The sequence below is a fragment of the Thunnus thynnus genome, chromosome 2 (assembly GCF_963924715.1).
Source record: "Thunnus thynnus chromosome 2, fThuThy2.1, whole genome shotgun sequence".
In the NCBI taxonomy this organism is placed as follows: domain Eukaryota; kingdom Metazoa; phylum Chordata; class Actinopteri; order Scombriformes; family Scombridae; genus Thunnus; species Thunnus thynnus.
The window spans coordinates 31157356-31379016 of NC_089518.1; the positions used below are offsets into that span (position 1 = coordinate 31157356).

At 40.1% G+C, this 221661-nt stretch overlaps 7 protein-coding genes and 1 long non-coding RNA gene across 20 annotated transcripts; 5 read left to right on the top strand and 3 right to left on the bottom strand.

The window, feature by feature from the left end:
* Positions 1 to 6359: 6359 nt before the first annotated feature.
* LOC137172483 (uncharacterized) lies at positions 6360 to 9791 on the bottom strand. The gene is made up of 3 exons (XR_010924990.1): positions 9301 to 9791; positions 6796 to 6983; positions 6360 to 6625 (listed from the first exon to the last, which is right to left on the bottom strand). It is a non-coding gene; the product is annotated as an uncharacterized lncRNA (long non-coding RNA).
* A 1744-nt stretch (positions 9792 to 11535) lies between these two features.
* On the top strand, positions 11536 to 60742 carry LOC137201294 (neurogenic locus notch homolog protein 1-like). Of its 2 annotated transcripts, none has more exons than XM_067616267.1 (34): positions 11536 to 11780; positions 12552 to 12633; positions 26680 to 26942; positions 27670 to 28008; positions 30226 to 30348; positions 30457 to 30690; positions 32480 to 32635; positions 33100 to 33285; positions 34053 to 34166; positions 37425 to 37538; positions 37746 to 37979; positions 38061 to 38171; positions 39679 to 39871; positions 41564 to 41709; positions 41853 to 41966; positions 42712 to 42831; positions 43277 to 43429; positions 43562 to 43790; positions 45073 to 45274; positions 45752 to 45905; positions 46069 to 46253; positions 46824 to 46956; positions 48286 to 48543; positions 49170 to 49282; positions 50061 to 50629; positions 51422 to 51856; positions 51992 to 52140; positions 54155 to 54368; positions 54698 to 54788; positions 55100 to 55265; positions 56790 to 57088; positions 57360 to 57507; positions 57625 to 57722; positions 57852 to 60742. In XM_067616267.1, the coding sequence occupies exons 1-34, from the start codon at positions 11723 to 11725 to the stop codon at positions 59229 to 59231; spliced, it is 7563 nt and encodes a 2520-aa protein (XP_067472368.1). In that variant the 5' UTR covers positions 11536 to 11722; the 3' UTR covers positions 59232 to 60742. The 2 variants fall into 2 exon arrangements, with proteins under 2 accessions (XP_067472368.1, XP_067472377.1); XM_067616276.1 differs by having other exon boundaries at positions 55103 to 55265.
* Positions 60743 to 61915: 1173 nt separating this feature from the next.
* Positions 61916 to 71350, top strand: ubac1 (UBA domain containing 1). Its single transcript, XM_067616286.1, has 11 exons — positions 61916 to 62018; positions 62245 to 62384; positions 64153 to 64273; positions 64359 to 64432; positions 64544 to 64651; positions 64806 to 64908; positions 65485 to 65593; positions 65788 to 66070; positions 66758 to 66844; positions 67095 to 67233; positions 68789 to 71350. Exons 2-11 carry the CDS (start codon positions 62247 to 62249, stop codon positions 68902 to 68904), a joined length of 1278 nt encoding a protein of 425 aa, XP_067472387.1. The 5' UTR covers positions 61916 to 62018; positions 62245 to 62246; the 3' UTR covers positions 68905 to 71350.
* Positions 71351 to 75052: 3702 nt separating this feature from the next.
* On the top strand, positions 75053 to 104078 carry camsap1b (calmodulin regulated spectrin-associated protein 1b). 3 transcript variants are annotated; one of them, XM_067616295.1, is made up of 19 exons: positions 75053 to 75475; positions 77067 to 77233; positions 85838 to 86100; positions 90580 to 90741; positions 91630 to 91710; positions 92105 to 92137; positions 94484 to 94625; positions 94912 to 95051; positions 95222 to 95318; positions 95749 to 95905; positions 96378 to 96463; positions 96612 to 96696; positions 97591 to 99895; positions 100176 to 100312; positions 100405 to 100622; positions 100896 to 100998; positions 101123 to 101232; positions 101405 to 101523; positions 102076 to 104078. In XM_067616295.1, the coding sequence occupies exons 2-19, from the start codon at positions 77068 to 77070 to the stop codon at positions 102370 to 102372; spliced, it is 4701 nt and encodes a 1566-aa protein (XP_067472396.1). In that variant the 5' UTR covers positions 75053 to 75475; position 77067; the 3' UTR covers positions 102373 to 104078. The 3 variants fall into 3 exon arrangements, with proteins under 3 accessions (XP_067472396.1, XP_067472413.1, XP_067472404.1); XM_067616312.1 differs by having other exon boundaries at positions 95749 to 95872; XM_067616303.1 differs by lacking the exon at positions 92105 to 92137.
* A 441-nt stretch (positions 104079 to 104519) lies between these two features.
* On the top strand, positions 104520 to 109953 carry LOC137201329 (phospholipase A2 inhibitor beta-like). Its single transcript, XM_067616325.1, has 5 exons — positions 104520 to 105163; positions 105257 to 105352; positions 107185 to 107709; positions 108587 to 108715; positions 109584 to 109953. Exons 1-5 carry the CDS (start codon positions 105157 to 105159, stop codon positions 109682 to 109684), a joined length of 858 nt encoding a protein of 285 aa, XP_067472426.1. The 5' UTR covers positions 104520 to 105156; the 3' UTR covers positions 109685 to 109953.
* Positions 109954 to 110558: 605 nt separating this feature from the next.
* On the top strand, positions 110559 to 113103 carry LOC137201390 (uncharacterized). Its single transcript, XM_067616430.1, has 3 exons — positions 110559 to 110885; positions 110994 to 111065; positions 111143 to 113103. The coding sequence occupies exons 1-3, from the start codon at positions 110798 to 110800 to the stop codon at positions 112393 to 112395; spliced, it is 1413 nt and encodes a 470-aa protein (XP_067472531.1). The 5' UTR covers positions 110559 to 110797; the 3' UTR covers positions 112396 to 113103.
* Positions 113104 to 113110: 7 nt separating this feature from the next.
* kcnt1b (potassium sodium-activated channel subfamily T member 1b) lies at positions 113111 to 188894 on the bottom strand. Of its 9 annotated transcripts, XM_067616418.1 has the most exons (33): positions 188705 to 188887; positions 184946 to 184994; positions 182641 to 182808; positions 149300 to 149379; positions 147551 to 147647; positions 146705 to 146764; positions 146540 to 146588; positions 146266 to 146325; positions 144506 to 144580; positions 144158 to 144241; positions 141619 to 141713; positions 139743 to 139923; positions 139103 to 139267; positions 137771 to 137907; positions 136575 to 136638; positions 136174 to 136282; positions 135919 to 136027; positions 134604 to 134753; positions 134241 to 134476; positions 133062 to 133275; positions 131190 to 131295; positions 130865 to 131037; positions 129590 to 129661; positions 128360 to 128494; positions 127921 to 128032; positions 127518 to 127619; positions 126730 to 126813; positions 126502 to 126630; positions 125064 to 125361; positions 124906 to 124908; positions 122861 to 122923; positions 118057 to 118141; positions 113111 to 116618 (listed from the first exon to the last, which is right to left on the bottom strand). In XM_067616418.1, the coding sequence occupies exons 1-33, from the start codon at positions 188769 to 188771 to the stop codon at positions 116498 to 116500; spliced, it is 3732 nt and encodes a 1243-aa protein (XP_067472519.1). In that variant the 5' UTR covers positions 188772 to 188887; the 3' UTR covers positions 113111 to 116497. The 9 variants fall into 9 exon arrangements, with proteins under 9 accessions (XP_067472519.1, XP_067472453.1, XP_067472470.1 ...); XM_067616352.1 differs by lacking the exons at positions 113111 to 116618; positions 118057 to 118141; positions 122861 to 122923; positions 124906 to 124908; positions 125064 to 125361 and adding exons at positions 133915 to 133935; positions 158178 to 158216 and having other exon boundaries at positions 125647 to 126630; positions 127885 to 128032; positions 188705 to 188894; XM_067616369.1 differs by lacking the exons at positions 113111 to 116618; positions 118057 to 118141; positions 122861 to 122923; positions 124906 to 124908; positions 125064 to 125361 and adding exons at positions 133915 to 133935; positions 158178 to 158216 and having other exon boundaries at positions 125647 to 126630; positions 188705 to 188892.
* Positions 188895 to 189236: 342 nt separating this feature from the next.
* On the bottom strand, positions 189237 to 201126 carry si:ch73-29c22.1 (kelch-like protein 20). Of its 2 annotated transcripts, none has more exons than XM_067616450.1 (8): positions 200920 to 201126; positions 198584 to 198738; positions 196809 to 196992; positions 194470 to 194613; positions 193765 to 193898; positions 191951 to 192162; positions 191335 to 191441; positions 189237 to 190434 (listed from the first exon to the last, which is right to left on the bottom strand). In XM_067616450.1, the coding sequence occupies exons 2-8, from the start codon at positions 198660 to 198662 to the stop codon at positions 190356 to 190358; spliced, it is 939 nt and encodes a 312-aa protein (XP_067472551.1). In that variant the 5' UTR covers positions 198663 to 198738; positions 200920 to 201126; the 3' UTR covers positions 189237 to 190355. The 2 variants fall into 2 exon arrangements, with proteins under 2 accessions (XP_067472551.1, XP_067472542.1); XM_067616441.1 differs by lacking the exon at positions 200920 to 201126 and adding an exon at positions 199113 to 199250.
* Between the last annotated feature and the right edge of the window lie 20535 nt (positions 201127 to 221661).

Sequence of the window (221661 nt, forward strand, 5' to 3'; positions counted from 1 at the left end):
ATAACCTCCCAGAAAGTAGAGCTAAAACGGTTTGTCATTGAACTGATGACTCGCAAAAGAAAATTAATTGGCAACTGTCTTGATAGTTGATTATTCGTTGAAGAAAAGGAAACATTTTCTGATTCCAGGTACCTTAAATGTAAAGATATGAGCTCAACTCACTTCTTCTTCTTCTTCTTCTTCTTCTTCTATGAAATATCATACACGAGTACTAGCACATCAAAACTGAACAAGTGAAAGGTCTGCAGAAAATATTATTAAAGGTTTTGGGCCGAGCTCTTCCTCAGTAGGTACATCTGGTATAGTGAACAACCAAAGGGTTCAGGAAAAGCCCCTAGAAAATTTACAATAGCACCACAAGGATATAAACAATAGTTCCAGGTACTTAAATGTAAGGATTTGATGCTTTCCTTTGAGATATATGATAGTAAATTAAATATCTTTGGGTTTTGGGATTGTTGGTCGGATAAAACAAGCAATTTAACTAAGTCACTTCAGGTCAGTTGGGTTCTGGGAAATTATGACAGGAATTTGTACATTTTGTAGAAAAAACACGATTCAAAAAAACAGATTAATCATTAGTTTCAGTTTTACTAGGAAGTTTTCAGGAAAAACCACATTGGGCGTGTGGACAAATGCCACGTTTTTGAATGTTCAACTGACTGAGTGCATGAATGTGTGCAGCAGACAAAAGACGATTCAAGAGGTTTCATCAAATTTCACCGTCAAAATGAGATTTCAATCAGATTTGAATAAAAACGTCAGGCAGACAAGGTGAACGGGATGACAAATGTAGAAAAAATAGAACATAAAAAGGACACGACCATTATCATAGACCACACTATTCCTTGTCCTTTACAGATCTTTAACTAAACTGATAAGCAATCTTGTCCTACTAATGAGAGTCCCACAGGGGAGGTGAGGATACGGAGGTCAATTCTTTCCCCATCCTTAAAGCTTGTTACAGGCTTGTGAATTTGTAAGTAGTAAACAAGCTTTGTATAATTAGAAATTGCTTGGTTGTAGTAATTTTCTGGAAAAGAAACAAGACCTCGGGGCTCAGAAGAAGCTCCAAACAAGTTGTTTGGGACTGTGTTGATCCTTCGGGGCCCTTCAGGAAGCTCAGTGAAGACTAGTGGGAAGGAGATGAGTGTGGGAGAGTGTGTATGTTTGAGTTTTTAGACATTTGGAAGTCATCTTGGATGTCCTCACCTCTAACAAAGACCAGATTAGGATCAAATTTTTAAAGGATCATCTTCAAATGAGAGTACTGAAACAATAAAACGTCTGTATACTGACAGAGAGGGAAAACATCGAGAGTTGGAGTGAAGGAATCATGACTCAGAGCCAAACTGAGGAAGCTGGTCAGTTGATGGTTCAGGGGATTAAAGCAGCTCAGATTTCAGGGGTCATTTAAGTGACAGCGAGAAAACAGTCACGCCCTTTCAGCGTTAAGTGTTAAGACAATAAACACGTCTTAACTCTCTGTGAGTGTGTCTTGGTTTGTTAACACATAAATATATACAATAAATCTTCACATTTTGTGTTTAAAGTGGCTGGCTGATGATAAAACATTCCCAACATCGGTCCTTTGTCTTGTTTTTGCTTTTTGTTTTTACTGCTGCTCTTTCACTTCCTATCTCTTACTGGAAAATTGAACAGATGGTGTGTGTGACCCCACTTGATGGGTTAAACACTTAACTTTCACATTGGGTGTGTGATCCTGAAGAGCATGACTAGTGAGTGAAGGGTTAACAGACACTTAAATTAATGGCGGAGGGCAAATGTAATGCACTAGTGTTAAGCATGACTGTGAAGAAGACAGAGACAGAAAGGCTGTCAGCTGTTCTCACTTCTGCTAATGGGTATATAATCTGCTTTTTATCTGATAATCCTGTTTACGACAGTATTACGACAGAAATTTGTGTAAATTATCTCTATTGGCTATTTCTTCAGAAAAGGTGAATAAAAAAGATTTACCTCACATTTTTGGGTGCATTTTAGTTAATTTGTGGGTTTTTTTCTTTCTTTCTGACCACACCAAGTAGATATAATGTCATGTCAAACGTTTTCAGTCATCAAATACAGAATATTTTCATGGGTTTTGGTGTCAAAGAGCAAAGTTTTATTTGTAGATTTTAAGGATGAGGTTGGCGATAGTCTATATTTTACATATTGTCATAAAAATCACATGAAAAGATTAAAATAAACAGTGAATTGACCCTACAAGTAGCCTAAGAAAATCATGAGGCCTTTTTAAAAAGATATAATTACATATTTATGGCTTGTTTTTTAAGATTTACACTGTCAGTAGGAAGGAAGGGGCTCAACAAATCTCATGTGCTCCTACATGATCACATCCTGTGATCCTACTTAAAAGTATTGTGTGTGTATCCAAAGCCTGATATTGTCTATGACTATGGCTATGTAAAAAAAAAAAGTTCTTTGAGAAATTAGAAATGTAGTATAAAGTCAAGAGGTTGTGTTATGTAGCACAACAAGCTAGCAAAGCTCTGTAAACAGAAACCGTTCCCGCGCATGCACAGTGGCGTCTGCCCACACGGAACAACTCTCTGGAGACTGAACACATTATCGCTGTTATTAGCTTTGGAGCCGTTTCTAAACAAACTAACGTTACCATAGTCTTCGTAATGAAGGAACATGTCACCCAGTGCAACGGTGCGGCTCAGTTATGTCTTTCTAATAGTTTTTGGACAACAACGGAGGTCTACGGCACAGAAGAATAAGATATGTCAGGTTTTTGGATACACACACAATAGTTGTAAGTCGGATAAATTCATTGTTAGTTTGGCTCTACACATGAGATTTGTTGATAATAAGAAAAATATAGAAAATCAACAGCCAAATAATTTAACCTTTAATTTATTAACATACAGTAAAAAACCAAATATAAAGGAGTGTCTTTCTTTTTCTCCAGGGGATAAACTTTACTTTGGCTCCTAATGCTGCTGTTACTCTCTCGTATATGTAAAACCTCTGAATGAAGTGGGTTCATGTCTACCTCTGATGAATGTTAACAGAAGAGCAGGGAAATTGAGAAAACCACAAATTAAAGTGAAGCATACTGACTGAAAGAGTAAATACTTTATTATAAATAATACACTGAACATCACGATAACAATCTAATAGTTGGTACCAACCCAAGGATTCATTTTCTTTCCCTCTTTGAAGTATACAATGGCGACAAAGTATCTGGAAATCTTCTTTGAGATTACAGTTGTCCGTATTACAGCAGATGTAACAGATGCAAGACAAACTGACTCATACAACATGTCCTGACTCGTCCCTCACACAACACATCTGCTGCTGCAGGCCGCACGGCGCCCACCCACACACTTTCTCAAAGGTGCAAACAGAAGATCTTTTATGCAAAGTGATTGAACATTTCACATGCAGATTTATGACATATAATGAGTCCGGCGGTTGAGTCAGTTAATATTAGGTCACCAATAACAAGCAGCCAACAGTAAGGGGTTAAATGGTCTTAACAATAGATACATCATGATAAAATAATCCTCTCACCATGCAATGTTTATGAGAACTATTTCAATGATAATTGTAAGGAGAAAGGAGATATTGAGAACTGAGGAGTGCTTAATTCATTGGAAAAAATGTTGTTTGTTAACATAATCCAGGCAGTGATTACGTTTGCCAACGAAACGAAATTGGGAAAACAATTTAGTGGTATATGAATGAGTTGTAGTGGGTTAAATTCATTGTTGATTCAGTCTCTTTAAGGGATATCATTTGATAAAAAATTAAAAGAGAAAATAATGTCTGTCCTCTCTTTTAAGGTTGCTGCTATAAGAATAAAATCCACTGTACAAACATCTGTTGAACTGATCACACAAAGACCATAAGAAGCAACAGGAACACATCAGTCTTAATCTATCAGATAGTTAATAACATTCACTTACATTAAAAGTGTAACATAATACCTCATTAGATGGCTTGAATTACCAAAATCACAGCTTTAAACCACCATGTCAGACTGTAATATTTATACCTATCTATGCATCACTTAAACAATGATGGCTACTGTATTAGCGACAGGGTTTCCATGTCTGTGTGACAAAACCAGCACAATACAAACCCAGTACCAGAGCTCCAAATATGTCTCTGCCAAACCATATACACTGCTTTTAAAGTCCAACAGCATTACTATCATATCACCAAATGCATTGTGTGTGTGTGTGTGTGTGTGTGTGTGTGTGGAGTCAGTTTGGTAGGATTTGGGTATAAATAAATCATTTCATAATGATAATATGGATTTTTATTTATAGATATTATAGAGCTTTTTCCCTACTGAGGTTTCTTTGATCAAGATACTCTATCGACATCATGATTAGCGAACAGATTTTACTGTGGTTTTCTGATTTTAATTGGACCCTGAGCAGCTGTCTCTGTTTTTTTGAGGCTGATAAAGTAGAACAGGTCGCTCCATCTGTGCTGCACCAGTCCGGGGGACAGACCCCAACCCCCAGGTCAACACAATGAGAAGGAAATCAACACAAATCCTGTTTACTCTCAACCTCAAAATGTGATACAATAAACACATTTCCCTTCATCACAATGAACAACGGCACAATAAGGGGTTATTTAAATGAAATTCAGCTTTTATCAGCATATGGTTGAAAATATCTGAACACTTGCAGGAGGGAGGAATGCTTTTTTTTGGTTAATTAATATTTATTTTTTTTGTCACAAGCTATTCAGACCACAGTTTAAGTGCTGTGATGTCGCTGTGGGGAGTCCTTGTCACCTGGGAGGTGACTGTCAGCGTTAAATAGTCAACAAGGGTAAATCGAAACCACAGTATGACCTTGATAAAGATCAGGGTTGAGACCTGGGTCAATGTATGACCCAGTCAGTGTGAAAGTTGAGTGTTTAACCTATCAAGTGGAGCCACACACACCATCTGTTCATTTTTCCAGTAAGAGACAGGAAGTGAAAGAGAAGAATCTAACAATACCGAGCAGCAGTAGAACAAAAAGCAAAATCAAAAGAAAGGACCGATGTTGGGAATGTTTTATCATCAGCCAGCCACTTTAAACACAACATGTGAAGATTTATTGTATATATTTATGTGTTAACAAACCAAGAATCCCCTAAATATCCATATTGTTATCTCAGCACACATGCAATGACGTCCTGTATTCAAATAAGATCCACATAAAAGTGTTGTGAGTAACCGTAGGTCAATGCTCACACCCTCAAAATCTCAACAACATGTCTTTTGGACCTGTGTGTCAAGCAAGTTGATTGGTTGATTAAATTCTTGCCGGAGGATAAGTTGGAAGCAAAAACAAAAACAAACCTAGATGTATTATGTACAAGTATAAAAGAAACAGCCACGTAATGTCTCCAAGTGACATCATTCCAGCCTAATAAAGCAAAATTTAACCTCTAAAACAATCTATTAAAAACACTATATTATTAACTATATTAATAACACTATATATCTATTGTAAACACAAGTATTTTTAATTATTCCCTGCATGCAGGTTTGTTGTGAAAGACATGAAAACTCAGATGTTTAAGGCATGGTGTGAATTACTTCCTACAGGGGACGATGGATTCGGTTCATTGTAAACTATTGAATTGTATTTGTGTGTCATTGAGCACAGAAATGTGAGACAGTATAAGCTGATCCAACTATAGCAATAATTGATCCTCTGACACTCAGACCTTTAAATCTACTGGGGACCAGGACAACATGGTGATGCTGTGTATGGGGACCTTCATACATTGATAAGATCTGAGTTTGAGCCGTCATGTCAGTGAGCTTTTTCCCTACCGAGGCGTCTTTGAGCAAAACACACTATCAACATCAGGGCTGCTGTTCTGTAGCTCAGTGGTTCCAAACCTTTTTACCTCATGACCCCTTAAAATGAAGCATCGTCTTCATGTCGTATATCCATGAGTTGTGAGTTCCAGCACAGAGTGACTTTCCATGTCTCTGATTGTTTCATTTGACTGCTTTTTAGAGACCTGAAAACTCCAAATCAGGGAAAAATATATGATTTTCTGTAGCAAAAGAATGTTTTGTTTTCTCAGGTTTATCTTATGACCCCCTTTATAGGGGTCCAGACCCATGTTGGAAAACACTGCTGTAGCTGACCCATGGATGTGAATCTGCAGGTAAAAAGAGCTTTTCACTGTAAGAATCACAAAAAATATAATAGCTTCATATTTAAATGTTTACTTGGTTCACTGTAACCTCATGAAGTTAAACTTATGTTTTGTTTATTTGATTGAAAAACTTCTGATTACTATACGAGAAAGAAAATGAAGGGACATCACTGGTGTTTACGGACTGATTGTTGCCTTTTAATTAATTAAGTTTAATTTAACAATTCCATCTCAAGGTCCATTTTGTAGTTCTACTGGAGCTTTTCTTCATATCACATGATCCTCATCAGCAGACGGAGTTTGCTCTGTTGTCATGGAAATTATAGATGTTCAAATTTCCTTTTTTTTCTGAGCAGGTTGATGTTGTCTTAAAAGTCGAGCTTCAGTTCGTCGTTGACCTTTGAAACAGCACAATCTCAAGATCCATTTAGTAGCTGCTGTTCTGGAGCTTTTGATCATGTCACATGATCCACTAGTTAGACATTGAACATGTGTTAATTCAAAATGAGGCTTTGTATTAAAACACTCAAAGTAATTAACTGATTGAGATCAAATCTAGGCAGGTTAACAGCCAAAGCTGATTATGTGCTTATTATGGGTGATATATAATACATTTACATGACAATACTCTCATAGTATTACCTTGATCTGTCTCCTCCCTGTTTAACAGTTTCTCTCCATCGTTGCCTCTTCCAGCACTCCTACGCTCTGTCTGCCCTCAGGGGTTCAACGTCTGCTTCATGTGTTTTTGTTTCATGGCGGCTGTTTTACCTGTAACCTCCTGGCAGACTCTCATGTGTCACTTTGTGGTTTCTTAAACAAATGAGGGGCTGACGGTGTTGAAAGAGACAATCACAACATAGGATTAACAGTCCTAAGTGGCTGCATCGAGAAGATTTAATTTGTGTGTCAGTAATTTCTGAAGATGTGGCTTTGATGTCAGTGCTGCATCATTAATATCTACTGTCCCTCTATAAATACAGTGTCTGGAAAAACTACCCGCCCCCTTTGTTATCACTTTGTACTGTTTAGAATTAAATTAGATTTAATGTGGCTTTTCTGGACACTGATCAACAGAAAAAGACCATTTAAAGCTATAATATGTAACTATTCTGCATTAAAATGTCTAAAAACAACTAGACCTATGTGATATATTTTAAGATATGTACTTACATTATCCCAGATGTTTCTAACAATTATTAAACTCAGAGAAACTCAGAGTCATTTTAATCAAGGTAACGATCCGTTTCATTTGGTCGCCTGTCAATGGCGTCACACCCCTCTACCAAAGAGTGTTCATAAGATGCACATGTCAGTGTTGTGGTTGTCTGCTACAATGGCTTCTCCCAAAGAGTATACACGTAGATGATAATACATCGGTGTTGTGGTTGTCCCCCAGAAACTGTCATAAATTGACTTTTTCTCTGTTTTAAGCCAAACTTTTATGATAAACTTTTTAGATCTTGGTTGTTTTTAACTGTATCTTTTAACCGGATGAAGGATTTTAGTCATTGGACATCTAGATCTTAAGTTATCAGAGAAACAAGCTGAACAAACGTTAGCAGCAGCTCGGCTCACAGTCACTACCGGACATCCTGAATGAAACTGCTTTATTCAGTGTTTTTACCCGTTTTAATCACCGGCTCCGTTTGTATTGGAGAGGAGGAGACCTCTGCGGATGGTTCAGCTCCCAGTAAAAACATCCTGAAGGATGAACACTGAAGTAATCCTGAAGTAGTCAAAGTGAAACCAGATCTCTACAAAACAATATGAATGCAAAATCCTTTTAATAGGACTCACATAAGTTATTGCTGGTGCAGCTAATAGGTTTTAGAAGGTACATTAATTAATTGTTAATTAGTTAAATGGAGATCACGTGTGTAGCCTGTGGGTAGGTTTAGAGCTAAAACAATTAGTCAATTAATCTATTAGCTGATCAACAGAAAATTAATATGGCAACTATTTTGATAATCAAATAATCATTTTAATAATTTTCTAAAGAAAGAATGCCAATTATTTACTGGTTTCAGCTTCTCAAATGGGAGGATTTGATGCTCTTTTTGTGGAACATGATAGTAAACTGAATATCTTTGGGTTTTGTACTGTTGATCGGACAAAACAAGACATTTGAAGATGTCACCTTTGTCATTTTTAACTAATTTCAGCCATTTTATAGACAAAACAGTTAATTGAGAATGAAAAGAAACATTAGTTGCAACTGATTGTAGAAATACTGTGCACCTGTATGTGGAAGGTTTAACTTGAGGCAAAAAAAAATACACCACAAAGACAAAGAAACACTTCAAGCAACTCTGCAAAAAGATGATTTAAAAGTTTCTTTTTCTGTTAAGTGTCAAAAAAAACCACGTCAAATATACGTTGAAGACAATAAAACACAAAAACCTCCGAGGTTGAAATTAATATCTTCTGTAGACACTTTACTGATGGACTGTTTGTGGCTCCAGGCAATGAGAATTAGCTCTGTTGTTGCCAAAACAATCTCCACTCAAAGTCCACTTACTTGCTTGTTCTTCAGTTTTTGACATTATCACATGGTCATCATCAATGAGTTACGTTCACTGTGTTGTTATGTAACTGTAGTAACTGTTCAAACTTTTTATTATTTTGAGCACTCTTAGGTCTTTTCAATCATTCTGGTTTAAAAAAGTGCCCAAAATAACATTTGAGCATTAAGAGTTCCTGTTGAAAGCTCCAAAACAAGCATGTAAGTGGACCTTGAGTGGCGGTTGTTTTGTCATCTGCTTTTTCCATGTTCAACAACTGTCAAACTCAAACTAAATTGTTTTTCCATTAAAGGGAAAGGTTGTGCCTTGGGGGGAATTTTCCACAATCTCCCATATCCATTTTGGGAACTAATTATCAACTGAAACTTGACCCACATGTCACTATGAGCAGCTTTTCCTGTGTGAAAGCTGCTATACAAATAATCATTATTGAATTTATGGTCATGCTACAAACATATAATGTGTGTTTTTCTAATTTTCCCAAGTGACAGGTCAACTGATTTAGTTGCATTGCTGTGAATGTGTAGATTCCTCAAGTACCCCACTGTGACAATATCAAACTCCATAAACACACACAGTACGTTATCAGTCTGTCTCATCTGTGCATCGTGACAGCAGTTACCTGTGTGAGGCTGCTCAGACTCCGATCACAAGCCACCTGATGGGAATCTGCTCCGGCTTCTGCTGACTCTGCAGGCTGGCTGAGTGAATACTTGCGTGAGTCGCTGTCAGCGTTTATTTATCAGATTCGAAGATTCGAACTGCTAACAGGCTGGTTCCCAGGCTCCGTCAGGGTGTGATGCCCTGATGCAGGAGCGCAGGTCAAGACCAAAGCCGATATTTTATTTCTATATTCTATGTGGTGTCTTTTCATGAAAAAAATAAAACAAATTACAAGGAATTAATGTTTCACCTTTAATTTTACTCTCAAAAATTTTGGTGAATTTTTGCTTTACAGAGAAAGATTCAGTGTTGTGAAATGTTTGTGTTTAAGTAGAAAGTAACTGTAAGCACCGGGGAACAATTTCAGGTGTCTGTCTCCTAGCAACAGGTGAACAGGTGCATGGAGTGAGGTAGTTGCATTGAAGTACTGCATAAAATTAATAATGTTGGTATCAGTATTAATTGGAAATGGCCATGTAAATGATTAGTTAATGGATATTGGTTTAAAATAGCAAAACTACACAGTACAATCATATATCCAAAACAAAATGTTAAAATGTTGAAATTGAGGTTCAAAACTGTGATGAACTTAAGATATACTTACTAAAACATTACCTCTAACTTTTTACACCTTCAAACTTAAAAATCTATTATTTTAGTACTTTTCGGGACCTTTACTGGTCAGCTTTTTCGGTTTTAAGTTTAGCCTGTTTTGCTGCTAGCTTGAATCTTTCATGTATCTGTTAACTTTAGCATAGCTAACTTTTTAAAAGTTTCGGTGAACTAAAAGTACCAAATATATACAGTATATTCTTTCTATCTCATGAAGTCACTATTTAACTTGATATGTAAAAGACTAAACAATTCCTAGCTTTCGTCATAAGTTGGTGAACAAGTAGGGGAGAACAGGGTTAGTAGTCACACAATCCTTAATAGATTCCTGTTCAATGTGTAATGATTCTGTTCCAAAGATGCGGACTGTCAAATACATCGTGTGCTCGTGACAACCATCTCCATTGTGGGATTGGTTGTCCTTTTATTTTAATTGGGAGAAAAATTAAAAATGGAGGCAATCTTAAAAATAAATTTAAAAAGTTTAATTTCATGTTGAATGTTCATGAATGTGACCCCGAAGAGAATGTGACAAGCATCCTCAAGTGGGATTTACTGGCAAAGCTATCAATCATATGTTGTAGTGTAGATAAGAAAAAAACTACACTAACTCTAAACTGTAGCGCTCCCCTCATACTTTTTGATGGTAATAATTATTTTATTGTAAACCCACTGTGTAAAAGCCTCAAAGAGAAACACAGCGGAGCTGGATGTTCACATTTTGACATGAAAAACACTAAAAGTTCTCTAACTTCAAGTCATGTCGAGTGTCTTAAGCTGAAGTTATACCTTCCGCGTCCACGAGTATGCAAGGGTTCGCTAGGGTTTGCGTGACGTAAATTTTACGTAAATCTGTCCGCACCAGTCCACGCGGTCACAGCACTGTCTTCCTGTAGACGCTGATCTACTGCACATATGTTGAACGCGTCCTCCAAGCGGACTCCAGGAACAGAGCTACTACGTGTCCGTGGTGTCCTTAGCTGTCGTTGTACATGTCCACTAGGGACTGAATTGACCTTGTAGGTGACCTCTGGCCCCACTTCTGAAAATTTCAGTACCAACATTTTTTAACAGCACCCTCTAGGGAGTGACATCTAATTAATGTGAAAACCAACCCCGTTCTCCCCTAGCATTTATCAGATTTTTACAAATAGCTAGGTTAAACTAAGTAAACCAGCAAACTGTTATATTTGCTATGTAAATAATGCGTTAAAAAGAAAAAATGTCTTATTTACCAACTTAAAAAAAAGCTAACACTGACTTCTGGGTGCATATAGGTGAAAACATTGGCACAAACTATTCGCTGGACTAATTCAGACTAGTTCAATTAACAAATTACTACGTGGGGAAATAGAAATAAAAACAAACTTCCTCACTATCTCTTCATCAAATTGTGCGCAGCTTGTGTCTGTCTGGGGACCAACTGTGTGATTGTTCAAGTGTGTGTGTGTGTGTGTGTGTGCGTGTGTGTGTGTGTGTGTGTGTGTGTGTGTGTGTGTGTGTGTGTATGTGTGTGTCTGTGGAGGAGTAAGTTACGCCCCTAGATGCGGAGCGGCCCCGATGTGGAGGAAAAAAAACGTCCCTCAAGTCATTTCCAACTCGGGAACTCAAGTGACAACATCTCATGCTCTCATAGACGCGGCTCAACTTTCTCTGTGGATCTACTCGAGGATGAACTGAACGTTGTTTTTATCTGACGAAGAGGAAGACACACATCGGATCTATGAAAAACCCACGTGGATTTGTACAACCATTTTAAACCAGAAGGAATGCATATTTTCTTTGCGAAACTAACTTTCTTGTTGTCGCTGATTGGACTAACACGAGGTAAGTGGCGCGGGGGGATTCTCACTTTTTTTTAGGCTCCTCTGAGTCTTTTTTTTGCCTCAACAATATCAGAAAACGTACTGATGTACTCTTTAGAGGCGCATTATACTTTAATTTTAACTTGTTGCATTCAGTTTTGTTTATAAACTGATGGACTGAAACTGAAGTGTAACAATTTTCCCACCTTTTTGGACTCATCCTGCAGGTTTCCCCAAGTTCAATGTTAATTAACGTTAATTACGCTCACTTATATGAACTCATACACCTGTTTGCATTATCCTAAACATCACCACAGCTCTCCTGTCCTGCAAACTGGACAAGTTCATGCTTTTTAACTTTTACCCAGTCAAGTTTTTTTTCTCACCAGTATGTAAACGCATGCCTTTTCAGTTTGGATAAAGAGCAGTGTGTTTTTTTTATATTATTGCAAAGCTGTGTTACTCCCCCAAATGGCACTTTTTTTTTGGGACAGCTGCACAGAGGAGCATGCTTCTGCCAAACCGGTGTCAAGTCCCACAAACTGCACTTCAAGGTGGCAAGAGTCACACCTAGATTTCACATTTTTGAAGTGATACCTGTGCCATTTATAATACCCCTGAGGAACACAAATATTTGGAAAGCGGTTTTGCCTCATCACCTGGATTCATTGTTAATGTTGCAATAACTGCCACCCAGCTGTTGTAATAACCGCCACTAAGATATAATAGACTTACTTAAAAGTTCTTACAAGTTTTAGCAAAGTGCAGGTGTATTAAAACTTTCCATTCACAGGCCTAAGATGCTCCATGCCCACGGAGTCGTGTTTGAACCAGGGGAGGTGTGAAGCAACTCCAGATGGGAATGGAGAGTGCAAGTAAGTTGTAACATTTCTCTCTTTAACCGACAAATTGTGAGGAATACCCACAGAGCAGGATTTTTTTTTTTTTTTTTTTTTTTTTTGGAGAATGTGTGATTGTGGAATTTGAGTTGAGTCAGATTTTTTGGTTGACATGTGAATCGCTCACTCTGGTGTTGCTATTTCTGGGAGGCAAATGGTCAGAGCGGAGACAGAAATGAGTGGACATTGATGAGGACAGGGGTCACTGTGCAAGAGAGAGTGTGTGTGTGTGTGTGTGTGTGCGTGCATGTGTGTGTGTGTGTGTCTGCCACCACACTCTCTCCCCTCTGCAGCCAAACTCTCGCAGCCCTAAATCTTGTTTTTCTTTTCTTCCACGGAGCGACAGCTGGGGTTGCCAGAAGCTCGGCAACCATTGTTCTCCGCTGCCATTAATTCTGTGTGACTAATCTGGGTGAGGCTTCCCAGAGAGACCCTCAGACCCTGTCCTCCTACCACCCCTCACCCCCCCCCACCCTCCCACCTCCTCCTCCTCCTCCTCCTCCTCCTCCTCTCTCCTGGGATTTTGTCCCCTCCTCAATGGCCCTCAGTGCTCTCTCTCTCTCTCTCCCTCTCATTCCCCTGGACAGATGGCAAAGGGTAGACGTTTTCTAACCCGCTAAAAAAATGTATCTCAGCGTTTTGTCTGTCAAATGCTTCAGAGTTTTCTATTTGGAGACGTTTTCTGTTCACATGTAAACCAATAAGCTGCAGCTCTTTTTTTTTTTTTTTTTTACAACAATAGTCTACTTTGCACTTGGCTCTTTTTCCAACCTGGCATGAGCAGCGGCATCCAGTGTCATCTTACTGGAGCAGTCGCAAAGCTCGCTGACCGCCGGATGATTGGGCTAGCCGGGTCACAGCTTCGAGACTGCAAGACCCAGGCAGCCATCTTGGCCCCCCGCCACATCTTAATTTGGTCTGGTTGTGTTATTCACCCCTCAATCCCTCTCCACTCTCCACTCCCCCCCCCACCTTCCCTACCTACTCACTGGGCCACAAAGCCATCATTGTGCCCCTGCACTGTCCCCCTTCTCAGACTTCTCCAATTAAACATGGAGATGGGCATGAGGGGCTCGCTCACTCCATCCTCGAAGTTTGAAAAGTTTAAGCGGGCAAAAACGGATTATTCTGTGTGTGTGTGTGTTTGTGTGTGCGTGTGTGTGTGTGTGTGTCATCACTGCGCCACCAGAGGGCCCGGGAACTTGTGATTAAAAGTTCTGCAAAATGTTCAGAGCTGAAATGTTGCTTCTACACTTAATCATTTTAATAATCTAAAGCTAAGTTGCCCATATATGTATTCTGCAGCGCTGTAGATAACTTTGAGTTCACTTTAAGGTGCATAATGTGTGGAAATGATTTTTGTTTTCCAATTTGAGCCTAATTTTGTGAACAAAACCTTTTGGAAGCTACATCTTGCCTCTGTTGGGGTCATTTGTGTTGTTATGAGTTGAGCGTGTGAATTTAACAGTGACATAAGAAGCTAAGTACTCAGTATAACATAATAATAATAGTTAATAATAGTTAATATGATAATAATAACTTAGAAAATAGGATCATACGACTAAATGGTTAGCTATTAAGTAACACATTTATAAAGTTTCAACACTTTGGGAGAGACAGATTTTTAAATAGAACAGTGAAAATTAAATGCAGGAAAGACTGAGAATCCTGAATTTCAGTTCCTAGTATGAGTCAAGCTAAAGAAGAAAAAGGCTGAATCCTACACAGTCAAAATAAGATCTTTCCTTAGATCCCGCCTTGTCTTTCAAGCTCCATGCCCTCAGTTTGTAGCACAGAGTTTCTCGTAAAAAATGGAAGTGTTAAACCCAAGCCAAGATAACCCTGATGACGTGACAGGGATTATTTTCTCAGACTTAAAAAAAAGCTCTTCCAGAACCATAGAAGAAGACATTACACAACTATTTTTACAGGCTGAGTACTCTACAAGATGTAGTTTACTAGACCTCTACCAGTAAACCGATCCTCGCAGTTTGCCGAATGCAAAAGTCAACAAACTTCTCCAGCTTCTCTTTCCAGCCTCTAAACTCCGAGCCAGGTTTACTAGCGTCACTCCTCTCACACAAACTTCCTGCAAACATCCTCCAGGACCGATGACTTCCACAGCAAGTGCACTGACGCAGTCGGCGCTGCAGTTCTTGTAAAGCTGAACAGCTGGCAGCATCAGGATATAAACAGCGAGAAATAATTGTAACCAGGTGGATCCTGCTTGAAGCTTGACGTGAGGTTAACTCATCAAAGAGAGGTGTTAGAGGTCTGACGGTGTCAAGAACTTTATTAGACAAATGTGGGAAAGAGTTAGTACACAGATTTTTCAGTAAACTGTCTACTGATAGCCTAATTGTCCTGTTGAAGGATGAAGTCTGGTAATATTTTAGTGTTTCCTAATGACAGCATGCAGAGAGGTTTGAGTTGGTTGCGCCTCAATCAAAATGAAGCCGCTCTTGAACTCGAGTGTCACGTCGAGGTTAAGTAAGTGACATTGGATGCTTTGGATTTATATAGGCTGTCAGAGATGCCTACTTGACATGCCATACCATAAATACCAGCTCCTTCTCATATCTGGCCTGGCCCAGCGAGATTCTGACTGAAGTTTATCTCCAAAGAGCTTCAAGGAGGCCTCTCATTTACTGTAGAGGCTTGGCAGTAACAGAGAGCAGTGACAGAGCCGAGCCAATCCCGACCAGGAAAAATAACTCCCAGATTCCAGTGGCACAATGGCCAGAGTCAAAGCAGTTCGCAGCAGAGCTTCTCTCTCTCTGCCCGGAGAGATGAGAGATGTCGGGCCGACTCCGGAGCGAGGAAGGAAGCTGCTGAGAGATCACATACCTTCGTTGTCAGACGGTCAACGCGATGAAAAACGCAACAGTTTTTTGACAGGCTGTTGATGGTGGGGAAGTCACGTGAAGAGGGGGGTTTTTTTTGGATTTAGGTTCTGGCAATATGAGGTTTGTACGGAAAAGGCCAGACTGTAAGGATGCAGACACAACCCAGAACGACAGTAATAAATTATCTGGTTTTGCTTCACTGAGGCTTTGATAAACTCCGTTTTTGTGTTTGTATCCATGCTAAGTTGGAATTTTCCACAAATGAATATGCTCCCCAGATAAATTATACTGTAAGTTTGTTGTTCTGTAAACCTTTTTGCAAACGCTGATGTATGACACATGCCACGGCTGGGTATCGTTTGGAATTTGGTTGGATACAAGCGCCAATACCAAAGGATCCCCAAGTTACGATACAAATGCCAAAACACTTTTTTTTTTGAGATATAAAAACTTATTTTTCTGCAAAGCCCTTTTTTTTCTATTAAAAAAGCCAGACCTACCTGTGTGCCAGTATCTGATGTTGTCTCAACACAAGCAGCTATAGAAGATCCAACAAAAATACACAGTGAGAAAGAGGAAAGAATCCTGATTTACTGATGAATTCAGGGAGTAAATCAATAAACAAGAATCAAGCTGGAATGATTTGTCGATTAGTTGATCAGAAAATTTAATTGGCGACTATTTTGATAATCGATGACTAGTTTAGTTCATTTTTAAGAAAAAATGTGCTTGTTTGCTGCTGATTTGTTGGAGGAGCTTAAACCAGCAATTAATTATCAAAATAGTCGCTGATAAATTTTCTGTCGATCGACTAGTCGTCTAATCGTTGCAGCTCTAAATTTCACTATTTTCTGGCCTTTTATGGAAAAAAACAATCAATTAATTGAGAAAAAAATTGGGAGATAATCGTTAGTTGTAGCCCTAAATCAGAATAAGTATCCGATCAAACATTCAGCGCCACCGTCGACACTCGCTGTATGATACAAACACATTTTGGTCTGAACTGAAATACTTCATGATTGTTACTTTTAACACACATAGTCCCCTCTCATCACAAACAACCTTATGTGACTACGTTTTTTGTGTTTTATGTAGCTAACAGACATTATCACCATGTTTCTATTATGGTGTGATATGACTGGTTGAGTGTAGATTATTGATATGAAGTGTCGAAATGTTTCAATCTATAGATGGATTTCAGTGTGGGTTGCAGACATTTCAGGTACAAAAATGTGAAAACTTTCAATTGATAATCAGGATTTTCACATTTGTTTCTGTACTTGTGTGAACGTGGCCTCAGATAACAAACACAGCCTTTAATTCTTTGCTGGTATGTGCGGCGACTGCTACAGTATACATCCCCATCAATGAAAGTGAGCCCTTGTCTCTCCGGTTCTGGGGATTCTTCAATGGCACCTCTGTTTGCTCTGGTCAGATGAGTCTATCTTAACCTTCCCCACACACACACACACACACTACTACCCCCCCCACCCCCCCGCCACCCCCCCACCTCCTCTCATCCCTCCTCTACACCTCCATTCAGACTCAGGAAACAGCCTCAGAGTGGCCCGAGGGAAGAAAAGGTGCCGTATCTGATCATATCATCACACAACGAGAAACACACAGCGCGAGGCTTTTATATGGCCGCCGCCGCCGGTGTTGGGTTCCCTTTGGCAAGAGTCCGGCTGGTGAGAGGGCTGATCGGCAGAGCGTTCTGGCTGATTGAAGCGACTTGGTGGTGGAGGGACCTCAGCGCCGAGGATTAGTGATATTTGAGCCTGCCTGGTTGGCATATGCCAAGACAAATCACACAAACTTTGATCGCGGGCTGAGAGGACTGACAGTCAATGTGTGTGTGAGACAAAGACGCTGGGCATTCTCCAAACCACACTTCCTCATTTCTTTTTTTTTTTTTTCTTTTAGCCAGACCACCTGTCTGTGGGTTGTAGTATAACAACTAAGAGGGACATGCACTCACCCACACAGCGGCATGCTTCATAATACCCATGATTACTTGTGGTTTTGCCCATTCAGCTGAACACAGAAACAGATTGACTTTGTCTGCCAGGTGTGCTTTTAGCTTCCAGTCACTCTCACTGCCTTCGCTCGCAGGATATTTAGCAGAATAGAGCGTGATGCCTTTGTTGTGAAACAGAGCAGTTTGTGCAGTTAAGCAGCAATGCAGATCGTTAGACTGATACCAATCACAGTATCTGTTACACAAGGGGAAAGAAATGACAGTTTTTCAAGGGTGTATGAGCTCCAACACTTATCCAGAGTCCACGCATGACATGTCACCGTGTACAGTAACAACCTGAGGGTCCGGTTGCACTGTCAGCTACACCTTCAGACAACCGTAAAGCCTTTAAGTGGTTCCCAGCCTCGTAAAGTAGGAGGTGGCAGCAGTCATTAGAGCTGCTATGACTCTCACGACAAACACACACACACACACACTAAATGTTGTGTTGGTCCCAGGGGGAGCTGGCTCTTTCCCATGGGCTGTGTCCATAATGCTCCCCAAATAAACAGGGTCTCTAATGAAGGCTGCCAGATGTGGGCTGGCCAGGTCAGCTCTCCTGTACGATTAGAGAGGAAGGAAAAGAAGGATGGATGTAAGGAGAGGGAAAGAAGGGGCAGCGTTTCCCCTGTAATTTGTGTAGCCAGCGGGGATTCGGTGGTAACTTTGGTTTCAGTTCCACAACAAACAACAACCCGGTTTTTCGTGCCAGGATTGGTTTTTGTAAAAGAACTATTTTTATTTGAATAGACTTAATTTTGTGTGGATTGAAGCTGGATTGAAGCATGCATTTTAGTGTTGGTTTTCTCTGCCAGTGGTGGCAGAGTTGTCACTGTGGTAACCCACTGTATGCTGATGGGAAAATACAAGAGAAGGCAAAAAAAAAAAAAAAAAAAAAAGCGAGGAAGTGTGAAGGAAAGAAAAGGAGAGGAGAGAGAGGCTCCACTCAGGCAATGCTTTTAAAACAGATCGGACTAAATGGGACTTAGCCCAGGCACGGAACCAAACAGCCAGGAAATGAGAACGGGTGGTGGGGAGGCAGGAGGGATAAGAGGAGGTTGGGGGGCGAGGGGGGGGGGGGACTAGAGGTACAAACATGCTCCACTAACACAGTTTGACTCCTGGATAGCAGTCCTTTGTCAGAAAAGGAGACACTGGAAAAAGACAGAAATGAAAACCATCAGATTAGCCTTAAAAGGATGAGTCCAGTGCAACTTTTGCTCATCATTCCCGTCAGTAATAATCACATCTTACTCACCAAGTTAATCACTGAGATAAAACATCGTTTAAAAGAAGGGTAACAGGGCAAAAAAACTTATTTGGAAGAGAAAATTCTGTTGAAGGGTTATGAATCACAGTTTACAGACCAACTTTGTTTGTACAATTTTGACCCACCGTATTTCCTGTAGTTGTGTGTGTGTGCACAGTTTTCCTGTGAAAATGAGTGATTTGAAGATATTTTGAGTACATTCACCTTCTGTTTTGCTTCCAAATGAAACGGTTCATCTGTCTTGTTTACAATGTGCTTGATAACCTGAACTTTTGCATTTCTTGCCCCGTCACACTTCGATGAAGCAATGTCACTGCGTTTCCAAATCTCCGTAATGACCTTGACGAGAACAACATGTCATAACCGATAAAAATGATGGTCAAAACGACAAAAAATAAGACCCGAGTTGCTGTTAAACTAGATTTTTTCATTTAACTGACAGCCACAACATGGGTTACCTGTTGTTTTTTTGCTGAAAACCGCTAAAAAAAAAGATTTCACTAATTATGTCGTTTACAGAAATGGAACCAGACACTGATTCTGTCTCCCACAGAGCTTTACACGGCGCAATAATTGAATAAACGCACAACCTAATTCACTAAGCTTCTTAAAGGGGATCCAGAGAGGGGCCCGTACAGCTCCTAAAATCTGTGTACGTTCTCCAGACTTTTATTTGTATACAGTGCACATGTGTAGCCTACATATTACACTCAGAGCCTCTGTCCCCATCTGTGTGTGACCTCAGAAAGATGGCAGATGGCAGATTGGCCCGACATTGAGGAAAGCCCCTTTAAAGTGACGCCTGGCCAAGGGTCGGATGTCACCACAACATCTGCTGCAGGCTCGAGCCGCCGCCCGGCCCTGTTATGCATCCCATCAGTGTTGCAGACCTGTTGCCACGGGCTACTGCGGCGGCAATTGAAGAAGAGACGGCCCAGAATTTGAACGCAGAGGAGAACAATGAGGTCTACTGGGCAGGGATGACAGAGAAGATAATAACAGTATCGGCCTTACTGTAGAGATAATTCCACTGCTGTCCTGGAGTTATACGATACCCCCCCCCCCCAAAACACCTGATATTTGCTCAGCTTCCGATTTGTGCCCTTCTTTTCATGTCTTCTTTATTTACCTTTCCAGCAGCCCAGTTTACCTGCTGCTGTTAAGATTATCCCGCTCGCCAGACCAGCAGATTTCTCTTGTTGAAGCAGCTGCTTTGCAATGTTTGTTCTGAACACAACCAGAGGACTCCATAAAAGAGTCGTTGACTATCTTTTGTCTTACCCCACTGTTTTATACGTTTGAGCTCCTATTGAGGTAGTTGAGCTCGATGCCTGTAAAGGCTACTTTGTGCTGAGCGTGTATTTGACGGGCTCTCGCCAAGTTAAAGAGCAAACTGTTAGCATTCTTTGCCTAGCGTGTGCTACAGTTGACTTACTGACAGCACCTCAGCCGGAGTGTGTTTGGATAGTGCGTCCCACGTGCACTGAGGTGAGGGTGCAGGAGTGCTATCTGTTTGTCTTTTAGGCCTCGGTGTGAGACGCTGGGCTGTTTTGCAAGGGTGAGGAAGGCCAGATGCCGGTTTCAAAGCCGATGTGAGTTTTTTCAGGGAACCATAAAGTGAGGCTGCCAGCAAGCCTCTATTGAGGTTTCTCAGGTTAAGAATCAGGACAGGAGGCTCTTAAGAGTAAACACCAAAATTCCTTCTGAACTGGTGACCCCTTTCTGTCTTTCCCCCCCCCCCCACTAAAAACCCAACCAAACCAGTTCCAGTTTCCTTTCTTTCAGACTGTTTTGTTTGTCCCACTGATTGTGTGTGTGTGTTTTGGATTTTTTTTTTTTCAAGCTTTTCTTTCGCCTCAAACATCACAGACCACTTAAAAGCAGCTTAAAAGTAACTTGGAAGAAAGTTTCAGTAAGGGGGGGGGGGAGTAAGCAGACGTCAGTTGAGACTTATAAATCCTAATGTGGTGTCTTACAAATCTAGCCAGCTCTATGAAAAGAAACGGGGGGTGTAGGAGAAAGGGGGTGAGGGGGGGGTTTGGAGGGAAAGAAGGTGCACAGAGGGGAGCGAGCGGATGCCAGCAACCATACGGCTTTGAACAGAGGAGGAAAAACCAATAATGAGAAAAAAAAAAAAAAGGAGAGAAGTCAGAGAAGAGCCATATATAATGAAAATAAGATTCAGAAGAAAATATTTTTGGGGGGGAGACAGAGAGAGAGAGAGAGAAAGAGGAGGGGAAGGAAAGGAAAGAGGAGGTATAACAGCTGAATACGCCCGGCCTGTGGTCAACTCTGAATGGGGAGGAAAAACAATGGGCCCACTCATCCTTCGCTCTCTCTCTCTCTCTCTCTCCGTCTCTTTTTTCTTCCTCTCTCGCTCTTCATTTCTCTGCTAAGTAGTGAGACGGGGAAGGGTGAGGGGGAGGTGGGGGCTCTCAAGATGCCCTTTAATGTAGTGTTGAGCCTGAAAAAATTAAAGAAAAATCAACTTCATTCTTGAAATAAATTCATAGTTTTAATCACTTTTATTAACTTTTTTAAATGTAGTTAGATCCTCCCGTCTTCCTTTTTTAGAAAAAAACTTTTCAAACTTTTCTGCAGCTCTCTCCGCCACAGATTAGTTCAATTGTATTCAGATAAAAAAAAATAATCCTCAAAATGACTAATTCATGAGGTTAGAAGCTCATTTTTGCAGTGCACGGCCCTGGCCTCCGTCTGGGCTAGAGGATGGTAGTAGGATGGGGTGCCATGGAGAGGAAGGAGGTAGAGTGGAGGGTTAGTGGATAGGGGAGGTGTGGGGGAGGGAGGGGGTGAATGTGCCGGGGCAGCAGCTGCTGTCTCCTCATTAACATGCGCACCTGCTCCCTGCGGCCTTTTTCCAGCGAGCTCATGTGGCGCCTCACGACCTCAGCACCCGCCACCACTGGGGCTTAACTGGACTGGCCTTCTAGCAGCCAGATCTACTGCTTCTCTCCACTAGTCCCCCCCCACCCCCCCCTCCACCCCTTCCCTACACACACACACACACATTCAACTGTCCTCTCTGACTGGCTATGGATGTGAAAGAATTTCTAGCTACATCACATCAGGTGGTGATGAAACTATTTTATCAGCTAAAATCAGAAAGTGGAGCTGCACCAAGATATGTTTTTGCACTCTGTGAAGATATTTTGATAAGTACTGTTTGAAAAATGTGTCTCTAGCTGTGGTGTATTAGCCCAAGTGAAAAATTTCTGTCACTTGTGTCGACAGGAAGTGAGAGATCAAATCTTGATAGTGAACTCTAGTTGAACTAGAGTTGCTTGATTAAATGATTAGTTGTCAACTGTTGAATTAATTGCCTATGTTGATAATCAATTAATAGTTTTGAGTCATTTTTTTAAGAAAAAAAATGTCCAAATTCTTATTCCAGCTTCTCAAATGTTAATATTTTCTCATTTATTTAGTCCTCTGTGACAGTAAACTGAATCTGTTTGGGTTGTGGACTGTTGAATGGTTGTCATCTTGGGCTTTGGGACATTTTTCACCATTTTTCGACATTTTGAAGGCCAAATAATTAATTGATTAATCAACAGATTAATTGATAATGAAAATTATCGTTAGTTGCATCACCATACTCCACTGATTTAGCATTGCACTCCTGTCATTGGGCAGTTTCTAAAAAAGCTATGCACCAGCTATGGCTACAGAACTGGTGCAGAAATTTACTGACTATTGACATGGAACGGGAGTCAGTCTGAGCCAGTAGTCCACAGGCTGTTGGTCTGGACTCGTTTTTCCGTGCTGATAGTAATTTGTTCTATGTACAGATTGGGTTTCTGGAATTTATTGCCGGACTTCTTGTAGACCACTAACCCGGACAGTTAGTGACAGATTATAAAGGCCTTCCAGGCAAATTTGTGATCTGACATTGTGGTCACAGTTGTTTTCAGTTGCCTTTCAGTCCTGTAATCAAAGCTCATCGGATAAAAAAAGCCTGAGCTTTATTTTTGATTCCCTGGCTTTTTTTTTTTTTTTAACCAGCAAATGAAGAATCCAAACTTTTCCATCAGGACTTTGAATGGATGTTTCCTTTGTGAGAACACTTACTGTCTCCGCTGTGTGTTATTATGGAAGAACGCTGTTTGACCCCTGAGATTTTCTGGCTTGTGACCAACTTGCTTTCTGCCTTTTGCCACAACTCCTTGTTTGACCTTAATACCACAGCGATCCCAACCTAAATGACACTCAGTCAAGGTACCCATCTCCGTTGTCGACACGGTGACATGCCACCACTCACTACTACTGTTTATGCAGCGGGCAGCCTAGCATGTGATGTTTTCTTTTCCTTGCCACAGTCCTAAGGCTGTCTAATCCCCTGAGAGGGAGACCCTGTCTAAACACACGCCTGTCCCTACAGAGGGGCCACAGCTCAGCCCCCACCTACACACACACACACATTGGACCCCCTGGGAATGTTTGGGGACATGGTCCTGCCAGCCCCTCAGGGCTAATAGACTTGCTGGCTCTGGTCAGGTATTTGAGTGTGACAGCGGGTTTTTATGTCGTGGGAAGGCCGCTTTGATGTCTGCAGGATGTTTTTATGCACAATATTGTTTTTGTGTGAGAGTGAAACACAAAAGCATTCAAAGTGAACTGTTGTTTGTGCGAAAACTTGTGCGAAAAAAAAAAAAAGCAGCAAAACCTAAGAAGTTTGATTTTCTAGACTTTTCCTGTGTAATTTTCCTCCGTGCAGGAATTCATTTTTCAGAAATCTATCATGTTTCTTCACTGAGGTTGCACCGCAGTCTCTTCCGTTTCGTCCTCTTCCCATCCCTTGTCTGATGCTGGAGCAAATCCGCTCTGTGGAGGGAAGAATAACAAGCACTGAGGTGGTGGCACGGTGCTTTGAAGTTGTCATAATGTTGGCTTGCAGCTCAAACACCGTGGCATAGATGCCGCCTTGTCCTCAGGATGAATGAGTGCTGACAAAAGGGTCGGAGCGAGCACATTTCAGCCCCGAGAGCTGCTGAAGGGTGCCATGATGGCTGCTTTTCTTGTGTCTCAACTTTTGGAAAATACGGATTAGGAACAGGAATTCCAAATACCGCAGATTTTTTCGCTCTCTTCCCCTGATGCTATTGAGTAGATGCTTTGTTTTTGTACTGACCCGGCCTCCCTGGCCACCCAGTGTTGTTGACAACAGTATTGAATCTCTGAAGGTGATGAAAATGGGAATGTGGCGGTAATGAAGCACATCTGAGGTGGTTTGTTTTGGTCTCAAATAGAGCTGCAACAAAGTCTGGGTATCAAACTGTAATACTTTTTTTTTTTTGACACTGATGGTATCTGTAGCACAGCCTCAGAAACTGTTGACTGTGAATGCCTCAGACTCATAGTCTTGTTCTTTAATCAGATATTTACTGATTTAAAATGTAATTTTGTAAGTTTTAGATCGGAGCTCTTGTACGACTGCTTGTGTTGAGACACTTTATGATTCAGAAGCTTCTTTTGTTAAAAGTAAGAAGAGTTGAGTAGAAAAACATGTTTATATTCTTCAAAAAAGCATCTTTTCGTTGTATATACTGACACTCAGGTATCATATTAGCACCAGGTTGAAAATTTAGTATCGCTCTAAGCTGTGACTTATGATTCATTTAGTTATCAGTTAATCTTTCTATTGTTTGATTAATCATTTGATCATTTAGTCGATAAAATAACAGAAATTTATGAAAAATGCCCATCACAGTTTTAAGGTGACGTCTTCAAATCGCTTGTCCAGAGATGTTCAATTTATGATATAAAACAGAGAAAAATTGGCAAATCCTCACAACTGACAGAAGTTAAAACCAGTCAGTATTTGTCATTTTTAGTCAATAAATGACTTAAATGAGTAATTGATTAATTGTTGTTAAATAATACTGTACTCACTCGTCTAACATGCTCTTTCTCTCTTTCGGTCTTACTTTCTCCGTCCTTCTCTTTCTCTCTGTCTCCAAAGTCAGAGTCACTTTATACCTCATTGGCACATAAAGCTTTAGACAGAAGTGTCCTCCTCATGAATAAATGGAAATGTAAAATATATTAATTTTCTACTGTCAATCAATTGACTCAATGTTTAAGCACTGGTCTAACAGCTGCAGTGTGATTAGATTAATCTATGGGACCGTTTATTTGACCATCACCTTGTGTGTGCGTATGAGTGCAACAGTAAACTTACAAAGTCCCGTGCGTAATCTTCATGAGTAATCTTCCTGTGTGTGTGTGTGTGTGTGTGTGTGTGTGTGTGTGTGTGTGTGTGTGTGTAAAAGACTGCACGCTGTGTAGGTATGTGTGTGTGGCCTCTTTGTTGAGCTGTGCGTATCCTCAGGGGACACCCTTCAAGTCCTCTCATTGTGATTGTAAATGTGTGAATGTGTCCCTGTGATCTGCAGCAGCTCTCCCTCTCTCTCTCTCTCTCTCTCTCTCTCTCTCTCTCCATGGGAACTTGTTCGCCGGGGTCCGAGCAGTGTTTATGACTCAGACACAACCTGTGAGAAACATCACATCTCCTCCCTCTGTTCAGACCACTCTGCTTTATAGCCTGAAACACATTGTTCGAGGGGAGTGACAGTAGAAAGACGAATGTCCCGTTTAAAGCGTGGTTTCTCATTCGCTGCGTTGCTGCGTTGTAAAAACAGCATTGCGGGACTGTCTTTTAAGAGACATGGATATTTAGTACTGAAGGCACAAGCTATCACACCAAGCAGCTGATTTATGAGCACAATAGCACACAAAAGGATGACCCTCGCAAGTCCTAAGTGTTGTCTTACCCTTGTGAACTGTTCAATCAGCGCTGACTTAAAAAAGATTGGATAGGAATAAATAGTGTTTGGGATTCCCTTTGACTGGTCCCACTCTTTGTGATGCTAGTCATAAAACGAAGAAAATAAATAAAGAATGGACATTTATTAGTGGACAAATATATTTTGTGGATTTTTTGTTGAGTTATACATTCTTCGTATTAATGATGTAATGGTTCTTTGTGGTATTTTAGACATTTTGTTTTGTTTGGTAATTAATTACTTAAAGGGGTAGTTTGATTTTTGTAGTTTCTACTCACAGCAGGGGTATGATGAAGCTAAATTGATCAAAAAAACCAACCTTGTGTCTGAGTTCCATACAATTAAAGTCATCAGGCCAAAGTCCAGTCTGAAATTCCTGAATTTTTAACTGGTCATACTTAAAAAGTAATCCATCATGATGAAGGAAATGACATGAATTGATGTTTTGTTGGAGTTTGAAGGTATGCTAAATGGTGAGCTGAGCTTATTTTAGATCAATTACTGGATGTTTGTGAGCTGCACGTAGCAGCGAGGCTCAAAAGTAACAAAAAATATTTTACAGGTTTTTTTTAACAATCATAGGAAAAACAGCTGACGTCGTAGCATGAACAACAACTCAGTCATAAGAACAGAACCATAACCCTAACCATGAGTACAAAAGATTAAACTTTCATTTCTTTGTTGACTGTGAATAAGTGACTTTATACAATAAATAAACAATTAACAGTATGTAGATAAGTTTAACGAGCCTCTTAGAATAAGTTAAACATTGTAAATCCCTGCTAGTGAAAGGAGTTAAATGATCTCATATATGACCATAAATTTAGCACAGCAGTCAACATTCAAATAGCATGCAGGGCCATAACAAAAGGCATCTATCTGTCCGAAGGGAGTTAGTCTGTGCAAGTAGAAAGAACTGCGAAATCCCACTACAAGTCAATGCATTTGATTAAATAATTTAAAGGAAGTAACATCCAAGAGTTTCCCGTTGAGTCTGTATCGTTATTTTAAGAGGAAAATTCAGGAGAAAACTTTCTGGAACTGCTGGAAACACTTTTGCTGACCTCTTCACTCATCTTTCCTCAGGTGCCGGGACGGATATGTAGGAAGCAGGTGCCAGTTTCCCGACCCGTGCGCCAGCTCACCATGCATGAATGGCGGCATGTGTCAGGCCGTGTCCAAGGGGAACACGGTCGACTACAGCTGCACCTGCAAATTGGGCTACACCGACCGCCGCTGCTTGACCCCCATCGACAACGCCTGTATCAACTCGCCGTGTCGCAACGGAGGCACCTGCGAGCTTGAGAGCCTCATGACATACAAGTGCCGCTGCCCACCTGGATGGTCAGGTAACACACAACAGTTTTATGACAGTCCAGCAGTTGTGTTCAATCATGGGCTGCATATACAGTATGTGAGGGCTCGCGAGATGATTGGGAATAGTTTAGAGTCTCAATACTTTCATATCTGTTAATCATGTCTGCAAAATACGAAGCTACAGCTAGGAGACAGTTAGCTAAGCTTAGCATAACCTTTAGCTACTAGCACCTCTAAAGCTCACTAATTAAGGCGTTATATCTTGTTTGTTTAATAACTAATTAGTACATCTTTTTTACTGGACAGAGCCAGGCTAGCTGTGTCATTGTTTCCAGTCTCTATGCTAAACTAAGCTAACCATCTCAAACTTCATATTGAGTGGACAGATACGAGACTGACATCAATTTTCTCATCTAACTCTCAGACAGAAGGTCGTTTTTTGGTTTTTAAAATGGGTTTTCAAAAAATTCCATCAATCAGGACTTTTCAAAACGCTGAATTGTCACATTGAGAATTCTTTTTCTTTTTGTTTTTCTGATTCTGTTTACTAAAGTAAACGTGAAACATTTTGTCAAAGGAAGATGACTTGCTCCGTTGCAAAATATGAGCTAATAAATTCAGAGACTGCACCAAAAACAATTCAAGTAACTTAAATGGTATTTAATTGATATTTAAAATCAGAATAAACCTCTGACCCTGAGAAAAATGGCTATACAGGCATATATTAGACATTTGAACACTATTTCCGTATGCCCTCAGGTAAACTGTGCCAACAAGCCGACCCCTGTGCCTCAAATCCATGTGCCAACGGCGGCCAGTGCTCGGCCATTGAGTCCCACTACATCTGTACCTGCACACCCTTCTTCTCCGGAAAGACCTGCAAACAGGACGTCAATGAGTGTGACGCTAGCCCGTCACCCTGCAAGAACGGCGGGGTGTGCATCAACGAGGTCGGCGGCTACCGCTGCCAGTGCCCGGCAGAGTACACAGGCAAGTACTGTGAGAGCCGTTACCTGCCCTGCAACCCGTCGCCCTGTCATAATGGAGGCACCTGCATCCAGAAAGGAGAGACCAGCTACGAATGTTCCTGTGTGCCAGGTAGAGACATCACACTGCATTCATGGTTACGGAGCTACATTAGAGGTGAAGTCTTTATTGATGCTGATGATCTGCTTTTCAGGCCTAGCCGGCAAATTGTTGCGGCAAAATCGATTTATTCCAATGAAATTATGGCGTCAAGGGATTCACTCATGGGGTTAAAGTGAATCTTTTCAACTCTGGTGAACTTTGACCTACAAATTTGCTCTGTTGACCCCCAAATATTAATCTTACTACCATGTATGATTAAGAAAAGCATTAAATCATTACATTTGAGAATCTGTAACCAGCATTTATTTTGTCATTTTTGCTTAAAAGAACGACTAAAACAATTATTTGATCATCAAAATAGTTGCTGATTAATTTCCTGTCGATGAACTAATCGATTAACGACTAATTGTTGCGGCTTTAGTTGAAGTAACAATTGTTTGTAAGCTGACGTAAATCGTTTGATCCTTTCAATTTCAGGTCACGTTACTCGTTTTTAAATACACAGTGTTCCTGAAGTCTCAAATCGAATTTAAATGTCAGTGCCGGCTAGTTATGCGATGATGTCATTCAAGGCAGGGCTGTTCCTGCTTATGTTGTGTCCTGTATGTGTGTGTGTGTGTGTGTACATGTGTGTTTCTGCTTGGGTGTATACAGTATGTGAACAAGGGAGAGCAGGAAGGCATCGGGGCTTATCATAAGGAAATGGTCAAAGGACAACATCCTTTTCACAAAGCCAAGCGAAGCAAAGCTTGGTGGGACAAAAGTCCCGCCCACCACCTCATCACCTCCACGCAGATTTAGTTTGGCTTGTTTTTGTCCGCTTTCCACCAAGTCCAGAAATCCTCATAATGAATCTGTGTGGCAACTTTCCATCTCATCTTTTTCACATCCTCGATCTCCTGCTTGTCATAACAGGCTTTTCCTCGAAAAGGTTAAAGAAAATTTCCCAACATTTCACACTTCCGGTAGTTAGGTGATTGTTCTTAGGTTGCTATAATCAATACGTTTATACTACAATATCATATTGGTGATAATATGTCAGTTTTGTGTACACAGCTTGTTTCCGCTGCACTGACACGGCCAAAGAATCTGTTATTGTAGGTTTATCTCTGACTAATGTTACTGATTTAAGCTTTCCTACTGTTACACTGTAAACTAGTGTCAGTAGGGATGTTTCCATTCACTTGTTTTTATATTCCAATCTGTTTTTTTTAGGGGTTTGGACTGTTGGTCGAACAAAACAAGACACATGAAGACGAAATGAACAATCAAGAAAATAATCAGCAGATTAATAGATAACGAAGATAATCGTTTGTTGACGCCCTAGTTGGCATCTCGAAAGACATGAGATATATCAGAGTGATATCGCTTTTCTGAAAACACCTCCTTCTACTGTAGACACAAACATTCATGTCATACAACTACTCACCATCACATGCCTCCACTGCACCAGAGAGCCCAAAAAAAAAAAACCCTAATAAAATGATGAATAAAAACAGCAGGAGTGTCGGTTATGTATGTTTGCAACGTCCCCAATTTGAGTCAAGACACCTGTCTCTGTCACCACAGTATTTAATAAAAAACACCACAGGATACACATGTATCAGAAAATATAATTTCATTTATTTAAACAAAACAAAATGCCATCTTAGGTGCAAAACTGCAATGAAGGGTGAAGACTGGACAAAGAAGCACCAATTCTCATTATATTTTGCTGAAATTTAATATATTTTCTTAAAATCTGTTAAACATTTTAACAGAAATATACAGTCAGTGTTAATCAGCTCTATGCCTTAAATTCATAAGTGAAAAATAATTGTACGTTAATTGATTTTTAAGTTTTTCTTTAAAGGGGATGAAAAACAGTTGAGCAGTGACTTGCACTGAGTTAGCTCATGTTGCATTACCCAACATGCCATTGGTACAGTCCAGCGGTTGCCTGTTGTGTAACTGTATAACAGAGTGAATGTTATTACATAGTGAAGTTGCCACAGACCTCAAGAGGGTACAGCTGCCTTCTTTCTAGGGAGGAAAAAGACAGTTGACCACATTTAACCGTAGAGAGGTTTCCCTCCCTTTGTTGTAAATGGGAAAATGTTGTTTTCAAACCAGGAGGAATGAGTAACTGAAAATCTGAGGCCTCCGGCAGTAGAAATGACGCAGTGAAAGAGCAAAGGAAACATATTCATGGGAGTCTGTTGCAACTATCTGCCCTCTCTGTCACAGGTTTCACAGGAAAAAACTGCAACCACAACATAGATGACTGTCCGGGGCATGAGTGCCATAACGGAGGGACCTGTGTCGATGGAGTCAACACCTACAACTGCCAGTGTAAACCAGAATTTACAGGTTTGTGTTGTGATGACGCCGTAAATCTGTCAACTCATACATACACACTTAAGCCCATAAGACAAATTGTTTTGTGATATAATCCTCTGACCCCTGGTTCTCCCACAGGTCAGCTCTGCACAGAGGATGTTGACGAGTGCCAACTGATGCCCAACGCCTGCCAAAATGGTGGCACGTGCCACAACACTTACGGCAGCTACCAGTGTGTGTGTGTGAACGGGTGGACCGGGGATGACTGCAGCGAGAACATCGACGACTGCGCCAGTGCCGCCTGCCACCATGGATCCACCTGTCATGACCGTGTAGCTTCTTTCTTCTGTGAATGTCCTCATGGCCGCACAGGTATGTTGTTGTTTATTATAATTTATGGGAATTTAGCTATTAAAGCCCCTGGAAACCCAAATCCACAGTAGCTTTCTAACTATGGAATTTAGGGTCTTATGTACATAATAGTAAGCACCTAAAAAGTATTAGAAATTAGTTTTCAATCCAAATTTGAAATATTGTCATTTTATTGGACATATATTACGAAAATGATGCTATAAATTTTGCGAACCAATCATAAACGACGTGACGTGCTGCAGTTTTGCCGGAGTTTCTGTGTCATTGGTAGTGTTTCTGCATCTCAACCCAGTTATTTTTGCTATATTCTTCATTACTGTAGCTAATTACCAGCTGTACATTTAAATGTACACTAGTTCTGCTCAAGTCACACAGTTGTTTATACACTTTTCAGACCTGCCAGTTACTTTAGCTTAGCAATTAGCAATGGCTTCTCTGTCTCCTTCTCGCTCTCCGGCTCTCTCTTGCTCGGTGTGTCTTACGCTTAGCTATTCCTCTGCCTCCTTTATTGATGATGGTACATTTAATATAGTCTCAGTGAGTTAGAAGCATGGCTCTGCACTGTGGAAACCCAGTCGTTAGTGGCTGTAGTTAGCCAACCCTCAGTAGCCAGTGTCAATCAAAACAAGATCTGCCATGTGTACATAGTCGTAAGAGACGGTTTAAACACCAAAATGAGCTGTTTTCTTTTGAACACGGTTTTCTAATAGTTATGAACGTTTATTCTTTCTCAGATTTTTGTGGTTGCTTAATGAGACATTCAACTTTGATATCATATATACATTTTTACTATTTCAAGCCAGATTTCCAGAGGCTTTAATGCTGATTTTTACAAGCTTAAATTGCTTAGACTTTGACTAATTGACATTTTATTGTGGGTTGTGGAATTAAAACTAACTTAAATTAAAGGCTGTAACAAATGTCGGTCTTTTGCTTTTCCTGTGGTTTTGGTGCCTTTAACTGAACCACAGACTGAACGGATTTAATTTGGAAAAAAAAAAAGTTCCAACAGATCAGCTGTCGTCATGAGTCATGAGGCAGTAAAATTACATGAAGAAAGAAATGTAAACAACTATAGATTAGAGCTGAAACAATAGATAAATCCATCAGTCTATTGGGAAAAAAATTCATTGACAACCATTCTGACACTCGATCAATCACAACCTCTCAAAGCCAAAATGCCGGATATTTCTTGTTTCCAACCTCCCAACTAATAAGATCTGCCACTTTTCCTCATGCCATAAATAACAACATGTTTTTTACAGGTTTCAGGTGACATATAATTTCTACATTTTGACATTTAGTTAACTTCTTGCTGCCACTTGAAGATGTTACTTCCGTTATTTTTGTTTTATTTACTTGAACCTCCTTTTTCTTCCCCAAATAGACTCAAATCTTTAATGTAAATGGTGTTTCAGAGCAAACACACGTCGTATGTCTGTTGAACACTATATATTGTACTTCGTCAATTTCCCTTTGATCGTAATTCACTTCACCTCAACTTGTCATTCCATGTTAAATATGTTTCCTGTTAAACAAAAAACTCAGACTTGTGCTTAGAGCACATTTCTCATGAGTAAAACAATCAGCATTGACAATTACAAATGGAAAGTAAACAAAACAGTGCTAGTATAGGAGTGACTTTTTCATTTTGTTGGTATATTTCACAGTGTTGCAGATCATAAAATCATCTCAGAGAAGTTTAAATCTGCTGGAGGATCAGACATAAATGATGTGAAGATGTTTAGTTCAGTATAGTGAAGTCTACCTCTCCTCTGTTGTGCACCAGGTCTGCTGTGCCAGCTGGACGACGCCTGCATCAGCAACCCGTGTCAGAAGGGCTCCAACTGTGACACCAACCCCGTCAGTGGAAATCACTTCTGTACCTGCCCTCCGGGCTACGTGGGTACTTCCTGTGATCTGGATATTGACGAGTGCTCTCTGGGTAAAACTCACACCGCCTGACCTGCCAACTCTCTGTCTCTCTGTCATGTTATGATGATCAGCTTCAGACTGAGGACACATTTAAACTTCTCTAATGAATTCCATAAAACATCGATTTTCATTCATTTAATTATACTGCTGACAAGAGCTTTTCAATCAATAAAGTCCATTCGTAACTCTTTTATAGAAGCCAAAATACAAGCTCATTCTTTCCTGCTATTATGGGTACTTTGGTACCCATAATTATACCCATAATCGCAGTAAATAACCCCCTCAAGGGTATTATTGCTGCAATCATACACAGTCTTGGCTTTGGTTTTGGCTTCAGCAAACAACACTAAACCACCCAAATCATCTCATTGTCATGTAATCACATTCAGATATCTTCTTGCTACAGTACGTCTTGTACGTACATGATGGCCTGTTAGCGTAAAGTAAAATTAAAGTATTAATGTATTTAAACAGGTCCCAACCCGTGTGAGCACGCAGGGAAGTGTATAAACACCAAAGGTTCGTTCCAGTGTAAGTGCCAGCGTGGTTACGTGGGGGCACGCTGCGAGCTGGACATCAACGAGTGCATGTCAAACCCGTGCATGAACGAGGCCACCTGCCTGGACCAAATAGGAGACTTCCACTGTATCTGCATGCCAGGTAAGACGTTTGGCTAGTCACAGTTTGACCAGAAAAGGGACTTTATCGCGCTGCTGTTACCCTGAAATAAAATAGAAATCTCACCGTTAACTAAAAGTTGAGACTCAAATGGCCTCATTACAAGCAAGTCACACACACTTACAAGTTGCTCATTTAGTTTTGGCAACTGGTCGTCTGTTCAGGTTGAATCAGTACAATTTTAGTTCCTGCAGCTTAACAAGGCATCAGAAAGGTATCTGTACTTTTCCCTGTAATGAACTCGATAAGAATTAAAATATAAATTATTCTCTCATAAAATGAAAAGAGTAAATACTCCAAAAGCTGATTTAACAGCTCACAACATGCCTAATTTGTCCATGCCCCTGTTCTCCTTCTATTTACATGGTCCTGCTGAAACAATAAGTCAATTAATCAATTGCTCGATCAACAAAAAAAAAAGAATTACTTTTGATAATTGATTAAATGTTTAAAACTTCACTTATTAACCAAAAATGCCAGACATTCACTGGTTCTTGCTTCTTAACTGTGAGAATCTGCTGATTTTATGATGAAATGTAACGTAGATATCTTTAGATTTTGGACTGTTGGTCGAGCAAAATTTGAAGACATTTTATAGACGACCCCGATAGATCGCTTTATCTGAGCCACTGTTTATAATTTCAAGCCATCACAGCGGTGTATAACAGCAGTGTGAAAATGCTTCTCAGTGCGTGTCTCTGTCTAACCGATACATCTCCCTCCTGGTTCCTCCCTTGCTAATTGGCCAGGCTACGAGGGGGAGTTCTGCGAGATCGATACGGACGAGTGCGCCAACAGCCCCTGCCTGAACAACGGCAAGTGTATCGACAAGATCAACGCCTTCCACTGCCAGTGCCCCACAGGTGAGGCTGCCGTACTGCTGCAGAAGAGAGGGGGGAGGGGGGGAGGGGGAGGGATGATGCAGGGAGGGGGCGTGGGGCCAGGGGGCACTGAGGTCGATCTCTCTTTTCTACCTCGCTTTTTCCTCCCTCTGAAACACAAACACACTCGCACACACACAAACACCTCTTTTGGACGGGCACTAATCCCAGCCCTGAGGCAGGCTTACGCAGGCCCGGGTAGCCCAGAATGAACGCAGCAATCGAGGAGGAGAGGGAAAAAAATCTATAGGGAAAGGCTTGAGGAAGTTTGAACTTTTTAAACAAGTTTCTTATCCCTTCTACAAAGTCTTGATGAGTGAGCAGAAACTTGTAGATCTAAACAAGACTTTTTGATTGTGACTGAGAACAAGGGAGAGCTAATAATAGCAGGCAGAGCTACGACTATGCTCCATAAAATATTTTCTGTGTTGTGGTGGCGAATGAGGTAGTCGTTTGGTCTATTTTGAGGGCGGCTAGTTGTTTAACGGCAGCCTTTTCTTTCCAGAAATACCATTGCTGTTACACTATTTGGATAAGAGGTATTGATGTTTTATTCAGGGGTGAAGGAATGCAACTATTGAATCACGGAGAGAGAGGAAAAAGAGAAAGGAAGAAGGGAAAGGAAGGCTCTTCAAATCTCCCCAAATGTGTTTTTTTGTTTTGCATTCTTTGAGCGAGATCATTGAGGTGGAAGTGATTTTTTTTTTTTTTTTTTTTTCTCTTTCTTTATTTTTGGGGAGGCAAATAGCGAAGCTTCGAGTCGGGCGGATCAAAGGCGGCCCGGGTGGAGAGAGGCAGGATTCCTCCTGTTGAGAGAAAAAGAAAGGAAGAAGGAAAGAAAGAAAGACACCCCAACAAGAAAGCTTTAGAATTAATAGAGAGGGGGTACACGAGTGAACACAAGAGCTTAACGTCTAAGAAAACTCTGTGTGTGACAGTGAGAAAGGGTTATGTGAGGAAGCAGCACAAAGTGGCGGTGGTGAGTGTTTTTTTGGGAGGGAGGGAGGATGGAGGGATGGTGGTGGTGGTGGTGGTGGTGGTGGTGGGGGGGAGTTTGAGACGCACAAACCGTTATGTTGAAGCAGGAAGGGAGGGGTAAAGAAGGGGGAGGGGTCTTAACCGCCCTGCTTGAGATGTAAATTTGTCCCTGTTGCGAGCCAGGCCCGAGGCGAGGGTCCCCTCTTTTCATTTCTGTACATGGAATAGCCATGGAAACCCCACTGAGAGCCATTGAAATGTCTGATTCCAGCAGTCTGGGGATAAATCCCTCTTTGGCTGCTGAGGTGCATGTCTGTCTGTGCCTCGGTGCATGCTTGCATTTCTGCTTCACCGTTCGTTTGTGTGCGTATGCATATGTGTGCATCTGGGTGAGAAATGCTTTTTTTTTTTTTTTTTTTTTGCCTTTTTTTGATTTCACTCAGGAGCGTTGTAACTGAACTGTGAAGAAACGTACGTTTGCATCACATTCTGGCAAATAAACACTCAATTTCTACCGCTTTTCGTTACTTATTTCCCACTGCTGGAAACTGGCGCCGCTTACAGAAGAGACTGGTGTTGTTTTCCCTTCTTGGTCTGCAAACAGCTGATTTTCCATATTTCAGTCGCTTAAGTTTCTTTTTTATGATCTTGTCTGTTTTATTAATTATTGATGCGAGGTTAGTGCTTCGATTCTACTGCTGCACCTTTTATAAGAACTTTTAGTTTGCAAGGTTGTCAAGAATCACTTTGACTGATCGGACCATGTGACCACATATTCTCTGGACTGAAATCCATTTATTAATATGTTTGAACTATTTATTAATGATTACCAACATTTATAACGACATTATTACCAAAGAGAAAAGATTAATACCAGCCAATGGAAATTCACAGCACCGCTACCCAAAATTTGTTCTTTGTTCTTCATAATTGATCTATAAAACATCAGTAAATTACGTATTATTTACCATTAATAAGACATTAATTATAACTTATAAACCATTTATAAACAGTTACTTATCCTTTGGAGGTGTTTATTTTTCCTTTTTGGTAATCATGCAGTTATAAATCATTAGTCGGTAATCATTAATAAATGCTTAACAGGTATTAATAAATAGATTTGGGTCCAAATCCTCCTGCAGCTCTTTTCCTGAAAGTAAGTGGTCATTTAGTCCAAACAGCCAAAGGGATTTTTCACAACCTGTCAGCCCAAAAGATGTTATCAGTGGCTGGAAACTGATTAGTAAATGATTTATTAATCATTAATAAAGCATTATTTAATATATCTTCCTCTTTTGCTGAGCCCTTGATAGCCTCTAACCACAGTTTGTATACGTGTGTGTAAATGTGTATGCATGTCTCTTCTGTGTCTACGTTGCAGTCCTCACGTCATGTGCATGCGTGCGGCCAAGTCAGAAAACAGTGAATGGTTTTAACAGAGTCCAGTGGGAGACATCAGCTCACCGCTAGCCACACAAATACTTCCTCACCAGATTAGAAGCAACTTAGTCGGTCTTAAAAAAAACACCTGTGTGTTCCTGGCGGTGGGGGGGGGGGGGGCGCAGGGAGGGGAAGTAGCACTTTATCTCTTCATCAGACAACATCCTACTAGTCCTTGGACTGTACCATCATGTGACAAAAGGGGAAAAAAGGAGAGGCGGAAGAAAGTAAACGTGAGATGAGAATAACTTCGGGAAAAAAATAGAAAGCCTGCTGGTTGATTCTGAATGACAAGGAGTTTGAATAGTAAAGGGTCAAAGGTCAAGCTGGCTCTTTTTAGAGGCGGGAAGGGAGTGGAGGGGGGGGGTTAGAGGAGAAGTAGTGAAAGCAAGACAGGAGAATGCGCATTGTGATGGAAAAGTTTTGGGGGACAAAGGAGGCAACAGCCTCAGTTTGGCGTTGTGTTGAGCAGACAGGCCCTCCTTTGTCTCTCACCCCTTGGTCAGGAGGCCTCGCAACTTTCATTCTTCCCTCATTTCTCCCTCTCACCCCCTCCCGTTTTAAACGAATTGGTTCCCCCACTCTCCCATCTCCTTTTGGAGTCGTGCTGAAAAGAAGTGAAAGGGAAAATAGAGAGCTTGTAGTGTTGCGCAGTTGTTAATTAACATGCAGATTTCTGATTCGTTGAGAGCCCTCATAGTATGGGCCCGGGATTATGATTGGGACCGGTTTGAAATGGTGAGAACACAGTAGCCGTGTCTGTACACACACACTCCTTCACGCACACATGCACACAATAACACCCTCTTGTTGTTTTTTCAGGCTTCACTGGGAACCTTTGCCAGATAGACATTGACGAGTGTGCCAGCACACCATGCAAAAATGGCGCCAAGTGCACAGACGGGCCCAACAAGTACACCTGCGAGTGCACTGAAGGTATACACATTTACAAAAAAAAATAAGTTTTAACAAAAGCTGAAACTGTAGAGTAGAAACTTATAGAGGCAATTTTACCAGGTCAGAAGAGGGAGCGGGAACATTAAAGTTGTAGGAAAAAGACAAACATTTAAGCCTGTGAAATATACCAAAAAAGGTAAAAAAAAGTGAGAAAATCAGCTCAAAAGGATACAACTATTTTTCCAGGATACACCGGAAAGCACTGTGAGACAGACATCAACGAGTGTTACTCTGATCCCTGCCACTACGGCACCTGCATCGACGGCCTGGCCTCCTTCAGCTGCCACTGCAACCCTGGTTACACCGGCAGGCTGTGCGAGACCAACATCAATGAGTGTCTGAGCCAGCCGTGCAGGAACGGCGGCACCTGCCAGGACCGAGAGAACTCTTACATCTGCAGCTGCCCTAAAGGCGCCACAGGTAGAGACCACACAAACACAAACACAGATACAAACTTTTTTCTGAACTTTTTAGTCACTGAAAGCAATTTTTTCTTGCCAGGAATCAACTGTGAAATCAACATCGATGACTGCAAGAGCAATCCCTGTGACTACGGCACCTGCATCGACAAGATCAATGGCTACGAGTGTGCCTGCGAGCCTGGGTACACGGGTAAGCAACTCGCACATGTTATTGCTCACTCTTGAGAGATGAAGCTGTTACGTGGCAGGAGATTCAGCTCAACTTCTGAAAGCTAGAGGACTCTTCTCTTTATGAAAGCTCAAATGAAGAAGTAGAAACTTTTACAGCCTCCCAAAGAGGGAGTGGAAAGTTTGGAATTTTAGGAATGAGTTACACATAAGCCTGTATAATACACCAAATTTCATGAAATATGTAGAAGACCAAGCCTTTATTTAATCAGGTAATCTCATTGAGATCAAGATCTACTTTGCAAGAGAGACCTGACTACAGCAAAAGACATCATGAGTGCAGAAATAAGTACATGTTCACATACATGAGACAATGAATACAAATGATAATACAACTGAGTGCATCAAAATTTAGCTCTGAACGACAAGACGACTTTGCCATCTTCTCTCATATCAAACAAAAAAAGCTTTATTTGCATGAATTTTGATGTTACATAATTACCAAAACTGAATTATATGTAAGTGAGTATTAGGTTTTAATCAAGAAAACAAAAGGAAACAGAGAAATAATCAAAAGACAGCGATTAATTCAAATAATACAATCCTAAAGAACTTATATGCACGAACACAAAATGATAGAACAAAGTAGGAGGCTTGTGTGCATAATGTGTACATATTTTGCTGCCTTCTGCTAAGATCTAGAGAGTTTTTCCTCATTAGCGTGGTGGAGGTCACATCTCTCTCCGACCTGCCGTATCAAATCATTACAGATCTGTAATCTGCCGGAAGCCATGATGTGGCTGTAGAGCTGATTTAAGACAGGTTGGCTCATCTCTCAGGTGACCGGGTCACAAAACGAGTGTTTAAAGGTGCAGGATTGGAGGATTGAAGGTAAGGACGGAAAAGGAGGAGGAGGGTGACAGATGGCGGGCGAGTGAGCACGCTCCTCTGAGGCTCGACCGGTGTCGCTTTCCAGCTCCACCCTGTCCCCAACCTGCTGCTGTTAGGACACGCAAGATGCCCTCCCACACAAAGAGAGGACACACACACACACTCTGGCACACACAGTCACCGGGGATTTGAGCAGGAGAAAAGATTCCCTGAAAGATTCCTGAAAGTTGAGCTTTTAAAAGCTTGGAAGCCGGTTCGTGCTTTAAAGCTAAATGGGCTGCCTTTATGTTATGCGTGGCACCGGCCTGAATGGCGTCAATGCTTCAAGTGGCCGACAAAGAGGGACTTAAAACCCCTCATGTTTCTGAAAATCGATACATTCACTGCACTGAGATATAGACTTCATTGTGTGGTGGCTTTGTCTGCTGCTGTGTGGGTTGGCGTTGGTGTATCTTAAAATAATACTTCAAACAGAGTACAAGATTATCAGGTTGAAAGGCGTCGCAAACACGTAGCAGTAATTTTAAAACCCATCACTTAAACGTCTATACACAAATAAAAAAAAACATTTATGTGAAGGGATTACAAAGTTTAAGACTCTTCAGGAAGTAAACAAGGCATCCACTGCTTCCTTTTAGGTACCATGTGTAACATCAACATCGACGAGTGCGCCATCAACCCCTGCCACAATGGCGGCACCTGTATCGACGGCATCAACAGCTTCACCTGCGTGTGTCCGGAAGGTTACCACGATGCCACCTGCTTCTCTCAGGTCAACGAGTGCCTCAGCAATCCCTGTATCCACGGTCACTGTGAGGACAAGATCAACGGGTGAGGCAGCCGATAACCTGGTCCAAGACAGTAGATTTACTGGTATAGTAATAAAAGAAAGATCAACTTTAAAATGTACTTTCAATCCAATATAAACCAACACATTTCATTTATGAGACAGATGTGTTGTTGTGTATTATTTTTGAGGGTGTGTTGAAATAAAAGAAGAGGTTTTAAGGCATCAACAAGATAAAAGAAGCGTTTGGCAGACTGAGATTCATCACTGAGATTTTTTTTCTATTGTTTTTCGTGTGTTTGTTTCTTTCTTTATTATTACGGGCCTTAAACCATAAATTTGACCCCCTAAGCATGCTCAAAAACGCACTGATGAAATGTAAAAATTAACCCCTAAAGTGCCAAAATGTGCTGTCCAGCGCCACCTATGTAACAAAAATGGCCACCACGGCCCGTAGGAATGTCGTTGAGAGATCAAACCAAAACTCAATTATTCGTCTCATCAAAGCATCGGAAGCAATGTAGACACGTTGTCTGCAAGCTCCTTCAGGTGATCCTACAATTTCGTTTAAAAAGTAGACAAATCTACCTGATCCATCTCACATTTCAACAGAATCAAAATTCATATAATCAGGTTAAAACCAGATATATATATATATACATATATGACCTGACAAAATTTGTCTGCTGCTTTATGTTTTGTTTTTTTTTCTTTTCGTATGTGTGCGTCACCCCAGGTTGCACTTGTAGTAAATAGTTACCGCGTTTAAAGGATAGGCAATAGTATGTGGTTATAGGGTGTTAGGGGCACGTCCATGGAGGATGTGTATGGGGTACACTTTTTTTTTTTTTTTTTCCTTTAGTTTTCCTTTTGGTTTCTTATATATTTCTTATAACAGGGCTGCTCTATGTCTTCTACTGGTTAATGTATTTATATCGCAATCTATGTTTTGTTGAATGAGTTTTGGTAACAGTGACACCGGAGCAGCAAGCTTAGTGATAAAGTTTGCCAGCTGGAATGTAAGAGGTCTGGGCAAGCCCTTGAAGCTTAACCCGGTGCTTCTCCACTTTAAAGATCTGGGTGTTAATATTACTTTTCTTCAGAAGACGCATTTAAAAGAATCAAACACTTCAAAGCTACACAGGAGCTGGGTATCTCAATCATATCAGTCTACTTTGAATAGCCAAGCACGGGACGTAGCCATTCTTATCCACCGGTCTGTCCCGTTTAAATGTACAAGTGTGATAACTGATCGTTATGGTCGCTATGTACTTGTAACAGGATCCATGTATGACAATCCTCTTATTTTAGCAAATGTTTATGCCACTAATTATGATGATGATCACTTTTTCGTTAAATTTCTTTTGTCAATACCAAACTTTGAGTCCCATCGTTTAATTATTGGTTGAGATTTTAATTGCTGTTTAAATCAAACGCTGGACAGATCATCATCCAAACATATTAATGTCTCCAGGTCTTCACGTATAATTCATAGTTTTCTTCAAGATTATGGCATCTCAGATATTTGGTGTCGCCAACTTGCATGGACAGACATGTCTCACCCAGCAGAAAATTCTCATCCTGTCAATCAATCTTTCAAAATAAAAGCACACCACACTTGTAATAAATATCCCTCATTTTTAAAAAGCAAAATGATCTGATCATGACGGGCCAGAGTGCAAGGTCCTGACCAACGTTGCTTTCAGCTTTAATCATAAATGTTTTCTCCTCTTCAGCTATAAATGCCTGTGTGACTCTGGCTGGAGCGGTAAAAACTGCGACATCAACAACAATGAGTGTGAATCCAACCCATGTATGAATGGAGGCACCTGCAAGGACATGACCAGCGGATATGTTTGCACCTGTCGCATGGGCTTCACCGGTCAGTATTTATGTGTGTGTGTGTGAATGTTTTGGATTACAGAGTTTGTTTTCCAACCCTCACTTCTCTCCATATATCCACTTGACCATCGACCTTCTACTTAACCTGAATTGTGTGTAATATGTTGTCCTCCCTACTGACAGGGCCAAACTGTCAGACCAACATCAATGAATGTGCCTCCAACCCCTGCCTCAACCAGGGGACGTGCATTGACGACGTTGCGGGCTACAAGTGCATCTGTATCCTGCCTTACACTGGTATGAAAATATTATTGAAAATATTTGATACACCCATGTTAGCCTGGTGTTCTGGCATTTCCTTACTGGGGGATAGTTTCCACAGCCTGTGTGCTTTAAGCTATTGGCCAAAGAGGAAAAATGTGCTGCGGATGAAATAGCAGTCGAGTAAAGTTCAGCAGCAAGACTTCCTCAGACCTGAAAGACACCGAACCTCTGACTCACTCTGGTCCTCTGCGATACAAAAGCATCCCTGATAAGGCAGCTGGAAAATATTTTCATGTCATCTCACTTATTATTTGACAAAACAGATAATGATGGAAAGTCTAAGGGCACATTTTCTTGTATTTGTTGAGTCGTCTTTTTGGAAAAATCCACAGGACTTTGAATAATAAAAGGCTTTTGCTTGTGCCGGGGTGGGAACGGGGTGCTTGACACATTTCCTGTTTGCCTGCTTCCTGTCTCACAGAACAGCAAATGTCTTCACAATGGCCGGAAACTGGAGCTGGCTTCCTGTACGAGCTGTGTGTTGTGGAAACAGATAGGGAAATGTCTCCGCAGGCCTCTAATAGTGACAGACCCTGGCTAAAATCTTCTGATAGCACTGATTGAAAGATGATTCTGTGTCCATTTGGGTTGGGTTATCTCCAAGTTCATGACTTCAGTGTGATAGCACACAATGAAGGTTAAAGTTAAGCATCATTTGTAATTCATTTTAATTAAAGTAGTGCTATAATAAGAGGGCTTTTGTGTTTGTGTGTTACAGGAGAGAACTGTGAAACCTTGATGGCACCCTGCAGCTCCAAACCCTGCAAACATGGAGGGGTGTGTAAGGAGTCAGAGGACTATCAGAGCTTCTCCTGCGGCTGTCCGGAAGGATGGCAAGGTAAACATCAATGTCAGCGTACCTGTGTGTCTTCTAGAGATCATTTATTGCTGATGGACACAAGATGTCTCCTATTTCTCAGTATACAGTATGTGCACTGGAGGCTTCAAGTTTCCACATCACACATGGGTAAATTGCATACTGGACCACAGTTGGCTCCGATATAGTTGTGATGGCACAAATCACGATCATACGTCCACATGTTAAACTCAGGTTTAGGATGAGCACACAGAAACTTTCCCCCTTCAGCAGGTGAATGTCAAAACAGCCTTTTAGTACCAAAGTTGGCGCAGTGACACTCAAACATCCAACTGAAGGAACAAGAAGAAAAATGCATTTAATTTCCTTCTCATGATCAATGAAGTTTTATCTTACTTCCTGTATATACCTGCTACAATTTAAAGAAAGGATGGATGTTACTTTATTGCTTTTTCTCCTCTCTAAGGCCAAACGTGTGAGGTGGACATCAAAGAGTGTGTGAAGAATCCCTGTCGCAACGGAGCAACCTGCCAGAACACCATGGGCAGTTACCGCTGTGGCTGCAAACCAGGCTTCACCGGACGCAACTGTGAAACCAACGTCGATGACTGCAAGCCCAGTAAGACCTCTCATTTCTCTCTCTGTACTTCTTTCTGCTCTTATTCATCAAAATAAGGTGACAAATACCGAGCCAAAGACCTTGAAACACAAGCTACGAAATAGTTACTCACCATCACGCATCTTCCCGCAGACCCCTGCAGCAACGGAGGCCTCTGTAAAGACGAGGTGAATGGCTTCCTGTGCACCTGCCTGCCGGGCTTTCGGGGTACAAAGTGCGAAGAGGACATCAACGAGTGTGAGAGCAACCCGTGTAAGAACGGGGCCAACTGCACCGACTGCGTCAACAGCTACACCTGTACCTGCCCGCCCGGCTTCAGTGGAATCCACTGTGAAAATAACACACCTGACTGCACCGAGAGGTACGGAGCTCACAGAAACATGGTGTCATATTAGTGTCACAAAAAAATCAGAGTGTCATATTTAAACCCCGTTTCAAGAGATAAGACACCGGTGAGTGTATTTACAAGTTAGTGAGGACATTCATTCAGATCAACAGGTTCACTTTCTCTCAAATGTTAATGTTGACCACATTTTCTTGTCCACTACTGCCCCCTCTGGTAAAATATGGATTTACAACAGCTGACTCATATTGCTCTTGACCCACAAGCAGTAAGTTAAATACAGTAGCCCAAGAGAACTCAAACACAAGGTCCACTTAATGAATTTCCACTGCATAAAAGGTCCATTAAGGCTGCTTACATAATGATAGTTAAGTACAAAAACACCAGAAGTCTTCACATGAACAACATTTCTGTATCAATGTTAGAAGTGACACCTCTGTTGTGTGACAAAGTCCTTAAACTTGAGCATAAAAAGGTGCAATGACCCGGTGGAGACGCTGATATAAGTGTTCAGTAGTGACTGCATGTTTGATTTCGTAATTATTCTGCCGGAGTTCAGTTTTGTGATTCTTACCTCTGTGTTTTCGGGATAGTTTTGTTCAAAACAAGCATATTTGGTGTTGTAGTGGCGTTTTTATGTTCCCACTCTGCAAGCACAATGGTCCAGTACTTCCCTCCGGTGAACTGAATGCATACTGAACTCCGTCCAGTCATCCGTTCAGTCATCCCTAAATGCATGTTTGTTCATAGTCAGTCTTCTGTTTTTTGTATCAGCTAGTTTTGAGATTATCCACCAGAGCTCCTACGTTCCACAACAACCTATAACTGAGGCGACTAGTTAGCAGCCGAATCATGACAGCTCAGGTGACGTCATAGTGATGTGTCACTCAAAAGCAGTCTGGGTCAGGTTGTGATTAAATTTTGTGCTTTTTCAGATTAAATCCAAGTCGACCTATTGAGTATGTATACCATACCCTGTTCCCTAAATGACCTTGTAACGTACAGTTTATAAAAACGCCAGGACTTGTTTCTGTCTAACTCTAATGTAGAGTTACTATCTCAGTCCCCATGTGGCAAAATGTGAAACACTGTGAATCTGAATGAAGGAACTGCTAAATAAGAGTATTTGTTCTTAGATAACTTTCTGTGGATAAATCAGATGTGAATTTGCCAGCAGCTCAAGTAACGAGAGGTTTATTGATTCTCTCTTCTCCTTTCTTCTTTCTAATAAGCCGCAGAATATTTTCCAGCCTGTTTTGATATATTTCATTCACATTTTTCTCTTTTTTTTTATCTGCAGTTCCTGTTTCAATGGTGGCACATGCGTGGACGGCATCAACACTTTCACATGCTTATGCCCGCCAGGCTTCACCGGGAGCTACTGCCAGCATGATATCAACGAGTGTGACTCCAAACCCTGCCTGAACGGCGGCAAATGCCAGGACAGCTACGGCACCTACAAGTGTACCTGCCCGCATGGGTACAATGGACTCAACTGTCAGGTAGGAGAACAGAGAGGGGCTTCAAGTTGAGCTAGCCTGTTGGACGTCACTTGCTTTATCAAGTGTAATAAAGTATCCCAGCGGGAACTGATTTAGTGATTTGTAAGTCAAAAGATGTAGCGAGGTTAAAACTGGGTCCAATCTGGCTGAAAAGTGAAAGTTGATTAGATGTCGAGGATACATATAGACGTTATTTCAACAGCATTTCAATTGTTTTATTCCATTGTGTAAGGCTAGGACCATCTTTACATTAAAATATTGTCATTTAAATATGATTATATGCAAGTATGTCTAAAAATCTCTCACTTTTAAGCCACATTTAGTTCTGTTGTATGCCGATCAGTCGAGTTTTTTGACCTGCAAATCATCAAATCAGTGCTCACTGGGATATAAAAAACGTAACCGTCTGATTTCCATTTGTACAAAACACCATACAATCAGTGCATATTAGATCTAATATGTGCGTTCACCCCTCAGAACCTGGTGCGTTGGTGTGACTCGTCACCCTGTAAGAACGGGGGAACTTGCTGGCAGAGGGGCACCACCTACAGCTGTGAATGTGAGACTGGCTGGACGGGCCTTTATTGTGACGTACCAAGTGTCTCCTGTGAGGTGGCAGCCAAACAGAGAGGTAATATAGTCGGTACTGTGCTTGTGTGGTCAATCTGCTTTGAAAATATGTTCACTAGTGTCATTTTACCTGTCAATATAACAACAAGAGCGTTTGTAAAAATGTGTGCTCATCCTGGTTAAAAAACAACTCTAATGCCGACTCTCTCTTCCTGTCTCGGTAGGGGTCGAAGTCGCCCAATTGTGCCGTAATTCGGGCCAGTGTCTGGACGCTGGAAATGTTCACTACTGCCACTGCCAGGTTGGATATACGGGAAGTTACTGCGAGGAGCAGGTGGATGAATGCACCCCGAACCCCTGCCAAAATGGAGCCACCTGTACTGACTTTCTAGGTGGATACAGCTGCAAGGTAAGAAACCTACACACCACATTTAGAAATCATATACTTCTGCTTTTTTATTGTGTATCAAGTCTGTGTAGTGTCTTAACATGTCCAAACTCAAGACATTTGAATGGTTTAAATACAGTTAAATATCATTTTAACTTTTAGAGGTCTTAATAAACATTATTTTGTGCTGTGAAATTTAGTCCAATGTAGAGACTTTCTTTCAAATTGGATCTTACAGGCCACTTTACTTGGCATTTCAAAGGTCATATATCATTATCTAACTCTAGCTCATCATGTATTTGTTCAGATTCCTGGGTGTACAGCAGGAATCCTTTAGACTAGGCAGCCTTAATAAAGAGGCCTGTTTATAAATAGAAGGCAAACAGCTTGGTTATGTTAATCTCCACTGGAATAAAGGATCTGCTGGCCTTGGCAGGATGGAGGCCAGAAAAACAGCCAGGTAAACAAAAAAACATCTTTGTTTCACGTCAGACATTGATTAAACTCTCCCCTCTCTTTTTTTTGCTCCTTCTTCTTCTCTTCCTCCTCCTCCTTCTTGGCTTCCTCTTGCTCGTGTTTTCTCCCTCTCAGTGCCTACCAGGCTACGTGGGGACCAACTGCTCTGATGAGATCAATGAATGTTTCTCCCAGCCGTGCCAGAACGGGGGCACCTGCATTGACCTGATCAATACCTACAAATGCTCCTGTCCCCGAGGAACCCAAGGTCAGCAGACCCCACGCACACTCCTCCACACCACTCTCCCTCTCTCCATCCTCTCCTCCTTGTCTCCACGCTTCATTAATTAGGGCTTAACAGCACCCAGGGCATGTCTGAAAACTCCTCCTCCCGTCTTGCCTCCATCCCTTCCTCTACTTGTCAAATACGCCATCGATTTTTCTCTCGGACATGAAGGTAGGGTGTTGTAGGTCAGGCAAAAGGGACAGTCGAGCTGGTTGTACCCCGAAAAAGCTGACATGTGACGGGTTATTTTGATGAAGAAATTGAAAAATGTCAGATGCTTTGGTTTAAATTAAAGTTTGAGGGAAAATTGATCTTTATAATTAAATGGTTCTCTTTTTTGGGATTTTTTTTTTAATTTTTAAGGCTTATTATTTTTATTTTTACAAAATATTCAGATTTTTTTTTACTACAGAGTGTTTGCACTGTAAATCTTTTTCTTTTTTTTTTTTAACCTGGATTTTTGTGTCGGATATTTAATCATTTTTAGAAAAATTAAAACCAAAAATAATAAGCCCTTAACCATTTTACACTGACAGTCAGTGATCATACAGGGAGAATTCAATTCAAGAGATAGAGATATTAATTTCTCTATTGACTTTACTCTTAATAGACCATTAAGTCTATTTTTAGTTCAGTCAGTATCTTGTACAATATTGTTGTTTTTTTCTAATTCCGATTTGTATTGCTTATATCTTTGGTGCAAAAAAAAAACAGAAACAAGAATACAAAATAAATAAAATCAGTAGTGCAAGGGACATGCTAATAAAAACATAACTAGATATTAATTACTATTCATACTACAGGTTTATCAATCAGTGTGATATGTGTACAAAAAAGATGCCTTACTCTTGTTTCCATTATTCATCCATAAACAGTTTCTTGTACAGCATTTTTTAAACTAACAGCTCTTTTCACTCACTTAGAATATATTTAGAGTATATTTTTTATTTACTTAGTTTTGGTTGTTAAATTTAATTTATATTATTTATGTCTTAGATGGTACTTAATGGTGAGAGGGTTTCTATGTTATTGTTTTTTCTATAGCTATCGATCACTCCCTTTACTGTATGTATTGAGCTCATGGCTGAATCTGAAATGTTTTCATTAGAGGACTGATGAAGTGAAAATGTATTTGAAAATACATAGAAGCAGATAAGGCAGGTTGAGAGAAAACTGTTAAACCAAATTAAATTCACAAATGAGCTCCTGTAACTCATGACTCTAATTAAATTTTGCAAAAGCGTTTAAGAGCCGAATATCCCCCCCCCTCTAAGTGTTATTTTGATCTAAACCGACTCTTCCCTCCTTCAGGTGTTCACTGCGAGATCAACATCGACGACTGCAACCCGTTCACCGACCCGGTCACCAAGGAGCCCAAGTGTTTCAACAAAGGGAAGTGTGTGGATCGAGTCGGAGGCTACCACTGCATTTGCTCCGCGGGATACGTAGGGGAGCGCTGCGAGGGAGACGTCAACGAGTGTCTCTCCAACCCGTGTGACCCGCGGGGCACGCACAGCTGCATCCAGCTCACCAACAACTACCGCTGCGAGTGTCGCACCGGATACACAGGTAAACATTTAAGAGCTGAAACACAAGCAGCGCTGTTTGTAAATGTCGAGTTTTATCCTCGATTTTTTTTTGATGGTGCACATTATATACATTTTTCACATCTGTATACAGTTGATCTTTTTATTTTTAGGGACACAAATTGCTTTTGTGTGTGTGTGTGTGAGACAGAGAGAGAGAGAGAGAGAGAGAATATGAGTGTGTGTGCCTGTTATATTTTTGCAACTCTGACCAAATGAATTTCCTCTTTTGGTAAAACAGCAGATCAGGGGAGAACACACTCAGCCATTTTAGGACAGAGAGGGATCTGGGCTGTATCTAGGGTTAAGGTTTGGATATGGGTCAGTCCCAGTCCATTTTTAAGCTTTAGGGGTATTTAGTTTTTGTAATTTTGTCTAAATTGCTATTCTGATAACGTCTGTCGGAGGAGGGGTGAATCTTCTGTTGAGTTTTCTTTCATGTTTTACATTTACGTCCCTGGGTTTTAGGGGAATTCCTCTTGTCTTATTACGCTTTTTGCATCAGTAAAGACGCTCTATGTGATATTTGGTCGTACAACTAAACATCAAAGAAAATGTGAGTCCTTTACATCATTTAATAAACATTTTTTTTGTGTGACCTCTCCTCAGGTCAGCGCTGTGACACAGTGTTTGATGGTTGTAAGGGAAAACCATGTCGTAACGGAGGGACATGCGCTGTGGCCAGTAACACCCCGCATGGCTTCATCTGCAAATGTCCTCCTGTGAGTACACACACACACACACTTCCACACACACACCTTTGTCACTTGTAAGGATATTTTATTGACTTACATTCATTCCATTAACCTTAAACGCAACTGCTACATACCTAACCCCAACTCTTACCTTAACCATATCCTGAAATAAAATATTAAGGTTGTGGGGACAGTACGCGCAGACACACACATATATACACACTCGTGACCTGCCTGCAGAAAAAACATGGTTGATACTAAGGTTCATCTTTGACATTAACATGAACACACACACACACAGAGACCAGTTTTTGTCTGTGTGTGTGTTTTCACTCATATTTTATGTCCTCACACATCCAAAAGTTGCTGTGTTTCTTGCTAGAAGGAGACACTGTTCACTACAGTTAGCATTAAAAGAGCCCTATTGTCACAACGATAGTTTAAAATATACTTTTGGTAACTGACTAATATATGAAAACATGTACAGACAGACAAAAACATTTACAAACATTCATTCACATCTACAGGCATTTTAGAATTTTCAATTGCAATGGAAGCACCTGACATGTAGCCAGTCTCAGGTTAAAACCCAGGACCACCTGCCCCATGCCATCCCACCATTAACGTCTCTAAAGTCCAGTAAAATTAAGAATTTTCACACAGATATTTGTGTTAATACCTTTTTAAAATAAGAATTTTGAATATTAATATACATTTTTAATATTCAAAAGGAAGACAGATACATTCCCAGATGATTTTTAATGAAAAATTAGCTATTCATAACTCATTTTTTCCTTTCTTGTAGGGTTTTACTGGCTCCACATGTGAATATGACGCCCAGGCTTGTGGCAGCCTCCACTGCCGCAATGGAGGGACCTGCATCTCTGGCCAAAAGAGTCCCAAGTGTCTGTGCACGCCATCCTTTACTGGACCCGAATGCCAGTATCCCACTGACAGCCCCTGTAATTCCAACCCGTGCTACAACGGCGGCACATGCGAATACACCACCGAGGCTCCGTTTTACCACTGCGTCTGCCCCACCAACTTCAACGGTCTCCGATGCCACATCCTAGATTACGACTTCCACGGAGGGTTCGGCCAGGAAGTCACGCCGTCGGAGGTGGAGGACGTCTGTGAGATCCCGCAGTGCGAGGAACATAAGCACAACAAGTTCTGCGACGTGCTCTGCAACAACCACGCATGCGGCTGGGACAACAGCGACTGCTCGCTCAACTTCAACGATCCGTGGAAGAACTGCTCGGCCTCACTGCAGTGCTGGCGCTACTTCAACGATGGGAAGTGCGATTCGCAGTGTGACAACGCTGGATGCCTCTACGATGGGTTCGACTGCCAGAACCTGGAAGGACAGTGCAAGTGAGTGGTGTTGAATTTAAAAAACATTTGGTGACATAATAATGTTGCCTGAAATGCTGCTGTACCACAGATAAAAACAGACCTTAAAATGATTCCCAATATTTAAATAGATGGAAAAATCATAAAATCTTTAGATACAATTTGGCATTTTTGGGTGTTTACCTTCTGAAAATGCTGTTTCTTATTTCTAAATCACCATAGTTGTATATTTCCAGTCTGGGATTTTAGCAAACTACATTTTAGGAAGCAGGACACCATTGAAATTCTGTTTATTTGTAGTCCCTATTAGAGCTGCAACAATTAGTTGATTAATTGTTATTAGTTAAAATTAATCACAAACAATTATGCTAATCGATTAATCATTTTGAGTCATTTTTTAAGAAAAAATGTCTTAAATGTGAATATTTTCTGGTTTCTTTAGTCTTCTATGGTAGTAAACTGAATATCTTTGGGTTGTGGACTGTTGGTCAGGATAAAACAAGACATTTTAGGTTATATTTTAGGCTTTGGGAAACAGTGATCAACATTTTTCACCATTTTCTGACATTTTATAGACGAAACTAATAATTGATTAATCAAGAAAACAATCAACAGATGAATCTATAATGAAAAGAATCGTTAGTTGCAGCCCTAGTCTCTCTTTGTATTTCTGTATTTCATTTCTGGACACCTCAAGCTTTTCAATCTTTAATGAATTTCAGGTGATATAATAGTCCTTCACTCAACATCACTTAACATAATGATGAACTTTACCTCCAAATTAACCAAACACCTAACTTTTTTTTTCTTTAGCCCTCTGTATGACCAGTACTGCAAGGACCACTACGCTGATGGCCACTGCGACCAGGGCTGCAACAATGCAGAGTGTGAGTGGGACGGTTTGGACTGTGCCAATAACATGCCAGAGAAACTCGCCATGGGTCAGTTGGTCCTGGTGGTCCACATCACGCCCGAGCAGCTACTCAACAATTCGTTCGGCTTCCTGCGCGAGCTGAGCCGTGTCCTTCGTACCAACGTGATATTCAGGAAAGATGTTAAGGGCGAGATGATGGTGTACCCTTACTACGGGAATGAACAGGAGCTGAAGAAGTACAATGTGAAGCGCTCGGTGGACACGTGGTCAGAGGTTCCTGGCAAGGTGCTGAACGTGGTGAAGAGGAGCCTTTATGACGTAGAAGGCAGGAGCAGGCGAGTGAAGAGGGAGCTGGATCATTTGCAGATCAAAGGGTGAGCAAGAATATCTAAAAATGTTTCCTTTACTGAATATCTGGCACAGTTTTTTAAGGATTCTGCATATGAAACAGAAATTACTCAATTATGACTCAACTTTATCTCCGAATGTGCTGTCTACTCTCTCTGTAGTTCAATCGTCCACTTGGAGGTGGACAACCGTCAGTGCTTCCAGCAGTCCTCAGAGTGTTTCCAGAGTACCAACGATGCCGCAGCCTTCCTCGGGGCTTTGGCCTCCAGCGACAAACTGGACGTTCCCTACACCATTGAAGCCGTTTTCAGTGAGTATACCCTAAAGAACTCTGCATGAATCAAGAGACTCAAATCCCAAACTACTTAGTATTTCAATTTAGAAATATCCACAAGTTAAAGGTGCAGTGTGTAGAATTTAGTGGTATCTGGTAGAACGGACTTGGCAAAAATGGAAAATAATATTTTAATTAGAGTATAATCCCATAAACATAAGAATTTTTGTTACTTTAGAATCGTCCCTTTATATCTACATAGGGAGCGGGTCCTGTCATATTGCACCACCACGTTTCTACAGTAGCCCAGAATGGACAAACCAAACTCTGGCTCTAGAGATGGCCTTAAGTGTTTTTTGCGGCCACCGTAGGTTCTCCTACATGCTTGGAAGGGGAGAGGGACAGGTGGGGGGTAATTCAGTTGGTTGCAATGTGCAACCTCCCCGCTAGATGCCACTAAATCCTACACGATGCACCTTTAAAGGACCATGACAATCTTTTTGCAGGTTTTAGCTTCATAACTACAAATCATTCCAGGCCTGCATTTGTTTCTATTTATTTCAGTCTGGGAGGAAAATCTATCAGCACACACTTATTGTCAACAACTCCCAACCAATGAACCAATCTTACTAATACTTGTCTGTGTAGCTGAAGCCTGATACAGTTTGTTTCTTATTCCTTGTGCAAAACACATCAATGAGCCCCACTGTAGTTTATTTTGAGTCAAATACCATATACTCCTCTTTAAAGTTTGCTAAAAGCTAGGAAAGGAAATTATTATTAATTATAATAATGTAACTTTGATGCAGATTTGACATTCTCTGTGATGTTTAAGCTAGTTCTAAGGGTCTAGTAATTGATTTTTATATGAATGGAAACCAAAATGCTGCCTGGAATGATCGGAAAACTGCTGCCAAATATAAAACTGACAAAATGGTTTGCATAATAATTAGCCGTGATGTAAAATAAATGTGATTTGCAGTGAATAGCCCACTGGTATGTTCCTTTCGGGCCTTGTTCTAGTGTCTTTACATACATACTCATACACAAGCGGATGAGACACGTGCTCTTCCACACTCAAACTGAGAATATCCGTTGCACCCTCTGGTCGGGTCCTAACCCTAACACTCTTTGATTGTGTATTTGTTATGCAGTGGTGAACAAATGCAATTGTGAATCTCATGGCCTAAACAATCAATCCTTTCCTCAGTGTGTAAATCCACTGGCTTCAGGCTCCAAAATGGTTAATTGCCGCAAATCAGCTCATCCAACCCCCTGCTCACACAATATAACACTCTATCTCCATCTCTCTCTCTCTTTCTTTCTCAGACATGTACACATATACATCCATGGATAACACACTTACACACACACACACACACACACACATGCACGCACACACACTTCATCCCACAGTGTGAGGGGCTGCTGCAACCTTCACCTCGCTGAATGTAATACCAGGACTTAATGCATCTCTAAGGGTTTAGGTTGGGGGAGTTTATCATTTCAAAATCGTTAGTAGAAAAAAAGAGAAGGGGAAAAATTGATCGGGAGTGTGCTAGAAGTTGGGAGTCTTTGTTATCTCGAGAATCCTAATAAATCCTCCGTCTTTACAGCTTAAAGCGCGTGCAGTAATTTGAAGTTCATTAATCCCCCTCCTTTTTTTCTCTTAAAGAAAAAATGGTAAAGTTGTCTCTTGGTACCCTGGGTTGAAAAGGGAGAGAGGAGGTGGTAGTGGTCTTTTTTTCCCCCCCTTTTTCTTTTTTTTTTTTTATCACGCCCCATCCTTTTTTTTTTCTTTTTTGATGAAAAGTGGTTAGCAATTCTGATTATTACTGAATAGATAGTAGAAGCTAGCTTTACAAACGGTGAGGATCGTCAGTCAGTTTCTGGCGCTTGCTGCTGGTTGCGGACAAACTGGTGTGTTTTGGAGTGGGAAACCGTGGGGCGAAGAAGAGCCGGACTCGCTCTGCTCGTACGCTCAGGCTGATCTTTTTGTCGGTCTAAACGTCTGTTCCCGCCGTGACCATGTCGTCCCTTTTCCTACCAGGCGGTGTGGACCCCGATACAACCCAACCCCTCTACCCAATCTACCTGGTCTTGGCCGGCGTAGGGATACTGGCCTTCCTCGGAGTGGGGATGGTGGCTGCCCGAAAGCGCCGCCATGAGCACGGGCGCCTCTGGCTCCCCGAGGGCTTCAAGACCTCAGAGACTAGCAAGAAGAAGAGACGTGAGCCTGTCGGAGAGGATTCGGTGGGATTAAAGTAAGTTTCCGTTTATTCACCATTGGCGCTCAGTGTCATCGGGTACCTGTTTCTTTGCGGGTCAGGTGAAGGGCTAGTTCTGAAGGACAAAATGTGGTAACTGGTGATCAGTCAAATTTAGGAAAGGGGGGTTTTCCTGGATCATTAATGATAATGATATAGCAGGTTTAGGTGTGCATTAATTGACTTGTTGGAGCAGAGGGGTGGGGTATGGATTTAATCAATGCTTTTGTTTTTCGGCATTGCTGCACCATTAATGGTGAGTGGCTCAGATGAGATGGAAGCATTTGAGTTCCAGGATTTTCACGGGGTTTTCTGCTTGATCACAGGCCACTGAAAAACACCTCAGACATATCACTCATGGATGACACCCAGAATGATTGGGGAGAAGATGAGCCTTCAGACGCGAAACGCTTCAGGGTAAGGACACAGAAATATGACAGCTGAGCTTTGAAGGATTTTTTTTTTTTTTTTTTTTTACAACTTTTGCAACAATTTTCTGAGGAATATCCGTAAATCTGGAATATTAAACACAAAATTACCAATATTGGACTTTAAATCTTGGGAGTTATTATGACTTTATTGCACATTTTCAATTTTTATTTCTTTTTTTTCATGTCTTTTTATCATCTAATCGAAATGCTTCTTTTTTGTTATATAACAATTTGAATTCAACTTAGCCTCTCATGCTATTTTTTTTGTTTTCTAACCTCTTTCTCTCCTTGTTGTAGCAGTTTGACGAGCAGGCTATACTAGAGGTGGACGACCAGACGGACCACCGCCAGTGGACCCAGCAGCATTTAGATGCCGCTGACCTGCGCATCCCCTCCATCGCTCCCACACCCCCCCAGGGCGAGATTGAGAATGACTGCATGGATGTCAATGTCCGGGGACCAGGTGGGTGACTGTAGACTTACTTACTTATCTATCAAGGCAATTAAAGGGATTTCTCTGCCTGTGGACCCAATATTGGTTCATTTTTTATTCTGGATGACTTGGTTGCCTTTATAAACAGAAGTACATATTGTAATGTTTTATAAACTAATCTAATTAAAATTTGTCAGCAGAGATCTAATTGTGTGGGAGATATTATGGGAATATTTATGTTTGGAAGAAATTCTTAAATATTTCTTCTTATCAAAATTACTCTAAATGATTATCAAATTTTGATAGCCCAAGATAAATCTGACGAGGTCACTAGATGATTTTATGGTATAAGAAAGAAAAATATATTCATGTTAAAAACAAAAGGGATTTTTCAGGCTTTCCTCTAATTGTTCTTCTTGTGATGTACTGAATACTACTAATACTGCTTTATAGACCTATAAAAATCCTTCAAATAAAACAACCAGAAGAGGAAAAATCACTCTTTTGTTGAACTGCTTACAACTTATGTGCACAGTAAAGCTACAACTTGTGACAAGGGGCGGCAAGTAAATATTGATTTGTTATTTTAAAGGGTCACAAGCTAAAAAGGTTGGGAACAACTAATCTGTCAGGTTGACTCGTACACTTTTTAGTGAACATATCCAGTAGTGTGTGTGTGCGTGTCTCTGTGCGTGTGTGGGTAGATTCACTGAGCATTTCACATTTCACTGTCTGGATTGATGATTGATTTGTGCCTTTACTGAGTGAACATTTCACATTTCTAGTGCGTGTGTTTTTTTTTTTGTCAGTGTGTGTATGCGTGTGCGTCTGTTCGCTAATGTAGGAGTTGCTAAAGCCCCATGTCCTCAGGGTAAAGGATCTTCTTCAAAGCAGCTAGCTGGAAGCCAGGCGCCTGGGGGAAAACACTGATTCCTGATCAGATTAATCATTTGACCAGTAATGGGCCTCTGTTTTTTTTTCTGTGCCACATTACAAAAACCAATGAAGGCATCAAATGCAAAAAGCCGATTTTGTCGCAAATTCCCTGAAGAAAAGCTATGAAAAATCAAAGTAGCAGGGTTAACAACTTGAGAGCACACTTTTTTTCCCCCCGTCGCGGATCAATGCACTTGAATCGACCAAATCTGTGAGATCTGGGGCTTGCTATCCTTTTGAAGAGGAGAAAACCTTTCGAAGTCGACTGACTGAGCTGCCTCTCACAGTTAGATATTAATGCTTCGTTTTTGCAGCAGCCCAGCTTTAGCAAGCCCCGGCCTCTATCCCCCTAGCTTCACTTTTCTTCTGAAGCTTCTCCTGTGCCGGGGCCTTGATCAGAATCCAATATCGAAAAAGGAGAGAGCGGTGATGATTCAATGCAGGCAAAAGTGTCAAATCCACATTCGATTTGTTTGTTGCTTTGTTTTGATCGGCCTAATGCTTTGAAGTGCAGGCTCATGTGTTTTTGTAGCTGTTACTGGGCTCGTGCTGACCAAGCAGTCTTTTACCTACATGTGCCTCCTTTCATGTGCCTCCTTCTCCTCTCTCTCCGTCCAGATGGATTCACACCCCTGATGATTGCATCCTGCAGTGGGGGAGGGCTAGAAACAGGCAACAGCGAGGAAGAGGAGGACGCCTCTGCCAATGTGATCAATGACTTCATCTACCAGGGTGCTAACCTTCACAACCAGACTGACCGGACAGGTGAAACTGCTCTTCACCTGGCTGCTCGTTATGCTCGTTCTGACGCTGCCAAGCGCCTGCTAGAGGCCAGCGCTGACGCCAACATCCAGGACAATATGGGAAGGACGCCTCTGCATGCTGCTGTGGCAGCTGATGCCCAGGGCGTGTTTCAGGTGGGTTCAAATGACAATTTTATTTCCTAAGAGATCACTCTATTAGTTCTGATAATTGTTTAATCATAAGCCAAACAAAAATGCATCTTTGTCATTTTATTGACAACAACAAATCAATTAATGAATTACTAATTACAGAATTTCTAGAAGGGAGACTTACTCACAGGATAACATTTACATTTATATAAGTATAGCTGTTGAAAATATTTGAACCTTCAACATCTGAAATGAAGAATTTCAAAGGGATTGATTTGCTATTTTGTCTTTTTAGATTTTGATAAGGAACCGCGCGACGGACTTGGATGCCCGCATGCATGATGGCACCACACCCCTGATCTTAGCAGCCAGGCTGGCAGTGGAGGGCATGGTGGAGGAGCTCATCAACTGTCACGCTGATGTCAATGCAATCGATGATTTCGGTAAAGTTTTTCTGCTTGATGCCACTCATATGAGCGACAGAAATCATGACAAAAAAGTTCCTCATTTGCATCAAAAGGATGCTTTAGATCTGATAAGCCTGTTTTTGTTTTTTTCAGGTAAATCAGCCCTACATTGGGCCGCAGCAGTAAATAATGTGGAGGCTGCTATCGTGCTACTCAAGAACGGAGCCAACAAGGACATGCAAAACAACAAGGTAAAAAAATAATCTCTTTCTCTTCCTCTGCTTATCACTGCAAAACAATAATGAGATATCTTTTCGAAACAACATGCCCTTTTCTTCTTTGAATCTCTTAATGTGTTATCTCCTTTCTGTCTGCCTCAGGAGGAAACCCCTCTGTTCTTGGCTGCCAGAGAAGGAAGCTACGAAACTGCCAAGGTCTTACTGGACCACTTCGCCAACAGAGAAATAACTGACCACATGGACCGGCTACCCAGAGACATTGCACAGGAGAGGATGCATCATGATATTGTGCGGCTGATGGACGAGTACAATCTGGTACGAAGTCCTCCCATGCATGGAGGGTCCCTAAGCACCACCTTGTCACCCCCTCTTTGCTCACCCAATGGCTACCTGGGCAGCATGAAGCAGCCTCAGCCTCAGGGTCAAGGTCAGGGCAAAAAGGCACGTAAGCCCAGCACCAAGGGCATCGGGTGCAAGGAGGGCAAAGACATGAAGGTGAAGAAGAAGAATTCACAGGATGGGAAGCCTGGAAGCCTCCTGGACAGCTCAGCTGTTCTGTCTCCGGTTGACTCGTTGGAGTCCCCCCACGGCTATGTCTCTGATGTGGCCTCGCCGCCCATGATGACCTCACCTTTCCAGCCGTCGCCATCTGTATCTCTCAATCATCTGCAGGGCATGTCTGACCCACACCTGGCTGTAAACCACATGGTGATGCCTAACAAACAGGAGCTGGCCCGGATGCAGTTTGACCCTCTTCCTCCCCGTCTTACCCATCTTCCCGTGTCTGGCTCCGGTGGGCAGGGCGCCATGAACGGCCAATGCGATTGGCTCTCCAGGATGCACAGCAACATGAGCCAGCCGAGCCAGTTCAACCCGATGAGAGGAGCACCCGGTGGTCAGGGAGGTTTGCACCAGGGGGGACAGCACGGGATGATGACCTCCCTCCACAACGGCCACCCCAACACCAGCCTGTCTCAGATGATGACCTACCAGGGGATCCAGAACACCCGACTGGGTCCGCAGCCCCACATCATGCAGCAGCAGGCTCAACAGATGCAGCAGATGCAGAACCTCCAGCAGCTGCAACAACAGCAGCAGCAACAACAACAAACCATCCAGCTGCAGCACCAGAACTCAAACACAACCAACAGCCAGAACTTCATCAGCGGTGAGCTCGGTTCCCCGGAGCTCCAGCAGGGCACAGGCAACTCCAGCATGCCCATTCACACCATCCTGCCGCAGGAGACCCAGATAATGACCTCCTCCATCAACCAGTCAATGCCCAGCACCCAGTTTCTCACCCCTCCCTCCCAGCACAGTTATTCAGGCCCCATGGACAACACCCCAAACCATCAGGTCCAGGTCCCTGACCACCCCTTTCTGACCCCCTCCCCGGGCTCCCCGGATCAGTGGTCAAGTTCATCTCCTCATTCCAACATGTCCGACTGGTCAGAGGGCATTTCAAGTCCACCGACTAGCATGCAGTCTCAGATTGGACATATACCTGAACAGTTCAAATAAAAAGCTTGTATCTTTACGCCCAGATGAGCTGCTGAATATATTTTTATAAAAAAGGCACTCTGTGAAAAAAAAAGAAAAAGGGCAAAGCTGTAAACAAGAGTTAATAGGACTTTTTTATATGCTTTTATACTAACATCAACACCTGTGTTTCATCCATTCTTTTTATTTATTAATGTCTTATTTATACGCATTGCCTGCTTACAGAAATTTCGGGAATCCATGGTGTTGGGTCATTTGCAGGACAGAGAAAGTCCTTTAGAGAGACTCTTTTCTTTTAGTACTTATTTTCTGCAGTGAAGTTGCGGCATACACACTGGGTATTTATTTCCTTGAGGACTTTTAGTCTTTGCCTTTTTTCATACTTCTCAATCTTTGTTTATATTTTGTTATTTTTTTTGTATAATCTTGTTTATAAAGAGAATCGTGATTAAGGGGCATTTTATAGAGCACATTTTTAAGTTCCAGTGTTATTTCATTTTGTAAGTGTGGGAAATATTGCAGATAAACAAGTTGTGAATGTTACCAGAGCACGTGTCCTGTATTTCATTCACAGGTCCTGAATGATGTACAGAAGGAGCTGTTCCCCACAAATTCTCCCTGTTTAAAAGTCATGTGATTCTTAGTTACACTCATAGTTGTGTACATTTCTTGAATCAATGGAACAACATTACGTTGTGCCTCTAGATTTGATTGCATTCATATGTAGAGATGTGGTGATGATGATGTGATATGTTGTACAGTATAATGCCATCTTGGAGATTGGCAGTTAAGGCAGGCTTGAATATCTGTTAGTCCTGTGGTGTTGGAGAACTGGCCCTGTTGGCCACGATGTATGTTGTTGTCCAGAGGGAAAAGGAAACTTAATTTTCCCTCTCCCTCCTATTAGTTTGAGCCTATGGCTGTGTTCTTCCCTTTGTAAATATGTTATGCATTTCTCTTGTAAGCAAGATTTTGTTTAAGAAATCTGATGTCTTAAGCATGCAATTTTGATAGGTCTCGCACCAGTCAACAGCCTCTAAAATGTCAAACAGAACAGAATATATATTTTATATTGTACTGTCCCTTATGCATAAATAAATTTGAACTATATACAAATAGATACAATATATTGTTTGTTAGGAGACATTTTTTCTCATAAAAAAGAAAAATACATAAATATTGAGGTTTTATAAATTCATATTTATTTACTGTTCTGTAACACATAAAAATCCACTGAGGCAACCATTTGTGTATGTTATGAAATGTTTTTGCTACACTTTGGTAAAAATTGAAGAACTGTTGGCTACGTTCTCAGTCGTGTCTACTTCGATGAGTTGTGAGACACTCCCTGATAGAGTTTGCAAAATGTTATAATTTAAAAGAATATTAGGTTGTAGTGAACTTGTAATATCTACAATATGTTTCTTCCACTTATAAAGTTATGATTTGCAAGAAATGTATTTTCCCTTTCATTTTCAATCTGTAAAAATGTTTCTTGATATAATAAACGGCACTTGTGTGTCTTAAACTTATGAGACCTGTCTTTTTTCTTTAAATTGCTATACAAGATGTCTAAAGATCAATATCTTATACACAATATTTTTGAATAAACTACAGTATAACTTCAGTATAAGGCAATGCCTCTGGTAGGTCTGGGCAGCAATGAATATGTCAGTAGATTTTTAAATTTACAATGAATGTGACCTTTCTCTCAAACACCGCATTTTATTTAATCTTTTAACATTTTCTGAAGGGGCAGAGAATGATTATTTTACTTAGTATGTCTCCCTCTAGTGGTACAAATATATTATCTTAATGTCAGAATTTGACCTGCTAGAGTACGCCAGGGAAAGAATAGGTATTGGGCCCCTTGTAAATCCCAAGTCTCTCCCTGTTTTCAGTGCAATGTGTAAAGTTTATCTATGTTAGAATACTATGTGGTCCCAAGTTTTCTGTGTGGTAATTGAAACACATAAACTAAGGAATATGCAACATGTAAACACAAAAATAAAATAATGAAGGTATTGAAATTCTTAAAAGACGCAGCCACAAGATCAGGTAATAAAGCAGAACCCATCTTAAGGCCTTTATATTGTTTTTTTTTTTTTTTGCATAAATGCCCCAAATCCCTGGTTCCAGCGTTACAGTTGTGAAGACCTTCTAATTTTCTCTGTTTTATATAATCAATTCAATTCGATTTGTTTCTCAGACAAATAAGACATTTGAAGGCATCATCTTGAGATTTAAAAAAAGTATGATGGGCATTTTTCACTGTTTTCTGACATTATATAGACCAAACATTAATCAATTTACTGAGAACGTAATAGTCAATGGTCCTTTTTGTGTCAGTTGATATTATGTTTAGTGGTGCATATTCATACACAGTTCTCCAATTAAATGAACACAAACCAGTTGACACACTTTTGGGCCCCCCTGGAGATCTGGGGCTCAGGAGCAGTTGTAGGCTGTGCCCATAGACTCTATAATATAACTGTATAAAAAACTGTATAAGAAATGGCTATGCCCAGTTCAGCCTTTCTTATCAGAGATTAAGGGAAAACAAATTAAATAAAATATGAAATAAAATACCGAACAGTTTAAATAAAGGATCTGAGCACTTCTTCCAACACTGTTTATAAAGCTGATGGGTGCTTTTTGAACCAGTTTGGGCTGTGACGTAAAAGAACTACCACTCCCATGATGCACCCGTAGTAGCACCGTTGAAGTTCAAAGTTCAAATATTACAGTAAAAATAGGGTACTCGCTGGCTGGCTGCCTGTTTGTTAACTGGGCAAAATAAACAACCGGGTGAGCACAGAACACGCTAATCGGTTGCTACCGCACCGCAGACCGATAGAGGAAACTGAAAATGGCCCTCAGCTAATCGGTGCTCGCTTTTGCTCTGTTGTCGGTGGATTTTACAGGACGACGGCTAGCTGGGTGCTAACGTTAGCACGCTAGTTTGCTAGGAGCACATAGCAACTGCTGCTAGCTAACGTCACTGAACTGGTACTCTTTACTCTCACGGCTGCAGGTATGTTCGTACAGGAGGAGAAGATATTCGCAGGGAAAGTGTTGAAAATACACATCTGCACAATGGACGGCACGGAGTGGTTGGAGGAGGTCACGGAAGACACCACTGTTGAGAAACTGAAGGAGAAGTGCTTGAAACATGTAGGTTTTTCTCTCTCTGTGTGTTTGTGTCTGTGTGTGTTGGTGGGGGGTGAAGGGGGGGGGATCTTCCTCGTTGCTTTTTTTGTCCTGTCACTCCTCTGCCTGGGGTGTTTGCAGGCTACCATGCCCTCTGTGTAAACTGTCAGTGTCACTGGCTTTGTATTTATAGTAACTGGGTAGACTTTGCTATTTATAATTTAGCAGGTTGGCTGCCCCTCTCAAGCTAGCTAGTCCGACTCAGTCCCTTTTCTGCAGTGGCTATCCTGAGAGGCATGCTTCTTTTCAGACTATTATTACACAGCTCATCTAATCTTCTCCTTCTATGGCCTAAAGCCTAACTAAAAGCTGCAGTCTACTGTATGTTTCTTATGACAACATGGGGAAATGCACAGATTCTGTATAACAGCAACACATGTGTACAGGCATCATGATGACAGTTGTTTATTCTATTCTGCCTACATGTTTGTTTTGATATTCACCAATGATGATGACACACATACACACACACATACACACACACACACACACACACACACACACACACACACATACACACACACACACACACACACACACACACACACACACACATACACACATATGTATGCGTATGTGTGTGTGTAAGTAGGTAGGGTAGGTTCACAGTTTTTCAAGTCTGTCTTATAAGAACAGTCAGGTGTCCATATGAGCTCTGAAAGAGGTTTTCCATGCTGTAATCATTCCTCCTGCTCATACAGGCCATTAAAAGGTCTCCTTCAAATGTGCTTTCAATGTAGGTGATGAAGGCCAAAATCCACAGTCATTTTGTGCAAAAATGCATTTAAAAGATTATCTGAAGCTTATAGGTGGCGTCAGCAGTCTGAGTTAGTCATATCGAGTGGATATCTGCCACATTTGAAAGATTTATAAAGTTGAAAAATATGTACTTGATTTGACTAATTTGGATGCTGAAGCCTCATATTAGCTTAAGATAAACTTTTAAATAAATGTTTGCACAGAAGGAGACTTGTGGATTTTGGCCTCAAAGTGCATTATCTTAATAGCCAGTATGAACAGGAGGAATGATTACAGCAAGAAAAACAAACCAATTTCAATGTTCATTTGAGCCTGAATTTTGTTTTAAGACGGACTTGAAAAATTGTGAACCCGTCTTGTAATAGTTTAGTCTATAAATAACAGAAAATAGCAAAGAAGGGCTGTCACGAAGAGCTCAAGTGAATGTCTTTATATGTCTTGTCATGTCCGACCAACAGTTTAAATCTCAAAGATATTTGATTTACAAAGTTAAAACAAAGAGAAAAGCAGCAAATCCTCACATTAGAGAAGCTGAAACCAGAGAATGTTTGGTGTTTTTGATTGATAATTGACTGAGACGAAAATTATTGTCAATGAATTGTTTCTGACAGTCAGGTAACCAATTTATTGACTCAGCGATTAACTAAAAACAAATCAAAAAACGTTTTCATTATCTGTCGTTTAAGTCATTTATCAAGCAAAAATGCCCAACTTTTTCTGCTTTACTGTTTCATATGACTATAAATTGAATATCTTAAAGTTTTGGACCTTTTTGATTGGACAAAAAAAGCTATTTGAAAACATCACATTGTCCCTTTGTAAACTGTGAGTTATCTTTCACTATTTTCTGACATTTTATAGACTAAATGTTCTTTTAATGTGTTGAAAAAGTAATTGACAGAGTAATTCACCTGTTCACTGTTTGTTTTCTTATTTAAAAAAATATCCCAACTATATTGTGCTTATTTTATAGTATGTACATGGAAGTCTAGAAGACCCCAAAACACTTACCCACCATAAACTTATACACGCTGCTACAGAGAGAGTCCTCACCGACACGAAAACCGTCGCTGACGAAAATCTCAAAGATAAAGGTATGAAACAGTTTTGGCATAATTACAAAAAGCATGCATACCACACTGATTTACATGAACTGACCATCTTTCATATATGTTGTAGATGTTTTGCTGCTCATAAAGAAAAGACCACCACCGACTCTTCCAAAGATGGCAGACGTAAGCGCAGATGAAAAGGTAAGCTTAATCAACTGTCGGCTTATTTTAAACAGAACAGAAAGCATTTCTTTTATCTTATTCCACCTGCTTTTTATTATCTGTATTCATTGTGTTCCCTGGTTGTCACAGAAAAAACAAGATAACAAGGCTCCAGATAAAGATGCTATCCTGAAAGCCACCGCCAACCTCTCCACACGCCACACCGACCGCACTGTTACCCAGCACAACATCAGAGATGTAAGGTTCTTTATGGAACGGATTCAGCCTACAGAGTCTATTAAAAAAGTTAAACATAACATGCAGACTCTATGAATAAGAATTAAACTATTCAGAATTTGATTGTGTGTCAAAGATAGTATTGATTTTTAGGTGTGTGTTTGTGTTGTTCCAGTTTCAGACGGAGCTTAGAAAAATCCTGGTTTCTCTCATAGAAGTTGCCCAGAAGCTTCTTGCCTTGAATCCTGATGCTGTTGAGCTCTTCAAAAAGGCCAATGGTAAAACTTACAACGCCTTACAATCATTTACAAGTTTTTAAATCACTCATACTGTCAAGGATCGTATAACTTCAGCACACATTGAGCAAGAGGCGGGTTACACCCTGGACAAGCTGCCGGTTTATAACAGACAAACACATTCACTTCTAAGGGCAGTACAGGGTTTCCACTTGACCTGTGGGTGGAAACTGGAGCGCTCCCAGTTTGCTGACACAGATATGAGGAGAACACGTAAACCCTGCACAGAAAGGCTGCAGCTGGCTGTGTCGAGGTCAATCTCAGGACCCTTTTGCTGTGAGACAACCGTGCTAACTTTGCCCTTGTCTGAACTGTAAACAAACTGTATTCTGTTTAAAAACTCTGACAAAATGAGATATTAGATATTCTACGTACTGTCTTTCAGATATTTTAGAGTTTTGTTTGACATCAGAGTATTTTTTCATGTGTTTCACATATTTAAACCACGTTGTAATATATATTTTTGCTGGAAAAACAGATCCTAAAGATTATTTTTCATTTCATCGGTATTGCCCAACCCTTTTGTTTCAGATCTCTTTGTGTTTATGTGTCTTGTAGCCATGTTGGATGAAGATGAAGAGGATCGAGTGGATGAAACAGCTCTTCAGCAGCTCACTGAGATGGGTTTCCCCGAGAGCAGAGCCATCAAAGCTCTTAGATTGAACCAGTGAGTCTGTATTAGTTTGACAACAACTTCACAAAACATCTTTGGAATCATCTACAGCATGAATTTACTATGAAATTATAAGAAAGAACGGGCTCAAAGACTTCCACAGAAAGGAGGACACATTCTGAGTTTTTACTGGTCTTATTTAGACTTTTTATTATTATTTTTTTTAATCTCATCTTCTCTCCCCGCAGCATGTCGGTGACCCAGGCGATGGAATGGCTGATCGAGCACGTAGACGACCCCTCTGTAGACACGCCGTTACCTAGCCAGGACTCTTCCGGAGCGGCGGGAGCTACGGCCGCCGCCACACCAGGCCCCTCTGCCTCAGCCTCAGCCTCGGCCTCAGCGTCCGGTCCTAACCTTCTCCGCAGCCTTTCAAACCAGTCCAGCACAGACGAAAGCAACAGGCAGGACGAGCTCACAGAGATCTTCAAGAGGATCCGGAGGAAACGGGAGTTCAGACCTGACTCAAGAGTGGGTGGCTTTGTCTAGTGGGGGGTTTTCATACATGGATTATTATTGACCTCTCTCATTATAACACCTGCTAGGTTAAGGGCAGGGTTTGCCAGTATACCTACAGTACCAGTCAGTAATTGAGAAGGTGTGTCCAAACGTTTGACTGGTACTGTATGTCTGTATTAAGACAGTTTTGACAGTTTTCAACACAATGAAGCGCCTACACACACTGTTCCCTTTGTCAATACTCTGTGTATCTTTTGAGTTATTTATGTCCCCAAATCTAACAGCTGATGATGCAAGACCAACTAATTTCACCCCAACATCTCTAATCATTCTCTTTACTAGATACAACTGCGTTACTTTGAAAACAGGAAAACTGAAATTAGATTAGAGAAATTAGAGGAAAATCACTTTTTCTTGTTACTGCTCAGCCAACAGTTAACAGTCTTGTCACTTAACTACCTGTAGGGCTTTATCTGCCTCAGTTTCCCCAGTCTCACTGCTCCCCAGTATCTCCAAAAGTGAAAAGGCGATTTAAAAAATTGCACTACAGTCAATTTTTTTAAACATCCAACATGCAGGCATTTTTCTTTTTCTTCTCCAGAATACCTGCTGGGCGCCATAGAACAGTCAGAAACTGGATATTTTTGTGATTAAACTGAGAAACCTGAACACACAATCTTTTTCTTTATTTCTCTTCAGGCTGTCATTGCATTGATGGAGATGGGCTTTGATGAAAAGGAGGTGATTGATGCTCTGAGAGTGAATAACAACCAACAGGACGCTGCAGTAAGTTTACACATCCACAACATGCAGCAGTACTACATTTGAGAAATTGGTCTACAGTAGAGTTTTCCAGGACTGGTTCATTCTGCCCCGACTGTTTTTGATACTATAGACTTTTTTTTTCAGCTTGAAAGCCTGGATTTAGCCTCCGGTGACAGCAGTCAGCTGTCCTGAACTCTTACTTAAGAGATCATTGTGTTTTCACAAAAAGAAAGAGAATTTGTCTTCTCACACTTGCTTTTCTGTTTTGCAGTGCGAGTGGCTGCTGGGAGACAGGAAACCTTCTCCAGAAGACCTGGACAAAGGCATCGACACCAACAGCCCGCTGTTCCAAGCCATTCTGGAGAATCCAGTGGTCCAGCTGGGTTTAACCAATCCCAAGACTCTGCTCGGTACAGTCTAATTAGATTCAGTGGAAAAGCCAAGATTGTTAGGGGGTTTTGTAAACATTAAAAATCACACTTTGAAGAAAAATTCTACCCCAAGTAATAGTGAAAACTTGTTGTTTTCTGGTATTAACTTAACTTCATCGCAGCTACAGGCTCAATGACTCACTGAAGCAGACCTGGACCTCGTTTCCCAATAACGATCAACCTTATAAGTTAAGAGTGTTTCCAAAGAGTGATTTCCCAAAGCAGTATTCAAAGGTATATTATGCAGGATTTTCCTAAAAAAAAAAAAACATATATAGACTCATACAAACAAAAGTAATCCCTCCCAGTCATCACTTATGACGCACTAGAAGTGTGTGGTGATGTATGTATCTGCAGAGATTCTGCCCTCTGCCTTCTTATTATTTTGCCGTGTTCGGGACGTTTCTGGGCATCAGCCTTTGGGCAGTGGGTGTTTAGCCCCCAGCCAATAACAGTGCACAGGGTGTGAGGTCAGGGCTCGTAGCTTAGCGACCAGGTTACATCACTGTCTCCATCTCTCTCCTCTGCACTGCTCTCTGTCTCTATGTCATGGATTTATAAAGAGCTGCAGGTCTGTGTTTCTGCTTGACCGAGCGCAGGGCTGAGCTACTCACACACACACACACACACACACACACACACACACACACACACAGAGCAGAGAGGCCTCAGTGGACAGGATGAAGCTCTGCATTCACACAAAATCCGGCAATGCGGCACCTTCCTGCAGGGTTGCGCAGAGGTGTGGATGTGTTCATTCGTACTTTAGAACGTAACTGCTACGAAACAATCAGAAAATAAAGTTTTATTTATCTGATTCACGGCTTTGTTCTCGTCAGCGCCGCTCGTTCTCTTCATTCGATCTCTAGCTCGATCGACCACCGCTGCTCTCTCTCTCTCTCACTCTGGTGTCGAGCCAGGGAGGAGGGGCCAACTTTGTGTGTTTACAAACACCAACCCAAAAATCCAGCATAGTATACCTTTTTAAGAGCAAGTGCACGCAGACATTGTGAAAAGCTTCTTAACGTCGTCTGTCTGTGGTGTTGAAGATGATGATGAGTAGGCTTTGCATATTTAACGGTCTGTAAGCCATGCTATATATTGAAAAATACATCACAAAGCGTAACTGTTGTAAAAACTACGCAAACAGCCTAAATGTTTTATAGGCCTACTTGAAATTCACTTTTCAGTATGAAAACAAAGCTTCACACTCAGTTAAAAGTCTACAGTGTTTATAATTCATGTTCTGTAACTTTGATTGATTTTAGCGTCTTTGATTGGATTTTATGATCATATAGATAAGATGCTTTTGGGTGACAAGGCTCTGGATGGGGCAGGCTGAGGGATCAGAAGTACTAAAATAAGAAAATTGATACAGTTCATCAAAAAAATCTAGTAAATACAATGATATTAAAGACAACGATACAACAAAATGAAAGTATCTTGACAGAATAGGAAAGGATGCTTTTAATTCTTAAAGCTTCTGGAGTTATCAGATATATTATTGAACAATGTGACTTGTGTTTGTGTGCAGCGTTTGAAGACATGCTGGAGAATCCTCTGAACAGCACCCAGTGGATGAACGACCCCGAGACCGGCCCCGTCATGCTCCAAATATCCAGAATCTTCCAGACCCTCAATCGCACATAGAGCCTCCTGGTGACCCCCTGTGTGACTGTGGCAGCTTGTGTGTGTGCGTGCGTGTGTGTGTGAATGGATGGATGGATGTGTGTGTGTGTGTGCGTGTGCGTGTGTGTATCTGGTTGAGACAGAGACACAAGTATTGTTTTTGCCTTGTAAAGACAAAGCTGGAGGAGTTTGAAATAAGGTGTTACACATATAACTATTTATAACAGTACAGTAAAAACACTTATACAAAAACAAATGTTAACATAAACATTATTATTACAGTAATAATAAAAATTGATATTTAGTATGTTGTTTTTACATTTTAATGAGAACAATTTATAGTTATGACAGACATGATTTATTTTATATAATTTCTCCATGTGCAAAAATGACATCAGACATCAATTTAATGTTTACACTTCAAAGAAAACTGTTTTTGTATGTTTTGCAATATTTAAATATCAATTACAGTTTTGTCTGTCTCTTTAAATTGTTACATTTCATCAGTTGTGAATGTGTGTATGACCTTCTGTCAGTATCATGTTTTGTTTTGTCTCCCCCCTCATCCCCCCTCCTTGTCTTGTTTTCATCTAAATAACTCCTTTTATAATTGAGAGGCTGGTGGTCAAAGTTAAGTGTTTGTTAAGCTCATTTAAAATGGGCTTTCAGACACATTACCTCTCTCTCCGTTCGGCCGTGAGAGCCCGCCTGCGAGGTCACTGTAGGTCAAACGCCTCTCAGTTTATAGAGGAGAATATTTTGTCCTCGAGCTTCTTCAAGAATATTTATTTGGCTTTCTCGCCTTTTTTTTTTTTTTTTTTTAGAGGAAAGCTGTACACTAAACTGTTTCTGTCTAGTCATGTTTTTACAAGAAAATGATATATTATGCCTGTGTGTTTATTGTCAATGTGCTCTTGAATGTCATATTATCATGTCGCGCTCATTTAGCACTTGTTCACCTCTATGAATATCGCTCACTGCAGCACTGAGGAAGTTAAAAGAAGGGTCTGTATGGGATTTTAAATGAAGTGGAGCCTAATCAAAAAAAAGGGGGGGTGGGGGTTGCCTTTTAATGTAAAATTTGAATGAATGAAGATGCATGCTCACTTCATGCTGCAGAGGTGCAAGCATCTTCTTACACACAAAAGAAAATACTACATGGAAATTGAGACACAACCAATGTTGGTCTTTTGGTTTACTTTTTTTTTTTTTTTTTTCTGTTGAGAGCAAAGAACATTTATGCTGTCAAACCAAACCAAAATGTCACTTATATAACCTGCCTTGTCAGTAGATGTACCCATTGAAAATACCATGTATTTCTGTGCAATAGCAAGGACATGGAACTCCGTTGACCTGTAAAGAAATATATTTGATTTGAGTGTTAGAGATGTGTGAACTGCAATGGGTAGTGTGATACACAATATTAGCCTTTGCATTGAGTACTTCAAATCTCCAGATACAAGGCGGCGAGCTACGCCTCTCCGCCTTGTATCGAGAGTTTAAAAACCATATGGAGGGTGGTGTGTTTTGCCAAGCTTTTGAGTGTTTTTATTCAATATTTAAAATGTGGTATTGATGTGACTTTCTGCTCAGGGAGGCTGAGATTGTTTTTCTAAACCTGTCGTTCTAGCAAACCTCTGCTTACCCCCTTCTAGTTTGGCATTTGAAAATGGCTTTAACTAATCTGTCTAGAACTTTGCTTATGAATAAGAGCACCACAAGACATGGTTTCGTAAATGCAATATTTGAAAATATTTAAATGTTTTTAGAAAGAAGTGTTTGTTTGAACTATGTATTATTGCATTATTTATATCAAAGCCAAACTAGAAACTTGTTCTTATTTATAAAATTTTTAGCAAACCTCAAAGCTAATCTACAAATGTGAAAAAAAAAAATTAAATGATTCAAATGTTGTTTTTACAAACCATTATAAAAAAATGTGCTTATGGACTGGTACTGTAGGTCATAGTGTGATTTAAAGAAATGCAACAGTTTTGAATGAAGGAGGATTTCTACACAGGATGTGTGCACGTCTCTGGAAGCCTCTCTGCACATTTTCTGCACTGCAGCGACATGGATCTTTATCATGGCCACAGTGAGCAACTGTCTCACCACCTCCATGCTTTGCATCGGCAATGAATACAAAAACATCTCTCTCCTGTAATATCCTCAAACAAACATTGGGAGATTGTACGTTTAAAAAGAAAAAAAAAAAAAAAAAAAAGGTCCACAGAAAATGCTGAAATATTTAAAATCGGTCGACAGGAACAGAAAAGAACAAACTGAACTGTATTGCTTGGGGACACTGGAGAAATGTTGGAGGTTAATGTTTTCACTCAGCTTTCATGCAGGACTGTCCCAGATCAACAACCTATGCAATATACTCTCACACTCTGTTCATTCACACAGCCTCGTGGCTACTGGCATCTAAATCACTATTGCATTAAAGTTATTTTTTGTGGCTGTACTCTTCTGGATTCTGTGTTTTTTTAATTGAATGATAGGTTAGCGAAACAGTGGCAGGACAAATTCATGAGGGAAGGAGTGTTATTTACTGTCAGAACAAAGAACTACAGAGATGTATTACAGATTTTTCCTGTGAGGTATTCAGTTCAGTTTATTACAATTTCTGCTACTTTAAACTTCTACTGCACTACATTTTAGAGGGAAATACTGTACTTTTTTTACTCTACTAAATGTATATAACAGCTGTAGTTACTGGTTATTGTGCAGATCAAGATTTTACAAACAAAATGTGATCAGTTCATAAAATGTGATGAATTACAGATGAAAGTGCCATAAAGTATATAAGGCGATTAAAATGATCTTCACCTAAACCAGCTAAAACATGAATACACTCACATTTCAATGCATCATGATCCAATAATATACAGTATTAATATAATACTGACAGGGGCCTAAGTAGTACTTTTTGATACTTTGAGTGCATTTTGTCACCAATACTATTTACTGTATGTTGAACATTTACCAACTTTTTTAGACATTTGTTTTAACTTTTTTCTATTTTATAACTGTACAGAACTGCACTGGATTCACAACACTAGACTACATCATGTGGGTTTGATACAAGCATCATAACATTCATGGAGTTAAATGATGCATTTGAGGGTTGGACGTACTGCACTTTATGACAGCTTCCCAAATCTTTGTGCAGTATTTCCTCATATTGATTTTTCCTGATTGTTCTCTGCATTTATTTATTTATTTATTTATTTATTTTTGATATGTTGCATCTATAGAACTTTGTATTTGGATACTAACAACTGCACTTCCCATACATATTATTTAAGGTTATTATAAGCTCTAATATTTCATTTTGTCAAACATTTACCCTTTTGAAGGACCACTGACTGAAAGCTGGTCTTCATTATTAAATACTAGAATTAAACCAAAGTGTGGAGAGTCTGTCTTTCTCCATATTTGATGTTTTTGTCCCTCTTGCACCTACTGTAGCATTGTTACCTGAATGAATAATCTTATAAACTTTACAATAAAAATGATCAGTGGTGCTTTATGGGTCATTCAAGATAACTGTATAAAAATAAAACATTGCCTAAATTGAATGAGTTGAATTCATTGAAATATATACTTAAATTAGACCTCCCTGCTGGAATAGTAATACTGACACAAGACAATAGCAGTGAAAGCCTGATTTTCTTGATATTACAAAACTCCACCATAGAAGGTCACACTAAAACTGACATTCTCACTGATACACCGATCAGCCAAAACATTAAAACCACTGACACGTGAAATGAGTAACATTGATTATCTCATTAAAATGGCACCTGCCAAGAGGTGGAATATATTAGGCAGCAAGTGAACAGTCAGTTCTTGAAGTTGATGTGTTGGAAGCAGCAAAAATGGGCAAGTGTAAGGATCTGAGTGACTTTGACAAGGGGTAATTGTAGTGGCTAATTGACTGGGTTGGAGCATCTCCAAAACAGCAGGTCTTGTGGGGTCTTCCCGGTATGCATCAGTCAGTACCTACCAAAAATAGTCCAAGGAAGGACAACCAGTGAACCTACGACAGGGTCAAGGGGGCCAAAAGCTCATTGATGTACATGAGAAGCAAAGGCTAGCCCATCTAGTCCAATCCCTCAGTAGAGCTGCTATAGCACAAATTGCTGAAAGAATTAATGCTGGCTATGATAGAGAGGTGTCAGAAAACAGTACATTGCAGCTTGCTGCATATGGGGCTGTGTAGCCACAGACTGGTCAGAGCGCCCATGCTGACCCCTGTCCTCCACTGAAAGTGCCTACAATGGGCACGTGAGCGTCAGAATCGGACCATGAAGCAATGGAAGAAGGTGGCCTGGTCTGATGAATCACGTTTCCTTTTATATCATATGGATGGCCTGGTGCGTGTACATCATTTACCTGGGGAAGAGATGGCAACAGGATGCACTATGGGAAGAAGACAAGCCAGAAGAAGTAGCGTGATGCTCTGAGCAATGTTCTGCTTGGAAACCTTGGGTCCTGGCATTCATGTGGATGTTACTTTGACATGTACCACCTACCTAAACATTGTTGCAGATCAAGTACATCCCTTCATGGCAACGGTATTCCCTGATGGAACTGGCCTCTTTCAGCAGGATAATGCAGCCTGCCACACTGCAAAAATTGTTCAGGAATGGTTTGAGGAACATGACAAAGAGTTCAAGGTGTTGCCTTAGCCTCCAAATTCCCCAGATCTCAATCCGATTGAGCATCCAATCCATGGAGGCCCCACCTTTCAGCTTACAGGACTTAAAGGATCTGCTGCTAACGTCTTGGTGCCAGATACCAGAGGACACCTTCAGAGGTCTTTTGAACTCCATGCATTGACAAGTCAGAGCTGTTTTAGGGGCACAAGGGGGACCTACACAATATTAGGAAGGTGATTATAATGTTATGGCTGATTGGTGTATAGATGCATTATAAATATACCAATGCATTATATACATCGGTATATTTAGATTAGACAATTCAACAGTGTAAGGTGTTGACAACATAAAAATGCTGCTTACATGTACACAACAATGAATCAATTTTAATTTTCAAATCATATATATACATGTGTGATAAATATAACATTGGGCCATTTTGCATAATGATTACTTTTAGTACATTTTTCTTATGTACTTTTACTTAAGTAAAAGATCTCAGTACTTCTTCCACCACTGTACAAATCAGTGTTGGCACCCCTACAGTGTTGGCTACTACTGAAATGCTTCTGATACCACTGTTCACCACTAGATGACACCATTGGTCAATGTCACAAAGGCAACACAAGAATACAATAACAAAAACATGTACATAGACAAACTGTATATATATCAAAGGATAGGTTCACATTTTTTCAAGTCTGTCTTAAGTGCTGGAGAAATAAAAGGTTTATTACACCTTTTGACAGCTAAGCTCCAAATTGCCTATCACTTTTAACCAAACAGGGACGACTAAACAACAAAACAAAGCTTCATTGATTTTCAAAACACTGGTTCAAAGGTACTTTTGTTAAAGGACAAGTGTTTGGATTGAACTTTCACAATCAGGGATTTGAGCTTAAACTCAGTAATTCTTCTTTGAGATGCTTTTTCAGTTTTTTCTGTTTGCAGAGAGATGTTGGACATATTCAGACACACTGAAAGATATCTACTTGATTTGACTCATTAGGATGACTGAAGAGTCATATTAGCTTCAGATAAACTTTTAAATACATTTTTGCACAGAAGGAGGCCCCATCACTTACATTGTAGGGGTATTATGAATTGATCTTCTAATGGCCAGTATGAACAGGAATGAATAGAGCAAGAAAAACCTAGTTCAATGTTCATTTGGGCTCCTGACTGTTGTTCTAAGGCAGACTTGAAAAATTGTGAACCTGTTCAATTCACACTGGAATAAAGTAATAAGTCAAGAGGGTTAAAATCAATCAATTTAAATCAATTCCCTAAATTTTGTATTTTGAAAGCTAGATATATTATCCATTGTGTCAAATATTAATCTGAAAAGTAACTGAAGCTGTCGAATACATGTAGTGGAGTACAAAAGTACAATATTTCCCTCTGAAATGTGGTGGAGTGGTGAATTTGACCGTTATGGTTATCACACGTATTACTAATAACAGTCTGGAAAGTAATCACGCATGCGCAGTAGTTGCCTTCACGCAGGCTGGGATGATAATTACGTTTCTTTGGGCAGAGCGCGAACACACCGCTGTGAATAAGAGCTGTCTAACATGAGGCGGCTGACACAGAGGTAGATTTTTGATCAGAAGAGCCTCTGTACGTCGCGTTTCTTGCTTGGAGAACCCTCCCCTTTTGTTTTTTTGCCTGGCATTAGTTTCAGCTGGAAGTCTGCCGTGGAGCTGTTGTCACACAGGCCGCGAATCGGCGCTTGTTGCTGGGAGGAGACCTTCCAGACCCGCCGCCTCCCTGCTAGCATTATTAGCTGGCTATGATGCGTCGCTGCTGCTGGTGTAACGTTATTTCCCACACAGCAGGCCACTGTAAAGCGAGGCAGGTCCTTGGTTAACTGTTTTCCCCGACGGAACTGAAGGGTGACTTGGAAATACACCACACCTTTCAAGGTAATGTCTTGCCAGCTAGCTAACGTCATTCACTGGGCCGATGAATGCAGTACACACTAGCAGCTAACGGTTAGCCGCTGTACATTTGCATGCTTGGCCGCTTAGCTAACCAAATGCAAATGTTGTACCCTGTCAACTAACGGTAATTCCCTGGTTAATGGGGTTATCACAGCATCAGCATACAGAAGTCATAATTAAAGCTAATCTAGTTAATTAGCAATTACCTGGCTTGTCTAACAAGCCAGCATTGGGCCGTTGCTGGTAACATAATGGTGAGGTGGTAACGTTGAGTTAATGCTACAGGTAATTTAACATTAAGGTTACCAAGGTAACTGTATTTTTCTGGCGAAATAAAGGTGATATGCTCAGACCTTAACTAGTATTACAATATGTATTAGCAGGTGCATGCACTTGTTTGTCCTCTAATGTTAAATCGTGATCATATTATAATTGATGTAATTAAAAATGCTGCGTAGGACATGTTGCACAATGTTTAGGTACTTCAAACGTTAAGTAAGACGGCTTGTCCAGTGTGTTTTAAGCCTCACAAAACAGTGGTGAGAGTGGTAGTGGGATGGAAATGAGACAGCAAGACATCAGCTTGGTGTTGAAAGTGAAAGTGTACTGAATTTGATATGGGCACTGCCTGGAAACTTACTGCATACAGTCTTTTTTTGTTAAGAAATACTAATAATCTGTATTTGTATAACACTTTTAAAAACAAAATTACCAAGCTTCACATGAGAACTGACAAAAAACATGCCTAAACAATAACAACATAAATGATTAGGACTGTACATAGAATATGATGAACAAAATAAATGAGTGCAAGATACATAACACCCCCAAAAACACTTAATAGTCAAATGCAAGTTTATAAATATTAGTTTTAGGTAGTTACTGAGGTAGCAAAACAAATCTTAACAGAGAAGCTGTTCAAGAGTTTTGGTTCCTGACACCAAATGAACATTTGCCTGTAGTTGTAAGTCTGGATTGGGCAACTGTAAACATTGAGGCTGTAAATCAGTGTGATGGTATGAGTAGTTTATCAGCTATCAGCAAGATTCCTCAGGTGTTTTACTTTCCGCCTGTAATTTTGGCTTGTGCAGCTTATGTGATGATTAATGGAAAGTAGGAAAATGTTACACTGATCATCATCATCATCATCATCAGATATCTTTTACTCTGCAGCGGTAGACTGGTACATCATTTCAATACCAGATACTGCAGAGACACTGTCTCCACTCTGTCATCAAGCATTTGACATAATGAATGTGATCATGCCTGCAAGGATGCCACTTTGCTACTTATGTCTCAACCGCCAGATGTAAGCCTAATTGACCACTAAAAGGAGGATTAGGAGCAGCATCCAAAACAGTATTTTCCTTAATAATCAACAAACACCAGATGATGATTTTAATTAAATATTTATTGAAAAAGAACTCTAAGCCACTGACGAGTCATGCCAAGGGGAAATGCAGCTTGGCAGATTGTGGATGATAATGTCCTGTTATTTGGCTGTTTCCCCTTGCTCAGCAATATGTTCAGTCTAACTGTGACTGTAATGTGTTTGTTTTTTTTATTTTTTAAGGATGGATGTTGATTTGTGTGCTGGCGGGGACAGTACCAGGAGGAAAGTGGATATGGCTGGGGTTGCAGAAGGCACAATGGACGTCGTACCGTTGGAGATGTACGACTCTGCCAGAGCAAAAATAGCTGCCAACCTGCGGTGGCTGTTTGCTAAAGCCTATGGCATCGGTAAGTGATTTTAATTTACATTCATACCACTCAAAGTTTTTTTTTTTTCTTTAAATCGCCATTGGGCTGCATGACTTACCTGTAAGCAATATCTATATATTTACCCTCTTAGATGTTAGGTGGCACATTTATGACAACAAGATAGTTTAAGAGAACCTCCAATCTGCAGCATATTTTCTTATTCTCCTAGTTATTTCAGATGTTGTTGTTGGAACAATGTGTTTACTCTTCTCAACATTCAGCAGAATGTGTAGAGCTTCAGTGGTGAAACACTGACAGCAAGAGCCCGAGAGAAAAGAAAAAAAAATATTTGTGCATGTGTGCACTTGAGCCAACACTAATTCCCTCTTGACACTTGGCAACTGAAACCTCCCTCACTGACTTAACCACATCCTTCCATTCTTGTAGGATGGCCAGTGAGATTGAACCCAAATCAGGCAGAGTGACAAGCACTGTGAGGATTAGGCTCTATTTGCTAGACTGTACTCAGAGCATGGAAAATACTGATCTGAGCTGCCAGTCACTCACACTCCCTGTTAAGATGGTATCAGCATTAGTAAGTGGGCCTCAAGGCTAGATGGTTCTTGTCTGTGGTTGATACAGTAGAAGAGCTGAATAGATTTCAGTGCTGAGTGGAGTTGTATGAATTTTAGGACCGCCCTGAAGGATTTGTTCTGTTGTGACTATAATACCAGAAACTTTAATAAAACCCAGCACCATCGCTGCTTATTGTCTATTGAGTAGTTGATATGCTGAGTCCACTTTCTTTACACTGGGTACAGAGTCTTTGTCTGTACTTGTTGTGTCTGTGATTCAGTACAGTCTTCACCAGTACTGTCAGCAGCTTAGCTTTAATTTAATATGGATCTGAGGTTTGGTAATAGAAGGCATGTAAACTGTTGGCAGTTTATTAGGTACACCTAGCAAAAAAACTAAACTAGTGAGGGATGCAGCCTACCCAAGTGACCTCAACAGGATGGGCAAAAGCGTTCTATTGCAACTATGTCTCCAACTGAGATTTGTCAAATTGCTGTAAATGCAAACAGTGTAGCTTGTTGTATTTATGGCTACGTCCACAATACATGCTGAAGTGGCTCAAATCTTTTTTTTTGCTTCCAAGTGACTTAGATCTGATTTTTTTTTTTTTTTTTTTTTTCTCTCCATGGACGTGTGAACAAATCAAATCTGATTTTTTATCATATCAGATCTGGGCAACTTGCATATGTGGTCCTAGATCTTATTCATATCCGATCTCTGGTCACGCAACTGCTGTCAGAACGATCAGATCAGTATTATTGTGTTTTTTTTAAACATCTCACTTCTCTGCGCCTGTTGCCTCATGTCGTCATTATTCAGTGTCTGTAACTCACAGCTCGGTATGAATAAACAGGGAGGAGAGCAACATAAATATTTGTTGGGCCTTTATGGAGACACTTCTCCACGACAAGTAATCCTGAACATGTATGCTAGCACAACCGTGTCATCCATGTTTATGACTTGACTGTCACACAGAGGACGTTATTGATGTTTTTCTTGTACTCACGTGACTCACATGTTAGTTAGATCTGTGCATGCGTGGCAGTTTAGGACCTCAACAGTGTTCACACCAGAGCCGGAAAAACATATCACCACAGAAAGACTGGATATGACTAAAAAATTAGAATTGAACATTAAGGTCTGTAAAGTGAATGTAACTTATTGCCGTGTTTCCACTACATGGTACCGGGTCGGCCCTACTCTACACTAAATTTTCTGCATTTAGTTTTTCCAATGCAGATAGTACTCCCTCAATTGGGGCGGGGTTTGCAGGGATGACGGTCGCTGATTGGTCAAACACACACAGCGCAGCTGCTTCAACTTGTGTACTGCTTCATTCATAAAACAAGGAAGCACTCTAGTATCAGTGTAGGGCAGGACATTTCTCTTTGTTTGATAACGTTAAAAGTAAAGTCAGACTTTGTAGTCGGCTTCCTGGCTCGTTTTAAAAAAGACAAGAGAAACAGAGAGAGTGCGAGAGAGAGAGACAGCGCGGCGTCGGTTGAGAGAGGAGAGGAAGCAGTGGAAAACAGTGAATTAGACAAACGACAGAACAATCAGTTGTTTGCAGTGTTTTCACGTCACCTTTTTAATATCAGCTCAGCTCACTTGGAACCTCGAAGTAGCAGGAACTGTCCACAACTTTTGCGCAATGAAAAACTGAAAAAGGTGAATAGAGTTGAGCCGTACCATGTGGTGGAAAAGCAGCTTATTTGGGTGCATAACAGTGGTGGAACAAGTGTTGAATGGTCTTCATGTTGTTGTTTTCTTGTGTTTCCTCTACTAGCAGGTAACCAACCATAATTTGGAGCTCCAGTTGAATTAAAATGGTCAAATAGTGACACTAGTTAAAACACTCCTGTGTCCTGTAGTAACCGACACTCCTGTCCTTCATATGACCAGCCGGTACAGTGTTGGCATGTTTTAAGATTAGATATGCTATGAGTCAGCAGGGGCTCAACTATAAGTCTTACATTGTCCTATTCTTACATCAGATTGCGTTTCGTCTCTCTCCTCCAGCTTAAGGGGTTTTCTGAACCAGTGTCCAAAATTATCTTTTTGAATCATCTGCAGTGGGAACTGGTAGATGGAAAAAGTCCACTAGCCAAGCATATTTTTTACTGGCCAAAATAGTAAGTTGCCCTTTTGTGTCTCACATACAGGAGTTAAAATTCTCAGGCACCGTGCCTGATTTCAAGTGTAGAGCAGTTTTAAATTCATACAATATTTAATCTATAAATACGTTATACACATTTCCTCCTGGACAACTTTTCAGGCTCACAGATCTTAATCCCTGCATATACATTCTTTTCAGTACATTTCATTGAGATAATGACATATTAATAGCTATTTAATTAAAGGTCGCTAGCATCAGACCGGCGGCAAGTGACAGGTTAGCAGAGAGCTGTGATGTCGAGTAGCTGATGTCCCATACGGTAAACAGTGCCGAGTGAAAAAAACAGCGTGTCTACACTGTATAGGGACAAACATGAGTAATTTCGGAAAATCTACCCTCATTTGGCACTTGGCGGGTGTTGATTTCTGCTCTGAACTATGCTGTAGTTGGTTGTCTCTTTCTGCTTCTCCTCTCTTAGTGGTCATCTCTTTGAGCTGCATCAGTGTCCTCAGTCTTTCTTTTGGTGACTCTCTCTTGTCTCCATGCTCTGTTCTTTACCTGTACTCTCTCCTCTGCTTCATCTCTTTCCACTTGATAACAGCTCTGTTCAAATCAAACAAGTATTACTCAGTGAATTTCTGAATTTGGTTTTAATCCTGCTTTGTGTGGTGAATCTAGTTCACATGACAAAATTCCAATCGGTATGACCATAGATCCTAATGAATGAATGTTCATGCAACACAGTCTCCACAAACTGTTGAAAGGAACATGAAGTATACATGAAGCGTCACCAGAAACCATGATTTACTTCAGCATTGTAAACTCTTGACTGAGCGTCCTCTGCACTTACATTACATGAGTAGTGTGTCAGTAGGTTTTTAAGTTTCTCTGCACCATAGAGAGAGAAGTTCTCAGAGGACTGTTTTTGCCACAATAGCTTGTTTTGGTTCCAAAACAGAGAATCATGACACAATATCCATTGTAACAGCATTTAATCTATCGAGGATCTCACATACTTGGTCTTCATGTCATCAAAAGCTGGTTTTTGAGTGTGGAAGTCAAAAAGCTTGTTTAAACTTGTTACCATGAAGAGAGCTGAAGAATTTCAGTTGGGGCTCATTTGTTGTTTCTGCAATTCATGCAGCTTGTTACTTCTGACGGCAAATTTACTGAAAAATACAAAAATTGACCTGAAATCCTGCTGAAACTTTTTCACCTCTTGCACAGATCTGGCTGCGTCACTAACAGCAAGAGCATGATGATGAGCTGTGCAATGCACACCCACCAACTCTGAGTTGAATTCCTCTCTGACTCCTCGGCGGCATGCTGTCATAACAGCAGCACCATCAGTACAAGTTTATTTCCATCTAAATTCTTCTCTGTCAGCAATTGCTTCACATCCTCAAAAACAGTGTCTGCTCTTCCAGCTACAATTTCAGAGTCCCTAGACAATTTTGTTTTAATGTTGTTGTCATCTATATACCTTACATAATATAATGAGTCACTTACTGTTACTTATGTCTGTGGACTCATTCAGCACTAAGGAAAACACAGGACTTTTTAGCGCAGCCTTGTCAACATCCTCCACAAGTGTACTTCTTGCAATAGCTTGGTGCATTTCTGACAGACCTTTCTCATTAATGTAGCTTCCATAACTTGATGTGTCATTGCTCAGCTTTCTGAAAGGAGGAAAATCCATCTCTGTCATGAATTTAACCAGACGACCAAATTAGTTTCCTCCTCCGCGCTGCAACTGTACAACTTCAATAGCATTAGATCACATTCTTTGCTGAGTCTGCCTCGTGCTTTCTTTTCAAGGCTGCTGTATGAGAAACGCCATCCGGGTGGCGACTTAAAGTTGACGTTTTGTAACATCAGCTGGTAAAAGGCGCAGCACTGTAATGTTACCGTTACCTGTCTGAGATTCCAGAGGATTAATGTTGACATCGTTTTAGCCAGCAGTTGAAGTTTGCAGGCCTTCAAGTTCATATCATTGAAACCTGTCTGTATATGCTAGCGAGAGATGCTGCAGCAGCAGAGGCGGCTTGTAGCCTTGTAGAGAGAGAGGGAGAGAGGGAGCGCGCCAAGTGTGTTGTCAGCGGAAGTCGGTCCATCCGATGCAGGGCTTCCTGCCAGAGTGTCCCGAATTCCACACTGGTGCAAACGATAGCTGGACATTATTAGACATCACTGTCTAGTGACTCAAAGTGTCAAAGTGTGCGTGGGAATTTCCTGCATTATAAGTGCTAGATTTTTGGGAATTGATAAAATTATGCGCAATACCCGGACTGAAATTCAGGCCCTGTATGATTTACAGTAGGCCTTGTTGTTTTAGAAGGAAGTATAGTTCAGCTTTTCTTTCTATTGGCCATGAGGAGGAAAAAAAAACAAAAACGCTGTCATGTGTGAGAATGTTGACCTAATTTTCTCTAAGAGCCTTCACTCACATAATAAATTTTTAACCTCTAAACTCCGACATGGCAACAGAGAACATCCTGAGTGGTTGGCAGGTGTTTGAATCATCAGCGGTCAGAAACGTAGCAGGATTAACGTGACCGCATACCACCATTGTTTTACTGCAGGGTTGCTGTTTACCTTTTGATTTGCAGTAGGGTGTCTCCTTATCGTAACAGTAAAGCTTGGTCAGTGTTCATTTCTCTGCTATCTGATGCACACGTCCCGTAATTCACTGTTTTGCATGTCAGTTGCATCAGTGTCTCTGGTCATATCATCCATCATTATTTCAGAGTTCAGTTCAAGCTTTCCTTTGTATTTGAAGTCATTACATATCTGTGGTCATTACACAGATTTCCTGATGTCACGGAAGGATTTAACAGATGACAATAAAACGTGAGTTTTAATGGTAATCCAGGTTATGGCTGCAAAGCAATTGTCTGTTTTGTTTTTTCCTCCCGTGTTTTTGTTCAAAACCCCCTCTACCATTCATTACTTAGGTTGAAATATAGTCTGAGTTCATATTAAGGTTGACTGGCATAATGGCATTGGCTTGCTCAGTTCACTGTCATCACAGGCTTTGGCTAATGACGCAGACTGAAAGATGGAGCATAAGAACGTCTCTGTACAAACAGTACGATGCACCACGGATGATCTTGGTTGGAGATGCTGTTCAGAAAGCATACAGTATCCCCAAAGCTTTGGCAGCCTGCAGGAAGGCAACCCTCAGGTGCAGATGCAATTATCTCCCTCCCATGGGAACAGAATGTATTAGGCCCATATGCTTTTCACCCTATGGCTCATCATATGGTGTCTGCTATGTTGCTAATGCTGCACAGTTGCTAGCCTGACTCACCCAATGAGTGACAGACCGTAGCGGAGTCACGTAAACGGTCTCAGTGACGTAGTTCATTAGATATGAACGCGGCCACCCCGTGATGCGGGGGGTGGTGACGGGTTCAGGTGCATCTGGTGTGTATTCATCACCCCTTGCTTCCATGTCGAGCCTTTGATCGTGCGTGCACCGTCTGTGTTTGTGTACATGCACTCCTGTCCTACTGCCCTCTGTGTGTGTGCCACAGCTGCTCCCAGCCTGAGCGACAGACAGCCAGACACAACACCGGCGAGAGCGAGCACCTGCCATAATCGCAGGGTTATTGCTAGTCCTCACCCTCAGCTTGTGCTGATCATGGTCGGCTGATTCTTATGTAGCTCATCTTCATTCTCGTGCTCCACCCCATCCCTGTTAGTAAAATGTTTTCAGCCTGGTTCCTGGTGGCGGGAGGGTGGAGGGGCAGCTGCCACGCAACATCAATGTCTGTGGAATGAAGTCAGACGTGAAGACTTGCCCTGGTCCGACCCCTTTGTTTTCATACACAATCACTCCCACTGTTACAGTGTGTTTATATACTCAGACACAGCTCTCCAGGAATGACCCACACGACTGGATGTTATGCATAATAGATTAATGCTACTGTACAATGACCTTCTTATTTGCACCATGTGTACGGTGGCAGACAGCAACAATTTCAGTTAATACCTTTATGTAATCTTATACTCACATGACCACATATCTTCATATTTACAATAGCAGGGAGGTCTGATGCGTCAAACTGAGGCTCTTTATTGTTTCCTAAATTGGATCAGAGAGTGTGATACGCCAGACGAACAGTTTACAGGCAGAAGAGCAGACACAAAAACAAAGTCAGGAGAGAGAACAGCAACACTTAAGTTTTAGGAAGAACCACAAAAAAAAAGGAAAAAATGTGTTAAAACTAGGAAACCCCACCAGTGATGTTGAACCTGTTCAACGCTAATCCTGACAAAAATGTGCTTATACGTAATAAACGGTCACATTAATAATTAAATTGGATTAGTAATTTGCAACAAATAATCATCTAGTCTACAAATAAACTAGTAAAAGATATCCATCACATTTTCCTCTAAGTTTACATCTTCAAACCAAAAGATCATTTAACCATTTATAGATGACGAAGAAAACCAGTAAAAATTTAGGTTTTAGAGGCTGGAACCAGATCATTTGTGGCATTCATGCTTTAAAAAGTATTCAAGTGATTAACCAATTATCAAAATTGTTGGCAATTTAATTTTCTGTCTGTTGACTAGTCATTACAGCTCTAATCAAACCCTCACTACAATGCGATGAAGGCCACAAAAATGTCCAGAAAACCGACGCCCAGCAACACAATAGGACTTAAAAAGGCTCTATTTTTTTATTTAATGTTTTCCACAAGAAGTGGAACACCTCTGCAGTTCTGTATGTGTGCTTAGTGTATTATCTCCCATAAAGTATAGCAGTGTCGGGCAGCCGATGGAAGAAGCTGCCCGCCTGCCTTCCTGTTTTCGTGAACAGGAGATTGCTGACGAGCGGCTCCCTTTATCCTGTCAGTCAGAGCAGAGAGCAGACACTAAGAACACTCACATACAGACACACACACACACTAACACACACACACGGCTTATGCTGTGTTGCCGGAGCTCAGGCATAGTTCAAAACAGATTTAATGGAACAAGGATATTTCTCTGCCCACACCATTTTGTTGAGAAGTGGAGGATTTTGGACAGGTTTTGTGCATCATTCCAGACCTATTTTAAGCTTCAGTGTGTAGTTTACCTTAGAGTATAGAGCATGCTTTGTCCCATGCCCTTATATGGCTGTGGTCTCTGATTTTTTTTTTTTGGAGAATGACTTCACATCCATAGCAACTGAATCTCTTGTGTAGGTCATTGTTTCTTTTAGTTTTTGTGGCTCCAGTATTGGTGGAGAAACCCACCGTGTCACCTGAGAACAGAGCTTTCCATAAGCCGACTACTCGTTTAAGTCCAGCCAGCTACTTTATTATATTAATTTTTGATTCTAATAAAATAGTTTTGACTCACAAGTTGCTATGTGTGTACATTTACGACTACTAGGCTCTGCTTCAAACATGCCTATCTGTCTGTATCAGTCTCACCCCTCACATGCTCTATATGAATGTGTGTGTGTGCGAGATCAACTGAGAGGTCCTGCTGGGTAGAGAGCAGAGAGTCATGCCCCGGGACCCCCTCAACTGGCTACTGCATATCCTTGTGGAAAACCCTGTGAGAAGCCTGCTCTCGCTGAGCTCTGTGCTCAGCGTGGATCTGTTTCCCAACGTACTCCCGAGGCAATAAGCCGTGACTTGTCATTTCAAATGCTCATGTTTACTCTGAGTAAACCGAAGCTGTTACAGAACAAATATTACATAGACAGTGCGGTGCTTTGTTGCATTCCTGTAGCCTGTTGACATGGCAGAAGTTTGATAGGTGTAGGCAGGTACGGTTCAGTTGTCAAGGGTCAAAAGGTGCTGACTTTCCCCCCCCTCAAGTCAGCCTCATTCTCCTGCTTCATACAGCGCCACATTGTCTTATTTCTGTTTCTATCCCGGTCACAATTAGAACGTTTAACCCACACAGGCTTCTTCACAACTCACCTAACCTCTCCTCTCCATTTGCAGACCATATCCCAGAGGACTTAAGGGACCCGTTCTACACAGACCAGTACGACCAGGAACACATCAAGCCGCCCGTCATCCGCCTGCTGCTGTCCTGCGAGCTCTACTGCCGCGTCTGCGCCCTCATCCTGAAGACGGAGCAGGCGGCTTCTCTTCAGTCCCACCTGTCCGTCATCCAGGCTCTGTCCAGGAAGGGGATTTACGTCGTGGAGAGTGACGACACGCCAGTCACAGAGGGAGACCTGGCCTGCGCGCCCATCAAAATGGTGAGTAGATGCAGGGAAGATTAGGAAGAGACACGGTTGTATTCGCCTGGAAAAAAAAGGGTGTGGTAATTCTTTTTCTGGCATCTTATATGCGCTAAAAGACAAATTTCAATGGAAGCTGCTGCTCATAGTTTATACGCTTGTTGTTTAACAGAGACATTCAGCACCAGGCACCCCCCACAATGTTGCAGCATTTTTACAAAATACAGTTTGTAGCACAGATTGCCTGTCAGAGAAGAAGGAAACCAGGCTGGAAGCTATAACAACTTTGCACATTACCTGTAACATCCCCACCTCTTCCTGCTTCTGATGTATTATTGTACCACAGTGAAAGCAGGGGATGAGGCTATTGATTTTTATCCTTATCCAGCTGTGCAATCAGTCTCAACCACAGGCATTAGAGACACTGAGAAAGCTTAAATCCAGTGTAGAATAACCCCTAGAATATTGTGAAAAGACATGAAGTTTCAGTTATTTGCATTTATTTCAGATTATACACCGTGTGTAAGTGAAATATAAAGATATGATTTGCTGCTCAACTCAGTGGAACAATCTCCAGATGATTTGGCTCCACCCATATAATCTTTTATTCAAATAAAGAAAAGGAATTTGACTGTTACTCATTCTGGTCGTGTGAAGACTGAGTTTGTGCTGTGTTTGTTATTGTGCCATGGTAACGGGGGTTTTTTTTTCGTTGGCCAGACTTAGTTTGTCTTTCTCCTATAAAAGTTGGCGTTTTTGTAACAATATTAATGACAGTTGCAGTCAACACAATTCTGTTTTTAAATTGTGGACATGTGCAAGATGTTGGCTGGATCACAGGCACTGATTACTGAGTTGCATTATGATGAAAAATCCAGTCAGCTAAATGAATGAGAAAACGGAAACACTCAAGTCTTCCCAAAAGAAAAAAAAAAAAAGAAGAGAAAAGCTGTATTAGCAGGATTATCTTGTGTTCAGAGTTCATGTTTAAATCAGAGGACCTTGCTTTAACTCTGTAGTTTCCAACTGTGGAAATAACTCTGTTTATTACTTTGTTGAAAATATCATCTATCAAGTTTATGGAAAAAAAAAAAAAGTGTAAATCCTAATAATAACTGGTGCCTGAGCCTACTCAGAGCAGGCGGTTTAATCAGGGACATCGGTTAAGAGGGTTACTCTTGCGTTAATACTTCTAAGAATGGATTTTATTGTCTGTGATATTTTCTCACCTACATTTTTGATCTGTTAAGAGCATTTGCTGAATGTTGGCGCTTGAAAACCTTCCCCTTTTGTCCTCATAGCCCAGTTTAAATGCCTCTTACTCAGCCTTGTTCTGCCCCGTTGGATTCATTAGTTTCCATAAAATGTAGATTCTACTTGAAAAAATTACTACAAACATATCTGTTAAAGCCGGAAACTGATGGCTCGGCTCTGTAGACCTCTACTGTAGTCATTATACGAGTGTAACGCTCATAATGTTTTCACAGATCAGCTCTTAAACAGGCTGAACGTCCTCGGTTTGTAGACCACATCCTGTAGGTCGTCACCTGAACCAACACCACCACGTCACAGCGTAGTGAACGAAGCACAGAGCCCCCCCCCCCTCCTCCTCCTCTGTGGCAATGAGATCTCATGTCTCACATTTTCACAAAGTGCACTTCACGCACCAACCGGCTCACTCGCTCTCAGCCATCTTCCTACCCTTTTGTTGCCATGGAAACCGGCAACGGTGAGGAGCAGGCCTCCTCTCTGCGGGCTGCTGGGATGTGTGTCTGCATTTCCTGCTAGTGGCCTGACAAAATAATCCACGCAGGCCTGTGTGTAAGCATCCAGACACAAAGCCTGGTGAGAGGATGGAAAATCCTGGACAGGACAGCGCTTATCTCTGATAGACTGTTGGAACCCCCCCTTCCAGTTTGCTGACTTCACAAGGCGTTTCCATAGAAACCTGCATTTTCTTTCTTGTGTATGTGTGTGTGTGTGTGTGTGTGTGTCTGTGTTTTGTGTGAATGAAACAGATCCTATACTTGCAGACAGTTCCTCTGCACCTTGTCTGACTCTTGTTGGGGCAACAGCTGAGGCTTGTAAAACCTTAAGAATCCAGCCGTCCTCTCGGGTCCACTTAAACCTGCGAATGCGTATGTGTGCGAACACACGTGTACACACACACACACACACAGCTCAGGGCAACAGCAGCCCTGCTCCCCGTGGGGGTTCCCTGCTGTGCTGATGAAGGGCAGAGTGAGAGTGTTGGACAAAAGAACAAAAGATCGAAGAGTACATCACGCTGTTATATTTGCCCTGTTGTGTATTTATTGAGTACTACTTATCGACATGTAGTTGCTCAATTTAGTGCACATTTTTAAGTTGAGGCACGCTGAATGTTGCTGCAATAACATGCTTTGTTTTGCAAGTCTTCTGCTTGTTGTTCTGCATGTTTTAACTCAACATTTTTTCCATTTTTTTTCTTGTATCTGTATAAAGAAACATTTTCAACACAGTTTTTATTTAACTCGTCATATAAAGGATCATTTTGGTTTCATATCACTTGGTTGTAACATTGTACTTATCACTTACACAAAGATGTCACGCAGGACAAGAAACACAGATAGTCAGACATGCAGTTTTTAAACAAACTTACAGTATTTGGTAGAGGAAATGAAGAGGAATGGTAAAATAATCACTCAAACTATTGTTTGGAAAACATCCATCAGAGTTTATTGACTGACATCCTGAATCAACTTTGACCTACTGAACTTGCTGTGTTGGTTGCGATGGGGGATCAGTGCCAACATTTCTGGTGCACTCATATTCAATTTTACTTCCAAATAAAGTGGTTTCTGATGTTATGGCTATACTTTTGTCTTGTTTACAACCTTACCCCATCTAAATAGGTTTTAGCAATGTTACTGTGTTTGCAGCTGTGCAATAACGATGGAAACAGTGGCCAGTTTTATAAAATGTCGTGTTGTAATGAACCTGAATTATCCTTTAAATGAAGGCAGAGTAAAAGCAGCCGTGAACAGAGATCCGCCAGGCTAAAAGGAACACGCCCTATGTACTTAAACTCCTTTTGAAAACACAAACAGCTCAGCAAAACAGTGACTACAGTGTAAGTGAATCCAATGAGCCAGCAGAACTTGAGCAGCCTTCAGCTTCCTGTAGACACAGTCTTTATCTTTTCCTGTTAAATAAACTTGTCCCCGTCTTGTATATTACAGTCCGGGTTTATCAGGGAGTAGATTTTCACTGTTGTCATCTGTGTCCTTGCGGTTCTTGCTGTGGAGAAAAAGCTCTGAATAGCTCTCATTCGTTATTTTAACGAGCCTAATCTCTGTGCACTTCCATCATCAATTGGATTAGTCAGGCAGCATGTTACACAAAGTACTGACTGAAACAATGGCATGTTTATTATTTGTCATGTAGTGGATTCAGGTGCTGCATTCATTGGGTTTGACTGTGTGGACTAGAAATACAAATAACCAACGTCGGCATAAAATGAGACTCAGAAATAATGGTTGACGACCAAATTAGGTTTTTAGAACAGACAAACTAATCAGCTCAGAGCAGAGATTGAATTAACATTTGGCTAGTGTTGGTTCCACCCTGCTCATAAAGAGGAAGATTTTTGACTGGTAGGTACCAGGTGTTGTGCCACTTGGTGCAGGGATACTGGTGCTGGTCCTCTGTTACATTAGGATGAAGACAGTGTGAGGTTGGTTGTGGTCGCCCCAAATGAGAGCTTTCACTTTCTTTTTTAGTCAGTTGGACAAAACAAGACATTTGAAGACGTCATCTTGGATTCTTTTCACTGTTTTCAGAATTTATTTTAGACCAAATGATTCATAGATTAATCAAGACAGATCATCAACAGATGAAATAATCAAAGTAGACTTTGTCATTCAAGACCAAACATTTGAGAAGCGCACCGCCAATGAAATTGTTCAGTCCTTGCTTAAAAACAAAGATAAAGACTTAGACTTAAATATAATATTCCCAAAATAATTGTGAGCTGCAGTGATTAAGCCACGGTGATTATTTGAAGCTCCCAATTCGTCCCGTTGGAGGTTTGAATTAGACAGAACCCTTAATCCATTAATCTTACCTGTTCATCCTCACGCCACAGCGGTTACACAAGCTAACTAGGTTTTTAACACTATACGACCTTTAATGATGGTTAATTACCTGCCAAAGAAACTGGTATACACTTCACCAGTGACGGACCAGCTGGTGGCCTCTTTCTCTTAAACGAGTGGATGTAACTGTTTTTAAAATGGTTGATTTGCTTTGTGTAATTAAAGAACAAACAGATGGTTAGATCATGCTCCACACTTGGAGCATCATAATGTTTTATGATGTTTGATATGGCATTAGATTGCAATCTCAGCTTCTTTGCCTCCAGCTTTGATCTTAATTGCATTGGAAACATGTGGAGGGGGGAGAGTCCAATGAAATTGAATTGTCCTCTGTGTTTCTCTTTCTGTCTTTCTCATCCAGAGCGCTCACATGCCCATGATCGATGCCCTGATGATGGCCTACACAGTGGAGATGATCAGCATCGAGAAAGTGGTGGCTTCCGTCAAGCGCTTCTCTACCTTCAGTGCCTCTAAGGAGCTACCCTTCGACATGGAGGACGCTATGGTCTTCTGGATCAACAAGGTCCACAAACACACACACAGACATGAGCAGTGTAAATTTAATATAAGAAACACAGCAGCACATATTGATTAAAGACTTTTCACAGTGCTTTATAAAAACCTTTCATACATGTTCCATACTTGTGTGTAGCCTCTCTAAAAGTCCAGCTGATAACGATCATGGTATGACTCTCACTCACTCACTCACTCGTTTGGCACAATGTAGGATGAATAATGTGTTTTCACATCGACACAATCAAGTGACAGTGGTCCACTTGTTAAATTGTGGCTTGTTTGTCACTGGTGCTAAGAGACGGGTCAACAGATAAGAGTGTGGATCTGGTAGCACATACAAGAGGCTCAGGCTCATGTTGCACTCATCTGTCAGTAAGTTCGAAGGCCCGGAAGTAGCGAAAGCAATGACTCAGTGTGTCCATTACTCATCATGATGCCCCACACCATCACTGTCGGGGGGGAAAGGAATGTGTCCTTTTGTGATGGGCAGTATTTCCTCAGCTAGATTTCACCTGGAGGACATAACTGGGGTTTCTAGTCAGCTTTCCAGTATGCATGCGTCAGTGTGAAAGCAGAGCAGGAGGATGAAAAGAGAAATCATTACACGTAGCAATAGATACTTTATATAGCATTTAATTTGCCTCTAGAAGTCTAAATAAGTTGGTTTCCAGGAAGAGTTATGCTGTCTGTCCTCTTATTGCACCGTGAGGGGAAAAAAACTGTTAAGATAAGAGAGCAATGCTTCCAAAATAAGGTTATGGGGGGGTGTAGAGGTGAAATCAAATTACAGACTGCTGCATGTATACACAGATTTACAGTAACCAGGTCAAAGCAGCGCATGTAAACACGTTCTACGATTACCTGCATAACCTGGCCTTCATTATTTCTCCTGCAGGTGAACACTAAGATGAGAGAAATCACAGAAAGGGAACACAAAGTCAAGCACCACCCGTTAGAGTCCCCCAGCCACCAAAAGGTAAAGTATCTCAAAGTGTAAGGATAAAAAGAAAAAAAAATAAAATAAATGAAGATCCAGAACGGCCAACAAGTTTCTGCCAATAGCTTAACATTTCTGGCCTGTGGGGAATTTTAGAAGTAACTCTCTTTTTATTAGAAATATTTTTCCCTCTTTAAGTCTATAACCAGGTGGGTGTCATCTCCACAAAATCAAGAAGAAACGTAGTTATTAATGAGGAATGTTTCTTCCTAAAGGCATTTTGGAGTTGTTCTGACCCTGCTCTCTTTTTCTCTGTTTAAACCGGAAGCAGATCCGATCCTTTTGTCTGTGACCTCTGACCTATTTAATCTTTCTGCTCCTGTTCCTCATCTGTCCCTCCCTCCCCCCTCTCTTGTCCCTGCAAACTGGATAGTCTCCCTCCAAATGGTATTGGAAGCTAGTCCCTGTAAGTTGGATGCCAGCCCCCCCTCCCACCCCTGCCCCTCTCTCTCTCTCTCTCCCCATACCCCATTTTCTTCCCCCTCTCCCCCTTTGCACGCATAGTTCTGTGTTGATGTGCGCACACTCTCCACCATGGCTCATTCAAGCTCATTTCTCTGCTGCTTGTAGCCGGTGTGTCAGCGAGGGGGGGAGAAAGCGGACAGTAACTTTTTTGTTTCTTTCCCTTTTTTTTTCTCTCCTCGTGGCAAATTTGTCACACAGGTGTAAGGTTATTCTGACCTTTTGTAAACTGTTCAGATATTCTTTGCAGCTATGCGGTGTGTGCTATCTCATTTCAAGCTCAAGTAGGCCATGTGGATTCACCCGTCCGTGCGTGCGTGCGTGCGTGTGGTATTTGCTTGCCGAGTGAGAATAAGAGCAAATCCATGCCTACACCACTCCTTTTGCTTTGCAGTCCCATCCCTGGCCACCTCCTCTCACTGATCTGCTTTGTCATTCCCCCTTTCTTCTCCGATCTCTCTCTCTCTCTCTTCTGCTCTCACACACACTGTTTCCTCTGTGCCCACGGACTTCTTTGACAGTATCTCTGCTCTCTGTGTGTGTCAGCCTGATGTCATGCACGAGCTGGCCCAATGCATGCTGGAGCCAGAGGAGCTCTCCGAAGCGGTACAGTGTTCCTTCTTAGTCAGGAGAAGACTCCCTTACTTCAAACTCTCTTTTGTAGTAGAGCTTCTATAGTTTGTTTGGTAGTTGGTTAGTTCACCTGTTAACTCGTGGCATAAGCTACATCAGTACAATCGGTATAATTATGTGAAATATATAAATCATAATTAAATCAAAGTTAATGTTGAGCAAATCCTGTTCATTAAATTTGTAAGTAATTTTGTTTATTTTGTTGTGTTGTGCTGTACGAGATCTGTTTAAATAGTGCATAGTCGTCTCTACAGCTGTAACAATAAGTCGATTATTAGATTAATTTATCATTGTCATGTTTTAAGAAGAAAACAATCCAGCTTCTCAAATGAAAAAATGAAAAAAATCTTATTATTCGAGGACGTCACCCTGGGCTTCGGGAAACAGTGGTCGACATTTTTCACCATTTTCTAACATTTTATGGACCAAAGAACTAATTGATTAATAAAGAAAATAATCAACAGATTAATCGATAATGAAACTAATTGTTAGTTGCAGTTCTAGTTGTTTCAGACTTGTGTTAGGGGTTGTTTTGAGGACTCAGAGTAAGTGTTAAAATCAAGCTTTACTTCATTTATTAAAGGGTTTAGCTGTTACTGAAGGTTATATTGGACTCTTGATAAGTTTTCTTGTCGCAGTCATTCTGTCTTCTGCATCATGTGATGCAAATATACTGGTTCAAAGCTAATTTGATCTGCATTTCTACATAACTTTGATTCATTTCTTCATGTGTCTTTTGCTGTCGCCATAAAGATTGATTAGTCATAACATAGAGAGAGGCGTTTCCAGAACAAGGTGAATATTTGCAGGTCATGCAGAAACATATCCAAGCAGCAGTACCAGTCAGTGCAGTTTGCTTTGTGCAGTGCACGTTTATGTTGTTTCAAATCATAGTTCTGCTGGTGATTAGTGAATAACAATGTTTAGCAGATATCGTTTGAGTTAGTTGTGTTTTGCTAAATCTTTAAATCAATCTATTGTTCATCCTAGCCAGCTGTATGAGTTACAGTGTATATATATCCAAAACGAGTGCATCTGGGGTGAGCGAGTTTCTCCATTACACAGTCATTTCCCATAAGTGGGCCAGTGATTACCCCAGTTTCCTTCCCGGTCAGCTGGTACTTGTTGCCTGGTTAGACCGGGCTCTCCTGCTGGCTGCCTTCCTCCTGAGGCCTGAGGAAGGTTGACCCATCCGCTCTGTGTTCATATAACCGCTTTAACACCTCCACCTCCCATCTCCTCGTGATAAAACCAGGGTTCTCCCTAAACTGGGTGATCAAGAGGATCTTTTTATTCAGCAGCAAATTGACACTAAACTTGTTGTTGATCAGTTGAAGAGGAGTTTCTACTTCTATTAATAAAAGCATTTTGCTGTGAAACTCCCGGGGATAACCTTGATGGATTCTTAAATTGATAGCTAAGGGCATTAACTAAAGCTGAAAACATCCATGATCAATATATGCTTTGACTAGTTCAGATGTGAATCTCAGCACAAAGGAGATTTGTACTTGTGACACTAGTCGCTGCATTTAGGATGTTTTAAAATGTGTCACTTGTTGGTAGTACCGTAGTGGTGGTGGTGGTGGTGGTGGTGGTGTGTGTTGTTGCTGTGGCTTCTCGTCTCATTAGATCCTCATCCTCTCCCTCTGCTGGTTAGGTACGGTATCGTCGGGAGCACGCCTCGGGCCGCCAGCTGCCCTTCTTCCCACTGCTGGAAGACCTGATGAGGGATGTTTGTGACGGAGCTGCGCTGCTCACTGTGGTCCACTACTACTGCCCGGACCTCATGAAGCTGGAGGGTATGATGTGCTCGCTCTCATACGCTTTCCCCACACTGGCACAGACAACACCCTCGTTCAGGAGTCGGCCGCTTCACAATAATAATCAGTTCCCCCCTCAAAGAATTTTCCTGTAACGATCATCAAGCTTTCTTTGCTAACACATTGAATTCAATATCCATGTGTGATACTATTTTTGTCAGTTGCACATGGCTCGCTTTCCTAGTGCAGTCAGTGTGACATTTATAGCCATCAGGTCATTGAGTTGTGTCCTGATCTGACCCCTCACATGTGCCTGTCTAATCAGATATTTGCCTGAAGGAAGTACCCTCCATCGCTGATAGCCTGTACAACATCCAGCTACTCAGAGAGTTTGCTAACGAGTATCTGAATAAAAGTTTCTATCTGACAACGGAGGATATGCTCTACTCGCCTCTTGTGCTCAAGGTAGAATGACTGGCATACTGTGTTTTTCATAAATATGATAGAATTAAATATAATTATCACAAATGTAACCTTGCAGTACAAATATCTGACTGTTCATCATGCATCAGTGCTCTTAAACGCCATTGTTCATCAGCATCCAAGTGTTTCTAATGTGTTCTCTCTCCGCGCAGCACAATGTGATGGTGTTCATCGCTGAACTCTTCTGGTGGTTTGAGACCGTCAAGCCAGAGTTTGTTCAGCCCAGAGATTTACAAGAGTTTAAAGATGGTAATTTTTGCTTTTCATACAAACACCAGCATATGAAAACCGTTTCATGTTACACAGTATGTAATATAATGAAACCAACATCCAGGGTTCTAGCGTTGTGAAGGTTGCCATTTAATTCTAACATTACATGAACATTTATTTTTAGATTGAACTTTTTTACATAATGGAAAAGCAGCAGATGATGAAGTATAATTGTTTTTGTGCCGATCTGTACCAGCCCTTTAAGTACATTAAATAACTCAGTCGTTGTAGAAAAGTAGCTTATTAAGCATCTTGTTGATTAAGAAACTGGTAGATTTCACCATTTTTTTTTTTTCTATCCCAGTCAATGTCCAAAACTTTCCTAATGACAGCCGACCTCAATCTCTACCTGCAATTTAATGATCTCTTTTCTCCTCTTTTTTTTTTTTTTTTTTTTTTTTTTTGTTAGCCCGAGCAATTGCTCAGCCCAAGTGTGCCCGCCCATCAGTGCCCATCTCCAACGCCACCAAGCGCAGCTTCCTGGCCAGCCCCGGCATGGCTGATAACCAGAGCAGCCCTGAAGTCTGTAACAGGTACTTCCTGCATCCCGAAGACTCTGATCCCCTGTAAGTCTTCTCTCACTTTCCTCCTCATTCCACCTCATCTTGCTCCTGTCTCCTAAGCAGTTACAGTAGCCCTCAAAAGGTTGGGTAGATATGCAGCAGCGTCTGGTTTTGATTCTCACACCGGCTTCTCCCTCACCAGATATAATAACGATGTGCACACAGTTAACACAATTCTTGCATTGTCCTGTTTTTGTGTGTGTGCGTTGTTGGCACTTGTTCGGGAGACTGAAAGTTTAGCTTTGCTCTTTTTAAAGGATTACATTGATCTGTTGGAATTTTTATCATGCCACTACTTGCTTGTCTGTTGTGTAACCTGTGTGTAACGGCTCGATCTGTTCATCTGATTCTGATTTGATGACAACTATTTTGCATTTCTGCCAAAAAACCTTGCTGCTAGAAATCATGAAACACAGTGGAATATCACTTTGACAAGGTGAAAGTCGTACTGATTTCCTCTCTTTTTGGCTTTTAGTAAAGGGGGTCCTTCCTTCAGTCCCTCCCACCCGCTCTTGCCCCTCCGACAGAGGCAACAGAAGCAGCAAGGAGAGGATGGTGCAGGTGAGGACAACAGTTAAAGCCTTGAGTCTTTATTCCCTTTTTATGTATACTAACAAAAGATTTGGGTCCATGTTCAACTTCTGCTTTGGTGGTCGTCAGCTGCTGTTTTCATACTTCCTAATTGTCCGTGTGTGTGTTTTTTGGAAAGGTCTGAGAAACCGCTCCAACTCACTGACTCAGATGGACGGACAGCCTCGAGGCTCTGTCGTCGCATGGCCCGACAAGAGGCAAAGGTAATAATAAACTTTATTTATATCACACTTTTCAAAACGGTTACAAAGCGCCTTACAATAAAAATAGGAGATATATAAAACACAAAAGATTAAAGCTAAACATAAGATGATAGATAAATCATTGAAAAGCAATTTAAGGTGCCTGAACATTGTACAATAACACAAAGTGTCTGTTCTAATCTAAAAGAAGTGATTGTGTGCTCATATCTCGATTTTGGAATAAAATTTGCATTCATAGTGGATGCAAATATTGAATTATTGTTACATGGTTACATGTCAGTCCATTTCTGTAAAATGTATTGTTATGGCAAATATTCCCAATATCAAATATTGCAAGCTCCCAAAAGTTTAATGAAGCAAAAAACAGGTCATACATACGTACAAAAAAAGGCTCTAGTTGTAAATAGAGCTGTAATTTTTCATGTATATTTTGCTTGTTTTTACCTTCATGTGGATATCTTAGGAAACCTTGAGTGTTAAAATAAATCTATTATTACTTAAAGAAACTCTTTTTTTGGGGGGGGGGTGAAAAATGGATTTTGAACTTTCATAACTTGACTCTTGTTATCCTTTCTGCCCTTGAAGTATGCTGACACTGCACTTGTACCCAACTGGGTGTGAATGTCTTTGTTTTTATGAGGCAGGTCCTGACCGGATAACATATGTAGAAAATGTTTTCAATGTGTGTTGTGATTTATTTATCTTGTCACAGTGATAAATATTGTGCTTAAAATTAGAAGTTAAATCAAAAGAAAATGGGGCCTAAATGGGAAATGTATTCAAACCTTGTACATTGTACACTGTATATTTTAATATGTATATTATACAGACTTCATGAATGAGTTTCCAGTTAATTAATAATTTATAAATGTTCTCTTTGCTCTCTTTCTGCAGGCCGATGTCCACGCTGAGCCCCTACATGTTTCATTCAGCCACAGACAGTGATGCTGACATGGTTTCTGGTGACAGTGTGAGTCTTGCCCGCTCTATAAGTAAGGACAGCCTGGCGTCCAACGTCATCAACATCACGCCCAAACATCAGACTTCTGTCCACCAACCCACACAGGCTGCAATGCGCAGAGTCAACGGCCACGGCCTCCTAGGAAATGTCAACATCGAGGACGAGGAAGAAACTCCGGTAACGGTTGCCAGGACTGATGCTCCCGCCATCTCAAAACAAGTTGATGGGATGCAGGCGACTGCCAGGGTGGGACCCAAACCTTCCACTGAGTCCAAACCTGAACAAGATAGCTTTTACCTAGAACCACTGATGCCTGCCGTGCTCAAAACGGCTAAAGAGAAGTCTATATGCCTAAACAAAGAGGAGGAGAGTGGTGAGGGGCCCCGGTCTTCAGGAAGGGGCTCTCTACGTCGAGGAGATGGATCTACATCAGCTGTTCGTAGGAAAGCTCCCTGCGGCTTGAACCAAACCTTTTCTCCTCCAGGTGAGGAGGCAGATATGTCAGAGGAGCCTCCCCAGGGTCCAGAAGGGTTCAGACCCACTGTCACTAGCAGTGTGGACCCCTCGTCCAGAGAGCCAGCTGGGGGTTTCTACCTGCATTCAGATTCTGAAGAACCAAAGCCTGTCCAGGGCCTGGACGCTGAGCTGGAAGACCTGGATGAGGAGGAAGAGGATTTGGACGAAGCTATTACAACTAAAGACCCCACCTGGCCCAGGAAAGCCTTTAATGAGGATGAAGAAGAAGAATCAGCCAAACTCCAAGAGGACATGAATGTGAAAGAGCACGAGGACAAAGACATGAATGGCTGCAGCGGTCGCTCCAGCCCGTGTCTCAGCGCTCACTCCCAGGCCAGCAGCATGGCCAGCGGAAGTGTGCGCATGACCTCCTTCGCTGAGCGCAAAGCCCAGCAGCAACGCTTTGGCAGCAACCATGACCTACGCTCCAGTGCCTCCAGCTCGCAAAGGACCACTCCAGATGGGTCGGAGAGCAGCGGGCCCCTGGCCTCCACCTGGAGGCTTAAAAGAGACCCGAGCCCCACCTCACCCATGGGAGGATGCAATCGCACAGGCGATGGTAGCGGCGGTGCTAATGTTCTAGCTTCTGAAATCGTCCAGCTCCGTATGCAGCTGGAGGAGAAGCGACGCGCCATCGAGCACCAAAAGAAGAAGATGGAAGTGCTGTCGGCCCGGCAGAGACAGAAGCTGGGTAAGGCAGCCTTCCTGCACATCGTGAAGAAAAGCGGTGGCAAGAGTGACACATTACCCAACCCGCTTAAAGCTGACCTCTCCAAAGACGAGCTCAATGGGGAGAAAGGAACATCAAGTAAAGATGATATGTGTGTAGATGCCCTGAGGGGGGACAAAGAGGTGGAGGGAACCACCCCGACAGGTGCCTTAGAAGCAGATAAGAAAGGGAACAGCGGAAGCTTCTATCTCGAAGAAGAGTTGGACCTTAACGAGTGCAGCCGCTCCATCGAGCTGCTGAACGACGCCATCGGCAGCATCCAGCAGCAGATGATGCAGCTGTCGCTCCAGCAGGAGATGTTGATGAAACAGAATGTACAGTCCCCCCCTGGTGCAACTCCACCTCCTCCTCCCTCCAGCGACAAAAACAGTAACTCTAAGGCTGGAGCATCCTTTCACTATGTGGAGCACCTCTCCAGCACTGGAACCGCCCCCACCAGGAAACCCCCCAAACTGACATCAGGCCGAAGCTCCAGATCCAAACCATCAGAGCTAAAGATAGCCAAGGAGCAGAGCCGGCAGGTCTCCAGGACCCTCACCCCCACCCAGAGTGGGTCAGAGACATTACCACACCTGAGGCAGTTAGCCGGGGGCAGGTCCCCCAGGACCGAGCAGCCCGACACCCCCAGCCCCAGAAACGCCCCTGCAGGAGAGACAATCGACAGGCCAGGCTCCGGCCACGTGCGGAGCGCCACTTTCAGGCTTCACGACGAGGCCAATATGCGTCTTCCGACACGAGTGGACCTGACGGCAGTGGCTGCCCCAGAAGTGTCCTTCGACGAGTGCCTGTCCAACACCCAGAGAGAGTCTGAGCTCAACTCTTCAGACGGTTCAGGAAAAGAGAACATACCATCAGAGGAGAGTCAGCGCTCCAAGTCTCATCTGATTGAGGTGGATTTGTCAGAGCTGAAGGCTCCTGAGGAAGACGCTGCTGAGGACGGAACGACAGAGGGAGGCGACGGAGAGAAGTCAGTCATGGGCTTCTTCTTCAAGGTAATCTGGATGAAATAAAATCACTAATCAAACTTAATTGAAATCCATTTATTAATTTTATTAATTTGTCAAAAATCAAGACAAATTCCCATCTTGATTCAGTATCTTAAAATTAAGAACCTTCAAATTGCTTTTTTTCCCCATCAGAAGAAATAATTAAACAATCATTGCCATGTGACAAAATTTTCATCGATTTAATTTTCTGTGGCTCTAATTTATTATTCCTCTCAGCACTAAATTGAAGACCGAATACTTAAATGATTACGTTTTTATGTTCTAGGATGAGCAGAAGGCGGAGGATGAGCTCGCTAAGAAGAGAGCAGCGTTCTTGCTGAAGCAGCAGAAGAAAGCTGAGGAGGCTCGGCTTCGCAAACAGCAACTAGAAGCAGAATCTGAGCTCAAACGAGATGAAGCCAGGTTACTAACTTTATTCATCTTCATCATTTGTATAATTTCCACAAACGACACAGTCGATGCTGATATATTGAAGTGTTTGATTTCAATACCAGACGGAAGGCCGAGGAGGACCGCGTGCGTAAAGAGGAGGAGAAGACGCGGCGGGAGCTGATAAAGCAGGAGTATCTGCGGAGGAAGCAGCAGGAGATGTTTGAGGAACAAGGCCTCGTAAAGCCCAAAACCCCCAAACCGAAGCAGAAACACAGACCCAAGTCTGTCTTCAGAGAGGAGTCCTCCAGCGATAATTTCTCCAAGTGCTCTTCTTCCACACGTAAGACGGTTACATCACCAGTCAGACATTTAGAGAAAGCTTCACTTCTCCTGACACGTTGCAACATGTTGTGCTTCATTTGGTTTTTGTGTTTGAGGCACATTCACTGACTGCCAGTTATTTTCTGTTTTTACTACAATGTCCTAGATTTGTTAATACCACTAATTCTAACATTACTGAGACAAGGTTTGTTACTTTGTCTTTATATTTATTTAGCAGTTGCTTCTTAAGTGACATTATATTTTTTTTTGTGTCTTCTTCATTTGTCCTCAGCTGACACTCTGAGCAACACCCAGTCAGGATCCAGTCTGTCTCTGGCCTCCGCTGCCACCAACGAGGCTGACAGCGTCAACTCTGGAGGCGCTGGCTCCCAGCGGTAAGTTGCTCACAAACAAAGTATGCGTGTCTGTTCATGTTCATGAGTTGCAGTAAGTTATATATAAAAAGAAAGATTCTCTGGTCCTTTTTGTTGAACGTGTCCTTCCCCTTGTGTGTTTCAGCTGCGACTCTGTGGAGTCGTTTCCTGGAAGTCGTAACAGTCGGACTGCAGAAAGAGACTGGGACAACGGCTCCACTGCTTCCTCCATCACTTCCATGGCTGAATATACTGGTGAGTTCACACGTTTCATTCTGTTGTTTTTTTTGTCTCTTTTTTCTTTCTATACTTTTTAGTAGTTATTTTAATATCACAATAACTTTTTAGTTTCTTACCAAAGTGGCTGTTGTCTGTTATTTTTCCTCTTGCTTTATATGTCACATTATACACGGCTTTCCTTCTTTAGGTCCTAAACTCTTCAAGGAGCCCAGCGCCAAGTCAAACAAGCCAATCATCCATAATGCAATCTCCCACTGCTGCCTGGCCGGCAAAGTCAACGAGCCCCAGAAGAACCAGATCCTAGAGGTCAGTTCTCTGCTTCACATGGACCAACTTCATATCTGGTTTAACTCTTTATGTAAAAATCTCTGTAGTCAAGAATCTATGTGGATCAACTCTGTAATAGACAGTTTCTACATTTTACTTCACTCTCAGTTACAAACTTTGATACTCGGGACCTGAGTAGTTTAGAATTTTCCTTTTCGGAGGGCTCAACATCTGTCAAGATGATTTTCCATCACAGTTTTTCTCTGACAGATCACCTTTTATTTTCCGTTTCTTAAGCGCAGAGGTGGAAACACTTTTCCACTCATTGAGAATTTATTTCCTCCGTTGCAGCAAATGATGTAACATGATCCAGTCAGGCTAAATGTCAGACACACTGTAGATGAGCAGGGAGTAACTAGCTAGCCTAGCAACAGTTAAAGCTCCAAACAACACAAGATGTGGTGTCAGTTTGCTCATGCAGATTTTTTAGGATTTAAACCAACAGTCATGCCGGCTAATGTGACCAAATTGTACCTGAATTTCATGCTAATGCAACATCCTTTCTTTCGTTCAACCTCTTTCTCTCACCAGGAGCTGGAGAAGTGCGAGTCCAACCACATGATGATCTTATTTCGTGACGGCGGCTGCCAGTTCCGGGCGCTCTACTCGTACTTCCCCGACACCGAAGAGATCCAAAAGCTGACGGGCACCGGACCCAAGAGCATCAGCAAGAAGATGATCGACAAGCTGTACAAGTACAGCTCAGACCGGAAGCAGTTCACCGTCATCCCCGCCAAGACTGTGTCAGTCAGCGTGGACGCCCTGACCATCCACAACCACCTGTGGCAGGCCAAGAGAGGTGCTGTGCCAAAGAAAAGCGGAAAATAGCGGATTTTTTTTTTTTTTTAACCCTCCGTCACCCGAATCATCTCTTCCCCCATCTTGCTTCTTCCCTGAATAGACTGCATTGACGCCCACAGCAAAGCTCGACGCCATGCTCGGTTTGGAAACCTACTCAGGAGAGGCCATGTTTTACAGACACGTGGTCATCTGTAGGTGGACCAAGGCAGGAACAAGGGAAAAGGGATGTGTGAATGTGTGTGTGTGTGTGTGTGTCACAGGTGGTCTAAGGGACTGGTGCTTGCAAAAATAAAAAAGAGAAACGCCGGCTGAATTCGCTTCTTCCCACCTGTGATCTCAGTGCGATCTGTTCAGGTTCTTTTTGGTCCGGCTCCATTTTTTTTTTTCCTCTTATTTTTCTACAACGACCACGACTTAAGCATGTGGCTTTTTTCTTTTTTTTTTCTGTCTCTCTCATATGTGGTGGATGTTCCTTTTTTTACATCAAGTATTTATTAGTTCAGCACTGTCATGGTCGAGAGCTCAGCTGCAGCACGAAAATCCTTCCTTCTCTCTCCGGGAAAAAAAAATGCCTCTCCTTCGGACAAATTCGGACAAAAGGAAGGGGGGGGGACGTATATATATATATCGGGGATTTCTGATGCTCTTTTCAGAAAAAAAGCGGGACCTTTGTACAACCCTTTAGGACAGTCGGGGGACTGCCCTGCTGTCCATCAACAACAACAACAACAACAACAAATCTCTTCCCGCCGTGGACCGTCGGATCAGGCTGGCATTGCCGATTTTTGCCTCACCAGGGACCTCCAAAAAAAAAAACAAACCTGCTGCTCTGAACTGTCTTCTTTTTCGTCACCGGGGGGAGGGGGCGGAGCTTCTCCGTCTCCCCTCGGGACATCCGTTGGCCTTTCACGCATCGTGGTACTATCGTCTGTTTATTCGACTCGCTTTTTAAACTAGACGCTGATCGTATAGCACTGGATATGTGTATAGCAACGAAAAAAACCCAACAACAAAGAAAAAAAAAAAACGTTAACAACGGTCATTTTAAATACTTTTATTTGTCGAAACATCCTTTTTATTGAGGGTGTCAAAAGAGGGTGAATGATTAGGCTTTGGTACAGAAATGATGCTTTTTTTTTGTTTTGTTTTAGCTTTTTTTTTATTATGATTATTATTATTATTATTAAAGCAATGTGGTATAGAGTTTGAGCTGATGTTATGTGTTTTCATCATAACGGGGATTCTCTGATGTTTAGAGCTTAGTTGTGTTTTCTCTCTCCACTGGGCACTCTTGAATTGTCCTGTATAAAGGTGCACTCATGAACACTTGTCGACGGCTTCTTTCATGCAATGTAACCCCCCCACCCCGTCCCCCTTCCTCCCCCCCGTCAACCCTCCCCCTCCTCCTCCCCTCCCTTTAGTGTTTTTGTCGGCCTGTCCCATCTTTAACCACGAGAGCCGCACACCACACACTCTTGTTGTTTAAAGAGTGTCCTCGTGCTGCTGCTCTGTAACCGCTTCGAATGACAGTATTTGATATATTCACAAAGGGGAGGGGGGGGCGGGGGGGGTTTGTGTTTGTGGGTGGGGGTGGGGTGGGGGGGGGGACTGTGGTTCAGTTATGTACCAACATTAAAGAACATTCCTCCAAGGTGTTGACAAACACTGCCACTTCGTCTCTCTCTTCTCTCTGTCGTTCAAACATCAAAGTGCTTTTTTTTTTTTTTTTTTTTAATATAGAAACCGTTTGTTGGCCTCGAGAACAACCAGAAGTGTTGCACGAGCACTTTACTTTCTGTTTGTTGGGGGATTTTACCTTTTTTTTTTTTTTTTTTTTTTTTTTTGAATGGGCATAAAAACTCTAGATGAGAACTAATTCTGCTGTTTTTTTCGCTCCCTAACAGTGTGAGAACTAAACCAAACACTAAAGATTTAATACTGAGAAGTAAAGCTGACGGGCCTCCGCTGATATGATACTACTGCTGTCTCCAAAAAAACAAACAAACAAACAAACAAACAAAAAAACAACAGAATACTTGATTTCTCATTTGCTGCATTTGTTTTTGGGGGCTTTGGGTGGGGGGGAGGTGGTAGATCTTTAATTGTATGTGTGTGTGTGTGTGTGTGTGTATTTTTATGTTAACTAAAAGATTGTATTGGCATTTGTCACCATTTTTTGTTACACTAGTGTACTTTTCATCCTTGTTGATTTTATCTTTGATCCCATGCCATCTATTTATTTTAAAATGGAAGCACTGAAACAAACGGAATAAATTTTCAAGTGAATAAAAAGTCACATTTTCATTTTTTTATTCTTTTCTCATGGCTTGATTTGTCCATTTGTGAAGACTCACTGTTTGTTTTTTCTGTCACTAGTGTCACGGATCTTTACACGGTAGCTTTACTAACACCTCAAATTGTAGGATTTATGTGTTTTCACGGATCACTTGAACACTTTTCTTAACGTTTATTAAGTTCAAACTAACCTCACAAGGTTTTAATCACCTTCTCAAAGCAAAACTGAATCATCCAACATGACACGGGGTTTCTAATTCAAGCGATCCGAGTTGTCAGAACATCTTCAGGCCTCCCCTGGTGTTTCTAACCGCGTCGCTCTCTACCGACCAACTGGAACAACGGCTTCAATGCCTTAACGCCAGCGCTCATAAGCATAACCCATCTGCCATGACAACCGTGTTTTCTTTTTCACACCTGGTGGTTCAGGTGATCACAAGACAAACTATGCACTTATCACTCCAGCTTGAGTAAAGATTGTAGACCTGCAAGCCTGCGTTTATCAGATTGTCCACCATGAAGGGTAAGTGCAGTTATTCCCTGCTGATGCTGGTTTTTTGTTTTTTTTAAGGAAATCAAAAGTCAAAAGTAACCTGATGGTTCTGTATCTCCACAGTTGTTGCTGTTCTCGCTTTGTTGGTGGTGAATCTGCGTTTGAGCCGTTGTTGTTACGGAGAAGGACCGATTTTATTGTGCCTGCAGATACCACAAGGTGATGACTCAAAAATGTTATTAACTTAAAGTCAACTGTGTGTATAGAGAGATATTAACCTTTAATTAAATGTTGGCTATTCATCAGTACAGTTTTCTGATTTAAATTTATTCTCACATCTTATAAAATGTCAACAAAATCCTTTTTTCCTTGATTTAATTCTAAATGTCTTGATGAATTTCCTCTATTATACAAGCTGTAGCTCATTCAACTTAAACCAGGTGATGAAAACACAAAACCTTTTAAAGTACGTGACACCAATCTGGTGATGATGAAGAGTTTTACTGTCAGCTGATGAGCAAAATAAAATTTCTATTTAAAGTGTGATCAAACAAAATCTTTGTCACACTGAGCTGTACGGAGTGAAAGTTCCTGCGTATCTGAACACATTCATCACTCTTGAATGTGGTCAGAAATACTTCAGTCTGTTGATGTTTCATTGTGCAACATCACCACTAGATGGCATCAGAAGCAGGACTTTGTCAAGTAAAAAAAAAAAAGATAAATTTAACACAAGTACATTAGTGTTTGCTTTCAAAAAACGGTTCATATAGTTTGATTAACTTAATTATCCCAGAGGGGAATCAGTTTATGCACAAAATTAAACATCCACAAAAAGAAAGGGGGGGGGGGGGGAAACACTCAGTGGGTCAATCAAGACATGGCGGACCCCGTCAGTAACTGCACACACAACTACACAGCACCGTCCTGGAGGGTGTTAGTGACGTTAGACAGAAACTGTCCCTATAGGTCACTAAAGTTAAAACACTCATTTTACATCAAGCTTCATTTTTTTCTTGAATGTTATACAATAAAATAAATTAAAGTGTAATAATCTGCTGGTCAGACAACAGGTAGTGAATGCAGCCGTTTTCAGTCTTTAATCTCAAGTTTCATACACAATAACACCTGAATGTATTGATCAGAGATCATTTATCTGTAGCTTTTGAAAAATCTAAAAGCATAGAATTCAGTTTCCTTAAAAAAGGCGTTAGAAGGTCTTAGAAGTCTTGAATTTCATGTACAGAAGTGAAATATTTCTTCCTGCCTGCTGCAGGCGGTCATGTTAGATATAAAATGTCTTTGATTCTGATTGCAGGCTCTCGGGAGACGTGATAAACCTCGACAGATGATTGTGCTGCATGAAACTGTTTAATCCTTTTTGTGTAGTTTGAGTCAGAAGCATCAGATCTGTAACAAACAGTCACTACTAGCTACAGTAACTAACTTCAGTTCATGTAATTTGTAACTGGTTCATCTGTTCATCAACTTTCTGCCACTTATCCGAGTCTAGGTCACGTTAATAGATTAATTATATTCGGGCTGCAACTAAAGATTATTTTCATTATTGGTTTAATCTAGCTGTCATTTTCCAGATTAATCGATTATTCGTGTGATCTGTAAAATGTCAGAAAATTGTTTAAAATGTCCTTCAAAAGTTCCCAGAGCTGATGTTTGCTTTTCAAAATGTCTTGTTTTGTCCGACGATAGACCAAAACCCAGACAAGTATGAAAACCAGAAAATATTCACATTTGAAGAGCTGGAACAGCGAATTGCTGATTAATTTTCTGTTGACCGATTAATCGACTAATGGTTGCAGCTCTAAATGATACAGCTGGAAAATACTGACAAAAAATGTGATTTAAATGTCAACAAACTCATGTACCTTATAAATATTTATAGGTCTTTTTGTCCCGATTGGTTTTCTGTCACTCTTTAAGTGGTATGACGTGTAAAAGGTATTAAATTAAACTCAATGTGGTGTTAAAAAGTCATGAGTTTAATTTGTTGAACCCTGCAGAAACCCTGAATCACAACACTGTTCTCTTAGCTTTCAGCCCCGGTTATTCAACTCTGGTGATGATTCTGAAGGACGTTGGAGAAATTAATTCCACCGCGTTACGCAGCGACGACCTCACCTCTGTTACCAGGCTCAAGATCGCCGACGCCAGAGTCACGGGAGTCGCCGCGAGAGCCTTCAGCTCCTTTCAAAACCTCACCAGTCTCCATTTAGAGCAGAACCTCCTGACAGAGATCAGCCCGAGCTGGTTCAGCAGGCCCTCCGTCCTCCATGAACTCAACCTCACACAAAACCTAATTGAAGTTCTGAACGAGTCCATGCTGAACGGGTTCACTGGCCTCTCGAGGCTCAGTCTGAATAAGAACAGGATCAGAACTATTGATCCAAACTCTTTTAACCTCCTAACCAACTTGGCTGAGTTGGACTTGTCTGACAACAGGATGACGAAGGTCTCACCTCAAGTCTTCGGGTCTCTCAACTCCACCAGGATGAGACTCGATGAGAACCCCTGGGACTGTTCATGTGAGGCGGAAGAGTTTGTTGACTTTCTAAAAGGTTTGTGAAATGTCAGACGGACGACAGTTTAAGTGTTTTTAAAGCACATTTAGAAAGTTTTATTTAAATTGTGGTGACATGATTTTGGATTTCAAGGTTTTATTGTTTAGTTTTTATGTTGAATGTCTTATATTCCTTTATATTTATTTATCCTTTAACATCTTGATGTTAGAAATAACTTTAACATGATTATCCTTTGGAGTTTTTTTTTGTGTCTGTAATCCATAAATATCATGAAACCAGAAGAGTGAGGCTGTTTCAGGAGCATATTAAACAACAGTCAGGTGTCCATATGAACAGTGAAAGAGGTTTTCCTTGCTGTAATCATTTGTCCTGTTCATACTGACTGTTAAAACATCCCGTTCAAATGTGCTTTCAATGTAAGTGATGGAGGCCAAAATCCACAGTGTGTCATTTTGCGCAAAAATACAATTAAAAGTTTAGCTGGAGCTTATATGAGGCTTCAGCAGTCTGAGTTAGTTGTATCAAGTGGATATCTGACACATTTACAGTCTTTTTAGCATCAAATTCCCTCTTTGTGTTTCCCTGTTGAGCGGCGGTGAAAGTATAGTAATAAAAAAAGAGGAACTTTGGCACTAAAAAGACTGTAACGATGAAAGATATCTACTTGATTTGACTCATTTGGACGACAGATAAACTTTAAACACATTTTTGCACAGAAGGACGACTGTGGATTTTGTCCATCACATACGCTGTAAGTGCATTATGAAGGGATCTTCTAATGGTCAGTATGAACAGGAGGAATGATTACAGCAAGAAAAACCTGTGTCAGTGTTTATTGGTGCTCCTGACTGTTGTTTTAGGACAGACTTGGAAAAATTGTGAACTCGTCCTTTAAAGCTGCTTCTCTTCTCAGATCTACAGAGCAGATCTCTGCTGAAGGAAGAGATGAAGGTGACCTGTGAGAGTCCTCCGTCCCTGAAAAGTCGACCTGTGTGGAACGTGTCGGTGTGTGTGACGTCACCTCCACCAGGACCATCTGCTGGTATGTTTGGTTCCTCTTGTCTCACTTCCTGTTTGATGTTTGAAACCTTTTTTTTTAAAACCATTTTTTAGCATCATAAGAATCATACTCAATATTCACTCCATATTGTGCATATCGGCTCACTGAACCACTGGCCAAATCCAAATGTCCGGACTTCACTGCACTAGCAGACTTGCAGACTTTGCGGACACGTTCCCGGGAAGCCTGTGAGTGCTGAGGGCTGTCCAAACCCACAATTCATCAAGTCGACATGACATGGGGCCCCAAGCTGACTTTCTGTAGACTTTCAGAGAGTCTGCTGGGGGTGCAGACCTCCCATAATCCTCAGCAATATGGAAGTGATGATGTTTTACATCTTTGAGGGGATTTTTTTCAGTTTTGTTGTTTGTATGTTTATTGATATAGTGAGATGTATTCAGAATATTCACAGGCCTAAAGGCTTAATAACGTAGATTTGTTTATTATAATCTGCTAAAGCTGATGGACAAAGGTTGTTTTTTTCCATCTACAATGTGAAGGTCTTCAATGAGGATTTAATGTGAGAATAATGTCAGCAGTGTTGAACAATTTATATCACTGAGTATTCTGACCAGATTTATTGTAGCTACTGTTTAAAGCAGCAGACTGACACATTATCATACATGCATATCAAAATGTTCAGAAAAACACTGAGTTACAGGGTCAGGAATTTCAAATGATGACAGTGAACATGTCATTTACATATGAAGGCCAAAGGATGGACATTTGGATTCAGCTGCTGTCATAGTTTACTGGGATATATGAACAGCGTCAGTGACATCTCTTGTTTTCCAGCTATGACAAGTCAAACTGTCTGCAGCGTGTGTTCAGTATCTCGTTTCTCCTCCAGGAACAAAAACCTCACCCACCGATGTCCCTGCACCCACTTTATTGACCGGTACATTTTGTTCTTTTCATCCCAGTTTTATTTTATATTTAAAGCTGATCTAGTCAATATTTTTATTTTAACAGCAGATCAAATGATTATGTATAATGTGCAAAGTTTTCAGCATGTTGTTTTGGTTATACAGCAGACAGTAACACTCCCACTACCTGCTTAACATTAATTATCAGCCAGCTGTTGAACATACTCGAGCAATTAACAGCTTAAGAGCCAGATATTTTACTCAGGAACTGATATTAGATATTTAAGTCACCAGGAGGCCAGAAACACAACTCCAAATGAATGCTAATGTTGCTAATGTTTAAATAAGCATCAAGTTCATCCTTTGTGTTGTGTTTACAGCTTGTTGTGCTGCCCTCAAGTGGACAAAATTAATTACTGCTGTGTTCTAGTTCTTCATCAATACAATCAGAATATTGATACATTACATAGATTTTTTTTTTATAATTTGTAATTTTTGTAATAATTTGTTCTCTGTGAGAGTTTTCTAGTTGTTGTATGTGTGTTGTTGGTAACGCTTCATTCTGAAAGTCCCTCAAGTTACACAGAAGCTACTTTTAGGAAATTGTTGAAAAATGTCCTCGAAATTAGTAGGAAAGTGAAGCATCTGTTAAATAAATTGTTCATAGATGCTCAGTCATTATAGCGTTTTTAACTTTAATCCTACCGACTTGTGATAAAAGCTGAATTTGTAGTAAAGAAGAGTATATATTTTCGTTTTACACAATATGCAAATTAACTGTAACTTTACTAAAATAATAATAATCAGTTTTTTTTTTCAGATGACATTAATTACATAACTAATAATGTTTCGAGGAGAAGTTAACATTTTGCTATGTGTGTTTCTTCAGTCCATAGTCCTTGTATGTTAAATATGTTAGTAGGATGAAGGTTAAGAAACAACCTGATATTCTAACATATTGTTTGACACACTGTTGAAAAGTTTTTCAATCTGTTAAATGATTGTTGAGAATCAAATTTACTAAGAAGTTTTGCAAATCAAGAACAACAAATGAATCCACATATTAACCAACTTTTGTTTTGCAAAATGTCCTAAAAATTATCACTTACACACCTGCAAATGACTTATATAAAGTTAATGTAACATTAAGGGACCTGTAAAATAAAGTGTTACTGTGTTTTTTCCTTTGGCAACTTCCATGACTTCACCTTCATCACCTTCATCATCAGTCACAGAAACCTCCATCCACCAGCCCGTAACAGACTCTGCAGCTACTGGAATCACTGGTACGTTTAGTTCTTTGCATCTCTTGTTTGATATATGAAAAATTAAAATAACACAGTCTGAATATTTCCTCTTGCATTTATAATTTATGCTTCATCTGCTCTTTCTAGAAACTCGTGTCACATTTCCACCACGACCTCTGTCAGATCCAAATATCGCCGGCACACTCATCGCTGTGATCGGTATGTTTCGTTTTTCTTTTGCACATTTCTGTTTGTCATCAGAAACTTAAAAAAATAACCTTCCTGCTCCTCTGTAGTGGTCCTCTGCGTGCTGCTGTTTGTGGTTTGTGTCCTCGCTGTGCTGTACAGGAGAAAACGCAACAGCAAAGCGGTGATGCCCGGACCTCAAAAAGAAGACGGCAGGTTGAGTCGTGCATCTCCGGGACTCCCTGAGAAGAGAAACTTCACTGGAAACAAACAGGCGGACTCAGAGACGGGATGGAGGAGACCGTTTACTGGAGTCAGAGCTAAATCTGCAAATGCTTTGCTCTTCACATCTCCTTTTTGTGTGTTTGGGAAAGATCAAGCGACTTTACAAACTGCGATAGAGGCTTCATCAAAAGACACAGAGAACCCATCTGAAGGAAAGCAGACAGCGGGGAGTGAAAGCGAAGCAGCGGGAGGTGTTGAAGCAGAAAATATCACAGATTCTACTGATGAGATGAAGAAAAACAAGAAACAAGCTCTAGATGAAGACACCCACTGTGTTTCTGTCAACACTGAAACGGTGCCTTATCTGAGCATCGGTACCGACCAGAACAAACCCGATGATTCCAACAAACAGTCCGCTGACAGTCAGGGTCAAAGGTCACAGACGGGTAAAAGCATGGCGAGGATCTCCACCTGGCCTCCGACTGCAGTTCAGTGGCAGGAAAGATGCAAGATGAAGGAAGAAGAAGAAGAGGAAAGAGCTGGTGAGTGTTTCAAGTTTCAAAGTGAGGAGAAGAAAGAGCAAAGCAAAGAGAATCCGTTGTTTTTTGACAAACGGGGAGTCAAAGCTGAGCAAACGGAAGAATTAACGGCTCTGACGCGAGACCCAGTTCTCTCAAAAGTCTCCGAGTTCTTAAAACCAAGTGACAAGACTTCAGAGTCCTCGTCAGATCATGTAAACAACTGCTGCTCCCATCTCAGCGATGCTCATAACCAGACTGATCTGAGACAAGAGGAGGGGGTCCAGGACTCAGCAGCTGCACCAGAGGAGACAAGTGAGCTCCAAAAACCGAATCTGGAACAACTCAAACCCGCAGAAAAGCTTCCACAGAAGATCAGCAGTAAGAGCTGCGACAAGGGAGAGCTGAGAAACGAGCCAAAGCGACAGAGGGCAGAAAACAGAAGTAGAAGCTCGAAGGCTCCTTCTGGCGGCGCCTCACCGGATGATGAGACCCTGCTGGACGGCAACGAGTACGCCTTCATGGACCTGCTGCATGAGGTGGTGCAGAATAACGGCCGCTGGACCAGAGAGAGGTGGAAGCAAGTCAACAAGCAGCGCCTCAACCAGCAGGGACAATGAGTCAGAGGTACTGAAGGAGTTAAGAGGGAGATTTACTCCCAAGTTTAAAGTTTTGTAAACATGACATCACATTACAATGTTGTAATTTCATTTACTCTTTAAGTAAAATGTTTTATTTTCCTGCTGCTGCAGTTTAAAGTAATCTTGTGAGATAAAATCAATGCTTAAAGGAATAGTTTGACATTTTGAGACATACACTAATGCTTTCTTTGCAAAAAATCAGATGAAGAGATTGATGTGACTCTCATGTCTGGCAGTTAAAGGGTTATTCCAGTGATTTTGTTTTGTCCTTCTATAAAGTTGGGGGATAAGAGGCGGATTTAAAAAAAGAACGAAGCAGAGAAGGCCAAGACATCCTGACTTTAAGTCTCTAGTTTGAGTCAAACACTGGGGCCTACATTTCCCATAATGCAACATATGCTGCATTCAAGCAATGTCAGCAGAATAAGAAATTCTCCTGTAATTCCGATTTGGTTTTAGGCCAACAGTCTCCTTTAGATACATGAGTGATATACTCATCTTAATCTTGGCAAGAAAGTGAATGAGAGCATTTCCCAAAATGTCAAACTATTCCTCTAACTGTGGGTGAATAACAGCATATAATATAACTAATACAACTAAATTGTTTATCTACATTTAGGAGCATGTGATTGTCCTCCTCATGTTGCTGATTGACGATCTGAGATCAAATAAAAAGACCTTTTCATCCAGTGTATCTGGCTGCATGCAGCATTTATTTGTTCATATTTTATATATGGAGAAGTACACTCGCTTCTCATAAGAAATAGTACAAAATGGATCAACCCTTTTTTTTTTTTGACAATGACTTAAAAACATAAAAGTGGAGGTAAACATAATACGTGGGCTTTTGATAACACCTAGACGACATGCATGTTCCATTCATATAAATACACAGTATCAAATAATGGCTCCAATTTGCAAGCAGTTGACTTGATTATGGGTTTCTCTAGCCATGAGACGCTAAATGTCCTGCTAAATGTACAAAATGATCATTCTTGGCAAGCTGTATAACAAAACATGCTTTTTAGTGTTTACAGTACATGCCCTCTTGTGGTATTGTAAGTACGGACAGTAGTAGATCTGAGGTGAACTGATTGTGGAGAGTTAAGATTTGTCAGAAGTGACGACCAAGGAAGACGTTAAATGAAAGGATCTGCACACTTATCGTATCCTCCGTATCACGGTCGCTCGCACTTCAGCTCCTCAGCTCTCACACAGTCCTGTAAACTGACCTTTATGAGGCGCCACTGAGCAAAGATCGGACCCTTTGCGATAATACATACACTGTAAAACATGAGAAATGCTTATGCCCGTTCATAAAGAAAACAAAAATCCAACACTGGCAGAAAACAATCCATCTGATATTACATCATCGTGACTATCGCTTCATATTCCTTTGACAGATAAAAATGGCACAAAGTAAACTTTGCGAACTTTTACCTGCGAGGTAAATCAAAAACAACAAACGCATGACATGATACTGCACATTTGACTGTCTTTGCTTTCACAGGAATGAGTGAATACTGCCCACCGTGTTGTACAGATTCAGATTAAAGGGTCATGCTGTTATGCTCTAGACATCTCCGCAGAGCTTAGTGCAAAAATAGTTCAAGTCCTCTTTCACTGTTGGTTTTTTTTTATCACACAGAAGAGACGGAAACAAAAAGAACAAAAATGGCAAACAATGAATATATAAAGTTACTATTTACAGTGATTAAACTAAAAGCTGAGAAATGATAATTCAACATTAAATACTGACACTGCCGTATACACAAGGTGTGGCCTGTACAACTCGGAGAGGAGAGAGCACTTCCTTTTCAGCTCAAGTACGTTCAAAATAGACTTGATAAGATTTGAACGTACCCGTCGCTGTCTGTGCAAAACGATTCTTGCTACCAGTCGTACTGCAACTCCTGAGGAGTTATGAAACTGGAGGATCACAATAAATTGACTTGAATGAATTCAAGTCGAGTGTAAAATAATATAAAAAAAGGCTGATACTGATAGATATGAGAGTTTAAGTAATTCAATATTCTTTTTAACAAATATATAATACTTTCTGATAAAGATATCTTAAAAGGAATAACTTGACATTTTAGAATATAAACTTTTTTTGCTTTTTTGCCAAGAGTCAGATGAGAAAATCAGTACCACTCATGTCTGTGTGCTAAATGTGGAGCTACAGCCAGTAGCTTGTTAGCTTAGCTTAGCATTGAGACTGAGAACCGGGAGAAACGACTAGCCCGGCTCTGTCTGAGGCTAACAAAAATCCACCTACCAACACCTCTGAAGTTCACTAATTAACACGTTATACAGCAGCTATTTTGTTGAATCCATATAAAAACTGAAGTGTACAAACGACACGTTGTGGTTTTACAGCTAGTTTGTGCTTCAACAATCTCATGGTGGTGATGAGACACATAACTCCCTGTAAAAAAAAAACACAATGCTTTTTTTTTTTACTCTTTGGCAAAAACTTATATTCACTGTACAGGAGTGTCAGTGGTATCAAACCTCTCATCTAACTGTTGGCAAGAAAGTGAATAAGCATTTTTCTCAAAATGTGAAACAATTTCTTTTACGTTTAGTTATTAAAGAGTTGTGAAACTTGTTAATAATATTACACTAACAGCAAATGTAACTAAATGTTACACAGCAAACTTCAATGTAAGTTAACTTGTATTGTTTGTATTGTGGGCGAGCCTGTATTATGAACATTAAATTAAGTATGTATGTATTAATTTATCTGATGCACTTTTGGCACTAATAATTTCTTATTGGCAGATGTATTTTCATGAAAAGCAAAAATCAGCAGGTAATATCGGCTCAGCCAACGTCTGTCAAAAAAAAAAAAAAAAAATCACTGATATCACAAAATAGATGCTAAATGGCACATAATGTATAAATCAAGATATTTACAAATAAAACAAAAATAATGGCACATACAGTAGAGCAGACATGGCATGGGACACTTAAAATAGTGAAATAAATTAACAATATTCAATTTTCAACAATACAGAAATCAGTTTCCAAAACACAACGACAGAGAAAGAAATGCTAATATGGCCGATAAAAGTGCCACTACAGTGTGTATATTCACAGATGACAGTTTGTCGTAAAAAAGTTTGTGCTCCTAAAGAAAGTGAAAATCCTGTCTGATTAGAAACGAGACACCAAACCAAACGGACTTTTGTAATAAATTAAGAAAAGTGCACGTTACTGTAATTTCATGGTAAATGCTTGAATTGCGAGAATTTCACTATGATGCATCTATGTGCATCTTTAGAAAACATGATTGTTGATAAGATGTGAAATCAAAAGACGTGTGTGTGTGTGTGTGTGTGTGTGTGTGTGTGTGTGTGTGTGTTTGGGTTAATGCTCCTGTCAGCGCCCCCTGACCGCCGGCGCTGGCAAAAAGAGCTGGAGCTGGTCCCCAGGCGCCCGCTGCGGCTGCCATAGTGCTCCTGGTGTAGAGGATGGGTCAAATGCAGAGGACGAATTTCAATGTATGCGAGTGCTGCGAAATGATCATAAAGGAATCTTAAAAAGAAATAAAAAAAAAAAAAGGGTGTAGTTGCCCCGAGATTCTGACCAGGTGTCAGTTTTGTGAGTTTTGCAGGCAGAGGCGAGCTCGGCCTGAGTCGTGGCACGAGGGCAACTTCACCCCTGAGCGAAATATGTCGAGTGAAACGATGACTTCATATCCCGTATGTGCACAAAAACACCTTCTTCTGACTGTCTTCGCAAACATCTATCACATCTCTCAGTCCTTTGGTTGGAAGGAGGGAGTTGTTTCCAGTGCCTGTTTGTCACTTTTAAGATACAGTAGGTGTGCGAGGGGGGAGTCGGGGGGGGGGTGATAACGAGGCACTCTTCATGCATCCACCTGTAGCAGCTCAGTGGGGAACAGCAGGTCTCTCAGGGCCGTCCTCTAAAATGCAGACACATAATGCACATTCACTTATGGACAGCTGTTCTTCCTTTCATCTGTGAGACAGACGAGCTTCGTCCGCCTGGGCGGGGCTCGGAGGTTTAAGGGTCAGGGTGACGAGGACTGGGAGGGGAGAGGATGGGGGGGTTTTCAGAGGTGAGTCTCGTCTCTTGTCTCTGTGCCAAAGTCCTGCTGGTTCCTCATGCTGCGGGTCTGCCCCACCTGTGAGTCCTCAGGCATGTGTGCCAGCGGGTCGGACCGGATAATGTACCTGCAGAGACAACATCGACATGATCTGGTGCAGGTGTGACATGAAGGTTTATCTTTTCATTTTAAAACTGAGATTAGACACAGGTGGCCAAAAGATCTTTACACTCAAAGTTATTGCTTCTGAACAGGTTCAAATATGGTGTCTTAAAGGACCAGCGTGTAGGATTTATCGGCATCTAGCGGTGAGGTTTCGTAGAACCTATGGTGGCCGCAAATGTGAAATGCTCTCTCTAGAGCCAGTGTTTGGTTTGTCTGTTCTGGGGTACTGTAGGAACATGGCGGGCTTCGTGGAAGATATACATAGATATATCCCTATGTAGATATAAAAGGCTTATTCTAAGGTAATGAAAACACACTGATTCTTATTTTCAGGTGATTATACACTCATTAAAACATACTTATGAATATTCCATTTCTGCCAAATCCGTTCCACTAGATATCTCTAAATTCTACATACTGCACCTTTAAGATGTCATGACAGTGTTGACTAATATCTTCATGCTATTGGCTAGAACTTTTGCCTTTGTTTTTGCCAGATGTGGTCATGTCTTCTCTTAAAGAGTCAAGAGCTAAAACAGCCTGTTTCAGACAGAGGCTGACCTGAACGGCTGCATAAAGAGCCAGTATGAGATAAATAAGGAGTTTTTTTTTTTTAACTGTAAATCATGCAAAGATGTTCCAGTAGAGCCCCAGAATATTAAGTTGGAAATGTGCATGATATGTCCCCTTTAACATCCTATTGTCTCATTTAATAATAATAATAATACTCAGTGCTCAGACTCAAATGCAGCTCTGATATCATAAAAAAGATACAGCAAATGGAAAGAAGTGGTCTTGCCACACCGGTCTCCTCTATCATGGGAAAAATGGTTGCTCCCGGTGTTGAACATTTAAGATATTGTAAATAAATGTGCAGATTTTTACCTGTTAAGACACTAAAATGCACATTAGAGGGAGTCTACACTCTTTTAGCCATCTGTCTTGCAATATGCATAACTGTGTCAGGATACGTTCCTACTTACCAGCATGGATTTAGTGTCAACAGTTTTACCACATGCATTCATACAATGTATTACATTTATAGATATATACATTTGCATGGGACATGTATGCAGATATAAAGAGGAATTAATAGTCCTGATAAATAAAACTGATTTGTGCACTACAAAAAAATAAAATAAAATACTGAACATGAAACTTGCTCGACTCGTCTTAAGAGTTTAATTTTTTATGGTTGCCCTTCAGTTTAATTTACTGTTGAACTGAAGAAAGAAGCACATTTTTAAACCAAATATATATCCTCCTCCATGCTGAGAGGCGAAGTGAAACAAAACGGTAATGTAGCGTGATCATCCGGCTACAGGATGACATCATTTTGTTTTATAAACAGCAAAGGCTACCGCATAAAAGAAAGATGTAAACTTTGTTCTGGTCCTTACACGATGTCGTTGAGCTCCAGCATGGTGTCAGGAGGAGGATTGATGAGGACGTAGGACAGCGTGTTCTGGTGGTCGTTCATCTCGTCTGTAACAAGAGACAGAAAAAGACCTTCAGGAGGTGCTCTGGAGCCCTCCCTCGTCCTCCTCCATTATACAGTACATCAGCCAGGAAATGAGCCCTCTAACCGCTGCAAATATGGGTCTCCCTCATTTCCAGCGTTTCAGTGAGGACAAAAGCAAAGTAACCCACACAGTATAGGAACAAGTGGTAGGAAAATCTGAGACAAATAGATGTGGAAATGCTTTGATTCTACTGTCATTCAAATTGAGGAGAGATGCTCATTACAACTGTTAATTTAACAATTTACCATTAATTTAACACATATAAGTATTGGAATGTAAAAATCAATCTGCTTTCTTTTAAAAAAAAGGGAAATAAATATCTGAATTTACAAATATTCTTTTTTCACTTTGTATTTTTTGTTGTTGTCAAACAGTCATAAGTGGTTGGATTTAATAAGGGCTGTGAAATCACCTCCTCTCTTAAAACTACTACTACAATTCACCAGAGGTAGTAAATAGAAAAGTGAGACAACAACTTCTGAATCCAAACTGAAAATGAACATTTTCTTTAAAAAACTAAGTTGTATTTTATTTGTGAAGTTTTTGTGAACATTAATACTTGCTAGCTGCTCAGATCACAAAGGGAAATTAGCTCCTAGTTAAATCTGATACAGCTCTTCTCTTTATGTGAGATTCCACTATGTATTTTGGTATGATTTTACCATATTTAACTCATGTATTCATAATTCATATATTTGTAGCTGTTGTATTAAATTATTAAATAACTATTTGAATTTGAGTTATTTATCTACATATTTACATTTTTATCAATATTTTTCTTTAAATACCAAAAAATGAATACATCTGTGATCTGACGGTTTGATTTATTCATTTGTAAAATCTTTAATTAGTTTCTTACAGTTAGTAGGAAAGATTTATTATATAAAATGGTAAATAATATTAACAGTTGTAACAATGTTCTTCTGTTAGTTTTTTTTATTGCTTCACCAATCTAATTAAGCAAACTGTGGAAATTGTTTTGTGCTATGAGGGTCTCAATCAGTAAGAGCTCACTGACTTTTCACATTCATTTCCTAGATGACTCATATTAACTGTGTGAATGTGTTGAGTGTGTTTTATTTATGTTTGTTATATATGTGCGTGATGTTCTGTCTGCCGGCGGCTCCTACTTGCGTTATGTGATGGACGGAGGGAGGGAAAGGAGGGCATGTGTGTCTCCATGACAACCCACCTGCTTGTGGCCCTTTATAAAGCCAGGCGGGGTGGAAGAGAAAGAAGGGCTAACCGTTACTGACAGGGCACTTTGTGGAACAAGGGGAGGCCCATGCTGCCTGCTGACTGTAACAGCACCTCATGCGCAGCTTCAGAACGAAGCCGACATGCAGACAGCGTCCGTTGCTACGCAACATATTGATCCCCATCGCATTCCTTTATTGTCCTGCGCATTCCACACTGGACCGACAGGCCGGGAAAGGCGGCAGGTTGCCATGCCAACGGACGACACTCAGCCCCCACAACCCACCCAGAGGGACATGTGACACACCCACAGACACAGAGGACATGCTCCAGCATCCGTCAGACTGGACCAAATGCAGAGCGACTCAAACCAAACAGAGTGAAGCAGAACACACTGGGAGTGTGAGACTGGAAGAAGTCGACCTGCTGCTGGATCGTCCCCTGGAAGTTAAATCTACAGTGTTTAATAATACTGAAGATGATCAAGAACTCTGTAAGTATGGAGGCAAATGCTCGCAGGATTTATGTAAGTGATGTTAAGGCCTGTTATGTTCCCCAATTTGTTTCTCCTCTAAACAGACATTGTGGACGTCCCAGTGCATTAAATATGGATTATACCATGGCCACAGAGAATACTCTTTGATTGGGTGAGAGTTGTTGAAACCTATGGTGCTACAGTAAATATGCAATGCAGTCACAAAGTATAAGGTCAGTGATGTTTTTCATTGTTTTGGCTCTGTATTCTAGGTCATTAGATTTAGAAATCAAAAAATTACAGAGATTTAAGGTCTGAATTTTAATTTTGAGGGTATTTGAGGGTGGTCAGGTCTGTACTGGATGAGCAGTGTAGGAATATGAATACGTAGTCTTCCAGTATCAGAACAGTGCAGCGACCAAGCAGTTATTAGGGGTTAATAAGTGAAATAAAAAACCTGATTTCAATCCAACTGAAACAAGCAGTACAGGCCTGGCAGAGCATCACCAGGAAGATACCAAATATCTGCTGATGTTTGGGGGTCGTAGTCTTTAGACATTAATATTTGGTTGCAAATCCTTTGCAGTCAAATGACTCAAACGTAACTTTATTTACTTTGTTCTTACATTACACTTGGTCCCCTAAAATTGTTGCAACTTCTACACTCGTCATCTAATATGGATGAACACATCCTCAAATTAACAGGGAGAACCTTATAATCATTGTTTTCATTAATTGTATTCCTGTTTGTACTGACCAAAACAGGATTTAAGAGGCCAATATTGATATTTAGAGTTAAAAAAAAATCCAATAATATGTCCACTGATGTTTTTGAATTTTTTGTTAAGGATCCCTTAAATTTGGTTATTTAAAAAGGTGCACTGTGTAGAATTTAGTGGCATCTAGTGGAACGGACTTGCAGAAATGGAATATATTCCAAAGTATGTTTTAACTAGTGTATAATCACATAAAATAAGAATAGTTATGTTTTTGTTACCTTAGAATGAGCCCTTTATATCTACATAGGGAGTGGGTCCTCTTCCACAGAGCCATTCCACCATGTTGCACCACCATGTTTCTACAGTAGCCCAGAATGGACAAACTAAACACTGGCTCTAGAGAGGACCTTTCGAGTTTTTTGCATGTTTTGCGGCCACTGTAGGTTCTCCTACATGCTTGGAAGGGGAGGGGAGGTGTTTTCAGTTGGTTGCAATCTGCAACCTCACCACTAGATGCCACTAAATCTACACACTGGTCCTTTAAGAAATGTGAAACCAGGAAATGTGCTGAGCGGGACATTTTACTGTTGAAAAATAAACTTGTCAGTGCTCTCTGGTGAACAAACTATATAATGGCAACACCATTTCTAAATTACTAATTATTAATGTATATGATTAATAAAATATATAATTAACATGTTTTGTACACACATTTGTGTCGATACAGATTATAAAAATAATATCAGCTGATTAGTTTATCAGTCAGGATCTAATACAGAGCAAACACAATGGAAAATGTTTCACTGTCCTTATGTTTGTTGACTGTACTGTAACAGTTTAACTGCTGTCCTAAATTACTGCACAAGCAATATTGAAGTCCAAGTAACCATAGCAACAGTACTTCTGCCTTGTGCTACATTACCAGTGGACTCAGGGGTGAAACACACCAAACCATGGGTTAAACTGACTACAACCAAACTTTATGAACTGATAAGTGGCCATGTTATAAGTATGATAATACACTCTGATGTGTCCTGATGAATAAGAATAACAGAGAAAACAATTTTTTTTTTTTTTTACATCAGGACACCTCTAATATAATCTTTATATATCCAGGGTGTGTGAGGTATATAGTACATCTATTTTCTACTATCTAACCTTCCATCCACAGACATAATGCGTTCCGCTCCACTCTTAAAGCCATACTCTGATGCCCTGCAGTACTCTAGCCATTTGGGACGTCACCTCACGTAAACACAATGCAGAAAAGACCAGATAGAGGCAGAGATAGTAGAGTGAGATAGTGAGAGGATTGGCTGTTGATCTACCACTCATACTGGCAGGACACACACACACACACACACACACACACATACACGCACACATTCATGCAGTATAGTTGCAGTACTGTGATCAACCAGCTAACCTGACGGCCTGGTCCCCTCTGTATACGGGTGCTCTGAAATGTCCTGCAACTCTAAGCAACAGTATTCACTGTTAACTTCAATGGCCTAATTTATTCATTTATAATTAACTAGAAATTAAATATTGCAGGATGAGGCTGGTGATTTTCTATATATATTTTTTTTTCCTACATTTTATTGTGCAGAGCCAAACCAACAATGAATTGATCTACTTACAAGTATCATGCGTATATCCAAAGTCTGATAAATCACATTTCTCTGTACCGTAAACCTCCATTGTTGTCCAAAAACTACTGACAACACATCAGTGAGCCACACCGCTGCAACGTATGACATGTTCCTTCATCAAGAGTGTGATTACGGTAGTTTATTTATTTAGAAACGATTCCAAAGACTAATAACAGCGATCACATTTTCAGTCTCAGGAGAGTAGTTTCTTGTACAGAAGACACCACTGCACATTGTCTTCAGGACAAAGGACCATGTCACCTAGTGCAACTGTGTGGCTAACTGACCTGTTTTTAATAGTTTTTAGATAACAATGGCTAAAGCACAGAGGAATAAGATATATCAGGCTTTGGATAAACGCACAGTACTTATAACTACAATGAGTTCATTGTTGTTTTCACTCTGCACATAAGAAAAATGTAGAAAATCGCCAGCCTTATCCTTTAACCAAAACAAGTAAAGCAAAGAGTAAAAAACAAAAAAACAAAACATCTACAAATGAGTATTTCTATTTCTGTGGATAAATTCAGTGCACTATTCTTCAATGGATGCTGGTGAAAGGACAAACTCCTTTCTCCACAAGATGGTAGGTAACCACTCAGATGTTGTAAATGAGTTATAAACAACACACGATTTACCTTGCAAATATCCTAGATTTACTCGATTCATGACATCGCTCGCAGTGAGATTAGAAACATCCTCTACAAGCCAAAAGAGGGGGAAGGTAGAAAAGACAGAGAAAGAAAGGAGGAAAAAGAACAGAGGAAGAAGGGGGGGGAAAAAGAAAGAAAATCAGGCAGACAGCGAATGCATTTGCAGTTTCAAAAAGAACTCTTAGAAAGGTGAGAGCGATGCAAAAAAAAGCCATGCATTAGTGTGTGCACAGAATCAATTCCAAATTATTCATCTGTCACATGTTAAGATGCTGACGCAGTAATCCTCACTGACATTCATGGTTAAGAAGATCTCGACCTTTTCGGGTTCTTCCTGAAAGGTATTTAAGTGACATGTTACACAATATTTAACAAGTGCAACACATCTGGAGCATGATTCTGCTTTTTTTATTATAAGCATGAAGCTGGGAGGAGAGAAGAATTGAAAAAAAAAAAAAAAAAAATACAGAAGTGAGCAGATAAGAATGCAGGCAATTGCAGTCTGTGATCAAATGCAATTGAGATGAAGTTCAGTGCTCCTTCATCTTCATGCATGACGTCTTCACATCCACATATTGCTATGATCATGACTATGAAACGGTGTGTGTGTGTTATGGCACATGGAGAAAGAGTTTGATGAATGTGAGATGCATGTGTGAAAATGAAGTATTCTGGAGTTAATGGTATGATGTAGTATGATGTCGTTAATGATCTGAACTATCAAGACCCGCAGCACCACGTCTTAATAGACAATGAGATGAGATTTAATGACTGGAACACACACTAAAAAGTTTTAAATAAGTTTCTCAAAGCTGAAATAATTTCATTGGTTGAGAAAAGCCTCAGTGGGAGGAGCAAAAGCATCACCTGAACTTCTTTTCTGTCCAGCTGGAAGCAGACAGAGTTTAGTGTTGAACGAACAGCTACCGTCAGGCTAAGCTAAGAGTGGTTTTGGCTCTTTTTTACTTGACAATGAACACAACCTAATTAAAGATTGTCTCAACATGACGAAGGTCAATACAAAACTATATTACTTTCCTTTTTAAAGGTTTGTAGCGGCAGAAGGTAAAGAGATTCATTATGTGTGGTTTGTTATTTCAGACTGACGCTAAGTGAAGAGGACAAGTGGTAACAGCAGCTACAGTAACTATCAAATTACTTTAAAAAAAAGTGAGTGTTTCCATGTCTTTACAGATTGCAAATGTTCCACTGGTTAATTTATGGTCATAAACCCACCATTATCAAGCGAGAACATTGCATCATGGCTGCATTATATTCATTAATTTGCCAATTATTGTCTTGATGAATCTTTTTTCTTCTATAAAACGGAAGAAAATCAGCCCTTAAAGTTTCCTAGAGCCCAAGCTGACATATTTAAATGTCTTGTTTTGTTTGACTAACAGTCTAGAAACCAAAGAGATTCAATTTGCAATCATAAAAAAAACAAATGAAACCAGCAAATATTCACATTTGAGAAGCTGTAATCAGTTAAAAATGACTGAAATGACTGATTATCCAAATCATTGCCAAGTTAATGTTCTGTTGACCAAACTATTAGTTCAGCTCTACATACGCGGTTTCATTCTGCTTTTACTGTTGGCCTTATAATATGAAGAATGTGCTGCTATGACGGTTTTAGCTAATTGACTTAGATCAACGTTCAAACCAGCCATACAGGCCCACAGTTACACAAGTAATGTTTTTAGCTGGTCTGCTGACCTATGAAGACCATGATCACGAATATAAAAAGCGTCACTGCCGTTTGTATTTCAGTCTTTTTAATGTTTTCTCCCCTTAAATCTGAGATTCTCACTGTACGCTCCATCCTGTGAGGTTTAAATCAATCAATGACATTATTTCTACATCCAGAGGTGCTATGACCTAAAAGAAATGTTTACAGAACTGAGACTCCAATCTGCAACAAATAATTCACATTATTATTAATTATCAAATATATTATGACTAATTATGATTTAATCATTATAAATTGAAAAAAATCAAATAAAAATCATACATTTATCTGTTCAAACCAGCTGCACTATATACGTTTGGCATATAATAAATAATACATTGTAAGCTACTGCACTGAATTACACATTTAACTTTAATAAATCAACTTCTACATACAGTAAGAAAGCAAATAGACTTCCTATCATGTGACCATCGTGCGATCAGTCGTTCAACTCACCGTATCCCACGGTGGGCAGGCCCAGGTGCTTCATGCGATTCTTGACCAGCTCGGACAGCTCCTGTCGCTCAGAGCGCCGGTACAGGTTGAGTCTCTGCTGCGAGATGCGCTCCGCTCGGCTAGACGGCTTGGCGCTCTTCCTGCTCAGACGCCGTGCCCACTGCAAGCTCTTCTTCCTCAGCAGCGGGTGCTCTGATTGGTCGCTCGTGGTGGAGTTTCTGTGGGCTGTCTTTTCCTTCCAGGACTCTCTACGGTCACGCTGCTCCTCGCCCTGCTCCACGTTGATGGACACCTGAGACTGGGAGAGGAAGGTGTGTTAGACTGTTAGGCTTTTATTACTTTGGTTTTACTCTTCAGGAAATACTTGTTTGTATGACAATAAAAGCCACTTTTTTTCCATCTTTTATGCTTTTATTAGCGCTATTTTCAGCCATCATCATCACCATCATGATGCGATGGTTATGAACTTTGTATATTCATGCCAGAAAAATACCAGTAAGGTATTTTTCATCATTGTACGCTTCAGCATGGAGTGACGGCAAATAAAAACACATTTGGATCTTACCTGTAAGTAATTGTCCTTGCACTGGAACAAGACGAGGACAAACAGACATCCAAACAAAAAGACAAATGAAATGAAAGATGGGGGCAACCAAAGCAAACAAAATTGTTAAAAGCCTCTAAATCAGCACTTAGAATAGTAAATGGGCTGTATTTACTATTTCATCATTCACTATTGAACAGTGGGAAATTAACACTTGGTACTCTTGTGGTTGATGGCTGGTGAGTTTGTTTTTCATACCAGCCACTTACACAGTCTGCCAAATAGCTATTTAGAGGTTGATTCCTTGGTTAATAATCACACTGGCTGGTATAATAGTCAATGTGATTGGGGACTTTTTGATGAGAATGTATTAAAACCTGTGGTATCCGGCCAAAAATGTTAATTTCCCTTACCTGCTTGGCATTAATTCCTGTTATAAATAATTGCAACACAGCAGTGGCAGGCAATGATGCAACTGAGGTGAAATTGAAATTAACAAAGGAGAAAGAAAACAGGAGAAAATAGAAAAGCGAGATGCATAAAGGAGCGAGCAGTGACAGGTGGTAAGGGAAAAGAAAAATAAGTCTTTGAGCAATAAAAGCAATTAATTAGAAAGAATAAAGAAGAATAAAATCTTGACTTTATAAAAGAAAGCAGAATGAAAAGTAGTTGTGGACAAAGAAAAGACATTTTACAAAGTGAGAAATGAAAACAGAAAGAATGCAAAGTAAGAAATTACATCATGAGAATTTGACCGAGAACACAGATGAGAAAATAATGAAGAAAAAGATGGAAGGGAGAATGTGAGGATGCCAAAGCCACAGCAGTTCCTAAGCTGAAGCCAAACCAGAAGCCTGGTATCAGATATTAAGTATCTGATCAGACTGAACTTGCCTCTGAAGTTGAGAACATGTGTGACTCGGTGCGGTAGATCCCAATGGGGATCTCGGCACTGGAGGAACAAAGTTTCTGGAAGAGTCTGCCGTAAGTCCTGATCCACAGGTCTTCCTCTGTGATCTTCATCTGAGGAAGGAGAACAAGGATCAAGGCGATTCACACCTCACAGTCATTTTCTCAGACTTACAAATCCCCTTGCTTAGAGGAGGGAGCATCACGACTTACAGCACACAGATACCCAGAGCCAGGCGTGGTGTCCAGACCCAGAAGAAGCCTTGCAATTGCGATCATGTAGTCCTTAACAAACGACTGTCAAAAAACAAAGAGAAAAGATTTTCAACTCAAGTGAAGTCCAACTGGAAAACAACTTGCTCTGCATGTATATGCTCCTCAACATAGTGACCATTAAGTCTTTTTAATTATTAAAAACACCATCAGATGCTCCCACAGTGTTTGGTAACAGAGTTTGTTTTATTTATTGCACCTCAGGACTTATTTTGTGACAAACTGTCCTAATTATCCTTTTTTGTGTGCCCAATACAATGTTTTTTAGGAGTGATTTTTCCTTTCAATATCAGATTCTGCTAATAAATTCTGCCCTTTGCACCTGCAGTATATTTTTATGTCTTTGCAACATTTTATTAATTAATTTCAATAATGCTTTTTGGAAGTAACATTTCGATTGGAAGGCTTTAAACAGGTGCACCGAGTCATCTAGCATTAAGAGCTGATGAGCCAAAAACACTTTCCCAAATCAAAAGTTTCCACTAACTTCTGACAGAATAAAGTTCAAATGCATGTTCAGATGATTTTAACCTAGGATCCACATCTAGGTAAAACACTAAATACCTGTAATTATGACATGAAACTTGATGAAGACACTGAATATCACTAGAAAACATTGACTTAGCTGTATCTTAGCTTAACTTGGCTGTAGCAGCTCAAAATAATAAGATAGATGAAATTATCAGTTGACAAGTTCAACCCTGAAAAGCCAGTGTTTGTTTTCCCACCTGGTACAGCAGTGTATCCAGCATGCTGATACTGAACACCCTGCCTGCAGCAAACGGCAGCCGGAACATGAAAGCCAGATTGGAGCCCTTATCACGCTCTATCTGAAGAGAGGAACAACAAAAGATAAAAGATTTGAGAAACAGAGTGACAAGACGATAAGATCTCACCTTTATTCTTGTACGTTTGCCGATTTACTGCTCTTTTTCTTTATCTCCGAGAAGAAGCATTTGAAAATAAAACAAAAGGTAATTTAACACTTGAAAACCTACAAGTTGAAAAAGACATGAAAGATTCAGAAAGGAGAAACAACTATGATCAAGAATTGAGATACAATGTAAATTCATGGTAAAATGTTGGTTTGTTTACTGTAACTGTCTCGGTCCCCGGTCCTGAACAGCTCACCTTCTCCAGTTTGGAGAGAGCGAGTGAGTAGCAGTCCTTGGCTCTGAACTGCATAAACCTCATGTTGGAAGGGTGTGTGAGCTCAGTGATAATGCTGAGACTCGGGAACAGCCTGAGAGAGACAGGGAGAAAAAGAGAGAGTGGGATGACAGTGGAGAGATTAAATGCTGCGTGCTGTGGCAGTGATAAATGCCTTTAATATTGGTTGTTGAATAAAAGAGTAGTTTCAGAGCTTTGGCAACTGTAGTTTGTCTTTGAAAACACTTTGAGATTAACTCATTCTCCATTCTGGCAAACTCCAAAAAAAAAACAAGCATTTACTCTCCAGAGTCCTACTGAGAACAGATGAAGAAATTAATTAAGTGGAGTCTGGTGCTCATTTGATTCTCCTTTGGTCACTGGCTGTAATAACCATTTATTGTATGTTTCTCTGTGTTACCTGAACATAGTCTGGACGTTGACGATGGTCTTGGCATCTGCCATGTAGTCCTCCTCAGCGCTCATGGTGCTCTCCTTGTCCACAACCACCAAGTTGTCGGCATAGATTATACCACACTGCAGCAGGTTGTCCAAGCTGGTCCGTTCAAAACATAACACAGCAGTGTTTTTTACTTCATGGACTGTACATTTCTATTATAACTAGGCTAAATGGAAATTTGTATGACTTAATATACGCACACATTTGTTCGGACTAGTTCTTTCGTAGATATTAGTTGTTACTAAATATTACACCTACTGTTGTGGTTGCTAACAGACTTAACTGTTAAAACTAACATTAGCTCGCTAATAAACGACCTACTCAGAAGTAAAATAGATAATATGGAATATGGTCATCAAATCTGAAGATTTTAAATTGAATTTCACAAAGATAACACAAATAGACCTCAAATTATCAAGTGCTATGCCCATAACAATATATAAAATTACCAAATATATATATATATATATATATATATATATATATATATATACAAATTTTTTAATTTTTTGCAAACAGAAATAAAACAAAGTCATACGTACATTTACAAAAGATAGTCAAGTTTAATATATGGTTTTCCCATATAAAACTGCTGTTTCTGACAGTTGAGTTACAACTTTGTGATGCTACAGTGACTTCCTGTTTACATAATTGATTGCTTTCGATTGGACCGCACAACCAATATTTCCCAGCAACTGATTTACACATTACTTTCACATTTCTTTCTTTCATTTGCACTGTGCATTTTGCTGAAATCAGTGTCTATATCTTTTTAAATTTGCTTTCATGCTGTCATGATTTTTGAACATCACTGCAAAACTGAGTTTCAAAAGCAGCCCTTTCTTTTTGATCCTCAGAAACAAACACTACTGTTGATGTTAATGGGAAATCCTCTGTGAGTAGTTATGCTGGAAACATCTTAGCTTGACATGACATTGTCTACAATTGAATGTCACAATTGTTTTTACTATTTTATTAGTGTTTTAGGGTGACAGTTTTCTTTAATTGGGCCATAAAACATTCTGTTTTGTTTGCTAACATCCATTAAGGGTTATATGGCATATTATTCATGATATATTGTATTAAAGCCGTATTGCTGGTAGCTGCATTAAAGATGGAAAAAGAAACAACCACTGACATGAACACAATCATTAAATTAGTTGAGCAGGTTTATATAATCCAAAGACATACTTATCGATAGTGCCAGCCATGAAGTAAACCATTGGGAAGCAGCAAATGGCCTCTAAGAAGTGGTTGTCTGGCCTGCAGGAAACAGGAAACATCATGAATTAGCATCTAACGCTAATCGTCTTTGTGAAACCACAGTGATGGATTATGACATTGTTGAAGAAGTTTCCTGTGCTTGTTGATTTAAAAAAGGGGTTGATCCATTTGCACTGTATTTAATGATGGTTTATTAGGTAACAACAGGAAAAATATGTGTTTAACTACTCATGCAATGGGAAGATTTAAGTGGTCGCCATGGAAACTCCTGAGAGTGTCACTTAGCCAGAGCTTTCTTGGCTCTCTGTCTGTGTGGTTTATCAGTTTCAGCTGCTGATTTGGCCAACGTTAATGAAACCCACAATGAGTTACGGCAGAGAAAAAGGTGTAGACAACTGCAACACATGCACACACACGTATACATAATCCTGAAAAACAAAGGCTTCCTTATGCAGAAAGATCTATTGTTTATGAATAATGCAAAAGTATTTTTCCTTTATCTTGAAGCAAAGCTATCCTGACGTTCCAGCTGTGATTATCAATTCTCTACTGAAACCAATTTGTTTTAAATTGCAAATATATGAAAATGTATTGCAAATATTATCCATTTCAAGCCCACATGCTTCTGTAGAACATGATTACTGTACAAATATACACTAACAGGCATATAAAGATACATTCCCCATCCAATTCTTTACATCTATTGAACTTCAGTCATTTTTTTCTGTATAAAGTACTACTTTTTATTAATAATGTAAAACTATTTTTTCTATATCTTGAGGCAAGATTAATAGTTAACACATGCTCTTCAAGCTGTACTCTACTGCAGGGAATTCTAGCACTCTGAAAATGTGCTTGTATTTAAGTACCAAATGATTTTCATCTATGTCAAACTCTGAAACGGTTGAAATAATGAACTAATACACAAATATACTGCAAAAACAGTTTTTCCACTACTAAGAAACCTTTAATCAACATCCATGTGGCAAAAGGAGGGACAGATAAAAGCCTGCTTTACTAGTTGGTAACCGGGTAACATATTAGCATACTGTCTGATAGAGGGCTACAACTAGCGGTTGTTTTCATTATCAATTAATCTGTTGATTATTTTCTCAATTCATCAATTAATTGTTTGGTCTACAAAATGTCTCTTGAGCACAGTCTGTGTTGTGTTATTTCACTGTAGGAGAAAGCAAACAAACAAACAAACATCAAGTTGGAGGGACTGTCGAGTAATCTTACGGGTAGTCCAGTAGCAGCACTATGGGGTTGAGCTCCTTCCTGGGTCGATAGTAGGCTCGCAGAGGGACAATGAAGTTGTAGAGACCGTTCCCTGCCATCTCTGCAGACACTATAATCAGCTTATTCTTGAAGCCGTACGCCTTGGCATCTTCAAAGCTGTTATGCGTACAGCCCTGCACAGAGACAGATCATTCAGACAAGAGAAAGTCAACCAGGTTTTAGTTTTACTGAGACACATAATAGTTTCTTGTTGATTAGAAGAAGGTTATTGCATGTTTCTTGTGGTTGAGTTCTGAGCCGTTTCTTTTCCTGTGTGTGAATTCACCTTGTCGAGACGAAGGCAGCAGAACGGAGCTTTCTGTGGTAGGAGGTGGCACAGAGTTGGAGAGCTGCCTATGTAGGGTGAGTTGGGCGGGTAGCCCTTCACAAAACTGAGAGAGAAGCAAAAAAGAAACTTCTGAGTCACAGCAAACTTTAATAACTTACTGTAAAATAGAGTACAAAGTAAATAATTTAGTAGTGTCAAAGACTCAACCACTATTTCCCACAGATATCTTCCAAAAATGCTGTCGACATCTACTCTCATAGAAATACCTACCTGTCCACAGCTCCATTAAAACTGTCTGCAACACTGTTTTTTCTATATGTTCTATGAAGGAACTACTAACTACACCTACACCCACTAATATTATTCTATTACACTGAATATCACCATGAATTACTGTAAAAAGCTTTGCAGTTCATTGTGACATTCTTCAGTCGTTCAGTCAGTGATGTTTTTAAGCCTGAAGGACTAATTTCTGCTCAATACCTACAAAACGACACAAACAATTACTGTACAATGTTTTGCAGCATGTTTAGATTTAGTTGTCTCATTTAGTCAATTTGGTTTTGTGTCCCCTGATTTGTAATGTGTGAGCAACAATTACCCTCATCAGTTCAGTGCCCTCTAGTTTGCCAATAAAACAGATTCTGACTTTGTTTATAGATGCATCACAACTGGATCACCACATGATGGCACTGTGGGACCTTGAGATTTACTCAATGTGTCCTCTGCACACATTGCAGTTGTGTCTACCACCTCAATGGCTGCACCTAACAACTCTTAAAGGTGCAGTGTGAGAGATTTAGAGGCATGTAGCAGAACAGACTTGACAGAAATGGAATATAATATTCATAAGTATGTTTTAATTAGCGTATAATCACCTGAAAATAAGAATTGTTGGGTTTTTGTTACCTTACAATGAGCCCTTTATATCTACATAGGGAGCTGGTCCTCTTCCACGGAGCCTGCCATGTTGCACCACCATGTTTCTACAGTAGCCCAGAGTGGATAAACCAAACACTGACTCTAGAGAGGGCCTTTCATGTTTTTTGTGAGTTTCATGCGCTCCATAATTTCTCCTACACGCTTTGAAGGGAAGGGGGAGGGGAGGGGTGTTGCAATTTGCAACCTCAATGCTAGATGCCACTAAATCCTGCACACTGGTCCTTTAAAAGAAGAAAAACTACTAAAGCATCATGGGGCACAGTAATAGAGGTTCAGGGGTTAAGAGGGATATGCTATGTCCAACTTAATGAGAGCTAATGATGTCAAAGTCTAACCAGTTGCTGTTTAGATGGTCTTGTATGTGCTGATGTACAGTCTGTGAGGCACAGAGGCACAAGCAAAAATCCATCCTAAACTTATCTCAGTCTAATGAAACTACATACAAAGAGAAAAGAGATGAGCGAAGAGATAAATGATTTCCTCTGACCTACTGAACTATAATGGTGACTATCTGTCTGACCTGCTGATAAATGAGTGTTGAGGGGGTGAGGATCTATGTAAGGACGCCGTACATGAGCTCCATTCAAGACGAAAAGTGCTGACCTCCCTTGTGTTGTCAGACACATTCATCACTGCCACGTCTGCACCTTGTAGGATCATGATACACAGATTACACGCCTATTTCAACCTCATCAATCTCTCCTCTTACAACCACCGAGACATGACGAGGAGGAGAATAGGTGACATCAATCAAGTATAGAGTACAGTATGCTTTCACTATAAGGACGTTTCAATTTTTACTACCACGGCAACCTCTTACATGTTCTGACTGAAAGATCAGACATACTTTAAACTTCAAGGCCACTGACATTCTGTCTCTAACGTTTTTTGTTTTTTTTACATTTCAACCACAGCCATGTCACTTACTCTGACCCTACAGAGCCCTCCTCGTCTGATTGGTTGGTCTCATCCTCTGATTGGTCGCTGAGGAGGTCACAGGGCAATATGGCAGAGGAGTCAGCGATCTCTAGGACGGGTGCAATGCTCGGTCTGCGGCTTCCGGCACCGTTCTCCGTCGGCAAGGTCAGCTTGCTGCTTTCCTCGGGGGGGTCAGGGTTCTGGAGATCTATGGCTACAGTACCTGAAAATAACAAGGGCTTATTGTATGTATTCCACTGAGATGCACGCTGTAAGGCTATTAAGAAATAGCAAGCGCAGCACATTTACTCTAATGTGCTCTGAAGTCAAGAGCGAATGATGGACCCGTGACCATTTTATCTCAGAAAACATTCTGGTGCTGGAAAACACGTTTTCATATTCAATATGATACAGTCCATGTTTAGCTTATTCAGCATCTTAGCCTGCCTCCATTATAGCGCATTCTTTAGCTCAGCTATTTGACCTTGAGGAGAAAATGTACTGCTCAAAAGCTACGGCAAAATAATAAGCAAACAATACTGACATTGTGTGACAATAAATATACTCCTGGCATACATCGTATTAGCTATTTGTAATATGATGTATGATAAATGCACAATACATATATCAGGTACATCAGATACATGATTTATGTGCATATATCATTGTTAATGTGAAAATGAAGGTTCTATAAAACAAATATAATTAAAATCACTGAAGAATTAAGAAAAGATTTATAATAATGAAATATCATTATGTCTTATACAGTGTTTGACATGTTAAACTCCATCAAACAATACAAATAGTGAATAGCTGTTAAAAAAAAAAAAAAAAAAAAAAAGTGTGTCATGCCCAAACTTACCATATGAAGTAGCCTGATCAACTTCACAGGTCAAAGAAAAAGCACAACACAATCACGTCAGCCAGGAAAGTAAAAAAGCATGTAGTAAGAAAACAGTCATGCATAACAGTCAACAAAAGCATACAGCATCACCCGTGCAGCCACCGTTCAAAAATGTTCAGTGCGATTTAATGCAAGTAAACAAAGCGTCCATTTTCTCTTCCAACATGGAAACCCTTTCAACCAATCAAATGGTGTCTGCGACCTGAATCTTTGCTCACACCGCCACTACAAACATCACCTTCCCTTCTTCTAAACCCTCTCTGCTTCAGTTCTCTCCATCTCACCCATGCTGGCGATGATGCTGTGCACGGGCAGTCTGGAGGGGGCGTCGTAGAGGCCGGTGACGGGCAGGCCTTTGTTGTGCTTCTCCTCTTGTTTGAAGATGAAGGCGGAGTTCTCCTCCTTGGTGATGTTGATGTAATAGCAGGTGTCTGTGGCAGCCATGATGTGGCGGGGGCCGGGGTTCAGCATGATGCTCTTGTTGTCCTCCCTCTTCACCCCGATCAGACACACACCATACCTGTGAGGTACAGGAGGGAGTTCAAAATGGCCTCCTGGGAAAATGCTTTTTCATGTATTAGACACTGTAATGAGATAAAATGTTAATACAGTGTGTCTGAAATTAATCTGGTGGAAGTTTTACTAACTTTTTATGGGCGTGGAAGGAGGCGTAGGTGAAGCTTTTTCCATCATACTCCCCGAAAAACTTGCTGTCACACAAACGGATGTGATAGACCTCGTTTCCAGAGCAGCGTCCATACGTCCTCTGCCACTGCTCTGGTGACAACTGTCCTTCCCTGGAAAAGTTTTATCAGAATACCTACTGAAGTTTCCAACTTTTACCATACACTGATAGACTATTGAAAAACAGCAGCCCTCTTATAAAAAGGTAAAAAAAAATAAGGTTTCTGCTTGAATTAGATGATGCGCCATCTCAGTTTTTACAATAACTGTGGCTCAAAAAGTAATTTCAAAGCATAAAAGAAATCACCTTTAAATCAATTCTGACTTTATTTGCGACTCAAAAGCTGCAATTTTCCCATGAGCTGATAAATGTGTCTGGCGTTTCATGACCTTTAGTTCCCCAGCCTCCGAAATTAAAATCACAGTAACGATCTTAAAAAGACGATAGGATGGAACAGAGAGAGAAAGGCTACAGTGTCATTTTATCTGAGCAGTTCATCTGCTTCACAACTTTTAATCAATTTGATGATGTTTAAATTAACACCTGTCACATGCCACGAGTCTATTCCCATTCCCGTCACCTTCACAGCCTCAAGCTAGCAGAAGTTTGCATAATAGAAGTGGAAATGGATGCTCTGTGTCTCTGCTGTGGAGTACGCAGAAGGTGAAAAACACAGGCAGATTTATAGTCAAACAAGGAACGCTGTAATGTTAACCGACTTGACAGTGACAAGTTTCTGCAGTGTTGACGGTACAGTAGTCAGCTCTGCAGAGACAAAAACCAGATACAGTCTGTGTGACTGTAAAAACTGTGCTGCAGTCATCAGTATCAGTCATCTTTCTCTAGAATTAACCATCGAGTGGGATTGAATCTGTCCTCATGAGTAATGAAATAAATGAATATTAAACATTAGCAAGATTGAAAGTTAACTTATAAACTATAAAAACGTTTCTTAGAAGTTGAGTCGCTCTGGAAGCAGAAATAATCTCATTGGTTGACTTTTGGATAGGTGATGTGAGGCTGAAACCCGATGAAAAAGGTGAAAGGTGAGAGAGAGGGAAGAAGACAAGTTCTTCTTCTACTGTTTAAATAAACCAAACTAAGTTATCAAGGGTCACTCTGTAGCTTAGCTGACATCTCAAACAGCTGTAGTAGCCCTGCATCTGTCTACCAAAGAACCACATGGTCATGAATTCAGAAAAAATGTGACATTAAAGTCATCACATTTGCTACTTTGAATTATTTCTAATAAATGTACAAGATGGATGTGTACTCACTGTCCTCTGGAGGTGTGAACCAGGAGTGTGACTAAAGTGGACGTGGCCGGACACACACAGTTCAGCGCCAACATGGCATACTTGAACTCTTCTTCGCATACTACATGATCTGATGGAAACGGATGAGTTGCAATGTTATAGTATGTTAGATTCAGAAGTGTATGTGTGAAAAAAAACAGTGGTTGTGTGTTAGTTAAAGTATGTTTTTTCTTTAGAAAAGTGTAAGAGGCATAAAAGAGAATACAAAGTACTTACCAGCAAATTTAACATGGAACTTATTTTCTGGTTTGAGAATTTGGACGTAGAGAGGGCAGTTTGGAGCAAAGTCCTTCGCGGCCCAAGCCCTCAAAATAGTCTGGTGATCCTGTGGGAGAGGAAGCAGTTCACCTATTTCACTCATCCAGTAAGTCAACGCGATCTGAATTTCATAGACCATAAATTTGGCCTCAGAGACTCAATATGCTCTCAGCACTCATCGTCGTTTTCCAACTGAATCACAACATCGTCAGGATATCTCCAGCTCTCGACTAATTTGTAAAGGAAGTAGAGTGTGAAGGAAAATTGCTCAATTCAAAAATAATTATTATCTTGAGAATATAAAAATGGGAAATGAGGGTTTACAACGACTTTGATGAATGATTGTTGATATGACTCACGGCAGCGGTTCGGTCGACTTCGTTCCTGCTGCTGAGGATGAAGCAGGCCTCGGCGTCGTCCATTCTGAAGGATTGACGGAGAGAGACGGGGGTTAAAAAAAAAAGAAAGGAACAGAGACAAGCAGTGTCGAGGTTTAGTATCTGTGAAGAGAACATTAAACCAAACATTTGATCCATTATTGAAGGAGATCAATGCCTTAAAGAAAAGCTAGGCAGGGATGAGTGCTAATGTTCCATGACGATGGCTGAAAAGGTTAATAGTGTCATTCTAGCAGGATGTGACACAGTGACACATCCATTCATTTGTGACAAAAAACTTGCATGTTCTGTGAACTTGAAGAGAACTACAATATGAAATTGATTATAGGGGAGTCTTTCAGCGTAGCAAGACTGATGTTTCTAAGATTTACCTGGCTGAGTGATTTTATCTACAACGTTATCAGTGCGTGAAATTGCCACAGCATCTAATCACCTGCACAGCTTTGCACATTGAGGGGGGGGGGCATGTAAAAAAAAAAAAAAAGAGAGAATGGACTCCTGGATAAATTTATGACTGTGATTTCACACTGCCATGTGCTACTGAGTGGTAGTTAGGCCCCATTGAATTTCATGTCATAACATCACAACAAGTAATATAAAGCAACAAAACACCATCTGCCAGTGAGCGGCAAGATCCCCTGAAGCAACAGTACAAGCTCGAACGCCACGCCGGTGCTGCAATATATTGTAGGGACGTTGACAAAACTGTCAAGTCAAACATATTCCAATGTGATCTATCACAGTTTATATTTCTGCCTAGGTATGTGACCTTTTGATGTGAACGGATGACCGATGTGGAGTGAAATCCAATTACACTGATGTGCAAGCAGAGGGCAGCCAAGTGGACTTGTAAGTATCTCAACCTCCAGCTGCACCTCTGTGACTCTGATTCTTCTAAATTTACATTTTAAGTCCTTTAACTGAGATTCTCACCCATAATTAATTCATTAATTTAAAAAAAAAAAAAAAAACATGTGCTACATTTCTTGGTGCATGCCCTTTTTTTTTTTTTTTTTTTTTTTTAGAGAGAGAGATTTACAATCAGAAATTGTATCCATGTCTGCATAATTGCCATGGAGACAACTACGTGTATACAGTAGGTATTTGTATACATGTGCGTTTGTCTCATGTGTGAGTATGAACATGCAGCCACTCACTTGGCCCTCATCAGGTCCTGGTCTTTGAGGGCAGATCCTTGAAGGTAGATGACCCTCTGGGACCACAGTGGGATCTGGAGGATACGGCGGACTTGAATGTCTATCTCAGTCGGACACAGAATCACCACATAGTAGTCCTGCAAGACAAAGAAACATGAATGCATTTATTTAAATCATGAAGCAACTACTAGCACATACAGTATACTGTGCATAGTTTCTTACAATGTGTGCAGATAAAGCATGTTACTTGTCTGGTGTTTTAAGGGAGCTTTCACACCTCTTAGTTCATTTGTTCCAGACCAAAGAAGAATAAATACATTGATGCCTTTTAGTTCTGGTCCGGTTCATGTTTATGCTGACTTTTTACAACAAACCAAGAGCTGTAAGCATGAAGTAATAAGAACTGACAGACAGGTAACTCATTGATTGGACAGTTAGTGTTGGTGATGTCATCCTGCATCATCAGCCCTACATGGACCCACGTGGGGTAATTAAATTCTGGTAACTGGCAGCAGATTATGCTGCACTTCACTGCACCTTATTCATATGTTTATGTTCTCTGGTGTTGCCAAGAGCTCACAAACAAAATAATATGAGCATGATTAGTCAAGACAAGACTGTGACTTTGCATATTATAAATTGTGACGTACGGTCAGAAAGGAGCCAAAAAACATTTTATACTGTAATAATATAGGAGATTACACAAGAATATTTGCTGTATGGTTGCCACATTTCACTTTTTTTTTTTTTTTACAGGGGAACTGATAAAATACAAGCTCACCATACCTCTAGTTTAAACCCTTTTCACCTTATGATATATTGGTATGTATCCCCATACTCATGTACCACATGATACTGCATACTGGTTACAAAATGATTTTGCATAAATATAGGCTGCGGATTGGTTTCTTAAGAGTTCATGATCAGCAGATGTATTTTATGGTGGCTGAGCTTTTGAATTTATGCTAAAATCATATATGTTCTCACACAGCCCTGTGATTTGTCTGCTTGGAACTGAACTAAGATCCATCATGCTAAGATATGTCTATAATTTGCTAAATAATTGTACTTTAAGACTAGAATGCTACAAATACATCGAAATGTTAGTTGACAATCCCCTTCATGCATCTATTATGCAGAAAACACTTAATTCATTGTATTAGTACATAAATTAGTTCACTGAAACACAAATCTATAGTTTTTATAAAAGTGAGTAATAAAAGGTGGGTTGTCCTCACTACAGTAATGGCTCCAATGTTGTTAAAGACAGCTATAGTTTTATAGCACAGAAAATCCAACATCCAAAACCCTTTGTTTGTCTTTCTGTTGTACCTGTAATCTGGGATGAGCGTAGAACTCGTTGAGGAAATCCATCAGCAGATCTATCTTCAGTGAGCTGACACATAACACCACATGCTTCTCTGTCTGCGCACGGTGGCGGCTGTAGTTCCCTCCTAACTTCTGGCTCTCCATCCACAGGTACGCTAGTTCTTCAAACTGACACAACGACAACAAAATCGACATGATGTCAAAACCGACAAGGATTAAATAATGAAGGAGGAGTGAAAACTGCTGATGCAGTAGTTTATGGGTGGCAGGAGGTCTTTTCTATTTCTCAAACAATTTTGCTCTTCGGGGACAGTAAAGATATTTACTTCTCTTTAAATAAATAATACAGTCAATAGTTGGATTTGTCATGCAGCCAGCATGTTCTACTGCACTGGGCCAGCATGTCTTGATCTGAATTTTAAAAAAGATTTGCGGAGAGATGCACCTTATTAGATTTTTATTCGCTGTCAGCCTGAAAAAGCTACAAGAAAATGTCATTTAATATTTAATGATAACCCCATAAAAAGGTCATCACTAGTCACCGAACATCAAAGAATTCCTAATGATAAGACAGGACTCCAAAATGAGGTTTACTAAGTTTTGAAGCCCTCACTGCACTTTGGGGAAAAAAACGGCTTTTTACCTGTAGTGGGAGCACCACAAGGGCAACACAGATGAGAATGACCACCAGCAGCTGGGAGGGCCAGATCTGTGGTGTGACATCGCCATAGCCCACGGTGGAGAAGGTGACGATGCAGAAATAGAACGAGTCAAACAAGGACAGTTCCTTCCCGGCTCTCTCTAAGTGCTGGATCCCACAAGCTCTGCAGAAAACCAAGAGATTAACACAGTGACATGATGGTATTACATCAGACATGTCTCCTGTGGGTAAATATAATTGAAATAAAAACATGTGAAGGGAAGGGTTTCTGTATCCTGGGGCGTAGGGTCATTGGACAAGCTGTGTGTGGGTGGTGGTGGTGGGGGGGGGGGGGGGGGGGCATGAAGTGGGTGCACTTTATCTCATGGGTAACACTGTATAAAACAGGGATAACCACTCATAGATATACTTATGTTTTGAGATCTATACTCTGCAGATAATCAATAATATAAAGGTGTAAAATATTGAATTCTCTTTATTTTACCAGTGTACACAACAGTTTCTACGGTGCAAGAAAGAGAGAGGTGAAGTCTGTTGTTTTGCCACCTGATCAGATTCAAAGGAGGGAACCAGTGAGGAAGAGGAGGAAGACTAGCTGTATACACAGGGCCAGTGTGAGGATGGCAACAGCAGCAAGTGACAATTTCACTGGTAGCTCTAGTGATGAGGCAGAGGAGCGAGCAAACCAGAATAAAAGAGGGAAGATGTTTGGATAATTATTAGAGGAGTACTGAAAATTTTGGTATAAAAGATCTAGTGGTTTTGCTCTACATATTGTATTGTATGTGTCTGTCTAAATAATACATGATGTGTTATTTTAGCACAGATACATAAGAAATAATATGTGTCTAATTAATATATGTGTTTGCCAATTTAAGGGTTCATGGAATCTGCTTCAGATTTATGATTTAGCCTGGTGGGCTGGACACAAAAATCCAATTTGCTCCAGATCAAAGGGCACAAGAGTCAATACAGCTTAAGCTCCTGTTCGGTATGTCATTTAAAGTGACACCATTGATTGATCTGTCAGTTCCACCTCATCGCTTGTGTTAATTCATTTGTGTTTTTTCATTGATAAGTTGGGAGATTTAATGACAGCCTGAGGTGGAGGGGAATGAGATTGTCTAACTGGACAGAGTGGAGTGGAAGAGGCAGGTGTGCTGGGTGGTGGCCAAGTATAAGAGCAAGTGACAGCCTTGATTTAAAAATTTGGTTTTAGAATTGTGGGAATCAATGAGACATAGGAAATGAAGCCATGTATTTAAAACATTTTCCTGGATTTATCCTTTTTTTTTTCCTGCTGTGTTTTCTGACTTACTCTCCCCTTTGTGTTTTTGAGCAGCTGGATTGATATTCAATCAGTCAAACTTTCATTGGTGTACAGTACATCACTATATTTCATCACTATATAGTTTTTCTGGTTGAGTTGATTGGACTGAAACCTTGAGATGACAACTAGCTGACCTTAAAAAGTCAAAATTACTTTTTTCCCTCAAAAACTTTAAGACACATTTTCTATTTGCTTTTATGAGTAACAGTTAATTGGCTTCATAATATCAACTAACTCCTACTCTTTACATTTTGTTGCTTTTTCACTTTGTCTTTTAGTCTAATTTCATGTTTGCTTTCTAGAGATGTTCTAATAAACCTTATATTCAATCTCTGCTTTCCAACACACGCCATCACCCTCTTACAAATAATGTGCTTTTTTTCCCAAGACATGTGGGATACTAAAATGCGCTAGTCAAAACACTTTCTGGGTCATGTAGTACAATCTTCAGTGAACAGATTTTGCTGCGAGCTGCAATGGTCAGAGCTGCATTTCTGTGACTAACGACAAGAGTAGATGTTCACTCACCCAGTGAAAACCAGACACAGTAAGGTGCAGATGAGGATAAACACCTGGTTGAACATGGCAGAATGGGTCCTCTGGATGGCACGATGGAAATCATTCTGGACAGAAGAGGAGAGATACATTACATAGGCAGGTAGATGGAGCTATTTTTGTCGTTTTTTTGTTATTGTGTATCATGTAAATCTACATCAAAAACATTAGTGACATGATGCTTGAAAAAGGCAGTTACTGTCTTCACATTCATTGCCTTTGCCTCAATTTTTACAGATTCTTCCCTGTCTTAATAATAATAATAATAATAATAATAATAATAAGGACCTTTCATGACATAAAATGCAGCTCAAAGTGCTTTACAAAAGAAATATAAAATATATGTATAAAAAAATAAAATAAAATATACAAACACATACATACACATACATAAACATATTAAAACAGGAGATAAATATCAATGAGGACATAGTAAAAGAGTAAAAGACAATAAAATCCTGGAGAAGGAATAAAATCAATTAAAGGCAAAGTCATAGAAGTAGGTTTTGTGCTGCTTCTTAAAACTGTCAACTGAGGTTGCTTGTCTAATATGAGGAGAGAGCATGTTGGTGCATAACAACTGAAGGCAGCATCTCCATGCCTTTTGCTGTTAGTCAGTGGCACCCTCAGCAGACCAGCTACATGTGATCTGAGGGAGCGATTTGGAACATACTCCGACAGGCAATCTGACAGGTAGGAAGGTGCTAGCTCAATTAGAGCTTTAAAAACAGGTAAAAGAATTTTAAAATCTATCTTCAACGTTACTGGGAGCCAGTGCAAAGATGCTAACACAGGAGTAATGTGACCTCTTTTACTGTTTTTTGTTAGAATTCTTGCTGCTGAGTTTTGGATGAGTTGCAGCCAATCGATAGTTTTTTTTGGCAAACCAGTATACAGTGCGTTGCAATAATCTAAGTGTGAGAGTACAAAGGCATGAGTCAGTTTTTTAGCATCACGTTTCTCGAGTGATAAAAGACTTTTTTAGTAACGTTGTTGATATGATTGTCAAAGTTGTGGTCAGGATCACGAACGACACCCAGCTTTTTCACTTTTTAGTTTTACCTGTAGGGCCAGATTTTCGAGTCTATTTATTATTTCATCTCTTTCAGCGTCTGTGCCGATGATAAGGACTTCAGTTTTGTCTTCGTTTAATTTGAGAAAGTTGCTATTCATCCACCGCACAATACTGGAGAAGCAGTTTAGCAGAGGACGTAGGGCGTCCCTTATTGTCAGGTGCTACAGATAAATACAGCTGGGTGTCATAGTATATTGACGGTGAAAATGAAAAGATGTTCTAAATACAACTTAACGCGACAAAATTTCTACTTTCACTATACTGCCATATATTTGCTACAGACAATCTACATCCATCTCCACTGTCCTCTCCTCTGCAGTAGAACATTTAAGTGCTCTATCCATATTTCTCTCTCCTACATTAGTATACTGCTCATCTTGAAACGTGGGAGCTCACGACTCATTTTCAGTCACATCTTGTTAGCATGTTCTGCCTGTCGCCGCCGCTCCAAACTGTCCCTGCTCCCTCTCTCTCTCTCTCTCTCTCTCTCTCTCTCTCTCTCTCAATGTGCTGGTTTGCTTGGCCGCAGATTCTACCATCTGCCCAACTACCGCCTTGGCATAAAGCACTTACTCTCTCATGCTCTCATCTGAATCACAGCAAGAGCACACACTACACCAGTTGGATATCATCTAATTGCTTTGAATCCTTTATACCGGTTACCTTTGCACCTACTGTACATCCTGGACAATATTGACATTATAACACCAGATTTCAAGTGTTTTTATCCTATATATTAAATGCCTAAAAATTTAAATTCATCATTTTTATTAACACCTTTATTGAACCACCAGCAAATGCAGCTGGTGGGAGAATTAAGATGAGTTGAATGAGTGCAAGTATTTGCTAGTTCTCTAGGTAACAAGCCATACAAGACATATCTAAAAAAACGGGAGTAGTATGGATAAGGGTCTGTTCAGTCCTAAACTAACTAGCCTGAATTTCAATTTTTTAGGAAAGTGAAAACAAATGTCTTGTCTCTACCCCTTCTAATCTCTGAGTTACTCCAAATAACTCAGTTAACCTGAACAAATGGTTGGTTTTAGCTTTGACAGCCAACTAATTAGCCAAAAGGCAAATTTATCAAAGTAACCGATGTTCATGTTAACAATATTGCACAACTTATTGTAGCTAATAACACTAGCTTCTTAAGTATATATATCGGCTGGCATGCTAATCAAATGGGTTTGCACAAAGACGGTGTTGGCTAACCAGACAGAAAGAAATTAAGCTGCTCAATTTATCTGTCTACACACAATCACCTCTTACGCCGGTGTTACTCATAGGCTGGTGACCTGCAATATGTCTGCTGGAGGATGGAAAATGTAACCTCAAAGCCGTGAGTCATAAACCCTAAACAGTTTCTAGGTGAACCCTGTTATGCGATAGAGCTACGGTATGTACGGAACAATAGATAAATTATTGAAAAATACTTACGATCATGTTCTCCAGGGCACCTTTGGCAAGCCAGCAGTTAAGAAATACAGGGACAAATATGTTTCTCAAAGGAGGCCAGAAGATCTAAAGGAAGAAAGGAAGGAAGGGAGACATATAAATACTAATCAGTTAACATACTCGAAAAGGAAATTTAATATGCCATTGACAATTATTCATGAAGGGTATCTGGAAGGTAAATTGTCTAGTATAAGATGAGGTACAGATGGCAGTGGGGCACTGACATTTCATAATTAGATTGCTTGGAGCAATCTTAAACCAAATTGACTTTCAGCCTAAATAAAGGTGCCTGTGGAATGGATTGATTGATTAATGAATTTAATTACTCACCGTGATTATAAATGGCACTGTATTGATCATCTCCAATATGAAGGATATCTGGAAAATCTGCTCCCAGATGTTGCCCTGGAAAGAAATTGACGGTAAATAATTCAATGAGCCAATGAGAGTGCAGATTGTTTGAGAGAAAAGTGTAATTCCAGTAATAACAATAATAATTCTTGTATTTATCTGAACTGATCAAAGTTAGGATGAAGTGGTGCAGTAATTATTCCTTGGTTCAGAAACAGCACTCCGCATTGACCTGTTTTTTTTGCTCTTACGGCATTCAAAGCACATGCTTGTTTATGGGGCACAGCTACTGTGTAACCCACAAGAGTTTATATATCAATAATTAATTACATTTTTTCCAATTAAATCTTTTTAAGTCATAACTACATTATTCTAGATTCTGAAACTTTTTGTAAACTCTGCTTTTGCTTTGTGTTATGTGAATTATGTTTATTAGTATCCTCTCAGTATCATTACGTGCTGCAGTATGCATTTTAAATGGCCCGTAATAAAGCAAAGCTTAAAGCAATATTTCAAAGAAAATATAGGGGTCTTTTGAGACTTGCAGTACTTTGAGGACTCTGGCAAGATGCAGACTTGATCTTCAAAAGAGCCAGTGACCAGATGTGCTGTATATACATAAAGCAAAATCTATGGGTGCAGTTAATTACACAATCAGCAAGTGGGACTGCATGCTGACTGGATTTTTCAAGTGAAGCGGGGTTTAGAAATCGCTAGTCAGTCGTAGATCATTTTGGCTTGTAAGTGTGTGACACCAAATGATTCATGTTTCATGAGGCTACAATTCCTCGCCGACTGAAGAAAAGGAGATTTCAGCATTTGCTCCTCATTAAAGAAATGCATAGAAGAAAAAAAAGACATGGAACGACATAAAAAAAATGAACAAAAGATTGTATACAATGAAATCCAGACAAAATTCAAGAGGACCACCAAAGGAGAAGGAGCTGAAACCTACGAGGCAACATGTCTAAGAGTCACTTCCAGCCTCAGAGCAGCGAAGATAAAGCTAATATTTCTAAGCAATGACAAGCTTGTTTTGAGACTGGCAGTACTTTGAGGAACGTGGACGCTGGCGAGATGCAGATTCGATCTTCAAAAGCTACGGGCGGTGTTAATATGACAATGCCTTCTTGATATTCCTGAGGTAATTGACAAAACATTCAACAGCACCTGTGTAAAATCTAAAATTTCTTCTTAGTGCTGTATTGGTCTGCACCACATTGTGAAGAGTTTCCAATATTTTGTTCACCTTATTTACATACTGTATATTACTGTAATGAAGGGACAATAATGCTCTGCTTATACCTGCTAATTAGGAGGGAAGGAATTGCATACAAAGAATGACTGTTGCTATTTGTGTGAACTTGACTTATTTCAATGGAATAAATAATGTTACCTATGCATGACTGTCCCTTTAAATCTGTATGAACTGAGGACAGAAGTGCATCCTTAGAGGACCCTTTAGATGAATCCCAAACTGCACTTCCAGCTCTCTGAGGCCATTTATATAACCTGTTTCTGAGACAGAGTACGTGAGGTCTGATTCTAAAATTAGTGGCAAAAGACTCCTGGCCTGCTGTCTTTGATGGGTTGACTTGGCATCGGCAGTTGGACTGGACACTGAAAGCTTTCAGCCCACGAGAAAGAACAAATGGGCAGTGCTCGTCTTTGATCAGACAGCTGTAAGACATCAGCATGGATTACAGAGAGAAACTGCGGACTGTGGACCAATTTCTTACCTTGTAGCTGAGATATGTGATAAGCATGGTCTCCAAGAAACTGATTAAGGCCACTGTCACCTGGAGCGAAGCAGAGGAGGAGATAAATGAAGCCAACAATTGCAAACTCATCTCTTCTGGCTATTCAACCTTCACTGAGGAACCACTGTGCTCTGCAATGCTTTTATATAATAAATGCCTGCTGGTGTTTTTGGGTTGAATCCTGCATTGAGATTCAGTTCAGGCAGTGGAATCTGATTTATGAGTGCTTTCTTTGTAGTGTTGGTATTCTCACCTGTATTGCCCATACAGGAACCCGTCTGTTCACCCAGAAAATATACCCCCTGTCCGAAAGCAGAAGAAAAAAAACTCTTCACACTTCAATGCATTTCCATATAATTGCAACATAAGATGAACACACTTCAGTTTACGACCGAGTGCTGTTTTCAGTAAAACATACCATTTGATTTCTCCCGGCGTTTCTGTTGTGTTAGTCAAACTGTTGTTCTGACACATTGGACTGTGGAAAAAAAATAGCAACAAGGGAAACACAAAAAGAGCGTGAAAATGTGTGTGTGTGTGAGTGGAAATATGACCACTGGGAAACATTTCCATCAGCTGGTGCTGTATGTTGCCATAAAGAATAAACCCGACGTGTGTCTTAAAGCTGCTGGCAGTGAACAGACCATCTACAACTTCCATGTGACTGCACAGAAAGAGCAACTCAGCTTCGCTTATATGATTTAGTCACACAAACACACCACAGACAATGAATAAAATAATTTCATAATAAGACAAATGCATTCACAGTCTTAATGTTATCACAACCACACAATGTCATTGACTTAAATGTTGAGTTTACATTTTAAGTTACGCTTTTAGTTTTAGGAATAATTCTCAAGAACCTCTTTGATATAACCGAAGTACTGAAACTGAAAAGATCCACAAAATTTTCATAAAAACAGATTCTCTGCTGTCCTGATCTCCTTTTATATTTGTTGTTCTGTGCACATGGCAGCAGGAAAATATTTCTCCTCTGGCATATGGTAAGTCATCTGGTTGGTTTGGACTTAATACAAGAAAAAAAAGAGATGGACAGTATGAACAGTGATGCTTCCACAATGTCTAACTTATCTCTAAGAAGAGCAGCACAAAGACATGCAAGACATAAACAAAGTAAACTGTACAGATTATGAGTTGACCGCAATTAATCATGCGATAAAAAGCAAGTATTCAGAAAATATGGACACATCTGGAATAGGGGATAGTCAGTGAGTGGGTGATGACTGTAGAGTGTGACGCTCACCATGGGGTATCCTTGGGGTTATCCAGGCTGACTCTCAGTATGTAGAGGGCGCAGGTGAGAATCTTCAGTGAGAAGTTGAACAGGCGGATTCTCAAGCCTGTGGATCGACAAAAACAATGACATCTGAATTAACTGAGAGAGTGGCCTCGCTTAAGTGATGATCGGCTGGATTTGGGTTTGTTTAGATCTCTGGTGTTTTCTTCGCAGGCTTTACTTTCAAGATGAACGCCCTCTCTGTTCACCCTTTCACTCTTTTTTTCACATTTTTCTGAAGTTCAAACCCTCTGGTGTTGTGACTAGCTCTGTGATTGTCTACTTCTGACAACGGATGCAGCCAGATCTCTCCTCGCTAGAAAGTTAAGCACTGCTTGAGCACCAGTTTAGGTGCAGGGATTGCCTTAAGTGAGCAACCTTAAGTGACTATATCTGTCAAAGCCCTGAAGCGTGACTAACGTAGCTCCGTGCAGCTCTGGCACCCTGTCATAACTGATTTCCTTTGACGTGTAACTTTCAAATCCTCTAAGAATAACACAACACCAGCACTTTTATGGCCTAAAAAAAATGACGAAGAACGCACCAAGATAGCGACTGGTGGGAAAGTGCAGAAATAGATGGGTCAGATAATAACGTCTGTGGACAGTTTCCTGTTTGAATAAGTGCAGGCATATACTGAAAAAAAACACACATGACCTGCACCATCAAACACGAATAAAACAGAAACTCTGGCTGCAGACATGCTTGCTAGCCAGAGGGGGGTGCTAGCTGTATTACCCATTTCCAATCAGCTTCAGCAGCTACTTAATCTCTCCTGACACGACCTCTTTAGATGAAGCCGGCGTCAATGTTAAAATGATTTGAAGCCAGACAAAACACAAACAGCACCGTGATGATATAGAGCAAAAGACCCCTGCAGCCAAGTGTGACATTTTCATTACCGTGTTGTTTTATGTCAAAGACTGTGGCGGCTTAGTGATAATGACAAGAGGACAGAAAGACAGCAGACCCATGTCATTGCCGAGGATGTGTTAACGACATGCTGCTACCGAAGACACTGAGTTATGGTAAAGGGACTGCATTTCTATAGCGCCTTTCTAGTCTTCCAAGCACTCAAAAGCACATTGCAGAGGCTGCCATGCAAGGTCAGGAGGGGTTTCTAATCATATACACATACTCACACACACCGATGGCACAGCCTTTGGGAGCAATTTGGGGTTCAGTATCATGGCCCAAGGACAATTTGACACGCGGACAGGAGGAGCCGGGGGATCGAACCGACGGATCTTCCAATTAGGGGACGACCCGCTCTACCTCCTGAGCCACAGCCACCCGATAATTTACATTTTTACAACTTGATGTAAATGAATTGCTTCCCGGCACAATGCACCAAACCGCTGAAGTGCAGCGGTGTCTCCGTCAGAGATGTTGTAATATTGCCAATCTTATCTCTTAAATGAGAAAAACACCGCCGCCTCGTCTCTCAACAAATGAGCCATACTCTTCTGTCCATGCTGGGCAACAGTGTGCACACCCAAAAGGATACAGTAATTCACAATGAGTCAGCTAATGCAATAATGAAAACCCCAACTGAGACAGAAATTGGACATGCATCATCACAGGCTGCAATTTCCTACATTATGCTTTTATTTTCTCATTTAGCTCTGAGCATATAAACAAGCAGCGAGCCTCTTACCATTAAGCATTGTGGGAGAAGAGGAGAATGGTGTGATGTTCCCTGCCAGCAGTACTTACTTGACCTTTGGTTTTTGATGAAGAAAAGCTTCAGCCTCTCCTTGAAGGTGTTTTCGTTCACATAGAACTCCACCTGCACCCTGTGGGGAACAGTGACATGATGTTGGTGTGCAGAAACATGCGTATTCAGAGTCAACCCCGCCAAAACATAATACACATAGAAATTTATAACACTTTACCAAGAGCAACAGTGAATTACATTTGACCAATAAGTGTAATGGTACCATACTGTGTGCAGTGCATTTGCAGCGTCACTTACGGTAGATGTTACACATGTGACAATGGTTGTGGTCCAGGCACAGTTATACTTTTTATACAGTTTTATACTGCTGCTGAGTTTTAGCAGTGATACCTCAGCATTTAGAATACGAACCTGTTTTCAACTAAGCTAGGGCTGCAACTAACGATTACTGTCGTTATTGATTAGTCGTTTGGTTTGGTGTGGTTTTGGTTCTTAGAGCACATGGTGGTGTCTACAAAGGTCTGTTTTTTTTCTGATCAACAGTCTAAACTCCAAATATTCACATTATTATCCCGTGTGACAAAGAAAAGCCTCAACGAGAGAAGCTGGATTCAGCAAATTTTTGGCACTTTTGCTTTAAGAAGTGACTAAAACAATTCATTTTCTGTTGATCGACTAATTGATTATTAGACTAATTGCTGCAGCTCTAAACTAAGCCCTTTTTCAACAAAGGTGTCTCTTTTTAATGTGGTCATAAAACAATTTGCCATACAAGAACTTTGCCTAAATGAAACAGTATAAAATTCAGAGCTACAATGATTAGTTGATTAGTCATTTGCCTGAAAATTTATGGGCAACTTTTTAGTCAAAATATTTAGGGAAAGATTTCTGGTTCCAGCTTCTCCAATGTGAGGATTTGCTGCTTTTCTCATACAAACATTTGATGTCATCAACTCAGACATAGAGCAAATGAAAATGAAACTTTACAGCCACACAATTATTTTCTTAATCAAAAAAAAAGTCAGACTTATCAATAATAAAAATAACTGTTCGTTGCAACTAAAAAATTAGCGAAGTTATGATTTACAATAAGCAAACATCTGACCAAGCATTGAGCAATCAGTGAAGGTTTCCAATATAAAGAAGACTACCAGTCACATACTAGATCTATCTCAAGAAAAAAAAAAAACTGTGTATGGCTCTGTTCTGATTAATTCACTTTCCCTCTGTATATCATTATGTACAGTTCCCCCTCACAATGCAACGATATCAGCCACAAATGCATATGAACTTGCACCTTAATGTGCAGCACTGGTACTTGTAACGTCTGTTTTCATGTAACAATGCAGACTATTACATGTATTTTTCATACAACGACATTATCTGAATGGTGCACTTCCTGTGATGCATATGCATATTGTAAAGACATGACACACACTGAGATAAGGATTTTTTAATTAATCTACTGACAAGCTGTATCACTTGGGTCTGGACTCTTTCTGCATATGAATTAGTGAGAACTTGAGAGAACAATATATTGAACACTAACACAAAAGCATTTATTAATAACTGACAATCATCTCCTGCTAAAACTACAGTACTTCAAATCAAATGACAAACCCTATTAAAAAGGGGAGGGGACACCAAATGATCACTTAACCACAAATTATGATGTAGCCATTGTAAGTGGGATAGATGGATGCAAGTGGCAAGTCAAGCCTAATAATGGTCTCTACTGTCAAGAGTTTGTTGTCACTAATGAGCGTAGAAGGGAAGTAATAATGTCCTTGCAGTTACAGAGGAGACCCTTATAGCCTTCCGCATTGTCTGACAAGATTAATACAGGGTGGGTGCAAAAAGACAGGGGAGAAGAAGAGAGAACAGGAGGGCAATTACAGTAACCAACTCCTTAGGGAGGTTTGCATGTGTAGATATAGTGTGTAGGTGGAAGAAAGAATATGTAAAATGCAAGCTATCCCCCGTTCCTCCTTCCCCCTTCCCCTGGCTGTATCGCCATGGAGACAGCTTCCAAGGCAGGAAATGTTCACTCACATACATGAGTGAACATGTGTACGATGAATTAGCTGTAGCTACACACATACGCCGACACAAACAAGCAATGACATGTTCTTGTATATAAGCACCAACCACACACTCCCATCCCCCTGACTCCGTCCCACCCAAACACACAGCTATATGCAAACAATGTAAAACCATCGCTCGAGAAGCAGTAAAAGACTGTCATAAAGACTAATTCTGGCGAAACAGGTGATCAATAATGCATGTTGTTCAGTCTCCATTGACATAGCTGTGAGAATAGACGTGGACAACAGCTACAAAGGCTGCATGTTTACCCAGATTGCCTACTACAGCGCAGGTACATATGCAATTACACTTCATATAGAAAACGTGAACACAGTAGAGCCTGAAATCTGACTCCAAAATAAACTCAGATGCAATAGTTGTAACGATGTAGTGATTTGCTTTTTTGGTTTGACAAATGAGCCTCGTGTGTGTCTGTTATTCTGTGTGGGTAGACATGATAACCAGTGTTTCCCCTATAATTGAATTGTACAGGTCTGGCAGACCACCAGGCCAACGAGAACCCCCGCCAGGCCAAAAAAAAAAAATTCTTTTAATGCCAAAAATAACACCAAATATCAATTCATTTGGAAATCAATAGCATTTGGGAGCCTCTGAGCAGCACTGTTCCAAAATGTGAGTCAACCTCTGTGTCGTTGCCTTGGAAACTCTTGGTAGCGTAACTCCTAAGGAACAGGAGAGTATGTAATGTTTGCACGTAGCCAGTGAGTGAGTGGTTGAACTAGAGGGCAAGTGGCAGTAAAGTGACGGTGAATGTGAGCAGAGCAGAGGATAAGGTCAGCAGTAAGCTATCAATCTGGCAGTACAGTACAGTACAGTACAGTACAGGCTACTGTGTGTCACTTAATAAATGTTGCAGCTTGTCAAGACCAAGAAAAGTCATGACGGTTGTTTCTCTTACTTCTAGAAAAGTGAAGGGACTCCGAAGTTAGCAACAATGGGTTAGCCTAACCTGAAGATGCAAAACAGAGAAATAGAGAACGGAGAAATGTGTGGTTGCTGAGTCTCCCGACTTTTGCCCCCCCCCACCAGGCCAAAACAGTCAACCAAGGGGAAACACTGATAACCATGTAGTAACGTGCCTCAATTTCTACTAACAATCTAATGTTAGGATTTCCCTTCATATTTAAGTCCAAGATTAGACAACTGCAGAGCAGTCTATTAAGTATTCAGACAGAGATAGACATGTTGGACATGTCTAATTTTTATGCTATCAATGTTGCTGGAGGGATGGCAATGTCAGACTGAAACATCTCAACAACTATCCAACAGATTGTCATGAAATTTGGTAAAGACATCCATGTTCCCCAGAAAATGAATCTCATGGAATTCCCAAATAAGTTATCTTTCTGACATTGGTGATCTCCTGACTTACCTTTGAGCATTGTCACTGTGAACATGCTAGCATGTGACGTTAGCATTTAACTCAAAGCATCACCTAATTACAGCCTGACAGAGATTTAAGGGGGCCGATATGTAGAGTACAAATTAAAAGCTTAAATAAATTCATCGTATTTAATAGTTAATAATCCTTATAAGATTTGAAAAGATTCTTCAGTTTGTCTCTAAAATCTTCTTGGTTGTTTGTTTCAGATCAATGTCAAGCTTGAATATCCCAAAATTCTGGCGACAATGTATAACAATGGCTACAATTCCCACACTGTTCACCCGTATGGACATGATCCCTCACAAACATGTAACAATAGATGGCAGTATAACCTTATAATCATTGTTTGATTTAAAATACAAAGTACTGAATTACAGCAACAAAACGATGAAATATGTCTCAGTGTCAAATCCTTAGAGACCACACTGCAAATGTTTTTATCTTCGACCACCCAACTAAGCAAACAGAAAAAAGTTCTTACTGCTGAAGAAATGCACCATAATTACTTTTATATATATTCACATAATTAACAGCCACAAGAACATAAACAATGACTGATAAAAACTCTGCTGTGCTTTTTATCGTGTTTCTATCACAGTTCAAACTAAGGGTACAAATAGCACTTCTTCCATCTTTGCTGACTGCCAATGACTGTAAACTCAGAGCAATACCTTTTAAGTAAATGCGCTCCCTTCTTTGGCATCCTTGTAGTCTGCAAACCATCACCACCAATCTATGGACATTAGCCAGACTGCCCAATGTAAACACGAGCAGTTCAAATATCCAAGAAGCCAGACAGCATCTACGACAGAATGGTACTTCTTAACAGCCACTCGCCTCACTTCATTTACGGCAAGGCATAACCCAGGAATGTTTGCACATAGTCACAATAGATGGAGCATGACTTTATGTCTTCATCAGACAAGTCCACATGGTATGTTGAGCCTCTTGTATATAAAACAGCCATTCAAGATATGTGGCAGTCAATAACAAGTTTATGATCATGATGAAAGTAATGTGGAGAAACAGTGTAACCTGAGAATATGATTGATTCTGGTGGGACTTGTGATCTAATGTTTGGTGTTAAGTGGCGCACTCACGCATGCACGCACGCCACGCACACACACAATACACCCGTACACCATGACCATTGCCAGTGATTGGATTAAAATTTTATGCACACTTGCCTGAAACACTGAGAGACTACAACTGCTTTGTAGACTCTGTAAATAAACATCAAACAGTTTGTTGACCTCAGGATAATCTGGCTGACAGAACAGAGCTGTTCAAAATGCCCGCATTCATTCTGCTGTTGAAAAAAAAAAAAGATACTGTCAAAGAGCAGCCAGATGCTCTGCGCCACATGGAATATTTGTCAGTGTTGCGGTGGCAAGCAAAGGTGAACAGCAATATCAGTTAGGCTTGTGTGGCATCACCTGGGGCACAAATGATCATGGGCACTGTGGGAAGAAGCTACAACACATGTCAAATGGTTCTGCACGCACTGCAGAAATCTGATCAAAACGGTATTTAATTTTCTGCAGAATCTTGCAGGATCTGGTACTGTAGAAAGCAAAGAGTACATTTGGCAGCACCAAAATCAACATAAAATACCCATGACAGAATAAGTAAATTACAACAACAGTTGGCATAGCAACAAAGGTGGAAATCATTAGCTCAGTTATCCCAGACCGGTCAGGTGGCTTGAATGAACCTGCCAGTTGTATCACGGTTTACGATAAGGACAACAGAACAGCACGTAGCCCTTCTGGCTTTAGACCTTTTTTCCCATCAAAACTGCAACTTCTCTTGCAAGCACTACAGCATAAGTCTTTCCCATCACAGCCTAAATACTGTTTTTACATTTTCTGATCTCAAGTTTGTCTGTTCCCCCCCCTCTGACAAAGTAAACTGTTGAAAATAGAAACATTTCCAGACGCCACCTTTTAGAGGTGTGCCTGATATAAAAGCTGCAGGGATTCTAAAAATATTACTCTCAGGCATGGATATTCAAAAGCTATGCCATCTCTGTCGTTTCCTGCTTCTGTTTCACCTACACTGCATCTAAAACCTCACGTGGTAAAGGTACTTGTCGTCCAATAGCTTCTTTACGGTGTTCCAACAGCGCAAAAAAATTGTTGAATGGGCTTCAGGCCAGACATGGGCAGTACAGCAACTGTGAAGGTACTTTGTCAAATGGATTGTGAAGCCAGGAACCTCAAGAGGAAAGTGTACAGTTTCTGTTATAATCAGCAGGGGGAGGATAATCACTTTAATGGGAGCTGAGTGGCCTGTGGACCGACAAGATCAACATGAAAGAGCAGGTACAGATCATTTCTGATCCTTTGAGGCATCCTTACACTCTGTAACCTGCTATATATATATGCATGGGAGCTGTGGAGAGGGTATTAGCATCCCTGTATGTGCACACAGTGTGTTGAAGGACCTAGATGAACCTAGAGTATTGTGTTCTAAAACACTTTGTAAGAGCTGGGTTAAGTGCACTGCAGCAGAACTTATAGTTTAGCTTTGAATCGGCATTTGAAAAAAGCTGATTCAAAGCAGTTGTAACTTGTCCTTCAAGGTCTGTCAAAGAGCTCTGGCTCAAATGTGCAGTTATAATAAGAACACTGCTCATTTTATTGAGGACTATGCAATTTCTGTGAAAACGACTTAATCTCACTGTTGACTGAAGTCAAGATTTTGAGTGCATCAAAGCTGAATTGCTGGATAGTTGGATAGCAGTCCACAGTAGGGAGTCCTTGAGAAAGCAATTTCACATACAAAGGGACGTTCCTCAAAAAGGCAAAAGAGACAATGAACACAATGTTACCAACCCAGAAAAGTTTTGGGTCGACTCAGGCTTTTAGCAAGATGTTGGTTGAGTGCCCTATTTGCAAACCAATATCACACCAACACTATACAGAGTAACTCAGCAATTTTAAAGATGTTACTCTATTGCAAGAAAATCAAAATAAATAATAGCTGTTCTTTTTCAATTAAAAAAAACAAAAAACAACAACGTTTTGTCCTTGCAATTCTTTACAATAAACTGCCTTCCAAATTTAAAAATGGAGATCTCTGTATAGATAAACAGGACATGCTTCTGTCAAACAAACAGAAACTAAACTATGAATGCGATATAATATGTCCTCTACATAAAAAGAGCACACTATTCTACCACTGCTCAGTTGATTTGACTTTCCTATGAACTGGCAAAAAAAAAGGTGTCTTCTGTTTGCACACAGTACCACTTTCACAAAAGTAGGACAATGTGGTCATATCATAGCAGCTTCTGCACTCACACTACAGAGACAGCTGCTGATGAATGATGGTATTCCATTTGAAAAGACTACACCAAGCAGCCAGCATTATAAAGTTAAGGCCACACAGTGTCAAATAAGGCCTTTAAAAAAATGAAGGCAAAGTTTCTTTCACATCATGTTACAAGAAAAAAATCTGACTTTAGATATTTTCACTATTCTGTATGCAACACTCTGATGTTCAACGCATTTCAGGAATTATTTATTCTAAAATCTGCTACCTACCGACTGTAGCTATTCGAGGATGTTTCTGTATCAAGCGGTGGCACCTCCATGTTGAGATAAACTAGCTGATATGTTTGATGCACCTGCTAAGGATGCACTTCGAGCAACCTTAACCAAGATGATGTCACGGGTTTCATAATGTACGGTTGCTGAAAATGCAAAGATGCACGTTCAGTAACCACAACCTTTGGTTTCAGTGCACTGCAACAGCAGTTAAGTATTTCCTGTGGTAGCAGAGGGTGTTTTACAACTGTGGTAGAAATGAAAACAAAGAAATGACTGTTCTGGGAAAACAAAGTCCATCAGCAGTAGTTGAATATGTGTTACATTGTTTAGAATCAGTATTTCCTTTAACAGCTTGTAACTGTGATTCACTTCATGCAAAAAAAAAAAACCCAAAACAAAACAAAGGGCACCAGAAAGCAATATATCTGTTTGAAATTGCACACACTGAATCAGCACAACAAAAGGAAAACAGTGTTGAAGGAAACACATGCTTATTGCTCACCACTTAGCACATCCCCAAGGATCATAATCCATTTTCCAACAGCAGCACAACCCCAACAAACACTACACTCAAGCAGCAATCTGCCATTGCTGAGTGGTGAAGCCACTGCAGAAGACTGTCTTACGGTAAACTACAGTTCTGCTATTGGCTGCTACATGCTGGTGCTAAAATCATAAACGACTGTACAGACAACAATTTGAAAAAGGTCCCTACCTCTCTCTCTCTAAGTATGAGCTGCATATTGTTTTAGAAAAGAGGGTCTTAATCTTTTAATGTATGTCTTCTTGGCACTAATTCTGCCATTAATGATACATGATGGTTTAACAAGATCCTATGTTAGGGCATGTTTGCTTGATTGACAGGCATCTCGGCTGCAGTGGTTATCACTTGCTCACTTGCTCACCCCACTTTGTTACATCTAGTTTTCTCCCCTTAACCAAATTTGGATTTTTGTGGCTTCAGTAACTGTCAAGATTGTGGAGAATTATGAACGTAAATCACGATTTTAAAACGTCCCTTCTGAGACTTAAGGATGATGCCACAGTAGCCACAATCTTGTTTTTATGGAGTTTATGACTGAATCTAAATGTGCTGACTTCCCTGCACTTGCAAACTTATGGGTTTAGTAGAATCATTCTCAAGAAGTCCAGAGCACTGAGAGTGCCCCGATTCTGTCCGATTAATCAATTTGGAAGCCACAAACTTTCTGGTGCCTGTTGTTTTTGTTTACTTATCAAGCTATACAGACCTGTTCAAGCTAAAGTGAAAAAAATACACCGGCTGAAACTGTGTTAAACATTGTAATGATGGGAGACTCCGCAGCATGCACAGTCCACAGTGAGTACAGGACAAGGAATTGACATGTTTGTGTTTTCAGCACTGGTTTCACTGATTTGGTTTCTCTAGAGATTTCCTTATCTCTGCTTACATGATTGATGCTTCAAGCCTAGATCTTACATTGACGATACTGACAGATTGAGGACACATCCAAGTGACAGATAATATATCCAGGAGAAAGCTAATAAAAACACACAAGCTGCCTTTTCACCATTTACTGTGGTGTGATGGAATGTGACAAAAATCTGTGATGGGCTCAATGTTTTCTTGAGCCACAACAAACTGTTGAAAAGGTAGCCACAAATGAATGGGTTACTCTCAGCATTCTGTACCATCACCACTACAATCATTGCCCGCTTTGCAGGTAATGGTAATAAAACCTCCTAACACAATCAAGACTTTACATATATTTACAGTGTATGCTAAATCCAAAGTAAACAGTGGTATGCACGTGCTTTTGTTTTCGTCCCGTGTACAGTTACCACCGCAGGCACAATCCATGCCATGCAAGCATGATGCTGCTAGTGACTTACTGGGCATTGGTTGAATCCATACTGTACTCCTCCTGATACCTGGACACAGCACACATGGACACAGATAGGCAAAGGTTAGGAAAGAGTGGGGTGGAGAAAGTAGAGAAGGGAGACAATGGGGGGGAAAGCAAGAAATGGATGCCACTGCTATTTACTAGCATTCACTTGCATCCCGAGTCAGAATGCAACCATTTTGCAACCTTACGGAGACATTTTGACCAGTTTGTGCAGCAAGAAGCTCCAAAGTGGGATCTGATGCTATGGGAACCTCTTGGAATATGTGTGCGAACAATTGGAATATATTAAAAAGGAGACGTTAAAATCAATTGTCTCAGAAAGCTGCATCAAATCCTGTCTTTGAGCGGCTGCTTCTTACTGCACAGTATAGACCTACTGTCAAAACTTTTCCGACAAGGTTTTAATGAGTCGCGTTCAAACTCCACGTACAAGTAAATACAGCAGATATTGGTGAGCTTGAGGAGATGCAAGGCAAACACTGTACATTAAGTTAATCATAAACAATGCTTCAGTTGACTGAAGAACAGTTGTTACACTTAATGCAAACCACGGGGGATCAGCGGACACACCCTCTTTGGTCAATCTCATTGGCAGCCATATTGAGATGACCAGGAAGAGAGGGGAGTGTGTAACACTGAGGGAACTGACAGACAGAGACATACCCACTTACTGATCTAAATCATTGAAAAATGGGAGGGGGTGTTCAGTGGTCAAAGGTTAAACATGAACATAAACATGCGAAACAAATTGACTCATGTACTCTGTTGCTATTACTTCTTTTGGAAAAACAATTACTGAGTGACAGAGAACCAAACAGTACAGCTCAATGTGGGCTCCTTGAGACAGAAGCCCATATTTACTATGATTCCAGCACAATGTGTTTTTTTTTTTAGAACAGTGGATATTCAACACAGGTGTAACTAATAACATTAACAGTGACTGCATCCCCTTTGGGTGGGTCTAGAGGATTGGTATTGTGCACGTATACTGTCTGGCATGATTTACTGAGACATCAATCGAATGGAACCATCATTAATGTTATTAGTTACAGCTGTGCCTTTCCTGCTCTGACAAGGCAAAATGTCCACACAACAAAAAAAAAACAAAAGTTTGAGTCTTCACGCTTTGGACTGAAAAGAATGGAAATCATAAAATACAATACATGAATCAAACAGACAACATACCAACAGTTCTTGTTTCGCGCATTGTCATCCAGAAAATGTCTGATATCTTTCTTATGTAATGCAAAAATTCAGCCATAAAAACAGTAATTATTGATTTTACCTTTAGACCAATATAGCTAAAGGATTATTTCATGTGTAAAAAAAAAATCTAATATTCTTTTATGCCTTTCAGAATTTGTTGTTGGCTTGTCTGAGATTCATTTTATCAATATACCCAAGTTTCAACTTTCTACATCCTCAACGATTGCCTTTATATTTTTGTCTAGTATCACTAAGCAAAGACACACCAGACTCAGACTAATGTCATAACTGAATGTTGGATTTAGTGGAACAGTCTGCCAATCAGCACCTCATCAATAAACACGTTATATATCATTTGTTTCATCTGTACAAAGCTGAAAGTGAAGAAATGACATGTGGTTTTATTGGGGGGTATGTGCTGACCTATTTTTGGCCAGGCAGTGGTCGCACTAACTTTGTCGAGCGTTGCTGTCACCGCGAGGTTGCCAGGCAACTAACTGAGACTCCAGGAGACTGGTTAAGCTAAGAAAAGCAGCTGCTTTACTATACACATGAGAGTAGTATCAATCTTCTCAAACTCTCAGCAAGAAAGCAAATAAATGTGTTTGCCAAAATGTCCAATAATTCCTTTAACTACTAACACTACATGTATGTACATACACACACATACACAACTACATATGTCCTAATACACTCACACTCAATACTGCATAGCAGATTTGTTTGGCTCCATCTTGTTCAAAAGTCAGTTGTCACTTTTTTTTGGCCATTTCATGTATATATAATCTGCATACTCCCATACATTGATAAAAAAAATTGCCCTATAATGTTTTGTAGTATTACTGGGTAAATTGAGCCCCTAATCGTTCCATGTCACCTGCAGTAATTTCTTTCAACTGGAATCTATACACGTGTGAGCAAAATGTAGGTCTAGTAAGTAAGTAAGACATGTTGAAAGTTTGAGCCAAATATAAAAAATAAAATTAGGTTGATATATCCCATTGAATTTTGTAAATGGTCAAAGTCTGTTGGTCAAAATGAATTTGTGTTAATTCATTTTGTGTGTGAAATAATTTGTGTTTTAAAAAGGTCATTATTTTGGCAGTTGAGGTGAAAGGTTTTCGGCAAACACTGAATGCCATCATCCCATTCAGGCCTACGCCTTTCTAAATGGACTAATGGAGTGTCCATTAAACCCAGGAAGTAGCTAGGTCACAAGAGAGGACCTGCACCATTCCAGTTATTAATCAGGGACCTTTTGCCATTTCAACAACACAGCACAGTCGATTATTACAGTCCCTACGACCCAATAAAATCATCAACTGCGGGATTCCTCTACTGCCAAACGACTTTTAGTGGAATTTCAACAAAATGTTTAAAAAAAAAGTATGTCCACATTCAGTGTTCACTCAGCTGTGACTTTCTATTTGTGCTACCAAAAAAGTATAGATGAATTAAAATGCTCAATGATTAATCAGTTAAACAACTATTAACTGAAGTTTGCTATTAACTATGTTCTCTTTCAGTGACCCTGAATTAATTCATCAGGTTTTAGTTATACTGCATGAAAGTTTTACATTTTTAAAAGTTAGATTAAAGTCAATATTCAATTCATTCACTTTATTTCAGACCGGTAGTGCATATAAGAGGAATAAAAGAAAAAATCTTTTTTTTTTTTTTTTTTTTAAAATGAAAGTTTGTCGCACATTTTGGAAATTAAATTAAATTAACGTTAAATGCAAAAATGACCTGCTCTGAAGGATATGCAACAAACTGATGCACGGTATGTGGCACAGCAACACTTATTTTACAGCCATTTGACAACTGCCATTTATAAAGTTAGTTCAGAAGTGAAATAAAACAATTAGGAAATGATAACCTGCTTTTTCAGGGATATTGTCGATTACAACAACTCCTCTGCTGTGTCTTACCATTTGGTGGCTATTTGGCAACACCAATGAGCAATAAAGAAGCTATCTGGCTGCTAAGAACTGATGTAGAGGCTGAGATAAACAAGGTGCCCTTTGCCTCCACTAGCTACTCAACACACTGACTTTGTCTCTATCTCTGTCTTTTTAAAAATAAAGCAAAGAAATCTGCTCAAAAGTAAATTACAAAAAAAAATCCTAATATTCATGCAGTTAGCATCATGCTGCCCTTCATGACTTGCTCTAATTATTATGAAACATTCAACGAAAGAGAAAATGGATTCTCACCTCTTAGCAGCAGGTCTGGAATCACAAGTATGAGCTGAGCTACTGAGGCTACAAGTGAAAGTGACCAGCACTTTCAAAGTACGTTTTCAATTACACATACTGAGAACTGCCTCAAGGACTGACTGATAGAAAGTGGGAGGGCCTCTCACACATACACTATCGCTGCAGCAATTTCAAGGGCAAATGGGATTTGTAGTTTTCAATCTGCTAACCTGCATCAAGAGGACTGCCAGCATTTCTCTATACACTGCAGCTCCCATACTGTTCCTCACAACTCACACAGGCACCTCAGGTTCAACCACAGAATGTGACAAAAATATATAAATACAGCACAGGAATAAATGATTCCCCTTACATTCAACAACAACAACAACAACAACAATAATAAAGATGCTGCTGTGTAGCTTAATGTATTCTGGTCTAAACCTGTCAGTAAAAGTAATGAACTACACACAAAAGACAGACCAAAAAGGAAAATAAATATATAATACTGAACTGTGTTGACTGAAAATACCTTTTTTTCTGACTGGCTGGCAAATGTCCATCAAAACCAACAAAAACACCAGTTCTGGTCAACACCTTAACCTCACTTCTAAATAAGTCTGCAGGTATGTTAACTGCAGGTAACCATAGCAACAGTGTCTCTGTTTCATGTTATATTACCAGTTACAGTCTTACTGTTGAAACAGACCCAACCGTGAGTTAAAATGGCTAAAAGATAACAAGGATGGAAAAATAAGTGGGAAAAATATGAATGATGATTTGAACACAACTTTGCTTATTGCCTCGGGACATGGTGAAAGCACCATAAAAAATAAAAGACATCATCTTAAGTTTTCAAATTTTATTAATGGAGCAATAATTTCCTAAATGACCACCAGAATACCCATTAGAGAGGGCCTGAGATCATAATGCCTTGATGAAAAATATTACCTTAGTATTTCTAGAATGGAAGTCAACTGGAGCCAGCATCTATCTGGCGTTGGTGGCAACGCACTTTAAGGTACTTCTGCTTTGGCTTCAGCCTCAAGTCGTGGTAGTTGCCGCTTGCTTTGGGCGATATGATGACATACAATATAAGATGATGAAACTTTGTCTGCTATAAGATATTGTGTCTTACCAAATAAATGATCAGAACTACTTGGTGGATATGTTGGAATTACAACATGATTTTTGAATCAATATGAAGATTTTCACCTTTATTTGTCAGGTACTTCAAACACTGGCTGAGCCACAAATACATTATTATCTGGTTATTTTGTCTGCAGGTTATGAGGCTGCAAAATTCACTTTTTTTTTTTTCAATGAGGTAATTCGATCCCTAAACTATTTCACAACAGAACTTCCACAAACACTGCTATATTGATATGTCAATATATAATTGCATATACCGGATTTTCTCATCCACCTCAAGTACAGGACAAGTATTTGAATTGCATAAGCTGGTAAATGTATTAATGATATTGCATCCACATCCTACTGATGTTCTCATTAGCTGTAGGTTACTGATGGAGTTAATGTGTACGCGTGATTCATTAGAAATATTATAAACTCAATGATAATGGCATTCTAAAGAACTCTCTAACAAGGATATGATTCAATCAGAGTGGTGCCTTCCCTTTCCTTAGAATCAACTCATATTTCTAAAGGTCTGTGCTGGTGCAACTCTGTACTCTGGGTAGCCAGTTTTATGAGTTTTTTTTTCTGGAGCACGACTCCGATTCAGTTCAGCTGACATTCATATGTGACTGTGTGAGCTATCTTGAGTTCGGCTGCTCAGCTCAAATTATCCCACATTCTCATGTTATTAAAGCCTCCTAATTGATTCTCTGCTAACTGATGCTCTAAAGAAGCAGGAGGAGAAAACGAGACAATGGATGTGATCAATGATTTTACTTATGAATGCGCACAAGTGCTAATGTACATGACACACAGCCAAGCACATATAGTAACACAGACACTTAATTAAAAGCCACTTGAATGCCTTTCAATATATTCTCCTGACATTAAAAGGTCTTTTTAAATGTTCATTTTGTTTAAGGGCACGTGTAGCAACCAGCGCGTTAATTTTTTCCCCGAGTTTCAACTCTCAACTTGACTGCTGAGAGATTTCATCCTCCTGGTTTAATGAACAATGATGATGGAGAACATGTAATTTACCCAAAGGACCACATTAGAACCACTCATTAAACCATGGGTACTAAAATCCAAATGAAAGCGTAATTGTTCTGTGGAATCGGGGCGTTATAAATAAACATAAAGACAAAAAGGGAGGAGGACACATACTGTTGCAGTCTGTGTGATAAAACAAACCTGTGAAATACAGTGCAATCATTTACAATTATGGTTTGAGCCACAATGAATGTGAAATGAAAGTCATTACAAGGAATTTTCATTTTTCGTGTTGATTTTATTGACCCCTGTGGACAAAAGTGGTGTTTTCCCGGAATGAAGACTACATTTCCCATGAGCCACAATGAATGTGAAATGAAAGTCACCACAAGGGAACTTTCATTTTTGTGTTGATTTTATTGGCCCCTGTGGACAAAAGTGCTGTGTTTTCCTGGAATGAAGACTGCATTTCCCATGAGCACCACCACCTCCTATCATAAAGATCTTGGCTAGCGCGTGCATTTGTTTTGGAAGCGAGTGAAAGAAAGACTGTATCTATTTGTGACTATGTGAGATTAATAATTGTAATATGACGATGGTGAAGCAAAGTCAACTTTGTTTTAGCACCGTTCATACACCTTGTTTACATGTAAGGCTGCATTCACACCAAATCCGACAATGCAGCACCTTCCCACAGGGTTGTGTGGAGGTGTGTGTGTGTTTATTTGTGCTTTAGAACATAACCGCTGTGAAACAATGACAAAATAATGTTTTATTAAGAGAATATCCCCCCCCCCCCATCCTGGTATTGTCTTTGTACTCCCTCGTGCTACAATGCAACGTGTAATATAAACAAAGGCTCTTCCGGTCTCCGTGCCATAAATCGTCTGGTCTGATTTCAAGGGGAATCCGACCTGGTGGCAGACATTTAGAAGAACTATATATAAATAGCCAATCTTCTCGCTGATGGTCTCATTTGCTTATGTAGGTCATATAGAAGCATCAGAGCCATCACGAGACTGTTTCATTACCAGTTAAAAGCTCCTTGTAGTAACTTATATCGGAAAAGGTGATCAGCTATAAACCAATGCAAACAAATATGTTTATATTACAGTAGTTGACGATATAGACAAGCAAAGAACAAGAGGTTTGCCGAACAACAAATCCTCTTTGTTAGTTTCAGTGAAGCTGCTTCATCTTTTTATTACATCTACATCAATCTCAGTATTTATTAAAAACAGCGCACATGTCGAACATCATCTTCTCACTATTTCCCAACTGACTATTGCTTACACCAAAAAAGAATCTCATTTAGTAGACTAATCAAGATCCATTTCCCAAGGCAGATTTAGAATATTGCAAGGAACCTAAAGACCTGGATTAACACTTAGTAGTTCATTGACAGTTTATGTTTCCCTAGAATGCATCTATGTGCGGTGTATGGTGCACAGAAGAATTCAACTCAACTCACTAAGAGGGAAAATAATACTGAATGATCTTTCAGGTAACAAAAATTGTGTTTCTGTGGACTCCGGTTACTGTTCCCATATCCCATAAATTGGACCATTTTCCTGCAGAGATATTGCTTCCTTACTGCCAGAAATTTACTCTTTGCAAGTAAGAAAAACCTCTGAAAAGGCGTTAAGAAAAACTCAAGATCTCCCCTAAAAACATGGACTAATTCATTCTTCTGCTCGGTCGAGTGGATCATTTGGCTAAAGCACAAAAATGTACAAGATATAAAAATTAATTCATCGCTTCATCAAAACATCCATCAAGTGGTGAATAACATGAATGTCCGCTATCAAAGTCTTCTCTGTGACTTTGATATTGAGGAGGCGTTGCTGACTGCACAAGACTTTACAAAAAAAAAAAACTGAAAATGTAACAAGTATTAAAACTTGATCAATAATTGTGGAAGTGCTTCAGAGTGACAGACTGTAGAGGGCTCACAGTTGCTGAAACATCACAAATTAAATATGGTCTATGCTGCATATGTGTCAATCTAAAGTCCTGCTTTTTATGAAGTTGCTTCTGTTTTGGCAAATATCCAATAAAAAAAAAGCTCAAATCAACCGAACAGACCATAGACTGGTGTAGCCCTAATGAGAAGATGACTAACAGCTCCCACTGAGCTCTAAAATTCACATTCACTGCGCAGTGCACCAACAGGCTAAACAAAATGCCCATTTTCCAAACAGATTTTTCACAGAGGCAATGTGGTGGCGAGGCTGGGTGAAGCCAAAATAAAACTGCGAGAGTTTATCTGTTTTGACCACATCCTGTGTTTAAAAGATGGTCGATCCTTCTGTTCTTGAAGATCCTCCAAGTCTTATTAAATGTGCCTGGCTGCCTACAGTACTGAGTTGTCAACACTGTATGGAGAATTCTACAAACACGAGCAGAAAAGGGATTTCCAGCTGCTGTAAATTATGCAAAAATAAATAAACTCTTGATAAACTGTTGTACACTGGGTCAGATTATTGATTCTCTCACTCCCTCTACGCATCCTCTCATTATTCTCGAGTCAGCCGGACACAAATCCCATGCTGATCACATTTCACAACCTAGAAAGCTCTGCGATTCCTGACAACATCCTGTCAGCCTGCGGAGGGCAGACAGCAGCTCTGGGTGGACTTTAAAAATGAAGTTTTGTCATCTCTAAAAAGGATGATGATTCTAGGCAAACATTTCATTCATGAAATCCATCATTTAAGATATAAGTACCAGTTGCCAACAGTGGCAACCACATCAAGCTAAATGGTTGACAGTGGTCCAAATATGGTTGGCCTGGGGCAACTGGCCAACTGGTGCATTAGGTTTTACAGCCTAAGCCATTTACAGTTAGTGTCAGATAGTGTTTTCTATCTACATATCAAACAGCCTGGCACTGCAATATAGCCTTGGTCAATATCATTCAAATGCTTAAAACTGATCAACAGTTCTCTCAGCCGTCACTGCTCAGTGGACTCACTGAGCTTTTGAGATCTGAGATTATGATTGTTCCAGCAGATCAACAATCACTGCCACATCCATCTACAGTACGACAGCAACACCATGAAACTCGTCATCTTTGTCATCATTACTATCATTGCACATAACGTTCATGCTCATTATTCGCTGTCATTATTGATGATTTATAATTATGTCATAGGATCTGCAGCTATGTACATTTTTTTGCTAGTTTTGATTGAACAAAACAAAACAAAACACAAGCTGCTCTATTAAAAAATGTCTACCATCAAGAGCCATCTTCATAATCGTTGTGAGCACAACCATAACTGCCATAATCCATAGTATTTTTAGCATTGTTATTTGTACTGTTGCCATGGTCACCAAATACTTAACATCCTTCTCGTTGTGAAGACAGCAAACGAAAACCAGATTGCTCTGAGTTATCCTGCCATCTGAAAGCTTAAACCTGCATTCATCATTAGCGTTGACATAAAAATCAAAGTCAGCAGCCAATTTTAGGTAACGCTCATCTTTACTGTAGTCATCATTTCCTGCATCGCTGCAATGCTTGTTAATGTGATGAAAACACAGGCAGATTGCCCAGAGCGTTGCTGTCATCTCAAACCTATGATCTTAAAAGATCATAAAGTTTATAAGGATGAAGAAGAATTGATAACTGCCACCTTTGCAAACTTTGAACTCCTAGAGGCGAAGGATGAACTTCTTTAAACTAGATGAAACCTTCCTTACAGTATTGCTGCTGCAGACTTCACATTTATTAGCAAAACTGCAAAAGCTTTCTTTTAAACTGGGTCACTAACACCACTGCAATGTGTTTCCTAAAAATAGGTCATTATCAAACAAAGATCAAAAATAATAAGAAAGACGCCAATCAGTGTCACCTCAAACCTCAACCCCTGAGCAAAACATGTCTGCCCCCCTCTTTAAGGTCATGCCACCTGCACTCACTGCATGGGATGAGCCTGCCAACGCTGTAACACACCATGACATCTGACCAAAATAGAGCAGCAAAGCTTAAGACACATTTTGCCTCAGGGGACAGTCTTGCAGAGGTGTATTTATCCAGTCTATTGAAGGATTGCAGTTGACATAGAAACAGTCAAAAGCGATGAAGTATTTGTTGTGGACTTGCATCACTGAAGATATCTCAATGGGTCTCTATTATTGATGGGAAATTATAGTTTCTTGTGAAGGACAGAGAACATTTATTAATATTTAAAGGGCTTTAACACAGTAAAGCCTCATAGTTAGGAGATGTTCTAGATACTACAGATTAATCTACTGTGTTTTTTTGCATCACATAATGATCGTTTACTATTTTTGAGAACATTGTCTGGACTGGATAAGTTCTAGCAATAATGTGATCATAAAATTAACATTAGATATGTTAGTCCATGTTTATATCCCTCATTTTTAAATCACAAAAATACCAAAATGTCAATGCTCTCAAATAAATATTGACAAGAAAAATGCACACTGTTAATACTGAGAGACTTAACAATGCACCACCAGCATATAGTGTCTGTGCAGTGGTTTCTGAAACACTGCAAAACAAGCACAATCTTTCTGTTTTCATCCAAACCAGCCTCATCCAACCAGATAGGAGTGCCAGTCTGAGCTTGAATGGCAGCATTTCTGCACATCTCAAGTTCTTTTGTCTCTCTGAAAAGAAAAAAAAAAACAGAAACATAATCTCCCTCAGTTGTGAGTTCAACCCATTTCCCTTAAAACCACAATCTAATTTGTCTACCAAATGGTAAGAGAGTGACCTGATGGTGGAAGTCTGCATGCAGATTCAACCTAAGGGTGCAGACATGTGCTGAGCAGCTGAAATACAACATGTGGGTTTATCTGACCATGAGGGTATGTCAACACAATCTCCCGTGGTTTGCATTTTTATTGATATCCATCAATGTGGTTGCAATATGTCATAAAAATAAAACTTCATCTTTGAATGCAGAGGTGCGAGCAACACCGGGATTCATAAAACTGTAATGGGAATGCAGCATCCGTCGAATTATGTAATCACTATACACTGCAGCCATTAAATGAATCTCAGTGATGCTGAGAGAAAAAAATGATTGAAGGCAGATGCGTTTACAATCTATCATGAAAATGGACCATAAAAACGCGCGCTGGTGCTAATGTTTATCGCCGCTGGGGAAAATGAAGCCTATACAGTACCGCCCGGTGCGTTACGATTATGTCACTCATATTCCAATATAATTTCCGTGGGAAATATCAATTCACGGGTGAATATAATGGTGATGAAATATTAATATCGGCTCAACTTTTGCATAAGGATAATTACGAGCTAAGTTGTTATGAAGACTTTATGCACCATGCGCTCGCAGCATCTTGTTATTTCGCGAATGCTGCATATGTGCAAGTGAGCCGCATTCAGAAACATGCGGATCTGCGGCAGCTACCTTTGGCCGGCATCGCTCCCAAAAGAGCCCATAGTCCGGAGAGGGCTGGAGGGGTTGACCCAGGTGGGCTCTGGGGTTTTCTGAACCTCGGTCTTGACGTCCGGGTCGATCTCGGAGGGAGAGGGTGTCAGCTTAGCGCCCGCCATGGCTCTCTGCCTCCCCGGGTGTTACCTCCAGCAGAGAGCGGCCAATATGTTTCCTCCTCCTGGTAACAGAACAGGCTCAGTCAGGGACCGACGCCGCGGGGAGACCGCATCCCCCGTCTCACTTGTGCTGCACGAAGGCGGAGGGACAGCGTCTCCCTCCCTGCCGCATCACGGGGTCCTCAGACACACTGAGGCGAGCATCAGCTTGTCTCCTGATTATCGAGCGCTCCTCCATCCCTGATGGAGAAGTGATGGTCCCCCCTCGCGTCTCTGAGATTCACACGTCGTCACAATGTAACGTCAACCGCTCGGCCGGCTCGACGGGCTCCCCAACGTGTTACATAAGATGGGAAATGTAATTATCCGTGTTTGAATTTGATCAGACCAATGTGCCGACCATCACATCTCTTCATCATGACAATAAGTGTATCGTCTGGTTTTCATTTCTTCAAATGATATCTGACAATTCACTAATGCTTCTCAATCACAATTTATCTTATTTAAAACACTGATTTCTTGTCTTCTTAAAAAGTCAAGGAGGTGCTGAATGGGCAAATGTTAATCAAACTGCATATCATCCGTCCTCAACGTTGATATTTTCCATTATTATTCAGTTTCTTTCAGCCATTGCTATTGTTTTGATTACAGACACGTCACTGAATAATGAGAAGCCACAGACAAATGAACAGGTGGCCTCGTGAAAACACACCAGCAGCAGCCGGTTTGCATGGAAACACATCACACCTGGAGTAATCTACAACCTATGAGGCACAGTGATATTAGAGTAGCCTATCTGTTCATTTACACAATCTTGTGTGGACTAAAAACCATACGCTGATAAATGAAATAGAACTATCATTCAGCAACATAACAGCTATTTAATCTCCTTTACCGAGGAGAGACTGCAGTTTATAAAACTAAAGTGAATGAAAAAAAACTTACATTAAACATACATACAATGTTATGTAAGTGTAGAGCTTCAATTATTTTCATTATTGATCAATTAGTTGATTATTTTTTCGATGAACTGATCAGTCATTTGCTCTAATAAATGTCAGAAAATGGTGAAAAATGTCCATCACTGTTTCTTGAAGCCAAAGATGACATCCTCAAAATGTCTTTTCTTTAAAAAAAAAAAAAAAAAAGGAAAAAAAAGGAAACGATTAATTGATCATCAAAATAGTTTGTGATTCATTTTCAGTGCAGCTCTATAAAAGTGTTTTAAACCAGCAGCTTGACTTTGATCAATTCATTGTTAGAGTACTGGAGCCTCACCCAGCACCACTAAGGCAGACGGCAGAGGGATACCTTGTTTCCATCAGGATTAACATCCTTTTGACAGGCAGTTAAACTCTGTGACACTCATTAGCCATCAATGTTCTTCAGTCCATGTGACCTGCATGTGTCTGGTTTGGAAAGTGGAATAAACTGGAGCACCTTAATGAAACATGCAAAGAAAGGGGGGTTGGCATCCTACCATACTGAGCCACTGTTACTCCCATGTTTGGTTATAAAGCAGCTAGCTTTACAAAGAAGTTTCAGATAAATCCTGAATTTATCCTGGTTGCCAGTATGAGGGTTGGGAATCTTTGTCAGTAGCCGTGCAAGTGATTTTCACATTATCGACAAGGAAGCTGGAACAAGACAGGCAAGTGCACAAGAAAGGCTTTCCAATTTTGCAACATTACACAAATTTAGGCTACATCTCTTTTTTTTTTAAAAGACTGTCTTGGTTTTATCTGCCAGCTGATACCCCTTTGTGCCAGTCCAGACATGAATTCAAAATAAGATTAGTATAGATTATACAGTAATGATGTTACAGGCCTATTGAAAGTCTCAGGCTTACAGGATGCAGTTAATTCCTAATGTAGCCAGAGAAGACTCATGAAATGTTGCCTCATTACTAATGCATTTAGGAAACACAAGCACTCCGCAGTCATTACACATGGCATTTTGAGTTCAATCTTCAGGAAACACATTAAATTATCTGTTGATAGTAACCTCGGGATTAAAGAGTGAACCTGCGGATAGAGGGTTGCCTGTTTTAATCCCTGGAAAGTGAAAATATTCTCTCCGTTTTCCTCAACAGCTGCTGTAAACATTTGTAGATTTGAGTGACAGTTAATCATGACTCCTTAAAATGTTAGAAAACAGACTGGTACTGATTAGCTTCTAGATTTGAATGTATGTAACATTGGTGATAATGTTATGTGTATATACAGTACAACTTCCTCTGGATTTAATAATGATAAAGGGTATACCCACCTCTACTTGCTGCCGGATTACCAAACAGCATTATTCAGCAGATAAAACTGTAATATAACTCTGCATTTTATGAGGGAAAAAAATAACATGCATACACAAAATGTATTTATGTTATTTAATCAGCCCGTTTTAACGAAATAAACGACAGTATAGGTCTAAAATTTAGGCCGACAAAAACGACCTATAGTTACGTTAACGCCATCTAGTGGCCATAGTGATTATGACCTGGGGAAGTGATGCGGTTCAGATGACGTCAAGATGATTTTGCCTTATTAGGAGGAGGTGAGTTGGGTGGATGGCTAGATAGTTCTAGTTAAGATGGCAAAAAGCGGACTTTGCTGCAGTCCAGTCCCGCGAGTCGGAACATTTTTTTACTGCTTTAACTTTAAGGAAGCATAAACAACATTTCAAATGATCATTTTAAGCCAAACCATGATCTTTCCTTGACTCTAACCAAGTGTTTTTGTGCCTAAACCTAACCAGACCTTAACCAAAGCATCGTCACACCATAAAACATCATTATTTTTTTAACAGTGATTAGTAACGGAGTGCATTACTACAGCTGCTAGACAGTGTAAATGTAACTATGGATCGTTTTTTTGCTGGGTGAATATTAGATCTATAATGTCGTTTAATTACGAGGAGTGTTGCATGTAATCATGTAAAAAAATAAATCTGTTCTGGATGAGATTATGATTACTGGTGAGTGTGTAGACTGGTTTCATTTCAGTGCAAGGAAATGAACGTCATAAAATAAAGGAGAAAATGAATTCATTGGGGGGGAAAGTATATGTCAGGGAATGATAGAGAAAGAGATGCAGACAAGTGCATCAGTAGCAGAAACAAGTGCACAGAAGCACAGATTTGAGCGCAGAGACACTTTGTGGTGATGCAGAGAACTGCAAATTGTGTGAGTCTCATCTGACAACCGAAACAGTGTACTTACAAGAAAACAGAGCCGGTTTTAATGCGTTTTATATTTAATGACACAGATGGCGGTACAGCCTTGGGTTTTATCTCCTGCGAGGTTGCACTAATAACAGTACAAACAGGAAAACAAGACACATTCTGCTCCGATGAAGCAAATAATAAGTGTAGAAATCCAAAAAAAAAAAATGCAATACAGATGCTAGAGAAAATAAATAAATAAATAAAAATCGCAGTGAGATTAGCCCCAATGAACGGCTTCAAATTAAATACGCTGGATATTTACATAAATCAGACCCAAGCAGGATTTTAAGAGTGTAGCCAAAATGCAGGAATATAACAAACGGAGAGAGAGAGAGAGAGAGAGAGAGAGAGAGAGCTGCAGTGAAGCTTATTAGCTGAGTATAGCTGGTAAAGCATTTCACTCTGAAATGTTTGGCACATAGACTTGAATGGATTCCAGATTCTGCAAGATGAATAACTTCCAGCCACAGGAATGAACAAAAAAAAAAAAAAAAACACAGGGGAAAAAAAGGGAAACTGAGTTGTGGGGGCAAACATTAGCTGATAGATGCACCACATCATTGTGCCATTGCTGTTACATTTGAAGTCTCAGACAGAATGATGGGAGCACCGATCATCATATTGTCAGATAAGATTCTGATTGAATAAGAGGAAATAAGATTTACTTGCAATTATCATTTATAATTGCAAGTAAAACTACATTAAAAAAAAAAAAAAGACAGATTTCCTTTTCACTGTGACTTTGACTTCTGAGCTTCAGTCCGCCTGGAAAAACTCATCAAATCTGTTGATGGGCCAGATAATCTTGGTGCACAACCAGGCCTCCCTTTAAAGCTCTATAATCATTGGGCACGCCTCAGCTCCGCGCTGCAGATGGGCGTTGAGAGCTGTGATAATGCCTCCTCTGTCAAAACATATTAAAGCAGTGAGCTGGCGCTGCTGTGGGCGAGCTGTCTGCCTGAGCACAGCGTAGCCAGAGAGGAGGAAGAAGTCTAGTCAAAGCCACTGGCAGGCTTACACACACACACACACACACACACACACACACACAGGAGTACACACACGCTCTGCAACATCGCACACACAGGGATGCTTTTGCTGTTTTGCCAACGGCCGTTTTCGTGCAAGAAGGTTCAACTACCCATTTATTGGTTAAAACCTTTATGTTCTCTTTCAAAAAATGACAATGTCTGAGGGAATAATCACTTGTGTCAAGTGCATTTGCTGGAGCAAATGGTTCATCCAAAATAAACCCCCCCCCATCTAGTCTTCAAAATGACTATGGGTCCATTAAATCATTTCTTCCAGTCTCTTATGCGTGCCCTCAAAAGACCGGAGCTTACATCTGTGAACAGACAGTTCTTGTTGAAGCATGAAGAAATACTACTTCAGCTTGTGTAACAGCATTGCAGCATTTACTCCCAATAAACTGCTGGATATGAGATTGGGTTTTTTTTTGTATAATTACAGTTTCCCTTTGAAACTTCTCCTTACAAATATGCATGCACTTTTATTATTAGGCCAAACAGGCCACGTTCAACCATTTCATGAATAAAACAACTGCTCCCAGCGTGATGCTGTGCCAAAAAAGCAGTGGAGTTGTTATCCTCATTTGCATAAAATAGTACAAATCAGCTCATATTTGCCTGTGGTGTGAATGTTGAATTTTAGTCTGCAGAAATTCATAATTGTATAGTGGTAACAACTTTTATTTTTCTCCTCACCAGTGATAACTCGTAAGTCTAGTCTGTATTAATCCTTATATGGGGAACTGTTGTGTGAATGAAAACTTCTTCTCCAAAAAAGGTACAGTAAGTCTTTCTTCTATAAATCAGTGACATTCACTTGGAAAAAATGTCATATCTTTTACAATACATCATATTCATTTGACTCATAATCTTGTATTGACAAGAAGGTGTAACAGGCTGAGGAACTTCAGTGTTATATTTAAATTAAAAGTTAAGATTTCAGACCATCATTTCCTTTTCAAATACCTTTGAGGCCTTGATATAGTATAAACACGCAAGAAAAGTTCAAGAAGATCATCAGTAATGTGCTTATGATAACCTTCATATTTGAATTTATTCGTCTAAAACAGCTAAATAGGCTAAAAGAAATGTATGTATGTCATGCAGCATTTGAGACCTGTATCAAGATATTACAAAAACAAAAATCTCAGATAATTTCAAGTCTTGTGTCACAACAACGTTAATATATTGATTTATAGCCTGGCTGAGTATTCAATGTACTATGAATATTGTGTATCAGTGTCATTAACAATAATCAAACATTCTGTTATGCTTTGTATCTTTATCCTGTATTGAAAGCAGCACAGACAAAGATTGTATTTGATGAACAGATTTGCTAGAAAGTGTCTAAGTAAACAGACAGTCGGTGAAAACACTTCACTTGATTGGCAGGCGGTTGAGTTGTCTGAAAAAGCTGCCACTGGGCTTTTTTTTTTTCTAAAATAATGCTGCAAATCCATGATCAGTGAACCAGGCAGCTATATTGATTATGAAACATTTTCCTGATTGCCTTGGCAAGGCTGGAGAATAAAAGTACAGCATTAGAAATAAAAATCACTTCACAGCCTCTAGGACTATATAAATGTAAATAAGAGACATTAGTGAGTGTTAATTAATTTGGTATTTCATCAAGGCACAAATTGTGCAAAATTTAAATTGCTTACACAACTAATCGCATGCAGTGTTTTGCAATTCTAATGCAGCTTCGGTATCTAGGCCTCATATATTTTCAGTCTCAGAGGTGGAAGGAACCAGAGTCTGCTATTACAGAATAACCCTCTATGTGACGCTGTACATCTCACACACACACACACACACACACACACACCCACCCACAACACTGGAACCCCCTCTGCTGTGCTGACAACCTCATCCGAATGCCTCCATCATCATAGCTTCTTATTAAAGTCTGACAAGCAAGCTCCACCGATGCTAATTAAGTTGGCAAGATGGGGGCTAAATGGCAAATGCACCAGAGGTTTCCGGCACAAAGATACACATTCTACAGTGTGAAAAACAGAATTCTATTTTTCTCTCAGCACAATTCTGTCTTTGTAGCCTACCTTTAGTTGTCTGCCCCATTTAAGCTATCCCTGAGACTGTGTCCTCAGGGAACCGATGTTCCAAATGATTTCATATGAAGACTAATAAATGTGCTCTAGCAGAGCTGCATGCTCAGTCTTTTCAGCTTAAGCATGTTGTGCCACATCCGATAATACCTCTACTGCGTTAAGGGGAAATAAATCTGAGTGGGAATTGCTGAAATGTAGCCCATGTCCAAACAGAGATTTTCAGGAACACAAAGCCTCGATTCTTTCTCATTTTCACAGTTTACTTGTTCACAGTTTCTGCTCACTGACCACACAAATCCTTAGAGAAACTTACCCCGACAGAATGTGACAAAACAGACAGAATGTGACCAACGTGTTTGATACCCATGCTTCACCATGACAAAAACAGTAATCCTTAAACCGTTTGGGGTGTCACAGACACACGGACACTCAGCTGCAGATGAGAACGAATCTAGCAGCCCTTAAGTGTCGTCCACCCACTTGCTGCTGATGGTGGTGACTAATGCCATCTATGGTCTGAATTGCAAGCTCTGGTTGCTAAGTGGGACCGTGCATGCCACCAGTAACAACACTCAGCCTTTCAAGAGCATAAGACTTTTAGCTGAGATGATACTGGAACACTGTAGGGTCACAACTCGAGATGTGAGATGTCAATGCCAATTTACCTGAGATGCAAATGTTATAATTACAGACTAATAGTTTGGACTACATGGAAAGTCAGAATTAGATCACATGGTACATCCTCCTCCACAGAGATATTCAACTGAGCCAAAACTTGACTTCATATACCATAAATCACGGCTGCGTGACATGAGTGAAATCACCACCACAATATTAAAAAAAAAAGGAAAAAAAGTTTTCTTGTAAACAAACCGAGGTTGTATTTGAATAACTTTTGTTTGTTTCTTACCAAAACACATTGTGTGTATCAAACACATTGGGTGCATTTCTGTCTGCATAAAAAATTTGCAGTTGTTACTAGCAGTTTTCTTCTTCACTGCCTTTGTTGGTGCATTATAGCCACCAGTAATGCATTAGCATGAGACCAGCGGCGGGATATGAATTGTGCCACATCTGTATGCGTGTCCCTGTTTTACAACGCAAACAAAACAGGCATCCGCTCTTAAAACCATGGCTCTATAGTGCTTCTAGCAGTTAAAAACTCCACAGGGTACCTATAATACCAGTATTTTAATATGGCAAAACAAAACCACCAAACTCTTTGCATATGCAAAATAAAAACTTACTATAACAACTTGTGTGATCAAAACTAATTCAAAAACTCATTACAGCTTGTTTGGAATAATTATCTTGGACAACAAATATAACAGTGACATAAGTTCATGTCATCATGATAAGATTCTTCTTAAAGTTAATCAACTATAACACTATGTGTGACTTTTTGACAGTATAAACTGTTCCCAGTCTATACAAGTATCATAATTATAAACCACCATCCTGAATTTTGGGAATTGTGCATGAGGGCGTGCAGTGTGAACATAGCCTGCAAGCACTCAGACCATTAGTCCTCCATGACTTATTGAATCTAATCATCATCACTCACTCGCTCACTCAGTGTCACGCTCCACTTGTCTGCCTCATTTCTCTCTGGTCCTTTTCTCCTGTCTGTCATCTCCTCCATCCTCTTTTCCTTCCTCTGGGTTTTTGTGTTCCTTATGTTCTCCGTCTCCCTCTTTGTCTTTGTTTTCTACCTCATCATCAGCTTCTTAAACTCGCTCAGATGGAAATTACCCAAGCATCAAATCCCGGCAGTCATTCTTGCCACAGAGTCAGCGCAAACAAACAGCTGCTGCCAGTATCAGAGCACAACTATCATCTCAGGACACTTTATTCCACTTGGAGATTGGTTCTGTAGTATCTCTCTGGACGGAAACAAATCTAGAGGGACGACTCCAAGTGATGCACCCCATCTCTCCATATCAAAACATAACATTTATACTTTGCCATAAATATAGTGTCAGGGGAAAACCTGTTGCTTCAGAAAACGCAACACTTGTACAACAATGTAAAAGAATGACTTTAGATAAACTCAGAAATACCCGCCCAGCTCAAAAAAACAGTTCTGTGCTGCTGTAAAGCTGTCATTTTGGAAACAGAGATTTTTACAACATGAGTGAATGATCTGTGTTGCAGACTAGCTGTTGCTCGACAGCAGAACATACATCAGCGCTGGGTCACCATTCCAAGCGCCACCATTTCACAGGAAGCTGTTAAGAGCTGATTTAGTGACCAATTAACACCACTCATTCTGTCGATATTACTCCCATCAGTATCCTGCCTTGATTAGAAGAGAAAAAACAAAAAAAACCCAAACAAGATTAGACATGCGGAGGAAAGATAGATGGAACTAATTTTCTCCCTGCTGTTCTGTTTTCAACCCTGTCGGCAGGTATGAGGATGTCTGGTGGCTTGTTTCCATTTCTGACGTTGATTGAGGCTGGCCTCCTCTGCTGGCTGACAGACTGAGGAATAAACCCACATACACACGTTCAAATGTATAATCAGAGACTAACAGGTGCACACACACACACACACACCAGTGTGTCCATGCTCAGAGCACATACACGAACACCTGCGCAGATAATACTCACACACACACACACACACACACACACACACACACAGACGAGTCGCTTGTCAGACCTTTGACTTCAGCGTGATCGCCCCTCTTCAACACCCACACAGCCGAGCCGTCATTATGGCCCTTTGACATCCAACCCTGGAGATAATGACAGCTCAGGAGGGAGACCCCCCCCCCCCCCAAACTCCTGCTTCCTGCAATGTACGCCCACGTCCGCACCATAGACACAAAGAGATGAACGGAAATACGAGGACACACATACTCTAACAGCATAAATAGGCCTATTGCCTTAATATTGTTGCAGTGACAAATAGTGAGAGACTCACATTTGCCCACAGAATTATATAAACACATCACGAAATGCACCTACATGTACTCATTCATAGTCAATGAATACATTTATTTAACACTGTGGCAATTGAATTTTTTAGGAGCTGTGTCTTGTTTTCATAGTTTTGTTGAGATCGTTACAACAAAAACATTACATTATCAGTCCAATGAGGTTATCATCTGTGGGACTAAATTAATTTACCCTCAGGCAGAGATCTTGCCATATTGTTTATGCTATTCAGTTAAAGTTGAGCCCCTTGGCTGTATTAGACAGGGTCTTCCTGACTTGAGAGTCAGGACTCCCACAAGGGGTCACAAGATGATCTTTTGAAGTCTTTTGGCCTCTAAAAATCAAATAACTCAACTTCAATGTTCACGGTTGAAGGTTAACTTAGTTGTCATTCTAAAACACTCTAGAGGTGCACAGCAGGACGAGATTGCGTTACATGGCTCACATTGACAACAGGCAATAAACAGCAATACAAACAGATGTAATCATCAATTAGGTAATTTCAAAAATAAACAAACTTGCAACCTGTGATAAGATGGAGTCTCAAGCAAAAAAAAAAAAAAAAAGAGATTGGGAATCACTATTTTACATCATTGTGGGTAAAGTTGCAAATCTATGAGCAGGACTGCTTCATGGCAATATTATGGGATTTTTATACAGCAATATTTTGGCATCAATGTCATTAAGCTTGAACCTTGATTTGTCGGGTATTTAAGTTGCTGGATTAGGACATTCCTGTCTGCTTATTTTGTTTATGAACAGTTTCTCAATTGATTTTCCAGAAAATTCACACTACTGAAGTATAAAATCATTACATTACAATTCTACCATTATACCATGACGGAGGACTTCATCCATGTCACTCACTCCGTGTTTGGCAGTGAAAATAAAAAAGGGGGTCATTTACAGTAGATGAGCTGCTTCCTTGTTCAAATTTAACTTTCTAACATATCTGTGCACATATGCGCATTTCACTGATACAGTAGTAGTAATGGACATTTCCAGAGGACACACCTTTATTTTCAATTTTATATCATTTGGTTTTGATAACCAGTTAAAACTGTCTTTGTTACAACCTGTTTGAGAATTTGACTGCTCTTGTAGCTGCAGCACTGGACTTCCTTCTAGTGACGCTGTTATATTAAGTCATTTATCACTGCTTGAGTCCTTCAACCCACTGCTTTTTACTCTCATAGCCCACTATGACAGACACAAGGAAACAGATGCAAAAGGCAATCAGGGCAGTGAGGGGGGTGGTTCTGGCTCTCCCTCTGGGGGTTAATTTGTTTTGAGGCTTTACACTCGACAAAGCATCAGCGCAGAAAATAATCAAGATCACAAACCATGAGCAGAAGCAGATCATCTACTAACAAATAGAGCGTCCCAAAAGCCCAGTGACATCGTATGCTTCCATTTACACTCCAGAGCTCGGAAACTAGCAATTACAGCACAGCAACATAAGATGCTTTCGAGAATGGTGTCTTCTTCTATCGCATCTTCGTTCATTTGATAACACGCGTTGTGCAGAGGTGTGTGTGAAAAGCTGCAGTTTATAGCTGCTCTTTGTTTTGAAGACACAAAGGCTGCTGTGTTTTTTTTTTTAATGGCAGGATCTGTGGATTATATAGCTCTGTGACAAGACCTAGCATGTGCATACACACACTGTATATGGATGCAAACACACACACACGCATTAGATGTGCCGGTAGCCCAGCAACAAGCCCCATTTACCCTTTGCAATTGAATAGTGATCATCAAAACTATTTCACAGGGGACCCACTGGATGAAACATGCACACTATGATCTACATGCACACACACACACACACGTATTTGGCTCAAACCATTTGTCATCTTTTATGTCAACAGTAGAGATAAAACTGGAGAGTCGTAAATAAAACAAAGCAATAAGCGTCTGTAGTCAAATACTGACAAATCACTGCATCACTTGGGAAAGAACAATGGCCAGTGTGTGGGGGGAAATGGTCGAATACTGGACTGTAACTCTAAATGTTATGTGCAGACCAAAGATCCTGCATTGATATAAAACATACTGACAGCAATTTACTGCAGGGAGCCCCAGAGACGGAGGGAGAGTGAACACAAAGAGAGGGAGAGAAAGAGAAAGAGACAATGGTGGAAAAACAGAATGTCATATTTGCTTTCATACAAGATTTTGGGTTCAAAGTGAAATTTCCCAAGCAGCAATATTCATTTTCCATTCATACAAGATACAGATCAATGAGCTAATCGCAAAAGACCACAGCCATCCACGGAAGGTTATTGACTCATTGCTGAAACATGTCTGCTGCTGCTGCTGGCAACCAAAGGCCTGGGTTGGGGAGATAACAAACACAATGTACCGTCTGTCAGATTTAGCGATTGATAAAATTATAAATGGTACTGTTACAGGCAGGAACAGCTATGCAAAGCAACAAAACAAACATTTCAATATAACCCCTTGGTAGGGGTGTAACAAAACATGGGATAAGTCAGGGTTCACAGGCTGACACACTTTAAATATCTACCAATATGTGAACGAACAGAAAGAATTCTGTATGAGGCAGAAGTTTCAGTGGCAAATGTCCCAAAATCTGGGTAACTACATATTTTGTGGCTAACCTCGGTCCTTAAGGCCACAGTCTTGGCTGATTATAAAGCAACTGTGTCTGATATGTCAAACACCCCCAGGTTATAGACGGCTGCCAAAAATAATAGATTACAACAGTTTACAGCACAGTCTTAAAGGACCAGTGTGTAAGATTTAGTGGCATCCAGCAGAACAGACTTGGCAGAAATATAACAAAGTATTCATAAGTATGTTTTAATTAGTGTATAATCCTATGAAAACAAGAATCATTGTGTTTTCGTTACCTTAGAATGAGCCCTTTATATCTACATAGGGAGCAGGTCCTCTTCCACGGAGCCCGCCATGTTGCACCACCATGTTTCTACAGTAGCCCTGAATGGACAAACCAAACACTGGCTCTAAAGAGGGCCTTTCCCAGCTCTCACAACATTCACGGCCACCACAGGTTCTACACGATTGGTAGGGAAGGGTGAGGGGAGGGGTGTTCAGTTGGTTGCAATGTGCAACCTCACCACTAGATGCCACTAAATCCTACATACTGGTCCTTTAAAAAGATCTTTTAACAAACACAGTGAAGTGACTTTCTCAATGTAAAACAGTTGAGATAATGAATCTCTGTTAACTTTAGATTTAATGTTACTGGCAAAGCAATAGAATGAGTATATAGCAATGCTCTCCAATTTGCTCTGTGCAAGCCAATATTGAAGTGATTGCTGATCCTTTAGTGATATGGCTTCATTTTAGTACCATGGAGAGCTCCGCAGTACTCAGCCATGGCTGATGCTTGGCTAATTCTTCCTCTCTTGGGCAGCAAACAGCATCTGTTGGTGTGCCTCTCTAACAACAGCAATAATTGAAATCTTAGGAGACTCCCAAACACTCCAGTGCTCCAGTGACTATACCAGTCAAGAGCCAAGGGAGAGGCTATTTCACGCTTAGTTCAAAGAAAGAGGAAAAAGCGTTAAGGAGAAATCTACCGAAACACTTTTATTAAAGCAATCAGACCATATTAACACTACTAGTAATGTACCTTGAATTTTGGTGTTAATCCCTCAGAATCGGGGAGAAAATTTTTTTTTCCAGTCATAAGTCCTTTTAAACTGATGTGAAAATTATACAGGGATAAATTCATCGATGTAGAGCCAGAGGAGGCAGAGATACTGATTTCTTTGTTCAGTAGCCACAAGGTCTGAGCAAGGGTCAGACTCTCTGGGGATTATTGTGAGAAGTAATTCTGGGAATGTAGGAAAACAGTAACTGAAGTAGATGAAGCTTATTGTCAGAGAGTGGGTACTTAAACTAACACTCAGACAAAGCAATCTATCTGACATAGACTGTTGAAACAGTGTTTAAAGTATCTAGGGAGATTTGAGCATAAAGTGGATATTTGCGCGCATAAATACACACACACACACACACACAAACATACACACACACACACAAAGGCTCCTCCAGGAATATATCTGGCCAGCGTTTCCCATAATACATACAATCACAGTGTTTTTTTATGCTACCTGTCATCATTCTGAAATGTCTGGTCCCCCAGTAGTAAGTCCCTGAAGCGGTAGCGAGGCGGAAGAGGGGGCACCTCTGAATCGACTTCTGCCATCTTGAGAGTTGAGATGTCCAGAATAACACCAGAGTTGCTGCTGTTGTTCTTCTGCAGATTCTCGGTGGAGGTCCTGCAGGATGAGAAGGAGAGAAGCAACTGCTCATCAACATGCTCACTTTTGCACTGGGCTGCTTAGAAAACTAGTTACATTACAGCAATGACATTTTTCATGTTGACAACAGATCAGGTTCCAGAGAGAATATACTATAATTACAGTGGTATGAAAAAGTTTAGGCACCCCTAAACAACAACAACAATTTCCATTATTTTCATTTATAAATCATTGGGTGTTTGAATCAGCAGTTTCATTTTGATCAATCAAATAACTGATGGACACAGCATTATTTCTGTGGTGAAATGAAAAATAACAGCCTCTAGACACTTCCTATAATCTCTAATGAGTGTCTGGATTCTGAATGAAGGTATTTTGGACCATTCCTCCTTCAAAACATCTCCAGTTCACTTAGGTTTGATGGTTGCCGAGAATGGACTTCAAATCATCCCACAGATTTTCAATGATATTCAGGTCTGGGGACTGGGATGGCCATTCCAGAACATTGTACTTGTTCCTCTGCATGAATGCCTGAGTAGATTTTGAGGAGTGTTTAGGGTCGTTGTTGTTGAAATATCCAACCCTGGCGTAACTTCAACTTTGTGACTGACTCTTGAACATTATTCTCTAGAATCTGCTGATATTGAGTGGAATCCATGCGACCCTCCACTTTAACAAGATTCCCAGTACCGGCACTGGCCACACAGCCCCATAGCATGATGGTACCTCCACCAAATTTTACTGTGGGTAGCAAGTATGACCAAATAACTCAGTCTTTGTTTCATCAGTCCACAGGACCTTATTCCACAATGAAGCTGGCTTGTCCAAATGTGCTTTTGCATACCTCAAGCGACTCTGTTTGTGGCGTGTGTGCAGAAAAGTATACTCTCCCATACAGCTTCTCCCTGTGCAAAGTGCACTGAATTGTTGAACAATTCACAGTGACACCATCTGCAGCAAGATGATGTTGTAGGTCTTTGGAGGTGGTCTGTGGGTTGTCTTTGACCATTGTCATCATCCTTCGCCTTTGCCTCTCCAATATTTTTCTTGGCCTGCCACTTCTGGCCTTAACAAGAACCATGCCTGTGGTCTTCCATTTCCTCACTATGTTCCTCACAGTGGAAACTGATGACTGAAATCTCTGAGATAGCTTTTTGTAGCCTTCCCCTAAACCATAATGTTGAACAATCTTTGTTTTCAGGTCATTTGAGAGTTGTTTTGAGGCCCCCATGTTGCCACTCTTCAGAGGAGAGTCAAAGAGAAGAACAACTTGCAATTGGCCACCTTAAATGCCTTTTCTCATGATTTGATGCACCTGGCTATGAAGTTCAAGGCTTAATGATCTCACCAAACCAATTCTGTGTTCCAAGTAATCAGTTCCAAGTAGTTACAGGTGTTCAATTCGACAAAATGACAAGGGTGCCCAAATTTTTTGCACAGCCTATTTTTCACGCCTGATTTAATTTCATACAACTTAATATTGCTACACTAAAAATCTTTGTCTGGAAAATACCCCAGTATTAAGCTTGTTATTAGAAAATGAATGGCATGCCAATGTGATCATTTTCTGTGGAGACAGAGTAAATTATTACGCAGCCTCAGAGGGGTGCCTAAACTTTTTCATACCACTGTATTGTATACTGTAAAGCAATCTAGGAAATGTCCAGTTCTGAGGAGAAGATATACTCTTCTGGGAAATCCAAGGGCTGTTACAGAGTTGTACAATGAGCGAAAACAGAATGTTAAAAGGGAGTATGACATGCTGTATGTTGAAGAAAAATGAATTGATTTGTGAAAGAAATTCTAAACGTTGACCTGATTCTCTGAGTCAAAGCAAGTCGTGCATGAAAGTCTGAACAAGATGATTTGATGTACAATAATTTTCCTATTTCACATCATGTATTATTAAAACAGTAAAATGAACAAAGACAATCCCATGAATTATTCAAAAAGAAAAATGACTTTTTTTTTATCATCAAAGTAGACAGTTACAATAGAGACATAAGATACAAAGCCAGTACTCACACATGACAGCACATGTGCAAATGTTTGTAGCTACATATTAGTGCGTGTGTGAGTGTGTGTATATGTATATGTATTCCAACTGTGACCCTCATTATGACATGTCGGGGAATGAAGTGTTTCAGGAAATTACCTGTCACCATGGGAACTCGATGATCGGCGTGGAGGGCTCATGGCTGCCTCTTGTGTGGGGTTGAGAGAGAGAGAGAGAGAGAGAAAGACAGAAAGAGGGAGAAAGATAGTTTTAACACACTTATTAAAAATGCACCTCTTTAAGACTTAAGGAGGATGTAATACGATTATATCCGCCGCTTGTGCCGCAGCTTAACTCTTCTCAGAGTTCAGCGAGCCCTCTGAAATGTGCTGCTCTTTACAGAAAGGATTACACCGACACATATTAATGCAGTTTAATATTAATGTGTTAACTTTCTCGCATGTGCCCGGTGGATGGTGTTTTATTATTCATACTGTTTATTCTGAAGTAGGTGAGTCAAGAAACTAGTATCTACTTATGTGTTTATTGAAGGCACCTTAGAGTATGTTTTACATCATGCAGCTTGGTGAGAGATCTTCTTACTGGAGGTGTTAACAGTGTTCCTACACTTTTTCTTAAATCAAATTCAAGCACTTTTCAAGCTGCGTTTTCAACCTTTTCCAGCACCTTATTACAATCACAATTTCAAGCAGTTTCAGGCACTTTATTCAAAATGCAAGCACTTTTCAAAACTTGAAAATACCGTGTTAAAATTCAAGCATTTTCAAGGGTTTCCAGCACCCGTACGAACCCTGTGTTGAACCCATTTTCTGCCCGCAGAGCAACCCTGACATTTCTACCACACTTCTGCTTTCAACAATATATGAACAACCTATCAATGTATGCTCTTTCTGGCTGAACATGATTCATTCATGTGTGTATGTTTCTACTTGAGTGAAGCCATGTTCAGCTTATTTTATGGATGGCTTTAAATGTCCAATCATATGATCTATTATTGGTGTATCTGGTTGAAATTGCTTTGGTTTTTCTCTAAAGCCTCTACAGAGGGAACAATAAGCAGGGTAATATGTATTTGTGTGTGTGTGTGTGTGTGCAACATAGTGCATTGTGGGCAGCCTTGAGTGGGCTAATAGCACCCAGAGACATGCTCTTCCTGATTAACAGAGAAAGCGCAGACCCTCAGAAGCACAGACAGAGAGGAAAGATTGGGCAGATTACAAAAGGAGAGCGCTGGTGAGGAGAGGGAAGAAGAGATGAGGAAATAAAAGTTAAGGAAAGCAGGAAACAAAAGGAGGTGAGTGCCGAAGAGCAAAGAACACATTGTCTTCAATGTGTCCTTTACTTCAGGGGTAAGGAGAGGCTAAGGAGAGTGGATGATAAGATTAAAAAAAAAGAAGAAAAAGAAAAAGATGACACAAATCTACCATGCAAGTCAAATAACCCTTGTCCCTTATAAAAATACAGAGTATGCAACCTTTGAGAGCAGACTTAATGGAAGAGGCAAAGTGACCATAATAATGGGGAACAAAGTCGCTCCCGGTAAGAGACTTAATGGAGAGAAGATTCAGAGCAAAGAAAGCAGATGGGGCAAAGAAAAACATATGCAGGTCAGAGATAAAAACCGGTCTCAAAGAGTCAGGATGAGAGGAATAAAAAAAAAATGGAGGCTGACTTTTAAGTGTGAAAATTTGTAGTCTGCTTCAAATTAAGTATTAAAGAACGCCTTGGGTTGATGTAACATGTAGAAAAATCTAAAACATTATGCATGCTCAGAGACACTGACAGCATTTCAGTAGATTTTGTTGTGGTTATAAAAGACAAAATTTTGAAAAAAAAAAATGTCAAAATTGCCATTTGGACAAGGATTTATCCCTGAAATGCAGTGAAATTCAAAGAAAAGTTTATTAATGGCAACACAAATCATAAAAGATCATTTCCATCTGTAAAAACAAGCCGCACAGCATAACCATTACAATCTAAATGCAAAAATATTTGAGAACAATTTTACGTTTGGCCTCCAAAACGGCTCATGCAAGTTTCATGATGTACTAATGATACCACAATCCTTCCATAACTTTTACGGCGAGGCTATAAATAACCGTTAAAACAACAACAACAACACCAACAAAACAAACAAACAAAAAACAGCTGCAAAGGGCTAAAAATAAACTCCCAATAGAGCACCATTGCCAATATGACAACATAGGAAATACAAAACTGTACCATAAGGTTCTGATATCATTGAGTTTTTACTAAATTAAGTAGTTAGAGTTCACTTACTGTATGCCACAGAAACTGTAGCTAAGTAAAGTCGGGCTTCTTCTATAGAAGCATACATAGGTTACCTTCTTGCTAACTTCATTTACCTGATTATGTTCCCGTGTCTGACCGGGGTCCCATCATTATAAACACTGGTTTGGTTTAGATAACCTCCGCACACTCTCCATACAGCGTTGTTTGTGTGACAGAGGATGTTTCCCATCAAAGCGTCCTTGCGAAAGCTCCGTCATCATTGGGAAATTGCAATTACAAAGAAGGGGGAGGGAAGCCCACTCCAGCAGTTAAGGGGTCACAGAAGTCCAGTGGAGTTAGCTCAACACGTCCAGGTAAATCAAAACAATCCGCTGTAGATCCTCAGTAGAACCGAAGACTGGTCCTGAACAAGCTAAGCTAGCTTGTCAGTCACTTGTACCCTATTTGGCCATCTAACGACTCGCGTGGTGCGTTATTTAGGTTTATGAGGAAAAACTAGTCCCGGCCTTCAACTCTGATTGGCTGACACGCCTTCGAAACCGTTTGATTTATCGCACACCTGACAGTTAATTTAAATATTAATGCGCGAGCCTCGGCGACTTCACTGTCGCTTAGCAACAACTTTGTTTGCTACTGTTGACGAACTACTTTGCTTGGCGGAAGGAGGACGACCGTTAACTGATATTTTTAGCACTGCAGTGGCGATTATAAACTTAATTTTCACGTGCCCCTCGTGTCCTCTTTGCCTCTAAACTCGCAATCCCGTGTACCCGTTTTAAACTGCTCCTACGTCAAACGCCGGGTCTGAAATCATAGAGTACCGTTTGTTCTTGGTTTCTCAGATGCTGCTTTCTGTTGCATTGGCAAACGCTTCTAAAAACATCATGTAAGCGCGCTGCGGTCGCTGCTGGTGGTTGCCATGCTTTCGCTGTCAGCATCAGCATCTTTTCCTCCTACTGAGCAGGAAGGAGGGCGCTCATTTCCCAACCTGAAGTCCCCTACGGGTGCTTCGCCATCTACCGGGCAACCTTGAAATGATTCAGTGTCTTCTGAGGAAACTGATGCTGACAGTCAACTTCTCATAAAAAGGCTTTTAGTGAAATTAATAAATCCAACAGTTGCTCGCGTAATTCCGCATTGTCATGAGGTGAAATCCCGGTTATCTGTGTTTTAAAGATGCAGGACTATTTCTAGACGAATGCTTTTTCTGTTTCATGCCATGGTGTAAAATCCTAGTGTTGATCCAGTGCTTATACACCGTGTCCTCATCATTTAGAGTCATCTGTCGGCAAGAGGTGGAAAGTGCAACTTTTCTGCTGTGTTATGTATTTATGAATGGGAAACTGAACCGATATAGCTCTAACAGTTACATATCAGTCTCTATAAATATAAATAAATGTGTCAAACCAAGGCTTTGGCATGCCAATGAACTATATAAACATTTGTCACAAAACATTGCTTTGGGATTAAAATATTAAGACCAAAACAGTCCCCACTTATTAAGTTATTTATTATATTTCTCTCAAAATGTGATAATATCCGACATCAATGAGTATATACAGTACATGCAAACTCTTAGTGACTTCTAGGAATTCACAATCTCTTAGCAGGCTACATATATTAATTTTTTATGTTACTACATACCTGCAACAGGTCTGTCCTCTGCTATTTGCTTCACAAATGTCCCCCTCAAATTGAAAAAAAAATTCATTCTGTGTATTCAGTCACAGGTGGGAGACACCGCTGGTTCCTGTATGTCTCCAGAAAAACCGTATTGGTCTGTGTGCATTCCTTGTGCTCAGCCTCTCCACATTTCAGCCCGTTATTCTCCAGGGGAAAGAGCTCTGAGCGTCATCATTTTAAAGCCCACACAGCCACTTATGCCTTCCCATACCAGCAGTCATATCTCACTCACTCGCTTATCTCCCTCCAGATCTTGATTCCCATAGATTTCTTTTCCATAACTTGATCCAGCGGATTTCGTTGTGTTTATGTTTTTGGTGAATGTTTACACAAGCTTAATTATGAACTATAAATAATTTGTTTAGTGTTGTAGGATCAGATGTTCACAGAAGCTGTTGCAACACACGAAATGTAGCAGTGTGATTAACATCTACATGGTAAAAGGAAAAATATATCAGATACAAATTGAAATGAAGGCTCCAAACACATTAAACACAAAATATATCATTTTATTATTTGAAGGAGTCATGTGTCACTTTTACATCATCCAGGTCACTTTCTACACTTCCAACAGCCAACTGAGTTTCTCACCTTCAAAAGATCCATTTAATCTTAAAATACATTTAGGTTCAAATTAGCTCTGCAGCTAACAATTATATTCATTATTGGTTAATCTGTCAATTATTTTTTCGATTAATCGATTAGTTTTTTGGTCTATAAAATGTCAGTAAAACATCTTTTTTTCTTTCTTTCTTTTGTCACAACCCAAATACATATATTCAGTTTAATATCATATTAGATAGACTAAAGAAACCAGAAATGATTTATATGTAAGAAGCTGGAACAAGACAATTTTGGCATTTTTCCTTAAAAATGACTCAAAACAATTATTCGATTATCAAAATAGCTGGCGATTCATTTTCTGTCAGTCGACTAATCAATTAATCAACTAATCGTTGCAGCTCTAGTTAAAACGACTAGTTTCATAATCCAATAACTTGTATATTCTAAGTATTTTGCATCTTTTGAATCCTGCACTTTCTTTTAACCAAATACCTGCATTATCTCCATGTTAAGCTTCATTTCTACTCTGTAGAAACAGCTGTTACTCCACATAAACACACATGATAAGAACATGAAATTGCGATATTTACATTAGACTCTCATTCACGATTTCCAAAAACACTTTGTCACTTTGTCTTGTTTCACATTGTGATGATTTTTTATCTTATGTTATGTTAGTTACACATCCAATCTGCATTTGAAGGCTGTCAATCTAAAATTCAACATATCTTTTAATGGGGAAAAAAAGCAACCTGGAAATTACAGTACTGATCCATCTTTATAAAAGAGGTCTGTTTTTTTAAGCTAGAGACATAAAAATAGGCATAACTTTAATGGTAACCTGGTAGCCTATAATGGGCTTTAATTTAATGCTTGCAGTCATTTTGTAACTGCGGTTGCCAGCTTTGACTAATGCCGCGATGTCTCATTTTTTGAGTGCACTCTTCAATTATTCAGTCATTACGCTGCCTTACGTGAACCATATCACATTGTGTCCTGGAGCCTGGCGTACATCCATTAGGCTATTTCTCTAACACTTCTGTCCTGTTCATATAATATGAGCATTGTTGAGTCGCAGCACAGCCACTCGCCCTCCCGGATGCTTGCTCTTCATACTTCCAAAGTGTCTAAAAACAGACGGAGAGAGAAACAGTCAGACTCAGACAGTGAAGCACTCGGATTCAGTAAGCAGCCGCCTGAAGGCTTATATAATATGTAGGAGCCTTATATGAACGTGGCGCATGAATCACAAAGCGAGTCTGTGTATTTGTCTTGAGACTTGTCTTGATTTAAAGTATTTTTGTCCAAAGCTTGAAATTCACTTTACAACTGTATCACGATGGAAATAGTCATCTGTGAAATTAATTAGCGTAATGTTACATTTGAATTTTAATGAGTAGGAGTAATTACTCTGGATGATAAAGCTGCTCTCTTTCTCCTCATTCATCATATCACTTTTTATTAAATGTCTTGCATGACTTTGAGTAAAGTCAAAGTTAACATTTGTCCCTTTAACAGTGTCTACACCTTGTGTAACTTCACACTAAGTGAATAATTAAAAACTTTAACTTCTTCATAAGTGTGGCATCTGATTATATATAAAATTATTTATGTTATCCATCTCATTCTTACTCAGTAAATCCCCTTGCTGTTAAAACACACTGTACTGTACTGCTTGCTGTTTAAATATTGAGTTACAAGGTAGATGAATACTTTGTACTGTATGATTACTGTCTTAAAGACCTAGTTATCCCTGCACCTTGTTGTGTAAGTATTTAAACTATAATCTGTATTCATGTCAATAAATGTTGTGGGTGTATAACAGTAATTATCATATTGATTAAAATCACGACCTGTTCCTTTAAGCATATTGGCTTTTAAATATCAACAGGAAATTGAAACTAGAAGGTGTCAGAGCTTTGAGCGTTTTTTGATTGATCTCCTGGAGGCCAGGTCAAAAAAAACCCCGCTACAGCCAAGAGCATTTAGCAGCATCAAAGATGTCACAGCAGTGATTCTCTTCTTACCTCCATGTGTTGGTTTCATGACTGTAAATTTCTATTGTTTTCAGATTGGTGACACCGTCGAAGCCTCCGATAGCCAGTAACGCATCATTGAAGACCACGAGGGACATCTGATGTAGTGTACACAGAGAGTAATTATGAGAAAGATGCTTTTAAATCAGATGAAACCAACATGACTATTCTGTTTTAATATTACGAAACAGCCCTGGGCTTTCCTCAAAGAGTGCAACACTGACACTCCACCATTATATACTTTGGTAGCACCATAATTTCAACAGTTTACACAAATTATGTTGAGAATAAACTGAACTTTTAGCCATCAGGCACATGATCGGAGCAGAAGTTCACAATAGTGTTCGGTTTTCATACCAGAAAATCCATCTATTTTCTATCCCTGACTATCTATTGCAGGGTTACAGCATGCCAGAAAGATATTTAGATATTTAGACAGTGGAAACCTAAAACAGTAATGAAACCCTGAGACTCTTTTAGGTGAAAAAGGTTAAGGAAAGTTATGCCCTGCCCTTATTCATAGTAGTCCTGTTTCGTCTCATTAGTATGTAAAAACAAACTGAGCCTTAAAACAGAAAGGAGGTCTGACATCCGATCCATCACTCACATTGTCCCTCTTGCTTCTCATGCATTTGACAGGAGTCCACCTCATGGTGTCGGGATCAAACCTCTCAGCAACAGAGAGCTCCAGGTTGAGCTCGTCTTTGCCACCGGCCACGTAGATGTATCCCAGGTACACAGTGCAGCCGGCGTTCTCCCTTGGACACCGCATCTGGGCGCATGCCGACCAGGTACCGTCTACAGGGTTGTATCGCTCCACTGGGGAACATTCAAAGGACAGTAGAAGTCAGAAGAGGCCATATATACCACACAGCTACACACACTGTCTGAGTAACACTATCTTACAGACAGCCAGTGTTTATATTTATATACAGATATGTCCATCCTACATGGATCTATTGCAATTTTATGCATGAAAAGCATTAAAATTACTGTCCTAAACTGAAATTGTATTTATTTATCCGGACAGTGTACATTTTTTTTTAACATAAATGATGCACTGTACCAGATTTAGCTTCAAGCTAATTTTCATCTGCAGTCCCTTACAATTAAAACATATAACAGCATAATAACAAACAGTACAAAGCAAAAAACACACAGAACACATTGTACAAAATGCAAAGCTACACACAATAGCACATCACATACACCCACAGTGTCAACTGGAAATGAAAAATGTAAACTTGTCATATTAAAAAAGCAAGGATTCCATGATGTAAACAGATTTTCCATTTATTTTGTAATCATTATTTTTTGAATTATGAAAACAATAATATCATGTCATTTTGTCATCATTACTGGAATCAAAGACCCCAGCCTTGATGGAAACCAAAAAGGGGTTGTGGGAATTTTACTGACCTGAACTTCTCACAGACTAGAAATAGACACTGTCAAGTGGCAGCACAACATAAACCCCTTGTTTTCTTTGGAAAGTTAAAGGGGCACAAGAAAGTGTGTGTGTGCATATATGTACTTTATGTTTCCCTGGATACTTTGGATACTTGAACAACTTATGTCAGATAGATTGTTTTGTCTGAGTATTACTTGTTAGTTGTGTGTGTGTGTGTGTGTGTGTGTGTGTGTGTGTGTGTGTATGTGTGTATGTGTGTGTGTGTGTGTGTGTGTGTGTGTGTGTGTGTGTGTGTGTGTGTGTGCGTGTGTGTTTATGGGCTCGCAAGAAACAAAAGGTCAAGCTAGTCGTTATATGTGGCTAAAGTCCTGCCACATGTCAAAAAGCTGTCAAAATAAGCTGAGATTTAAAGTAATGGTGGGAATAAGTCTATTTACAAACTATCTACAATCACAAAAATAACAGTTAACTTTTCTGAAGTACCATTCCTACGTGAAAAATAAATGATCCTTATCACTTTTATCTTATTCCTCTTCTTAAAGTTGTTTGACTTTGTATAATTCATCCCAGTTGTAACTAGATACATGAACACATAAAAGTCTGGATGGCAGACTGATACACAAGTGTGTGTGTGTAATTTAACTTTGGATTTTGTAATGAGAAAAGAAAATATAATTATCATATGACTGAAATCAAATTGCAAGAACTTGGAATGACTCACCAGTGACAAATGATGGTAAGAAATGTAAGAACAAACTGTACTAGACTTGTCACACAGTGCGTGCCAATAGGATATTTTATGTTTTAATTATATTCCTAACAGAATGAGATCCTATGACCAGTTAAAAGTAAAATAATGGTCTTATAGTATGAAAGATATCAAAACTCAAACAATGTGTATCGACTGTATCCGCTCTTTAACAGATTATGAAAAATGGCTTTCATTTGTGAGTGTCTGAGGTTACATAGATGTCAAAGATAAGGTTTCTATTTGTAATCATGTCATTCACCTGAAGAGAGGGCCATATTTCCATCATTCCCCCCGATCACATACAACTGACCATGCAGCACAGCAGCCACAGCTTTGGTGCGTCTGGTCAGCATGGCTGCCTGCTTGCTCCATGTGTTCATATCTGGATCATACCTAGAGCAATGAGACAAAGTTTAGCAGAGCAGTTTAACAAGTGATCTGTCGATCATTAGGACTTAATGTTCCTGTATAACCAAAATGAATCATTTATTTATTCCTTCCTCTGAGTCAGTCTCTTGACATTGCCTCCAGAGTAATAGAAGATGTCAGGTCATTTAAATAATTCTAATGCTTTCATTTGAGATATATGCAAGACACAGCCTACTCATTCCAATTTCATTTTACATTCATATGTAAAAGAGGCTTTGCTTTCGTTTATGTTGTTTATGGCACAAATCAGAACATTTCTTCAAAGAACACGGAGGTTTCCCACAATAGCAGATGGTGGAACAATAGGAATGAAAAAAAGAGACATGTGCTTTGAACATGTCAATCTCTTTAAGGAAAATCAACATTTCCAATGAGTGAACAACTGATTTATAAAAAAGTAAGGTCTTATTAATTCAGTAATAGCTCCCTATATACCTCACCATGTATTGTGTGCGATTTTATTGGTTTACAGTAATTACAAAAGGAATTGTCTCCAACAATATAATGGTCTTTAGAAGCACTCGTGCTACAGTACCTCTCCACAGTATTTAAGGCAGCAGTGCCGTCGTGTCCTCCAATAGCAAACAGGTATCCGTCCATCTCCACCAGACACACTCCGCTGCGGGGGCTGCTCAAGGGTGCTACATCTGCACTCCAGCTATCTGTGTCTGGGTTGTACCTGCCATGATGGAGGTCAAGGAGCGGAGATGTCAAAGTGTTGGTATCAGCGGTTGGTAACAACAACATGAATAGAACATACACAGATATAAGCTTTCATAGCTTTCATATATATATATATATATTTTAGTATTTTGTATGCCTGCAACCATGTGTTTTTGAGGATCACACACACACTTTCACACTGAGAGAAAGTATTTGAGCTGAGTGAGTGTTTCCTCTCCATGGGAAGGCCATTAAAAAGAAGTTTCTCTCCATTCAAGGCCATTAGAAGAAAACCCCACATCCCACAAAACAACACTTCCCTTTAATTGGCAAATTTTTCATTGAGTGGGAAGCCAGCAGTCCCTCTGAAATGTCACAACAGCGATGTAACCAGCCCTCAGAGATTAGGTACACTCAGGTAACCAAAATGAGAGCTGGCTGGTTCAGGCCATTAACAGCTGATCAGTTGGAGCGTGGCTTTCCCGACTGGTTTGCAGCCAGCTGGGGATAATCATTTTGAGATTAGCTGGCAGGCATTCAGTTAAAAAGTGACTATCTGTGGGAATTGGGAACATAGCCAGCTCATTCGAGATATCGGATAGAGTAGGAGGAGAGGAAGTAGGTGAAATGTGATACAGTGGAGCAGAGCACATGTGTGTGTGTGTGTGTGAGAGAGATGGGGTTTATTTTGGACTTTCTCTCCCTGTAAGGGAGAAATGTCATGGCAACATAAGCAGATGGGGAAAATCCTGCAATGTGGGGATTTCGGGCAGCGCATTGCTCAATTCTTTAATAACATGGCTTAGGGTACTCAATGTCAAAAGGTCCATATCCAATTTCTGCCTTAATGCTGACCTCTGCTGTTCAGTGATGTAAATAACAACAAATCAGACCTTTCCCATTAGTATCAGGGTGGTGTATACGACGCAAGTGTTGAGTTAATTCTTACAGTAGTGAATTACCAGACCTCAGGTGAAGGTAATGAGTTATGTATTCTGTGAAGAAAACTGAGAATAAGCAAAGTCGTTTTGGTCATGTGCTTTCGTGTCATGGCTGTAAATCCCCAGAGTGGATGTGCTGTGAATTGTTGACTTTGAATCCGGACAATTGTTACCAGTGAGCACTGGGATCTGACCTTTTATCAAGAATGGAGAAGGGTAAGGAACACCCGTAGTGTTGGTGAGGGTTAATATGTGAGTCAGGGATTAGGTATTACATTATTATAGTAGCATTAGTATAGTATCACTCTATGAGCTGTGCTCATATGCAAAATATTAGCATATGAGCATATTTAATACATTTTACATAGCCTGTTTGGGGTAAATGAAATGCCCTCCAGATTATATTTTCTTCTGTGAATATTGAACATATAAGTAACTGTTCACTGCCAAAACCATTTTGCATGTGGATCTTCCTCTGTCATACAGACAAGACTTTTTGGTCTTGTATGTTGCTATCTTGACTAGAACACTGTAAAAGATTTTTTTAAATTTTAGGCCCCTTTTCTGGCTAAATAAAGTCATATACTTTACACAATGGGACAATGGTATTTACATGTAGCTTCCTAGTTTGGAATGTAACCTTGAGACATCTCTTGCCCTACATGGTCCCATCCCTCAGCATCAGGGCCACACGCTGCTGACAGCTCCTGACAGCTCCTGACAGTGTCTCCACGTGGCACCTGCATTACATTTACATAGCTTATCTCAACATGGGAGGAATCCTCTGCAGGATCCCCAAATGTCAGATTCAGTCAATTATTTCAAAATCATCGATTCAGCTTCACATTGTTCACTTACATGTTGTCCTGCTGTAACAGTAAGTGTGAGTTACTGGAACGAAATGCTGTTTAATTGGCTCTGCTCCCATTTCAGTTTGAATCACCAGGAAATCCAAACCCAAACCAAAGTTAAACCATTTCAATTCTACTTATGGATTCAGAAGTGTTTGATGTTTGCATTAAATTAAAACATTTTTAAAAACAATTTGTTTTAAAACTAATTTAAGATACACGCTACAAAGCAAACTCAGTTTATTCAAAGGATGATGTGAAGTTCTGGCAAGAAATCCTTGAGGAGTTTAAAGCCATAGTAGCACAAGAGAAAAATTCAAGTTATTTGATAATGACATTTCAAGAAAAAAATACTTGAAAAACTGATGAGACTATTATGCACACATTTTTTGGAAATACAGTCTGAATTTGCAGCTCACCTCTCCACGCTGCTGTAACATCGCACGTTATCTTCCCCACCCACCGTGTAGATCTTGCCATCCAGTGTACCCACAGCCACGTTGCCACGACTGTTGATCATGTGTGCTGCTTTCCTCCACTCATTGTACTCAGGACAGAACTGCTCTACCAAACAAGACGGGTCTTTCTGGGTCCAGCCACCCACTAGCGAAACAAAACAGCACACAAAACCTTAGTTAGATAAGTCAATCACCATATATCCTCTGTACTCTCTCTCTGCTGGTGAAAGGTCTATTGTTGTGGTTTTGCCATAAAAGGAGAAAAAAAGCTCTATTATGGTTTAGTTTAGTTTGAATGGTTTTCTGAGAAATTGTTAACCTAAAACCTGCTAATCAGCAGCAGACAGTTGCAAAAAAAGATTTAAACCTGCATTAAAAAGTGAAAAGTTTTTCTTTTAAACAACTTTTTTTGTTTTTACTTCAATTTCTCTACATGCTGTAGAAGCATTAATCAAGTCAATTTAGGCACAGATTCAATAATATTGGGCTGTTTTGACTGGTTTCCATGGTGATCCTTGGCAGAAAGAGGTATGATCAAGGAAAGTGAAAGATTGCCAAACTGATCTCCGTGAATTTATGAGACTGTAAAGGCGCAGATGTGTGACAAATTAAAGGAAAAAAACAACATAAAGTGTCTTAGCAAGGAGTTGAGCCACCAGAACAGTTTCAGTGCTTCTTGGCACAGATTCAACAAGTCTTTGAAATGCTTTTAGAGGGATGACGTTCACAGAAAACTTCCCTCATTTGGTGTTCTGATGATGATGGTGGAGAGTGCTGTCTGACACATTGCTCCAAAATCTCTGAAAAGTGCTCAATTAGGTTGAGATTGGGTGATTGCATCAGATTCACATAACTTTCAAACTCATTATACCATCCAGTGAGCTCTCTTGCCCTGCATGGACACATTTGTTATGTTCCCTCACTCATTTATTCAGTTTTGTACTTCATTTTGACATCTCTCTGTAGGTCTTTAATGGCCTTTGCATTACTATATTATTAGGGGTTGCACTTCAGTTTATCAGTTGCCAGTACCAGTTTGCCAGTTGCCAAAAATACCATAGGGATTGAATTTATTGATGCAGTATGTACAGCAGCTAGTGTGCCCAGTATGTCTACACCAGATATGGAAACTCTAAATGCAGGTCTAGTTTTCTGACTTGTCATGATTGATGCACATAATGATGGAAAACTTTCACAGGAAAGTGAAATTGTTAGCTCATTATTTTCAAGTTCTAATCATTAAATATTAACAAAAGATCTCTGTAGCAAGTGCTACTGTCAGGCATAGACTAAACATTAAAATGTGACCACAGTAGCCTCGAGCAGGCTGCCTCGAGACAGTAGGACACTCATACAGAGACCATAAGCATAAATGCTATTAGACAACTATATTAGAGGGTGAAACAGATTGATTTGTGATAGACCCTATGGGGTTTATCTCAAAATCCCCATTTTGGGATAAACACTTAATGGTTTTCTTTCAGAGAGTTAGATGAGAAGATGAGATCACCTACCATTCTCATATTAGAGTATGAAGCTTGACTCTTAGCTTGGACTTTTCACGTTGTATTACTTTTCATAATGTCAGGTCACATAATACTATAATGGACACATTTTCTGTCCTCCATCCTAACCATTGAACTAGAACCGTTAAAACTGCACTTGAAAGTAAAGGTTCAGTCCCCTTTAAAATCAGAAACTCTACTTGTCAGATCTATACAGATGCAGGAACTGACCCATAAACATCATGTCATTGAAGACATCTCTGGGGGGAAGTTTGTTGTGGCGTCTGCGGTTGGAGAATGGGGCTGACATGCGGTGACGGCGGGGGGACCCTCTTTTGCTCTCTTTGATCTTTGTGTGATTGGGCTCTGGTTCTTCAAGGGCCGCCCTACAGCACACAGTGATAAAATGAAATTAAATAGACACAAACAAACAGCATTATGGAGTTATGATCTGCTCTTAAGGATGATGTCAGCAAATGTCATCATTAAGCAAATTAAGAGATTCAAAGACCTTTTTATTTTTGAAAATTGTCGAAGTACCATTATTTTGTCTCAAACTGAACTTTTTTATTAATCACTTTACAATATGTGCACAGTCACGGCATGACATCACACTGTTGTCTCCATTTCCTAATTACATTGCTGCAATTACACGAAAGATGAGAAGTTAATTTAAATGGTGCAAAACAAGTTTAAAAATCAACTTTACGTCCATTAAATGTGTCAGCACAAAGGCTATAAATAGGATTAATACCCTTACCCTTGTTCATTGTATATTCCCATGTTTTATCTCTTCAGTACTTTGCTCACAGACCGCAGTCAAGATCTGTTCTTCTGTGCTTTATCAGTACACACTGTGTTCCCTGCAGTCTATCCTCAAACTACTTGCTGTCACAGCTTTCTGCTCTGAAGGACATTGCACTTAATTGCTCCAAGGAGTAAAACCACCTCCCCTCAGTAACACCACCCACCCCCACCACCCACACCAACTTCCCCAAGTGATTCATCATCCCACCATCCCTGCAGCTTGAAACCCAAGACTCCTCTTACACACCCCAGTTTGAGCTTCAATTTTACAACTGTCATGCCAAAGGAATTGTTGACATGTTTTCAATTTTTGGTTCGCACAAGCCTCCATCAGTGGCTCTTAATTACTGCGTCATTGGTGTGAGTGTAGACCACAGGCAGGCAACCATGTGGCATGGAAGATCAAGAGAATACCGGTTTTCTTCCTAACCAGCCTTGTTTCCCTTTATATTCCTTTTAATAAGCTGACATGCAGGGGTAGAGTGAGACTTTCTTATACATGGGTTCAAGTTTTAATTGTAATATCTGTCAAACAACTTTACATCTTTTGCCCTTTACCCAACAGTTATAAAAAAAAAGGCAAATAACAACTTTTTATCAATTTCCAGATACATATTTTCCATATTTAATCTTTGCAGCTGTCTAAGTGACTCGTCATATAAGTATTAGTAGAGAACAGTTAATGGTTGTTGAACATAATATGCTTATTCACCTTATAAACAGGTAATAACTGGCTGTGGGATAATTCAGTATTATTGTTTATGGATTTGAATGGTATATATTTATATTGTGATTGACAAAGAAAGGTCCGCTTACTAGCTTTTTCATGAGCTTTCAACTGCATCTTACAGTATCAGTGGATGGTAGATCGTGATGAAGACTGAGAGACACAGTTGAAAGTTTCAGGAAAAGCTAGTGCAGTATGTGAACTACTATTTCCAAGGTCAAGAATGAATGTTCACATTTTTATAATGACTTAAAACACATCACCCAGCCCTCTTATTGACCAATTTTACTACTGTCTATGTGATTATGAGTGCCTTTTTGGGTAACAGGGTTTCCCTTCTATCATACTGACAGTTAGTGTTGGCAGCAACATTAGACTTCATCATTTCACACTTTCATCAGATGGATTTAGGTCTCTGTTACTGTGTGACACGAGCCTGTCAGCTCCCCTTCTGCAAATCTCTCACCCGCTCTTTCGTTTCGCTGAGGTTCGCGTGACTACCTATGCCTATGAATGCCTATATATTTATATCTGTCCAGCGGAAAATCACCTCAGATGGTATGATGATTCATCTCCTATAGGTCAAGGAAGATCAAATTCAATTTAGTCACTGCTGTTCCGTTGTCAGTGCAACGCTCCGTCTATAGGACTGACTCATCTGCATAACGCACATGGGTCAGACAGATAGATAGATAGACAGATAGATAGGAGAGTATCCCATGTTTCTTTTAAGGCTTTAAATTTACTTAATGAAAGTCTTTAACTTTGTCCCAGGATTTTGTCAGTTTCTCATTTTATTGCTGTTGTTTCTAAATTATTTCCTCATGATGCTGGGTGATAGACATACCGCTCTTTATCTGTCCTTCATCCTGAGCATGGTACTAGAACAGCAAGAATAAAACAATAGATAGACAGACAGATAGATATTAACTCATTAATCTATAGAAACATTTTAAATGACCAAATGAGAATTATGCTATGAACAAAATCCTTAAGAATTCATAATCAAAAGTCAAAATTGACCCAAACACACCAGGTGAAGCAGCAGCTGTGCTCCTGTCCACAAGGCCAGATGAATTAATCCAATAGAAGAGGTGTCCAAGGACGTATAAAGAGAGATGATAGATCCTTCTGATTATCCAGTTAGAAGTGGCTGAGATTTCCCCAAAGGCCCACTGAAATGATTAAAGTTCCTTCCTCTGAAATGTCCCAGACATACCCCCCTCCAGAATCAACACTGAGACCCAAACACTTGGCTGGCAGCTTTTATTTGGCCACTTTGCGACCTTGGCAGCTTGGCCGCACCCGCCCGGGGCCACTCGAGACATTAGGTTATAAAATCCCAAATTTTCAAGAGGTCAAGGGTTTATTGAAATCTGTGATCATAAAGAAACTGCTGACAGGCCCTTCTGGACCATAAACAGGCTCTTCATGTAAAAGTGTCTGAATTTTCACTTAACTTGCACTGACATGAAAAAATGAAAAAAAGGAAAAATATGGGTGGACAGTTGCAGTATATTACGTTTCTTCTTGAACCTTTTATTTATGCTGCAGCTGTCGCAGGGTAATAATCATAATCTACTGTGGATTTCACTGACCAGTCAACATATGATAGTTAATCAAAGTCCAATATCCTTTTGTTTTAATAACTCTAATATGAAATAGTATTACCTTTTTTAATTAAATATTGACTCAGAAACCAGAATAAGTAATGGGACCTGTCATTAATCAGACATATTTGGGGCATGATCAGGTGCAGATGAGCAACCTAAAGTAGTAAAACAAAAAAGATTTAGAGTTATTTATAAAGCAATAAATCAAATGAAGTGACAATGTGCGTGGGGGTCAAGCTAAACTGTTTATTATGCTCAGGGGCTGATAGCTGCTAGACATTTTACAGAGGAACAGGTGGCAGCTTAATTTTTATTTCTGCAAACTCCCCCTGTATCTATGTCATGGCAGTGATGAGATGAAGTAACTGGGACTATGAGTTTGATGGATGAGATATATACATATGGTCAATAGACAAGTCTTGACTCATCCAGCAATAATCTGGTTTCTGTAAAAGAATATTTTCACAGATTTGAGAAATATGCTTATTGGCAATCTCACACAGATAAAACATCACCATTATTTTCATATCTGTGGTCTCAGTACATACTAACAAGTCCAGATAGACAAGCTGCCTCTAGTAAAAGGGCAAACACTTAGCATCTGTCAAAAGCTAAGATATATGCCTTCCAAAAACTCTATTGCTATTTTATTTTTGTACATTTAGAAACAGGGTGGTATTGTTTCAAAGCAGGTATGTAACGTATGTATCAGAGCTATTTTGTGACCAACATTTTGGCCTTGTGAATGCATGCAATATATCAAGTCCTGTACTCACAGTCATAAATCTGAGCAAAGCCCAGGTGAATCTTGATTTAATGGCCTTTCTTTGTTCCATTGCTAATTCTGTGCTGTATGCAGAAAAATGTAGTTAAAAACTAATGTTCTCATTTCATTTTGGGTTTAACGGCAAACGGTCATAATTCCCAGAGAGTCTGAATGTTCCTTTAAGTCATTCTCAGAGTTTGCCAGAGTACATGTATAAATGGAAGACCTGGCATTTGATCATAAGCCCCGGACCTTTTTTACATGTGTTAATGCAACAAATGTCCTCACCATCACCGTTTTTTAGATTAAGGGAAAATCCCTGAAACGCTTCCAAACCCTACAGTAGGAGAGGTCAGAAAATATGTGTAAAACAGACTCATGATATGAATTGGACATTGTGAAAGGTGACCCTCCATTCAGTCAGTCAGATTTGAGTGATGTAGTGCGCAGTACAGTACGGTCATCGTGTGCGAGGAAAGACCTCAGGCAGCTGACTTCCCTGAGTTGTCTCGTCAGGACGTCTCACATGCCAGAGAGTCTGTCTGGCATCCAGCCAGCTGCGACACACTAGCCCCCCTCCAGCTGTCCCTGGAGACTTCCTGTCAATCATGTCATAACAATAAGGTGAGCTGCAATGGCACCCATGTAAGTGATCCTCAAACTTAACACATCGTTCCTCTCACATTAGAAGAAGATGTAGTCTGGAATGTGTCTGAGGTGTTTGTGGCTTGTGAATGCTGGTTGGGTCTTTGTGTTGCTGGGTGACTTTTGCGATTGCTGTGATGAGGGTGTTTTGTAGAACATGGGATAGTGTGGAGAAAGGATTGGATTAGATAAATGGCATCAGGAAATTTCTTTTGACTTCTTCATCAGGATAGACTGTGAAGAAACCTACACACATATTAATACATACTTTTTATTGAAGGAAAAAGAAAGTGTAGAGATGAGTTAATGTAGTTTAATTAAATTCCATTATTTGTGATTGTATGTAATACATTTGATAATGAAATCTGCATGTGTGCATTTGTTTTAACTTTTACAGTTTCTATCCTTTTATCCTGTCATGTTAAATACACATCCCATTTAATCTGTGTTCTTTGTTGTGGATATCTGTATATTGTATATTGTGTATATTTTTGCTAGTATACTATATCATGTAACCTGCATTATGACCATAAAACACAATCGATTCAAACAACACCATTTAGGATCACATAACAGACAACTATATCTTCAGCTTGTGCATTTACTTTATTGGCCAGGGCGCTCCCTTGAGTGCAGTAGTTCAAACTGTCGTTGTCTTAACTTATCACCATTGAAAGGTGATAATTACTATCTCTGTTCATTCATATCAGATTTGCTTCATAGTTAATGAGGTCCTACTTACGTATATCCAATATATAAATCCAGCTGCAGCCATAAATCACCTTCACTGAATCGCTCACATTGTGTACATTTCTAAAAGTAAGTGCTGGCGTAGATCAAGGCCATGTTTGACTACTAAAAATATCATCCTTGATATGGACAAGTAAGATTAGTATTACCGTAACTGAAGGGAAAATTGCCGCAATATCATTGTATAATCATCCCACATAGATTCCTGACATATCATATACAATACAGAACATGTATTCAGTCCTTGAAAATGAGCATTAATGAGTTAATAAGTCTTCGATCCGGTAAAATAAACACAAACAGAGCCAGTGGTGCGGCGAGATTGACCCTGCATGCCGGTGGGATCTTTAAAGGTTGTGGAGATGTCACATGTATTTTGCAGTTGTTAAAAAAAGTGCTGCAGTTGACACAAAAACCCACTTGAGGGGAAAGTGATATTTGTAGAGGTCATGAAATGTACCTTAGGAAGAGGAGCCCGGACACTATAAAGTTAACAGCTGCCCCGGCTTAACTTGGTGACACTTAAGACAGATGATCTGGGATGAACTGAGGACTCAGGGAGGGCTGTAAGAGAACACAGAAGATCTTAAAATGTATTCAAGTTCAGGCTCAGAGCTCCATCAGTTTGAAACAGTTCATAGTTACATGACATGCATACATTACATAGACGCAATAGAGGTTATGTACAGCATAGGAAATCATAAGTTGTTATGACATTTGACTGTGTTTGCTGATAAAGAGACCCATGGAACAGAACATTTACAATTTAGTGATGAGCATTATCTTGCTTTTCTGCTTTCTTTTTGCTGGATAGTTAGGCGTACATACTGTCAAGATGATGTAATGTGTTATTTCTAGCAAACTTTCAGTCGAATTTGATTACAGAAAACTGTCAGAAACATCATAAACTACAGTCACAAGATATATTGACTTTGGGTTTTGGTTGCAAACAATGTCATTAACATTCCCTGGTTTTTTTGTTTTTTTTACAAACTAGTTGAGAAGGGAGAAAATCCTTAACCGAAGTAGGTGAGGCAGTTGATGCAATGCAATATTTCCTTTAAGTTCTTAGTTTGATCAGATATCTGATGAAAAGTGGGAGTCAAAGGAAACACCACTGGAAGCCATAATCTCAGCAAACAACTGTTAGCAAACCACATACTATCTGCGTAAGCCTGTGCAACTAAAAGACATCAGTGAAGCCACAATATCCGCCTCTTTCACTCACTGACATCCCTAACCAAATCATTAAAATATCATTAATACTCTGAATTCTGTCATCTGCATGTGCATATAGGTTGCTATTATTAACATCGAGGAATTGTTATTATGGCTTTAATCGCATTATTGCGAATCCATCAGCAAGCAGCCATCAGTGAAAACCATTATAGATGGGCTGTTTGCAGCTGAGTGTGGGCAGCACACAGCAAACCAGAAGCACCAGTTCATTAGTGTGTTCCTGAATGACAGAGGCTTAGTAATCAGATTCACATCTTTATTGACTTCCCGGACAGATCTCAGAAGAATCTTATATCCAGCCCACACACCATCATAAACCTGCACCATGCTCTGTGCCAGTGTTACCCTTTTACACAGGGGTACTATAGGAGAGTAATGGAAAAAAGCTTTTTCGTTTATACTCTGACACTGTTTTACACTGAGTTCATGTTACGGAGAGTTGGAAGGTACTTTTTTTAGAGCACCATCGTCTTACCCTCAACCTGGCTATCTATTTCAGGTTAGCAATTTCCTACATTCCCTAGAATGACTTTTGATAACAAATAACTTGTTACAGTTCCAGAAGCACAGCAAATGGGTTTTTCCACGTGAAAAGTCACTGGAGCTACATCGCATTCTGCTCTATCAGAACTGCTGTCAGTGTTAAAATTGATATCTCTGCCTTGATATAATGGACTTCTTCTTGTATAGCATGTTATATTGCGGTGTGGGGTAAAGATCCTCCTCTTGGATTCAGAGGGAGTGACAGAAATATTAATGTGTTGTGCTGAGCTGTAGACTTGATACACAAGACTTGGACTTCTTCTTTGGACTTCAGACTGAAGTTACAAAAATGATGACTGAAGACTTAAACTTGACAGCTGTTAGACTCGGCCTACTTGAGACTTGACTCAAGCTCAGATATTCAAGTCTCAAGTCTGTCTGGTGTAAATATGCAAAACCACAGAGCTACAATATTTTGTTATTGAGGTTATGCAATGCGAACACTTGGTCCTAAAGCACTATTACACACAGCTTACATTCAAATGTCATGCCATTTTAAATGCATGAATTAATTTTTTGGCCACTTGGGGGCAATTTGTAAACACAACACTGACATATTATCACCCTATAAAGTTGACACAGCAAACAGTGGCTTATTCACACATCCAGCAGACACGGAGCAATATTAGCATTTATTTATTTGTTTGACCATTTACACGTTTTCCTTTTATATTGACTTCCCACTTTTAATACTCAACTCAGTATCAATAATTATTTTAGTTCACAACATGTTAATACATACTAGCAACTTGTAGGATAGTGTAAAACTAGTTTATGATAAAATATTAATAAAAACTATCACCAATCAATAAAATAAAAGCTACAGCTATTTTTTTTTATACACTTTTTATTGTCAGAGTACATTTTTCTTCTGTCCCTGGTGGCTGTGTCTCTCTCTCCTCCACTCAGCCTGTTTGGAAAAAGAAAGAAGATATTTGTTCAGTAAGGATACTGCTGTGTGATAAATGGAGATACAAACCCGAGGAGGCATACCTTCATGTCAGACACACTAATCTCCTGCCTGTAACACTCCAGCAGGGAGTGACTTCACTTCACCTCCCATCAAGCAGAAATCATCTGAGATTTTTTAAAATAAAATTCATAGGTGCCTGTCCCGATTCTGCCTGTTTTATGGCTCACTCAACATTTTTTCCATTTTATTTTTACTGAAGTGCTGATATGTGAGGATTTGAATCTTGATCTGAGTGGGGAAATTACAAAGAGGCTGTTTATCTTTTATACAGACAGATAAATGCTACATATAATGGAATTTGTAGTTCAAAGCTACAAACGAACAAGTAATTACATAGATACATAATGACCTGAAGGGCCAATTTAATCGTTTCCTCTTTGAATTCTTTGTACACTTGTAATTAGCGCTTGTGTTGTCATTCAGTCCTATTGACTAAAAGGCCAGTGGATGATAAGCTACACTACTATCACAGTGGCTTCTCAGGTGTCTTGGCAACTGAACACTAACACACAGTAGTAACATAATCGCCTCTCTGTTCTACTTCCAACTTGGACATCAGTCATTCTGTACTGGAAAACAACAGTGTAAAAGTACAGTATAATGTTTCAAACTCTAACCTAGATTTAAAGTCAAATCCTTCCAATATACAGTACTGTGTAAAAGTTTTAGGCACTAAAAGTAATGGGAGGATGTTTTCAAAAATGATACCATGAATAGTTTTCATTTATCAATTAACCTTATACAAAGTGCACTTAACAGAAGAAACTGAAATCAAATCAATATTTGGTGTGAGCACGCTTTGCCTTTAAAACAGCAGCAGTTCTCAGTACACCTGTGGACAGTTTTTCAGGATACTTGGCAGGTCGGTTGTTTCAAGCATCACGGAGAAGTTGCCACAGTTCTTCTGTGGATTTAGGTGTGTCAGTTGCTTCTGTCTCTTCATGTAATCCCACACTGACTCCATGAAGTTGAGATCATGGCTCTGTGGGGGGCTACCATCTGTTGCAGCACTCCTTGTTCTTCTTGATGCTGAAGAAAGTTATTTATGTCTCTGGCTGAATGTTTGGGGTCATTGTCATGCTGCAAAAATAAATTTGGGACCAATCAGATGCCTCCCTGATGGTGTTGCATGATGGATAAGAATCTAAACACCTAAAGTGCCTAAAACTTTTGCACAGTACTATATTTACAAAGATAATAACACACAGTAAAAACATCATAAAAATGCAATACAAATAAATAAACATAAATCCGAACATGAGGGAGAACATGCAAATTATACACATGCAAATCAGCACACAGTCAGGTTCAAACCCAGAGACTTCCTGTGTTAGAGCTACATTTAAAGCCACGGAGCAATGATTACTGCCCTTAGTGGATAATGGTGGTAGGTGATCAAAATCTCAATTTGAAGTGTATGCAGATTGATTGATTGATTTGTTTATTTGAGTGTCCTGCACCTTTTCTGGTGCCCGATCCACATGGGCTTATAAGACACTAGACCTCAACAATGACCAGGATGGTCACATGACACAATGTACAGGTCTACAAATTCAAGAAGAGTTTTCAAATTTCAAAACATTCAGTTTTCATTCAGTCCTGTTATGGATACAGTGTTCTCTGTCTTAGCTGCCATACAATTTCTATAAATCTCAGCAAAACAAAAATATCCACATTAAAAAGCCAACTTGATGTAGCACCTTCAGAAAAACAAAACTAATCAGAATTCCTCGACTGAATCTCTTCAAACAAATGATTCCTCAAATCATTTTAGAAAGGGAAATTAAACAAAATGAAATTCATCCTCTTATATCTGCCTACCTCAAAGTACCAGTTCTTAACTGAGCACACAGGGATAATTTAATGTTATATATGGTTCTGTGTTTTGATCATCTTTGATTTGAAAATAATTTCTAAGCTTTGGCTTATTACAAATGTCCTCCTTCCATTGTTCCTTATAGATCTTTAATGGTTTTTGTTTGACTGAATTTATATCATACTACAAGTTAGTCCTGAAAATAAAATTCTGCTCAAAAAAAGAGAAAATATTGCAGCGACCTCTCTTGACCAAGAATTATTTGTGTGCTCGATCCCAGTTAAAAATTTCTGTGGTCAGTGTTTCTTCTGGCAACTGAGCAAAGCGTTTCCACAACCTCACCATTTCACATCTCTGCTTTACAAGACTTGACTCCCATCCCATGTCCCCTTCAGGCGGAACATACAACTTCTTCGGCTGTTATATTACAGTTTTCAGTATCCATTATCACAGGCTCTCATACACCAACAGACCGCCCCAAAAAATCATTTTAGACCCAACTCATGGCTCCTACCCTGAGTACCAGCTTCTCCTCTGACGCAGACACTACAGGGTTCCCCTGAGGTAGGCACAAACATTATGTATCATACTCTGTGTGTGCTAATGTAGATGGGCTTGTGCAATTGATTGATTAATGTATCTGTTGTTATATTATTGTAGCTATTGGTTATGTATAATGAAATAATGGAAAAATAATTTTGGGGTAGGACAACATTAAGGCTGCATCAGTCATATTTTTGCTGCAACCCTCACATGCAGCCCGCTTCATTTGTCGGTCAAACAGGTGCCAGCTTGCCACATGGTTATGCCAGACTCCAGCTGGGATCAGGTCCGGCACCCCTGCTGCTCTGCACAGATGGAACAGGCCACTCATGCCATCCGCTGACACAGTACACGGATGATGTGTTAACTCAAGATCCCAGACAGGTGGTGTCACATACTGTAAGGCCCCATTGTTGAACCACATGTACGGTGGCCCAAACACTATTGTTATGAGCAGAAATTCCTAAAATATGCACCCATTGAAACCAAACAAAACTTAATGTTGCAGATACATACATTTTTGCAAGTGGAACAAAAAGGCACCAATGCAAATATGTGTATTATTTGTGTAGCTTATGTCTTGTATAAGTTTAATTTTCATTCTGTGTATATAAGAAGGATACACTACATTGTCATTGTCCAGTGGAAATGATTCATCTTCAAATTTGGTGATTTTAATAAACTGAAGGACTATGTGTTCCTCATAAGATACGGCACAATAGTCATTATATCTGTAATATTACTATGGATTTGTTCAGCTGTTATTGTAATTCATGCATTGATTGATTCACTATCACTGCATATTAGAGGTAATGTCCTGCTGGGGAGAGAAGAGGCTACAGCAATGTGTAAAGGTCACCTCCCAGTAAATGATTCCTAATGTGAAAAAAATAAAACCTGACAAGGGGCAACACCGCAAATAGTTGCTGAGAATAACATATTATCACACATGTTTGTGTTTGTATTTGCTGGCATGCTATGATTAATTCCTAATGTGTGAAATCTCTGCACAATGAGCACTGCTTCTCCCCACTGCCAATTCCCAGATTCCAGAAAACATAATTCCCATGTCATGTACTGCTGTTTTTTTGGTATTAAATTAATTTGACCATAACATGAAATGTGATACAGTGTTGCAACCAGGCGCCAAAGTGCTCCGTACATCCCAGACTGCTTGGCGACAACAGCGGTATGTGCTGCAGGTCCAGAATTTTGTGGAAACTCAACTCAAGGCCAGTTGAAAATTTTGAGTGGCCGCAATAAGCAGCCTTGACTTAGTGTTTCTGACAGCAGGAACAGATGATACAGCACTTTAGAAATAGGGAGGTAATTAGCCACAGAGCAACAACAGACCACCGGGAGAGTTTCAAGGACCACAGCCAGCTCACTATATATATATATGCAATGAACCAATGTGACAGAGCTGGATGATGTGTCTGATTGGTCTTCTGGCACCCTCAAGTGGTGAAACATTGACACAACAGGATGAGAGGGATGCCATGGCAGCTGAGGTTTATTCATCATTACAGTAGGTGGCAGGACTCTGCCTTGCATTTATCGTGCCTTTTGTACTTTGTGATATTCCCAATATGTATAATCACATTTTGGAAAGCAGGTTGTTCTTCCAACACCACATGGCATGTGAAAATAAGAAACTGGAGAGCCATGAATGTAAATGTGTCACATTAAGATGAATGACTTGAAGCTGCTCCATAAACACACTGCATGGCTTACTAATTATAATTCATCATGGATACTGTTGGAGTTTCAGCAGAATATTGTTTTACTGCCTGGTGTTCTTTACTGGAAAATGATTGTTCATTACAAGAAGACCATAATGAATGAATGAATTCACAATTCCAGAGTACTGTATACATTTTCAAACAATACTACAAAAAAGTTTAAAAATAAAGGACACCGATTTGAACAACTTTCATATTCAGAGACCTTCATTGTCTAAAACAACATTCATAAATCACTGACAAAAACATTTACTATATATAACATTGCAGAAATCACAATAATAGTACGTCTTACCTTCTTTTTTAAGGCTTTTGAGACAAAAGTTAATGTAAACACATAAGATTAAACAGCCGTTCAAATTTTTGATCATGTACGCCCCAGAATATTTCAAGGTTTTGTTGAGCTATTTCATGGTAAATTAACTCTTAAATCATCATAATTTGTACAGCACCAAAGAAAATGGGAGAATCTGTGTCACAGTCTTTGGCTTTTTGATGAGTTAGATGTAAATATGAATAAGGCCAGACTTCTATTTGATTAAATATATTATATGTGTTATATTAGTCTTGTAAACTTTTTTTTTTCTTAACCCTAATTTAATCAGGTTAGTTTCATTGAGAATGATGCTCACCTTTTCAGGAACACCCCGCTCACATTTATGCAGTGATACATTTCACACCTAGAAGTTAAAAAGAGGAAATTTCATGCAAAGATAACTCACACTACTGAAACCTCATATTAGCTTCAGCTGAACTTTGGAGTATGTTTTTGCACAGAATGAGGACTGTGAGTTTTTTCCTTGCTTACTACTGCACTATAATGCATTATGAAACAATCTCTTACTCATCACTATGAATAGAAGGAATGATTACAACAAACAAAACCTACTCTAATGTTATTATGGGCACCTGACTTTTGTGATGGGACAGAGAAAACGTGAACCTAACCTTTAAAAACAAGATAAAAGGTTGGGGTGTGTGTTAAGGGGGAAAATTAACACACAAATTGGATTACAAATTGGTGTGAGACTACTATATTGGTTGTCACAGTGATCAATAAACTGGCAGCTAAGATAGCTCCACTCAATAATACAGCAACCTGAGTGAATTGTAACACCTCGGGGGTTGCAAATGAGAGTGTGAGAAAAGTAGTTCCAGCGGAAAAAATCTAAATGGATAGAAAAAGTTGAAACATCCAGCTTCTGTAGTAATAATATGAATTCAAACTCAACCAAACCCTTTGAAAAAAAAGGGAGATACTAAATATTTAGATGAATTCCAGGATAACTGTGTCTTGTTTGGTTTCACACATGTAGGCATGGATCCACTCCAGCCACTGTGTTTTCTCACCTTTAATTGCTGTCAAACAAGTACATTAAAGCCATCGCAACTACTGAAGGAGTGTTTGAGCTCATCTGATACAGCTATCAGGGTGTGAGGGGCAAAAAAGGTTGGAAATGGCACTTTAGACCATCATTTTATATGTAGTGTAGAACAATAAAAAGCAGAATATAGTTTGTTCTTTTGGTTCTCACAGTAAGAGGCAGGATGAATGCTCAGTGACCTAAACTGTCCCCTGAGACCAAGATATTACATAAGCTGTCTATAAAAAGCCATTACATGGCTTTAACACAGCTTATAAAGTCCAACATCAATAATCAATTTGGCCACACTTCCAAATATTCACTGTGACAACCTCTATTTCCTCATTGATCACTGATGAGTTTTACAAATCTCAGCCTTCAAAAGATGCTGAGCAAAAGAAAATGATGAATCGCCTCTCCTGCTCCCTTGCCCATAATAAACTGACACATCGCTTCAGTGAACATGGCGGGAAGCAAATGCTGCACTGCCAAACCAAATACACTCAGACCCCGTATCAGTTTATGGATGTAATGGATCCAGCAGACAGACGGAGCCCGTTGGCCTCCAGAGGTCCTTTGGATGTGCCACGGCACATAAGAAACTGCATGGAGCCAGTGTACGCGGCGGGTAAGGCTTTTTGAGAGCTCTGAGGTGTGTACACAGTACAACCATTCAAACGGCTCACAGAGGAGAGATGAAGAGAGAATGAGAAGGTCTTTATGGGGTAACTACAGGAAGATGCCTGTTATATAACAATAACACCATATGATAGCAAGATCTGTACGGGTCTCTCGACTTGATCAAGAGACGTGCATGTTGCTGGCCTCTTTTTTTAGGAGATTTTAATAGTTTTCATATCCACTGGTGGAAACATCAAGGATGGTGATCACATGTCATCTTAATACCTCAGATTAAAGGGATCATTCCCTCTGTATTTCCTCAATATGCTTGGCAACAAAACCATTCACAGTCAAAACTTTAATGCAATGAATCATGGATTTAGTACACAGATAAGACCCATATGTCACTGGTTCTGCTCCACATTATTTCAGTCAGTCCATCCCATTTAACATGATTGAGGTTTCATCTAGCAGCACCTTTTTTATTATGCATGAAAGTTCATTCTTGACCTTTAAAATAGTAGTTTGACAAAACAATCCCAACACAAGATCCACGTCTTAGTGTTCCTTCTGGAGCCTTCAGATGTTTTAATCTCGTCTGTGTTGGCTTACTAAAAGTTTAGCATGAGTTATGAGGGCTATATGGAGGAGATAATAACAAATCCATCTCCATGACAACACGCAACAAAACTGGTAACACAGAAATGGTGAAAAACAGTTTAACGGCCTAACTCCACAATTCAGTACTACATAGTTCAGTCTTTTTACATGTTTTTAGCAATTATTTTCTTACATGTAAAATATGTTTCATAAGAAATCTCTGATTTGCTTTACATGGATTTAAAATGCAGCAATATATACCATACTTACTGCCCAAAAAGTTGAGTCTTGGTGTCTTCGGTGTCTGTTGGTATAAATTGGTTTTTCTGTAATACAAAACTAAAACTGAAACCCTTTCTGGCATTTATCAGCTTTGGCATGTGTTAGTATCAGCTACTGGCAGATCAGTAAGGACTTAATAATAACTGGAAAATGCAATTTCTTCTGAAAGTGCATTTTGCTGAAAGCAATCACACTGCGTTACTGAAAAATTGCTGGAATCTGAGTAGAATTACTATTCTACCATGATTAAAGTTGCCCATGGGTGGGATTGAACCTGTGACCTCCTGTCTGTGAGATGGAAGTGTTATCTATGAGCTATCATGACTCATTGAAGAACATCAGTATGATCAGGTTTTCATATTAAGAGTTTAAATTGCAAAGTAGACACTTCTGACATTTTTATAATATGAAAGCGAGCTGGAGTAGCTGGGAACTGGATTAGAGAAGGCGACAAGTGCGTGCCAGAATGTTATGTTGTTTTTATATGTATTGTTTGTCTGTGTTTGTGAGACAAAGACGATTTTGAATTGTGAATGAAACCTGAGGATTTGAGGTGATTAAAACAGAGACAGAGATGGGTCTTATCAGAAGGACAGCCTCACAGCCTTTTGCAATCAATAAATCAATAGATTGGAAGCACCTGCATGTGTCTGCGTTTTTTTCACCCTCAACTCTACTGATTGCTGCCCTTAACAGTGATCAAACTCACAACCTTGGGATCTAATAGGGGAACTGACAAGGTGTTTCTATTTTGTTGAGGAGAAATTGATTTGCCAAAAACTAAAGCTGCCTTCAGATGATAAGAAATTTGCTCTTCGCTCACCATGACAGAGCATAGTGCAGACACTTGGTGCAAAGGCAAAGCGCAGCGCACGTATACTGGCTATGTCACATACAGCCGTTATCTCATTGGTTGTGCTTTGTGTGTTGTGAAAGGTCAGGGGCCATCAAGGTCAAGGTTGAAAAAATTTGAACTTTCAGTACAGCGCTTGGTGGCAATTTTGCCAATAGGTCTATCTGCAGACTCACAGTATCTCCACGACACACCCACTTCGCTACATGACACATTAAGTTTAGGCATGAGCAGTGGGATGGTTAGGGTTAGGGTTAGGGCTAGGGTTAGAGGTCAGAGGATGTGTGTTGTCTAACATGCTGTTATGGTGACAACATCAGTGGGGTGTGTTGTGTAGTGAAGTGGGTGTGTCATGTAGGTCTGCAAGACTGCAAATAGACCCTTCTCCAATTTTGAGTGGCGAGCCACGCCAAGGGTTGCGCTTCTGCCAAGTTGGGCACCACCGACCGCTCTACGCATAGGAAAACAATGGCACAGACAGTGCAGAACATTTTTTTAACCACTGATCATGTGTTAGCACCTCAAAGCTTGTAGAGATTTGTACATCATTGGTGGCAGAAGGATTAGCTGAGAGTGAAAATGTATAATATCTGTACAAAGTGTTTGAAGGAAGAGAGAATCTGCAAGTTTATGAAGCACCTGCACACCTACAGTTTGTATTACAGTCAATGAGAGCCGGACAGCGCTCTCCCTATCAATTAAGGTTTAAATCTCAAAACCTATAACTTTTATGGGAAATATTTTTACATTTTGACAGAGTGGAGGCTTGTGGAAACACTTTGAGGTATGATATGTGCTTGGAGAGTTAAAACTGTGGGAGTGAGACGTGTTTAGAATTTTTTTTTTCCTGGTCATAAAAATCTCTGCTCTCCCCTCTGCCAGATCATGACACACTGGTGAGATGTGAAAACTACTGTAAAAGCCCTCACTTTGGACTTAAATTGCTCCGAAAGTACAAAAGATATCACAACAGAAAACGACTCTGAAAAGTTTGTGAATGTTTTAAAGTTTGAATGGAGCCTGTAGACCAATGTATGTCAGAGCAGTTGAGTTTCAAAGTTACAAAGGTTCCAAGAAAGTTGGATCATTCCTCCCACAGACTGCCATTATAAATTCTGATGTTTAAAAATTAATATAAAATTGCTGGAATATGGTTCAAAACAGAAAAAGTATGCAGCAGTTGAAAAGGTCCAGAAAACTTGCAGAATGTGAAATAAGAAGAAGTAGCAAAACTAGAAAATGCAATTTCTGCAGAAACTAGAAAGTGCATTTCCTGTGGAAAATGCGTGTGAATGCTGACAGATGAAAAAATCACAAAGCATTGCTGAAAATGCTACAGACTTGCTCGGCATCCCCATCTGTACAACTTTGCCGAATTTGGTTACCATAAAGTATTAAATTTAAGAGATATGGCAGTTAATAAGTAGTATGGTGGTGTTTCACTAATGGCCACAAGGTTGGGCTATTGGTGCGATGATTCAATATCCTGTGCGCATTCTCATTGTTAGTGTGACTCCAACTATTTCTTGAAAATTCCTTCTTAAGCTGTAGAATCAAAGCATGTAGTTGACGCATGCTTCAATTAAACTCCATAGTTCATGTTCTCCATTTCAACCGTTTACTGAACACTTTATTCTTCACGTACAAAATAAAAACATACTACACAAGCATGATAAGTATAGTAAATATGGCACGAACAACACTCATGGGGAGAACAGAATTGTAGAAATATCATCTTATACTGTTACTGAACCCCCCCTGTAGGTAGAATTGTAGAAATGTTACACACTTGTGCAATGTGGCTGTATGTACAACATTCCCTAATTTGGTTGTAATCGTATCTTGCATTGAAAAGTTATCCCCATCCCCAAGTGCATCAGGCTACACCTTTAAAATTTTGTAAACCAATTACAAACAAACAGCAAGTGATACCCAAAATCAAACTTTAAGTATTTATTTGGGATCATTTAAATATGGCACGTACCAAGTTTGATGAAAATTAGATGAAATATGTGCCAAAAGAAGCAAAAAAATTGTTTACAAAAAAAATCCAAAATGGCAGACATTTTTTCTAGGCAGAAATCGGCATGGCCTATATCAGTCGAATTGGTTTCATCCAAGGAACACACAGTGCAAATATTCTTTTGCTTCGCCTCAGGGTTCATGAGTTATTAGCCAAAACGTAAAACACATAATAACTCACCACATGGTGGCGCTATTGGTACCATGTTTTAATATCTTTAGCATTTCTACATGGGACACCTGTTCATGAAATATTAATATTTTAGCACTTTTAGTTGTTGAGATTTCAACTTTCAAACATTGCTCCCATAGACTTCCATTATAAATTCCAATATTTCAAAGAATTATCCAAAATCACCGCAATCTCCTGAAGAAGTCACGTTTTGACATTTAAAAGAAGTTTCTAGAAGCAAAACAGTGCAGCAATCACACTAATTAAAAATACTGGTGTCAGCATAAAGATTCAAAATAAAAAATAAAAAAATAGTTGAAAACCTGACAATAGGGAGATATTCTACACATTTTTATGAATCAATTGATAAATTAAATCACTGCATTTTAAAATGCTTCTTAATTGTTTGAGAAAAATGCCTCTGAAACAGCAGAACATGCTGGGCGGGGTGTGAAGGTAAGGGACGATTAAAGATGGATAAGGGACCAGTGTGTCCGGAGTCAAAGGTGTCAGCTGCTCAGGTGTCACTGGCTGGCTGTGTGAAGAGAGAGCAGAGAACAGGAGATCAACAGCTGTAGCCATATCAGATCACCGGGTGGAAAGACACATTCAGCTCTGTACCTGAGCAAGACAACAGGTAAGCTCTCTTTCTTATGTGGGTTTGATGGAAAATTAGTGGGAAAGTTTGTTGAAAGATCAAATCATGTCGTAAATATTAACACTTCTTAGTCAGAATAACCGTGAAATGTTCAAGTGATAATCAAGCAATGTGATAACATGTTCTGCTTTTGCACTACGCACAAAAAGCAGGGAGGGATAATCTAATTAACTCTTGCAAACTTTTCATGTTATATATCTGTTATGATAATATTAATTAGTATTAAGTAGTTGACTTTGCAGTGATCCGTTTAAAAAATTGTGTTTGTCAAGACATTGAAGTTAGGGAATAAATCTGAATGACAATATAATGATGCAATGTACAGTCTGTTTTGATTACAGGCAGTGAGGTGTAACACTGAGTTACTTCCACACAGATAATTGATTATCTGCTTGTTAAATAGCTCCCAAACTGAACATTGTTACTGCAGATGACTCCAAGCTCTTAATCAAAACACATGCAGCTATTACATATGATATCAGTCATTTTTTACCGCATCTTTTCTGCATTCCAGATTTGCTGTTGTTCTAGTTACCAAGGTTTGTTATGTTTCCAGCCACTAAAATGCACAGGGGAAGGTCTTGCAACAACAGTAATTGCTTACATTTTGGGGAATCACAATAACCCTCAGCAGAAGAAGCTTCCTTGGCAATAAAAACATATAGTTTTTCCAGTCTAGTTTTTCTGCTATTTACCATCTGAAATTGAGGTGCGCTCATGCATACATAGGCTATCTCAGGACATGGCTGTCTGCCTGCTGCCTCCTCTCCCAGAGGCAATCAGCCCAGCAGATGACATGGCCGCAGAATACAGCGATTGGGTTACAAATGCTGTAATTCACTGACAAGCTGTGCAGGAAACAATGGAGGTTTGTTAGCGCGAGTGGAATACTAAAGATCATTGTCATATTAATTTAGTTTCCCCTAGGTAGATTTATTTTGTTTTTAACACAAGGCCCCTGTGAGAATTGAACCCTCAACCAAGGCCGCTTTCTTGCCTGACTCTATTCATTGAGCTGCAGAACCACAGTGACTTTACAAGTTTAATGAGAAGAGGAAGTCAAAATCCATTTTCACCTGGGAACTCTCATCTCAGTACTTTATATCATCCCCAGCCTCTACTGAATTAAAAAAAAAAACCTGCTCTACTTCTCCCTCCTCCCTTAAACTTAATTTAATTTCCTCACACTTCTGTCATATGATCATTGGCTAGCACTTCACATTACAGCTCAATAATAAGGTAATAATGGGATAATTTTCTCCTGGTTCCAGAAACTCTGAATTGCTTCCTACATCTCAGAATTATCATCATACACTAATGTCTTGTTAATTACAGATGTAAGGGCATCATATCGTCAATACCCATTCATTATCATGTTACTGTTAACATCTTCTGCCACATATTGAGAAGCTTTTCCACCATTGTTACCCTCACAGTTTTGCATTTTTATTACCTCAATGCAAAAACTGAACTCTAATATTACCAATATTTTAATTGTTATCGTTGAGATGGCTGCTCAAAGCCCAGGTACTCCCAAATGTGAACAATTTAAAGGTATGGTTCTACATTTTGAAAAATACATTTATTTGGTTTCATGCTGAGAGTTAGATAAGAATATTAATCATACCATTCTCATATCAGTAGGTGGTTAGCTTAGCTTAGCTTAGCTCAGAGACAGAAAGCAGGGGGAAACAGCTAGCCTGGCCTAAATAATTACAGTATGTAATTCCACCCTAAAGTTGTATTCACATTACAGCAGAAAAACAAGGGTCTTGCACTTCACAGTCCATGTTGGTCAGTGAAGTGATTTACCACTATGGAACTCCTGGTGGTGCTGTACTATAAGGCGTCTTCTTTATCTCCTCTGATATACCTGGTGGACTGGCTTATAAAAACCTGCTAACCGTTGGGTTTTCAGTTTTTTTGTCCATCTTTCAGTTCAAGCAGTGGTCAACAGTGGTTTGCTGCAGCCACAAAGGTTAGGGCAGCTTGGGTCAAAGTTCAATAGATTTGAACTTTCACTGCACCTCCACTCTGCTTGGTGCACCACGGACATCCGCACAGAGCCATCGCGCTGTAAAACTGTTTTTCTGCAATAATGTGAAAACGCCTTAAGGCCACTAATTGTTCTGTTTGAGCATGGATTAAATTGTTAATTTATGACTATTTTAATAAATAATTGATAATTAAGATAATAGTGAATAGATTACTTAGTGAACTACTGAACTTTAGAAGTTATGTTTAAACATTGGAGAGAGCCAGGCTAGCTGTTTCCGTCCACCTCCAGTCTATATGCTAAACTAAGCTAACTGTCTTCTGCTCTAGCTCCTACTTAAATTGATCTTCTCTTCTAACTTTATGGAGGAAAGTGTATTTCCCAACACGCCTAACTTTTTCTTTAATATTTATTCCTCCATTCCTCCAGCAGCAATTGTTTTTTCTATGGTATTACTGTGCAATGGCAATAAATTGAATCTGCAATTTATGGTTGTTTCCTCTGTAATTACCACAAAATAATTATATTAGCCCATCATTACCATGTTATTACAAGCAGTAATTGTTCATGATAAGTAAGTGTTCATAATCATTGTAAGGTCACAGTAATATCGGCAGAGCACTGACACTTAACTCTTGGTTTCTTGGTTTTGTGATCTATACATGTAAACATTTCTCACTCTGTATAAAAGCATCAACCAAAATACTAAAAATATATATATATATATAATAAATATATAATATATATTTGAAGAACAATGTGATCGAACATATACTGTATGTTATTGTCAGTTCAGCTGCGGGAGCATCGATGCAATGGAGTCGTATCAAAAGAAATCAATGAGAAGAAACAGGAGAAACAGCAAGACTCTCCTTCAGGATCTGTTTTACAGAGGAGTCCATGGAGGAGACAGAGATACTCCTGTAAGTGTTTAATAAGCTCCACATCTTTATTGTTGGTTGTTTAATTGCCTGAAATTGCCTTTTCCAAGCATATTAATATTGTGAATATAATTGATAATGCATCTGGACGTCCTCTTTTGTGAATTCAAGCAGTAATTCATGATATCTTTCATCAGATCCCGGCTCAGTCTGGTAGAGATGCTAAAATGATCCACTCCATTGCCAGTCTGATCAGAGCCAAGAGCAAACTCCTTCTCCTCGAGAGTCCTGACACTGTGGAGATCTACAAGGTCAGCTGTCCTCTCTTTAACAGTATATTATTATTATTACAGTGATTGATACTCTAGATTTACTGCAAGTTGTGAGTTCCAGTCGAGTATGCTGTATTTAAGGGGGCGTGACTGAGCAGATTTGGTTTTTGGTCTGCGTTTTTTTTTACTTGTGGCTCTTAAAGTGGACAAACCAAAACCCAATCTTAATTAGAATCAAAACACTGTCATTTTTTGTAATTTACAAGTATGAACGTCCTGAAATGCTCTCCAAAAGTAACATCCAATCACTAGTGTCAACAATGGAAATAAGTTAAGGGAGATTTTGACTCAAAAGTTCATATTTTTGTTGAACAAATAATTACCTTACAAGAGTTATATTTTTGTCTGTTAGCCCAACACCAGGCACTTTTCTGACACAAAAAATACACAGACATACAACCCACACATGCAAACACTACTGTACTAAAAAAGAAATGACAGAGTAAGGAGGTTGTTCATGAAAACCAAGTAACTGCTATACATAGAGCAAAAAATAGAGATGAAAGTACTCAAATGATTAAAATAAGGAGTAAAAAAGGGAACAGAAAAGTGGCCGACACTTTGTAAAACTTACTCAAGGACTTTTGAGTCATGTTACTAAATTTTTAAACTTTTAAACATTGCAGTAGCTTTCGTCTTTTTGAACATCCAAAATGACCTTTTTGCTGAAATGTTCTGATTTTGTGTCCATAAAAAAGAACTCTTTCTCACAGTTAGTGGAGCAGCTCCAGCATTTTAATCTTGATTCCCTAAGTTATTGAACCTTGATTGTCATTTCATATTGTTTTAACCGTCCAAAAGACATGGATAACATGTTAAATGTGATATACTTAACATCCCTGTAATTGTTGCATGCACCTATAGCTGGAGGGTCCAACAGGCCGTTCTAGCAGAGCTGGTAAAGATGACATTCATCTCCCTGCCATCACAACAAAGGCTCCAAGTCTTAGTTCAATGAGAGGGGCTCTGAGTCAGTCCTGCCCTTACCTGTATGACAAACGAAGAGGATCTTTCTCTTCAGTGTGCTCGCAGAGAACTGGAGGTCACGCTAAAAAACAGGTAATCTGACATCTATTTCATTCCCAGCGAATATGATCTGGCACTTCTTTTCGAATTTAACCTTTTTTTGCTCTCTCTTCTCTCCTCCCTCGTCATATCAGAGTAACTTAAAGGCGCAAAGAGAGGCAAAGAAATCCAACGTCACTGTGACAATGACCTACCTAGGACAAGGCCACCGGGGGTCAGGGTCGGGGTCGACTCAAGATGAACTAAAAGTATTGCAGCAAGTCAACGGAGGGGAGAATATCTGTGTCTTCAAGGGTTTGGTGACTCCAGGAGGTATGAGCTGTGAAATTTAAAGCTGT

Bases quoted from the DNA above. Each gene is read 5' to 3' on its own strand.
- LOC137201294 (XM_067616267.1), top strand. From the start codon at position 11,723: ATGCATATTTTCTTTGCGAAACTAACTTTCTTGTTGTCGCTGATTGGA. The intron at 28,009-30,225 runs GTAGAGACATCA...TCTCTGTCACAG, and splicing joins CGAATGTTCCTGTGTGCCAG to GTTTCACAGGAAAAAACTGC. The intron at 30,349-30,456 runs GTTTGTGTTGTG...GTTCTCCCACAG, and splicing joins GTGTAAACCAGAATTTACAG to GTCAGCTCTGCACAGAGGAT.
- ubac1 (XM_067616286.1), top strand. From the start codon at position 62,247: ATGTTCGTACAGGAGGAGAAGATATTCGCAGGGAAAGTGTTGAAAATA. The intron at 64,274-64,358 runs GTATGAAACAGT...TATATGTTGTAG, and splicing joins CGAAAATCTCAAAGATAAAG to ATGTTTTGCTGCTCATAAAG. The intron at 66,071-66,757 runs GTGGGTGGCTTT...ATTTCTCTTCAG, and splicing joins AGTTCAGACCTGACTCAAGA to GCTGTCATTGCATTGATGGA.
- camsap1b (XM_067616295.1), top strand. From the start codon at position 77,068: ATGGATGTTGATTTGTGTGCTGGCGGGGACAGTACCAGGAGGAAAGTG. The intron at 96,697-97,590 runs GTAATAATAAAC...CTCTTTCTGCAG, and splicing joins TGGCCCGACAAGAGGCAAAG to GCCGATGTCCACGCTGAGCC. The intron at 101,524-102,075 runs GTCAGTTCTCTG...TTCTCTCACCAG, and splicing joins AGAAGAACCAGATCCTAGAG to GAGCTGGAGAAGTGCGAGTC.
- LOC137201329 (XM_067616325.1), top strand. The intron at 107,710-108,586 runs GTTTGTGAAATG...TTCTCTTCTCAG, and splicing joins GTTTGTTGACTTTCTAAAAG to ATCTACAGAGCAGATCTCTG. The intron at 108,716-109,583 runs GTATGTTTGGTT...TTTCTCCTCCAG, and splicing joins TCCACCAGGACCATCTGCTG to GAACAAAAACCTCACCCACC.
- LOC137201390 (XM_067616430.1), top strand. From the start codon at position 110,798: ATGACTTCACCTTCATCACCTTCATCATCAGTCACAGAAACCTCCATC. The intron at 110,886-110,993 runs GTACGTTTAGTT...TGCTCTTTCTAG, and splicing joins TGCAGCTACTGGAATCACTG to AAACTCGTGTCACATTTCCA. The intron at 111,066-111,142 runs GTATGTTTCGTT...GCTCCTCTGTAG, and splicing joins CACACTCATCGCTGTGATCG to TGGTCCTCTGCGTGCTGCTG.
- kcnt1b (XM_067616418.1), bottom strand. From the start codon at position 188,771: ATGAATTTTTTTTTCAATTTGAGGGGGACATTTGTGAAGCAAATAGCA. The intron at 184,995-188,704 runs GTATGTAGTAAC...ACCCCACACAAG, and splicing joins AGAGGACAGACCTGTTGCAG to AGGCAGCCATGAGCCCTCCA. The intron at 146,589-146,704 runs GTATGTTTTACT...GCTTTCGGACAG, and splicing joins ACGCCGGGAGAAATCAAATG to GGGGTATATTTTCTGGGTGA.
- si:ch73-29c22.1 (XM_067616441.1), bottom strand. From the start codon at position 199,135: ATGGGAATATACAATGAACAAGG. The intron at 193,899-194,469 runs GTACTGTAGCAC...TCATTGCTCTAG, and splicing joins GCCTTAAATACTGTGGAGAG to GTATGATCCAGATATGAACA. The intron at 192,163-193,764 runs GTGAATGACATG...AATGTTCCCCAG, and splicing joins AAATATGGCCCTCTCTTCAG to TGGAGCGATACAACCCTGTA.